The 288,358-nt window shown below is 46.0% G+C and overlaps 4 protein-coding genes across 6 annotated transcripts in view; 2 read left to right on the forward strand and 2 right to left on the reverse strand.

Annotated features, from left to right (window-relative positions):
- Positions 1–6,981: 6,981 nt before the first annotated feature.
- On the forward strand, positions 6,982–94,373 carry RNF19A (ring finger protein 19A, RBR E3 ubiquitin protein ligase). Of its 2 annotated transcripts, none has more exons than XM_044292982.1 (10): positions 6,982–7,188; positions 69,296–70,041; positions 73,917–74,125; positions 76,062–76,206; positions 78,164–78,326; positions 80,893–81,007; positions 82,779–82,940; positions 87,632–87,845; positions 91,876–92,019; positions 92,385–94,373. In XM_044292982.1, exons 2-10 carry the CDS (start codon positions 69,464–69,466, stop codon positions 93,046–93,048), a joined length of 2,394 nt encoding a protein of 797 aa, XP_044148917.1. In that variant the 5' UTR covers positions 6,982–7,188; positions 69,296–69,463; the 3' UTR covers positions 93,049–94,373. The 2 variants fall into 2 exon arrangements, with proteins under 2 accessions (XP_044148917.1, XP_044148918.1); XM_044292983.1 differs by lacking the exon at positions 6,982–7,188 and adding an exon at positions 58,461–58,640.
- Positions 94,374–97,941: 3,568 nt separating this feature from the next.
- Positions 97,942–224,371, reverse strand: SPAG1 (sperm associated antigen 1). 2 transcript variants are annotated; one of them, XM_044292842.1, is made up of 19 exons: positions 224,281–224,371; positions 217,702–217,865; positions 214,198–214,357; positions 203,705–203,809; positions 201,592–201,656; positions 190,785–190,900; positions 188,023–188,128; positions 186,447–186,577; positions 184,007–184,113; positions 173,946–174,078; positions 148,852–149,208; positions 148,553–148,652; positions 137,225–137,377; positions 133,285–133,430; positions 123,529–123,670; positions 121,497–121,623; positions 120,262–120,408; positions 102,843–103,181; positions 97,942–99,041 (listed from the first exon to the last, which is right to left on the reverse strand). In XM_044292842.1, exons 2-19 carry the CDS (start codon positions 217,821–217,823, stop codon positions 98,910–98,912), a joined length of 2,688 nt encoding a protein of 895 aa, XP_044148777.1. In that variant the 5' UTR covers positions 217,824–217,865; positions 224,281–224,371; the 3' UTR covers positions 97,942–98,909. The 2 variants fall into 2 exon arrangements, with proteins under 2 accessions (XP_044148777.1, XP_044148778.1); XM_044292843.1 differs by lacking the exons at positions 190,785–190,900; positions 217,702–217,865; positions 224,281–224,371 and having other exon boundaries at positions 214,198–214,336.
- Positions 224,372–255,446: 31,075 nt separating this feature from the next.
- Positions 255,447–260,922, reverse strand: POLR2K (RNA polymerase II, I and III subunit K). The gene is made up of 4 exons (XM_044295120.1): positions 260,842–260,922; positions 260,675–260,748; positions 257,104–257,196; positions 255,447–255,609 (listed from the first exon to the last, which is right to left on the reverse strand). The coding sequence occupies exons 2-4, from the start codon at positions 260,733–260,735 to the stop codon at positions 255,587–255,589; spliced, it is 177 nt and encodes a 58-aa protein (XP_044151055.1). The 5' UTR covers positions 260,736–260,748; positions 260,842–260,922; the 3' UTR covers positions 255,447–255,586.
- Positions 260,923–271,458: 10,536 nt separating this feature from the next.
- Positions 271,459–288,358, forward strand: part of FBXO43 (F-box protein 43) — a 17,844-nt gene continuing 944 nt past the window's right edge. Inside the window, 5 exon segments of the mRNA XM_044294916.1 lie at positions 271,459–271,700; positions 277,513–278,079; positions 278,081–278,988; positions 284,828–284,930; positions 287,822–288,007. Coding sequence (XP_044150851.1) covers positions 271,635–271,700; positions 277,513–278,079; positions 278,081–278,988; positions 284,828–284,930; positions 287,822–288,007 — 1,830 coding nt within the window. The 5' untranslated portion in view covers positions 271,459–271,634.

Here is a 288,358-nt window from a genome sequence, read left to right on the forward strand (position 1 = left end):
AAATGGGGTCATTTGTGGGGGTTTTCTACTGTCTGGGCATTGTAGAACCTCAGAAAACTTGACAGGTGCTCAGAAAGTCAGAGCTGCTTCAAAAAGCGGAAATTCACATTTTTGTACCATAGTTTGTAAACGCTATAACTTTTACCCAAACCATTTTTTTTTGCCCAAACTTTTTTTTTTATCAAAGACATGTAGAACAATAAATTTAGCGAAAAATGTATATATGGATGTCGTTTTTTTTGCAAAATTTTACAGCTGAAAGTGAAAAATGTCATTTTTTTGCAAAAAAATCGTTACATTTCGATTAATAACAAAAAAAGTAAAAATGTCAGCAGCAATGAAATACCACCAAATGAAAGCTCTATTAGTGAGAAGAAAAGGAGGTAAAATTCATTTGGGTGGTAAGTTGCATGACCGAGCAATAAACCGTGAAAGTAGTGTAGTGCAGAAGTGTAAAAAGTGGCCTGGTCATTAAGGGGGTTTCAGCTAGCGGGGTTGAAGTGGTTAATGTAAAAAAAGAAAATCCGATATCATGCACTACATGACAACCTCTAAGAAGAAAGGGATGCAAAAGAGCTCTTAATAAGCTCTGCCTCTGAGGCCACCAGATGTAAGGCAGCTATCCTATAAGTCAGTGTTCCACCCTTTAAAGGGAACCTGTCACCTGGAAAACACATATTAAACCAACCATAGTACCTTAAAGTATCCCCCAGTGTGTTGCTAATCATGATTTTCTTTCCTCATTCTGTCTCCTCATATTTGTTAAAATCCCAGTTTTAATGTCTGTTGGCGCCTTCTCCAAGTCAGGCTTAAGGGGGCAGCGGCCTCCTTGCTTCAAGGCACGATAACCCCGTCCCTTACCCCTCCTCTCTACATTGTGATGGACATCTTGCCGTGATGCCGGGACCCTGCTCATCTCGCACATGCGCCGTGCGCTGCCTGTTACAGCGCGATCCCGGCTCCCTCACTCACCGCCTTCATTTTGAAGACTGCGCATGCTCCGTTCAGTTCCATCGCGCTCACGCCCGGCCGTCACTTCTCGTCTCTCCGGACCTCACTGCACTGTCACTTGACTGTGTGCAGCGTCAGGTCATAGTGTGTGCACTACACCCTGGCGCTATACGGGGTCAGGAAAGTGCAGCGCCAGCCCTAGGAAGGAAGACCAGGGAGGGTGAGTACTTGCAGCGCTTCACTCCCTACTCCCGGCACCTAATGCATACTAGTGAGCGCTTCCATAATGGAAGCGCTCACTAGTAGTGTTGAGCGAACTTGTGTTTTAAGTTCGGCGTCTAAAATTTGGGTTCTGGGCTATCAAAGAATCGGGTTATGGATTCTAAATTCCGTTACAGTCCGTAGTAGCAGAATCCATAACGCGATTCTTCGATAACCCGAACTTTAGACGCCGAACTTAAAACACAAGTTTGCTCAACACTGCTCACTAGTATTCGCTTTATAAGACGCACGGCCATTTCCCCCTCACTTTTGGAGGTAAAAAGTGTGTCTTATAAAGCGTAAAATACGATAATACAATCTACATCACGCCCTGCAAAAACACGTCCTCCCACAGCTCTCCAGACGGAAAGTTATAGGTGGGAATATGCAGATGCAAAGAAAAAAATGTGATCATAATAAAAAGTATATCGATTTTGTATTGCAGATATCATACTGACCCGCAGATGTCATGACATTGTTAGCACACAGTGAACGCCATATAAACAAAACCCAAACAATGGCGGACTTGCAGTTTCATCCCCAAAATAATTTTTTACCGGTTTTCAATACAAGATATGGTAAATTCAGTGGTGCCATAAAAAAACACTACTTATTCTTAAAAAAATAAAATTAATTGGTCTTGTCCTGAAGGGATGAATTAAAATAAACTCCTCACACTGAAAAGCTGCTCAAAGCGGTCCGAGAACCATTGTTTGGATGGAGTGTCAGAGTTTTTCTGCACCAGTGTGGACGTCCAAGAGTTGTTAGAAAGTAAAAAAAAATACGTTCACATCTGCGCTAATCCTTTAGAGGGGCAGAACAACGAAAATAATTGCCGAATTCGGCACATAACTGAAATGAACTATGTCCGAAACACGTAGGTCTGTTTTTTAATCAGTGCACAGGATGTTTTATGGATTTTGCCATTAAACCTAGAAGCTGTGCTCTCTCTAAAACGGCCACAACTTCTGTTTTTTTATTTTTATTTTAAACCATATATTTGTTTTTTATTAAAAAAATTATTTTAAGCAATCATACATACATGTACAATTATATAAATAAAAATTTCTCTTACAATGAAAGTATCACGGTTACAGACCAATATGTTAACATATGATCATCCATACATTATTCATTCTTGTGCATCTTTATCTAGAACTATTAGAAAAACTTCAATAAACAAACAATACCTTTCCTGCCCCCCCACTCTCTTCTATCTTGTTTGTTTTTCAGAGTGCTTGCCTAACAATCAAGGTCCATCTAATTGTTTGGTGTGAAAGATAAAAGATAATGCTTTATTTATTTATTTTTGTTTGTAAAATGAATTGACTAATTTGTAAACATTGAATGCCATGGATCCGATGTTCCCCGTTTCAAGAACCATTCAGTGTGTTGGAAGGGGCTTACCGTTGCCAGAATTTCCTCTTTTTTGAGGAAGGCAGACATATATGGCCTCTATTTTCCAAAGAAGGACTTAGTTAGCTTTAATTTATAATACTCTGCTTCTATTCATTCTAACGTCAGACATTTCGTGGTCATTCGCATTGTCTCTTATGTTGATGGAATTTCTGAGCGTAACCAGTAATTTAATAAGTTTATTTTTGCTGCCAGTAATAGCACATGGAATACTGGTGGGATTTTGACCTTATGTGCCTCACTCTTTGTATGGATAAGATCAGTGAATCTAGTAGGATTTTTATCTGGCTTCTGGTTTTAATCATGGTTAAAAGATTGTGCCAGAAGTCCTTACTTTAGGACAGGACCATAGACCCTGGGTTATAACCGTGTTATAGGTGTCTGGCATTTCGGGCAGCCAGTTATCCTGCCATCTCTATTTAAAGGGAACCTGTCACCTTGATTTTGTGTATAGAGCTGAGGACATAGGTTGCTAGATGGCCGCTAGCATTTCCGCAATACCCAGTCCCCATAGCTCTGTGTGCTTTTATTGTGTAAAAAAACCGAATTGATACATATGCAAATTAACCTGAGATGAGTCCTGTATGTGAGATGAGTCAGGGACAGGACTCATCTCAGGTTCATTTGCATATGTATCAAATCGTTTTTTTTACACAATAAAAGCACACAGAGCTATGGGGACTGGGTATTGTGGATGTGCTAGCGGCCATCTAGCAACCTATGTCCTCAGCTCTATACACAAAATCCCGGTGACAGGTTCCCTTTAATGAAAGATCTCTAGGAGAATGGAAACCATATATCGCTCTATGAAGGATTTTAAATTGTGTCTCCCTCCAAATTTCGCTACATACATGTTTTCGGATCAGAGCCCAGCCCTCTAGTAATTGGCCCGGAATGATCAGGGTTGAGAGTTCTTTATGCCAAGATTTAAATAAACCTGAGTCTCCTTTTTTAGACTTGAGCTCACTAACAGAACTATAAATGGACGCCAAAGAGCTAGCTTTTCCTACCAAGTTTATAGGAGCATCAAAGGGATTGATGGCGAATTCTTTTGATAGGTCTCTCACTCTAGGCCTTAAGAATGCCATGAGGTGTTAGTAAGCCAGGAAGTGAGAGCTTGGGATTCGATATGTAGTTTGAATCTCCCGAAAGGTCAAAGTCCCTTGTAACTAATCCAGGCAGTGCCTCATTAAACTTGCTAAATTATATTGTCTAATATCTGGAAATCCGATACCCCCTCTGTTTTTGGGCCTAGATAGAGTGACAAGGGATATTCTAGGTCTCTTGGACTTCCAAATAAATGAGTGGCAAGCTTTTAAAAGCATTTGTATAACTGTACGTTTCAGTAAAATTGACAGGGTTTGCATGGGATATAATAATTTACTAAAACTCATCATTTTCAATAGATGTCAGAGACCCATGAACGATATGGGCAAGTTTGACCATGATTTGAGTTCGGCTGTGATTTTCTTGAATAGTGGAGGGTAGTTCAAGGAGTATAGGGATTCTGGGGTTTTGCCAAGTTTTATCCCTAAGTATTTTATTGAGTGGGGTGCAATGGTGACTGGGGTATCTTGTAATTGGATTTTTTCATAGGGTTTAGGACGGAGATAAATCCAGCATTTTGTCGTGTTTACTTTGAAGCCGTTTATCGGCTCGAACTCTGAGAGAAGTTCAAAAACTGCTGGAAGTTCTTTTTGTGGATGCGACAAGAATATTAGCCGATCATCTGCAAATAAAGCATGTTTGAGAGAGTGGCTGCCTATGCTGACTCCTTTCAGAAGATCAGAATTATTGCTCTTGAAAGTGGTTCCAGGGCTAAGGCTACTTTCACACTTGCGGCAGAGTGATCCGGCAATCAGTTCCGTTGCAAACCGACAGCATTTGTAGACGGATCCGGATCCATCTTACAAATGCATTGCAAGAACAGATCCGTCTCTCTGGATGTCATTGGGAGAAACAGATCCGTTAGTATTTTTTTTCATATTTTTACCTGTCTGCGCATGCGCAGACCAGAAGAATGGATCCAAATGGATAGTCATGAAACCGAAAAGAGGTTTTGGCGCAATTATGTGTAGCATAAGGACATCTGACAATTGTATTGTGAAGGATATAAAGTATGTGTACCATTACATGACCACACACGACTTAAAGCTGTGTAACAAATGTAATGCGAATATGGTATAATATGTATAATGCTGCATTAATGTTACTGTAACTAACTGTATGATATGCTATCATAATGCTGTGATTGGATATGACTTATCTATTTCAATAAAAATGATATTTGAAAAAAAAAAAAAAGAATGGATCCGGCATTACGGTATTTTTAATGCCGGATCCGGCACTAATACATTTCAAAGTAAATGAATGCTGGATGCGGCATTCCTGCAACTGATCCGGAATTTTAGACGGAAATAATGCCGCAGCATTTCCTCCGTCCAAAACGCCGTTCAGTCACTGAACTGAAGACATCCTGAACGGATTTCTCTCCATTCTCTCTCAAAATGCATAGGGATCAGTTATTTTCCGGTATTGAGCCCCCAGGACGGAACTCAGTGCCGGAAAAAAATAACACTAGTGTGAAAGTACCCTTAGTTGAAAAGTAGAGGCGAGAGGGGGCAGCCTTGCCTAGTACCATTTGGTAACTCAAAAGGTTGTGAAAGGTGACCTGTTATAGAGATTCTAGCCAACGGGGAAGTGTAAAGAGATGAGGTGTATGTTCTGAAGTGTCCAGTGAAACCCATGCCATCCAGCACCTCACTGAACCATGTCCAGCTAAGGTTATCGAAGGCTTTCTCAGCATCGATGGTGAGTATAGCTGAGCATGGGTGTGAATGTGGATACATATAGCATCCAAGACGGCTAGTACTTTTCTTATGTTGTACACTGCTGATCTACCCTTGACAAAGCCTGTCTGATGACTGGATAGAAGTTTAGGCAGAAAAGTGGACAACCTGTCAGCTAGAATCTTTGAGATCATTATCAATTAGAGATATCGGACGGTAAGATGATGGTAGTGTGCTGGCTTTGGTAGAACCTTAAAGGGGTTCTGCAGTTTGTTTAAACTGATGATTTATCCTCTGGATAGAGCATCAGCATCTGATCGGCGGGGGTCCGACACCCGGGACCCCCGCCGATCAGCTGTTTGAGAAGGCAGCGGCGCTGGCAGTAGTGCCGCAGCCTTCTCGCTGTTTACCGTAGGCCCAATGATGTCACAACTTGTATCAACTGGCCTGGGCCTGGGTTCACTTGAATGGAGCTTAGCCTCGCCCAGGCTAGTTGATACTAGTCGTGATGTCAGTGGGCCGGCGGTAAACAGTGAGAAGGCCGCGGCGCTCCTGGAGCACCGCTGCCTTCTCAAACAGCTGATGGGCGGGGGTCCCGGGTGTCGGACCCCCGCCGATCAGATGCTGATGCTCTATCCAGAGGATAGATCATCAGTTTAGACAAACTGCAGAACCCCTTTAAGGTAGTCTGTGTTCATATCCAGGGGTATTGGTTGTCCCTGCATAATTTGATTACAAAGAAGTGTGAGAATCGGCGAAATCTTAGTGGATAACAACTTGTAAAATTCATTTGTGTAACCATGTAACCATCTGGACCTGGAGTCTTGCCATTTTTTGATCGCTTAGTTGCTCTCTGGACTTCATCCTCTGTGATGGGATAGTTTAAAACTTCTGAATTTTGATTGACAGGACAAGACAGGCGTTATTTCATTTTCACTGTCCGGCCGTGTCAATCAAAGCGTAAAGGGAGCACGGCAATCGCAGAATATCTTCTTGTTTAAACCACTGACCATCTTGTCATGATGTCATCAGGGAATGTGTGCCGAGCAACAAACATCTAGTCGCTGTCGTCTCATTTACAAAAACTGTCTGAAAAAGTAGTTCCTATCGCAAACCAATCACAGCACAGCTTTCATTTTACCAGAACTATTACATAACATTAAAGCTCCACTGCGATTGGTTAGCAAGGTACGTTAGTCAAGCATAGCAACCAATCACAATTCAGCTTTCATTTTTTTTCAAACTGCTGTGGAAAAACAGAAAGCTGAACTCGGATTGGTCGCTATGGGCAACAGGGACTGTTTTTGTTTGAGACAGTTTTGATGAAGGAGGTCCATTGTTTCTGCTCGTGTTTTTAGGAAACGTGAACCTTCCGGCACACACCAAACGCCGTGTATAGACTTCTGTCTGAGCCGCGCGTCACCCACAGGATATGCCAGTGACGTCACAAGCGTCCTGCGCGTTCCCGTGCGCCAGGAACGCGCAGCTGTTGTTCCGCAGCAAGCTTTTTTTTTTTTTTTTTTCGGGCGGTGCGCGAGCATGACGTCATCGCGCCTCGCTGTGCGGCTTCCGCGGGCTGGCGACTGTTGGGAGCGCGCGTCCCTCCCTGCTTACTGCCCCCCTCCTTCTGCTCCCCGGTTCCCTCACTTCCGCTTCACTGATGGCTCAGACGGCGGCCGCAGGGTCCGGCACTAAAGTCGGGTGATTATTTACAACGGGCCGCCCCGGTTCTGTCCGCCCGAGGAGTACTCTACGTGGAGCCGTCGCTGAGGTAGGACACGGTGGAGAAGTGCAGGGTGGCGGCTGGTAGGACGAGGGTCTGGTGCCAGGGCTGAGATCATGGGCAGAGACTGAGCTGCTGTGAGAAAGGACTTGGTGAAACTGTTGGCCCGAGTGAGACTGGCACCCGGTGCCCATAGGGAGTCACAGGGACTCTTGTGAGGAAGGTGGTGCCCTTGTAGTGGGCAGCTGTACCCGACATTGGGCACATAGCAGCTGGGCTCCAGTGTGTGCCAGGAGCTGGGGGCTCAGCTTTCAGGCTGGATGCCCATGGGCAGTGTCTGAGGACTGACAAGGTGCCAGGACCAGAGGCTTTTTCAGTAGCTGGGGAAATGTGACTCTAAACTGTGCCCATAAAGGAAGGTGCCAGCTGAGGGCACCCGACTGCCTGTAGAATGGGTGACCATATAATGTGCCACTGACTTTACCCATGAGACTGGAGAAACTGATTTCACGCCAAGTGTGCCAGAACTTAGTCATGGTGCCAACTGAGGGTACCCAAAAACTTGTAGAATGGGTGACCTGCTGTGCCACAGACTGTGCCCATGAGACTGGAGAAGCTGAATTCACGCCAATTGTGCCAGCACTCAGTCATGGTGCCAGCTGAGGGTACCCGATAACCTGTAGAATGGGTGGCCAATCTATATAATGTGCCTGTGTACTGGGTGCCCATATATGCCTGCTGACTGCCACAAACTGTGCCCTTCAGCCTGAAAAAACTGGTACCATGTACACTGCTGTGCCAGCTGAGAATACCCAACTGCCTGCGCAATGGGTGTCCATTTAATGTGCCTATGTACTCAGTGCCTGCTGTGCCACTGACTGCCACCACCTGTGCCAGTGAGACTGTAAAAACTGCACCCCAACTGTGCCAGCACTGAGACCTGGTGCCAGCTGAGCGTATCCGGCTGCCTGTAGAATGAGAGATCATATAATGTCTTTGTACTGGGTGCCCATACGTGCCTGCCTGCTGTGCCACTGGCTGCTTTTTAGTGCCCACAGAGTGGCTGCCCGTAAAGCTCATGTGTGGGTTAACTGATTCTTCACTTTTTTACGCTATATGCAAATCTTTATTATCTGGCTTAACCTGACGGTTCCCATACCAGTCAGTAGGGTACGCTGGGCATCGTTGCCATCTGTTTTGTGATTGGGCAGACTGTTATGGTTATCGGGATGCAGATGTGAACGGAGCCTAAACGCTTGATGCACCCTAGTGCGGGTTTATGTTCCCCTTTACACGTGAGTCCTTATGACTACGCTTTACTAGTATCTATTTTCCCACCCCGTTGAACACGTGCAGCTGCCACAGATGGCATTAGGTGAACCTGAAACGCGTCTGTTCCTGGCTGTAATGTCTGCCGCAGACCTGGGCTGTGTCACAGCCGCCGGATACTAGACGCTTATCACATACAATAAGTGCTAGCTGCTGCCGTGCTGTTGAGGGGGCATGCTGTCTGCACGTCCATAGGGTGCATGGGGGGACAGCTCTGCTTTGTGATACCCGGGTGTACATTGGCTTGGCCACCTGTGGCTCTTCAGCTGTTGAAAAACTACAACTTCCATCATGCTGTGCCAGCCTGCAGCTGTTGGAGTGGTACAAGACACAGCTCCCCAACAGTAGTGCTCTGCAATAGAAATGCGCGGGGTTCTGCACCTGTGACGGGGTGTACCCAAAGCTGAGGGTGCCCCTCCTGCCGCTTGATTGACAAGGTTGGACTTCTCAGCCGGCTCTGTAGTGGCGCAAGTGCAGAGGCTCCGCTTCCCCAAGCGGTGCAGTGACTGCTTTGTGTCGCCCCCCGGTAGTGTAGCAGTGCATGCAAAGTCGCTGCTCCAGTTGTGGAATCGTAGAAAGCGCCGCTATTCGGAGGGGTAGATTGACAATCAAGCCACAGGGGCAGCGTCCTCACCTTCGGGGGCACCCCATCGCAGGGGTGCAGAACTCTGCTTGGTGAGACGAATCGATTCGCTCCTCTTTAGTCTGAAGCCTTCAGCCGTGATGGAACTACAACTCCCATTATGTTCTGACACTTGCTGCAGTCCGCTGCCCTGTCCTGTACGCCAGCGTGTTTTACGCCTGGCTTTTATAGATTACATTTATTCATGTTAAATTGCCAGTAAGATGTTTTGTTTGGTCGTATGGTTATATGTCTGGAAGATCTGGTCCTTGAGGATCTTGGGAGAGCTGGATGACAATCCCGTAGGATTTGTAATGTCGGCCATATTGAACGTGGCCGAGATTTCAGAGAAACAGATGTTACTATGAGACACTTGAGGACCATGACTTCTGTTTACTGGGGATTTTGTGTCCCATTATAGGTAGGATTGCAATAAGTTATGGCTGTACTGGTGGGACTGGCAGGCACGGCTGTTTACCCATGGCGCAGTGATGTCTGGTGACTGCGGATGTACTCCATTATTCCACAGCGGGGGTCCTGCTGGTGTTCTGCCTTAAAGGGAACCTGTCACCGGGATTTTGTGTATAGAGCTGAGGACATGGGTTGCTAGATGGCCGCTAGCACATCCGCAATACCCAGTCCCCATAGCTCTGTGTGCTTTTATTGTGTAAAAATACAGATTTAATACATATGCAAATTAGGCCTCTTTCACACTACCGTATGGCTATTTCAGTGTTTTCCGGTCCGTTTTTCACGGATCCGTTCAGTTTTTTTTTTTCCGTTCCGTTTTTCCGTATGGCATATACAGTAACCAGTAATTACATAGAAAAAATTGGGCTGGGCATAACATTTTCAATAGATTGTTCCACAAAAACGGAACGGATACGGAAGACAAACGGATGCATTTCCATATGTGTTCAGGTTTTTTTTTTTTTGCAGACCCATTGACTTGAATGGAGCCACGGAACGTGATTTGCGGGCAATAATAGTACATGTTCTATCTTTCAACGGAAATACGGAAACAGAATGCATACGGAGTACATTCAGTTTTTTTTGCAGAACCATTGAAATGAATGGTTCCGTATACGGAACACAAAAAACGGCCCGCAAAACTGAAAAAACAACTGCAGTGTGAAAGAGGTCTTAACCTGAGATGAGTCCTGTACGTGAGATGAGTCAGGGACAGGACTCATCTCAGGTTAATTTGCATATGTATCAAATCGGTATTTTTACACAATAAAAGCACACAGAGCTATGGGGACTGGGTATTGCGGATGTGCTAGCGGCCATCTAGCAACCCATGACCTCAGCTCTATACTAGAGTTGTTGCGATACCAATTTTTTGATTCGGTTTCGATACCATGAAAAAGTATTGCGATACTCGATACCATTCGATACCACGCGAAAAAAATAAACAAAAAAAGCCACGTGCATTCCTCATTTTTAAAAATGGCGAATCGCGCAGTTTTTATTTTATTTTTTCTGTTCCGGCATTCACCACCTAGATTTTTTTTTATATATTTTAATAGTTTGGACTTTTCTGACGTGGCGATGTAATATGTTTATTATTTAAATATTTTATATGTGAAATTGGGAAAAGGGGGTGATTTATACTTCATATTTTAGTGTTTTTTGTTTGTTTTATTTACACTTTTTATTTAATGACTATTTTCCCCTTAGGGGCTAGAACCTGGGATCTTTCATCCCTTTTCCTATTCAGCCTGATAGATCTCTATTAGGGTGAATAGGACTCCACACTGTCCCTGCTGCTCTGTGCACACAGCATCAGGGATGTTACCATGGCAACCAGGGCTTCTGTAGCGTCCTGGCTGCCATGGTAACCGATCGGAGCCCCAGGCTTACACAGCTGGGGCTCCGATCAGAAGCTGCCACTGCACCACCAATGAGGGGGGGGGGGGGGGGGAAGAGGTCCCTGTGGCCACTGCCACCAATGATTTTAATACTGGGGGGTTGAGAGGGGCCGGCACACTGTGCCACCAATGATCTTAATGGGATGGGTGGGTTGGGGGGGGGGGGGCAATGATAACTACCTCTTTATACAGGAGGCGGGTACTGGCAGATCAGCGGCAGTTAACTGCCGCTGATCGCAGCTCCCTGTCAGGGGCAGGGTGCCGGCAATGCGATTCTGCTGCCGGCACCCGCCTCCTGTATGTGTTAAAGACTGACTACTGTATATGAGTCCAGACTTTCACTATCAGGCCACACAGAGCGGCGCCCAGCAATGTCCCAGCACTCACCATTAGTCCTGGGCGCCGCTCCGTTCGCCTGCAGTGCTCCATTACTGTCTCCTGTCCTGCTCCACATGCTGCTGATTACTATCGGAGCGATGGGAGGAGACATCAGATTCACTAGTGGGCGTTCCTTCTCCCTGGCTGTAGCGCTGTCCAATCGCAGCGCAGGGAGAAGGAACGCCTACTAGTGAAGCTGATGTCTCCTCCCATCGCTCCGATAGTAATCAGCAGCATGTGGAGCAGGAGAGGAGACAGTAATGGGGCACTGCAGGCGAACGGAGCGGCGCCCAGGACTAATGGTGAGTGCTGGGGCATCGCTGGGCGCAGCTCTGTGTTGAAATAATCCTATCATTGGTGGCGCAGTGCGCCCGCCCCTCCTCCGCCCCTCTCTTCTCATTGCCGGCGCTGCCCCTCCTCCGCCCCTCGCTTCTCATTGCCGGCGCTGCCCCTCCTCCGCCCCTCTCTTCTCATTGCCGGCGCTGCCCCTCCTCCGCCCCTCGCTTCTCATTGCCGCCGCTGCCCCTCCTCCGCCCCTCGCTTCTCATTGCCGGCGCCGCCCCTCCTCCGCCCCTCGCTTCTCATTGCCGGCGCTGCCCCTCCTCCGCCCCTCGCTTCTCATTGCCGGCGCTGCCCCTCCTCCGCCCCTCGCTTCTCATTGCCGGCGCTGCCCCTCCTCCGCCCCTCGCTTCTCATTGCCGGCGCTGCCCCTCCTCCGCCCCTCGCTTCTCATTGCCGGCGCTGCCCCTCCTCCGCCCCTCGCTTCTCATTGCCGGCGCTGCCCCTCCTCCGCCCCTCGCTTCTCATTGGTGGCAGCGGCAGCAGCAGCAGCAGCACAGGGGGAGGGAGGACAGCTTCCTTCTCCCCGTGCTGCTGAGAGAGAACATGAGCGCGCCGATAGCAGCGCGCTCATGTTCAGAGATACTAGACTGCGCAGAAGCGCAGCCCAGTATCGAAAAAACGGAAATCCCGGTATCGTATCGATACCGGGACAAAAGTATCGATTGGGTATCGAAATTTCGATACCCGCAACAACCCTACTCTATACACAAAATCCCGGTGACAGGTTCCCTTTAAGACTATATCAGCTGTAGGCTCATATGCCGATCATATCCCCAGGTCCCTATAGAGCGCCCATGTGACGGTTCCAGAAATTATATACCAGAAGCCCTTCCATGTGCGTCCAGGTCCGTGCCTATGTGAGTTTATCCTATCTTTGTCCGTACCTTGCGGATCACAGACCCATTGAAGTCAGTGGGTCCATACCCCGATGTGGGGTGCACGCGGCCGGTGCCTGTGTTTTACGGATCTGCAGTTTGTGGTCTGCAAAACCGACATGGCCGGCGCTCATTTGTGCGGATGCACCTTAATACCGGTGTAGGAAATGGCAGTTTTAGTATATGTAGCCAAAGCTGGATTGGTGCAGAAGAGGAGAAAAGAAGCTCATGGCTGACTGCCCGCCTGATTCTCCATCTCGTTTATATAGGTACAAAAAATACAGTTGAAATGGTCCCCCAAAAAATGGGTACTCCCAAGGGTCAACTGTAATTTGTGGGGGAGCCTGAGGGAAAGGATTTGGTTTTCCTGCATTAAATTGTGTTATCAGGGACCCTCTTTGCGGTCGTTCTCTGCACTGGGTCCCAGACTTCCCTAATAATAGGAAATGGGTTTTCTAACCAGTAAATCCCTTTATTGTATCCTGTGCCCAGGGATGGCGGTATATCCTGTGATTCTATACTGTGACGCTGCAGAGGCTTCAGTATTATAAGGGAGGTTTCTGTCGGGTCATTGTGTGCTTCCCTGGTAGTCGGCAGCGGTCACATCATTGTAAGAGGCCAGGAAGGAACCTGTGTGCGCCCGTGGGGTCAGCACATACCTAGCGTATTGTTCCCCAGGACTGTGAGAACCTGTGGCCGTCTGCGGGGAAATAAGGCGAAGAAATGTGGAATTGGGCAGTGTGTGTTCTGCTGAAAGCACCGGAAATCTTCGTTATTTACACTGGGTCCCGGTGGAAATAAATGTTTGATATATTTATATTTTTTTAGCCCAATTTTGCTTTAGTAAATGACCCCCAATTTGTTTTATGCTTGTCTGTTGCCCAGAGGTCACTGTCTGTGTGCACGCTGGAGTGATTAGGGTAATGAACGATTGTCCCTCCCCAACAGAGACCTCTTTTGACCTCTGATAGGTGAATGGAGGCCTACGGCTATGTGTGTTGTGTACGCCAGGAGTTTTTCCTGGGGTATGTGCCAGATGTGGGGCTCCCACCCAGTTTGCATAGAGCCCTTGAAAAATACGGCTGCAGTTTTCCAGAAGTGGCACTGCTCTCGTGGACCTTGTCCGGTATTGCAGGTCGATGGCATTCACTTGCGCAGACATGCAATACCAGGCACAGCCCGTGTACAAGAGTGGCGCAGTTTCTGAAAAAAGCGTATAAAGCGTCAGGGCCTTGCATCAAGAGCTTGCTATCTCTAGCCTGGAGATTGATGGTGAATTGCTACAGGAAACTATCCAACTGCTGGGGTGGGACCAAGATGGAGCCCTCCACCCATGAAGGAAGGTGCAGCACTCACATTCGTAAGGAGATTTATCAAAGCTGGTGTAAGGGTCCATTCACACGTCCTGTTTTTTTTCATCCTGAAAAACGGTCCGTTTTTTGCGGATCCGTTGTTCCTGAAAATGTTTCCGTATGTCATCCGTATGTCATCCGTTTTTGCGGATCCGCAAAAAACGGGAACATGTATACATTTCAATAATCAAATAAAGTTGTTTGGATTTCTTTGAAAAAAAAAAAAAAAAAAAAAAAATATTTGTGTTTCCAGGAACGGAATCCGCAAAAAACGGATGACATACGGAATGACATCCGAATGTCATCCGTTTTTTGCGGATCCATTGACTTTGTATTGTACCAGGATCCGATTTTTCAGGACAAGAATAGGACATGTTTTATATTTAAACGGACATGCGGAACGGAACAACGGAAACGTGCTGTCCGATTTTTTCCAGGACCCATTGAAAATGAATGGGTCCAGATCTGGTCCTGATCTGTTCCTGAAAAAACGGAACAGATCAGGAAAGAAAAAACGGACGTGTGAATGGACCCTAAAGTAGAACTGGCTTAGTTGCCCATGGCAACCAATCAGATCCCACCTTTGATTTTTCAGAGTTCAACTCAGGCGGTTTTCCTTTACACCAGTTTTGATAAGTCTCCCCCAATGAGTTCTACCTTTCCATCTGAATCGAGGCAGAACTCGTTGGACGCGTATTTTGTAGTTTTTCAGATGGAGTTTCGTGCAAGTATTACTATATGCTGCCTGTAGGTTTTGTTGCTTATTTGCCCCAGATTTTACCCTTTGCAATGTGTGAAAATCAGCGGAAATCTGTACGTCAGATCTGCGTGTAAGGTTAAGTCTACTTTCACACTGGCGTTTTGGCTTTCTGTTTGTGAGATCCGTTCAGGGCTCACAAGCGGTCCAGAACGGATCAGTTTTGCCCTAATGCATTCTGAATGGAAAAGGATCCGCTCAGAATGCATCAGTTTGCCTCCGTTCTGTCTCCATGTTCGACTGATGAAACTGAGCCAAACGGATCCGTCCTGGCACACAATGTAAGTCAATGGGGCGGATCCGTTTTCACTGGCGCAATCTGGCACAATAGAAAACAAATCCGTCCTCTATTGACTTTCAATGGTGTTCATGACGGATCCGTCTTGGCTATGTTAAAGATAATACAAACGGATCCGTTCTGAACGGATGCAGACGGTTGTATTATCTGAACGGATCCTTCCATGACGGATCTGCACAAAACGCGAGTGTGAAAGTAGCCTTATCTGTGCATACGGCCTGATGTGTCCAGTGAGGATTTGGTATAATGATGACACATACAGAAAGGGAAGGAGGAGTGTTAGTGACTGACTCACTCCTGACATTTTTGGGATTTTTACAATCCTGCACCATACTTTAGTCTTGTGCGGCTGCTGCTTGTGTGATCCCTTCCTCTGATGAGAGATGTGCATTCCCTGACACTCCTAGGGCTGTGGATCCGTGGGTGGAAGCTCGGTGCGTGCTGACGTGTGGAGAAATCTCCTAATCTGGCCTGCTCACGCCTGTCACGACTCTGCAGCTGTGGGGTCTCTTATCTCTGCGGTGTGACGCTGCTGTGTAAAGCGCTGGTTTTGCTTTCATTTTCAGAGTATGGTTTGGGCTTTGTGTAGAGCTGGCATTACCCCCTCGGTCTATAGCTTCCAGGTTGATGTCTACAGATAGACGTCCCGATATCAGCTAAAGGAGCCTGTTTTCTAGAACGCACAGTAGTCCCCTTGTACTATTACCATTATTTCTATCACCTTCCCATTCAGCCATTGCTGCATCCCGAGACGTCTAGATAGCCGACATCTATCTGAAGGAAACGAGATGCGTGCTCTCTAAGGCCTCATGCACACAACTGTATCCGTTTTGTGTCCGCAAATCACAGATCCACAAAATACAGATGCCATCTGTGTCGCTGCTGCATTTTTTGCGGACCCGTTAACTTCAGTCGGTCCGCGGTCTGCAATTTACCGTAGCATGTGTACAGAGGTTCGGAGTCAGGACCCCTGGTAAAGAATCTGTCCTGTAAATGGTTCTAATTAGAACAGCCATTGCAGTGCAGCCTGTGACAACCAGTCATGTGGCCCATACGGTCTTTACATTTTTATGAGGCCAGATAGTAGCGGTGTGTAGTGCATCAGTCCCCCGGTTCTGCATGGCGCTAAAGTGTGAGCCCTGCCTTTTTCAATGGCAAAATTTCATTCTGGAGAAATACTTTTGCAGTATTTATACTAGTAATCCGATCACTAGAGATCGCGACGGACTTGATTTTAACTCTTTATGCCACCGGGGTACTCTGTTTAATCTGATGTTTGTCGCCGTCATTACAGTCTGCCCCCTCAAATGCTTTTCCGTTGTGCAGCGGTCAACAAAGCCATTGATTTTCCTCTCCAGCTCTGCAGGAAAGAACGTGCGTCTATGTTGCCAAATTCCTGCTGATGTCATGGAATATATAATATGCGTATTTAACTGCTACAGAGACGCCTTCCCGAACTGCATGTCAGTGTTAGCCCTCGGTCACATTTCCATTTTTCACGGACGTGTGCTATCCGTATTTTCTCCCCATTGATTTTTAAATGCGTTTGTTCATACATCATTGGTTTTTCACTGACCGTGGGACAGTGGACTCAAAGACATGCGTCGCTCTGGCCCGTGATGCAGGCCAGATGTGCCCATTGAAGTCTATGGTTCCTTGAAAAACCACTGACACCACACAGTTTGGCAGTCGTGTTTTGTCAGCGGCTTTTCTTGGACCATTGGTAGGAGACGCTCTGGAAATAAATTTTCAGCTGAGCAAGCGTCTGTGGAATACAGATGACACACAGATGGTGAAAAACGGATACATGGACCAAATACGGATTCTTCATGGACATCTTCGCATTTTCCACGGACATCAATCAGGCACGGAAATGTGAACAAGGCCTTGAGACGCATTCATACAGTCTGTGCTTGGTCAGTGATTGGGAGCCAAAACCGTGTGCAGGTCCAAATTGCAGACGAGGAGAAGATTTGTTCGATAACTGTTGGACAGATACGTATTTAATATATAGGCATGTATGTAATCTCGACAGGGGGAAAAGGGATAAGCTGCTGGGAGCAGATTCTTGAGATGGAACTTGCCTAATCCTTATTCCCTCAGCAGCCAATGCGTGGCAGCAGCAGTCATGTGCTGTACCATGATTTTATGTATCTGCCGATGGCTTCTGATCACTTTAAGGGTACACTCACACGACCGTATTTTTGGCTCTGCATCCGTTCCGCAATTTTTCGGAACGGGTGCAGACCCATTCATTTCAATGGGGCTGCAAAAGATGCGGACAGCACATAATGTGCTGTCCGCATCCGTAGATCCGTTCCGTGGCCCCGCAAAAAGATAGAGCATGTCCTATTTTTGTCCGCAATCGTGGACAAGAATAGACATTTCTATCATGGGGCCGGCTACATTCACACTGCCGGTATCCGTGTTTTGCGGATCCGCAATTTGCGGACTGCAAAACACATACGGTTGTGTGAATGTAGCCTAAGGGATGGCCAAGAACTTTGTTTTTCTCTTTGTTTACAGCTGCTATGAAATTCTAGGGTATTTTCCAGGGTGTTGTCCTTAACCCTACCCTGCTGGCCGAAACTACGATCTAATGAAAGACGAGAAGCAGAGCTTTCATATGAACTTAACGCCGGCCCCTTGACCTGAGAACGTTTCCCTTTCCCCGTTCCTTATTTTGCTACTGTGAACTGTAAGGGGCCGGATGTCATTTTCTGTTCAGGTTAAAAAACTGTTAGTTTTCCGCAAAGCGGAATGGAGACTGAGCTGATGCATTCTGAGCGGATCCTTTATCCTTTTCCATTCAGAATGCATTAGGGCAAAACTGATCCGTTTTGGAACCGCTTGTGAGAGCCCTGAACGGATCTCACAAACTGAAACCAAAACGCCAATGTGAAAGTAGCCTTAGATATATATTCCTTATTCACTGGTGAGGGTTCGATTATGAGGACCCTCAGAATGGCTGAACAGCAGCGCAAATTTTTCCCTGTGCCCTGGCATTCCTGGCTACACGCTGTGGAGGTCGGTCTTGGTCCCTTGGATCTCAGGATCAGTGGTGGTCCTTGGGGTCCAAGCCACTCTGATCATAATGTTATGGCATATTGTAAAGCTAGCATAACATTAGAAAATAGGAATCCCCCTTTAATAGAGGGGGTGATGTTCAGGACTCTCCTAATTCAAGCAGCCCGTAGAACACACTTAGGCCCCATTCACACGTCCGCAATTTCGTTCCGCTTTTTGCAGAACGGAATTGCGGACCCATTCATCTCTATGGGGCAGCACGACGTGCTGCCCGGATACGGCATTGCGGACCCGCACTTCCGGGTCCGCAATTCCGTTCCCCAAAAAAATAGAGCATGTCCTATTCTTGTCCGCAATTGCAGACAAGAATAGGCATATTCTATTAGTGCCGGTGATGTGTGGTCCACAAAATGCGGGATGCACTTTGCCGGTGTCCGTGTTTTGCGGATCTGTGGATCTGCAAAACACGTTACGGCCGTGTGAATGGAGCCCTTAGGCTACCTGCCGACGTTGCAGATTACCTGCATTTTTTTTCTTTGCTGCACGAACTTTGGTTCGGCAAAAATGCAGCGTAATACAGTACCTTCAAAGTGTGCCTTAGACAAATTAGACGTGCACTTTGGTACTAGATTTTGAAATCCGCAGCTCGTCAATTCTTTGTGCGATTCTGCACCCCATAGACTTCAATGGAGGTGTTAACATCAATGGAAATTCCGCACCAAAACGCCCAATAAAAATGCACCAAGACTGCAATAAATATACCGATTAATGTGTGCTTTGGGTACAGGTACCCTAAACGCATTCCTAGAGGACCCAACTAAGGCTAATTTCACACCTACGGCGTGAATTCCAGCAGAGAACAATCTGTCGCAGTTCTCCGGATGCGGCACTGCAGGATGCAAACGGAATGCCCGCCGGATCCATTAAGAATAACGGGGTGCTGCAGCACTCCGGCAAAAATGCTGCGAATCGGCTGGACACCAACCGCTGCATGTTGCCGATTCTCGGCTGGATTGTAGTGCTGCCGGTGGCAAAGGGTACGTTCTCAGTTGCGTTTTTAAATCTGGCAGGTTCTTCCAGTAGCCTGTACCAGCTTAATTGCTGCGTGCGGTAATATTTGTCCAAAAGCCGGCATTTATGCTGGAAAGCGACTGGGTCACTGCCAGATCTTATTACAGTCAATGGCGATCCAGTGCAGGATCCGGTAGCCTCCGGATGCGGATACCGGAGATGCGAGTGAGCCCTCAGCCATGCATCATGCAGAAGGTCTGTTGATAGGGACTGTGTGGGTGTTCATTTCCCCTGTGGGGGTGATGCCTTGTATATTGAATGCATAGACACCTGATGGCGGTGGTAACTGCAGTGGACCCCTAATGGAATAGAAAGACATTGTCCAGAGCCCCGATTCCTGGAAGAAGGCTGTTTGATTCCTCAGGTTCCAGCCTGATAACTGAGATACCTCCAGCGGAGATACTGCACGTGGTACGTTGCTACGTGGGAATTAGACTTTAAAGATCAGCAGGGGCTGACGAGGCGCAAAATCAACATTTCAGCCCTGGTAACAGCCGTGTTATTCAGCTGCCTTTGTTCTGCTTCCTCTATGGGATGAGCGGGTGGGAGAGAGAAATGTGTTCTGGGACCAGGGTCGGGACGATGACTATTCAGAAATGTCAGGAAGAAGTTGTCACTGTTACTAGGGATTACAGGGCGCAGATGGATTAGGTGATTTAATCCAGAGAATTAAAAACCATTTGGTAGATGCACGTTTTGTGGTGACACTGACCTGTCTCTGAGGAAGACCATTTCTGTTGATGGGCAGATTTAAGCAGAGGGGACCGGATCATGTGACGGGAGGTTAACGTGTTCCCATTGTTTTACCAAACTTCTGACTTGCTATGGATTCATAGAAAGCCTAGGGTCACTGTTCTGGAGAATTGGGCAGGGCCCAGGGCCGGCGTCAGAACCCGGCAAACCCGGGCAAGTGCCGGGGCCCACTGTAAGTTAGGGGGCCCACTCGTCTCCGCGGCGGCCCCTTTAAAATGTTTGCCAGAAAATATTTGCTCATCGCATCGCAGCGCAGCGCAGCGCAGCGCCCGCTCGCCGTCCGAGCCATAATTATTCATGTTGCGCAGCGCCCGCCCCCTCTCTCACGTGATCCTCTTCTCTTCTGAGTCCAGGCACCGCACGCCGCACAGTCAGATCAACGAATCCAGCGAATACGATGATCCTCATTTGAGTCTGACTCACTGTAAGCCCGCCCCCAGCCAGCAGCAGGCCTGATAGCCGAGCCCAGAGCTGGAAACCTGGCGCCCAGTCCCAGAGCAGACACAACTGAATGCTGCTGAAGTGCTGACAGCTGAATTTCGTGTTAAATTTCTAATTCAGATTAACTAGTAAGTCTAGCAAGTCACAGAAAGACCAGTTATTGTAGTATTTATTATTATATCTGTTACATAAATGGGGGGCCTGCCGCCTGGGGCTATCTACAGTGAGTGTCACGACTCAGTCACTGTCTACACCAAAACACCCAAAACACCTAAATAATTGAATAAAGAACAATTAGCATGTGTTGCTTTGCTCTTGCTCAGCATCAGCAGCACACATGCCTGTAAGGCCAAATGCACACGGCTGTGAGCGGTCCGTGGTATCCCGGCCTGGCATCTTGCTGAGAGCTGGAGCGTATGACGTCATTGGTTGCTATGACGCCATGCGCTTCATGCCGCCGCTGCACTACAGTAATACACTCGTATGATCTATACGAGTTTATTACTGTAATGCAGCGGCAGCATTAACAGTGTCATAGCAGCAACCAATGACGCTGTACGCTCCAGCTCTCAGCAGGATGCCAGGCCAGGATACCACGGACCGCTCACAGCCGCGTGCATTCGGCCTAAAACACAATATAAACTCCTCTAAGAAAATACCAGAACCCATGAAATCAATTATACAGTTTATTGGCAAAAATTCATAAGAGGAAATTTTCCTCTTATGAATTTTTGCCAATAAAGTGTATTATTGATTATTATTTTCTTAGGAGGAAAAATTATTTTTCATAGGAGTTTGTTTTAGGCCTCATGCACACGGCCGTTGTGGGCCCATGGCTGTATTGCTGCCCGCATACGGCCATTCAAGTTGAATGGGTCCGGATCTGTCCCGGCCGCTGCACGGACGTTGCCCGTGCATTGGGGACCGCAACAGATGCATAACAGCCGTGTGCATGAGGCCTAAGGGCTCTTTTATACGAACGGGTGCCGTGCGGGTAATCCGCTGTGTGAAAGAGAGCCAAGCCCCGCTCCGGACAGCAGAGACACAGAGCAGTAACATGACTGATAATGCTCTGTGCCTCTCTGTGCCATTTTTACTACAAAATGACAGTGAGATACAGTTGTCACTGTGATTTTGTAGTAAAATTATCACAGAGAGGCAAAGAGCATTATCAATCATGTTACTGCTCCGTGTCTCTGCTGTCCTGGACGGGGCTTGGCACTCTTTCACGCAGCGGATTACCCGCACGGCATCCGCTCGTATGAAAGAGCCCTTATGCCCCTTGCAGACTAGCGTTCCTCCCGCAGCAAGTCCACATCGCAGCACCCGGCCCAACCTCCCAGCGCTGCCGGAGGTCACATAGCATTATATTGATTGATCTAACCCTTAAAGTTCTGGAATGTATTGGATAACTGGCATAATGCTGTTAGTGTCATCTAATACATTCCAGGACTATAAGGGTTACATAGCATCATAAATCAATATAATGCTATGTGAATCCCATCAGTGCTGGGAGGTCAGGCCGGGTGCTGCGATGCGGACTCGCTGCGGGAGGAACGCTTGTCTGCAAGGGGCCTTAGCACAGGGGGGCCCACTGAGGCTTTATCGCCCAAGGGCCCACATGAACCTGGAGCCGGCCCTGGCAGGGCCCCTCAGAAACAAGAGGGCACATCTCAGCGCTTTCACCCCCCTCTTGTATTAGCAATTGATGGCGGTCTCGGTTAAAGGGCTTGTCCAGCTTCAGAAAGAAACCAGACGACACATGGGATCCTTCTGCAAAAACAGAACTGCGCAGTACTTACCTGACAAATCTTGCGCCAGGGCAGAAGAATAAGACAAAGTAGTTGTTAGGAGGGAGGCGAGGCGAGGCGAGTCCTCGCTGTTCAGTACTGCTCTGTGATTAAAGGGGGTTTCCCATCTCAAACAATGGGGGTATATCACTAGGACGGACGGAGCGGGGAAATGAACAGAGGCACGGATCGAAAGCCCATGGAAGCACTACAGAGTGTTTCCATAGGTTTTCTGTCCATGCCTCTGCACCGCAAAAAAGTTGTGCATACACTACTCTTTTGTGGTGCGGACCCCATTCAAGTGACTGGGTCCTTGTCCGTAGATGGCGGGCACAATTTACGGTCTGCAGCACGGGGATGGCCGGCGCATAGTCGCGTGCATGAGCCCTAATGGTGAAGACGGGTTTTCAACAGCAACTCACGGCGAAAAGACAACTCCATAAAACGGTACAAAATCAACCAACAAAGTATATTGCAAAAATATTCAGAATCACTTTCCCTACACATTTAAGAAAAAAAATAAAAAATTTAAATGACCGTTACATTTTAGAATACCCCTTTAACGTGTGTGTTCCTTTTGTTTCTCAACCCCCCCCCCCCCCCCCCTTGTTGAGACTAACATCTTTTGCATAGATAGTTATAGAAATTTGCCTACCAGGCCAGCGCTGCGCTCCCGATCAAATGATATACTCTTGGCGCTTCCTGGATGATGTGCCGTACATTGTGCATGTGATCCTGGCCCGATTATAACCCACAATGCAAGTGTCAGTCATCACTGCGCCATGCATGAGAATGAATCTCGCTAGTGCTGTAGAGCATGCAGTGCCATCCCTGCTGGTTGCGCCTGCACAGTTGGGCAGCCTCGGGTGCTGACCTGCATGACGCCAGGAAGCACCAGGAGCATATCATTTGACCGGCGTCACAGCGCAGGCCCATTTAGCAACTAAGTATCAGTCCAGAATATATTGATCTAAAGAAGGGGAGGGGGACATGAAATAAAGTAATGAATCTTGGAATACCCCTTTAAGCCCCCTCCCTTCGCAGAGTAGATTCAACACTAGGTGGAATCACCCAGCAACTGATTACATTTGGGCGAGTAGTCAAAACCTGGTTGCTAGGACTGATGTTTTTTCCATGGCGGTGGGGTTCGTACTAAGCTGCATTAACTACTTCAGGCCTTTGTCCAAGATTTTCAGAAACCTGAAGTAAGAGTAAGAGCAGTAAATAACACAGCGTTCAGGAGAAATCATTAATGGTCTCTCCCAGTCTTCAGCGTCACTGCCCCAGAGGAACCCATCGACCTGGGAGCCTAAACGTCACCTCACTAGCTTCAGAGGTCACGTGACATACACCCAGGTGTCACTGATGAGTCCAATGATTGGCAGCAGCGGTCATGTGAATGATGTGCATGACAGGAGAAGGGGTCCCGGGCAGCGGCGATTTAAAGGGTTATTGTTTTTCTTTATGCCGTACCATTTCCTGCTCTTACTCGCGCTTCTGAAAATCCTAAACATCCCCTTTTAAAGAAATTGTTCTCTAAAGTGTCTCCGGAACTGCTTCTGTGGGGAACCACATTGTAGTTCCAGATATAAGTACTGTAGACGGCATCATTTACGTGCGTCGGACCCTTGTTGTAGTCAGCGGAAGCGGATCTGTCATACATGGAGCTGGACAGAAATGTAGGAAGCTGTGAGGACTACGTGAAGCCCTCGGTTGCCCCTCGTCATGTAGGGTATAGTGGTGTGACGTAAAGCCGGTCGGAAGCACTGCTTTCCTCGTCTTCTTGGTCCATGTGACGTGACCACTTGTTTGCTGCCCTGAACGTCTCCATGTCCCTGTTGCGCTTGTCTGTTTAGAGTGTTGGGTGGACGTTTCAGTCTGTCCTGCTGGCCAACATTTTACTTAGCAGGTTCCAGTGAAACCTGCATCGGCGTTTGCATGCATTGTGTTTCATTTGAATGTCTTGCTTGTATTATGATGTGGTCGTTTAGATATCCATGACCTCATTTGTATAAAACCCATGGAAAGAGGAAAATGAGCGTTTGCTGCCAGAATATCGGAGTGCAGCCACTGAGAGCACTCGGTGACATTCAACCATAATAATTAGGTAGTGGTGGGTGACTTGGGTAGATTTGGGGTGCAAATAGTTAAACCCCTTCAGTATTCACAAAAACCAGAATCCATTTGGGTTTATCTGGTCAAATGCCATCTAAGATATCATCATCATAATCATTGAAGCCCTTAAAGGGAACCTGTCATGTGGATATTTGATTATAATATAACTAATTATATACATCCATTAACTACTAAAAAGTACCTTAGATGTATTCACTTACTGGTGTGACATATGGTTACCTCATAATATACACACAAAGATGCCGCATGCTAATGAGCTGATTTGAGTCCAGCGTGATGTCACTGAGTCCAGCGTATATTTAATTCAGAGCTATAGCCACTCCCCTGCCCACCTGCTGCTGATTCATATGGAAAATAACTGTCAATCGGCAGCAGGTGGGCGGGGAGAGTTAGGACTCACCATTATGAGCTGGAGCTTTTCAATACAAGATGTTGGCAGATTGACTGGGTCAATTAAAGAAAGTGACCCAGCATTTTGCTAAGAGAATCGGTCACTTATTTATGTTGCCCTTAGTTAGGACGCCATAAAACTGGTGACAGGTTTCCTTTAAAGTTGTTGTGCTGGGGCATCTCTTCTGTGCTGAACTCTTGGGTAGGTTGTAATATTAGGGTCCATTCACACGTCCGTGGTGTGTTGCGGACCAGCAAAACACCCGGCCGGCACCCGCTATAGAAATGCCTATTCTTGTCCGCAGCTGCAGACAAGAATAGGATATGTTCTATCTTTTGCGGAGCTGCGGACTTGAAGATCGGGGCCGCGCTCCGCGGAAGCAGAGAGCACATAGTGTGCTCTCTGCTTCATGTCCGGGCCCATGGAGAATGAATGGGTCTTTCCGCAAAATTGTGGAACAGGTGCGGACCCTTTTGCGGACTTGTGAATTGGGCCTTAGAATAATTGATACCATACCATTTACGCACCTGTCTGAGACTTGGAAGTGCAGCCATACAATGCTCCGCTGGGTCTGGTATAGGTGGTATCTGCTAGTCGCAGTGCTGGAGGTTTGAAAGTTGAGTAGGATGGCTGTGTCCACAGTATAGGTGAGAAATGTATGGTCACTGGGCCCTTCACCGATAATGAGAGAGGGTGTCCAGTCACTGTGTGAACGTAGTAATAGTCTGCATGTGTGGCCACCACGTGGCAGTCCAGTAGACGGTGAATGGAGCTGTGGTCACACATGCGCTCCACCACTTCATGCACATGGTGACTTGGGGCTACCTACTCTCTTGACCTCTGGGGTTCCAACGGTTGGACCCCCAGGTATCATGCAGTTTAATTCCTCTTCTGTGGCTCGGCGATAACTGTTCATTGGCCAACTCCTTCAGGCTAAATTACTGGACACATCATGAAATACATGGGTGAGGGTACGTTCCTGAGCGCTGAGGAGGACATTTACCTTTGATATGGTTGCTGATTAGAAGTGTAAAGCTATTACAGTGACTGCCATCCGGATGTGGTCCTTGGTCTTACAGTTCGTGGTCCATGTGTCGTATGGCTTCTCCCAGAAACCACAGGTCCGTTTAGCAGGCGTATGGTCAGGCCTTCTGTCATGTCAGGAGCATCAGAACAAAGGCCTACATGTTAATGCGTTTACTTGGAGAGGAGTGAAGAATGTAGGTTCCCTTTTATACCTGCTATTCTTAGAGAAGAACCTACAACTGGACATGAGACGTGAGGACCCCAGTGTTTTGTGATAAGGAAATTAGTGTTTCTTGTCGTATTATATTTTTTCCCCTTTCAGTAAATTCCTAATTTATGCATTTTGCGTCCTCCCTGAAAGTGAAGGAGAGTCTACATGTATTTGAGTCACTGGAGGGATTAATCACGGAAGAATTTCTATTACGAGCTTACAGTCTCTTGATTGACTGAAAAGAGCCTTCTCAAGCCACGTCTCAGCCTGTACAGGATTATGCCCCATGTCTTATAACAATCTCCATGGAAAAAAGTGGCTGTCCTCCTGAGAGCTCCAGATTGCTGGGCCTCCTCACAAAGTACCTTTCTACTGTGGCTCTCAGGAAAACGCCATGGAAACATAGGCCCTTGTTTATTTTATCAAACCCTCTTCGTTATTTTCTCTCACTAAAAAGTCACACATTTTGGAGCAAGCCCTGCGGTAATTGTGCGACATCTCACAGCAGCACTACACAGAACCAGACCTTCACACCAGCGATACAGATTGTGCAAGGAACAGTTCAGGAAAAAACGGATGGTCTTGCACACACAAGTTGAATCATTTTTTTTCTGCGATTGCATTCAGCATCTAAGTTTTTCCCGTACAGATTGTATCCAGATTGCATAATTATTATAATTTTTTTTTTTACATACATGAATAAAAAATGAAGAATAACGATCTACTTCTCCTATCAACCATGAAAAACGTTGCGTTCGGATGCCTTACGTTTTTCACACAAGCCCCATACACTTCTACGGCGCCAGAGCTGAGTGAAAAACGCAGTACAGAACATGCTGCGATTTATTTTTATTTTTCCCCCTGAAAGTTACGATGATGCGTGAAAACCGCCGCTCATGTACCCAGACCCATGGAAATGAATGGGTCAGGATCACTTCACGCATCGCATCCAGATGAAAACTCGCTGGTGTGAAAGAGGCCTAAGGCCTGATGCACGTGACCGTGTTTTTATTCCATATCTGAGCTGCACCCATTCAATTCTGTGGGGCAGCAGAAGATGAAGACGCACACCGTGTACTGTCCTCATCCGTATGTCCGTTTTATGGCTCTGCAAAAAAGGTAGAACATGTCCTGTTCTTGTCCGTATTGTGGACTAGAATAGGCATTTCCTGCGGAACAGGAAAGTGCGGGGCCCATGCGGCCGGTATCTGTGTTTTGTGAAGTGCAAAACTGGTTATCTGTCTAGGGCCTATGAATTTGGACATTTCCTTTCTGTTATAATGGTCTGTAATAAGTTGGTTGCAGGGTGTCCCGACGCTGGCAGCCTTCTATAAATTGTTTGCATAATTTATATTTAGCTCCTTTTAAAGGGGTATTCCCATCACAGACAATGTAGGATATGACCCTACTGTCTGATAGGTGCAGGTCCCACCTCTGGCACCCGTACCTACACCGAGAACCAAGTGCGGAAAAGGTGGCGGCGGGCACACTGCATAAGCGCGGTGCGCTCCCATTCACTTGTATGGGGAGAGCGCTTGGCAGTGGCCAGGCCTCAGGTCCTCAAGCCACCCCTCCCCCTGCTCCGTTCTCTATATGCCCCCATTGTCTGCGATGGGAATACCCCTTTAATTTAAAAGGGTATCACAGGATTTTAATAGTGATGGCTAGTGATAGCTTTCCTGAGGATAGGCCACTAATAATAAAATCCTGGAATACCCCTTAATTCAACTTGGGACCGTTCACCTCACATTGTCGCTCTCTGAGCTATTAAGATGTATCCCACCGGAGGAAGGCTCATAGGGGGCTACCGTGTGATGTGACTGGTGCCTTAGCGTAGCGGAGGCAGCCAGCTAATTGTGCTACCGGGAGCCGAGGGCTGGCAGCCAGTTACTAGTCTTTCTCCTGAATTTTGGATGAATCGATATGATCTGACTTCAGGCCTGTCTTGCATTATAAGGCAGTGTCCTTGTCGTCTTGGCAGACAGCTCTTATTTACGATGATGCATCCAGGACATCTTGCAGAGCTTCATGTAGGATCAGGCGGAGCAGTTCCCACCAGACAGTGGAGTTAATGTCCCGCGTCTGCTCCCAGCCCTGCGGCCCTGACTCATAGCTGTCAGCTGCTTCCCCCTCAGTCATGGCCGTGTGCTTCATTTACTGTCTCTGGGTGTGGCGGCCGCTTGCTGCAAAGTGAAACTATCGGTTTCCTTTTCTTGGATACTGACTACGTTGTTGCATTAAAATAATTTTTGAAAGCTGGCCGAATAATCCAGTCCTACGTTCTCTGCAACCCCTCCCTGTCAAATCCTTCTGTGGCCTCTGCGTACCACAGCGTGGTATACGTTGCACACTGGTTCCCCTGGAATTGTTGACCCTGTGGACTTTTACCTTCCAAGTTTTAGGGGTTGTACGGGGTTATAGAAATGCCCAAGATGTAAAAAAAAAAAAAAAAAGGTCTCAATCTTTGTGCCTTTTAGAAGCCTTCAGCGTCCCCCGCAGCTGCTGTTTGGATCCCATCTCGCCTCTTTGCACGTGAGCCGCCTTAGTGATCATAGACCCTGGAGATGTTACTGAGGCAGATCATGGCCGGCTGACCTCTTTATGGAGTTGGTGTGGAGGACCCAAATGGTGGCAACAGGGGTATGGTGAAGAATTGTAAGTATATCAAAGAGGTTGTTCACTTCCGGTTCGCTGCTGCTGTCCATGGTCTTTGCCATAGACATCAGCAGCGGACAGGAAAAGAGAAGGGAGACGGCACTTGTGCCCTGGGCGCGCCGTCTCCTCATACAGCTGATCGTCGGGTGTCAGACCCCCGGCGATCTGATATTGATGACCTATTCTGAGTATAGGTCATCAGAAGTAAAACCCAGCACAACCCCCTTTTCCTATAGTGTACAAGTATGGCCACCGCTGATGGCGGCCCTTGTATCATGGGCCATTCACAGAACAGGTTTGGCATAAATGTATTTTTCAGCTGATAAAGTTCAGGGACCTGTGATCTAGTCTGTTATGCCACCATTGCTTGTAGGTTGTGTTCTCGGAGCTGTTTTTGTCTGTGGTTTGCACGGCGTAGGAATACTCTTAGGCAGGACCTAGTCTACTCCATCCCTCGAGATGTGAAGCTTCTTCCTCCTCTGCTCAACCACAAAGCCTGTTGTTTGTTTTAGCCAATATCAGCCATAGCACAAGCTCCAGGACAGAGTCTGACTTTTCACACAGAGCTTTTATTCTCAAAAAGCCCACTATGAAATGGCTTCTGAAGCAGCGATGGTCAGTTCGCAGTGTTCGCCAGCAAACGCATGCGGGCTGCCATCTTTAGTAAGGTTAGACTCACCCGTCCAGCGATGCACAGGTAAAGCCCTTACCTGTGCCGCGAGCCGGTCTGAAATCAAATGCGGTCACCGGGAGCAGGCAGTTCCGAGAACAGCCTGATGAAGGCCCCCGGCGGCTGTACTCGGAACTCTCTGCTCCCGGTGACCGCATTTGATTTCAGACCGGCTCGCGGCACAGGTAAGGGCTTTACCTGTGCATCGCCGGACGGGTGAGTCTACCTTACTAAAGATGGCAGCCTGCATGTGTTTGCTGGTGAACACTGTGAATTGACCATCACTGTTCTGAAGGTTTCAGTGATGTCAGGATAGGCCATCAAAGTCTGATTAAGGAGGGTCCAACACCCTGCACCCCCTCCTAACAGCTGTTTGCAGTACTTTTACATCAGTTGTTTTTCTACAGGAAGCTATATAACCCCTTCCTCCCCCAAATGTCACTTCCTCTGTAGATCAATATGAAAAAAACAGATTAATAAAAAGATAATGAAAAAACACCATAAACAGATATTGCCACTTCATTTTTAGATTTTTCAAGCAGGCACATTTTTTTAAAATAAGAAATGGATGTCTGTGGGGCAAACAATTTTAGAAACTGAGGCAGAAAAGCCACTCGGCGCATTCTGTGATTTAAAAAAAAAAAAAAAAAAAAAAAGCCATTGATGTAACTCAAGTGAAGAAAAAGGCCACTAAAAAAAAAATTCCCCTTGTGTTGTATACTGTGTTTAATAATTCTCAGACTTGCAGCAAACATCTGGAGGGGTCATTTTTTTTATTTATTTTTTTGCATGGGAAAAAAAAGCCACCAAAATGCAACAAAAAATTCTATGTTCCTGAAATGCACCAAAAAGACTGTCGCACCACCTTCAAGCCTTTTATAGGGTCAGAGTTTTCATAACACTGATGTGTCATAAGTTCTGATCGTTGTCCGTCTGGATGCTGAGACCCCCACCAATCACTAGAATGAGGAGAGAGGAACGCTCGCACATTGCGCGCTCTCCTCTCTGTACGGGCCCATTGACTTTCTATTGAGTCCACCTCGCTTCCTCTTCTGCCCTGAGGAGAGAACGAGATATGTGAACTCGTCTCCTCCCTTGTTCTACAGATCGGAGGGGGTCTCAGCCTTCAGACCTCCACAGATCAAAACCTTTTGATGTCTCTCTCTAGTTTTTATAAAAACTCAGTGACCCTTTCAGAAACTGGTGCAATCTTCTCCGCCCCCAGCCTGGATCACTGGTCTTCTGACGAATGCTGAGTAGGACTGCCCGGTCTCCCTTCCCACGTTTTGGCTTCATGCTCTGTGTGGAGCTATAGATATCAAAATGGTTTTTAGATAGCCGAATAGTAGAACCTCCCCTCCCGCCCTGACATTCCTGTGGCTGGCCAAAAATCGTCAGTGTCTTATTCCCAAAACCAGAACACAAGGTCAGTTTAAACAAAAACCTGTGAAGCAGAACAGCGTCACACAGACAGGAAATGCCCCCCTCCCCCCTCATAAATCCATCCTAGGCCTGGTGGAGCCCTTCAAAAGGTCAGGCTGAGGAGATCTTCACCTGCAGAAGGGCTCATGTCAAATAACCCATACAGATGACCATTCAGAAATACTGGACCCATTTCATATTTTGGCAGTGTGCCCTCTCGGGTTGGGCTCAGGCAATTTACCGGCATTACCTGCGTTGGGCTCCAAAATGTATTCTGTTCCGTTCTCATACCGAGATGCAGAGCAAGACGGATCTGTTATGACCCACAATGCAAGTCAATGGGGACGGTTTTATCTGCCACAATAGAAAACTGATCCGTCCCCCATTGACTTGCATTGTGGCGTTCATAACGTCTTGGCTATGTTACAGATAATACAACCGGATACGTTCATAACGGATGCAGCTGTTTGTATCATCAGTAACGGAAGCGTTTTTGCTGAACCCTGCCGGATCCAGTAAAAGCGCTAGTGTGAAAGTAGCCTTAACGTCATCTCGATCAGGGCTCTGTTAGGCCGGGTCCACATCATCATTTCTTTTTCGGTTCTTCTGATCCGTCGGAACAGAAAAATAAACAAAAAAAACGGATCCTTTTATTTTAAGCATCCGTTATGCACAATTATGCACATTTGGCATCCGTTTTAGCCGTTTGTCAGAACTGTTAATTTAGATGGAAAGAAAAGTCCTGCATTCACGGATCTCAGGCGGAAATGGCTAAAACGGATGCCAAATGTGCATAACCGAGCATAACGGATGCTTAGGATGCAGAATCGGTTTGTTTATTTTTCTGTTCTTGTGAAGAACGGAAAAATAAGTGATGATTTGAATCCGGCCTAAGATGTAGTAATGAAGGAGCTCATCAAGCACTGCCTCTAGCCCTCCATGTTTGATGTGTGCGGGTTGGATGAAGGTAGTATAAAGTCTCTCTGATGCCCACAAGAAAATACATCTTGGTGGACCGATTTTGAATCAAATTCTTTGTTAGGACTGTTTAAGACGAGCGTGTCCAGTGCGGAAATGACGCTACGTGTGTGAGAATGATACTCCGTGTCTGCATGACCTTTCTCCTACAGAATAACACTGTGTATTATTGTACTGCGGTGGCAGCACAAAACGCACGGTGTCATAGCAACTAATGACGCCGTGCGCGCCTGCACTAAGCACGATGCCAGTTCAGTATCTCGCGGACCGTGTGAATTCACCCTTAGGCTAGGTCTACACGACGACATGTGTCGTCCGACAGACAGGGCACAACTGCAACATTTGTCGCACAACAATTTTTATAATGATAGTCTATGGTGTCGCAGTGTGACATGCGACATGCAGCAACTGCGACGTGACAGTCGCAGAAAAATCCATCTTGAATGGACTTTTTGCAACTGTTGCGTTGCAGCATGTCGCAGTGCGACACCATAGACTATCATTATAAAAAATTGTTGCGCGACATTGGTGCGACAATGTCGTTGTGTAGACCTAGCCTTATACTGGCATAATGCTGTCCGTAAAATTCTGTAGATACAGGTCATGCAGAGATCAGTATAATGGTGTGTGTTTCTGTGAAAAGAGCAGTGTCCATAACGGAGTATCGCGCTCCCACATACAGTGTTATTTCCACACTGGACACTCGTCTGTAAGAGCCCTTAAAGGGAACCTGTCACTGGGATTTTGTGTATAGACCTGAGGACATAGGTTGCTAGATGGCCGCTAGCACATCCGCAATACCCAGTCCCCATAGCTCTGTGTGCTTTTATTGTGTAAAAAAAAAGGGATTTGATACATATGCAAATTAACCTGAGATGAGTCCTGTACGTGAGATGAGTCAAGGACAGGACTCATCTCAGGTTAATTTGCATATGTATCATATCCTTTTTTTTTTACACAAGAAAAGCACACAGAGCTATGGGGACTGGGTATTGCAGATGTGCTAGCGGCCATCTAGCAACCCATGTCCTCAGCTCTATACACACAGTCCCAGTGACAGGTTTTATGAGGTCAGATTAAAGGTACCCTTTCGCATACTCAAATTCCATTCCCTTTATCCAGTTGTCATTTCTTTGGGGGACAACTCATTTGATGATCTGGCTGACTTTCATGTTGCCCCCCCCCCCGGCAACCGGACTTCTACCGTCTCATAACGTATTAAGTTCTGTTTTCTTTTATCCTTTTTTATTTTTTGCTTTGTATTTATACGTCGTTGTATTTTTACATCTTGATAACTGCATTTTTGTACACGCTGTCCCGCGGATATTAAAATGGCACTTTAATTAGAGCCTTCTTGTGTTCTAAACGATCCCACGACCTTAGAAGAAGCGTTAAGAATATTTGTGTATTAACCCTTTGAATGCTGGGTAATTGTGAGTTACCGAGTTCAAGGCGTCTTGTCTACCTAAGGCTGAGTTCACACGGGTGAGATTTCCGCGCGGGTGCAATGCAGGAGGTGAACGCATTGCACCCACACTGAATCCGGACCCATTCATTTCTATGGGGCTGTGCACATGAGCTGTGATTTTCACGCATTACTTATGCGTTGTGTGAAAATCGCAGCATGCTCCTCTATGTGCGTTTATCACACAACGCAGGCCCCATAGAAGTGAATAGGGCTGAGTGAAAATCGCTAGGAAGTGCGGATGCGGTGCGATTTTTCACGCACGGTTGCTAGGAGACGATCGGGATGGAGACCCGATCATTATTATTTTGCCTTATAACATGGTTATAAGGGAAAATAATAGCATTCTTAAAACAGAATGCATAGTACAATAGGGCTGGAGGGGTTAAAAAAAAATGTATCCACTTGTTCGCGCAGCCGGCATCTCTTCTGTCTTCTTCTTTGCTGTGTACAGGAAAAGGACCTGTGGTGACGTCACTACGGTCATCACATGGTCCATCACATGATCTTTTTTACCATGGTGATGGATCTTCTGATGGACCATGTGATGACCGGAGTGGCGTCACCACAGGTCCTTTTCCTGTACACAGCAAAGAAGACAGAAGAGATGCCGGCTGCGCGAACAAGTGGATTAAGGTGAGTTAAATTATTATTTTTTATCCCCTCCAGCGCTATTGTACTAAGCATTCTGTATTAAGGATGCCATTTTTTTCCCTTATAACCATGTTATAAGGGAAAATAATACAATCTGCACAGCCCCAATCCCAAACCCTAACTTCTACTCCCCCCCCCCCCCCCCCCCCCCATAGTCGGCAGATGCTGATGTCCGGACCCTCTCCTTATTTCCCAGTGTATGAATCCAGCAGTTTGGGGGGTAATTACTAGTTACTTTGTAGTCATGGTTATATTTTTACAAAGAGGAGAATAGTGGAAGGAGATAACGTAGCTGCAGTTTGTTTCTATGGCGTTGGCGTGATGATCGCAAGCATCTTGAGTGGGAAGGAAGGGGCCCTGGATGTTTAGAGAGCTGCTGATGTTATAATATTACTAAAACCGTACCCTCATCTCTTTAATCTGACGCCCCTACGGCACTGACTGTCCCCTGCACAGCTTTGTCTATGGCCTCATCAGTCATGTGCCACCCTTACTTCAGTGCCAAAAATGGCTGCTGTCGTTGAGCTACTCCATGGACACAGCCATGAAGGGTCAAGATCATAGGTACAGCTGCAGCCGATTGACTTTCCTAATAGCTCATTGACTTGTTGAATGATTGTGAACGTAGAATAGTTTTTGTGCGGCAACCCATTTAAATCACAGCGGTGTCCAAAGGTGGGGGCATCGCCATACCATGCTCTGTGGTATACTTTTGGCTGCACTGGTACCCTTGACATACGTCACCAGACGGAGCGTGGTACGATGGGATCCTATGGGTACCTTTAGCGTATGCGCCAGATGCTCTGCTGGCCTTGACGGCAGCGATGCGCAGTGTGAAAGGAGCCTTCCTCAGACAATCTCCTGTGTTTTCTCAGTTCTGGTCTGTCTTGTGGTATTTCTCTTCTTGCTCTTCTGGTTCCTTTTCTCAGTAGATTGGAATGCTTGGAAGAGCCCCAGACGCTCCTCTGGAACCTAACCCCGCTCTCTCCAAGGCACTTGTGGTCATAGGTGTGTGTCATAGATGCCAGTCCCAGGGATTGCCAGTCTGCGGGGGGTACCCGAGGTCTCGGCAGCATGTATGGATGGTCGGGTTTGGCTGTTTTTGGTGGGCGGTGGAGTTCCTGTTTAGCTGAGATTTATGAGGTGCAGGTATTCTCTCTGTTTCCGTATCCTGCGGGGGCGACACCAGAGGCTGACAGCGGTGACTGTGATTTTTTTTTTTTTGTGGTAACGAGGCCTGTTCAAAGTGGAAATACCCAGAATGTGTAAGTCACAAGAAAACCGTCTGGCTAGGCGGCCATGCATCTCCATTCACGCACCTGGAGGTTGCAGGGATCCACGGCAAACTCTCCATATGTCACCCGCAGATACAGCGGCGTCTTTTACGGTAGAATTTAAGGCACCCTCTACCCATGGCATTGTAGCGGATAAGTAGTGCATGCTGTGCATGCAAAAAATGACATCATGCCGTCGTATCTGCCCAGATTATTTCTGCAGTGTGTGAATGTGGGATTTGTAAAATAAAATAAAAAATTTTTTTAGGTTCACTTGCGGGGTTACAGGCTCTTCCCAGATAGCGTAATCTGCACCAATCTGCAACTGCTGCAGCGCCTCCTGGCAGTCGGAGTGCTCTGTCCTTTACTGGACTCTGCACAGTAATGAAATCTGATGACAAAGCACTTTTTCTACTCCCAGGACTTCATCCTCCGACGGTACAGCAGCTGCTGGTTTAACCCTGGTGTCATGGACCTGAAGCCGGTATTTTGTGGTCATCAAACAGGAGAAGGCAATGCTTGTGTAATTCTTACATAACCTTCCTATGGTGAAAATGGAAATTCTTAGGATCTGTTTTCATGGCGGGGCATAAAGTTCACTTTTAACGAGTCTCATGTCTACAGAGACCACGCGTGCGCAGCATCCAGATTGTGAGCCTCATTCCAGTTGATGTTGTCCCATGGGTCACTACATGGTCCTCCCAGGTTAATAATGCCTTGGTTCTGTGTTCAACCTCTTAGAATAATTGTGGTAGCACTCTTAATGGCGGCCAAATATTGGCACCCGGCTTTCTACGGATCCCTAATAGTATGTACAGCTGCATCGCAGTCCTTATAGACTGGGGATCAGCAACCTTCAGCTCTCCAGCTGTTGTGAAACTACAATTCCCAGCATGCTCTATTTATTTCTATGTGAGTTCTTAAAAGAGCAGAGCCAGTATGCATGCTGGGAGTTGTAGTTTCACAACAGCTGGAGTGCCAGAGGTTGCATACCCCTGTTATAGACTATGGTTACTCTTTGGGCATCTTAGAGGGTTGTTTCCACTGCCATCCAAGTAGGTGGTCTCCTGGGATTCCCCCGGGTCCTATCCCCAGTCTCTCGAATGGATCAGTGCTGTCGTTCCTTTCTGTGTTCTGGCATTCCTTTATCATTCCTACTAGAAGTTATGAATAAAATGCTAGCAGTCTGTGCTGAAGATCCAGAGGGGTGTTACCAGTTGGAGGGGTGTCCCTAAACAGTCAGACATTATCCAATAGGTGTCGCCAATGCTGGACTGTGCAGGGACATCCCACCCAACTGGTAATATCCCTCTGGACCTTCAATGCAGACTGCTAGCAATCATTCATAACTTCTAGTAGGAATAATAGAGGAATGGCACAGCATAGTCATAAGAATGGATGTTCAAGAATTATCACATGGGGAATGCAAGTATTTACTGAACAGATCTGTCAGGAGAGGCGAGAGGATTTTATACCAGATGTCTGCATTGTAAGATGGCCATGTGTGCGGGGCCCCTGGTGTACACATCTTGGGGTTTGCATTGTGCTTCATACTATTTATGGTAAAGCCTCCCATTTACCAGGAGCAGCTCTTATTATCCATGTGAACAGTGCCCCAGCTCTCCAGTACGGACTATGAATGCTGCGTGTGGCCCCACGTTACCCGCTATGTAGTATGCTGTAGATCGGTCCCCGAGTGGCATCTGTAGGAAATCCTTGCATGTGATTGGTGTTGATGGGACTGTTTTATGTCAGTATACATGAATTGTGGTCATGGCCACGTGGCTAGTTATACCGCTTTCACTGCTATTAGGGTACGGCCCCGCGGGACACAGATTGCAATGGAAAAAAATCCACTATTTGTTCACTGTGGAATTTACAGCGAATTTGACATTGATGGCCTATCCTCAGGGGAAGTCATCAATATGAGATCGGCTGGGGGGTCTGACTCTTGGGACCTCTGCCGATCAGCTGAATGCGCGAGTGCTTGGGCCTCTTCCTAGGCCTTGTGATGTCACATTCATCAGTCACGTGGCCTAGGCGCTGCTCAGCCCCATTAACTTGAATACCAAGCACAGCCACTAGATGATGTACGGCGCTGCGCGTAGTAAGCAGCGAGGAGGCTGCAGCGCTGACTGGATGTCAGGTGAGCGCCGCAGCCATATTAAACAGCTGCTCTGATGACAATCCCAGAATAATCCCTTTAAGATCCGCACCACAGAGCAGTTTCAGTGTGGATTCTGCGCAGTGTTTTTTCTTTCTGTTTTGTCCAAATCTCCTCCACCTTGCTGCTATTATAATAGGCCGCCGATTCTCCTCCCTTGAAATCTAGATGGAAAATCTGCGGCATATCTGCCCCATGTGAACATACCCTTCCTTGAGTCTTGTGACAGAGAGATTAGGTGGCCAAAGTTTCTCTCTAGCCCCGGCCTTATCTCTGTTTAGTTATAAGACCCATTTTTTATTGATGTGTAGTCCAGATACATCCGCCAGTGTTGAGATGATTAACTGCGCGTCCGCTCACTGTGGCCTAATAAGGCTGGTGAGAGCACGGCGCTGTGAGTTTACTTCTGAGGAGCCTCGTGAAATGCAGATGTTGTGCAGGGTTTATTCACAGCTGTGCAGAAGCCATTCCTTCCTCCCCTGAAATGTGCCCCATATTCAGGGAGGGAAATGTCCCCGAGAGAGCGGGCTGCAGATGCGGTCAGTCCCTTTACCGGAGTCCACACTGATGTGGTGCTCTCATTAGTCCTCCTCTCTAGAAACAAAGCCACTAGTTGACTGATCCACGCAGATCGGTGGTTGTCCTCCAAGGATATGCAATGCTGGGGGTTGTAGCTGTCTTTTCATTCCTATCCTTAAAGGGGACCTTTCATGTCGCACATGTGTGTTGTAGGAACTGCTTGTCTTCAGCTGCCAAGTGCACATGTAACAGGACAGCCAGTGTCATAGGTACAAACCTGCTGACAGATGCCCTTTTAATGGGGTTATCCAAAGTCTAACACATGCCCCCCAATGCCCGGGCCCCTCATATCGATTGTACTTGCATCGCCCCTGATCCCCGTCTGCTCTTGGCTTCCCTCCCCGTCGCCGGATCTTTTGGTCTCGAGACAGGGAGATGCGGCGGCCGTGTGGGGATCAGCAGCAATGCGAGGCAAGTATAATCTGTATGAGGGGCACAGGCACTCGGGGGCACGTGTTAGACTTTGGATAACCCCTTCAAAGTCAGTGGATATGTGCGGTGTCAGTGGAGAATGACTGAACCATTGACGTGTGGAAGAGGCCTTGTGTCCTGTGTCTCCTCTCTTTTCAGTCTTCCATCTCATTCACTTCTATCCATCTTTCTCTAAACTGAAGCCCTCCAACAGCTACTGGCCCATGATGGTTTACCGTTAGTTGCTGTGCCCAAGCCCTCTAAATTAGGGCTGAACCCAGCGGTTTATGGGCAGAATCTGAAGATGGCAGGAAGAGGTGGGCCCTTATTTTCGCCACTGGATTACTTTAGGAAGCCTGGACCATCTACTTTTGGCATGCACCAGATCTCCCAACTGTTATGGAGGACACTGGATCTCTTTTAAGGCTACTTTCACACTGGCGTTTTGGCTTTGTTTGTGAGATCCGTTCAGGGCTCTCACAGGCGGTCCAAAAGGATCAGTTTTGCCCTAATTCATTCTGAATAGAAAAAGATCCGCTCAGAATGCATCCGCTCCGGAGGCGGACACCAAAACGCTGGCTGCTGCGTTCTGCTGTCCGCTTGATGAAACTGAGCCAAACTGATCCGTCCTAACACAATGTAAGTCAATGGGGACGGATCTGTTTTCTCTGACACAATCTGGCACAATAAAAAACGGATCCGTCTCCCATTGACTTTCAATAGAGTTCATGGCTATGTCTTGGCTATGTTACAGATAATACAAACAGATCAGTTCTGAACGGATGCAGACGTTTGTATTATCTGAATGGATCCATCTGTGCAGATCCATGACGGATCCGCACCAAACGCGAGTGTAAAAGTAGCCTGACACAAACATAAAATGAAATATATATCCGTGTGCAACCGGCTTATTGTACTAGTATTAATGCAAGTAAGCCAGCAAACTAGCGCAGTGAATATCGCTCTGGCTGTTCCCGGAAACTTTCTGCTTCTTTTATTTTATTTTATTTTATTTTTTCATTAGAATTGTCTCCTTCTAAGGGAACTTTTACACTAGTGTTTTTTTTTATTCCGACAGGCATTTCCAGCAAGGGAACTGCCTGCCGGAGCTGGCACGCCGTGTACCAACGGAAAGCCTTTTTTAGGCTCCACAAATGTTACTGTTTGTAATGGGGTAATGCTGTACTTCTGTATTATCTGTGATTGGCAATCCTCCCTATTATCTGTGGACCAATTTTCTAGAGAAATTACTCAGAACTTAGATTAGTTCAGTGTTCTTCCGGTTAATAGCCTTAAAGGGGCTGTCTGACTTCAGCAAATGCCATTTATTATGTAGAGAAAGGAAGGCACTTACTAATGTATTGTGATTGTCCATATTGCCTCCTTTGCTGGCTGGATTAATTTTTTCATCACATTATACACTGCTCGTTTCCATGGTTACGACCACCCTGTAATCCGTCATTGGTGGTAGTCGTGCTTGCACTAGCCTATGTGCCTCTCCATGGTCCCGGCCACCAAATAGGCTGGTGCTTTTCCCTTTAGTGTGTAAACTCGACCACCACTGCTGGATTACAGGGTGGTCGTAACCATAGAAACGAGCCGTGTATGAATCCAGCCAGCAAAGGAGGCAATATGGACAATCGCAGTACATTAGTAAGTGCCTTGTATTAACGTTCTCTACTTTATTAATGCTATTGAAGTGAGACAACCCCTTTGAAGGGAACTGGTCATTTGGTTTGGGGTTGCTAAACCACAGGCATGCCATTATGCTGCTAGGGTTTAGGTTTCTAACATTGCCCCAATGAAATTGGTTGTCACAGGATTCATATGTGTATTTGCCCCATTCTGCCGGAGAGGAATCTCAGACTCCTTTCTGGGCGCTCCTGTGAGCACCACGGCCTTCTCAAAGCTGTGCCCAGGCCATGTGATGTCACGTTCATCGGTCACGTGGCCTGGGTGCAGCTCAGCCCCATAGAAGTGAATGGGGCTGAGCTGCGATACCAAGCACAGTCACTATACAATCTACAGCAATGTGCTTGGTGGCCACGGAGAAGACCATGGCGCTCACAGGAGCATGGCTGCCTTCTCAAGCAGCTAATCGGTGGGGGTCCTGGGTATCGGACCTCCTCCGATCAGATGCTGATAACCTATCCAGAGGGGTCTCGGAAAACCCCTTTAATACTTGAAGATTATCTGAGTCAGCGCACACAACTTGCACAATTTGCCTTGACATTATTAGTGTCATATGTTATAATGGGATACCACATTCTGCAGGATATTGAGGTCATGCGCAGTATGGCGCCTCCGCTGTGCAGGTTTAGCGGGTACGCCTTGTGTCCTGGCATACAGTGTGGGTGAAGGAACAATGAGGTCTTGATACATTTCTGAGTGGTTTCTGAGAATTACTTGAGGAGAACGCCCGTCTCGTCTGTCCAGGTGCCCGGGGCCTACTCCGTCCTTTGCACGTTATTTTATGCATTTTGCAGCGCCTTTACATATTTTCTAGTTCATGTTGCTGCTGTTTACTGGACTAGGCAACCGGTGGAAGTATTTTAAGCAGAGGTTGATGTCTTAATGTGCGCCCTCGGCGTGCCTGTTCTTTTTTTGAACCTTAGGCCAAAATTAAACTTCAGCTCAAGGCAATGGTAACTAAAGATGCAGACAACGGCTGCAGGAGATCTGCGCCTCATAGTTGTGTTTCAGCTTAGAAATACGGCTACTTAAAGGCTACGGTTATTTCAAGGATGCTGTAGACCTTAGAGGCAATGTATTCTCAGCATTTTTTTTTTTTTTTTATTCATTAAAACCGGATACTGATACAATTTGTCTTCTAAAACAGCAAAGTAGGAGTCTCTGGTTTGGCTGATAATTCTCCATACACTGCTGGGTCTGTTTGAGAACCGGTACCCCCCAGAGTATGTTTTGAGCAGTTCTACTTCAGAGCAGCGCTCCTGGTTATGTAGCACTGTGGAGTCATTAGTGGGAGTATCTAGCGCTCATGTATATTTCAGCTCGCTTGTGGTGGTGTCTTATAAATCATCTGAACGGCCCTGACAACATCCGGGGTGACGGCTAGTGTTTCTAACCATATGATTAGCTGAGTGCAGTCTGGTTACTTATACTATGAATGGACCACTGGCCCATGGACGTGGACGTCACCGTCAGGGTGTCCTTACACACAGGGACAAGACAAGGAAGCCTTCTAGTTTCCATCACTTGTAGCTCCACCATTCCAGGCAGTTGTGGAGGAGGACAGAAGACAAATGTTCCTACTGTCCACCGTAGGAGAAAGAAGCACCAGCAGGATCCATGTTTACCAGCAGGACTATTTCCATTGTGTATGTGGCTGAAAAGGAGCAATTAACCTGGTGCATCTAGTAATTATCTAGGTTTGATTACTTTTATAATTGAACTTTAAGGCTAAATGCAAGCGATCAGGATTGCGTGCGGAAAATCCGCCCTGTAGGTCATGTGCATTGTATTCTATGAGAATTTGAAATTCTCAATGCACACGATGCAGATTTTTTTTTTTCCTGCGTGGACTTAAAAAACCTGCAGCATGTGAATTTATTTAATTTTTCCTGACCAGATTTTCTCCATTCACTTAGATCTGTGGAGAATCCGCACCAACTGATGTGGATTGACCGCACTTATTTCCCTGCGGATTTCAGTGCGGATTCTCCACACATGAATTCTGAACGCGTGCATGTACCCTAAGGGGGAGATTTATTAAAGGGTTGTGTCATGTACCGGGGAACAGACTCGCCCACCGCGTCACGTGACAAGGGTTGCCCAAGCCCTTTAGGCCAATTCACCTCACGCCCGCACGTATATACTCTATAGAACAAAAATCAAGTACTGTGTTTGCCTTGTACGCTGGTTCACCTCGCAAGGTTTCTACCAGCCTTTAGTGTCAGGAATAATTCCGTAAACCGGACACTAAAGCCCTAATCACATAAAAATAGCGATATTCCACCACTGCAAACCAATTTGTCAGGTGACCAGACCGGCCCACCGATTAAGCCCGATTAACCTCACGCCCTTACAGGCTGTTACGCCCTGCGCCGGGCTGTAACTCGAGCATGAAACATCACCTGAAGCCTGCAAGCACACCCACGCAATACAACAAAACGTTTGCCGCCACCCGCCCGTTATAAGGTCTACAGGACACCCCCGAGTGTTCCACTCACAAGCAGCCACACAAACACGATGGTAAGCCTCAGACTGCACACACACCCTTCATGGAGCCAACAGGTTCTTAAGGTCACAGGATAAACCATCAAACTTTCAGGTTTAATCTATGAAAAATAGACAGTTACAAAAAATGATTAACAAGAGACATACATAAATGGCAAACAATTGTAAAATAAAAAGGAGAAAACATAGAAAGTTCTGATACTTAGCAGTTGCATGGTAAAAGTCCTTTCCTCCGAGGAGATCTGGGCAGAGTAATGGGGCACAAACCAATTCGATTGGATCTCCCACTTTGTGACCCCAAATATCCAGGGATTACATTTTTATGTCTTTCCTCCGGGGCAGGCCTGAGGGGGATTCTCACTCCCACCTCTGACTCAGCCCCTCTGGGCCAAGCTACATTACACATGCAGCCGGCCCCCTGGCCATCTAGGGAACAGGTATGAATATATCCGAAATATATTTTCCCAGTTGCGCTGGTGAAGATACAGGCCCCAGCCCTTCTTCATAATTCATCTCTCACCATTCCAAGTCCGAGCATATCAAACGCGACACGTCCAGGACGCTCGGAAGGTGAGATCCTGGATTTTGGAGACATCTGTCCCCGTCCTGAACAAGTTATGAAGGATTACAAATGTTTGTTCATTCTCTGCTGACAAAAGGTGCCAGGTGTGACCAGCAAACGGGCCCATCCTTGTTAGCAGCTCTGTGCCAACTACCTCCCGGGGACAATTTGGCTGTTTCCCAGGTCCGAGGCAGACAGCTTGGCTCTCTTTATGCAGCCTTAAACCAAATCATAAATGGCTGCTGGCCTTGTAATACAAATACATAAATACACACTGTGTGTGTGTGTGTGTACGACATATAACCATTAAACATAAATAAGGATGAGACGGTCCTTGTTCCTGACAGGTTGTCTGACCATAAACCCAATTTTACTTGGGGTCGGAGGGCAGGAGCACTGCTGCAGCTGTTCACTGGCCCACCAGGAACTGTAAGGGGTAAGGACAGAAGCCTCAGTGCTGGTACGGAGCGGTGGCGGATAGCTGAGTTTCTTTTTCTCTTGTTAACACTTTTCCAACCCTAACTAAAACTTGTTTTTGGATCTGACAACCTATTTAATACAGTCTTAAAGAGGACCTTTCACCACACCTGACAGGCCTATTTTAATAGCTCCATGCATTCTCTATGTAATAACAATTCTGAAGCATCTATTCTTATGGTTCTATGTTGTGCCATTCATTTATTATTTCTACTAGAAGTTATGAATGAATTGCTAGCAGTCTGCAGTAAGGGTCCAGAGGGGTGGTAACCAGTTGGGGGGGGGGGGTGTACCTGCACAGTCTGACTATCCAATCGGTTCTGCCATTTTCAGGTACATGTGCAGGTACACCCCCCCCCCCCCCCCCAACTGGTTACCTCTCCTCTGTACCCTTACTGAAACCTGATAGCAATTCATTCATAACTTCTAGTAGAAATAATAAAGGAATGGCACAACACAGGGCCATAAGAATAGATGCTCCAGAATTGTTATTACATGGGGAATGCATGTAGCTATTAAAATAGGCCTGTCAGGAGTGGTGAAAGGTCCTCTTTAAGAGCTATGGCCTCTTTTACTGAAAATGATGTATTTGGCTAATCATTTTTGGAATTGCGTTCTGAAAAATGTTGTACCATTTGGCTTCTGCAGCTTCTATGTATGACAGTACATAGAAGCTGCAGAATGCTACTGTGTTCAATCAATCAGTGATCATCTAAGCTCAATTACAATCAAAGTTGACTTATGTTCCTCAGGACCATAGAGGACAGAAGAGACTAGAGACCAAGCTACCAGATGGATTTTGCTTTGAATGGCATTCTACAGCCTGCTGTGTGCTGTGATACATAGAAGTTGCAGAGGTCAAATGGTTGAACCTTTTTGTGAATACTGAATAAGTTTATATCTTGGTAAAAATGCTTAGAAGTGCTGCTTTAAATTTCCCAAAAAGGATTTTTAACTAAAATGTATGCTTTTCAGTGGTATATGCTGTGTGATACATTTGCCACATGTTGCTAGTTATGGTAGAGAGGGCACAGCAGTTACAGAGAGAGCAGAGTCTGTAGGTGTAAAGGCAACGCCCCCGTTGCTCCTAGAGGCTCATTTACATATATTAAAGCCTCCTCTTCCTCATCAGTGCAGGCACATATGAACATGGGACCAACACTGATGCCTTCAGTTGCACATACAACAGATCAGCCAGTGTCGCAGGTACAAAACTGCTGACAGATGCCCTTTAATATTAATGATTTGTAAGCCGTCTCGTGCCGTACATGCTTTACCAGATAGATTTGATTCCACAGCAGCGGCGCCCGTCGCTGCTAGCTGGGTGATCGCCCCATGGCTTTCTCTCCCGGTAATTACAAGGATTAGGAGAAGAAAAGGCCTTTTAGCCCCTGTGTTTGCTGAGGATTTGGCGCATTCAGTAATGCGCCCTGACGGTGCGCAGTGAAATCTCATTAGTGCGAAATAATAGGAGGCCGTACTGGCGGCTGATTAGTATTGTTATGGTAACATATTTCTAAACAGTCATCAGCTTCATAAACCCAGCTGCAGGCACCCTGCCGGGCGCCATTGTTCTACTACACATCCCATCATCCTCGGCCACCCTGCAGAATATGACGGGAGTTGCCCGCAGAGATAACGCTACTAATGTGTCAGTTAGCAGCGGCTGCAGCGGGGTGTCTACCTGCCATTATGTACTTAGGTGTGTGTGTCTTGTTTCCCGGTGATCTGTCATTGTGTGCAGTCATGGCAACCAGGCCTTATTTATAGAAGGCAGCGGTTGTCACAGAGACATATATTCGCCCCGGGTTACATAGTGTTGCCGGTATCTGCAGCTCCATCAGACAGTCTGCATGATGTCACTGACCAGGGGTCGGCGGCTGCCATTGCATTATCACGTATGAGGCGGCATTTTTGATTTATTTATTTTATGCACTTACATAGCACGACTATATTCCGCAGCGCTTTACAGACATTAGCATCAAGCTGTCCCCAATGGGGCTCACAGTCCAAGGTCCCTATGAGTCTGTCTTTGGAGTGCGGGAGGAAACCCACACAAACACGGAGAGAACATACAAACTCCATGCAGATGTTGCTCTTGGTCGGATTCGAACCTAGGACCCCAGCGCTGCAAGGCACCAGTGCTTGTAAATGGGGGATGGGCTGTGGAAGTGAAAGGCGCATGATTGTACAAATCCGTAGTGATAATTGCAACATAAAAATGAAAGTCCATAAGCGGCGATTGACTTCCTGCGTCATTGATCAACCTTCATTACTTGCAGATTAAAGTTTTTAAGGATTTTAATACTAATGACCTCTAGGTAATCGGTGGGGGGCTGACACACTGAACCCCCGCTGATCAGCTGTCTGCTTGCGCCGCTGCCTTCTTGCTGTACATTGTATAGCGCCTGTGCTCGGTATCAATAGGGCTGAGCTGCACCTAGGCTATGTGACCGATGAATGTGACATGGCGTGGGGAAAGGTGATAGAAGGCTGCGGAGCAACTGCAAGCACCAGTGCTTTCTCAAACAGCTGATCGGCGGGTGTTGGACCCCCCACTGGTCAGGTACTGATGACCTATACTGAGGGTAGGTCATCAGTATTATAGTCTCGGAAAACCCCTTTAACCGTAAAAGGATCCACTGGGAGCATCCCTGGCATTTTATAGTAGCAGCAAAGTAGATGCAATTTAAAGGCAATGTGTCATCAGAAAATGACTAATTGTTTAAATCAGATTTTATGTTTAACATATTTTTTTTTGTTATTTTTAATTTAAAGTCAATATCTACATTTAAACAAAATCCATAAAATCCTGCAGTTTTTGCACTGGCCACTAAACCTAATGGGCGCTACTTCTTGGTCTGTGCAGATCACTTTACCGCAGTTATCTGCCTATCTGTCATTCTGATCCTGCCTGTAATGATATCACCTCTGTGTACAGATAAGACAGGATCCACCATTCACAGCAGGTGATTGTCAGAGCTCAACTATTCTTCCCTTGTACAATGACCTCTGCACACAGCATGCCTAGAAAACCTTCCCATAGAAGTCAATGAAGTCCCCTCCTGACCATTGTGTCTAGGGCCCATGGGGCTGCCGGAAAGCAATTTCCTAAATGCTGTTAAGAACAGCTTAGGAAAGATGGGCGCCCCCGTAATCATGTTCGGATATAGAATAAAAAAATAAATAATCTGCAATCAGAAAATAAAATTGATTAGAAAAAAAGATGTTGTTGTCTGGTTTTAACATTGCAGATAAACATTTTATCGACCCGTTCCCTTTCAAATCTCATCCGTGCGCGGTGTTAAAATTATGCACAGGATTTGCACGGCAGCAGGTTTTGCTCTGAGTTTTCACCAGAGATTTAACTCTTTACACCACAGTAATAATCGTTATTTATATAGCACCAACATATTCCACAGTGCTTTACAATGAACACATACATTATTCTTAGTTAAATCCCGCATTGGTTTTGTCGCAGATTTGACACGTTTGTCGCCCTTTTGTATCGGAAAGGGTGGTAATCCGCAGCCTGTCAATTTATGCAGCGGATTGCCACCACGAATTTCATTCTTTGCAATGCAGAGGCAGAAATCAATGTCAAATCCACCGCAAAATCTAAAACAAAATAAAAATAAACTTTGCACCAAAGCTAATTTTTCACTGCAGATTTTTTCCCCCTAGCGTGTGGCTGCAGTGTAAATGTCTCGTTTGGCCGTCCCTGTGGAGTCTAAACGCGTGCAGCAGGTTTCTTGCAGAAATCCAAGCACATGATCCACAGACAATCCCCATCTAGATATATAAAATTATTTATTTTTTTTTTTGCAGAAATTTCTGCAACAGGTCTGCTACATGTGAACATGCCCGATTGGCTGAGTTTCCCTTACATTATTGCAGTGACCCTATAGACTCCCAGGAGTAATTATCATGTCCGCCCTGCTGATGGCCCCCAGGGTGGAGCGTTCTGTATCTCCCTGTCACTTTGCACCTTCTCTTCTATCAGCCTCTGCCAATTTCAGGGTAGAAACTGCAGGAGGACAGTCTGGGCGCCATCACCGCCTACTGTAATACTCCGCTTAGAGATGTGATTTCCTAGAAGCTGTTCTGATGGGACTCGGCTAATACTCTGGAGAGGGAGTAGTCATTAGCAGCCTGTTTCCACAGAGCTGTGCCTCCTCCCCCTCCTAGCACCATCAGTTCTTTCTACAAGAGATTATTTGGGAATAAGCACATATTTTAAATACCGACCCCGTGTCTGTATTTAAAGGGGGTTTTCAGCTGATTTACCTGTCCTCAGGATGGGTCATCAGTATCTGATCAGTGGAGGTCCTACACCTGGCCCCCCCGCCAATCAGTAGTTTGAGAAGGCAGTGGTGCGGTCTGTTGTATAGTGGCCGTGCTTGGTATTACAGTTCAACACCATTCACTTTAATAGGACTGAGCTGCGCCTGGGGTCATGTGACCGATAAACGTGACGCCACTGGCATAGGAGCAGGCAGCGGCAAACAGCTGATCGGCGGGGTTCCCGGGTGTCGCACCTACCAAGCAAATACTGATGACCTCTCCTGAGGATAGGACATCAGTACTAAATAGTCGGAAAACCCACTTAAAATGGCATTTATCACATAGAGGAAGGTAATACAAGGCACTTACTTACTAATGTATTGTTATTATCCATATTGCCTCCTTTGCTGGCAGGATTCCTTTTTTGATCACATTATACACTGTTTGTTGCCATAGTTACGACCACCCTGCAATCTATCAGCGGTGGTCGTGCTTGCACACTATAGGAAAAAGTGCCTTCCTCTCAGGTGGCCGGGACCATGGGAGGTGTTTTTTTCCTATAGCGTGCAAGCATGACCATCGGCGCTGGATTGCAGGGTGGTCGTAACCCCTGGATATGAGCAGTGTATAATGTAATGGAAAAATAGATCCAGCCAGCGAAGGAGGCAATATGGACAATCACAAAACATTAGTAAGTGCCTTGTATTGACTTTCTCTACATGATAAATGCCACTTGCTGAAGTGAGAGAACCCCTTTAATCTGTTAGACCACATGCATACAGTGCGTATTGCGTGTGGATTTTGTATGCAGTAAATACGCAGCCGATCCAGCTAAGGCCCGTTTCACACTTGTGGCAGGAGCTCCGGCAGCGCCTGTTTGCCCCATCTCCGCAAGACCCCATTACTGTCAAAGGGGCTTGCGGGCATTTCAGTAACAACTGGCGATGCCGGATCCTGGGAGCCCCGACAGGCTGTTCTCTGAAACAGGCCTAAGAAAACGAGAGCGTTTCCGTGCCTAAATTGACCTGCCGTGCACATTTTGCAATCCGCACCTTCTCAGTTCTTTATGCTGAATCTCATTGTGGGTTTCACTGTTTGCAATGCAAAGGGTAAAATTTGGGGCAAATTTACAGCAAAATCCTCATATAACACTAAGATTTTTTTCTGGAAAATCCACAGACGGTCTGTGTGAAATACATTGCTGTGTGCATGCAGCCTTAGGCCTCATGCACATGATCGTTCAGGTTTTTTTTTTGCGGTCCGCAAATTGCGGAAGCTGCCCGTGTGCATTTCGCGGAATGCAACAGGCGGCCCATTGTAGAAATGCCTATTCTTGTCCGCAAAATTGACAAGAATAGGACATGTTATATTTTTTTTTTTGCGGGGCCACGGAACGGAGCAACGGATGTGGACAGCACACGGAGTGCTGTACGCATCTTTTGCAGCCCCGTTGAAGTGAATGGGTCCGCACTCGAGCCGCAAAAACTGTGGATCGGATGCGGATCAGAACATCGGTCGTGTGCATGAGGCCTTGCAGTGATGCACAATCTCGCGTAGTGAGATGCATCTGTCTTTTACGGCACGAAAAATCTCGTCCTCCTGCACGCAAAAAAATAAATGCAGTCCTAGCTGCACTTAAATCTCCCTGTAACCCATGAAACTTAATATCCCCAGCCTAAAATATTTTGGCCGAGCGGTGGATTGCTGTACAAAGGTTAGGCTAGGAAGCACTGGGAGGGACAGTCTTATGGCCTGGGACATAAATAGAGGTTTGGGATGCTTAGAGGGGAAGTGGCGGGCGTCCTGCGACCGATTTGTTTGGAACATACTGGTCAGTATAACTATAAAAAGAATAAAACATCTCCATCAGGAAGGCCGCAGCCCAAGGGAATTATGCTGAGGATTTACACTGGCAGTGTGTAAGAAAATCCTCTGCCATCCTGGCCCGAGAGGGCACAAATACCACTTCTTAATACAGCAGCACGTTTTGACGTATCATTAGTTATATACTGCACGGATGGAGTGATACTGCTATATGACGACTATATTTTGTGCCCTGGTTTTAGGGCTTTTTATGTAGAGTATTGAACTTGCTATAAAAATCTAAGCGACCTGATCAATACCGGAAAACAACAACAACGCAAGTGTAAAAGTGGCCTAATCCTGGAAAAATATATCAGAGTATAAAATCCACAGTGCGGTGTACGGTCATATAAAAAGGAACATGTCTGAGCCAACAAACCGTACATGTAGCGGCACCCTGAGGCTCGTGCAGGACACGTGAATTATACTGAATTACATTACTTCTATACTTTATTATATTTCATTTGGAGCTTTTTGTGCATATTTTTGATCAACATTGTGTTGGGCCTGTCTACTAACGAAAAGGTGGTTTCTGCGGATGGGACCTACACTAATAGACTCGCCCCTCCTGGGCCTAAGCCTACAACATGCAGGGATTCAGCTATAGTATATACTCTATTTAAAAGCCATGGCCAGGAGTGCAGGGTCCAAACTGGGGCTTCCACGCCCCAAAATAGACAATGTGACATGCCCAATTTTGATTTAAAAAAAAATAATTTTATTATATATATTTTTTATATATTTTTTTTTTGGTTCTTACGGATCAGAACTGAAAACTAAATGGTGACGTGAACGAGACCTAATCTGGCCTCACTAGGCTCGGATCAGTGCTGGACTGTCAAATATTCTGAATCTACAGGATGGATGAAGAACAGAAAACTAAACGGTGATGTGAACGTGGCCTTAGAGGAATGTTACTATATTGGTGGGGTATAAAATCCGACTAATCCATGGGCAGCTAAAAGAAGATCAAATAATGTGTCGCACTGTACAATAGTCGAGCGGTGACTGTGACCGCGGTGCAGACATGAGGAGACTCCCTGCCCTGGAATGACTTGTAGTTCTGGAGGTCAGACATTAGAGGGCACCAGACCTAAGAATGGCTTCTTGAGGCAGCGTTACTCATGCAGATCACAACGATGCATCTGCCATAGTGGGGATGGTTGGCGCCATATCATCCAGATTACCTGTTGCCTCTTAGGGTACTTTCACACTAGCGTTTTAGTTTTCCGGTACTAAGTTCCATCCTAGGGGCTCAATACCATAAAAGAACTGATCAGTTTTATCCTAATGCATTCTGAATGGAGAGCAATCTGTTCAGGATGCATCAGTTCAGTCCCTCTTATGTTTTTTGGACGGAGAAAATACCTCAGCATGCTGCAGTTTTCTCTCTGGCCAAAAATACTGATCACTTGCCGGAATGCCGGATCTGGCATTAATTTACATTGAAAATGTATTAGAGCCGGATCCGGCCTTTAAAGCGAACCTTTCACCAGGATTTCACATAATAAACTATTACCAGTACCTTATAGATCATCCTCATTGTGTTTCAATGCATTATTGTGCCGCTTTCCTGGGATGGATATTCATGAAAAAAACAAGTTATAAAGTCCTGTCTCCAGCTCCTGAAGTCAAGGGGGTAGCCCTTCCCTCACTTCGGGCTGTACCTCCCCTGCCCTAACCCCGCCTCTAAGTAGTGTAACTGACACCCGGCTCAGTCGCCGGGACCGCTCTTGTACAGGCGGCGCATGTGCCGTCGGACTCGAGTGCGATCCTGTAACTGAATCGCGCATGCGCAGTCCCTGATGCCTGCCTGTGTTCTCTTCCTCACAGCGATTCAGTTACAGGATCGCGTTAGAGTCCGACGGCGCATGCGCCGCCTGCACAAGAGCCGTCCCGGCGACTGAGCCGGGTGTCAGTTACACTACTTAGAGGCGGGGTTAGGGCAGGGGAGGTACAGCCCGAAGTGAGGGAAGGGCTACCCCCTTGACTTCAGGAGCTGGATACTAGGACTTTATAAATCGTTTTTTTCATAAATATCCATCCCAGGAAGGCGGCACAAGAATGCACTGAAACACAATGAGGATATCTATAAGGTACTGGTAATAGTTTATTATGTGAAATCCTGGTGAAAGGTTCGCTTTAAGTGTTCCGGCAAAACATTCTAAAAATGCAAGTAAAATTAATACCGGATGCAGTTTTTCCGGATAACACCGGAGAGACGGATCCGTCTGACAAATGCCATCAGTTTGCGTCCGGATTGGCGGAACTACCTGCCGGAATCCTCTGCCGCGAGTGTGAAAGTAGTTTTATTTGTCTCTTTATGAAACTTTGTAGTCTTTGTTTGTTTGTGTGAATTTTTAGCTGCACAATAATATTTGATATAAATGCGTAAAGATCCAAGACTTGGTCTCCTGTGCCCTTTAGAGTTTGGTATCAGGTATGTACTGTGTTACTGCCTGACTTTCCCTCCCATTGGGATCCCTGAGGTCTCCCGGAGTTGTACGGATTCCCATGCCAGTAACTATGACTGGGTTATTCCGGTGTGTGACACGGAGTCAGTCTCTGCTTCCTGTCGCTTTCCACGTGCCCGGAAATTCATAGGGTGTCATAATAATAATGAGTGAAACCAGTTCTTCTGCTTTAGCCTGGGGGTTGTCCAGAATTTATTTTCTTTTTTCTTTTTCTTTTCTATAAGCAGCGCTGTTGCTGAACTCTTCTTTAAAATGAATAGGGATCAGCTGCGGTACCACAAACAGCCTGTGGACAGGTGTGGCACTGTTTTGAAAGTACTCAAAGATTTGAGGTGATCTGGCTTTGTCACCTACAGCTAGACACTGGCATGAACGCATGTAAATGCCCTCTAGAAAAGAAAGTAGAAATCACTGCACAGGTGTAGGAGACAATGGATTAGACATTTATGACCCATCCAGCCCAAATAATCTAAGTTCCTGTTGTGACGAAACCACTTATGAATTGCCACTGTGAAATGGTTAAACTAACACGCGTCAAGATCTCTCAGATCGAGAAGGTGGAGGTCTGTGCCTGGCATCCAGCTGAAAAGGACATTTTGGCAGAGCTTCTCAAGTGGCTGCTTTCAGCAGTGTGTCTTGTATTGGCATCTGTCAGCAGATCTGTACCTATGACACCGGCTGACCTGTTACATGTGCGCAAGGCATCTGTGTTGGTCCCATATTCATATGTGCCCGCATTGCTGAGAAAAATGATGTTTTTTAATATGCAAATGAGTCTCTAGGAGCAACAGGGGCGTTGCTGTTACACCTAAAGGCCATGCTCTCTCTGCAACTGCCGCACCCGTTGCACTTTTACAGGACCAGACAGTGAAAAGGTCCTCACTAGGGCTGAAACGATTATTCGAATAACTCGATTAAATCGAGTCAAAAAATTAATCGATGCAGTTTCCCTGCATCGAGGAATCGTTTAAATCACGTGATCACGGAGCAGGAGTGAAATTAAGCGTCTCACTCACCGCTTCCGTGTCCTCCGGAGGCCAGAGAGGCAGGACTGGGCCGGTGTTCCGGAATTTTCTGCTACCCGGAAAATTTTGCTACCCACGTCACTTCCGGTAGTGACGTGGAAGGTGTGTCACCTACCTCGGCTCCTCATTGGCTCTGCCGGGGGTTGGTGGCGCAGGCGCAGAGGATTCCCAAGTAGCGTGAACGCGCCGAAGGTAGCAGAAAATTTCGGCTTCGCGCATGCGCAGTGGGCCGGAATTTTCTGCTACCTTCGGCTCCTACTGCGCCTGCGCCGAACTATCTTGTTTAGCAAGCGGAAGGTAGCAGAAGATTCCGGTCTACTGCGCATGCACGAAGCCGGAATTTTCTGCTACCTTCGGCCCCTACTGCGCCTGCGCCCAGGACCAATAAGATTTGAGCTACTTTAGGCGTGCATGCGCCGTGGCCTGTCATTTTAACCTCAGTACAGAAAGCGAGCCTGTTATACTCGCGCTTGCGCATGGACATGTACAAATTTGCAAACCATTTAACTGACTCGGCGCTACTGCGCCTGCGCCAAAAAGACGACTTGGCGCAGGCGCAGTAGCGCCGAGTCAATTAAATGGTTTGCAAATTTGTACATGTCCATGCGCAAGCGCGAGTATAACAGGCTCGCTTTCTGTACTGAGGTTAAAATGACAGGCCACGGCGCATGCACGCCTAAAGTAGTTCAAATGTTATTGGTCCTGGGCGCAGGCGCAGTAGGTGTCGAAGGTAGCTGAAAATTCCGGCTTCGTGCATGCGCAGTAGACCGGAATCTTCTGCTACCTTCTGCTTGCTAAACAAGACGGCTCGGCGCAGGCGCAGTAGGAGCCGAAGGTAGCAGAAAATTCCGGCCCACTGCGCACGCGCGAAGCCGGAATTTTCTGCTACGTTCGGCCGTCTTTTTCGCGCATGCGCAGTGGCCCGGAATTTTCTGCTACCTTCGGCGCGTTCACGCTACTTGGGAATCCTCTGCGCCTGCGCCACCAACCCCCGGCAGAGCCAATGAGGAGCCGAGGTAGGTGACACACCTTCCACGTCACTACCGGAAGTGACGTGGGTAGCAAAATTTTCCGGGTAGCAGTAAATTCCGGAACACCGGCACAGCTGAGGGAGGAGGAGGGAGGAGGGAGGAGGGAGGAGGGAGGAGGGAGTCTCTCCCTCCCCACTGTGCGCGGCTGCCGCTGAACACCAATCTAGGACGTAGGAGGAGGAGGGGAGGGACTGTGGCCACTGCACTACCAATGAATCTGCCGGCCATATCCCACAGGGTCCCCCTCCCCCCCCCCCCCATATCATTGGTGGCAGTTTGCAGTTCCGATCGGAGCCCCAGCAGTGTAATGCTGGGGCTCCGATCGGTCACCATGGCAGCCAGGAGTCACGCTACTGAAGTCCTGGCTGTCATGGTATGTTAGTGAGCAGAGAGCAGCGCATTATACTCACGTGCGCTGTGGCCGCCGGTCGCTCCTTCTTCTGTCTGTGCGGCGGATTGCTAATGCTTACAGCATTAGCAATGCGCCGCACAGACCTATGAGAAGGAGCGACCGGCGGCCACAGCGCACGTGAGTATAATGCGCTGCTCTCTGCTCACTAACATACCATGACAGCCAGGACTTCAGTAGCGTGACTCCTGGCTGCCATGGTGACCGATCGGAGCCCCAGCATTACACTGCTGGGGCTCCGATCGGAACTGACACTGCCATCAATGATGGGGGGGGGGGGAGGAGGGGGACCCTGTGGCCACCGATGATTAATACTGGGGAGGGAGGGAGGGGGGTTGCGTTACCCGAGGGGGGAGGCAGATCAGAGGCTGGAGGGGGGGAGGCAGATCAGAGGCTGGAGGGGGGGAGGCAGATCAGAGGCTGGAGGGGGGGAGGCAGATCAGAGGCTGGGGGGGGGGAGGCAGATCAGAGGCTGGGGGGGGGAGGCAGATCAGAGGCTGGGGGGGGAGGCAGATCAGAGGCTGGGGGGGAGGCAGATCAGAGGCTGGGGGCAGGCAGATGGAGAGAGAGTGGTTAATGGAGGCTGCAGGCACCACCTTGGTTTGTATAAAGTTATTGGTTTAGAGAGGGGTTAATGAAGGCACCTCCAAGGTGCTTCCATTAACCTCTTCAAACCAATAACTTTATACATGCCTAATGCCAAGGTGCTTCCATTAACCCCTCCAAACCCAATGGGCATGTATAAAGTTATTGGTTTGAAGAGGTTAATGGAAGCACCTTGGCGGTGCCTTCATTAACCCCTCTCTAAACCAATAACTTTATACATACCTAATTACGTACGTTATTTTAAGTAGCTTTTTCTTATTAGATTACTCGATGAATCGAGAAATATAATCGATAGAATACTCGATTACAAAAATATTCGTTTACTGCAGCCCTAGTCCTCACACCTGGCCCTGTCAGAGTGGAGAGGACTCGGCAGTTGAAGAGAGAGCAGAGCCTCTAGGTGTAACGGTAACGCCCCTGTTGCTCCTAGATGCTCATTTGCATATAATAAAACATCATATTTCTCAGCAACGCGGGGACATGTGAACATGGGACCAACACAGATGCCTTCAGCTGCCAAGCGCACATGCAACAGGTCAGCCAGTGTTGTAGGGACAAATCTGCTGACAGATGCCCTTTTAAAAAACATTGTTGCCCACCACCGGCAATTCTGTGCCAACGATATGGCTGACAAGTCCCTGTGCTGAATCTCTTGTTTTTACCTTTGCCTGTTTAGTGAATGGAGGCGGCACGGTTGCAATACATCTGTATTTTATCCCTATGGGTTGGTAGAACGATGATGGGTCCGGGTGATGTGCCCATAGGGATGCTAAAAGGCAGATGTGATACCGGCTGACCGCATGGTGGGAAATCATCCATCGCTGTGTCGGGAAGACAGGATTACTCAACATGTTGCAAGAAGGAAGATGTCTTCTTTACCGTCTGTGGGGATTTTTGTTAGGTCACTGTGACTGTGCATCCTCGCCCGGCGGTTTCCTCTGAAGTTGTTGGGTTTTCGAGACGTCCTTTTCTCGTGTAAGTTTACAGTGACGCCCGCGCCCTACTTTGTTTCTTGTTCTTCCACTTTTAATTTCCTTACAGCAGAGGTAGTTTTTGAAAGCTAATGAAGAAGTCACCGCTAGGGAGGAGAGACATTGCCCAAAGCTGAGAGGCAGTTTTTGGGATAGATGTGGGGGTGAAATTGAGCATGTGAACTATATATATGTCACGGAGCTGCCCTTATTTTGTGAATCGTAGATATGTCGTTTCATTCATCTGGTGGCCATTTTGCGATGGGTAGGTAGGAACTGCCAACATATGTACAATACAGGTTTTGTGAACTTTCATACACACCCTCGAAATTTGACTTTTTGCTGCATGAAGAGCTGTTGGCAACATTGATCTTGCGTTAAACTGGTTAATTATCCGGTTTTATACCGTTCTGTATTAAATGGGGGACAGATCTGTTTTCTATTGTCAGAGAAAACGGATCTGTCCCCATTGACTTGCATTGCGGGTAATGATGGATCCGTCTTGCTCCGCTTACCAGGATGGATGCTGCGGTTTGCTCTCCGGTATGGTAACGGACCGGAATACGTTTTGGAGCACTCCGTTCTGTTCAGTTAAGTTTTGTCCCCATTGACAGTGAATGGGGACAAAACAGAAGCGTTTTTTCCGGTATTGAGACCCTATGATGCATTTCAATAACGTAAAAAAATTACGTTAACGTGAAAGTAGCCTAAAGATGCTACTTAGCTATATTCCAGCGGATCCGGCCGATAGCCTGGATGTATAGTAATGCAGCTGGCCATTTGTGAACTGTTTTAATGAATTTTGGAGCTCTTTGCTGCAACTTCTCCAAGAATTTCCCATGAAATACAATCCAGACATGACGACATACTGATAGTCACTGCCTTGAATTTCTATTGAAAAACCCCATAGCAGAGAAGTCTGGAGTATGTTTCATGAAGAAATATCTTAAAGGGATTTTCTGAGACTTATATACTGATGACCTATCCTCTGGATAGATGACCAGTATTTGATCAGTGGGGGTCCAACACTCGGGACCCCCTCTGATAAGCTGTTTGGGAAGGCAGCAACACTCACAGTAGCACCACAGCCTCCTCTCAGCTTTTCCTAGACCAGTGATGTCACATTCATCGGTCACATGACCTAGATGCAGCGCTTTACAGACATTAGCATCAAGCTGTTCTCAATGGGGCTCACAATCTAAGTTCCCTATGAGCATGTCTATGGAGTGTGGGAGGAAACCTACACAAACATGGTGTCCTTAGTTGGATGTGAATCTAGGACCCCAGTGCTGCAAGGCACCAGTGCAAACCACTGACCCACTGTGCTGCCCATACGGACTATTCTTGGTGTCACTATCCGGCCTTGTATAGCCGATGTGTGGAGCAGTCTTGGTTTCAGTATCCGGTATCGTATAGCTGACGTATGGAGCGGTCTTGGTTTCGATATCTGGTCTTGTATAGCTGACGTATGGAGCAGGCTTGGTTTCAGTATCTGGTCTTGTATAGCTGACCTATGGAGCAGGCTTGGATTCGGTATCTGGTCTTGTATAGCTGACCTATGGAGCAGGCTTGGATTCGGTATCTGGTCTTATATAGCTGACCTATGGAGCAGGCTTGGATTCGGTATCTGGTCTTGTATAGCTGACCTATGGAGCAGGCTTGGATTCGGTATCTGGTCTTGTATAGCTGACCTATGGAGCAGGCTTGGATTCGGTATCTGGTCTTGTATAGCTGACCTATGGAGCAGGCTTGGATTCGGTATCTGGTCTTGTATAGCTGACCTATGGAGCAGGCTTGGATTCGGTATCTGGTCTTGTATAGCTGACCTATGGAGCAGGCTTGGATTCGGTATCTGGTCTTGTATAGCTTACCTATGGAGCAGGCTTGGTTTCAGTATCTGGTCTTGTATAGCTGATGTATGGAGCAGGCTTGGTTTCAGTATCTGGTCTTGTATAGCTGATGTATGGAGCAGGCTTGGTTTCAGTATCTGGTCTTGTATAGCTGATGTATGGAGCAGGCTTGGTTTCAGTATCTGGTCTTGTATAGCTGATGTATGGAGCAGGCTTGGATTCAGTATCTGGTCTTGTATAGCTGACCTATGGAGCAGGCTTGGTTTCGGTATCTGGTCTTGTATAGCTTACCTATGGAGCAGGCTTGGTTTCGGTATCTGGTCTTGTATAGCTTACCTATGGAGCAGGCTTGGTTTCGGTATCTGGTCTTGTATAGCTGATGTATGGAGCAGTCCTCCTTCCGCTCTGCAGTGAGCTGCTGCTCTCTATATGGTAGAAGCGTCTTGAGTTTTTTTGTGTTTATACCTTAAGACATTCCAGCCAGAGCGGAGACTTTTCTCTGGTAAAGGTCATTGGCGGCAGCCTGTAGAGCTGCTTTATTGTCTCGGGAAGTAATGATTAAACGTGTATGGTGCCGCCTACTCAGTACTGTACGGGCTCTGCACTTTGTGTTGTCATTTCCCCGTGCTGGAGCTTTGCTTCCTCTTATCACAACCAGGATCATTCCGACGTCCACAATGACTAGTCAGAAAGAAGCCATGTATGTAGAGCTGAAGATCCCTGGGTGGCAGAGGAGTGGCCTTTAGTGCTGCATCTGCTCAGCTGCGGTGTAGGATCTGAGGACTGTATACCAGACTCCTTCCATTGCTGTAAGTAACCCTGCTAGGTTCTCTAGCTCGTCACTGTGCCAGTGTAGTTGTATCTTTTATGTCCTAACTTAAGCCTCGGGGTTTGGCTTATTATTATTGTGTTAGATTGAGCTGAAAGTTTTAGCTTTTTATGTAAAACTGCTGCTGCTGTTACAGAAGGGGAGGGTTGGAGTGATTTCTGTAACTTTACGCTTTCTGGCAATCGCTGTAATCCTTGCCCCGTAGTGAGATAAAGACCGGAGAAATCAACGCCATACTTGTTGTTCTACCTGTCAATCCATATGACATGTGGTTGTTAGGCAGCGTGTCCCTAGCAACGGGACTGTGCATGTGAAAGCAGAACTGGCACTGTGCTAATGGGAAAGCAGCTTTGTAGCCGTCACGACTTGCTCGTCCCCACCTCATTTGGCATTGAGTAGATTTTTCTATAAATGTAGGCGGAGAACTTCATTGGTATCCATGTCCGTGGACAGGCTCACCATTGTATTACTAATTACCCATGACAACGTCTCCATGGCTTCTCGTCGGCCCAATTTGGCTCATGTAATTACTTCTCCAGTCCTGCTTCAAAATGGCAGCCTTGGGGTTCATTCACACCAAACGGGTAAAATCCTTACAATATAGTGCAGAAAATGTGTCGCATAAACTGTGTTTTTGCAGCAGGTTTCACGCACTGTATTGGAAACCCACGGTGATAAACCTCAGCAGAAATAGAAGCAGATTTAAAATCTGCAGCGCAGGTCAAGTGCAGAGCGGATCCTGGTGCGAGAATTTTACGTAGCACGTGTTGGATGTTTTTTATTCTCTTCTACGTTGTTGCTCAGCGCATTTTCCACTTGCATTGTTCTGTGGAAAATCTGCAGCGGATCCGCCCTATGAAGCCGTCCCCTTAGGCCCCTTTCACACAGGCGAGTTTTCCGCGCGGGTGCAATGCGTGAAGTGAACGCATTGCACCCGCACTGAATCCGGACCCATTCATTTCAATAGGGGCTGTGCACATGAGCAGTGATTTTCATGCATCACTTGTGCGTTGTGTGAAAATCGCAGCATGCTCCTCTATGTGAGTTTTTCACGCAACGCAGGCCCAATAGAAGTGAATGGAGCTGCGTGAAAATCGCAAGCAAGTGCGGAAGCGGTGTGATTTTTCACGCACAGTTGCTAGGAGACGATCGGGATGGAGACCCGATCATTATTATTTTCCCTTATAACATGGTTATAAGGGAAAATAATAGCATTCTGAATACAGAATGCATAGTACAATAGGGCTGGAGGGGTTTTAAAAAAAAAAATATATATATATAATGTAACTCTCCTTAAGCCACTTGTTCGTGCAGCCGGCATCTCCTCGGTCTTCATCTGTGAGTAAAAGGACCTTTTGATGACGTCACTGCGATCCTCACATGGTCTGTCACATGATCCATCACCATGGTAAAAGATCATGTGATGAGCGCAGTGACGTCATCAAAGGTCCTTTTACTCACAGATGAAGACAGAAGAGATGCCGGCTGCCCGAACAAGTGGATTAAGGTGAGTTAAATTATTTTAAACCTTTTTTTTTTTAACCCCTCCAGCCCTATTGTACTATGCATTTTGTATTCAGAATGCTATTATTTTCCCTTGTAAGGCTACTTTCACATCTGCACAGACGGATCCGCACCTATAATGCAAACGCTTGTATTTGTTCAGAACGGATCCGTTTGCAGTACCATGAACAAAAAAAAATGTTCATGATAATGCAAACATACATTGAAAGTCAATGGGAGGCGGATCTGTTTTCAGTTGCACCATATTGTGTCAGTAAAAACAGATCCGTCCCTATTGACTTACATTGTAAGTCAGGACGGATCCGTTTGGCTCAGTTTCGTCAGACGGACATCAAAACGCGGCAGGCAGTGTTTTGGTGTCCGCCTCCACAGCGGAATGGAGGCTGATCGAAGGCAAACTGATGCATTCTGAATGGATACTTATCCATTCAGAATGCATTGGGGCTGAACTGATCCGTTTTGGGCCGCTTGTGAGAGCCTTGAAACGGATCTCACAGGCGGACCCAGAAACGGCAGTGTGAAAGTAGCCTAACAATGTTATAAAGGGAAATAATACAATCTACACAACCTTGAACCCAAACCTGAACTTCTGTGAAAAAGTTTGGGTCTGGGTACCATATTCAGTTTTTTATCACGCGCGTGCAAAACACATTGCACCCAATGCATCCGGACCTTAACTGGACACGCTCGTGTGAAAGAAGCCTTAGGCTGCGTTCACACGGGCGAGATTTCCGCGCGGGTGCAATGCGGTAGGTGAACATATTGCACCCGCACTGAATCCGGCACCATTCATTTTCACGCATCACTTCTGCAATGCTTTAAAATCGCAGCATGCTCTATATTCTGCGTTTGTAACGCAGGACAGGCCCCATAGAAATGAATGGGGATGCGTTAATAACGCATTGCATCCGCAAGCAAGTTCGGGTGCGATGCGTTTTTCACTGATGGTTGCTAAGAGATGTTGTTTGTAAACCTTCAGTTTTTTATCACACGCGTTAAAAAAACGCATCAAAACGCATTGCACCCGCGTGGAAAAAACTGAACAACTAAACGCAATTGCAGACAAAACTGACTGAACTTGCTTGCAAAATAGTGTGAGTTTCACTGAACGCACCCTGAGCCAATCAGTCACTCCCGTGTGAAACCAGCCTTAGTCTTCTGTGTTTAGACAGGTTGATTTGACCACAGTCTGCATCCCGTGCAGGTGAATGGGTTTCCACAGTCCTGCTCATATGCGTTACCAAGTTGTGCGGACACGAGTTTAGAAAAACAGAGGATTTGACTAATTGAATCACAATGGGACTAAGGCCCCTTTCACACGGGCGAGATTTCCGCGCGGGTGCGATGCGTGAGTTGAACGCATTGCACCCGCACTGAATCCTGACCCATTCATTTCTATGGGGCTGTTCACATGAGCGGTGATTTTCACGCATCACTTATGCGTTGCGTGAAAATCGCAGCATGTTCTATATTCAGCGTTTTTCACGTAACGCAGGCCCCATAGAAATGAATGGGGTTGCGTGAAAATCGCAAGCATCCGCAAGCAAGTGCGGATGCGGTGCGATTTCCACACATGGGTTCTAGGTGACAGTCTATTCACTGTATTATTTTCCCTTATAACATGGTTATAAGGGAAAATAATAGCATTCTGACTACAGAATGCTTAGTATAATAGTGCTGGGAGGGTTAAAAAAAATAAAAAAAGTTAACTCACCTTATCCCCATGATCGCCTAGTTCCCGGTCGGTCTGTTCTTTAGCTGTGGCTAAAGGACCTGTGGTGATGTCAGATCACATGCTCCATCACCACGGTGATGGACCATGTGATTGGAGCATGTGATCTGACATCACCAAAGGTCATTCAGTCCACAGCTAAAGAACAGACCGAGAACTACACGATCATGGGGATAAGGTGAGTTAACTTTTTTATTATTTTTAACCCTTCCAGCACTATTATACTAAGCATTCTGTATTCAGAATGCTATTATTTTCCCTTATAACCATGTTATAAGGGAAAATAATACAATCTTCAGAACATCAATCCCAAGCCCGAACTTCTGTGAAGAAGTTCGGGTTTGGGTACCAAACATGCGCGATTTTTCTCACGCGAGTGCAAAACGCATTACAATGTTTTGCACTCGCGCGGAAAAATCGCGGGTGTTTCCGCAACGCACCCGCACATTTTTCCGCAACGCCCGTGTGAAACCAGCCTAAGGGTGCATTCACACAAATGTATGTATTTTGTGGTCCGCATCCGTGTTTGTTTGTTTTTTTGGGCAGATCTATTTTAGTAATGCGTATTCTTTGTCACAAAACAGATATACAGATGCAGACAGGACAATATATATATATATATATATATATATATATATATATATATATATACATATGCATTTTTTTGAGGCATTGAAACAAATGGGTGCGCATATGGGGCCTAATCCTTGTGCGTATCCGTGGCAGTTCAAATTGCACTGAACATTTATCCTTAGGGTATGATCGATTGGTTCTGTCGTACGAGCCGCAACGGGTTGTAATTAAACGAGTTTGGACCGCACTGTTTAGTAAGTCTGCATTGTTATTGGCTGTGTGGTCCTTAACAATACGGAGTGAGTGACTAAACAGTACGGTCGCTACATAGACAAGACACCATGTGTTTTTTTTTTTGTTTTGTTTTTTTACAACTGTCATACGACAAAGGCATCGGCTACAAAAAAAAGCAATTTTGCTGTTTTAATGGCTGTTTTGTTCCCACAAACAAGGGTTGTCTGGGAATACATAATATCTAAGTGGCGCCGGCAGCCTGCCTCCCTTACTCCCCACTCCGGTCCTCCGCGTTGGCTTCTGTGTCTCAATCTTCCCGTCCGGTGTTTTTCTTCCCCCCCGGCATGATCACCTGCTCCTCAGGAATAGAAAAAATATCGGAACGGAAGATGGAGGCGCAGGAGCCAATGTGGAGGACCGGAGTGGCGGGGAGTGCGCGAGTATGATCTGTAGGCAGGCAGCCGGCACCCGTTAGAAATGAAGTATTCCTGGACAGCCCCTTTAAAGTGTGGTAAATATGGATACATCTTCGATTACTTCAAAATGTCCTCCCTGGTAGATTTTACAGGATATCCTGAAAGCAAGAACATCACTTGGGAAATTCTGCGCGTATCTTATTTTTTCACAACATCTGCACTCCTTTATCCCTTGAGGAAGGAAGAGACACCTTAGAAGATCAGTTCAACGTCTTGGTCCTTAAGTATAGATCAGTGCCAAGGAACTTATGGCCCGAGATTTAATAAGGAGCAGAGTTATTGGTGGCGGTGAGCTTCCCCAGTCCCTGGTGGCATCCATTAGGAATAAGGCTGGGGTTCATGGATAAACCATACCCTTACCTCGCATGGAACCTCTTAGCAAGAATCAGCCATTCTGCCTTTTCTTTGCATGCAGGTTTTGGCCCATCTGTGTGCAGTCTAGTACAGCAGCTTTTATATGCCCGTCCCATCCCATTGTATTACTGCTGATATTAGGCGTGTCATGGAGGTGTCATCAGAGGGGAGAGTGTGCGCCTCTGTCTGGGAGTATGAGGGTTACTCCCTGTCACCTGCTCTTCCTGTTGATGAAGCTCCTCACATTAATCTCCATACAATTATAGGGCTGATGTCTAATAGACCTCTGCCGACAGAGCCGGAGAACATGTTCCTGGTAGCTCCCAGTTGGACGTCATCGCTTCCTGCTGTATCTGGATTTGTTTTTAACTGGATGAATTGCCAAGAGGAACTTCTAATAACGTGAAGTGAAATACTGGAACTACACGTTACTTCTACTTTCTTTCCAGTTAGTTTCCAGGTAGTAGGAGGGTAAGTGTTGTTTGGTTGGCTTGTAGTCTGTAACTTGTGGCACGACACAGATGGTGTCCTAATGGGTTCTTCACAGTCCCAGCAGATTCTTTTTCTGTCTCTTTCATGAAGTTTCTTCATCCCGACCCTCTGGTCCTCCAGAATATTTGATAATCCGGCACATCAGACCGAGCAGAGATTGATCGCTGTAAGGGAATCTCGACCACCTCTTTGACATGACACTTCCGGGTGATCAACCGATTGCCCCTGGTCTTGCTTCTGGATCTTATCACCATCCACAAGTGTCCACCGTATAACATGGCGACCGGCCATGTATCATCAGCCCAGGCTGACTCGTAGTCTGGAGCAGGGGACTCCGCTCTTTGACTTCCATGGCTATACACATAAAATGGGGTTGATAGGACCAACCATCCATCTAATGTATTGGGGCATCCCATCTCTCTCCTGACGGCAGAGGTCAGGGGAAACTAGGATCGCCTATTTGGATTTCAGCATGGGGAGATTAGCCACTGCCATAGCTTTCTCCCCAGTCTCAGCACATGCACACTGCCGTGGCAGGCGGGTACGTGCATGCGGGTGATCAGGCCAGCTTTGTGGGACAGCCCTTTTTTATAGTATGGTTGGAAAATGAATGCCCAGCAGACGTTCCTTGCTTTAAAAATTCATTCAGAGGAGTGTTTTTGTCATGTTGTGCCTTACTTTGTGTACAAGCCCTTGACAAGTTTATGACCTAGCATGCCTACAGTGAACTGAGATTCCAGCAGAGATGGCCTTGGCTTCCTGAAGAAGTGGAAAGTTTTTATATAAATTGTTTGGCAGCAGACATGAAATCTGTGTATGAGCCTGTTCACGCGCATTTTTTATTTTTTTTTCCCTCTGCAAAACCCAAAGCATATTCGACTGCAGAAACCATGGTGACTTTTCATTTTGAATGGACAGAGCTAAACCAGGAGTGGACACCTCGCTGTGGCTTCCAGCAGAGTTTGTCCGGACACCCCGCCAAGGAGGGATGTGTCCCTTTTTGGCTCTGCAGCAGCTTTCAGTGCCCAAACAGCAGGCTGGTCTCCCATTGGAAACGATGAGACACAGACACTGCACAGCCGCCACCGCTGGAATTTTGGCAAGGAATCCAGCTGTGATGGGGTTTCAGGTGGTCAGGGCTTGTGATGGGGTTTCAGGTGGTCAGGGCTTGTGATGGGGTTTCAGGTGGTCAGGGCTTGTGATGGGGTTTCAGGTGGTCAGGGCTTGTGATGGGGTTTCAGGTGGTCAGGGCTTGTGATGGGGTTATCCTGCACCCCCTTACCTCTGTGTACACCTATGTGCTATTTGCATACGGAAAGGCACTTTACAAGTGTCTTACGGTCTCCAAGCATTGTACTGGCGCACTTTTTTTCCCCATATTGTGTGCACAAATTCCAGGCCTAACATGGGTGACCCAGGTCTGTGGGCATCAGAAGGCTGGGGTTTGTATTATGGGAGTAAAAATGCTCCTGTGTGAAAGTGTCAGGAGGCCTGTGATGCTGCTCTGTATCAGTCACCTCTAGTGGTCGGGACTGGCCCTCATACCCATGCACACAGTAGTGCGTTCATTTCCCACCCTTCCTGCTTTAGTCACAGGTTAGTCTTAATATTGCGAGGCTCCGTGGGCGTCCAGACGTGTGTTCAGGCGATGGTGAGGAAGGGCTGCAGTGTGTGATACTCCATCTGAACAGCTGCAGCTCTGGCTTTATGTGCGGCCTCCCACACGAGTGCGAATTCGCTTCTGAGAAGCCGCGTTGCAGTCTAATTGAGAAGTAAGGCTCTGATCAGCTTTCTTCTCCGTCACTTAGTATATGGAAATGCCGAGCGGCATGCGAAGCGTGGAATTTTAGCGGACATACATTTACATGTAGGAGAAGCCAAGCTCTTATCATTAGCATATCTCACAAATCTCAGCCTTTATCCTCAGATTGCATCCTCGTATAAATGCTTGGAAATTAGACCGTAGAGAGGGATCTGTGCTCTTAACCCCTCTGCTACTAAGGCAGGCCCCGGTGAGCATTACATGAGTGGTCCATTGATGGAGCTGATTGCTAGGGGTCCCAGGAACTGAGGTCAGTTCTCCATCCGGGGAAGTAGCCATTTTTTGAAGCCAACTCTAGGCTACTTTCACACTGGCGTTTTGGTTTCCATTTGTGAGATCCGTTCAGGGCTCTCACAAGCGGTCCAAAACGGATCAGTTTTGCCCTAATGCATTCTGAATGGAAAAGGATCCGCTCAGAATGCATCAGTTTGCCTCCGTTCCGTCTTCATTCCGCTCTGGAGGCGGACACCAAAACGATGCCTGCAGCGTTATGCTGTTCGCCTGACGAAGCAGGGCCAAACGGATCAGTCCAGGCACACAATGTAAGTCAATGGGGACTGATCCGTTTTCTCTGGCACAATAGAAAACGGATCCGTCCCCCATTGACTTTCAGTGGTGTTTAAGACTGATCAGTCATGGCTATGGAAGACCTAATACAACCGGATCTGTTCATGACGGATGCATGCGGTTGTAGTATTGTAACAGAAGCGTTTTTGCAGATACATGACAGATTTGCAAAAAACGTCGGCTTTGATCCGTTAAGATGATGAGGGAGCCGTTGAGCCGTCTGGTGTGGGTCACTGCACATCCTCGCCTTGGTAATCTATAACCCTTACACAACATCCACTCTATAGACTGCAGTTCAAACTCCATGGCCCGTGCTTTATCTGCCGTGCCCAGAGCTGCCTGGGACCGTAAACTGTGGGTTATCACAAGATACTCCAGGTATGTCTGTGCCGCCTCGCTGCACTTTACTTCCTGATCTGCTGCTTTGTGTTTTCTTTTCTGGCTAGAAATGCAAATGCGCCACACGGCTCTGTCTGACTGCAAGCCGTAGTTTCCAGTAAATAAAGGCTTGCCCAAAATCACATAACAGTTTTTTATTGGGGGGAGGGGGAAGAGGAGGAGAAATGTCATGGCCAACCTATTTGTGAAGTTTTTATTTATTTATTATTGCAGCATGATCTATTTCTTGCTCCTAGTCGCAGCAAAAAACGTACCATTGTACCTCACCGCTATTAAATGTGTGTTGTAGGCTTATTTCCTTGTAATGCATCTTTAAGGGAAAAAGGTATGCCCAGCAGAACTCCTGCCGGAGCGAAGACCAGATAAGGAAGGCTTCCAGTAATGAGCTAGCACTTCTGTAGAAAGTGATACGTGTTCTTCCCAGTAGTAATGGGCGTGCACCTTCACATTCTAATGGTGTGACGAGCCGCAGTAAGGGAAGCTTCGCTCTATAAGGAGCCAGTCTATGAATCTCACTATACTTTACATTTTTTAGTTATTTATTACCTTTTATATCTTCAGTCCTGTTTTCATTGTTTTCCCCCCTGTGTTGGCTGGAATACATCCATGTCCTCCAGAAACATAGCCACAGATTGATTTGGCCTACTTTGTATGTAAATGAAGTTTCCTAATCTTCGTTCACAAGGATTGGAGAAATTTCCATTGAATGTAACCCGCTCGAGAACGTACTCCTGCAATACTGTAGTTGCCAAGAGGGAAGACAATGCGGTGAACGTAGCCCTCAGCCTGAACGTAGCCCTCAGCCTGAACGTAGCCCTCAGCCTGAACGTAGCCCTCAGCCTGAACGTAGCCCTCAGCCTGAACGTAGCCCTCAGCCTGAACGTAGCCCTCAGCCTGAACGTAGCCCTCAGCCTGAACGTAGCCCTCAGCCTGAACGTAGCCCTCAGCCTGAACGTAGCCCTCAGCCTGGTTTTTGGATGTTGGAATAGTAGATGATAGAAAAACCAAGACATGGCCATTTAGGCCTGAAGGACACTGAATGTGCATTTGACTGGGTGGTGGGCACGTTATATGTAAGGTCATACCTGTTCAGGTAGTTTATGTACCGAGCTGATATTGCCATACCTTGTTGTGAAGCCTCGATGGTTGAAATTGCATTGGTTTTCCTCTTTGCATGTTTCTCCTACGGGTCTCCTTTTGGTTTCCATTTTACACATACAAAAAAGTTTCACTCTTTCACAACTGAGATCAAAGCTCTTGTAGAAGACACTTACTCTGTGTCGACAACCTCCATTTTTTCCAGCGCCCTGTGTCTCCATAGAGGTTACGGATGTGGCTGGGGTGAACGGTAACCAGGATGCATCATTCACTACAGTCAGTAAATGAGTAAGTGAATGTGAACGATGAGGGGCCAGTCTGTGAAGCATTCCAGACTCCAGACATTACAAAACCTTCATTTTTCATTTTTTGTAAGACATGTAAATTTTGTGGCCAAATTGTCCGTAGTGTAAGGTTACACCATGTGTGAACGATAATAATGGAAACCTGTAATGGGGTTTTCCAGGACTAAAGCACTGATGGTCAATCATTAGGTTGGGAGCCCCCAGAGGGGCAAAAAAACAACAACTTTATTTATGGTCACACTTGCAGGTTTTTTTTCTTTGTCTTTAAAGCCAAAATCGGGTGTAGACATAAAAGGAGAGGGAGTATTAGGGTCCAGTCACAAGCCAAATTTTGCCGTGGTTTCAGTGCCAAAACCCGCCTAGAGACTGCTTTCGCCAGATTTTGCCTGCAGAAGATGCCATATGAGCAACCATCAAAAATTGTCCTATTAAGACACATTTTCCCTTATCCACGGGATAGGGGATAAGTGTCTGATCTCTGGAGGTCCAACCGCTCGGAATGGGGGCCCGTGCATGCTCTGCTCCTCTTCATTCAGCTTTAGGTTGCTGCCTGAGATAGCTAAGTCCCGCAATCCCATAGAGTTTAATGGAGCATACCCGTCTGCCACTCTATTCGACAGGGGCGCATGGGAACCTCTTCTCGTGATCGGAAGGGGCCCCCCCGATGATTAGACACAAGATTAAGGATAAGTTGTCTTAATCCGTATAGTAGATCTAACTGTAAATGTAAACCAGGTTGGATTAATGTATAGTTATAAGCCGTTCAATTGAATTTATTACCTTTCACATGAGTGATTTTCTGGTGGACTTTAGTAATCTACGGGAAAGTTTGTTTTGCTTGGAGGAAAGCACTTGGACTCCTTGCGTGACATCATTTTCTGGCCTTTGAGAGCTACCAGGAAGTCTCAGCCGATAGTTCTTCCCCGTCAGGGCCCTGGCTCCCCTCCATCTAGACTCTCGAGTTCCTAGTTCATTTCAGTTTTATGAGACAGTACGTCGCACTCCAAATTCATTCCTGGTATAGAGTTGTGCTGACTTTTTTCTCCTTTCCATTCACAGACTGACTCGGAGTGGCCGTGCCTACGACACAAGATTTTCCGCCTGAAACCAGAGAAGGAGGATTGATTGTCAAGCGGATTACTCTCTGTCCAGGGCTCCGGATACGGCTTGGAGTTATGACCCGTGCCATGCACGCGTGCTGAATGAATCATTTGTGGTGTGGTAGAAATGAGTTTGCATTGCCAGATGGGTTCAGATCGGGACCTCCAGTCGTCAACTTCCTCCGTCAGCCTTCCTCCAGTGAAAAAGGCACCAAAGAAAAGGAGAATGCCATGGGGGTCCATCTTCCGCAAGAAAAAAGATCCAAAGCGGAAATCAAGGGACCTGACTGGTGGGGTCGATGGGATTGCTAGCATTGAGAGCATTCACTCAGAGATGTGCACTGACAAAAATTCCATATTCTCTGCCTCTGTGAACTCGGCAGACAATGCCTGCGCCAGGAAACAGAGCGGAGACTTTATGGAGTGCCCCCTGTGCCTTTTACGGCACTCCAAGGACCGTTTTCCTGAAATAATGACCTGCCACCATCGTTCGTGCGCGGACTGCCTACGTCAGTACCTGCGGATAGAGATCTCGGAGAGCAGGGTCAATATCAGCTGTCCAGAGTGCTCAGAACGCTTTAACCCTTATGATATTCGCTTAATACTCAACGATGACGTCCTGATGGAGAAGTACGAGGAGTTTATGCTCAGAAGGTGGCTTGTCGCTGACCCAGATTGTAGATGGTGCCCAGCTCCTGACTGTGGGTAAGGAACTGATCTATTTTTGCGCGTTACTTTATCTTCACGTGTCAGTCGGCCCAACCTTTGGACCATCAGCCCTGGTTTATAAGACATCTGCAATATTCAGAACAGCGAGGTATCGCATTGACTGTTGGTTTTCATGTAATGGTATCTGATAAATGGACTGCTGGAGGTAAAAATTGTCCTTAAAGGGGTTGTCACACTTTAAAAAAATGTAAAAATAAAAAAATGATCCCCCTATCCAGCTGTACCTATGGAAAAATTCATACTCGCCTTCTCTTGCCTATCTGTTCTAACTCCATGACTCTTCACTAGTCCTCTGGTTCCTGTCTGTAGACTTTTGCACAAATAGGGACTGGAAGACCCGTGAATAGAACCAGAGAGGCAGGGAAAAGGCGAGTATACATTTCTCCACAGGTACAGCTGGCCGAGGGGCACATTTAAACAAAAAGAGGTTGGCCAACCCCTTTAGAGAGCGTTGTTAAGGATTAGAAGAACATGGCGCTATCTTCCAGAAACCGCACCTCACCTGTCATCAGGCTGTGTTTGCACCTAATCTCCATTGAGCTGACATACAGTACAAGACATATGGTGCAGTTTTTGGAACATGGTGCCGTGCTTTTCCAACTGTGTGCGTAAGTATTCAGAATCGGTCCCAAGAGCACCATGGTCTCCACAATTGTTAAATGGAAAAAGTTTGGAACAACCTAGAGCTGGCCGCCCCACCAAACTAAGAATGGTTTCACACGAGCGAGTTCAATTAGGATTAATTGATCCATGGGTGATACCAGTTAGGTCGTGTCTAGTGTTTAGTGAACTTGTTTAAGTTCTGCGTCCAAAGTTCGGGTTATCGAAGAATCCTGTTATGGATTCTACTACCACGGACCATAGCTGGATTCTTTGAAAACCCAAACTTTGGACGCAGAACTTAAAAAAAACAAGTTCGCTCAACACTAGTCGTGTCCCTACATTGTCTTTTACATCAGACCCATCAGTGCTGTTGTCAGTTATTCATAATCGTGTTGTTAATTATTGATGTGTTTGTAGGTGGAATAACAGAGCACAGCGTTAGGAGAGAAGACGCTCCAGAATTATTATTTAATGAAGTATTTACTAAATGTGTCAGGAGTGGTAACAGGCCATCTTTGAATGGGCTTTCCAGGGTTTAACTATTGATGACCTATCCTCAGTATATAGGTCATCAATATCTGCTCAAGTCGGGGTTTGACTTCTGGAACCCCCCACTAATGGGTGTCTTCCTCAGCCTGTGATATCTCATGCATCGGTCACGTGGCCTTTAGGCTGCTCAGTCTCATTCAGTTTAATGGAGTTGAGATACAGTACCGGGCACAGCCACTATACAAAGTACGGCGCTGTGCTAGGCGTACTAAGAGCGCTGCCTCACAGTTGATTGATGAGGATAGTGGGGGGACGTTGCTCCTGCTCCTAGAGGCTCTGTTCTCCCACCTTTGTCGCCTCCCTCCAAGCCCTGTGCTCTGGTGAAATCTTGCGTCGTTCAGTATTCGGCGCAGGCGCGGTGAGGAAGCTGGCAGCCTGCGAGCATCTTTTCCTCACTGCGCCGAATGCTGAACGGTGCGAGATTTCACCAGAGCACAGGGCTGTCAGGCAGATGCGCGCGCTGCCTGGCCCTGTCAATCAGCAACAAAGGTGGGAGAACGGAGCCTCTAGGAGCAGGAACAACCCCCCCCCCCCCCCCCCTCTGCTCCTAGAGGCTAATTAGCATATTATAAAAGTTAGATTTCAGGCATAACGGGAGCATAGATAAAAGTAGGAAGGGAATAGGCTAGTTAGGTTTAGCTGACATTAGACCATCGCTAATGTCAGCTAGCTTAATAGGGTAAAGGCTACTTTCACACTGCCTTTTCTGGGTCTGCCTGTGAGATCCGTTTCAGGGCTCTCACAAGCGGCCCAAAACAGATCAGTTTTGCCCTAATGCATTCTGAATGGATAAGGATCCGCTCAGAATGCATCAGTTTGGTGTCCGCTCTGGAGGCGCACACCAAAACGCAGCTTGCAGCGTTTTGATGTCCGTCTGACGAAACTGAGCCAAACGGATCCAATGTAAGTCAATGGGGACGGATCCGTTTTTACTGACACAATATGGTGCAATTGAAAACGGATCCGTCTCCCATTGACTTTCAATGTAAGTCAAAACGGATCCATTCTGAACGGATACCAGCGTTTGCATTATAGGTGCGGATCCGTCTGTGCAGATACCAGACGGATCCGCACCTAACGCCGGTGTGAAAGTAACCTAAATCTGGTGACAGAAACCCTTTAAATTGTATTCGCTCATAAAGGGTGTGCTTGTGTACATGTCTGTGTCCATCCAAAATTGCAGTGCCCGCATGTATTCAGTCTGCTGGATGGGCACAGTTTATAAACACAGTACTGCGTTACACATACAGGGAATTGCCGTGTAGAAGCAGTTCTTTTACGGAAAGCATTCATACTGCCCGCAGGGTGGACCTAGAGACCCTGACGAAATCTGAGCTGGTACCTGCTTTATACAGGAGGAGGAAACTTAGAATAAAGGCTTACACCAGCTCAACCCTGGCAGAAATGAGGCCATGTCTGGTGCCACCATGTCGTGACCAGGAGCCCGGGCTGATGAAAGTTTTTATATATGATGTTCTTGGGTGTGGAGCACAAATAGCTGTGATTAATTCGGAAGCTGGGAGATATGATGACAGTAATTACAACAATGAATAAACCCAGCATATAAATGGGATCTGCAATGTGAGACGGAATAGAGAATACAGATGAAAATGCCATAAACATGAGTTCTGTGAACAAACCCCCCACGGCTATAGGGTGGGCAGTACAGTGTAACCCATGCATGTAGAGGTTGTCACCACTTATGGAAGGACTGGTGGAGACAAGACTCTAGATACCGGCTGAAGAATCCTGATTTTAGGAGAGTGCGGTGTTGGTGGCACATCAAGTTGGTTGTGTCCTTCACTGTCCAAACCCCACAGGAGAACGTGTGCAAGCATCGATCCCTTGGCACATCTCTGGAAACGGGTCCTTAGGGTGGGGGGCAGTAGCTGTATAAGTAGTTGCTTAGTTATTAAAATGTCATTTTTCAATCACTCATACGGCAGGTTACACATTTATCACTTTCTGAAAGTCATTTTATCACCTTTTAAGTGTAGAGATTAAACATCGTCTTAAAATAGTCGTTGTATACCCATTTGTCTTCAAAGAAACAAACGAGGGGTCAGTCATCACATCCCAATGCGCAGGTGCACGTTGCTCTGGCTGAAAAATACAAAAAAGTATTCTAATGCTAATGCTATGCTAATTATGTAAATGAGAGATGCTTGGCAAATACATTTTGTACAAAATTATTTGGGCCCGTCTGCCACACGTCAAGGGTGGACAGCTTGCCGGAGCCGTGCTGCTGCTAGTGCTCTCGTGCCGCGCCTCTGCATGTTTGCCGTGCTGCCGCTAGTGCTCTCGAGCCGCCTCTTGGCATGTTTGCCGTGCTGCCGCTAGTGCTCTCGAGCTGCCTCTTGGCATGTTTGCCGTGCTGCCACTGGACATCGGGCCCGTCCCCATTATAGTCAATTGGGCCGCAGCGGACCTCCGGCGGCACGTGTGCACTAGCAGCAGCACGGATCCGGCTGCTGGAGAAGGCTGCTGCCAATGTGAAAGTAGCCTAAATTTGGCAAAGTGTATAGAGACATGTCCCTATTTATTACTAATTTCCTTGAGGAATAGCAGAGGAACAGCACAATGCAGTCTCTGAGAAAAGATGCTCCAGAGTTGACATTTTACTAAAACGGACTTGTCAGGAGAGCCGTCAGTTCTCATTAGTCTTGCCACGTGTTAATTGTGATGTTTCTACCCTCTAGCTATGCCGTCATCGCATTTGGCTGTGCCAGCTGCCCAAAGTTAACCTGTGGCCGTGACGGATGTGGAACAGAGTTCTGCTACCACTGCAAACAGATATGGCACCCGAACCAGACTTGTGATGCTGCGCGACAAGAGCGGGCTCAAAGCTTGCGCCTGAGGACAATCCGGTCGTCATCTATAAGTTATAGCCAGGAGTCTGGAGCTGCAGGTATCTATCTGGTCGTGTTTGGTCCTTTTTATATTGCCAGTTCACCCGAGACACGGTTTTATTATTTCTTCTTATTGTGCTAAGTGCCTATCTTCTGAACTCTGCAGATCAGAGCCGGGCACAGGAAAGATGTCTCCTTATTATACATCTCGCTGGCACCGAGCCCAGAGTGCCGCACACAATCTCTCGCCTGTGATGTAGGCTAGAATAGCTCCTCTCGGGCAGGCTCCAGGCGTTTTGAAGGCTGATGCAGTGTAACATTTGGCAGTCTGCTGCTTTGCATCGCTGATCTCATCTTCCGGCTCCTAGACCTTACCGGTATACGCACAGCGGAGGTTTTCATATAGCATCTTTCACGGACTGTCTACATCATACCATACAAAAATCTGGAAATGACCACTGAGCTTCAAAACAGACTGACATTTTCCTTTCCTGTAGAGATCCCCTCTCAGCGATCATCTCATTCTGATTACAGGCAGGATTACAATGACTGGTAATGTCTAGTCGTTACAGATTACCTCCCCCTCCCTGCATAATGACCTCAGCACAGGTCACAATGCATGTCTAGAAAACTCTACCATAGAAGTCCATGGCTTTTTTTTTTTTCTATCACCAGGATCTTGGACTGTAATCTTAGGGAATGCATGTAGGAGTAGTACTGCAGATAAGGAGTCCAGATCGCCATTCAAAATTTCCCTCCTTCCTAGAATTTCCCCGCCGTCATCTATCAAAGCCGAGTGGAAAAACACAGTAGTAGCTCCCCCTAGTGGTGGCTAACAGTGACCTGGTTGCCAGCTTTTACCTGTTTTGGACAACTTTTGTGGCAGTCTGGACTGCTGTAGTGTGCTAACATAATTCAGAGGACTCCTGTGGAAAATAAAAAATAGTGATCTGGGCTCCTTATCTTCACTACTACTCATGCATCCAAAGGGGTTTTCAAAGAGGTTTTTTTTTTTTTTTATGACACTTCCTCTGCATCATCAGCATCTAATCGGTTGGGGTCTACACCGGTGTCCCCCACCGATCAGCAGTTTGAGTAGGCACTAGCGCTGGCAGTAGCGCAGCTACCTTATCACAGGCCGTGTGACGACATGTTCATCGGTCACATGACCTAGGCGCAGCTCATAGAAGTGAATGGGGCTGAGCTGCGATACCAACCACAGCCACTATACAATGTACGGCGCTGTGCTTGGTGAGCAAAGAGAAGGCTGTGGCGCTACTTCGAGCACTGGTGCCTTCTCAAACAGCTGATTGGTGGAGGTCCCTGGTTTCCGACTCTCATTGATGACTGATGACCTATCCTTAGGGTTGGTCATTAGTTAAAAAAAAAATAATAAAATCTCGGAAAACCCCTGCAAGTCCATGGGCCGGATGTGAAGCATATCTGTAGACTGCATCTCGCAGCTCAGCAAATGCTCAGGCAAGATGGCTGCCCCCTTAATCATGTACAAAAAAATAAAAAAAACATATAGAATAAGAAAATAATTGCAAATGTATTGCATACAGTCACAAAAAGGTTTAGGTTTATCGAAGGTGGAACCGATGCAGTGAAGCAAGACATGGGTGCGATTGTAAATGCCTCCGAGGACTCGTGGGGCTGAGCCCAGATTTTAGCCCCAGTGGTGCGGCTGGCATTGTGCGAGTTCTGTAATGTGCCCTTTAGTTCGCTCACGGTTGTGCCTATGTGCGTTCACTTTCACCCTCCAGTCTTATTTTGGTTTCATTACTGTGGATTTCTCCGGAGATTGTGGAGAGGGCAGGGACTGACGTATAGGTCAGCGACTTGTAGGACTCTGCTGTTCATCGGCCATTGGAAACCAGACAAGACATCATGTCAGAATGAAGGTTACGAGAAGAGCAGGTTTTTTTTTTCCCTTCTATTTTTGTTCATTTAGGTTGAGCTAATGGCTTTTTTTATATTTTTTTTCCTGACTAGCGGATGATATCAAGCCTTGCCCAAGATGTGCTGCCTATATCATAAAGATGAATGATGGAAGCTGCAACCACATGACGTGTGCCGTATGCGGCTGTGAGTTTTGCTGGCTCTGCATGAAGGAGATCTCGGATCTGCATTATCTCAGGTAAGTAGCTTCACGTCTCCTGTCGCTGCCACTGATTGATGCAGCGCAGTTAGTAAAAACACACTATTTGTCACTTTTTTAATCTACCCCCTTCTTTTATACTGTATTAGGATTTGCTGCAGTGGCACTGGGGCTTCTTTAATCTGGAGCTTTGGTTATAAATTACAACTGAGAGCCATATCCATAGGCAGTGTCCGCTTTCTGACCCCAGTCCTCTCCATAGACTCCATTTACCCAACGGAGGCTAAAGAGAGTGCCCCTTTAGCTGGTATACATCAGTACATCTTCTGCATGGAGTAGAGCGGTCTGCTGAACTATCCCGTACAGAGAACACTGCACTAAAGGCAGGCGGCACGGTATATTTTTCAGAACAGTGCGAGCATGTGGACGACATATGCAGCTGTATGGCTCTACATTGCTGTGTATATCGGGATGATTTTCCAATACATGCCAAACCCAGTGTGGACTGGACCCTTAGCCCCACACTTACTGTGGTTGTCAGTGCTGGGTAATTTTAGTTGCAGCCTAATTTGTAATGCACATGGGGGCACATAGAGCTCTGTGCAGTGGTGTAATATTGGTATGTTCTCAACACATATGGCGCCATAGAGGTCTGTGGATTCAGTATGCTGAAGGTTTTTCATAACCACGAATTTATGCAGGGGCACAAGCCTTCTGCTATGTCGCCTGGCACCCTTAGAGGACCTGTCCCCTCTCCTGACATTCCTGTTTTAGTAACTACGTGCATGCCCCATGTAATAACAATTCTGCAGCATCTATTACTCTATGTTGTGCAGTTCCTGACTTATTCCTGCTAGAAGTTTCCAAATAAATTCCCAGCCGTCTGCAGTAAAGGTACTGCTGGGTGTTACCAGAAGAGGGTGTGTCTGACTCTGTCCAATCAGTGCTGCTTTTGTCAGACTGTGCAGGAACATACCCCCAGCTGGTAACACCCATCTGTACCTTTACTGCAGACTGCTAGCAATTCACTCATAACTGTTTTATAGAAGTAATACAGGAATGGCACAACACAGAGCCATAAGAATATAAGCTCCAGAATTGTTATTACATGGGAAAAGCAAGTAGTTTCTAAAACGGACATGTCAGGAGAGGGGACGGGTCTTCTTTAAGCAGAAGGGAGTGTCATCGTCAGCATTTGTGTTCTTTCTTGTCGTGCCAAAGTCATGTGGAGAGGAATGTGTCCCTGAAGTGGCGTGCCGCCTGCAGGGGCTGATTTACATGGTTTTACTTAGGGAAGTACAAGCTCCTAGAGAACATGATCATCTCTAGACACCAAGCTTAAAAAATCTTCCTTCCTGGTAGAGAAACGTGAATCAACAAATGTGTCTATAAAACATGGGGTGTGTAATGCATCCATAGACTCCTTTCCTTCTAGTGTAAGGTATTCTTATTTTGGCCATGTGGTTCTTTATTCAATGTGCCCTTTGCAGTGTTTGCCAGCATTTATTCTCTGGCAGCTGTGTCCTTCGAGACCATTATGGCGCGGACAGCCGTAGTGGAAATTCCACCGTGGATTTGCTGAAGACTTCACGTGCATTGCGACACCCGGCACCCCCGCCGATCAGCTGTATAAGGAGAGGGAGTGCACGTGCCGTCTCCCTTTTCCCTTTTCTGTTCGCTGCTGCAGTCCATGGTCTTTGCCATAGACAGCAGCGGTGAACAAGAAGAGAGATGGGAGACGGCACATGCACTCCCTCTCCTTATACAGCTGATCGGCGGGGGTGCCGGGTGTTGGACCCCCGCCGTTCTGATATTGATGACCTATTCTGAGGATAGGTCATCAATATTAAAAGCCTGGAGAACCCCTTTAAATACAGACCTTATGGAGCCTTTGATTTGTATCTGCACAAGATACCAAAAGATTTTCTGTATTCTTGAAGTCTTTGCCTGGATACATATCCCGAGTACTCACTATATCATTTTGTTTTTCTCATAGTCCATCTGGATGTACGTTTTGGGGAAAGAAACCCTGGAGCAGGAAGAAGAAGATCCTTTGGCAGCTTGGGACCCTTGTAGGGGCCCCTGTTGGGATCGCTTTGATAGCCGGGATTGCCATTCCTGCGATGATTATTGGTATACCTGTATATGTAGGAAGGAAGGTATGTGCTTCTATTCTATGATTCCTCAGTGCTAGTATTGTTAGTGTCACTTCATTCCAATATGTCATTTACTGGTTTGGTGGTAGTGCTCTGATGTCCCCTACAGGGCAGCCCACCTACCCAGCAGTCTGCCCGACTGGAGCACTAGAAGTCCAGCACCACTTGTGCTGTATTTGTCAGTGGGAGATGTCACATAGGTGCCTGTCACTGACGGGTAGCCGCTTGGCAGCGGGTATGTTTCCTCTGTCTTCTCTATGGCGTGGAGTGGCAGAATAGCTGCAGATGACTTGTGATTTTCGATTATCATAAGAACTAGTAATTAAAGAACTGGCCTTCATCTTTCATTTTCAGACCGACCATCCATGTATTGGGAATGGTTTTCTTTGGTTCCGTTTCCTTTTGTGGTCGCACATTACTTAGTACTTGTCGCACATCATATAGGTAGCGGCTTTCAGCAGCCTTATTGAATTGAGGAAAATGAGGAAGCTGTGACAGCCAGACAGGTTGCTGCTTTTATTTTCCAAAGGTCCTCTGAAAAATTAGAGCTGGAAGCTGGTTAGTTAATTTGATTAATGTAAGCTCGGACATAACTGTCGGCCGTATGATCATTTGGCGGCTAACTTTGCGGATCCTCCCATACATATGCGTGGTGCGCTCAGCTGAGCATGCTTATGTAGTGAAAGGGGGCACTCGTGAGAACAAAAGGATCAGGCAGTTGAAATCCAATATGCCTGATTCTTCTTTTTGGCCAGCATAGATCCCACGGGTATAGCCATCTTAAGTTATAGCTAGTTTTGTACAGTGCTTGTGTAGCACTTGAACTTACAAGGGACCCCTGCCGATCAGCCAGGGCCTTCTCAAACAGCTGATCGGCGGTGGTCCTGTGTGTCTGACCCAGGTACTGATGACCTAGAGCAGGGATGGCCAACCTGCGGCCCTCCAGCTGTTGCAAAACTACAACTCCCAGCATGCCCGGACAAACTACAGCAGGGCATGGTGGGAGTTGTAGTTTTACAACAGCTGGAGGGCCGCGGGTTGGCCATGCCTGACCTAGAGGATAGGTCAAATCTCTGAAAACAACTTTAAAGGGGTGTCCAGGGCTAGAAGAAAGATGGCTGCTCTTTTCTAGAAACAGCAACACACATTAGGGAATACATTCAGTTTGCCACCGATATATCAGTGGCGGATTTCTGGTTCAAAAAAATATGTACCGATTACAAATTTAGGCTACTTTCACATCTGCGTTTTTGCTGGATCCGCAGGAGAGCAGCAAAAACGCTTCCATCATGATAATACAACCGTCTGCATCCATTCAGAATGGATCCGGTTGTATTATCTCTAAAACGAACAAGACGGATTGTAAGTCAATGGGCGCCAGATTTGGGGGGGTTTTGTGTTAGAAAAAACGGATCCAGCACCATTGACTTAATTGAGTTTTATGCCGGATCCATCTTGATCAGTATCCCATGACGCACACAAAAACGCTGCTTGCATGTCATGTGTACAGCCCGCTGCCCTGGTATTTAGTAGTTTGTATTATCGTTATGTCTGTGTATATCGTAGCGCCATTGTTTCATATGGAGGAGGTGCATTGTGTACTTGGAGGCGTCTGCCTTATTTTATTGTAGTTTTGGAGTAATATGATCATGTCCATATCACCTCTTCCCAGTCAGTACATGAAGCAGTCTTTCGGAGACTATACCAGTATTCAGTTTTGTTGTTTTCTGTAAAATGATTTCAGAATTGATCTTGTTAAAGGGGTTTTCGGGGACGTGCTAAAATAACAAACTAAATATTAGGCTACTTTCACACTAGTGTTTTTCCTGGATCCGGCAGGGTTCAGCAAAAATGCTTCCCTTACTGATAATACAACCGTCTGCATCCGTTATAAACGGATCCGTTTGTATTATTTTTAACATACCCAAAACTGATCCGTCATGAACTCCATTGAAAGTCAATGGGGGACGAATCCGTTTTCTATTGTCAGAGTTAAACGGATCCCGTCCCTATTGACTTGCATTGTGGGTCATGACGGATCTGTCTTGCTCTGCATCCCAGGACAGTAAGGGAACGCAACCAAACAGAATGGAATGCATTTTGGAGCATTCCGTTCTGTTCAGTTACGTTTTGTCCCCATTGAGAATGAATGGGGACAAAACTGAAATGTTTTTTTTTCTCCCGGTATTGAGATCTGTCATAGAAACGCTAGTGTGAAAGTAGCCTTACTTAGCTGGAAAATCTGCAGCCGCTTCTGTGCTCCTGCCAGTCTCGATTTTCTTTACTGCAGTTAGATTGTTGCGACTTCCCATGTGTGACCGCGACAAGCAGGCAATTACATGTCGGTGGTCGCGACGTCATCGCTGCAGGCCAGGTGAGAGCACCAGAGCATCCAGGAGGGCAGTACTTATTTTATTATTTTAGCACATCTCATGCTTTGTCTGTTCCTGACAACCTTCTTAATATCATAATTGTCTGACTCTTAGCACAGGATATAACGGACGGCGCAGCCTATCCCGTGAGCCGTCATGTACAGCTCTAGTAATTCACCTGACACTGTTTTCTACAGATACACAATCGCTACGAGGGTAAAGACAATTCAAAGCACAAGAGAAATCTGGCGATAGCCGGCGGCGTCACCTTGTCAGTCATCGTATCTCCGGTCGTTGCTGCTGTAACCGTAGGTAAGCTGTCTTCATGTCATTATTAGGGTGAGGACAGACCTCGCTGTCAGATTAGGTTTTCATGAAACGGCATCATTCTGGCGTCATCTATGCAAACGGCCGCATTAAAAACACTTGGGCCGTGACGAAAATTCACCCCCATCAGTGTCATGTGTATAATGTTAATAAGGACCAGATGCGAGACAGGAGGATGGAGCCCTCGCAAGGGCAGCTGTCCTCATGTTATAGTTCATTGGTAGGATGCAAGTTAAATTATTAAACAGTGACCCCACAGCTGTAGCATGCATGCTATCTGCAGGACAGTTTTTATGGGGTTTTCCAGTGTAGAAAAAAAATAAAAACCTATATACTGTGTTGGGGAGATGGGAGTTCATATAGGGCGTCCTCTGTACAGGATCCTCACCTCTCTTACTGTCTCAGACCTGCCTTGTGATGCTCTATGTTGAAATTAAACACTTGCTTCCAGGTTTACTCAATGTCGGGGGACCCTTCTAAAAGAAAAGTAGGGGTTAGCAGGTGTTACAACCTGTATTGATGAGATCCTCAGGATAGGTCATCAGTATCAGGTCGGCGGTAGTGCAGCATTGCTCCTATTGCATTGGTTTGGAGCAGCTGTGCAGCCCCCAGGCATGGCCTCTACACAGTGTACCGAGCTCTCTAGTTCTGGTGCCGCAGCTTTTAAAAACTGCTGATGGACAACGGGGTGTCGGGAGTCTGACTACTGACCACCAGCTCCCCTCCCCCTCTGATCTTATAAGGATAGCTCATCATTAGGTAAGTACTGGAAAAACCCTTTAAAGGCTATGGACACTTTTGACTGCATTTTACTAAGTGGGCTAAAAAAATTTTTTTTTAGATACAGGGGTTAAAAATCTGTCTATTTTTAGAGCATCACTTCTCAGTCCCATCAGGCTCATTTGAAACCTTATCTCTAATCTCCTAATCATTCTTTACAGCTAAACTCTTATCAAACTAATAAGAATTTGGCTTAAATGAGTATTTGAGATCAGGAGATCAGCAATAAGAGCTACACATGAGCAGTCAGCTGACGGGACTGAAAGTGATACTCTAAAAACAGACACATTTTTTTGTCATATTTGAGGGGTTAAAAATCAGTGTTTTTAGAGTATCACTTTTCAGTCCCGTCAGCTGACTGCTCATGTGTACCTCTTATTGCTGATCTCCTGATCTCAAACACTCATTTAAGCCAAATTCTTATTAGTTTGATAAGAGTTTAGCTGTAAAGAAAGATTATGAGGTTAGGAGATTAGAGATAAGGTTTCAAATTAGCCTGACAGGACTGAGAAGTGATTCTCTAAAAACAGACTGATTTTTAACCCCTCAAATATGACAAAACAATTGTTTTACTAAAGACCATCTGAAAAAAATGCCTTTGAGCCCAAGATAAATAAACCCAATCATAAAAAATTGCCCCATAGGTGTCCATAGCCTTTTAAGCTAATAATGGGGAGCAGGAATTCACATTAGTGTGTCTGAGCAGAGGAGCTGAGATAGAACAGCCAATGTATTATACGCTGCTGCATAATGCACCTACACTTTGCTGATGTAGTAAGATGTGACATGCTCTACTGCTTTCCTGTATTACCTGTCATGTAATAGATTGGTGTAAGGCAGCTGCTTACAATGCAATTTCTCCAAATGTCCTATATATTTCCCTATTAAAGTGTCTTGTGCTGTGGCGCTTGTTTTTTAAGCCTTTGATTGCCTGCATTTCTCCCCTGTAATGTTATGTGTCCATGTTGTTTTGCAGGCATCGGAGTCCCTATTATGTTGGCGTATGTCTATGGAGTAGTCCCAATATCACTATGCCGAAGCGGAGGCTGCGGTGTGTCAGCCGGTAATGGGAAAGGTGTCCGAATTGAATTTGATGACGAGAATGATATCAATGTTGGCGGAGTGAATACTGCAGCAGGTGAGAACCGGGCGACGCTCCGTAGATGACTCCCCTTATAGTGAACTTCAGTCAGAAATCTGCCTCAGGGTTTGGAACGGGGGCAGGAACGAGCGATTGGTGGTCTTCTGTTGTCAGCGGAAGCTCCCCCATTTGTGTCCCAAGATATTTTTCTTTCCCTTCCCTTTAAAAACATAAGTTACAGGGGTTCATTTGAATAATGGGTGACTACATTTAGATTTAAAGGGATTTTCCCACAAAACACACATTCTCATATCAGCAGAGGTTGGCCCTTGAGAATAGGGACTCCATTTGAGTGGAGTGGCAGTCAAGCATTTCCCTGCCTCTCCTTTCAGCTTCATAGGACTTCCAGAGATAACAGAGCGCTGTACTCTCACATAGAGCATGAATGGAGAAGCGGCACACAAGTGCAACTTGCTGCTCCACTCATACGGGGTAGCGGGACCTGTGCTCTTGTGATCAGGGGGGTCCCAGCGTTCCCACTGATCAGACACTTATCTCCTGTCCTGTGGATAGGAATAAGTCATTTTTGTAGGAAAACCACTTTAATAGGTCACAATTTATTTTTGTTTATTCAGAATAAAAATAACTCCAGAGATAACGACTAGGGATGAGCGAACCACGCTTTGGATCCAAGATTCGTTCCCCAACTTCAACCTGTCTGCGTACAGCATTAAAATGTATGCGCCTGCACGGAAGCAGAATTCGTTAAGTCTGAAGTCTCGCAAGACTTCGGTGAATAACCTTTAGTACTGGCGGTACTTCTATACCGTAGCTGATTTTGGAGTCCTGTTTTAAAATGTTTTTAAAGTCATAGTACCGAAGGCCGAAGTTCTTCACCAAATTGTGCCTCTGCGCAGCCCATACATTTTAATGGTGTATGGAGACAGGTCTCCGTACAGCATTTAAATGGAGTTGAGAACGAATCGACTTTGGATCTGGGATCCAAAGTGCAAGTCGCTCACCCCCTAAAAAATAATGACAACAAAAATATAAATTTAATACCACACCAAAAACCATCCTAACCTGCTGCAGGAGAGAGCAGAAACCATTTGGGGTATTTTTCACATAAAAATGTATACACATATACAGATATAATACACATTACTCACAAACTTTAATAGGAATGTGTCATCAGAAAATGACATTGTTTAAATATCATTTTTTTGGTGTATTTATTCTTTAAAGAGTTTTTAACTATTTATTTTTTTTTTTTTAAATCTTCAATGTCGCTGTCGATCGTTTAATTGCTCGATTTAACAAAAAGGCTTCATTCTGGCCACTGAGCCTGAAATAGTCTGACACTTCCTATTCGGTAGAGATCACTTTTCAGCAGTCATCTCCTAAGTATTGCAGGCAGGATTGCAATTGCATGTAATACCTGTCTATAGATAACACAGGGTCCTGCATTCACAGCTTATCTACTCCCATTCCTTGCACAGGTAACAAAGTCTAGAAAATACTTCTATATAAAATGGTGCTTGAAAGTTTGTGACCCCTTCAGAATTGTCTGTTTCTGCATAAATTTCACCTAAAACGGCATCCGATTTTCAAGTCCTAAATGTAGATAATCAAACAAATAAATAAAATATTATACACTCGGTCATTTATTCATTGCAGAATATGATCAAATGTCTGTGAGTGGAAAAAGTATGTGAACCTTTGCTTTCAGTATCTGGTGTCAACCCCTTTCTGGAATGTATTGGTTAGTGCTGCACATCAGCTTTGAGGGATTTTAGCCCATTCCTCCGTGCAAAACAGCTTAATCTGTTCTGCTGCCGGGTTTCCTCACATCTCGCTGCTCACATCAGGTCCTTCCACAAGATTTCTGTTGATTTTATAAGATGAGGTTTTATATTGGAATGCAGTGTGTTCCTCCAAATATAACATTTCTCCTTGAAACCAAAAAGTTCTATCTGTCCACAAAAATCACTGTTCCAATAGCCTTCTGGCATGTCTGCCGATCCTTAGCAAACTGCAGACGGGCAGCAGTGTTCTTTTTGGCGAACAGCTGCATTCTCCATGTAACCCTGGCATCAGTGGCATGTATACCATAGTTATGTGGCCTCCTGATGTTGGACTCATGAACCTTAACTTTAGCTAATGTGAGAAGACTTTAATTGCTTAGTGGTTGCCTTGGATTCCTTTTTTACCTCATAGACTATTACACCCCTTGCTCTTGGCATGATCTTTGTTCTTCAACCACTCTTGGGGAGGATAACAATAGTGTTCATTTTCCTCCATTTGTACACAATCTAGCTCTGTATTGGTGGAGTCCAAACTGGTTTTATAACCTTTTCCAGACTTATGAGCATCAATAACTCTTCTTCTGAGGTTCTCAGAATTCTTTTTTCTTTTTTTTTCCTTTTTTTTACACTTCCACAAACGTGTTATGAAGATCAGACTTTGATAGATTCCTGTTCTTTAAATAAAACGGGTCGCCCCCTCACACCTGATTGTCATCCTATTGACTGAAAACTCCTGACTCTAATTTCACCATCAGATTGCCTTCTAATCCTAAAGGGTCACATACTTTTGCCAATCACAGATGTGAGATGCTGGATCAATTCCTCCTTGTACATAAATGACCAAGTCTGATGTTTTTGACTCATTTGTTTTGATTTGCTTATCTTTATCTACTTTTAGGACTTGAGAAAATCTGATGTAGTGTAAGATCAAATTTATGCAGAAATATAGAAAAAAATTCTCTCTGGAAAGTTTCCTATGGTCCATGTAGCTGCTATAAAGCATTTCTCCAAATGCTGTTAATAGCAACTCAGGCAAGATGCCCCCAATCCTGTACAGGAAATAGAATAAAAATCTACAATTAGAAAATAAAACAAAAGATTGAAAGAAACGGCTCCCCGCACTGCTCCTGGTCACCGCACGGCCGCCGCTGCTTCCCCCTGTGCGAGGATGAAAACATACGGTGATGGGGATGAGCCTCCCTAACATCGTGGGTGACATTAAGGAGGCTCGTCCTGCTATTGGCTGCTCCCCACCGACACCGGATGTTTCCATCCGCGCACGGGGACCAGGAGCGGTGCAGGGAGTCGGGTAAGTAGAAATAGTGTGAGGACCCGAGCGTATGGATGGGCATTTCCAGCCTCGGATAACCCCTTTAACCCTGTTCTGTATGTGATTGATAGGGGTTAAAAATGATAATTGCCTGTTTGATGGTTCAGTGCTTCCCCCTGCTGTTGAATGCTGCTGTCGCATTGCCGTGTGCAGACTCTGTGCTCGTCTCCTCCCTTATAAGGAAAGATTAAGATCCAAACTACTCGTCAGAAGAATATTTCCTGACCAGAACGAGCCAAGAGTCTCTGCGCAGCGTAACAGATAGTATTCTATGTCACATTTGGCCAGGGATGCTTTTGCACCGGCCGAGGACAGTGACGTGTTACACCCATCATTCAGTGCACTTCATTACAGTTAGATGTAATAGATAAAGGCCTGTAGTCCCTTGTGAACAGTAATGGTTGAGAAGATAAGTGTTCGATATTAAGAGATACAGCCCCTTTGCCCCTACATAGAGCGAATGCAAATGCACAATTTCCTAAGGAAAGCACACTTGATATCACTAAGCATTTCATTATTAACTCCTTACAAGTCTCTTTTAGTAACTTTTGATTCTATGTTGTACACTTCCTTTATTATTCCTGCTAGAAGGTATTGAATGAATTGCTAGCAGTTTTTAAAGAAAGGGCCAAATGGGTGTCACCATTTGGGGGTTGTCCCTGCACAGTCTGACGGTATCTAATCAGTGCTACCGGTGTCAGGCTGTGCAGTGACACTCCCTCAACTGGTAATGCCCATCTGGATTTTCATTGCAAACTGCTAGCAATTCATTCATAACTTCTAGTAGGAGTAATACCGGAATCGAAAAACAGAGCCCTAAGAAGAGATGCTCCAGACTTGCAGGAGAGGGGACAGTCCGACAGCTCCTCTATTGTGCTGTGCCAGGTTTCCAATCACTGAAATCTCTGAGCAGTACCAAAGGGGGTCTTATCTCTTTATACAGAGAACCATTCTGGAAATACGTGGTGCTCCATGATCTCCTGCATCTTTGACTGGATACAGGAGATCCTTGTCACTCAGCCGTCTCTAAGAGCCACTTCTTGTGTACTAGAAAATGATTACTAAAAGTGCCCACCATGCTTATACCCACTTTACTTTATGACACACACCCGTTAAATTTTTTTCACAATGGGCCTGTGCCCCCTGATGAAACGTACTGGATGCAGATAAAGTGGCAGGCAATGAGGTATCTGATGGGCCGACCCTGGCGTCCCACGTAGCGAGCGGATCACAGTGGGTGCTGGTTTGTGCAGTGTATTTTACCTGCCTCCTATGTTTTATTTCCTGAGAAGGCTACAGAAGTGCCCAGCACAGGCCCTCAGGTTTTCATCCTGTTTATGCCGCATCTTAGGAAAATGTTTTGACATTTCCCCTTGTAACTTCCTGCTCTCCGTGTACTTTGGCAGAGACTGGTGTTGCCGTTCATTAGGCAAGCCAGATTGGATCTCTGGTCTTCATAGCGCCACACCCTCTGATCTTTTCGGTTTGCACAACCTCTCTACCGTACACATATTACATGCTTGTGTTGTTGTGGCAGAGCGGGCATCAGATGCCAGCCTGTGACAATTCGCCATTCTTTGTATTACCCCACCATTTTGTCTTGTTTTGTTTAGACGCCACATCCGTAGCAGAAGCTCGTCACAACCCCAGTATCGGGGAAGGAAGCGTAGGAGGAATGACCGGCAGCTTGAGCGCCAGTGGAAGTCACATGGATAGAATTGGCGCCATCCGGGATAACCTGAGTGAAACAGCCAGCACCATGGCATTAGCAGGGGCTAGTATTACTGGCAGCCTTTCTGGAAGCGCCATGGTCAATTGTTTCAATAGGTAAATATCACCACCTGCTGATTAAAATGTCCGCCTGAGGAACGTCAAATAAAATACTTCTTGACTGATTCTAGACCTTTGCATGAGCTTTTTATTACTTGGCATAAGAGCCGTTAGCAAGAAAATCACTGTAGTGTGAACAGGGCGAGTACGCAGATGATCAGATGGACAACCGATGGGTTCATTCTCATTAGTTTGGTGAAGTTACCTGCTACCACCCCACCGGTTTATGCTGGTGGCTAACATCTGCACTGTCTTTATAAAATTATCATCAAGGTGTAAGAAGTCCATTCAGAGGGTGCCATTACACATTTGCGGCCGTATTGCCCTGAGGTTACCGCTAAAAGCTGGCATCCCCCTGTACTTCCTCTGGTTTCACTGACAGCAAGCAGACAGGTCATTCACTGCTGGGGTCTTCTGGATGTCCATGCACAACTACAGGATAAAGACCACTCGCTCTCCAAATCCTACAAGACCCTTTTATCTACATGATCCTGGAGGCAGATGGTAAGCATAGTGCCCTATAAATAATGGATGCACTTCCACAGTATAAGCCTAGCGAGTGATTACCTTAGGATAGCCTGCCAGTATCAGATTGGTGGGAATATGAGTGTCCGGCAGCCCCACGGATCAGCTGATTGAAAGGGCTGCAGCTCTCTGGTCAGTGCTACTCATGTGCCATACATTTGCCGTGGCTGTGCCCTGTATTGCTGATCAGTCTTGGAATTGGCCAGCTATGCTCTATATAGTACCAGGCACAGCCGCTACACAGTGCCGTGCCTGGCCAGAGAATCACAGCCCTTCAATCAGCTGATAGGTGGGGGTACCAGGAGTCGGACCTCCACCTATCTCATATTGATGGCCTGTTGTAGGGAATAGGGCAACAATATCAAAGTCCTGAAAAAACCCTTTAAATACATAATATGAAAAAGTACAAAAACCCGACTGACACGAGATAGAGCGGTGCCTGCGGGGAAAGAGACGGTGATGGTAAAGAGCTCAATAAAAGAACAAGCACTAATGCAAATCCCATTCTCTGCAACTTCTCTCCATGTAAATCCTGCAGAATACAGCTGCCTAAGTATCTAGAGGCATTTGCAACAGCTAATTTCTGCTGGTTCCGGAGTTATTTTCACTGTATAGTTCTCTGGGTCTCCTTGTGCCTCCGATGTGACAAGTTCTATTGGAGGACATATTGCAAAACAATTTTTCCATAGAAACATTAATGGGGTTTACCAAGATTGAGATATCGATGACCTATCTTCTGGATCAGCAATCGATACCAGATCAGCGGGGATCTAATTCTCAGCACCCCTGCTGATCTGCTGTTTGAGGAGGCCACTGTGCTCCGTTGAGTGCTGCAGCCTCTTCCTAGGCCAGTGACATCAGTCATCAGTCACGTGGCCTATGCACAGCTCAGTCCCGTTCACGTGAATGGCTCTAGGCTGCAATACCAGGCACAAACACTATACAATGTATGGCGCTGTACTTGGTGAGCTGCAAGGAGGCCGTGGCAATAACCAGAGCAAAGCAGTCTGGCAGCTGATCGGTGAGGCTCCCAGGTATCACAGGGGGTTGGTATTATGCATGGATGTGCTGGTCTTCTACAGCATCTCTCCGTTATGGCAAATAGTGGGAGTCTTGAGCAGGGAACCCTTCCCTTTCTATTATATCCATATTAGAAGACAACGCCTTTAACTCTGAGGGTGAATATGGCATACAGCTGCATCGCACAGAACCCTGGGCACTCTCAGTGTATGGCGTACAACACTGCCCAGTTTTCTGTTGGTGTCTCAATGTTTCCATAGGCCTTTTCTTCGCCAGATGGAGGCCGACTGACCTTTTTGAGCTCCATCTCATCTGCATGGATCAGCTGTTTTTGTTTTGTACTGTAAAGGAAAGCGTGCAGCATGGCATCTGTCACGTTGGGCATATGTCTCTGGTGTATTTGCCCGTTGGCAGGTTCAGACGTCATATATACAGAGCCTAACCCGGTGAAATGGGTGTGAACCTATCATAGACTAGAAATTGCTGTACTAATTGGTTGTCTCAGCTCAGTTCTGGTCTTGTGTGATTCCAGATTCTTGAGTAGTATTTCGTGGTAAGCAAGCGCCAGACCATTTGTTAGCCAGTTAGGCTACATGCACGGGCACAGACCGTGGGGCAGCCGCATGCGGATCACGGACCCATAAATTGGGGTCTGCAATCCGCATCAGACAGTCTGCACTGCAAAATAGTGCATGCGCTACTTTTTTGCGGTTCGGAGGCACGACCAGAAACGCCACGGAAGCACTCTGTAGTGCTTCCGTGGGGTTCCGATCCGTGCCTCTGTTCAGCATCTCCTTGATTGTGGACCCATTCAAGTGAATAGGTCTGCGATCCGTGATGCGGAATGCACATGGCCGGTGCCCGTGTATTGCGGACACGCTGTATGCGGGCCACAATACAGCCACGGGGAGCACATGTAGCCTTAACGGTACTAAATTTCAGGCAAGGTTGTGGTGGTCGAATGCAGTAGAAATGCCACAAATGGAAACCAGAGCTCTCTTAAAGCTACACTGGTCCTGTTCTGGTGGCAAAACATGAAGGTGGTTCCCTGAGAACATCACTTCTCAGAAAGGAATCTGAGCTCTTTGCTCTTTCCTTATTTCTTAAAACTCCCATCCAGTTTCTAGGAACCTCAATTAGCAGTTAGTTACCGACTCTGAAGAGCTTGGTTACCAGCAATGAGAGTTTGCTTTTCTTTGTGATGTCTTAGCAGTTGCATAAAGAGGAACTCTGTTGCAAAAAGAATTCTCATTATCAGGCAATCATCTCCTTCTAACCTATCACTGTAGATCAGAATACATCGGGTTAGTGGTAACCATTGAGACCCACGGGTCTGCGTAGGAACTGTCTACAGTAACCAGGATTTTGCAAAGTTGCTTTATTTTTAAGATTTCATATAAATAGGAGCGATAGGGCCGCAGATGGAAGCAGCTCTTATATTACTGGGTACCTGAGTACCTCAGCAGAACCCAGCTAAATCAGGCCATGGATCCCACGATGTGTTCAATGTATTTTTATATCGTTAAAGGCAAAACCCTATCTATCTGCCTTATATTAGAGCATATATATTGTATAGATCGGGGGTTACCTGCTATAGAGGAAATGTCTGGCTGTTCCCCCCACAGCTGTTTACTGGGATGTGGACCGTATGAGACGACCTCTCGGTGTTTCTGTAAAATCACTAGGAGTTGTGTTTTTAGGTTATAAGTCAGTGGTTCTGTTGGAAACTTTGGGCTTAGTATGAAGAAAGGTGTCTTAGGGCGGTGACCCATTTCAAAGGAATACTAAACCTAGAAATGAATGTTAAACAAGAACAAGCCATATAGTTGTCCTCGCGGTTTGTCAGTCTGTCGCACTTTTTGCATGGACCTGGCGCACACAGTCAGCAGAGAATAAAGGGTTAATCTGCTGATCAGTTCCATCTATGGATGGGGCAGGCCTTTATTTCTTTAGTCCTATCTCAGACAGGTCACAGCAGGGAGGCTTCTGCTGCAGCCACTTCTTACAGCTTGTCACAGGAGGAGGAGGAACATGGCAATGCTCTTGGGACACAGGGAGCGGATCTATAGATTTATCCGTTTTAATCATACATAATATTTCTAATTATAATACGAGACGGAATATGACCAAGGGAAAGCAGAAGTGAGGAATTTTCTGTGTTTGGTCCTCCTTTAATTCCTTTTACTACTTTTAATGTACTACCTGTATTATGCACCTTCACCAGACTAAGGCATCTGTAATGTGTCCACTTGTTAGCATCCATGTTATGGTCATAGGACCCGGATTCCATGGTTTGAATGAACTTATCTTAGATCGCCATAAGGTTTTATAGTGTGGTTCCTTAGAACTGACGTTATTCTGAGTTTAAGATATTGCTGCCGTCTGAAGCAGACCTAAAAACAAGGTTCCTTGGTTATTGATTATTCCAAGATATGACATAGAGGCCTCTGCCTAACGGGTTGTCCTCTCTTAATGTCCACAGGCTGGAAGTCCAAGCAGACATACAGAAGGAGAGATACAGCCTGAGTGGAGAATCAGGCACTGTGAGCCTAGGAACGGTCAGTGACAACGCAAGTACCAAAGCCATGGCTGGCTCCATCCTGAATTCCTACATCCCACTGGACAGGTACGGGTCATTACATTATGTCTATTGATTTTAGATTTAGGGTTCTCTCACACAACCGTAAGTGTTTTGTGGTCCACAAATTGTGCATCTGCATGTGTGTTCCACATTTTGCAGAACACACACAGCCAGCCCTATGATAGAAATGCCTATTCTTCTCCTTGTTAATATACCGGACATATAAAGTCGGCATTGCCGTAATTTGTGCCAAAATTTTTGAGACATCACAAGTTGTTTAATACAGTTAAGAATCATGCATTTTGCCAGCTTGTCCATGGGCACCAACATAGTTAATACTAAAATTTGGAATAAAAATATAATATATATTTTTAAACACTGTTTTCTTATGCGTAATTCTTATTTTTCAGGGAAGGTAACAGCATGGAAGTTCAAGTGGACATCGAGTCTAAACCAGCCAAATTCAGGCACCATAGTGGTAGCAGTAGTGTTGACGATGGCAGCGCCCCAGCTCGGGGCAGCATGGGTAGCTCAGGAGCTGGGCAAACGGAAAGTAAATGCAGTGCTACCAAATGGTCCAAAGACAATACTGCAGGGAAGAAATGCAAAGGCAAGCTACGAAAGAAAAGTAGCACCAAGATAAACGAGACGAGAGAGGACATGGACGCTCAGCTCCTGGAGCAGCAAAGTACTCATTCCAGTGAATGTGACTCCCCTTCTCTTAGTGACAGCTTGCCATCAGTGGCAGACTCTCATTCTAGTCATTTCTCAGAATTTAGCTGCTCCGATATGGAGAGCATGAAAACCTCCTGCAGCCACGGTTCCAATGAGTATCACACTCGCTTTGTTACGGTCAGCCCACTCCCCGAAGTGGAAAACGACCGTCTAGAAAATTCTCCTCAGCCTGGTGGTGTCCCAATGGTTAGCATCCCTGTTCCTTGCACAGATGTCCCTCAGCTGAGCTATATAGCGGAGGAGGGGGCCAGTCAGGGCTTACCCAGCCCAGGGGAGAAGACGGACCCCGAGAATGATCCAAAAACAGAAGGGAACTGTACAATCCAGACGGACATCTAGGCCTCTTATTGCTGCAATACTACTTTCTACCACTAACCAGTTCTGCTCACATGGAAAGCTTTGCAAAATGGTGGAAACCGTACTAAATAGAACGGCAGTCCTTCCACTGCTACGTACCATTGATTTAAAAAAAAAATCCATTGTTTGAAAGCTTGTGACCACACCTTGGTGTGGGTTGCGGGTCACCTGGAAGGTCACAGGATGCCTAATTGAACAGGTTATCTGCCATACCTGATACTACAGGAGGCTTGCGCGCACTGCAAAGGCGGCCACACGACGTTCTGTGAAGACGCAGCTGTCCGTGTTACTGTAACAGGGTCATAATTAAAATCGCTAAGTAACTTCATTCCAAAATCTGGAGGAATGTGTGAAGTGTTTAAGTTAGCAAGTCAGTTTGCAAGAGTTAAAGTCATGCTGGAGCAGAAATTTTTAAATGTTTATTTTATCTTTTTGCACAGAAAGTCAGAAAGAATACTAAATTTGTCCGCATATTCGACATCACTGGTGTTTAAATCCAAAATGGAGTCTATCACCAGTTCAACTTATCGCAGAGGGCAGTGTCACCTGTCATCTTCTTGGGAGCAGACCATCCTCTCATGTTTTGGTGCCTTCAGCAAAGACTGGGTTTTAAGTGCCTGGTCATGAAAATTTGTACTAAATGTTGCTAGTTTTTTTTATTTTATTTTTATTATTCTGCTTAGTCCTCTACGGCCACCTGAGAACTAGACTATGCCCTCCAGGCCACTGACGGTGGTAGATCGATTATTAATGTCTGTCATTAATACAAATGTATTCACCTACCAAAGACGCACTCAGGCTTTAGAGGAAATATGTACCGTATATAGACATCTACAATCGCAAATAAAGCACAGTGCAGGAGCTGCACACCTACAAGGGGTCGGATGTGGAACATGGCTGTGATCTAGTTTTCTACTTTTATCATACAAAAAGGAAGGAGTGAAAGTCTGCGAGTCCAGAAGGTGGTCCTCGAACATTTTACTGTTAATCCGTGCAATGTGTTTCACTTTGACAATGCAAAACAGTTGTTGGTATTAAAAAAAAATATAATAATAAAAAAAAAGTTGACGTTCCGGTCTCTGTAAGTGTTGCCGAGAAGGTGCTAATGATTGAGCCGGAGTGCTTCTCAGAAGTGATGCCGTGTGCTGCAGTCCAATATGATGATTCCAGTGACCTGTTTAATCCGCTTTTAACACTAGTGCCAGTTACGTTGGACGACGCTTGTTCCTGTATTTGTATATGTGTTTTATTTTGCTTATAAAGATGCGTGTAAAAAGCATACCGAATAAATGTCTGTGCTGACCGCCCACAGTCTGTCATTTAGCATGTGCACGACGTATTCTGCTAATGGAAAGCTTGTCCTTTGCTGATGAGCAGTAAATGGGGCCTAAAAATATAAAAGCTGTATCTAGCATCTCATTGGCTGATCTGGGGGAATGAGGGGGGTGTCTTTGCTTGAAAGCAATACACTGGTGACATTTTCTGCATCACTTATATTTCACTCCTTTATAAATGTCTGCAAAACGGACATGTTCTATTTTTTTGCTGGGCTGCAGACAAAGTGAATGGGTCCGCAAAAATGTGGATCAGATGCAAACTAAAATCACGGTTGTATGCATGAGCTCTGAGCATACATATGAGATAACTTGTCAGTAGTATGAGCTTGTTCTCTCTCCTGATTCTCCAGTACATACATGCTCAGCTGAGTATATGTAGTGATTGGGGAGAGGTGGAGCAAGATAACTAGTAGGGAGTCCTCTCCTGCGTAACGTAAACCAGACGGATCCGTTATGCAGGCCATAGACTTCTATTATGACGGAATGAAGAACGGAATTCCTCCAAAGGCATTCCGTTATGCATTCAGTCATGGAATTGCGTTATGGTCCGTGGTAACAGAATTCATAACGCAATTTAGTAAATCCCACAACACAAACTTCAAAATATGAAATTTGCGTATCTATAATAACTAGCACTGGCTTTTCTCCCTCAGAACAAATGGAGTGGGCTTTTGCTGCTTTTGCAGTTCAACATGCCCATTCTTATCTCCCCTGACATCGGTGGACAGATGGGAGGCCCCAGTGCACATTATGCAGTCGTCATACACAGATCTGACATGTATGACCAGCCATGCATAGAAGCTAAAAATTTGCCAACTTGATAAGGCCGAGTTCACACTTCAGTTATTTGGTCAGTTATTTCCATCAGTAATTGTGAGCCAAAACCCACAGTGAATCCTACCGTACATAGAGATAAGGTATAATGGAAAGATTTGCACCTGTTCTGTATTTTTGACCCATACCTAGTTTTGGCTCACCATGAGGCCTTATTCACACAGTCAGATTTTGAGCCAAAACCGGCTGTTGGTCTAAACACAGAACAGGTTCCCTAATCTCTGAGTAGGCTTCACTATGGGTTGTTGGCTCTCAATAACTGATGGAAATCACTGACCAAATAACTGATGTGTGAACACTGCCTAATTTGGCGTGGGTGCCTCCCGTCTCTCTTCCGGCAGCAGATGTTAAAGGTTTTTCAAGAGTTTTGAACTGACTCCTGGGACCCCAGCTGTTTGAGAAGGCAGTAGCGTTTGCAGTAGTGCCGCTCATTTAGTACAGTGCAGTTGCCTTCTCAAATAGCAGATCGGTGAGGGTCCCAGGTGTCTGACCTCCACTGATCACCTATACAGAGGATAGGTCATCAGTTAAAAAAAAAAAAAATTGGAAAACCCCTTTTAAAGGGCTAGAGGGATCAGGAATGTTAAGCTGTGGAAAATAAGTTGCTGTTAGAAGGGTCTGGTTGCAGATTAGTTCCCCTCCCTAACCCTATTTAAAAAAAAATAATACACGCAAGGCCGAAGCAAAGTGTGCATATGCATGGGAGGAGGTTGGGGGTTGTATGGGTTGATGCTGTGATGGCTAACATCCAGCTGTGGGAAAAACTACAACTCCCAGCATGCGCCATTCAATTCAATGGAGTTCTGAGAACAGTCAAGCAAGTGTACAGCTTGGGAGTCGTAGTTTTACCACAGCTGGAGTTCCGGAAGTTAGCCATCACAGGGTTGATGTAATTTAGCGGTAGTATGTATGGTGGTGATCCGTTCCTTCTTCAGGACTGAGCTGTTGATGGCTGTTATTCGGATCACAGCTGAAGTCTGTCACATGCACGTCCCCCTGAAATAAGTCATACACCAATATAATGAATGAAAAAATATTTAATAAAGCTTCTGGTGTGATAAATATGCTGTAAGCAATCCATGTAAAGAAATGCTACAATCTTCTCACTATTGTACAAGTCGGAAGTCCCAATATAAAGCAACATGAAGTATGTACAGTGCATTTTAGAATGAAAACTGCTGTTAATGGAACAATAAAGATTTGTGCATACAAATCGGTCTTGAGGGGCGCTGTTGCCAACAGCGACAAGACAGAAACCTGGATGTTGGTTGCTATTGCCAACATTGCAACTTTTTCATTGTTAAATTGAGCCATAAGGCCTAATTTAATAGAAACTCATTGTGCAATATATGAATAAGAAATCAAAAGCCGGTGTCCTAAACCATCCATTAGGTAATCGGCGCTGTGCAGAGCGCTTCAGCAATTCTGTTCAACATGAAAAAGGATAGTTCAGTCCAGTCACCTCTAGGTGGCACTACAGAGACTGTTTTCTTCCCATTTTCCATACTGTCCTCGGGAAACATTGCTCTAAAAACTTGCACCGAGTCTCGCGTTACCTCCAGAGTGTCATTTGGGAATCAGAACATACATTTAGTATGCAAGCGGTAGAGGAAGGGGGTATGACTACAGGATCAGACTACAAAGAGCATGTAGTCTGTTACCATGGAGACATCTAGATCTGCAGTGGAGCTGAAGAAATAGGTTTTTATTAACTTTTTTTTTTTATATTAAGATGCATTAGAACATTATAAGGTAGACCTTCCTCCTTCCACTGTAGACCAATAGTAAAGCCTATAATACTGCCCTTAGGAGGATTTTCCTAGCTGACATTTATTGCCTCGATATATATGTAAAGTTGCTTTCTTATAGGAAGGCGGTTTCATTTCTGTTGCCCAGGACCATATTATAGCTGAGGTGCTGGGTTTTGTGACCCCCCCCAATACTCCTGTATCACAGCATACAGTCAGCTATTGTGATAGGTGCTGAGGTACAAGGCCCAGAGTGTGAGGTCTACCCTAACGTAGAGATTTATACACACACAGGCTGAGGGGGACACAGTCTCAGATAACCCCCCAAGCCAGCGCTGGATTACCAGGTAATTCACATGGCAATCTGCAATGGGACTATTCTTACTGCATCCTGGATTACCAGGCTCTCCAGAGTATCCTGTTCCCAATTAATGCCATTTTAATAAACATCATTAACATTTAGAAATATATTCTTCTATTATACAAAATCACATCAGGACACAGTACAACAATATTACTATACGTAACGCTGGAGACCATCCCCAGGCAGGGCGGAGGAACGCATGGACATTGTTCCTGACTAGTCTGTGTTATCTAGATTTATTGGCCTCTTGAGGTCTACGAGGATGATACAGTGGCTGCTACAAGTGGTACCTTGGAACCGAACCAAAGTTTGAGAACGGTATTATTATTTTTTTTTTTACCAGTACAAATTAGTTTATATTATATGCAAATCGGATGAAACATCCGAAGTCGAAGTAGATTCGCTCATCCCTAGTCTGTACATGGTAGAATCTTGCAGTTTCATCCTATTCACTTAAAAGGGTTTTTTCAGAGATTTTAATACCAATGACCTATCAGTATCTGATCGGGGGGGGGGGTCTGGCACCCGAGACCCCTGCCGTTCAGCTGTTTGAAAAGGCATCGGCGCGCTGCAGCTTTCTCTCAGCTTTTCCTAGGCAAGTGATGTCACGTTTATGGGTCACGTGGCCTAGGCGCAGCTCAGCTCCATAGAAGCGAATGGGCATGAGCAAGATACCACGCACAGCCGCTATACAATGTACAGCGCTGTGCTTGGTAGACTGCGAGAAGGCCGCAGGGCTCACGGGATCTCCAGTCTCTTGTTAAACAGCTTATCAGTGGGGGTCCTGGGTGTCAGACTCCCCCTGATCAGATACTGATGACCTATCCAGAAGATAGGTCATCAGTAATAAAATCTCGGAAAACCTTTTTAAATGAAGCTACAATATCCTGCCTCTACTAAGTAGATGAAGTGCAAGTAGACAGCCCCATGTAAACAATGAAGTGGCCACACCTTTGTCCAAGTGTCACAATCCCTTTCAACAGCTGATCAGCGTGGACCCACACGATCTGATGACCTATCCCAAGGGTAAACCACTATTCTGCACCGAGAAATCTCCTTTAAATCATATGCTGTAAAAATACTGTAACCACTCCTTATTCACAGACCCTGTTTAATATACAGTATATCTGAAAGTTGTAGTGAAACTACCGCCACATGGAGGAGGATGTGGTGTCCACTGGGGATATGCAGTCGTGGTTTAGATTTGAGGTAGAAAACTACCACACAGTGCATCTGGATGACTGTGCCACAAAACAATGCGCCGACCGCAGGTATACGTCATAGCATGGCCGCCATGCTGCTAATATGAGACTGATGAGATAATTAATAGAATTAAAACGATATCACTGGAAAATTGTGTCCGTGGGCGGGTGACCCATAATGGACAGATGAAAACATTTCGTACGCTGATGATTCTCATCCCGGATGTGAGCGGAGGATGAAGAGGACATTTATAGTCATGCTGCATAGGTTATCAGTCAGCTCATATATTCAAATTTGCATAGTTTATTGCTCCCTAATGAAAATCAAACCGTGCATATGACCCATGGGTTCAGGAGTTCAGAATCCATATTTCTTCATGAGGCTGGATAGAGCGTCTCGGTCAAAGTTCTCATTTTCCATTTCTGACAGACTCGTGAGGACACTTTGGACTTGGTCTTTTTCAGCTGTGTTCAGTAGTAAGACTACAACCTGAAGAGAAGATTATATTGTATTTAAGGAAAAAGGCACATGGCTGTAGCCGGCAGACAAAATGAATGAAAGAAATTCTAAACTGACCCATGCCGATTAGTGGCATGCCACTCAATGCCATATATAGGGGGCAGAACAGGCAGAAACAATGGGCAGGTTGGGACACCCCTTTAGCTGGAGTACATGCTGCCATCTTTTAGCCCAAGGCTGACTTCACACGCAGCAGATTTTCTTGCAGAAACTTTCACAACTGAAAATCTGTTCTATTCAGATGAATGGAACGGATTTTCCGTTGTGGAACTTTCTGCAAGAAAATCTGCTGCGTGTGAAGTCACCCTAAGGCCCCTTTCACACGAGCGAGTATTCAGCGCGGGTGCGATGCGTGAGTTGAACGCATTGCACCCGCACTGAATCCTGACCCATTCATTTCTATGGGGCTGTTCACATGAGCGGTGATTTTCACGCATCACTTATGCGTTGCGTGAAAATCGCAGCATGCTCCTCTTTGTGCGTTGCGGTGCGATAAACCACGCAATGCAGGCCCCATAGAAGTGAATGGGGTTGCGTGAAAATCGCAAGCATCCGCAAGCAAGTGCGAATGCGGTGCGATTTTCACGCATGGGTTCTAGGTGACAGTCTATTCACTGTATTATTTTCCCTTATAACATGGTTATAAGGGAAAATAATAGCATTCTGAATACAGAATGCATAGTATAATAGTGCTGGAGGGGTTAAAAAAATATAAAAGTTAACTCACCTTATCCTCTTGATCGCGTAGTTCCCGGTCTGTTCTTTACTAGCTGTGGGCTAAATGACCTGTGGTGACGTCAGATCACGTGCTCCAATCACATGGTCCATCACCACAGGTCCTTTAGCCCACAGCTAGCAAAGAACAGACCGGGAACTACGCGATCAAGAGGATAAGGTGAGTTAACTTTTATATATTTTTTAACCCTTCCAGCACTATTAAAGTTAACTCACCTTATCCTCTTGATCGCGTAGTTCCCGGTCTGTTCTTTGCTAGCTATGGGCTAAAGGACCTGTGGTGATGTCAGATTACATGCTCCATCACCATGGTGATGGACCATGTGATTGGAGCACGTGATCTGACGTCACCACAGGTCATTTAGCCCACAGCTAGTAAAGAACAGACCGGGAACTACGCGATCAAGAGGATAAGGTGAGTTAACTTTTATATTTTTTTAACCCTTCCAGCACTATTATACTATGCATTCTGTATTCAGAATGCTATTATTTTCCCTTATAACCATGTTATAAGGGAAAATAATACAATCTTCAGAACATCAATCCCAAGCCCGAACTTCTGTGAAGAAGTTCGGGTTTGGGTACCAAACATGCGCGATTTTTCTCACGCGAGTGCAAAACGCATTACAATGTTTTGACCTCGCGCGGAAAAATTTTTCCGAAACGCACCCGCCTCTTATCCGGGCCAACAATAATACGCCCATGTGAAAGAGGCCTAAGGCTACTTTCACACTAGCGGCAGGACGGATCCGACAGGCTGTTCATCCTGTAGGATCCGTCCTGCTGCTATTTCGCCATGCCGCCGCTCTGTCTCCATTAACTATAACGGGGGCGGAGCTCCGGTGCAGCACAACAAAAGGCCGCTGGACTAAAAGTCCTGCATGTCCGACTTTTTAGTCCAGCCGCCCCGTCCCCATTATAGTCAATTGGGACGGAGCAGCGGCACGGCAAAATAGCAGCAGGACGGATCCAACAGGGTGAACAGCCTGTCGGATCCGTCCTGCCGCTAGTGTGAAAGTAGCCTAACAGAGCAATTTTGTTGTAATTTCACTTTGTGTCAAATAAAAAAATATGCAAAATAAAATATTTGTTGTGCAGCATTAAGGCCTCATGCACATGACCGTGCTGTTTTTTGTGGACCGCAAACCACAGATCTGCAAAAAACAGAAGCCGCCTGTGTGCCTTCAGCAATTTGCGGAACGGGCGTCCCATTGTAGACATGCATATTCTTGTCCGCAAAACAGACAAGAATAGGACATGCTATATTTTTTTTTTGCGGGGCCTCGGAACGGAGCAACGAACCAGGAGTGCTGTCCGCATCTTTTGCGGCCCTATTGAAGTAAATGGGTCCACACCCGAGCCGCAAAAACTGCGGCTCGGATGCAGACCCGAAAAACGGTAGTGTGCATGAGGCCTTAGTGCAATTTAGGCTACTTTCACACTTGCGTTGTTAATTCAGATATTGAGATCCGGCAGAGGACCTCAATACTGGAATTAAATGGATCCGTTTTGATTTTGCACGTCCGGGTGCATCCGTTCCGTTAGGATGCGGTTGTGTAAAAATAAAAACTGAAAAAAATAAATAAAGATCTGTCACTAAATACATTGAAAATCAATGTATTTAGATTGACTTACATTATTTTCAATGCCGGATCAGTTTTTTTTTCCACCGGACACAAAACGGCAGCTTGCAGCGGTTTTGTGTCCGGTCATAAAACGGAATGCTGCCGGATCGGAAGACATCCTGAACCGATCTCTTTCCATTCAAAATGGACTAAATGGGAAAGTTTTTTTCCGGTATTAAGATCCTCTGCTGAATCTCAATACCGGAAAACAACGCCAGTGTGAAAGTAGCCTTATTATATATTGTACAATATTACAACTCAAAGGAAAAGTGCAATAAATGAGTCGTGCTCGGAAAAAGCATCCCGGGGCTTTATAAATATACCTCTGTCATTTTACTTACTTAAAGGGAACCTGTCACCAGGATTTTGGGTATAGAGCTGAGGACATGGGTTGCTAGATGGCCGCTAGCACATCCGCAGTACCCAGTCCCCATAGCTCTGTGTGCTTTTATTGTGCAAAAAAAAACGATTTGATACATATGCAAATTAACCTGAGATGAGTCAGAGCTTGAAAATATGACTCTTCTCTGGTCACACAAGTAAGATATGACTCTTATGTTAATTTGCATATGTATCAAATCAGTTTTTTTTTACACAATAAAAGCACACAGAGCTATGGGGACTGGGTATTGCGGATGTGTTAGCGGCCATCTAGCAACCCATGTCCTCAGCTCTATACCCCAAATCCCGGTGACAGGTTCCCTTTAACCTACAAAACGGACACAAATATACAGATAAAGTTACCCCATTGGGCCTCATTTATCAAAATCTGGATAAGGGCCCAACTAATGCTGATAACAGAAGTCCCCTCGTTCTCACGGTCGGTGGGGGTCCTCACCTTTGGTAATCCAGGCAAGAAATCTGACAAGATCAGTCTAGAGCCCAACATACGGGATGAAGGACTTTATTAGCTTACTGTGAATTGTATTACAAGTCATTAAAGGGGTTGTCTCACTTCAGCAAGTGGCATTTATCATGAAAGAAAGTTAATACAAGACACTTACTAATTTATTGTGATTCTCGATATTGCCTCCTTTGCTGGCTGGATTCATTTTTCCATCACATTTTACACCGCTCGTGTCTATGGTTACGACCACCCTGCAATCCATCAGTGGTGGTCGTGCTCGCACACTATAGGAAAAAGTGCCTCTCTGGTGGCCGGGATCGTGGAAGCTCACATAGGCTGGTTCTTTATTTTCTAAAATGTGAAAGCACGGCCACCACTGATGGATTGCAGGGTGGTCAAAACCATGGAAACGGAGCAGTGTATAATGTGATGGAAAAATGAATCCACCCAGCAAAGGAAGCAATATGCACAATCACAATACATTAGTAAGTAGTTTCTATTAACTTTCTCTACATGATAAATGCAATTTGCTGAAGTGACACAGCCCCTTTAAGTGTTTCTTACCGAAAACCGGTCCGCGGAGCTTAGGTGTGCCAGGTGCTGGTATACCAGGGCAGGGTGCTTGTCCAGGACATGGTGCTGTAGTGACTGTACAATAAGCAGGATAGTCTCTGTGTCTAGCTTGTTACTTAGGAACACTGGTAAGTCCTTTGGGTCTATAATAGACAGTAGTTGGGCACAACTTTTCTGATCTTTCCCGGCCCTCATCACATTCATGACTTGTTCAAACTCCAGGGCATTACTTGGCTTTGTGATGTGGGGAATTTCCGTCGTCCTCTGTGAATTATTTTCATGTCCATTGACGTTACTTTGATCAGATGCATCCTCTTCCTCATCATTCACCTTCAGAAAAAAACCAATTGTATAATAAATCCCAACATAATCCTGATGGTCCATGTACAAACAGTGGAGTCCGTGCTGACGGTTTAGTACCCCCATCATATCTGGCTATTGCTTAGCAGGCACAGTGCAGTATTACAGAGTCTAATGAAAGCACAATCTGTCAAGAGGCTTGCACTGCGCATGCGCTAAAACATGATGACATGCACAGTGCAAACAAGAGAGGCAGTTGAGCCACAGCTAGAAGGAGGCGGGAAGCCAATCCCTGCCCTCCAGCTGTAAGTACCACCGAAGTGCCCCATAAGCACGCCACCTCTCATTGGTTAGAAACATAGAATGTGTCGGCAGATAAGAACCATTTGGACCATCTAGTCTGCCCAATATACTAAATACTATGGATAGCCCCTGGCCCTATCTTATATGAAGGATGGCCTTATGCCTATCCCATGCATGCTTAAACTCCTTCAATAGAAACATAGACAAAACTTGGAAAATCGTAGCAGCAAGCTAATAGGTTGCTATGGGCAACTGCTCCATTTTCATTGCACGCGTTTTGTTAAATGTCCTGCAATAACTAATAATGGTGCGGATGTTGGTTCATTGCTATTGATCATGGGTAAAAAAAAAAAAAAAAAAAAAAAATCGGCCTCGTTCTATTGAGCCGAATAAAATGACTCCTATTCACACACTGCAACAAGAAGAGGTGGGCTAGGCACAGATAATTTCTCTAAACCTAGATGCACCAAACCGGACCACAACTTGGTGCACCCACATTAGTAAATGTGGGCCACGGTCAGATATTTTTGCACTGCGCATGTGCCAATACATGACGTGTGCAACGCAAACAAGGAACTCTCCACCATCACTATACACCTCTGGTAACTTTCCCTCACTGCCAGCAGCTGCCTTTCTGACCCTACCCCATCTCACTCCCAGCCCAAGGGTGGAACCTGCAGCCCCGCTAACTATTTCCGCTAGGTGGGGCCTTGTTATCTTCTCTTGCTGCGTGGAGTCCCATAGAGCTGGAGGAGCCGTGGATCCAGAGGCACGTGGGGTGTTTGGCTGCACTCGGCTAGATGTGCCTTATCTGGGGCTGACGGGCATGTTGCAGTGCGACACCATTGACTATCTTTATAAAAAATGTTGCGCGACTATTTCTGCGACAAATATTGCCATGTAGCCCCTAGCGTAAAGGGGTATTGCCACCTCAGACATTTGATTATTTTCCCTTCCTTATGCTATAGGAGATTAAATTACCAATGCTATAAACCAGGGCTGGCCAACCAGCGGCTCTCCAGCTGTTGCAAAACTACAACTCCCAGCATGCCCAGGCTGCCTACAGCTATCAGCCTACAGCAGGGCATGGTGGGAATTGTAGTTTTACAACAGCTGGAGAGCCGCTGGTTGGCCAGCCCTGGCTTATATCATTGGTAATTTAATCTCTATAGCATAAGGAAGGGAAAATAATCAAATGTCTGAGGTGGGAATACCCCTTTACGATAGGGCAGGGATGGCCAACCTGCGGCTCTCCAGCTGTTGTAAAACTAAATGTCCAGCTTAATCAATGTAAATCAATGAAAAAGGATCTAGAAATCAAAGTATAATGTCCAGCAGTATTGATCCCTTTAAAACATAACTTTTACTCTTCGAATTATAAAAAAAATACCACCGTAGTGGTTCACCAGTGAATAGGTGAAAAGACGAACAACAGTAATAATAATAGATACAAAAGATATGTCTGGGAGCTAATAGTCAATCCACTTCTAGAGGGATGAGTGAACACAGGGCAGCTGAGGGGAGCAGTGGGCAAACCTGTACTCTCCCTATGCTCACCCTGGCTACAACCTCAGCCCAGGGACGCCTCCTTGTGGTGGAGACTCCCTGTCCTCGTTCCTGGGCTGACTGCCCTGCGTTTACCCTCCTCTCAAAAAATAACAAAGTAAGCTCCCCAAGACGCTGATGGGTGTAATCATGTGTCCCTGGTAATAAATTACTTACAGGGCCTCCGGAATGGATAAAGACCAATACACAAGGTGAATTGGATAGATATCACCTTTAAACCTATGGAGCCAAACCCTGGGGCATCAAACTGGTGCGTTCCCAGGCTGGTTCCACAAAAGCCCCTACGCGTTTCCCCTATCACTAGGTTCATCAGGGGGCATACATGGTCAGAGATACAACCATCATATAAGGGATAAATTAAAGATACTTAAGATATAGTTGAGGCAACAGGACCAGAGACGCAGACGGTGTTAAGCATAGGACCAAGGGACCCAATTGATATGTCCCACCTGTAAAAGACACAAAAATGCTCTCAGTTCATGTGCTGGATACAATACAATACATGTGTATCCCCTATATCTCCTTTAGGTCAGCACTTACTTAGTGTCCTGTGCAGTCAGAAGGCTAAAGAGCCCACAAGATACGGGCCAATACTTCACCCTGGAAGCTGTGAGCAAAGAGTCAAAAATAGTGTGAAACACACTACATGCTATGATGAAGTCGATTCTCAATAGATGGTCCAAACTTACATTTAAGCTGCGTCCTGGTAGCGTCATGTTACCTCCTCTCACTCACATTCACTCACGTTCCCCTAAATATCCACCTACCAGGTGTACCTGATCCATGCTGATTAGCATGTGTTCGGCTGATACACAAAGATGGAGTGTCATAGCTGGCGTCACTTCCGGCCTGACAGCCGCATGTGTGGGTAGCCATTCCCTTACGTCCTAACCAGTGGCACAGATGGGGTATTCTGCCCATGTGGACTGGTTAGGACAGGTGGAAGTTTAATGAACAAATAAAAAACACTGGCATGTACACGCCCTCCCTGCCCCCAATAAAGAGGGGCGTAGCCCTCATGCAGTTGTGTTTTTTTCTGTCCTGCGGACAGGACGGGACGGGTGGTGCACTCCCCCCCCCCCCCCCCCTCGGGGGGGAGAGTGTATTATTTTCCCCTTTTTTGATATTTTTGTTCCCTTTGGGAACTAAGCCGCTCCTTCTATGCGGCCGGAGGACGTGTCTCGGGCCTTGGCTAAGTTTCCGCTCCTGCACTGAGCCCTATCACGCTTGGGCTTACCTCTTTGCCAGGTGGTGTGGCCGGGGCAGGAGCGGTAGCGGCGTCCGCATGTTCTGCTGGGCGCCGCCATCTTGCGGAAGTGACGTCGGGTGACGTCACTTCCGGGTCTGTCTCCGGAGCGCTGCTGCGCTGCCGGGATTGTTCTTTTTGATTATTTAGGGCCGTGGGGGGCCCTTTTGAATGTTTAGGTTCCCTCTCTGGGGCACATAGTTATATTTTGGTCATTGTAGACCAAGTTATAAACCTTAAGATTACCCCGCCCCCTTTGTGGGCGGGACTTTCTTTTTGGCGCCAAAACAACCTATTTAAACTTGGTGAAGCTCCAAGTTCAGTCTCCTGGAGCGCAGCTTGCTGTCAACCTTGAGTGTGGTTTGGTGTTTGGTGCTAGAGAGTCTTGCTACCTCTGTGCTGAAAATCGTTATTTCTATAAAAAAGCTTGTTAGGATCTTCTGGGTAAAGATCCTGAAACTTGCGATTAAGCTTTGTTTCCTTGAATTTTGCTAAATTCATGTTTCTTTAATTTTCAGCCATGTCGTCGACCGGTGACGGAGAGCGAGACCCCGGCAGGAAATCCGCGGGCAAGAGGCGTCATCTGCAGTGCCATGACTGCCAGATTGTCCTGGAGGACTCTTACGACTTCTCCCGCTGCCCACCCTGTAGGGCCAAGTCAATCCCCCAGTTGGAGCCATCTGTCCACGACGTGGTTGATTGGGTGAAGGGATACATGGAGTCCAACATGACCCAGGTCAACGCCTCCATCCAGGAATTGAAGAATGCCCTGGTCGCCAAGCGTCATCGTCCCTCCTCCCCCCATCGTGCGATGGAGGTCTCGGGGGGTCAGGAGGCGAGGGAAGGTTCCGCCTCCTCCTCGGACGAGGAGGATGGATTTTCCTATTTTTTCCCGCTGGAGAAGGCCCAGCGGCTACTAAAGTCCGTCCGGTCGGGGGACCAGGACGTTGACCCGGGGGAAGCCTCATCCTCTGCCTCTAGGGGGCCTAGGGCCTTTAAAGCGGATGATTCTCTCCTATCTCTGATGAAAACAGAGTGGAGAAAGCCAGAAAAGGGTCCAGTGTTGACCAAAAGGTTCAAGGCCGTGTTCCCGGTCAGGGAGGATCAGGTATCTTCCTGGGGGCCTGTCCCGAAGGTGGACATGGCAATTGCAAAATTATCCAGGAGGACCCTGATCCCTTCAGACGACGGGTCAAGTTTGTTGGATCCGATGGACCGGAAGGCGGACTGCGCCCTTAGGCGCTGCCTATTCCTCGGCCTCCGCCTCAGTCGCGATTGCGTCGTCCGAAGTGGCGAATTTTCTGAAAACAAGGTTCTCCCAAATTGAGTCTGACCTGGACCATGGGGTCTCTAGGGACGACATTCTGGCCTCATGCAAGACGGCCAGCCTTGCCATTGATTACTTGTGCGACGCAGCTCCACAACAACTGAAGCTGGCATCTAAGTCGATGGCCCTTTCAACCGCGGGCAGGCGTCCGCTGTGGTTGAAACCCTGGAAGGCCGATACGACCTCAAAGCACAATCTGTGTGCCATGGCGTACGAACCCGGCAAGCTTTTTGGTGCAGAGCTGGACCAAATAATGGAGGGGCTGTCGGACAAGAAGGGCAAGTCCCTTCCCCAGCAGTCCTTTCGTGGTCGGGGCAGGGGGTATGGTTCCAGAGCGGAACCGCAACCCAGACCCCAGAGGAATTGGGGTTCCCGTAGAGGAGGAAAATCCTCTCGGGGTTCTAGACCCCCCAAGAAGTCCTCGGCGCTCTGATTGCGGGCCTCCTCGAGGCTCTTGGTATTTAGCCGGTCTGACTGGAAATCTCGGGCCCCCTTCTCCCCACATTCCCGTAGGCGGTCGCCTACAACATTTTCTACCTTGTTGGCAGGATCATATCCAGGACAGTTGGGTCCTGCGTGTAATTTCTCAGGGCTACCTGGTAGACTTGAGCAGTCGGCCTCTGGACAAATTTGTCCAGACAAGGCTTCTTCCCAGCAACAAGCAGAAGATTCTAGAAAGTTACGTACTAGAATACTTCCAGAAGGGGGCCTTAGAGGAGGTTCCTCTCCAAGAGAGGGGAACAGGTATCTACTCCCCAGTTTTCCTGGTACCCAAGAGTACCGGAGGGTGGAGAATGATTATAGATCTGAGGTTCTTCAACCGTTTCATAAGACAAAAGAAGTTCCGTATGGAAACTATCCAGTCAGTGACCAATCTTCTTATGCCGGGAGATTTCCTGGCAACCTTGGACCTCAAGGATGCTTATCTCCATATTCCCATCCATCCTGGGTCCAGAAGATTCTTAAGGATCGCGGTAAACATCGGGGGGTCCTAAAGCATTTTCAGTTTGTGGCCCTCCCGTTTTTGGGATTTCTTCAGCCCCACACACTTTCACCAAAGTGGTGGTCTCTATGGTGGCCGCACTAAGACTTCAAGGCTTGAGCATAGTTCCATACCTGGACGACTGGCTCCTCAGAGCTCCTTCCCAAGCGATCCTGTCCCAACACATCCAACAGGCTGTTACATTCCTACATCTGTTAGGATGGATAATCAATTGGGACAAATCCCAACTCCAACCAGCCACCTCAGTAAGGTTCCTGGGGTTCATGGTGGATTCAGTCAGGATGACGATTCATCTCACTCCCGAAAGAAGGCAAACCGTACAACAGACAGCCCGTTCCCTCTCTGTACCAAAACAGGTAACAATCCGAACGTGGATGAGGATGTTGGGACTAATGTCTTCAACCGCAGAGGCGGTACCTTGGGCATTATGGCATCTACGTCCGCTCCAGTCTGAAGTATTAGCCAAGTGGAATCACAGTCCGGTAGGACTCAATTCCGTGCTCTCCCTGCCTTACAAAGTCCGATCCTCTCTGAGGTGGTGGTCCCACCTCATGGACGGCAAGTCCCTGATCCAGCCCTCTTGGATCATACTTACTTCAGACGCATCCCTAGTAGGCTGGGGTGCGCATCTTCAGGACAAAACAGTCCAGGGAACTTGGACACCTCAGGAGAGGTTATTGTCATCGAATCTCCTGGAGATCAGAGCAATCAGACTAGCTCTTCTTCATTTTGCTCCCATCATCCGAGGGAAGGCAGTGAAGGTACAGTCAGACAGCATGACAGCTGTGTTGTATATCAACAAGCAGGGAGGCACGAGGTCACAAAGTCTCCTGAGAGAGATAGGGGTGATTTTGGATTGGGCAGAACTGAACCTCACCCACTTATCAGCCGTTCACATTCGCGGAGTTCACAATGTGATTGCGGATCGCCTGAGCCGAGGTCTTCCAACCGGAGAATGGTCACTTCATCCAGAGGTCTTCAAGGAGATAACACTCAGGTGGGGCATGCCAGAGATCGATCTCATGGCAACGAGGTTCAACACCAAGTTGGAGAGGTATTGCTCCCTTTACAGGGAGGACAACCCGGTGGCAATAGATGCACTGTCAATCCCATGGAGGTTCAGGCTGGCCTACATCTTCCCTCCAATTTCCTTGATACCAAGGGTCTTGATGAAAATCAGGCAGGACCAAGCGTCAGTTATCGCCATTATCCCATACTGGCGGAAAAGAGCTTGGTTTACCCAACTCCTACAGATGAGTCGGGGTCAATTTCTGAGGCTTCCCCCAGAGAGAGTACTGGTGTCGGGGGGCACCCAGGTCTCCTCAAATCTTCAAATGTTCAACCTGACAGCCTGGAGGTTGATCAGTCCCTTCCAAGGATAGAAGGGCTATCGGGGTCTGTCTTGAGAACCCTGGAGCACTCCAGATCAGAAGCGACCAACAAGGCCTACTCCAGAATCTGGAAGATTTTTTCGTCCTGGTGTGCTAGGCATCAGCAAACATCCGCTGAAGCTTCCATCCCGATGATCCTACAGTTTCTACAGGACGGTCTGGACAGGGGGCTATCACCCGCTACCCTTAAAGTGCAGATCTCAGCAATCTCTGCTTGTCTCAACAGAGCTGTTTCTCAAGACCCCCTTATCAAGAGATTCCTGAAGGGAGCCTCAAGATTAAAGCCTACAGTAATCAGACCCATCCCGGTTTGGGATTTATCGGTCGTGCTCAGGGGGTTATCATCTCCCCCCTTTGAGCCCCTAGAGGAGGCGGGATTCAGGTTTCTAACCTGGAAGATCACCTTCTTGTTGGCTGTTACCTCTGCAAAGCGAGTTGGGGAACTCCAGGCTTTTTCTGCCTTTGAGCCTTATACAAAGTTCCTGCAGGATCGGGTACTCCTCAAATTTTTACCTACCTTCATCCCAAAGGTTCCCTCCTTTGACAATATTAACCAGGTGATCTCCCTACCAACATTGGCTCCATCCCCCTCCTCTGAGGAAAGAGGGCTCCATACCCTCGACATTGCGAGATGTCTTAGGATTTACCTGGAACGCTCCAAGGTATTTAGGAAGGATGAAAACCTCCTTATCCTTTTTTCCGGTACCCATAAGGGGAGGAAAGCCTCTAAGCCCTCCATCAGTCGCTGGATTAAAGAGGCAATTCGGGAGTCCTATATGTCTCAGGGCTCGGAGCCCCCTGAATTTGTAAGGGCCCACTCTACTCGAGCAGTGGCCACTTCTTTTGCAGAGAGAAGCTCGATCCCATTGGATGTGATCTGTAAGTCAGCTTCTTGGAGTTCTCACTCCACTTTTATCTCACACTATAGAGTGGATACTAGAATACATGGTTATTCCTCATTTGGCCGGACAGTGTTATCTTCCGCCAGGCATGAGGACCCTCCCATGGGGGTTTCTACTTGCTAAATCCCCATCTGTGCCACTGGTTAGGACGTAAGGGAATCGTTAATTTCTAACGATAATTTGTTTTCCCTTAGTCCTAACAGTGGCACACAAATTTCCCCCCCTTGTTTATTATTATTATTATTAGTATTTTTTGTCTACTTGTTATTACACAACTGCATGAGGGCTACGCCCCTCTTTATTGGGGGCAGGGAGGGCGTGTACATGCCAGTGTTTTTTATTTGTTCATTAAACTTCCACCTGTCCTAACCAGTCCACAGGGGCAGAATACCCCATCTGTGCCACTGTTAGGACTAAGGGAAAACAAATTATCGTTAGAAATTAACGATTCGTCCCTCCTATGTTTAGGGACTTGTCCCCGATCGCTCGGAGCCGGCCGGATCGAGTGGAACGCACTCGGGCATGACATCCGGTTACGTGGAACGCATAGTCACGTCACTTCCGGTCCGTGCGGCACCTCACCCAGGTGGAACGCATAGGGCAGCCACATCCTGTTCTGTGGAACGCAAAATCGCTCCCCATCCGGTCCATCGGACGAATCGCTTGTACTAAATACATATCTAATAGCTAGTGGCCGTAAAGGCAGGCGACGCTCAATATATGCATATATTGAGCGTCGCCTGCCTTTACGGCCACTAGCTATTAGATATGTATTTAGTACAAGCGATTCGTCCGATGGACCGGATGGGGAGCGATTTTGCGTTCCACAGAACAGGATGTGGCTGCCCTATGCGTTCCACCTGGGTGAGGTGCCGCACGGACCGGAAGTGACGTGACTATGCGTTCCACGTAACCGGATGTCATGCCCGAGTGCGTTCCACTCGATCCGGCCGGCTCCGAGCGATCGGGGACAAGTCCCTAAACATAGGAGGGACGAATGGCTACCCACACATGCGGCTGTCAGGCCGGAAGTGACGCCAGCTATGACACTCCATCTTTGTGTATCAGCCGAACACATGCTAATCAGCATGGATCAGGTACACCTGGTAGGTGGATATTTAGGGGAACGTGAGTGAATGTGAGTGAGAGGAGGTAACAGGACGCTACCAGGACGCAGCTTAAATGTAAGTTTGGACCATCTATTGAGAATCGACTTCATCATAGCATGTAGTGTGTTTCACACTATTTTTGACTCTTTGCTCACAGCTTCCAGGGTGAAGTATTGGCCCGTATCTTGTGGGCTCTTTAGCCTTCTGACTGCACAGGACACTAAGTAAGTGCTGACCTAAAGGAGATATAGGGGATACACATGTATTGTATTGTATCCAGCACATGAACTGAGAGCATTTTTGTGTCTTTTACAGGTGGGACATATCAATTGGGTCCCTTGGTCCTATGCTTAACACCGTCTGCGTCTCTGGTCCTGTTGCCTCAACTATATCTTAAGTATCTTTAATTTATCCCTTATATGATGGTTGTATCTCTGACCATGTATGCCCCCTGATGAACCTAGTGATAGGGGAAACGCGTAGGGGCTTTTGTGGAACCAGCCTGGGAACGCACCAGTTTGATGCCCCAGGGTTTGGCTCCATAGGTTTAAAGGTGATATCTATCCAATTCACCTTGTGTATTGGTCTTTATCCATTCCGGAGGCCCTGTAAGTAATTTATTACCAGGGACACATGATTACACCCATCAGCGTCTTGGGGAGCTTACTTTGTTATTTTTTGAGAGGAGGGTAAACGCAGGGCAGTCAGCCCAGGAACGAGGACAGGGAGTCTCCACCACAAGGAGGCGTCCCTGTTGTAAAACTACAATTCCCACCATGCCCTGCTGTAGGCAGCCTGGGCATGCTGGGAGTTGTAGTTTTGCAACAGCTGGAGAGCCGCTGGTTGGCCATCCCTGCGCTAGGGCTACACGGCAACATTTGTCGCAGAAATAGTCGCGCAACATTTTTTATAAAGATAGTCAATGGTGTCGCACTGCAACATGCTGAGATTGCGACACGACATTCGCAAAAAATCCATCCAAGTTGGACTTTTGAGCGTCACAGTATCTATATACACCATAGACTATCATTACGAAAAAGGTTGCATGACTTTGGTGCGACACATATCGCAATTTAGTTGTACCCTTTTTGTCACACGACGCAGTAGCCCTAGCCTTAATCCTGGGATTGGTCTGAACTAAGAAAGATCTTAGTTCCCAAAGATAAAATAATTTTTGAAGGCTGTGGAAGGCGTCATGTACACAGACGTACTTGTGATTCAAGGGTATTCGGTAGAGCGCTTATGGGGCAGTGACCTATATATAGGGCTCAATTGTCCAGGAGTAAAATTGATGAGGAGGGTGCACACTATGCATGGGTACACCGAGATATGGGCTGTGAACCAGACGACCATCACACCATTTTAGGCCCAGTCGTCGGGGGAATGTACCTCTGTGTATGTTTCTCATAGAGAGCAGCATGTGTCAGTGACAGGTTTCTGATCTCACAAGAGACTGACACAGGCACTAAAACCTGCTTTTCAGGTCACCAGTCAATTTAACTAACTTCTCGTCACTTGGGCTGAGGGCGAGACTTCCACAGTCACTGTGACAATGACAGCACGTCTCACAAGGGTAGGACTGATAAGGAAAAGCCATCCCTCCCGCCGTGTATACCTAGACACCCTTGACGTCAGTGTATCTCTCCTTAACACCTAAAAGGATTAGGCATGTTGAATCCAATATGCCTGACCCATTCCTCAGTCACGCATCCATTGACTTTAATGTGTGTATTCACACATCAGCGGATTTTCATGGACTGTGGATCAGCGGAAAAACCAGGGAGGCATCCACTATTTTGTCCATGATTACGGATCCCTCACGCACATTATAATCTATAAATCTGTGAATGGTCCGTGGTTTTCATGGACCATTGGAAGAACATGCTTTGGAGACTGATTTTCAGCTGAGCAGTGTCTGTGGAATACGGATGGCACACGGAGGGCAAAAAACGGACTCACAGACCAAACGCGGATTGTCATGGATGTGCGAATGAGGCCTAGCGGTCTGCTTACCCTATGAATACCTAATACTTGCATTGTTTAATATTGGTAAGACAGACAGAGGATAGTAAGCTGCTGTGATTGTATAAGGGCTTATGCACGCAACCGTTTTTTTCTTCAGTGTCCTATCTGTTTTTAAAAACTGATCGCACACTGACTCATACATTTCAATAGGGTCATGCACACACGCAGTTATTTGCACGGATCCAGCTAACCGTTCTGTTAACAAACAGCGCGTGTCCTATTCTGATCCTCGTCCCTTGAAATCTATGGGACTGGTACAGACCTGTGAATACTGGAGATACTGTAATACTGGAGAACCATAACCCCACCAGAACACCCTGGTGGACCATGCCTCTTATCTATTGTTGTTAAGCTTATAACTTTAGCTAAAGAAAAGCTTCAATTATGGGACTCAAGGTCCGATAGTTGTAAGTGCCAGTGCTAAGATGCGTCATGGTAAGAGGTGGCCAAGAAGCTTTTTGAAGTGGAGTGGGAAAGGAGGAGAAGGGCTGAATGGGAGAAAAACTAGATTTTTGTACTTACCGTAAAATCTGTTTCTCTTCTGTTCATTGGGGGACACAGGCTCTGACCATGGGTATAGCTGTTGCTGCTAGAAGGCGGACACTAAGCACATAAAGTGTAAGCTCCTTCCTACAGGGACTAAGCTAAATCAGTTTAGTGCAAAAGCAGTAGGAGAAGCCAGACACAAGAAAATTACATTATGTACAAACCCAGAACCACACAGGCCCGAAAAGGCCCCTAAACAAGAGAATGGGTGGGAGCTGTGTCCCCCAATGAACAGAAGAGAAACAGATTTTACGGTAAGTACAAAAATCTAGTTTTCTCATCCGTATCATTGGGGGACACAGGCTTGACCATGGTACGTTACAGAGCAGTCCCCGAGGGTGGTCATAACAAGCAACCAGGTATGCAAAGAGAACCAGGTAGCCGCCTTGCACACCTGAAGGGCCGAAGCCCCGTGATGCACCACCCAAGAGGCCCCCACTGCCCGAGCCGAATGAGCAGTCACCCGGAAGGGTGGGGCCCGGCCATTAACGCGGTATGCTTCCACAATGGCCAAACAAATCCATCGGGAAATGGAAGCCTTCGATGCTGCCAGCCCTCTTCTCGGCCCCTCTGGAATCACAAACAGGGAATCAGTCCGCCGGAAAGATGCCGTCTGGGACAGATAGACTCGAACAGCTCGTACCAGATCCAGGGTATGAAGTGACTGCTCCCAAGAATGAGACGGGTCCGGACAAAATAAAAAGGGAGAATAATCTCATTTAGATGGAATTCCGACACCACCTTCGGCAGGAGGAACTGCACAGGGCAAAGGACCACCTTATCCTAATGGAGGATCAGGAAAGGCAACCGACATGAAAGAGCCATGAGTTCCGACACCCTATGGACGGACACTTGTGCGAGCGACGGGACCTTCAAAAAGGAAAAACCCAAGCAGGCAGACGACGGTGCGGAATGCTCAACCTGAATAACCGCTGTAATAAGACTATCCACCATGGAAGACAGTTTGGACGACTGACCGTCCGGCGAGACAAAATCCTCATTTGACCCCCCTCCTCAGAACATGCCTCTTCAACTGAGGACACGTTGGAGTGAGACTCTCTAGCAAGAGGGGGAGAGGCCGAGGAAATGGAAGACACAGACACCCTATTGGGAGGGGATGTCATGGCCCGTTTTGCAGGACAGCCACGATGGGCATGCGCCCAATGATCCCCAGAGTCTGACTGGTCAGAGGACTGCCTTGCCGACAAACGCCCTAATACTTCCACAATGGCCTTTGTTGGTATTGGAGACATCCTGTACCACCCTAGACAGGGAACGCGCCCATTCCAATTCTACCATAGGCTGGGCAGAAGGAACCATCGGGTCCGGGGCTGAGCCACCTGATGGTGGAGCCGCACACGCAAAAAAGAGGGAGTCTGACTGAGGGGATGAAAATTTTGTGCGACACGACACACAGGCAAAATGACAAACCGAAGGGACTGCCTGCTTCGGGACCTGGGGCCGGAGTTCAGACATAATGACAACCCTGGCCCTAAATGAGGAAAAGGGGGAGGTTAGGCCCTGTAAGAAGGTACAGTCCTGATCAAAAGTTTAAGACCACTTGAAAAATGGCAAAAAGCCGGAATTAGACTTACCGGTAATTCATTTTCCACGAATCCACCATGACTGCCCAGAGAGATTGACCCCTAACCTTTGTAGGGGCAGGAACAGAGATAGGTTAAAAGGACCCCTCCCACCACTATTCACCAGTGAGTTCTAGATTATAGTGCCACAACCACCGGTTAAGAAGTGAAACAATTCAAAAGTTGGTTTTTTTGGGGGTACCAAGTCATTATAATAATTTTTGGGGTGGAATATCATGTCGTCATGGTGGATTCGTGGAAAATGAATTACCGGTAAGTCTAATTCCGTCTTTCCATTTCACCACCATGACGGCCCAGAGAGACTTAACAGATTATATATGTCTTAGGGTGGGGTAATGGCCTGTAGGACCTTGCGACCAAAGGCCAGGTCGGAAGACCTGGATAAGTCGAGTCTATAATGTTTAATGAAAGAGTTTACACTGGACCAGGTTGCGGCCTGGCATATTTGATCTAGGGAAGCTCCTGCCTTTTCAGCGAATGAGGCAGATATGGCTCTCGTAGAGTAAGCCTGAATGACGTCTGGACAACTGATGCCTTCGACGATCCTGTAGCAGTCTGAAATAGCCTGTTTTACCCATCGGGCAATGGTAGATCGTAAAGCTGCCTTCCCTTTATTTTTACCACAGAAGAGTACTAGTAAATTGTCCACCTTTCTTAGGTCCCTAGTGACCTCTAGGTATTTTAGTACTGTCCGTTTGACGTCCAGGGTATGGAATCATTCCTCCCCAGAATTTTTAGGATTCTCACAAACAGAGGGAAGAACAATCTCCTGGTTTCTTGGCAAAAACACCGGGTCTAGCCTCAAGTTAATTCGATCTTCCTGGATTGTGAGGCACCCCCTCCACTGGTAACATCTGTCAAGCTGCCAGCGAGCCCAGGTGGGCTACTCACGCAGAGGTGCTCTGGAGTGGTCTGCTCCTTCTGCTGCGGCGCCTTCTCCTGGTCCGACATGTCCTCCGGTGATCAGAGAGCGATGCAGAGAGCGCAGCGGGAAAGTTCTTGTGAGCTTTTTGTTTTATAGAAGACATCCACTTCCGGGTTTCGTCCGGAAGTGACGTCAGACGCGCGCGCCTGTGCAAAACGTCCTTCCGGTCAGCTACCTACGCAGGGAGGTAGGCGACCCAGCGGCAGCTCAGAGCAGGCTTCCCACAACAGGGAGCGTGACCCCGGCGTCTCCCTGTCAGCTTTGGAACGGAGTCCGCTGGAGAGCAGGGGACGCAGTCCTGGATGAAAGGCCCGCAAGGGAGGCAATATTCACCGCCGTTGCGGTCACCCAGGTACAGAAAAATAATAAAGAGAGGTCCTTATCCACTTCACCTCCCTAAAAACAGGAGAGGACTTTTCTCTGTCCTGGCCACTATAGGGGCAGGAACACACTGGTGAATGGTGGTGGGAGGGGTCCTTTTAACCTATCTCTGTTTCTGCCCCTATAGAGGTCAGGGGTCAATCTCTCTGGGTCGTCATGGTGGTAAATGTGGAAAATCATATTTTACATTGTTGGATCTTAACAAGGTTCCAAGTAGAGCTTCAACATGCAACAAGACAAAATGGGAGTGAGACAAAACATTTTTTGAGCATTCAATTAATTGAAAATAACAATTAAACTGAAACGGGCTGTTTTTCAGCTGGTTGAAAGTTTAGGACCACATGCCTTTAAAAAGGCCAAATCTGTGCAAAGATGTGGATTCATTGTCATTTTCTGTCAGGTAGTCACACGTTGTGATGGCAAAGGCAAAAAAACTCTCCCTTTTTGAATGTGGTCGGGTTGTTGAACTGCATAAGCAGGGTCTCTCACAGCGCGCCATCGCTGCCGAGGTGGGACGCAGTAAGACAGTCATTTGGAATTTCTTAAATGATCCTGAGGGTTATGGAAAGACCCAAAAAAATTTCATCAGCACTGAGCCAGGGGATCCAATTGGCTGTCCATCAAGACACTGGACGATCCTCGACCCAAATTAAGGCCCTTACTGGTGATGACTGCATCCCCATAACCATCAGACCACATCTGAGACTGAAGGGCTTCAAAAACAAAAAACGTCTTCAAAGACCTCGTCTCCTTGAACGCCACAGAACTGCTCGTTTGGACTTTGCAAGAGAGCACCAAACATGGGACATTCAAAAGGTGGAAGAAAGTTTTATTCTCTGATGAGAAAAAAAAATTAACCTTGATGGTCCTGATGGTTTCCAACGTTACTGGCATGACCAGCCGATCCCACCTGAGATGTTTTCTACGCGCCACAGTGGAGGGGGCACCATAATGGTCTGGGGTGCTTTTTCCTTCAGTGGAACAATGGAGCTTCAGGAAGTGCAGGGGCGTCAAACGGCTGCTGGCTATGTCCAGATGTTGCAGAGAGCATTCCTCATGACTGAGGGCCCTCGTCTGTGTGGTAACGACTGGGTTTTTCAACAGGACAACGCTACAGTACACAATGCCCACAGGACAAGGGACTTCTTCCAGGAGAATAACATCACTCTTTTGGCCCATCCTGCGTGTTCCCCTGATCTAAATCCAATTGAGAACCTTTGGGGATGGATGGCAAGGAAAGTTTACAAAAATGGACAACAGTTCCAGACAGTAGATGGCCTTCGTGCGGCCGTCTTCACCACTTGGAGAAATGTTCCCACTCACCTCATGGAAACGCTTGCATCAAGCATTCCGAAACAAATTTTGGAAGTGATAAACAATAATGGCGGAGCTACTCATTACAGAGTTCATGTTTGGAAGTTGGATTTCTGTTTTGGGGGGGATTTCGTTTTTTTTTTTGGGAGGTGTGGTCCTAAACTTTTGATCAGCTGAAAAACAGCCTGTTTCAGTTTATTCGTTTTCATTAAATTAAATGCTCAAAAAATGTTTTGTCTCACTCCCATTTCTTCTTGTTGCATGTTGAAGCTCTACTTGGAACCTTGTTAAGATCCAGCCATGCTAAATAGGATTTTTTGCCATTTTTCAAGTGGTCTTAAACTTTAGATCAGGACTGTACAAACAGCACTTACCCAGCCTGTGTTCCTTCAAGCAGCAAGACCAGCCCGTCAGCGTCCAGGTGCTTTAAATCCAGGAAGTGGGCGGAGCCCACTCTCCCTCTCTCAGCTGTTGGCGTGGGAGTGGGGAGAACAGCAGGCCCCACCTCCTCACCTGTCCGGCGTCTTCTGCCCCCCTGACTCCAGCCGTATCACCACCTTTGGTGTGCGGCCCCTTGGGGAGGGATGCTACACCGGGACAGAGGGGACTTGCGGTGGACGGCTGTGGTGATCCGAACGCTGGCGGGAAACGGAGGCTTTGTGGGAACCTCTGGTCCTCCTCTGCTTCTGGAGAACGGGAAGGAGCAGGGAGCTTGGGGTACCCCCTGCTCTCCCATCTCATGGGTGGGAGTGCAGGCAGTTTTTAGGACTGCCTGAAACTCCCGCTAGAAAAAAGACAAAAAAACAGCAGACCTGCAACTGATTTAGCTTAGTCCCTGTAGGAAGGATATAGCTGAAGGGGAGGAGCTTACACTTTGTGTGCTTAGTGTCCGCCTTCTAGCGGCAACAGCCATACACATGGTCAAAGCCTGTGTCCCCCAATGATACGGATGAGAAAATGGTGTAACAAGAGACTGTTTGGTGAAAAAAAAAATGAAAAAACAGAAAAACCGGACGAACGGAACGGACACAAAAAGATGCAAAACAGAAGCGACTTGGAAAAAAATTGACTCTACTGTAATTTTTTCCAGTCCCACAGCTCAGTTATTTCAGGACACCTCAGGAAAAGAATAAAAACTCTGCTGATAGCAGCTGGTTGATGGGCTCCAGGGTGAGATATCTCCTGCACCGCACAGAGTGAACCAAGTGAACAATAAAGGTAATGCACAAGACAACATACTGTATATGATGGATGAAATGTCCTAATATGAGAAAAGCCTTGTCTATACAGGTGACAATCTTACATTCCTGCAAAACTCCCCAAATCTGATTGTAGATACAAATGGTGGTAAAATGTAATTACAGAGCACGAGCCCAAGGAAGCATTTACCTCTGTGACCACTATGGTGTATCTAATGTAAGCTTTATGTATCATGATCCACATCACATGATCAGACAGAGCGCCGTACCTCTTCTATCAGGATCTTCTTCCTTTGCTTTCCGTCTCCATCGGTGGATAAGTAGGGTGTGATTTCTGTCAATAGTGTTTTTGCTTCTGTGACGCCTGGATCTAGTGAAATAAGTTTTCTGAGATCGCTGGCACAATCTTGGTATTTCTAAAATGAAGATATAAAAGCCTTTTAAAACGGGCGCAAATAGACTGGATGCTTCACTCCGACCAACGCCAAGTCACATCAGAGATACATTGCAGAAGGTACTCTGGAAGAATCACTGTCATCGAGGAACACTTATTTGGTTGCTTTTCTTTTCTCAATAAGCATCTCTTATGCAATGCTTCATTGTTCCTGTGGTGGCACTGTAGGGAAATGAAACACTTGCTGCGTTGTTGACAGCTGGTCGAGGTCCCAGTAGGGGGACAAGCTGTGAGCGGCCTTTTTTCAGAAGCACTGTTCTAACAGGATTGCAAAATGTGTACAACCCCTTAAAACGCCATCTGTCAGCAGATATGTACCTATGACACCGGCTGACCTGTTACATGTGCACTTGGCAGCTGAAGGCGTCTGTGTTGGTCCCATGTTCATATGTGTCTGCATTGCTGAGAAAAATTATGTTTTAATATATGCAAATGAGCCTCTAGGAGCAAGGGAGGCGTTGCCGTTACACCTAGAGGCTTTGCTCCCTCTGCAACTGCTGTGCCCTGTGCACTTTGATTGAAAGGGCCAGGTGTGATGACGTATACCCCCTGGCCCTGTCAAAGTGGAGAGGGCACAGCAGTTGCAGAGAGAGCAGAGCCTCTAGGTGTAATGGTAACGCCCCCGTTTCTCCTAGAGGCTCAATTACAGTATGTATATATATATATATATATATATATATATATATATATATATATATATTAAAATATCATTTATGAACATGGGATTAACACAGATGCCTTCAGTTGCCAAGCGCACATGCAACAGGTCAGCCAGTGTCATAGGGACAAATCTGCTGACAGATCCCCTTTAAAAACAAGGCACCAATGAATCAAGGGAGAAAAGTCACCCCGACATGCCGTTTTATATCTTTTTTTTTTTTTTTTTTATAGCTCGGTGACTTCGCCTGCCCATGTCGCCACCACTGCTCTGACCGCAGCAATGTCAATGGGCAGATGACTAAACCAGATTAGAGAACAAGTCGCTTGTGTGGCAGAAATTCGGAGGCGGCCACGTGCTAGTGTTTTGTTAGTTGATATCCCCACATTTACCTCTAATCCTCTGTAGGCCTGAGCCCGTCTGTACAAGGCTTTGATATTGGAAGCATCCCTCTGCAGGGCACATTCACAGTCCTGCCTGGCCTCTTCATACTGGCACAGCTTCAAGTAGCACAGGGCTCTGCAAAAGAAAGTGTGGGCTCAGCTAAAAGGCGCCATTTGTCTGTGATCCGCACGTAAAATATAAACAAAATAAAAAGTAACTGGATGATTATAAACTTGTGCAATGTCACCCATCACTCCTTACCCAAAACTATGGGGTTTCATGTTGTTCAGCCCATAATTAAATTGTACTTCTCATTCGATAATGTCCTTTTTATCTGAAGAAGTCCGACTGTCGGTGCCGATTATTTTCATGCTATTTCTTTATGGGGCTCAAAGCTGCATTTGTTTAATACAGAACTCCTAATCGCAGCTATAGGCCTCATGCTCACGACCACAGCATCTTTTGTGGATCAAACCCATATATTTATTTGGGTCAACAAAAAATATGTACAGCACTTGGATATCATCCACATGCTGTCCGCATCCGTGTGGCCGTTCCGCACATTACGGAATAGGTCCTTCGCTTGTCCGTTTTGCGGAAAAGAATAGCCAGTTCTAGAAGAAAAATGTGGCATGTACACAGCTGGTATCTGTATTTTGCCGATCCACGGTTTGTGAACTGCAAAATGGATACGGTCATGTGTATGAGGCTTTAGGGTTAAAAGAGAAGTTTAAATAGAGGAAGCATACTGGATGGATTTATACAGCTCCCCCTGATCTCAATGTTAAACCCATCCAGTAGCTTACAAAAACTTCTCGAATATACTTCCATTGCCCACTGTGGCCCTCTCCGTGTCTTCTGACCACGTAATGTGACATTACATAACTGCAGGCGTTAATCACAGCCACTCTTGGTGGACAAAACATGACTGCAGCACACTCGTTTTAAAAAGTCACAAAATAGCAGATTTGCGACTTTTGGGGGGGAAGGGTCACGCCCAAAAATATTGTGAATGTTTTTGAACCATTCACTCCAGTTATAAAAAACGGGTGAGAAGATGGTCATGGCTAGCCATGTTAATAAACTTTGCTCCAGATTTATGACAAAGACGTTTTAAAAAGACACAAACCTACTCCAGTAGGTGGTGGGGGAGGAAAACTGGGGTAGTTTTTCTAGACAAAGGGGGGAATTTATTGTGAAGGTAATAAATTGTGAAGGTTTGTTAAAGGGGTTCTGCACTTTGTTTAAACTGATGCTCTATCCTCTGGATAGATCATCAGCATCTCATCGGCGGGGGTCCGACACCTGCGACCCTCGCCGATCAGCTGTTTGCGAAGGCAGCGGTGCTCCAGCAGCGGCGCTCCAGCAGCGCCGCGGCCTTCTCACTGTTTACAGCTGGCCGAGTGACGTCACGACTAGTATCAACTGGCCTGGGCTGGGATAAGCTCTGTTCAAAGGGAACTGAGCTTAGCCACGCCCAGGCCAGTGATACAAGTCGTGACGTCACTGGGCCTGCGGTAAACAGTGAGAAGGCGGCAAGGGCGGCAGTATTTTGTGCTGCACCGCGGTAGTTGGTTCTGCTTGGGTGGTATCTTCTGCTGTACCATGTTATTAGAGGTCCGCCTACAGCATGGGGCCACTTTTAGATTTTCCGTAAAAACAGATTGTCAGTGATGCTAGGGTTGGTCAGATTGTATAAATCATATCAGGACCATGAAGGACCCATAAGGATTTAGCGGAGAACCCATGGTGGTATCAGGCAGCATTTTCTTATCTCATCATGGGATAGGTGTGCACTCGCTCTGATGTGTCTTTTTATCCAGCTTTGCATATTCTTACATATACTGCCGGGGTATGGTACATGAGTACAGAACCAGAGACCACCCTACATAACATGTCTGAAGTCATGATGACACAACTGCATTTTTCTTGTTACACTAACAGTTGGAGGTTTGTGACCACAAGGAAAAAGCTGCTGAATGTGTCACAACAACCCAAAACGTGTGGTCACAGCAAGTGCAGGTGGCGCGTCATCCTCACCTATTGGTGTACAGGGCGCACTCCTCTGGCTTCAACTGTAGACACTCCGTATATTTCTTCTCTGCTTCTCTGTACTGACACTTCTTCACGCGATCGTTCCCCTCCTGTTTCAGGGACAGGAACCTCTCCTCTATGGATTTACCTAGGATACAGATAATAAAGGCATGTTACATATCGGCTCTGATTGTCTTCGTAAATCTTCACGAGGGATACCAGATCTGAAAAAAAAGCCATCTTCGAAAGAAGGACCAGTGGTTAGAAAAGTTATGGGGTCAATATCGGATGCCTGACTACACTCGTCTCTCCGAAGCAAAGCAATGCAGTTGAATGGGGCCACACAGCAGTCCCCCGCACAGTCAGAGGGCATTCCCATGACCGTGTGTATTCGCAAAATTTAGATGACGCTAGTGTTGCATCCGTCCGCTTTTTTTGTTGTCCCACTGTAACAATGCCAATTCTTGGTCGGAAAATGGACAAGAATAGGTCATTTTTTTGTGGGGCTACGGAACGGATTTCCGGATGCAGACAGCACACTATTTGCTGTTCGCATTTTGTGCGGCCCCATTGAAATCAATGGATCCACATAAGATCTGCAAAATACGTGGATTGGATGCGGACCAAAAATACGGTTGTGTGACTGGGGTCTTCGCTAGACAGGGGCTGGTGGGCAGAATTATCACTGCATCCCCTTCATTCTCAGAATCAGTGGGGGTCCCAGAAGATGGTGACAGCACAACCTAGGAAATATGGGGAAGTTCTAGATATTTTCATAATGGCAGACACCTGACTGTATAAATAAATGTGAGGAGCGTCCATCCCTGGTACTGTTGTATCTTGTGTCTTCACACACATGAAAATGCTCGACGTATTAGGCAGGATGAAAGTATTTATTATGGATACAAATAGTGTTGAGCAAACCAGAATGGTAAAGTTCGGGTCCGTACCGAACAGTTCGGGTTGGGGTACCTGGACTTTTCCAGAAAAGTTCGGGTTCAGTGATTTAATAAATCTTGTTGAAAGGTTGCAGGGCAGCCAATCAACAAGCTTTTAAAGTGGTTGTCTGGTCCCAAAATCAAAACATTTTATGTGCGCCTAACACCCCTCACCATGCAGCTACTCCATCTATAACTGCTGTGTCTATCTACACCCAGACATGAATCTACTTCTCACCCAGTGTCTAAATCCCATTACTGATCGTTCACAGGCTCTGCCCTCATGTGTATCTAATCCTATCCTGTGTGATACAGCCTGCTGAGCAGTGTAGCTAATCCCATCACTGACCGTCCACAGGCTCTTCCCTCACTAAGGCTACTTTCACACTAGCGTTGAATCGGATCCGTTCTGAACGGATCCGATCATATTAATGCAGACGGTGGCTCCGTTCAGAACGGATCCTTCTGCATTATATTGGCAAAAAAAAGCTAAGTGTGAAATTAGCCTGAGCGGATCCGTCCAGACTTTTACATTGAAAGTCAATGGGGGACGGATCCGTTTGAAGATTGAGCCATATTGTGGCATCTTCAAACGGATCCGTCCCCATTGACTTACATTGTAAGTCTGGACGGATCCGCACGGCCAGGCGGACACCCAAACGCTGCAAGCAGCGTTCAGGTGTCCGCCTGCTGAGCGGAGCGGAGGCTAAACGCCGCCAGACTGATGCAGTCTGAGCGGATCCGCATCCATTCAGACTGCATCAGGGCTGGACGGAAGCGTTCGGGTCCGCTTGTGAGCCCCTTCAAACGGAGCTCACGAGCGGACAGCCGAACGCTAGTGTGAAAGTAGCCTAACTCCAGAGTGTGAAACAGCTGGAATCAGCAAGCGTATCCAATCACATCTGTATCTAATCCTATCCTGTATGTGTGCCTGATACACATCCTGTTGTGTGCGATACTGCCTGCTGAACTGTGTATCTAATCCTATCCTGTTGTGTGCGATACTGCCTGCTGAACTGTGTATTTAATCCCAGGCATCTTCTATGATACTGCCTGCTGAAGTGTGCATCTAATCCCATCTTCTATGATACAGAGTGCTAAAATGTGTATCTAATCCCATTTTGTATGACACAGCCTGCTGAGCTGTGTATCTAAGCCTATCTTGTATGATCCTGCCTGCTGAGCTGTTTATCTAAACCCTTATGCACACGACCGTATCAATTTTGCAATCCGCATTTTTTGCAGTCCCATTGAGTTCTATGAATTCGAGGACCTCATTTTGAAGACCAGAATAGGACATGTTCTGTCTTTATTGGAACTGACATACAGATATACAAAACACACTGATGGTGTCCATGTGTTTTCCACATCCGTATGTCAGTTCTGCAAAAGAAAGAACATGTCCTATTCTGGTCCTCATAATGCAGATCTAAAACCCATAGAACTCAATAGGTCTGCAAAAAAAAAGTGGATCCGCGACTTGCAGACCGCAAAACAGATACGGTTCTGAGCACGAGCCCTATCACTTATACTCAGTTGTTTACCATCCAGTGCCCCTGTTGCCATTCAGTGTCCCCATTGTGCCATCCATTGCCCCCTGTGCCATCCAGTGTCACTCATTGTGCCATCCATTGCACTCATTGTGCCATGCAGTGCCCCCTTGTGCCATCCATTGCCCCCTTGTGCCATGCAGTGCGGCCCTGTTTGCCATGCAGTGTCCCCATTGTGCCATCCATTGCCCCCTTGTTTGCCATCAATTCCAGTGCTCCCTTGTGCCATCCACTGTGCCATCCACAGTTCCACAGCACCCCCCATGTGCCAGTCAGTGCCCCCAGTGAGATCCACAGCATAGCCATCAGCCACTGTGGCTGATGGCTATGCTGTCACTCCTGAACAGCGCTTACATCATGCTGTGCAGGAGTCAGTACAGGCTTCACAAAGAAGCCTGTACACTGCAAAGAGCGTCCGGCAATCCTGCGCATGCGCACTAGCATTCAGCATAGTGCGCTCGCGTGCTGACTGAAGACAAACGCCCGATGCTTTCTTCAGCAGGAGGAGGTGACGTCACTCGTGATGATCCGTCTCCTGCTCAAAAAAGGAAGAGAAGACAGGAAGACGGACTTCGGCCGGAAGCAAAGAAAAGGCATGGGGGGGGGGACCACGTGACCGGGAGGCAGATCTCAAGAACGGCTGCACTCAGGAAGGCAAGTATGGGACCAATAATCTTTCCTCCAAAGGTTAGCTTTTACTACCCCAAAAAAGGTTAAGCCTGGAGAACCCCTTTAAGCTGTGAACACTTAGAAGCCATCACAGTCATGCCTACTAATGGCATGGCTGTGATTGGCCGGTGCATCATGTGACCCAGCCTCTGTATAAGCTGGATCACGTGTAGCACCGCCCATCAGCTCTGAATAGTGCAGGGACAGGAGGCAGCTGGAGTGAGGGAAAGTGTTAGGAATCTCATCTGCCTATTTATTCTGTGGGTGACCTATAGTGATTTTTTTGTAGGTGTAATGCACCATCTTTGTACCCCTGACACAAAAATATAATAGTTAATCCGTCTGTTACATCAGTGGGTGACATATACTAATTGTTTGTGTGAGAAACATGTAATATAGGTAATCCGTCTGTTAGTTCGGTGGGTGACCTCATAGAATGAGGAGAGCGTCAAATAAGGGACGTGGCCCTGCTGGTGGAGCTCCTGTTGCAGGTAGAGGACGTGGTCGATCTGTGCCAGCTACACGCACAAATGAAACACCTTCGTAGGCGACATTCAGCGTTATTTTGTAGGCCCGAATACTGGTGTACGAATGGTGAGGCCAGAACAAGTAGAGGCGGTAGTAGTTTGGGTGGCTGACAGTGCCTCCAGTTCCATCACATTGTCTCCCACCCAGTCCCCTGCTGAAAGCGCAGAGTTGGCACCTGCAGCCCATGGGCATCTGTCTTTCACCTCGCCCCCTTGCAAATCAGCTAGGCAGTCTGAGCTCTAAGTCATGCAGCAGTCTCTTCTGCATTTTGATGACTCTGCTAGCAGGGTTTCTGTGGCCCATCCACCGAGCCCTGCCCCAGAAGTGGAGGAGATTGAGTGCACCGATGCCCAACCACTTATGTTTCAGGATGTGGACATGGGAGGACCACCGCAGCACATCTCTGATAATGACGACAAAACACAGGTGCCAACTGCTGCGGCTTTCTTCAGTGTGCAGACCGGCAAGGAGGGCAGGGATGAGGAGTGGGTGAAAGATGATGTGGAGGATGATGAGGTCCTAGACCCTACATGGAATCATGGTCATGTAAGTGACCTATGTAGTTTGGAGGAAGAGACGGTGGTCACATAGCGCCAGCCACACAGCAAAAGAGGGAGCAGGGTGCAAAAGCAGAGTGGCCGTTCCCTAGCCAGTACGCCTGCTACTGCCCACTGCACCCAGGGACTGTGCACACCAAAGCCAGCTACAAGGAGTTCCCTGGCGTGGCAGTTCTTCAGACAATGTGCTGACGACAAGATGCGAGTGGTTTGCACACTGTGCACTCGGAGCCTGAAGCGAGGCATAAATGTTCTAAACCTGAGCACCACCTGCATGACCAGGCATCTAAATGCAAAGCAAGAGCTGCAGTTTAGTACACACCTCAAAAACCACAAAAGATCTCAGGCTCCTCCTGGTCCCTCTTCTGCTGCTGTCTCGGCCTCTTCCTCCCCCCTCTGGAGTGACAGTGCCATCTGCCACCCCGCAAACAGATGTGGCAGCAACACCACCAACTCCACCACCTTAACAGTCACCAAGCATCTCCACAATGTCCCATGGAAGCTTTCAGATGTCCATCTCCCAAACACTGGAGAGAAAGAGGAAGTACCCCCCTACCTACCAGCGATCCCTGTCTCTGGATGCCAGCATTTCAAAATTCCTGGCCTTTGAAATGCTGTAATTCCATCTGGTGGAGACAGACTTTTAAAAACCATATGGCGGTGGCTGTCCCACAGTACGTGGTTCCCAGCCGCCACTACTTTTCCAGGTGAGCCAGCCCTGCCCTGCACAACCAAGTGGCAGACAAAATCAGGTGTGCACTGCGCAACGCCATCTGTGGCAAGGTCCACATAACCACCTATACGTGGACCAGTAAGCACTGGCAGGGACGTTATATCTCCCAAACTGCACACTGGGTAAATGCAGTGGCGACTGGGACTGAGGCGGATAGCAGTTTGGCACATGTCCTTCCGCCACCGAGGATTGCAGGACGTTTCTCGTTTTCTCCTCCTACTCCGCTTCCTCATCCGGTCAGCGTAACACCTTCACCACCAACCTCAGCACAGCCAGGGGGGAAACGACAGCAGGCTGTTTTGAAACTCATCTGTTTGGGGGAAATACCCCACACCGCGCAGGAGCTGTGGATGGGCCTTGAACAACAGACCGATGAGTGGTTGGTGCCACTGAGCCTCAAGCCCGGCCTAGTGGTGTGCGATAATGGGCCAAATCCCGTAGCAGCTCTGGACCTAGCCATTTTGACCGCACTTCCCTTGCCTGGTGCATGTGCTGAATTTGGTGGTGCAGAGGTTCCTGAAAAATTACCCCGATATGTCAAAGCTGCTGCAGAAAGTGCGGGCTGTCTCTGGGTGCTTTCGGCGTTCTCACCCGGCTGCTGCTCGCCTGTCTGTGCTGCAGCGTAACTTCGGCCTTCCCGCTCACCGCCTCATATGCGACATACCCACAATGTGGAACTCCACCTTGCACATGCTGGAGAGACTGTGCGAGCAGCAGCAGGCCATAGTGGAGTTTCAGCTGCAGCACGCACGGATGAGTCGCTCTGCGGAACAGCACCACTTCACCACCGATTGGGCCTCCATGCGGGACCTATGTGCCATGTTGCACTGTTTCGAGTACTCCACCAACATTGCCAGAGGCGATGACGCCATCCTCAGCGTTACGATCCTACTTCTATGTCTCCTTGAAATAATGCTTTGGGCGATGATGTAAGAGGATGTGGCACAGAAGGAGGAGGAGTCATTTTCACGGTTATCAGGCCAGTCATTCACAAGTGGCTCGGAGGGTGGGTTCTTGCACCAACAGAGGCAAGGTACACAACTGTCCAGCCAGGACACAGTTCTTGAGGAGGAGGATGAGGATGAGGATGAGGATGATGATGATGATGATGATGAGGATGAGGATGAGGATCAGTGTTCACAGCAGGATGGCACCCAAAGCAGCTTATGGGCATCAATGGAGCGTGGCTGGGGGTATACAGAGGACACAGACGATACACCTCCCACAGAGGACAGCTTGTTGTTGCCTCTGGGCAGCCTGGCACACATGAGAGACTACATGCTGCAGTGCCTGCTCAACGACCGCCGCGTTGCCCACATTCTAACTAGTGCCGATTACTGGATAGCCACCCTGCTGGATCCCCTCTACAAGGACATCTTTAATTCCGTCACTGGAGCGTAATCGTGATCGGAAGATGCGCGAGTACAAGCGCACGCTGGTAGACGCGCTGCTGATGGCATTCCCACCTGACAGCGGGGGCACAGTAAAGCACAAGGCGAAGGCAGAGGAGGAGGAAGAGGTCGCCAACGCAGCTGGGGCACCGCCAGCATCTCAGAAGGGAGGGTTAGCATGGCCGAAATGTGGAAAAGCTTTGTCAGCACGCCACAACAACCAGCACCATCAGCTGATACGGAACCGCAGGAGGCAGCATTTCAGTATGTGTGCACACGCCTACACGTATTGAATGGCGGTTCTGCCCCCTTAAACTTCTGGGTCTCCAAATTGGGCACATGGCCTGAGCTTGCCCTTCACGCCTTGGAGGTGCTGGCCTGCCCTGCGGTCAGTGTATTGTCCGAACGTGTGTTTAGCACGGCAGAAGGGGTGATCACAGACAAGCGCAGCCGTCTGTCCACAGCCAAGGTGGACAAGCTCATGTTCATTAAAATGAACCAGGCATGGATCCCACAGGACTTGTCCATACCTTGTACTGAATAGACAAGTATACCGGCACTAAGCAGCCATTGTTATACTCCAGTGCACTTTCTCTTTGCATTCTCTTTTCTATTTTCCAATGTTTTGGGGTCTTCCCAAATTTATAAAAAAAAAAAAAAACAGTGTTGGCTACCTCCTGCTCCTCCTACTCCACCCCCTACTCCACTTTGACCTCCGCCTCCTAGTTCAAGATTATTATTTTTTTTCTATTCCATGTTATTTTAAGTAATTTCCCTAACCACATTTGTTTGCAAGGCAACTGTCCTGCTCTTACCGCCTTACTGTCCCATTTTGCTACCATTTGCAGCCCTCTAGCCCTTACTATGACTATTTTACAGCCATTTTAGTGGCCCCAAAGTTCGGGTCCCCTTCGACTTCAATGGGGTTCGGGTTAAGTTCGGGTCCCGAACCCGTACTTTTACCCAAAGTTCGGCCGAATCCAGCAAACCCGAACATCCCCGGGTCCACTGAACCCTAGATATGAATTAACTTTATTCAGATAGCGCCAAAATATTCCATAGCACATCACAAATCAGAGGGGACATGTACAGACAAAATCAGACAAACTAACCAACAATTCAAAGAAGGTGAAAAAGTAACGGTGCTTCAGAACGGGTATTTCATGTATTCTGTACAGCAGATATGTCATGGGATATGACGGGTCCTTTTGTACACATACAGTGAGTCTATGGATGCACTGCACCTATATACTTTGGTGTATGCAGGTTGTTCACAGATTCACTGTAGAAATGCATGTATGAAACATACATACATGCATTCAAAGTGGCCCCTAAGACCTTGGTTTGTGAACCAGATTGCAAAGAGGGAGGGGTGAATAAATGGCAGTACCTTCTGCACCGACATTAAAAATAAAATAATAATAATAAATTAAACTTGGGAGTTAAATTTCGATGGCCTATCGTTGGGATTAGTGATAAGCGTAGCGAGCTTTGCATGTTACATCCGTAGTCGTTTCGTTTAAAACCTTGGATTAATACAGCACGGAAATCCGTCTCCGTACAGTATTAAAATGTATGGGCTCCAATGAGCCGAAGTTAGTTATTTGCGAAGTTGCGCGTGACTTCGTTGAATAACTTCAGTAATTGATTTTTAAAGTGGAAAACCACTTTAAAACTTGGTACCTCGGAAACAAAGCAGAGTTCGGTTTCAAGTTTTAAAGTGGTTTCCAACTACCGAAGTTATTCAACGAAGTCAAACGCGACTTCGTGAATAATTAACGTCGGCTCATCGGAGCCCATACATTTTAACACTGTACGGAGAAAAATCTTCTTACAGTATTAATACGAAGTTCTGAACGAAGCAACTAAGGATGTAACATGCAAAGCTCGTTTCGCTCATCACTAGTCAGGATGAATCATCAATACCTGACTAGCAGGAGTCTGATCAGGAAGGGACCATGGCATGAGCACTGCTGCCTCTTCCTCAGCCTGTGAAGTCACGTCATGGCCTTTCTGCATCTCAGTCCCATTCAAGTGACTGATTGGTGAGCTCTGCAGCCTCTTCACAGTATACCAAAGCGCTGTGTCCCCTTCAAACAGCTGATCAGTGGGGTTTCCGGGAGTCAGACCCCCACCAATCTAACAGTGATGACCTAGTGTTCAGAAAGGACATCAATATTTAAAGGCTGTGGACATCTTTGTGGCTTTTTATTCATTTTTTGATTTAGTCTTTATTATACATTTTCAGAAGTTTTTGTGATACATGCGGTTATCCCTTCTGAGTTCTGTCAGCTGACAGCTCATGTGAAGCCTAACCTCTGATCTCCTGACCTCATTTAAGCTATATTCTTATTAGTCTGATTAGCTATAAATTCTGATGAAGCTCAGGAGGGACAGTCTGCAAATAGACTGATTTTTAATCACATGTATCACAAAAACTGCTGACGTATTTTTTTATAAAGAACAATTGAAAAAACTATTTTATCCTAAAATGAATTAAATGTAATCATTTAAAAATTGCCCTGAAGGTGCCCATAGCCTTTAAGTCCTGGAAAAAGTCTTTAAAACATCATCCGCACAGGTCTTATTTGTGTCAGCTTTTCATATCAATGAATGGTGGCTAGGAATTCCGACCTTACTTTTCAAATAAAAAAAAAGTTCTGTAGCAGCTGAGAATTCCAGTATCAGGAATTATGTACCTCCTCCAGCTATAACTTCTAAAGAACATTACAAGTGGTCTTATCTTGGAGTTCTGCCAGCTGGATACATTCTTGGAAATCACTGGTGACTTCTTATACCGTTCTAATGTACAGTCAGGATGACATTACTCCTACTATTGATAAAGCTTTTATAACATTATTTTCACTGCTGGATAAAACATGGAGAATTTACCATGTTTGTTCTAGATACCCAAAAATAATAACTGTTTTGCTTCAAGGGGCTCTCTGCCTTGGACAATTCCTACTTATCAGAAGGGTCCCTTGGCACTAAGCAGATCACAGTGTCCCCCAGCTGAGGCCCATAGAGATCAGCTGTTATCTGTAGAGAAACCTGGCAGTAAGGGTTTCATTTCACTGCAGCAGAAATTAAGTATTACACAGCGTCCATTCATATCAATGGGATGTCTATGTAATGCAGGACAGGTCCTCCAGAGAGACGCTCCTGGTAACCATTTTCCACTCTGGCCAAAAGATGAGGATCCTGAACAGAGGACTCCCCCGGAATTTCCTTTACATTATATATATTAAAATGGAATTCCCAAATTTTATAGTTCCTTCAAAATTGTCTTAAAAACTAAATAAAACAATGATGATGATGATGAGGATGATGAAGCCGAGACCGGCCAGTGCAAGTCACAATGTAGTGGAGCAGTGTACTATCAGCATTGCCTTATACCTGCACCACTGTCTGAATGGCCATTATTTGTGGCTGCCGTGGTCTTTTCCTGATGCTGTATTTGGGTGGACACAGGCACTGAGGGGATCTGGGGAAGTTTCTCTCTCCAGCTGGGCCCATCTAGATCGATTAATGTTCTTGAAATCCTGGAAACAAAAAAAAAAGTGTTAATATATCAATAGCATAAGATCTAGAGAGAACTGCCTGCTGGATCCCCAGAACGCACGTGTCAAACCAGCCTAAGAGTCCATTCACACAAGGCAATTTCAACACTGAATCACTCCGCACCAGTTGATCGACACTCACGTTTACATGGCCTGATGCAAACTAAATGGGGAGCCAGTGATCACTACTACGATCGTTGATCCCAAGTCTGCATATTGTCAGCAGCATATTTTTTAACAAGGGATGATGTGCTGCGGATAAATGGTGATATCTGGTGCCACATGAACCATCGATTGGTGAGTAATCAGCAGCAGATTTACAGTGGGCAATGATAGAGAGCAAGTGCCAGAATGAGAAACTGGCACATAGTAAGTCTGCTGAACCGAAGAATGAGTATACTGTCCAGTTTAACCCTTTACAGACCTTTGCTGTACGTGCGCAAGTCCAGTCTTTAAAAATGGTCAAACCCGCCAAGATTCTGTTTTAAACAGCTGACTCGCAATGCTAATGTGTGCGATTGTTGATAGCGCAGAATGCAGACATTTAACCCCACAGATGTCATGGTCAATTGTGAGCACAGCATCTGCGGCATCTTTTCTGTGCAGAGACCGAGGAAGCTGCTGCTTGGTAGTGATAGGCTGGAGCTTGAGGTATATTCCAACGTAGAACTGCAGGTGGCAGCCTTGCATTGGAATATACTGCATTTCCTTTCCACTAATGTATTAAAATTACATTAGTCTGTAGGAAAAAGCAATCTGATAATTGCACACTCAGGTCCCCTAGGAGGGCTAAAAAAAAAATATAAGTTTTAAAAAAATATATAAAAAAATAAAAATAAATTCGAATTACCCACTATTCCCCCATAATAATAATAATAATAATAATAAAAAAACAACATCATGGAGATAGTCATATCTGAAAACACCAAAACTATTAAACGTGTTCATCCTGTACGGTAAATGTCGTAACAGAAAAAGAACCTAGATGGCCAATTCGCAATTTTTTGTCCCTTCACTTCCAAAACAAAAGGGGGCAGAATATGCCAAAAAGAAAAAAATAGAATTAAAGGGCTTTTGCCATCACAGACAAGGGGCATATCGCTAGGAGAACGGAGCGGGGAAAGCAGCCGCCCTCCATTCATTTCTATCGGGCTGCTGAAAATGCCAGTGCTTGACTATTTCCGTCGGCCCGATAGAAATGAATGGGAGCAGCGGGGAGCAGCGCTTGGTGGTGGCCGGACCCCAGGAAACCCAGGATCCTCCAGCCACAACTCTCCCGCTCCATTCTCCTTGTAGGTGCGGGTCCCAGAGGCGAGACCCCCACCTATCAGACAATGGCGATATGCCCCCATTGTATGTGATGGGAAAACCCCTTTAAGAAAAAACTATATAAATGTGGTATTGCACTAATCATAATGAAGAACACAAGTCACTTTTACTGCATAGGAACCGATGCAAAAAAAACTAAATTTATAAGGTGATGGCATATTCGAAGATAAAGCTATCCCATTATGATTGGGGGTGATCTGACCTCTTGGAGCCCAACCGATTCCAAACATGAAAACTTCTGGAGAAAGAAGAAGAAACTGTGGAAACACCTTGTGGACAAAAACATTGACCTTCCTGGATTTGCAGCCAAGAGGAAGATTTAAAAAAAAAAAAAAAAAAAAAAAAAAAAAAAAAATCGAATGTGGGCATGCAGTTTAGTTTAAACCCCGGTGTTCTGCATAGCTGAAATTAATTAATTTCAGCTCGCTACAATAAAACACTGCATCCTGAATGCATGTCAGAACTGCACTGTGTGCCAGCACCCTAAGGCTACATGTACATGGCAGTGAAAAAAAAGTCAGTTAAAAATGGATAAACTGTCCATTTTTAACGGATATTTTTTTCACTGATCCCTTTCTGACAAACGAACGTTAAAAACAGACCCATTCAATTGTATGGGGGCTGTCGGTCAGTGAAAAACTGACAAGATAGAACATGTTCTATTTTCTTACGTCCGTTGTTCACTGGCCGCCCAAAAAATACTGCAGTGTGAATAACCTCATAGACTACCATTAGTCTTCGAGAAACAAAAAAGACGACCCAGGGTGTCCCAGGGAGGGGTGAGGGACAGTGCCCACCCAATATAACCACAAAGGACACCTTTGAAGGGTAACACGGCACAAGCTCCCGAGTACAACAGCAGAAACATAAGGAAATGGAGCTCATAGTACCAGATATAAACATATATTTTATGGAGACATAATAAAATTACATGAATGAAAAAGCCGTAAATATGATGCTATAAACAGGATGAAATAAGAGCAGAAAAGAAAGAGCGCCACCCTGGGGAAGCACATAGGTCACAAAATACAAAATATCAATGAATCATAGGAATATACTGGGAACAGTGCCCAACCTATGAGAATGAACAGTAAAACAGATGTATATAGGTGAGACAGTGGTCAGCGCCCCCACGTGCCAGTAGAGAATGGTATGTTAAACAATTGAAATGAAAGTAAACAGACCAACCATAAAGACCTGGTGTAGTCGGCACCAAGGTTGTATTTGCCAGAAAGGGGCAGTGACAAGAGGACCAGAGCCCACCTAACAAAGACCGTGTGCTGAATTTCCCAGGATGGCGCTACCCCAACTCGCATTTCGGCTTGCCTTCGTCAGGGGGTAACGCCATCACTGTGAATCTAATATTTAAGGTCTCTCTCAACCAATAGAAAGATCGATACTCATTCATCCCCAGGTGTGCATGTCCATTGGCGCGCGAAAATCCAGCAGAGCCGCGTCCAGCCGACACGCCCACACCATGTGGCATTTGATTACTGCACGGCTCTTTCTCTGTTTGAGATATACATGTCTTATCCCATGCAATTTGCTTTTGCACATTACACTTTATTAATTATGTATTTTCAATACTATTTTTAATTTTGCTGTCACATAATTTTCACACGGTCTTTGTTAGGTGGGCTCTGGTCCTCTTGTCACTGCCCCTTTCTGGCAAACACAACCTTGGTGCCGACTACACCAGGTCTTTATGGTTGGTCTGTTGTTTACTTTCATTTCAATTGTTTAACATGCTATTCTCTACTGCCATGTGGGGGCGCTGACCACTGTCTCACCTATATACATCTGTTTTACTGTTCATTCTCATAGGTTGGGCACTGTTCCCAGTATGTTCCCAGTATGTTCCTATGATTCATTGATCTTTGTATTTTTGACCTATGTGCTTCCTCACGGGTGGCGCTCTTTCTTTTCTGTCCTCTGCTCTCATTTCATCCTGTTTACTGGCATCATATTTACGTTTTTTTCATTCATGTAATTTTATTATGTCTCAATAAAATATATATTTTTATATCTGGTACTATGAGCACCATTTCCTTGTGTTTCTGCTATCATTAGTCTTAGAACGGACGTGTGATGTCTGATTGTCGTGTGCATGTAGCCTAAGGGTATGTCACAAGACAGATATGCTGTGGACTTTCTGCCAAGAAACTGTGCGCAAAAAATCTGCAGCATATCACTCCCACGCGGACATGCTCTAAGTGTGCAATCTAGTTTCAGCAAATAAGGTTAATTTAATGCATTGAGTTTCACACCATTGCCATATATATTAATAGTACTGTTGCTTTGTTACATGGCAGAGGCTTTGCTCCCCCAGGTCCTTGGTGCCCTTGATGGCTACGATAATCATAAGCAGTGTGGTTACAGAGGCTCGGGAGGCATGGACAACGATGAAAAACAGAAGAGGGCAGGAGGGTGCTCCTTCAATGACATACCTGTTGATACTGTCGTTGGCCAGCTGCATCCCGCTGTCTATCTGAAGGGCAACCTTATAGTCCACGTATGCTTGTCTGTACTTCTCAAGGGACTCGTTTGCCATTGCACGTCGCAGGAGTGGTTTCAGTGAAAATGGCTGATATTCCAGGGCGCTTTGTGGAGAAAAAAAATAAATAAAAAATTATCTTAACATTTTGAAAACCCAAACAATAAATTCTGAGGAGAACATTTGTATTTTCTTCCATAGAAAGGTTAAACAATTCTGGTAGTCATACTTGAGAAATACTGCCATAACCCAGCGTCTTCTTACTCGCTTAATATCAGCCATGTAATATATGGACAGGCTGGTCTGCCAGAGCCTTGATACTAGCAGGGGGCAACCCTCTATGACTGTGGTGGCTAACCTCTGGCACTCCAGCTGTGGCAAAACTACGACTCCCAAAATACACACTTGCTTGGCTGTTCGCAGAACTCCATAGAAATGAATGGAGCATGCTGGGAGTCGTAGTTTCACCACAGTTGGAGGTCCAGAGGTTAGCCATCACTGCTCTATGGCGTCCATATGTCCTAACTGTGCATATAGAAATGGTTTGTTTAAATCATTTTAAAGAATGTTTGTTGGTATAATATTTAATTTTTCAAGTCAATCTCTATATTAGAAAAAATAAACATAAAATCCTGCAGCTTTTGCACCTGCTAATAATACTGCTAAAGTACAGATCACTACTGTTATCTGCTTATCATTACAGGCTGGATTAGAATGACAGTTATCACCTCTGTATAGATAACACAGATTCCACCATGTACAATTGATGGTATCGCAGCTTATCTACTCCCTCCTGACCTCTGCACAGGTCACACAGCATGCCTAGAAAACTCTCCTATAGAAGTCAACGAGGTCCCCTCCTATCCATTCTCCTTTACTCAGGCCAATTTTGCAGGCGACTGTTGGGAAGGATGTGGACCTTCCCAACAATCGCCAGCTTGTCAGTGGAGGAGACTGCTGCTATTACATGCATGATCTCCTCCACAGTATGTAAAGGACTGATCACTAATGCCATCGCTTGTCCCCATACAGACTTGTTGTTTGCTGGCAGCACTTGCTGTTCAGACGGCACAATCTGCTGATCATTTAGGTGACTGCACCTTCACACTGCTAGATTATCGCTAATGAATGCTCATTAGCGATTATCTGGTGGATTTTCGGCCCGGGTAAAGGCCTTGGTGGCTGCGGTAAAGCATCTCTCTAAATGCTGTTAAGAACAGGTCAGGCAAGATGGACGCCCCATAATCATGTTCAGTAAATAGAATAAAAAAATTCTACAATCAGAAAATAAAAACAGGAGATGTGTCGCTATCTGGTTTTAACTGTCAGAAAAAATATAATCGGTGTCACGTTCCCTTTAAGTAAGGGCCATCTAGAAATAGTGTTCTCTGAAGATCCCGGATGTGATGGATCCCATTGTGGATTTATTTTTACTCCTATTAAGGCCTGTGAGAATACCCAGCACAGTTTGACTCATTAACCTGACCATTAACAAGTCTAATTGGACTGCAGGGAGAGGGAGCCGGTCACCAGGCTTGGGGCCACTAAACCGCCAACACATCCTTACGCTGCTAGGGTACAGCTTTCTAAGGGCGCAGGCACATGCAAATCTTGCTGCACATTTCCCCCTCGTCCCCTTTCTTGGCCCTGTACAACACAGTGGATTTAAAGCCCCTGCAATTCTGCAGTATATCTGCCATGTGTGAACATATACTAAAAGATGCCGCTGACACAACCAGCTATTTTGGAATGATGCAGTAGAACAGGGGTAGGCAATCTCCGGCACTCCAGCTGTTGTGAAACTACAACTCCCAGCATGCATATTTGCTCTGCTCCCCTCAGAACTCTCAATAGAATTTCACAATAGCTGGAGTGTCGGAGGTTGCTGGTCCCTGTAGTAGACGAACTTGCCTATTACAGGAGGCAAGTGTGGCAACTCTGGGCGCATGCGCCTATGAAGCATAGGACAGGACATAATACAGAAGTGTCTGGTTGTAAGGGAGGCATCTTAAGAAAGTTAAATCCCAGTTGCATAAGGACATGCTGGTGGTTTAATGGCCCCAAATGTAGTAAGAGGTCCCCTTTAACATGTTAATGAGCCAATCAGACCTACAACACAAGCATCCTCTTGTGTTCAAAGTACTAAACAGATACATAATGGATCCATCAACAGCAGCTTGCTGACAGCTTCCAGGTAGCAACTATAGATTCCTTTACAGAGAGCACAGAGTAAACATGAAACGAAAAAATAAGGGGAAAACAGAAAGACAAAAATGTCAGATTTCATTGTGAACCAATGCTGGATCTTCGCTTTAAAAGCCTGAAGGCATGTGCTGGGTCGGAGCAGGATTCAGACCCCGGGGCGGACAGACACATTCTTTGTCTAAACAAGAGTATCTATAGAAATGTAAAGCACAAATCAACATGAACACCTCAGATACAAACATAGATGTGAGTATAATACACTAGTGTTATGTTCTAAGGGGCGGATTTATGAAACCGTCTAAAAGATAAACTGCCTTTGCTACCCATAGCAATCAATCAAGAGCAAAGGTTACATTTCTTAGGGTCCATTCACACAACCATATTTTTGTCCCGCATCCGATTTACATTTTTTGCGGATAGCATGCGGACCCCATTCATTTCAACGGGGGCATAGCATGTGCTGTCTGCATCTGTATGTCCGTTCTGTGGCCCAAGAACATGTCCACAAAATGGACTAGTCGTGTGAATGGACCCTTATTCTGCTCTTCAAAAAAAATAAAAATAAAATGTGCTGTGATTGATTGCTATGGGCAACAAAGACTTATACTTTGCAGCCATTTTTCGTTAATCTACCCCTTAGTACTACTTCCTGGCATGGTGGCAGTTCAGAAGCCAAGGATGTACTTTATACGTCCTTACTACTGATGGCTGGATCTCAGGATGTGTAACAAATTCCAGGCTCTAGAAGCGGGTCTCAGTGAAAGCTTCATATATCTGACCCTGAGCCTCGAACTTGATATTGTTTTAAAGCTGAGACTGTCAAATTTAAAATAAGACCTGGCAGGAATCTCTAGCTGTTACACAGCCTGAGACATGCCAGCAGACAGCAGCCCGCCACCACTTAATCCTGCTGAGATGTCAGCTGGCGTGGAGGAGGAGGGGCCAGTGGGGAAGTGCTTCTCTCTCCCTGTGTGACTGTATATGCCCCAGGGGGAGGATAACATGGACTTCTGCACATGCTATAAAGCCACTTCTCCATCAGTCAGAAAGCATACTTGCTCTCTGATTGTCACATATGGGGTAATTGTCTGCTTTCAGTAAATATATAGGTATTGGGGATCTGTTGACAACAGACTGTAATCCCTGTATTTTATAGGATGTTAATTGTTTAAAAAATTTCCATCTTAAAACCAGATTTTTGATCTTTCCAGTTCTGGTGATTTTATGAAGATATGTGCAGGTAACTTTGAAAATATTAAACCTTTATTTTTAGGAGGTGTGGAGCATATAATGTTCTGTTTGGGTTACGCTTTTACCCACTAATCTCAACATTTTTTCAATTTTAATAAAAAATGGCAATATGACGCAAAGTTGCATGAAGGTGTCTGTGAGTATAAGCTTCTGAGTGGCATTTTGACAATGCGCTGGGTGTCTATTTTCAGAAAATATATGGTTATAAGGGGTAGTTTTGTAATTTAGTTTTTTTTTTTATACTTGTTAAAACTGAAAATTGTCCTGGCTACCAGAGGTGCAAAAACAGTCTTGGCAGCAAAAAGGGTTAAAAGGGAGACTTTAGCCAAAAGAACGTCTTCTAACAAAGTATATAGAGACATGACAAGGCCCCAATCAAATGGGTTACTGCAGTATTTGGGATGCAGCCCAGTAGTAACACAAACAAACACTGTTTTGCCACAACCATAGTCATAGTATTGTTAAAGAGTACCAAAAGCTTTGTAATAAAAATAGAAAAGTGCTCAGAGGGACCTCTACCTTCGGCTTTTATCAGCTGTGCTTGGCTTTTCAAGCATGTGTTAGATGGATCCCATATATTTTCTATGGATCCACTCTCCACACACTGCCCCATCAGCTTTCATTGGCTGTGCTCAGAGCGCCCCGAGCAGCACTTATGCCCCATCGGGTTTCCAAAAAAGGTGTCCTTAGGTTGCCTGCACACAGTGCAGATTTGTGTGCAGTAAATCTGCACAAAAAAGTATATACATTTTTGTTTTGGTGTATTTTTTGTTGTGAATTTTCGATTTAACAACCCTATTGAAGGCTATGGGGAAAATCGCTCTACAGAAGGTGCGGAAATCGCACAAACCATTGACGAGCTGCAGATTTTACAAACTGCACAACAGGTCAGTTTCCGCACGGAAAAAAAACTGCAAAGTGTACATGAGATTTGTCAAATTCCATTCACTTTGCTGGTATTGTATTACGCTGTGGTTTTTCAGCAAGAAAATCCGCATCATGGGCAGATGACCTAACCCTTTAAAAACCCGCCTTGCATGAAAAAATGTCACATTACAGATTTGCATAGTTGTCAGCTGTAAACACAACTCCCAGTCATTCCTACATCCAGGCACATCCTGCAGACGTATAGTCACCCCACGTAGGTAGACTGGTCACTGCCTGGTGCTGCTGACTACATTCCAGTGCCCTGATGGACTGTGCTCTACCAGTCTATTACTCTGGTCGCATGCACCAGGAAAGATGAACAGAAATACTATAGGAGTCCAAGACCAAGAACATGAAAACAGGTGTTTTGGGCTTGCAAATAGTACCATGAAAGTCAATGTAATTCTTTTTTAAACTTTTTTTTTAAGGGGTAGGGTTTTTTCAGTCAGTTCAGGTTTTTTTTTTTCTTTATTTATTTCACTACATGAGAAGTCTGTGAGATAACACTAGGGGGAAAAAAATTGCTGCAATTTGAAAAAAAAATTAAATGACACCAATAGACAAAAAATGCAAGGAAACTGTCTTAAAACACCACTGCAAAAAAAAACTCAGTGCTTTGCAGTTTATTATATCCCTATTGGTCAGCATGGTTTTAATGAATATTTTGCTTAAAAAAAATAAAATTAAAAAAAAAGGCTACTCTATATAATATCGCCAGAATCCTTACATAGGTAAACGTATGCATTGGGAAAATCTGGATTGGGCATCATAGCTGATGTTTAAGGCAGGTCCCCAGGTGACCACATTTCCTGTCATGCAATCAATCCCACAGGGGGTAAAGCTCCCTATTCTGGGCCATCCCTGACAACAACTTTCCAGCTCCAGGTGATGGGATTTACACACAAAGCTGTCATCAACTCCACAATGATATGCAAGCTCTGCACCCGGCAAATAAAAATAAGGTATTTCCTTAAGGGGATGGTCCAGTTTAAAACAGTTATCCCCAAAAATTTAAAGGGGTTATCCATCCCCTATAATGACCCCCCCCCCCCCCCCCCAAATGCCCGGGCCCCTCATCTCAAACAGGTTATACTTACCCCGCTCCTGGGCACACGGGTTGCTCCTGATGCCCAGACGGCCGCCGCTGCATCTCTGCAATGATAGGGAGACTCGTCCCCGTCGAGGTCTGCTTTTGGCTGCCACCCTCCACCACCAACACTCGTCACGTGTTGTTTGATCTGCCCGACGCAGAGATTCAGAGCAGCCATGTGGGTGACTGTGAGCGGGTTAAGTATAACCTATATGAGGTGCCCGGGCATTTTGGGGGGCATTATAGGGGTTGGATAACCGCTTTAAAACTTTTTTGCTCACTTATCTGGAGGAGTTTCTTCCCTTTGTGGGTGGGCATTAGCTCGTCACGACACAATTAAGCACCTGCATGTTGCAGGATGCACTACAAACGGCTATTGTTAACCCATTACCCTGGCAATGAAGGAAGGGGAAGGGAGCAGGGAAGCATGTTGGTCCACTTGTAAATTCAGAAAAGTTTCGATCGGTGGGGGTCTGAGCTGGGAGACTTCCATCGATCGCTAAACGAGGAGAGAGCACAATATCTCAGGGCTTCTCTCTCCTCATTGTAGTGATTGATGCAGAACTGAGGTCAGAGGACTGAATCAATCAAAACTTTTAATATGTCTATGACATATCAAAACTTTTTTGAAATCTCAGTGACTCAGCAACACATTGTACCAACACTGATACATTGTAATAGCAAAGGAATAAGTGACCCGGTCTTCACGGGATACAGGTATCACCAAGTGCACTGCCTAATCCTGGTGCCCACAGGAAATGCAGGAAAAATGCTGTACAAAAAAAAATACCTGTCTCTAGGAGGATTGTCACCAAAAACCAGAGAACCCCTTTAGAGGTTAAATACGCCACTGGCCCTAGTGGCGATCTTTATACCCCACTTGATATTAATATATCAATATCCTGCAGTCAGCAGTTATTTGTACTGATACATTGTAGCAAACTGTCAGAACAGGAGAAAGGTCTTTGCTGCTGATGTATTAGGGTACTTTCACACTAGCGTTGTTAGAATCCGGCAGGCAGTTGTGGCAAGCCGTACACAAACGAAAAGCTGTTTTTTTAGACGGATCCAGTGAAATACCGAAACAGTCTCATCCGGAACAACAAATCCGGTATTTACATTTTTTCAAAGATCAAAAGAGAAACCTGCTCCTCCTACACCCTGGCACATGCGTAGACCAGAAAACAGGTGATGCGGCAATTTCGGGAACACTTTGTACTGGATCCGGCATTAATACATCTCTATGGAAATTAATGCCGAATCCAGCAAGTGTTCCGGGATTTTAGTCGGAAAACATACCGCAGCATGCTGCGGTATTTTGTCCGGTCAAATACCGTACAAGAGACGGAACGGAAGACATCCTGATGCATACTGAACGGATTGCTTTCCATTCAGAATGCATTAGGACAAAACTGATGCGTTTTTTTCCAGTATTGAGACCCTTTACCAGATTTCAATACTGGAAAAGAATAACGCTAGTGTGAGAGTACCCTAAAAGGGGTTTTCCAGGATTTTAAAAACTTTGCATAAGAACAGGAAATGCCATAAAACAACAATTACTCACTTGGTCTATCCCATGCCGCCCCAGTGGCACCCTCCAGTTCTGCATCAATGATGTCACGTACATCAGTCACATGGCTGCTGCAGCCAATCACTGATCTACGCAGTCACATGCCTCACATGCAAGGATTAATGTGGAGGTCAGTGATTGACTGCAGCGGTCATGTGACATCATTGTTGCAGGACCGGCAAGGACCACAGAAGCGGTACCACTGGAGCAGAAAGGGATTTAGGCCTTGTTCACATTTCCATTTTTCACTGACCCATTGATTTTCAGGTGTTTGTTCACACATCAATATTTTTTTTACTGAAAATGGGTGAGTGAAAAAAATAAATAAAATCACAGCGACATGCACTACTTTGGTTCGTGATGCGGACCAAACACGGCCAATGTAGTCTAGGGGTCTGTGAAAAAAAAACGGACACAACACGGATGGCATCGTTGTTGTGTCTGTCTCTGGTCCATTTTTCACTGACCATGGACAGGAGACAGTTGAGCAGTGTCTGTGGAATACGGATGACACACGAAGGGCAAAAATAAAATGTCACACGGACATCTTCACAGATGATCGTGGGGGGTCCGACATGAGACCGCAGACATTCCGCTGTTTGAGAAGGCAGCGGCGCTCTCTGTACCACTGCTTCACATTCATCTGTCACATGGCCCATACGCTACTGAAAACAACAGCTATACAATGTACAGCGCTGTGCTTGATGAGCTGAAAGAAGGCTGTGGCGCTACTGTAAGCCCCTGTACCTTCTCAAACAGCTAATCAGTGGGGGTCCCGGGTGTTGGACCCTGACTTATCAAATACTATGATCTAGCGTGTGGATAGGTTATTAGTATAAAATGCCCGGAAAACCCCCTTCAGGGGTCCATGTCACTGAGCGAACCCATTCCTATATGCTCCGGTGCGGTACATGCAGGTCCAGACCCCCCATATATAAGCAACAGCCGACAATCTTTAAGTATCCGTAGCTCCTGCTCTGGAGGGATCAACCTGCTGGTACATTACATAAATGCCAGCCGTGTCATACTATGTAGTGGCTAACACTTGCCCCAGAGCTAACAGCTGATCATCATGGGCAGTGTCAGACTGGGGTGCCTAGGGCCCACCAGTAAACTATATTTTGGGGGTCATTGTACGGATACTTTCATATATTACCTGCTCACACAGCAGGAAGATGCTACCAGATGATTGAATATGGGGGCCCCTGCAGTGACTCTGAGAAGGTCGGTCCTGGGAGAAGAGGACACTGGCAGCTTTCCTCTATACCTAGAAGCCATCTCCGCTCTGATCCAGTCTATAATAATACACTGGGGAGAAGAGGACACTGGCAGCTTTCCTCTATACCTAGAAGCCATCTCAGCTCTGATCCCGTCTATAATAATACACTGGGGAGAAGAGGACACTGGCAGCTTTCCCCTATACCTAGAAGCCATCTCAGCTCTGATCCCGTCTATAATAATACACTGGGGAGAAGAGGACACTGGCAGCTTTCCCCTATACCTAGAAGCCATCTCCGCTCTGATCCCGTCTATAATAATACACTGGGGAGAAGAGGACACTGGCAGCTTTCCTCTATACCTAGAAGCCATCTCAGCTCTGATCCCGTCTATAATAATACACTGGGGAGAAGAGGACACTGGCAGCTTTCCTCTATACCTAGAAGCCATCTCCGCTCTGATCCCGTCTATAATAATACACTGGGGAGAAGAGGACACTGGCAGCTTTCCCCTATACCTAGAAGCCATCTCCGCTCTGATCCCGTCTATAATAATACACTGGGGAGAAGAGGACACTGGCAGCTTTCCCCTATACCTAGAAGCCATCTCCGCTCTGATCCCGTCTATAATAATACACTGGGGAGAAGAGGACACTGGCAGCTTTCCCCTATACCTAGAAGCCATCTCAGCTCTGATCCCGTCTATAATAATACACTGGGGAGAAGAGGACACTGGCAGCTTTCCTCTATACCTAGAAGCCATCTCAGCTCTGATCCCATCTATAATAATACACTGGGGAGAAGAGGACACTGGCAGCTTTCCTCTATACCTAGAAGCCATCTCAGCTCTGATCCCGTCTATAATAATACACTGGGGAGAAGAGGACACTGGCAGCTTTCCTCTATACCTAGAAGCCATCTCCGCTCTGATCCCGTCTATAATAATACACTGGGGAGAAGAGGACACTGGCAGCTTTCCCCTATACCTAGAAGCCATCTCAGCTCTGATCCCGTCTATAATAATACACTGGGGAGAAGAGGACACTGGCAGCTTTCCCCTATACCTAGAAGCCATCTCCGCTCTGATCCCGTCTATAATAATACACTGGGGAGAAGAGGACACTGGCAGCTTTCCTCTATACCTAGAAGCCATCTCCGCTCTGATCCCGTCTATAATAATACACTGGGGAGAAGAGGACACTGGCAGCTTTCCCCTATACCTAGAAGCCATCTCAGCTCTGATCCCATCTATAATAATACACTGGGGAGAAGAGGACACTGGCAGCTTTCCTCTATACCTAGAAGCCATCTCAGCTCTGATCCCGTCTATAATAATACACTGGGGAGAAGAGGACACTGGCAGCTTTCCTCTATACCTAGAAGCCATCTCAGCTCTGATCCCGTCTATAATAATACACTGGGGAGAAGAGGACACTGGCAGCTTTCCTCTATACCTAGAAGCCATCTCCGCTCTGATCCAGTCTATAATAATACACTGGGGAGAAGAGGACACTGGCAGCTTTCCTCTATACCTAGAAGCCATCTCAGCTCTGATCCCGTCTATAATAATACACTGGGGAGAAGAGGACACTGGCAGCTTTCCTCTATACCTAGAAGCCATCTCCGCTCTGATCCCGTCTATAATAATACACTGGGGAGAAGAGGACACTGGCAGCTTTCCTCTATACCTAGAAGCCATCTCAGCTCTGATCCCATCTATAATAATACACTGGGGAGAAGAGGACACTGGCAGCTTTCCTCTATACCTAGAAGCCATCTCAGCTCTGATCCCGTCTATAATAATACACTGGGGAGCTTCTTTAGTAATCTATCAAGTGACACAGGCTGGTGGAGGTGCTGTACACTGAATATATGTCTGTAGTGCAGTACGTCTACTGTGTTATCTGCCACCTGTGCAGGGGGTGGAAGACTAGGGGACCACCTTGCTCAGGGGCCCACCGGGGGATTCACCTGTATCCCTGTGGGCCAGTCCGAGCCTGTGCCGGACCTGTGCCGATTGCAGGGCCAGCTTAATTTGGGGATTGCCATGATTAAGATCCTTTCTCTCTTTGATGACATAAAACAGGAAAATCCCTTTAAAAGGGATATTCCAGACTCAGTCATATATGGCTGCCATAAATGCCCGCTAGATGCTGCCCCCACCTCTGAGAGTATCACCTCTCTTAAGAATGGGGACCCCGACCCGTGTCCCGCAGCCACTCTAACTAGAGAGGTGGCCAGGTAGTCATAAGCGATGAGGACATGGAATATTGGTGTAGTTCCATGTAGATGTGAACCTCCAGTGTGAGCTACCCCTGACAGATCATCAGCCTGTGCGGATGTGTCTGACCCTGCATGCCGTATGCCTACAATCTAGGGGGGCACAATACTAGTCAAACCTAAATGCAGGGGTGACCACGAAGAGGAAAACTACAGCGCAGAACCTTTTACGGGACATCTACGTATTGTTCCTGAGAACTGCAAACCAGACGGACCTGCATTTCAACAAAGCGACAACGCAGATCGATTAACTGGTAGAACATCCTATAAGTGGAACGCGAGTACATACCTATGCAGGCCTAACACACATATACAGCCTGCAGGAATTAACCCTCGCAGCAGCCTCTGCCCCATGCTGACCTCAATATAGTGATGGATGGACCTCCTGACTATCCATTTATAGCCTATGCCCCGATGAATTCTGGGTGTTTCTTGAGCAAGATCCGAGGAATGCCAACAACCCAGTCACAGCCGTACCCTTTTCATTACCATGTGACTCAGATATGACTATACACCACTGTACAGAGCGGAGGCACGGGGGGCAAGCACACCGAGGCGTACAGATCAGTCATAGTCACCCAGTGACATGGGGAATTCTCGCTCACGCCCACCCTGACCTTTGATCCCAGTGATCCTGTGACATTTGAGGACCACGAGGTGATTGCACGTTCAAGCCTTGCGCTTCTTAGTGGCCAGGGCGATTAACCCTTTCCGCAGACATTGGCGTAAACCAGAACTTACTTGTTGCAGTCCTCGATGCACTGGGCGCAGTTCCCGTCCTTGAGGTGGCACGCCGCTCGGTTAGAGTACAGGATCCCCATTTCTTCGGCGTCCTCTGAAGCTGGAGAGGTGTAGATAAGCGTTATTAGCAGGAGTGCCAGGAGGCAGCACTGCAGCACACGCCGCCGCTACCACTGCAGTAGCACAGCACAGGTAGTGCAGGCATGAGAAGCCACATGCAGCAGCACATAAGGGTAGACCACATGCAGGACTATATCATGGGAGGTTTGGACTATTGATTTATGGCAATCAGGACTTACGTGTGTTCTTGAGGTTCTGGATGGCCTTTGTGTACTTGATGGACGCCTCGGCGAACTGACCGTTCTTAAAAAGCTGGTTGCCTTCATTTTTCAGCTGTGCTGCAAGAGGAAGGGGCTGTGATGACAGCTTGGCTTCCTGGCTCCCGCTCCGAGCCCGCTGCTGGGGTTTTCCCTGCTGTTCGACCAGGATTTTGCCGCTCTCCTTCACCCCATTCGGTGTGCTTGCCGCGCTGTGCCTGGGCGTCTGGTTCATCTCCTCCTTTTCATTCCCTTTCTTAGGAGAAAACTTTTTTTGAGCATTCCCCATTGCAATCCGCTCGGCTGCAGTCTCTCCTCCTCTTGCTGTCACACCGGCTTCTACAAGGAAGTTACAGGCTTGGTTATCGACATCACCAGAGCAAACTACTGTACAGCCTCCAGGAGGGGTGGGAGGTAGTCACGCTGGAGGATAGCAGAGCCAAACAGCAGGCCAAACACAGAAAATCCACACACAAGGAAAAGCAAATCCGGCTGGTGTAGTGTAACAATGTGCACGGCAGCAGGAGGCGCAGGCCTGGGTGCAGGGCACAATGTGTGAGCGCAGCCAGCCCCCTACTCGCCCTGCAATTAACATACCAAATACAACAGTCACTCCTCCAGCTGACCATTTGTATGATGAAGCAGAGAGGGGCAGAGCCTGAGACGGTCTAGTCCATACTAATGCTAACGTGGAGGTAATCTGCAGCCTTGACTTAATACTGCATTGCATAACCAAGCAGCGAGTCCCAGCATGACCGGTCAGAGGCCATTAGACTGCACCAGCAGTAGTACTTCTAATGGTTAGTTTAATCAGCCCTTTAAGATCATTTGATCACACAGGGCTCAGATTTTGGGCCCCAGGCACTGTGATGTATTTTGCAGTCTGCAAACCATGTCGGATACCGGCCCTGTGTATCCAGCAATTTATGTGCGCCACTTTGTAAAAAAAAAAAAAAATGCCTATTAGGACATAGGCCATGTTCTGTTTCTTTGCAGGACGGACAAGCGGACATGTGGATGCGGACAGCCGCCCCATCGAAATGAATGGGTCCGCATCCAAAATTGGATGCAAGGTAAAAAAAAAAAAAAAAAATAAAAACAGTTGTGTGCGTAAGGTCTTGTGGTAAATTAGAGATTCTAGGGAAATTCTGCATTAAACGGGGTTGTCCACCTTATCAGATTTTTGCTGAAAGTGCTATCAACTCGCATAATTTTATAACAAGACCTTCTTTCATTGAGCACTGCGCAAGCGCTAGTTTCTAATGTATTGAGTAGTGTTAATCAATAGAGGCCACTGATGGATGGGTCTGGTCACGTGCCTCACCACCAAGGGCTGACCTGTTACATGTGCACTTGGCAGCTGAACGCATCTGTGTTGGTCCCATCTTCATATGTGCCCGCATTGCTGAGAGAAATGATGTTTTAATATATGCAAATGAGCCTCTAGGAGCAACGGGGGCGTTACAGTTACACCTAGAGGCTCTGCTCTCTCTGCAAATGCCGTGCCCTCTCTATTTTGATTGACAGGGCCAGGCGTGAAAAAAGTAATCATGCCTAACCATCTCAAAGTGCAGAGGGAGCAGCAGTTGAAGAAAGTGCTGAGCTTCTAGGTGCAATGGTAACGCCCCCGTTGCTCCTAGAGGTTCATTTGTATATAAAACTTTTTTCTCAGCAATGAACATAGGACCAACACAGACGCCTTCAGCTGCCAAGCGCACATGTAACAGGTCAGCCAGTGTCATAGGTACAAATCTGCTGACAGATGCCCTTTAAGGAATCTTTCAAAATCCAAAATGCAAGGACAATGTTTGCTAGGCAGCACCACAATGGACATGAGAAGCCGCTTCGCAACAGGCTCTGCTGCTACCAAGTGGTCACCCTAAATCTCAATTCTCTTGTACAGGTCCACATGGTCACCACCTATGCTAGAAGCATATATCCTGATGACATGTCACTAGCATCAGTTCCAGGGCAGGCAGTGTTAAAGAAGTATTTTTAATTATTTTTATTAGAGTGAAATATTTGTGACTGCCACCAATGCTTTTCATTCAGGACTTGGATACGGAGCAAGGCAGACACCGATTGGTTCTCTCGATCACCGGGTATGTGCAGTAGCTTCCGATACAGGCACCATTAGAATGAGAAGCAGGCCGCCAGACCCATACATCAGTGGCCTCCAATGAACACTACTACTCACTGCAATAGAAACTAGTGCATGCGCAGCGCTGTGCACAATGAATGAAGATTCTGATACAACATTAAAAATCCAATAAGGTGGGTAACCCCTTAAATTAAGAATTTCACCAAAATCCACATGGACCTGACCTTAGTTATGGTATGAATATGATGTTTATTGCACTTTTGTTGTAAATTTTAGTGATATGTCAAAGAAGTTATGTAAGATGTATATCGGGGTTCTCACCAGGTCTAAGAGTACACAATATGTAATTGATGAACCAATTAAGCGTTGCTAAGTAGTTTGTATTTACATTTAAAAGGGTTCTGCTGGTTTTTTAAACTGATGATCTATACTCTGGATAGATCAGCATCTGGTCGGCGGGGGTCCGACACCTGGGACCTCCGCCAATCAGCTGTTTGAGAAGGCAGCGGAGCTAGCAGTAGTGCTGCGGCCTTCTCGCTGTTTACTGCAGGCCCAGTGACGTCACAACTAGTATCAATGGACTGGGCGGGGCTAAGCTCTGTTCACTTTAATGGAGCTTAGCCGCGCCCAGGCCAGTGATACAAGTCGTGACATCACTGGGCCTGCAGTAAACAAAAAGAAGGCCGCGGCACTACTGCCAGCGCTGCTGCCTTCTCAAACAACTGATCGGCAGGGGTCTCGGGTGTCAGACCCACGCCGATCAGATGCTGATGATCTATCCAGAGGACAGCTCATCAGTTTAAAAAACTGCAGAACCCCTTTAATATCTATGCCTGACAAAGACCTTTAAATGGTGTGTTTTTTTCTGTGTTTTGGACATGCCATAAAGAAGATCCTTTTTTTTACGGTATTGGATGCTGTCAAATTGGCCTTTTGAATATCAAATTCTAGGTGTAAGAGTTCCTGGATTCTTTGACTGTGCAACCTGCAGTGGATTAACTTAATGTTGTGGGGTGCCTCTGACTCATGGCTCAGGCTAGATGATTAATATGCTGCAGGGATAGACACTTTTCACTGACTCTATATCAGCTATTTGGCTGGCTTACTCCGAGACAGCCACTAAGCCCCACCCCAATATCATATCAGATAAATTATGCCAGGCAGGTGTCCTCTGGGAGGCTTACAATTTCTCTCTCTCACATCCACTATGGCCAGATCTTGACTGATCTACACAGCCCAGTTACATTATTATGACCACCAGCTAATATCCTTAGTAACCGACGTGTGCAGCACAGACAGCAGCTAGACGGGCAGGGAGTGACTAAATAAGGTCCCGGTGGGTTGTCACACATCTGGAGCCATGCTGACTGCAGTGCATCGCACAGCTGCCGAGGAATGCATGGGGGAGATCCAGGGTCTACTTAGAATAGACCATCAATATCTTTTCTTTTTGGCAGCGATCCAACAACCCACATGCTTGCCAATCAGCTGTTTGGGAGAAGCTCCAGCGTTGCGTTTAAAGTACACAACTCCATCTACTGTGGATGGAGCTGGTTACTGCTGCACTGCTCCCACTGGAGTGAATGAGAACAGTGCTGCTGTAACCGCCTCTGTCCACTACACAACGAACCGAGATGTAGTTGAGGTGCCACAGCTACTTCAGAACAACTCATCCAGAGAATACGAAATCAATAAAAAAAGGATCTTTGCTTTAAGTTCTGGTGGTCAGTCACTTGGCTTTCAAAAGCAAGTCCCTTTGAATCCGGAGGAAAAAAAGCAGTCTGGTTTGAGAGCTGCACTTATACAAGCAGACAAACAACGCGAGTTTGTGAGCGTTCGAGTGTTTGATTTGAAGTGTGTGTTTGTATTAAGTGTGTGACTTTACATTATGTTAGGGAGCATCTGTTAGAGCTAAATTATTTGTGTGCATTGCTGAGTGGCTGTGCCGGACTTTATTGTACTCTACACCAAGTCAGAGCAGTGTAGTCTAGTTTATACACTGACTTGCTTTTGCTGCCAGGTTTACTTCATAGCAGCTGAGAGTATACTGTGATTACATTTATTTTTTATTTTTTATCTTCCTACTCCAGGGTGTTGCACAGGTGAGTAACTAGGGTGTGCCTCTCTAATTAGGAGAAGTTAAATAGCCAGTCTTGAGGGCAGCTCAGTCATTTGAATCCAGAGGAAAAAAAATCTGTCTGTTTTGAGAGCTGCACTTATACAAAAGCAGACAAACAACGCGAGTTTGTGAGCGTTCGCGTGTTTGATTTCCAGTGTGTGTTTGTATTAGGTGTGTGACTTTAGATTACGTGACTTCAGATTCAGGGACTACAGCAAGTTAGATTCTTATCACTGCACTATATTTTATTTTTTCTCGCGTAATCCCCATTTAGTATGTGTTCCATTATTGACAGCGCAGTCCAGTGCACATCTTGTCTAATGTATGCAGTCCTGGAACAGCCATTCAAGGGTGCATATCTTTGTTCAAAATGTGAGAAAATTGCCAGCTTAGAATAGCACATCGTGTATCTAACCGGGCGAGTTTCAACACCGAGAAGCTTTGACAATTTGGAAAAAAAGAGTTTGCTGCTCACTGAGCAAGCACTCTAGATGTGGGGGAGGGTGGTAGCGAGGAGGCTCAGGAAAGTGAGGTAGCTAGCTGGATAACAGAAAGCGGGGTAGAGGAAAGAGTGCCAGGGAGGCTAGCCCTGATCTGACACACCCCAACAAGTTTGCAAGATTGGCAGATGAGGGGGATGTCGGTTCAGGGACAGCACTGCTGCAGCCAGACTGTTCCTCTGCCAGTCAGGGGAATGTCAGCACCAGTAAGCAGGGGACCAGGAGAGCAGGGCAGGCCATACAGGTGCTGGTAGTGGGAGGCTCAATTATTAGGGGTACAGATAGATGATCCCAGTTTTTTTGACAGATCACCCTAACGGTGTGTTGTCTTCCTGGTGTTAGAGTTCGACACATTGCGGATCGGGTTGACAGATTACTGGGAGGGGCTGGAGAAGATCCAGCGGTCATGGTCCATATCGGAACCAATGACAAAGTTAGAGGAATGTGGAGAGTCCTTAAAAATTAATTTTAGGGATTTAGGTCAAAAGCTTACGGCAAGGACCTCAAAAGGTAGTGTTTTCCGAAATACTACCTGTACCACGAGCCACACAAGAAAAGCAGCGGGAGATTAGGGAGGTAAACAACTGGTGTAGGAAGGAGGGGTTTGGGTTCCTGGAGAACTGGGCCGACTTCTCTATCAGCTACAGGCTCCATCGTAGGGAAGGGCTGCACCTCAATGGGGAAGGGGCAGCTGTGTTTGGAGGAAAGATGGCTAGAAGGTTGGAGGAGTGCTTAAACTAGGGACTGGGGGGGTAGGGTAATTACGTTAAAGGATGGGAAGAAAAACTGGGATAAGTCAGTTATTCTTCCAGTATCCTCTCAAGTACCGTCACGTTCTGCTGTCTTCTCCGGTCTTAAGGTGGTGCAATCCTTTAAGTATCTTGGGGTAATAGTGTCCATGAACCCTGCAGATTATATTACTAGTAACCTCCTACCCTTGTTGGAGAAATTCAAACATAAGATCACAGTGTGGCATAAACTGCCTCTGTCGATGATAGGAAGGGGAAATTTGTTGAAAATGATCCTTATGCCGCAATTGCTTTATGTCCTGCACAACTCCCCTGTTTGGATTCCCGTGCATTACTTTCACAAAATTTTACGACTGTTTCGTTTTTTTCTGTGGAAAAGTAATAGGGGGAGGATAAAGTATGAGACGTTACAGAGGAACAAAGATGCAGGGGGTCTTGCTCTGCCCAACCCTTTACTCTATTTTCTATCGGCCCAACTGCAGCATTTTAAGGGGTGGGGAGTGGGGGGTAGCCCAGGTATGAGGAGTGGACGATTGATGGAGTGGGCATCGAATAGATCTCCCCCATTGACGGCCGTTGAAGGTAGGGTAAAGGAAGATGTGGGGCGTATCCCAATACTAGTGCTCATGAGGAAAGTCTGGTGTAAGACCAAACATATCTTGGGATTAGAGGGATATGTCAATATCTCGCCTATTTGGAGGAACCCAGCACTGCCAGAGTTGGAAGGTCTAACTGGGTTCTCTGGGTGGAATAACAAGGGAGTATGGAATTTGGGTCATATCTTCTCAGGTGGGGTATTGAAGCAATATCAACAGTTGTGCTCGGAGTTTGGGCTTCCTTCCTCGCAGTTCTATAGATATCTTCAGCTCAGGCATGCACTAGACGCTCAGGCTAAAGTGGCCCCAATAGTGTTCACATCCACTCATGCGCTAAACACGGTGGTGGCTGCTGGTTCGGTGAAAGGGGCAATCTCCGTGATGTATCAAGCCTTGCTAGAAGATTTTCTTAAGGGATATCCGTTAAAATGTAGGCAGCAATGGGAGAAAGATTTGGGTGGGCTTACAGATGCGCAATGGTCAGAGATAGTGGCGCTTACTCCTGATCTATCTCTTAGTGAGGCGGCACGTCTCTCCCAGCTGTATCTAGTGCACAGGGTATATAGGACTCCGGTATTTCTGCATAAAGTGGGTTGCAGGGATAGTCCCAATTGTCCGAAATGTGGCAGCGTCGGAGCTGATCTTCTGCATATGTTATGGTCATGCCCTTCATTGACCTCTTATTGGAGAGCAATACTACATCTTATTAACAAGGTACATAGTACTAAATTTAAAATGGATCCAAGAATATGTATTCTGGGTATACTGCCAGAGGACAATTTGCAGTCTACAGTAGCTACGGGAATAGAAAGGATGCTCTATCAGGCGAGGAAGACTGTTGCGGCAAAATGGATACAGGGGATACCCCCGGCAGTACCGGAGTATGTTGCTAGAATGAATGTGGTAGTGCGTCTTGAGAGGGGTGTGTACCAGAAAAGAAAATGCTTGTCTAAATTTGAGGCTATTTGGGGTAGCTGGATAGATAGATCGGGATGCTGTAGTCCTTGGCTAGCATTGACGAGGAGTGCTTTGATTGCCCGGTAAGGCTGATCTGGGGAAGTGACTGTGTACATCCTGGTGTCTGGTGGACTGTGTGGTGTATGACTGTTGGCGTCTGCTGTGTGATATGTGAATGTGGACTGAGTGCTATGTCTGTGTGGGAGTCTACTTACTTGGGGCTCATAGCCTGTATTGTTTTTTGAGTCCAATCGAACTGGTGCCGATAGAATGAGGAGACGTAGAATCTGGAGGTAGTTATGCTCTTATTGCAATGATGGCCTGCTCTTGGAATGTTTGGGAGGGGTGGGGGGGGGGCTGTTTATAAGGATGTTTGTTGAGGGAGAAAACAATTAGATGAATAAAGATCTGGATCTAATGTGTATATTCCTACGATGTCATATGGTCATAGGAAGTATATTATGTAAAATGTGCATATGTAATATTTTGTACTCGTCTTTTGTACATGCTGTCTTTTGATGACCGAATATTTGATTTGATTTGACTGTCATTTGATGATGAAAACGGGAAAAAGATTTGATAATAAAAGATTATCTGATTTAAAAATAAAGGATGGGAAGAAAGAGACCAGGGGCAAGGTAATGGAACTGAGGGAGGAATGGAAGGAGGAACTAGAACAGTTCGGAAGGAAAGGTGTAGGGTAAAAAAAAAATTATATATATATATATATATATATATATATATATATATATATATATATATATATATATATATATATATATATATATATATATATATAAACCTCTTAATTGTATGTATACTAATGTCAGAAGCCTGACTAATAAAACTGGGGAGCTGGAATTAGTGATGTGTGAGGAGGACTATGACATAGTGGGAATAACTGAGACATGGCTGGATGATAGCTATGACTGGGCAGTTAATGTACAGGGCCACAGTCTGTTTAGAAAGGATCGTTAAAACCGGAGAGGGGGAGGGGTCTGCCTTTATGTAAAGTCCGGTCTAAAGACCACAGTCTGAGAAGATATAAGTGAGGGACATGAACATGTGGAGTCACTATGGGTAGAAATACATGGAGGCAAAAACAATAATAAAATAAAAGAGTCCACAGAAAATTTACTACTAAACGACATAGACGAGGCGGCAAATCATAATGAGGTGGTTATTATGGGGGACTTCAACTACCCAGATATAGACTGGGAAACTGAAAGCTGTATATATCTCAAAGGAAACAGGTTCTTGGCAATAACCAAAGACAATTACTGTATTTTTCGCTTTATAAGACGCACCTAGGCTTTTGAGGAGGAAAATAAGAAAGAAAATTTTTTTTTAACCAAAAGGTGTGCTTTTGGTGGGTTTTGAACTAATGGTGGTCTGTGGATGATGAACTTTTATGGGAGGATCTGTGGATGACACCCTGTTATTGGGGGGGGGGGGGGGGGGGATCTGTGGATGACACCCTGTTATTGGGGGGGGGGGGGGGAATCTGTGGACGACACCCTGTTATTGGGGGGGGGGGGGATCTGTGGACGACACCCTGTTATGTGTGGGGGGGGGATCTGTGGACGACACCCTGTTATGGGGGGGGGGGGGAGATCTGTGGACGACACCCTGTTATGGGAGGGGGGGGGGGGGGATCTGTGGACGACACCCTGTTATGGGAGGGGGGGGGATGGATCTGTGGACGACACCCTGTTATGGGAGGGGGGGGGATCTGTGGACGACACCCTGTTATGGGGGATCTGTGGGTGACACCCTGTTATGGGGGGATCTGTGGATGACACCGTTATGGGGGATCTGTGGATGACACCGTTATGGGGGATCTGTGGATGACACCGTTATGGGGGATCTGTGGATGACACCATTATGGGGGATCTGTGGATGACACCGTTATGGGATTATAACCCCCCTCATCAATAGGAATCCACCCATATACTGTGGTACATGGGTGGATTCCTATGGATGAGGGTAGTTATAGTCATATTTGGCACATATTTTTCATTAGGGTACCGTATATTGCCCCTGAACTGTCCTCACCATGGGACTTAGGCAGTAATCTACGGTACCAGGACAGGGGGGAGGTCATATGGCGCAAGAAATGTAGGGAGCTGATTGGTGGAGGCAGGGGAAACAGGACGCGCTCACCACCAATCAGCACAGAAGGCAGCACAGAGAAGGGGATCCTACTGTGGTGAGTGGAAGGACTTGCCCGCCCAACGATAGTGCAGTGTAGCGCATTAATGAATGAAATGGAAGCCAAGGCTGCCGGCATCACTAAGCATTCAGTAAAGCCGCCAGCCTGCCCAAGGTGCTGCTTAGTGCCGCAATGAGCGGGCTGGAGGCTTTACTGAAGGCTAAGTGCTGCCAGCCTGCGCTAACTCACTCCCACCCAGTACATGTCCTCCCGCCTGCAATAAGTCCAGTGCGCCCACCCGCTCTCCTACATTTTCATGGCAGCTCAGGAGCCATTAGTGAGAGCTCCTGAGCTGCTGCAGCGCACAAAAACATGGTCACCTTTCGCTTATAAGACGCACTGACTTTTTCCCTCCACTTTGGAGGGGAAAAAAGTGAGTCTTATAAAGCGAAAAATATAGTACCTTTCCCAACTGGTTCAGGACCCGACTAGAGGGACAGCCATACTGGACTTAGTATTAACCAATAGACCTGACAGAACAACAGATGTGCAGGTTGGGGGGGACACCTGGGAAATAGTGACCAATTGTAATTCAAAAGAGTGTTTCTTCAGGGAGGAACAAAAATACCAAACTTCAAAAAAAAATATATTTAGCCAACTAAGAGAGGCCATAGGCCTAACTAACTTGGACAAAGTCCTCAAAAATACAGCCACAAAATGGAATAATTTTTAAAAGCATCCTAAAATCTAGTTGTGAGAGGTACATACCTTAAGGTTAAGAAACAAGAAAAAACAAATGTGGATAAATAGAACTGTAAAGAAAGCAATAAATGACAAAAAGAAAGCATTTAAAAATCACTAAAACAGGAGGGTAGCGAGGAAGCACTAAAAAACTATTAGGAAAAAAAATTAATATGTAAAAAACAAATAAAAAGTAGCCAAACTAGAGACCTAGAGATTAATTGCCAAAGAGAGCAAAACCAACCCTAAAATGTTCTTCAATTATATAAATGGTAAAAAGTATAAATCTGAAGGTGTCGGCCCTCTACAGAGTAATGAGGTGGGAGTTGAAGAGAGCGATGAGGAGAAAGCAAAGCTTATTTTTTTTTTTTTCTCCACTGCATTCACTGAGGAAAATAGACTCTCAGATGAAATGCAGAATGTAAAAGTAAATTCCCCAATAAAAGTGCCCTGTCTGACCCAGGAAGAAGTACAGCGGCATCTTAAAGAGACACTGTCACCTGGATTTCACTTACTGAGCTATTATCACCACATCAGTCTCCACGATTTATATTAAAATATACTAGTATTACTGCAATGTGTCTTGTAATTGTCTACAAAATCGCTTTTATTAATATGCTAATTACCTCAATAAGGAGCCCAAGGGGCTGTCCCTCCGGCCGTTGGAGCCCAGCCGAGCCCATTATCTTGAAGCCCAGCACCGCCCCACTGTTAATTTATTCACTGCTCATCGCCAACATAATGTGTTTGTTGCGCCCGAAATCTCGTGCATTTCCGGGTTGAGCAAAGCAGGCGCATGCGCACTTAGTTCTGTGAGGCCGATGCCGATGTCCACGGCGCATGTGCGAGATTTCGGGCGCAACAAACACATTACATAGGCGATTAGCAGTGAATAAATTAGCAGTTGGGCGGAGCTGGGCTCCAAGATAATGGGCTCCAATGGCCGGAGGGACAGCCCCTTGGGTTCCTTATTGAGGTAATTAGCATATTAATAACATCGATTTTATAGAAAAATTACAAGACACAGGGCAGTAATACTAGCATATTTTAAAGTAAATCGTGGAGACTGATGTGGTGATGTTAATAGTTCAGTAAAGTGAAATCCAGGTGACAGTGTCCCTTTAAAAAGATTAAAAACAGACAAATCGCCAGGACCAGATGGCATACACCCCCATATCCTAAGCGAATTAAGTAGTGTCATAGCCAGACCCTTATTTTAGATATTTAGGGACTCTATACTGACAGGGAGTGTTCCACAGGATTGGCGCATAGCAAATGTGGTGCCAATTTTCAAAAAGGGTCCAAAAACAGAGCCCGGAAACTATAGGCCGGTAAGTTTAACATCAGTCGTGGGTAAACAGTTTGAAGGTTTTCTAAGAGATGCTATCTTGGAGTACGTCAATAAAAATAAGCAAATAACGCCATATCAGCATGGCCTCATGAGGGATCGGTCACTTCAAACTAATTTAATCAGTTACTATGAGGAGGTAAGTTCTAGCCTTGACAGCGGCGAATCAATGAATATCGTACATCTGGACTTTTCCAAAGCATTTGACACTGTACCGCATAAAAGGTTAGTATACAAAATGAGAATGCCCGGACTGGGAGAAAATGTCTGTATGTGGGTAAGAAACTGGCTCAGTGATAGAAAACAAACAGAGGGTGGTTATTAATGGTACGTACGTGTCACTGTCACTAGTGGGGTACCACAGGGGTCAGTATTGGGCCCTATTCTTTTCAATATATATATTAATGATCTTGTAGAAACAAGACTTGTACAGTAAAATATAAATGTTTGCAGATAACACTAAACTGTGTAAAGTAATTAACACGGAAGAAAGAGGACAGTATACTACTACAGAGGGATCTGGATAGATTGGAGGCTTGGGCAGAGAAGTGGCAGATGAGGTTTAACACTGACAAATGTAAAGTTATGCACATACGATATACAGACATAACTATAATACAAACTACTAGGAATAATGCAAGTCACCCGTACATACTAAATGGTAAAACACTGGGTAACACTGAACAGCAAACTAAGCTGTAGAAACCAGTGTCAGGAGGCTGCTGCCAAGGCCAATAAGATAATGGGTTGCATTAAAAAGGGGCATAGATGCCCGTGATGAGAACATAGTCCTGCCACTTTACAAATCACTAGTCGGACCACACGTGGAGTACTGTGTACAGTTCTGGGCTCCTGTGAACAAGGCAGACATTAGCAGAGCTGGAGAGGGTTCAGAGGAGGGCAACTGAAGTAATAACTGGAATGGGGCAACTACAGTACGCTGAAAGATTATCAAAATTAGGGTTATTCACTTTAGAAAAAACACGACAGAGGAGATCTAATTACTATGTATAAATATATCAGGGGTCAGTACAGAGATCTCTCCCATCATCTATTTATCCCCAGGACTGTGACTGTGACGAGGGGACATCCTCTGTGTCTGGAGGGAAGAAGGTTTGTACACAAACATAGAAGAGGATTCTTTACGGTAAGAGCAGTGAGACTATGGAGCTCTCTGCCTGAGGAGGTGGTGATGGTGAGTACAATAAAAGAGTTCAAGCTGGGCCTGGATGTATTTCTGGAGCGTAACAATATTACAGGCTATAGCTACTAGAGAGAGATCGTTGATTCAGGGCGTTCTCATTGCCCGATTGGAGTCGGGAAGGAATTTTTTTCCCCTAAAGTGAGGAAAATTGGCTTCTACCTCACAGGGTCAACTTAAAGGATAACAGGCCGAACTGGATGGACAGATGTCTTTTTTTCGGCCTTATGTACTATGTTACTAACATATAATACTTGAAGAGTGCTTATCATCTGAAAGGAATAATATGCAGTAGTCAAAAGGGCATCAATATGACTATTTGCTCATAAAACCTGAAAATGATCCCAATAAATACATTTCTGACAGGGAAATCACCTGATAAGGGCAACTGGGGCAGGGTCCACGACATATTATGTAACAAAACTGTACAGGTAGAAGATGACCATTTCTTCTGTATACTATTTGGGCTAGATCCAAATTTGTTTGTTAGGGTATATTCACACGGGGGCTTCAGTTGAATTGGACTGACCTGTTGGGAGCTGCAGTACCAGGCACGGCCCACTATGCCCGAGATGAAAAAAAAAGAGTAGGTGAGCACCATGGCCCAAACAATCTTACCCGCGGCATAGGCAGGAGGTGGATCCCACCGATCATAGAGCAACGGCCTAGCCTATATTCATAGGCTTCATTACAGTTCCAGAAAACCCCAAAAGATTTACCTAATCTTTAGATCTATAGGTATGGAAGACCGGTAAGTGCCAGGACCCCTTGCCAGCTGGATGTGCCATATGGACTACAATAACCTCAGGATAGGTCACCAATATCATATCGGTGGGGAACAGACACCTGGCACCCCCGCCGATCAGCTGTTTAAACAGGAGGCAGCATTCCATGTGAGGGCCGCTTCCTGTTTATTACACTGCCCGTTGTCTCGGAAGTTTCGGCGGTGCACTATAATGACAAGTACTGGGAAGTTCAGGTGATTGGAGCGAGTACTTGTAATTACAGTATGCCATCGCTCCAGAGGAGACGACGCATAGTGTAATGGAGCACAGCCTCCTCTTCAAACAGCTGAACACTGAGGTGCAGGGTGTCAGACCCCCACCGATCAGATACTGATGACCTGTCCTGAGGGTAGATCATCAATACACATGGCAGGACAACCCCTTTAAGTCAAGATGATTCTGTGGAGAGGCTTGTGCTAGACCACTCACGCCCTTATACTGTATAAATTCCTTTGTGATGACCGGATAAGCACATGCAGAAACACAATGGTTTTAATGTAAGCTTTACCCCTAACCTATATACTATGGCCTGAGCGTAGCTATTTGCTGTACATTTTAGTGTTGTCATTACCCCATAATGTGAACATGACCATTTTTGAGAGACATCATGTGGACAATGAAATGGTAGCGAAGGCCCTAAATTCAAATCTACATAATACACTATCAAAAAAGAGATGTTGGCGAGATGCTGGAGAACTCGGCATCCAGTTATGTCTCAGGCAGATATGTAAATGATTACAGGTGTGGTCGCATACGACGCTGGGCCTTGCCACAAAAGGGTGTAAAATCTGTTGTATAAAAAGGCTCTCAGAGGCTATTTTTCGGTAATGTACCTCTTGGTGGGAGATCGTTGACTGGTAGACATGCCTCTACAATGCACTCAGACATTTTGCTCAATTGAAAGGCTTTGAGAGGAAGTGCATCACCGGACTGAAAGAAGCAGGATCGTTGTTTCGATTAATTGCCTGCCATCTAGGCCTTTTTGACCTAGCTGTTAGGAGCAGTGGTTACACGAGGGCACAAACAAGCAGAGAACGGGCTCCAGACAGACCACCAGTAGAGAGGATTGATTGATCCGCTGATACCGGAGGCACCTTCATTTCACACCCCTGCCTCTGCCTGGACCATTTCTAGATGCTTAAAGGGGTTGTCCGGGTTCAGAGCTGAACCTGGACATACCCTTATTTTCACCCCGGCAGCCCCCCCGAGCCTAGCATCGGAGCATCTCATGCTCCGATGCGCTCCCGTGCCCTGCGCTAAACCGCGCAGGTCACGGGCTCTTTTGTTTTCAATAACACACTGCCGAGCGGTAACTTCCGCCCGGCAGTGTGTTCGGTGACGTCACCGGCTCTGAGGGGCGGGCTTTAGCTCTGCCTAGCCATTTTACTGGCTAGGGCAGAGCTAAATCCCGCCCTTCAGTGATGGTGACGTCACCGGGGTTCCTGTCAGCCCCATGGAGAGCCCCGGTACGTCACCGGAACTCCTAAAAATGCCTTTGCCCTGCGCGATTTAGCGCAGGGCAAAGGAGAGCATCGAAGCATGAACTGCTCCGATGCTCATGTCAGGGGGGCTTCCGGGGTGAAAATGGAGGGATGTCCGGGTTCAGCTCTGAACCCGGACAACCCCTTTAACAGAAGGAAATTTGGTGTCATGGTGCTCATTACGTGTCCGGCCGTTGTCAGCCAGCCACTACCTCCTTCATTTGCAGTGATGTAGTGAACAAAAAACCTGAACTGCTACGGAATTGAACCTTATCCTGTTTAGTGACTAATCCAGGTTCTGTTTGGGATTTCAAGAAGATCAGGTTTGACTATGGAGGCCTCGTGGTGAGAGCTTCAGTCCTGCCGTTGCTGTGGAGCGACACATTCTCCTACTACTGGTGTGATGATCTGGGGAGCCATTGCATATGTCACCTCTAGCAGTGATACGAGGAACACTAACAGCTCAGTGATATGTGCAGGACATCCAGAGGCCACATGTGTTCCTCTCATGGCAGGACTTCCATCTGGCATTTTTCAGCAGGATTATGCCCACACACAGCAAGGGTTTCCCAGGAATGTCTCCACCAGATTACAACACTTCCATGACCTGCCCGGTCACCAGTTTTATCGCCAATCAGCCATTTATGGGACCAACTGGGATGCCAGCTTCACCAACCTATGAATGTACAGGATCTACACAGGGCCGTCTTTAATACTGATTGGACCCTGGATCCCGCCTTCCCACACAGAAAAAAAATAAAATAAAATCCACACACCTCAGTAGAGTAGTAAACTTTAATAATGATGAGTGGCCACTAGAGGTGTTCCTTGGCAGTAATGTAAATACTGCCTTTTTTTCTGAAAAGGCAGTGTTTACATTAAAAAGCTTGCAGAGACATGCTGTAGACACCAGAACTACTACGTTTAGTTGTTGTGGTTCTGGTGACTATACAGGTCCTTCAAAAAAAATTAGCATATTGTGATAAAGTTCATTATTTTCTGTAATGTACTGATAAACATTAGACTTTCATATATTTTAGATTCATTACACACCAACTGAAGTAGTTCAAGCCTTTTATTGTTTTAATATTGATGATTTTGGCATACAGCTCATGAAAACCCAAATTTCCTATCTAAAAAAATTAGCATATTTCATCCGACCAATAAAAGAAAAAAGTGTTTTTAATACAAAAAAAGCCTTCAAATAATTATGTTCAGTTATGCACTCAATACTTGGTCGGGAATCCTTTTGCAGAAATGACGGCTTCAATGCGGCGTGGCATGGAGGCAATCAGCCTGTGGCACTGCTGAGGTGTTATGGAGGCCCAGGATGCTTCGATAGCGGCCTTAAGCTCATCCAGAGTGTTGGGTCTTGCGTCTCTCAACTTTCCCTTCCCAATATCCCACAGATTCTCTATGGGGTTCAGGTCAGGAGAGTTGGCAGGCCAATTGAGCCCAGTAATACCATGGTCAGTAAACCATTTACCAGTGGTTTTGGCACTGTGAGCAGGTGCCAGGTCGTGCTGAAAAATGAAATCTTCATCTCCATAAAGCTTTTCAGCAGATGGAAGCATGAAGTGCTCCAAAATCTCCTGATAGCTAGCTGCATTGATAAAACACAGTGGACCAACACTAGCAGCTGACATGGCACCCCAGACCATCACTGACTGTGGGTACTTGACACTGGACTTCAGGCATTTTGGCATTTCCCTCTCCCCAGTCTTCCTCCAGACTCTGGCACCTTGATTTCCGAATGACATGCAAAATTTGCTTTCATCCGAAAAAAGTACTTTGGACCACTGAGCAACAGTCCAGTGCTGCTTCTCTGTAGCCCAGGTCAGGCGCTTCTGCCGCTGTTTCTGGTTCAAAAGTGGCTTGACCTGGGGAATGCGGCACCTGTAGCCCATTTCCTGCACACGGTGGCTCTGGATGTTTCTACTCCAGACTCAGTCCACTGCTTCCGCAGGTCCCCCAAGGTCTGGAATCGGTCCTTCTCCACAATCTTCCTCAGGGTCCGGTCACCTCTTCTCGTTGTGCAGCGTTTTCTGCCACACTTTTTCCTTCCCACAGACTTCCCACTGAGGTGCCTTGATACAGCACTCTGGGAACAGCCTATTCGTTCAGACATGTCTTTCTGTGTCTTACCCTCTTGCTTGAGGGTGTCAATGATGGCCTTCTGGACAGCAGTCAGGTCGGCAGTCTTACCCATGATTGCGGTTTTGAGTAATGAACCAGGCTGGGAGTTTTTAAAAGCCTTAGGAATCTTTTGCAGGTGTTTAGAGTTAATTAGTCGATTCAGATGATTAGGTTAATAGCTCGTTTAGAGAACCTTTTCATGATATGCTAATTTTTTTAGATAGGAATTTGAGGTTTTCATGAGCTGTATGCCAAAATCATCAATATTAAAACAATAAAAGGCTTGAACTACTTCAGTTGGTTTGTAATGAATCTAAAATATATGAAAGTCTAATGTTTATCAGTACATTACAGAAAATAATGAACTTTATCACAATATGCAATTTTTTTTAGAAGGACCTGTAGTGTCCCTTAATATAGAGGGGGAAAAAAGAATCAGCACAAAAGTATCAAATAAAATGGCTGTATCATTATTCTAAAAATTAAAAAAGCACAACTTCTGACACAAATATATATAGTATTTTGCAGATTACTTTTTTTTTTTTTACAATGTGCAGAAAGTAATGTACTACTAACCCCTCCATCCACCCCTACATACAGGGCAATACAGCGCCACATACCTCTTACATCCAGTGACGTCTCTTTGATGTAGATGTTCTCTTTCCTCATCTTCTCCTTTTAGACCTTCAGACCAGACCACCATTTTTCAGCCATAATAATGCTCCCATAGTGCCCATACTAGTAGTTATGTTCCCCATAGACCCCAAGTAGTAATAAAGCCCATCATAATGCCCCCCAGTAGTAATAATTCTCCTTATAATGTGCCAGTGAAAAAAATACCCCCTTTTAATGCCCCCAGTTGCGCTAATGTCCCCATAGTGCCCCATAATGTGCCAGTATATAAAAAAAAACTATATAGTGCCCCCAGTAAATGCCCCCATAGTGCTCCTCTCCCCCTTCTTCCTAATGGCCCCCATAATGTACCAGTATAAAATGCCCCATATATAGTGCCCCAGTAGTTGCCCTCAATTTCTCCCATAATGTGCAAGTATAAAATACCCCTTCTTAGTGCCCCCCATAGATGAGCCCTTAGTACTCATCTCTCCCCTTCCCCATAGTACCCACCATATTGTGCCCCAGTATAAAATGCCCCTATACTGAGCCCCCCATATAAAATACCCCTTCTTTGTGGCCTCAGTAGGTGCGCCCAATAATGTGCCAGTAACAAGTGCCTATCAGAGGAACGGGGAAGGGAGACGCCTCTCCTTCCCCATTTCCCGCCGCAGCACTGGGGGGTCTATGGGAAACAGATGACTATGGAGATGAGCGCTTACTGGCCTCAGTGGAAGCAACCCAGCAGCGATGTGCTGCTTATGGACACATCACCACTGAGGCCAGTCAGGTTACATGATGAGGACTGGAAGGCCAATCTATAAATCCAGGGAGCCAGTACAGAGCGGCAGGGAACAGGCGAGTATGAATTTTTCAACAGGCACAGCGTGGTGCAGGGGTTTGTCTCATCTGAGACAATGGGGGCATATCGCTGGGCTATGCCCCCATTGTCTTATAGGTGCGGGTCTTACCACTGGGACCCACACCTATATCCGGAACGGAGCCCCGCAAAGTGGTGGCTGGAGGACTCCAGTCCGGCCACCACCAAGCGCTCTCCCCATAGAAGGGAATGGGAGTGCACCGCGCATGACCGGCCACTGCTCCCATTCACATAGAAAATAAATGGAGGGTGGCAGCGCATGCGCTCTCCACCACTTTCAGGGCTCCGTTCTCGATATAGGTGCGGGTCCCAGCAGTGGGATCTGCACCTATCAGACAATGGGGGCATATCCTAGCAATATGCACTCATTGTAGTAGATGAGAATAACCCTTTAAACAAAAGTCCCCAAATCTGGATAACCACTTTAAAGGCTTCATTAATAAGGCTGGCGTTAAAGGGGGATGGGTGGAAAAAGGTACCCAGTAAAAGCTATAAAAAGAGCGCTTTTGAATTTAGAGAAAAGAAAACTAAGGATGCACCACAGACGGGACGAGGACATCAACTACATCTATAGATCTATAGGAAAAAAATATTTCTCATTAGTATACTGAGGAATTCTTCACTGTAAAAGCAGTGAGAACATAGAAGTCTGTGTCTCAAGATGCTGATAGTTTAATTTAAAGGGGGGGGGGGGGGCGCTGGATATCTTTTTAGGATAACATAATATTTCAGGTTAACTGCATTGCTACTTCTTAACCACTTCAGCCCCGCTAGGTGAAACCCCCTTCATGACCAGAGCACTTTTTACACTTCGGCACTACACTCCTTTCACTGTTTATCGCTCGGTCATGCAACTTACCACCCAAATGAATTTTACCTCCTTTTCTTCTCACTAATAGAGCTTTCATTTGGTGGTATTTTATTGCTGCTGACATTTTTACTTTTTTTGTTATTAATCAAAATGTAACGATTTTTTTGCAAAAAAATGACATTTTTCCCTTTTAGCTGTAAAATTTTGCAAAAAAAAACGACATCCATATATAAAATTTTTCGCCAAATTTATTGTTCTACATGTCTTTGATAAAAAAAAAATGTTTGGGCAAAAAAAAAAATGGTTTGGGTAAAAGTTATAGCATTTACAAACTATGGTACAAAAATGTGAATTTCCGCTTTTTGAAACAGCTCTGACTTTCTGAGCACCTGTCATGATTCCTGAGGTTCTACAATGCCCAAACAGTAGAAAACCCCCACAAATGACCCCATTTCGGAAAGTAGACACCCTAAGGTATTCGCTGATGGGCATAGTGAGTTCATAGAACTTTTTATTTTTTGTCACAAGTTAGCGGAAAATGATGATGATTTTATTTTTATTTTTTCTTACAAAGTCTCATATTCCACTAACTTGCGACAAAAAATCAAAAATTCTAGGAACTCACCATGCCCCTCACAGAATACCTTGGGGTGTCTTCTTTCCAAAATGGGGTCACTTGTGGGGTAGTTATACTGCCCTGGCAATTTAGGGGCCCAAATGTGTGAGAAGAACTTTGCAATCAAAATGTGTAAAAAATGACCGGTGAAATCCAAAAGGTGCCCTTTGGAATATGTGCCCCTTTGCCCACCTTGGCAGCAAAAAAGTGTGACACATCTGGTATCGCCGTACTCAGGAGAAGTTGGGGAATGTGTTTTGGGGTGTCATTTTACATATACCCATGCTGGGTGAGAAAAATATCTTGGTCAAATGCCAACTTTGTATAAAAAAATGGGAAAAGTTGTCTTTTGCCAAGATATTTCTCTCACCCAGCATGGGTATATGTAAAATGACACCCCAAAACACATTCCCCAACTTCTCCTGAGTACGGCGATACCAGATGTGTCACACTTTTTTGCTGCCAAGGTGGGCAAAGGGGCACATATTCCAAAGGGCACCTTTTGGATTTCACCGGTCATTTTTTACACATTTTGATTGCAAAGTTCTTCTCACACATTTGGGCCCCTAAATTGCCAGGGCAGTATAACTACCCCACAAGTGACCCCATTTTGGAAAGAAGACACCGCAAGGTATTCCGTGAGGGGCATGGCGAGTTCCTAGAATTTTTTATTTTTTGTCACAAGTTAGCGGAAAATTATGATTTTTTTTTTTTTCTCTTTTTTCCTTACAAAGTCTCATATTCCACTAACTTGCGACAAAAAATAAAAAATTCTAGGAACTCGCCATGCCCCTCACGGAATACCTTGGGGTGTCTTCTTTCCAAAATGGGGTCACTTGTGGCGTAGTTATACTGCCCTGGCAATTTAGGGGCCCAAATGTGTGAGAAGTACCTTGCAATCAAAATGTGTAAAAAATGGCCTGCGAAACCCGAAAGGTGCCCTTTGGAATATGTGCCCCTTTGCCCACCTTGGCTGCAAAAAAGTGTCACACATGTGGTATCGCCGTACTCAGGAGAAGTTGGGCAATGTGTTTTGGGGGGTCATTTTACATATACCCATGCTGGGTGAGAGAAATATCTTGGCAAAAGACAACTTTTCCCATTTTTTTAGACAAAGTTGGCATTTGACCAAGATATTTTTCTCACCCAGCATGGGTATATGTAAAATGACACCCCAAAACACATTCCCCAACTTCTCCTGAGTACGGCGATACCACATGTGTGACACTTTTTTGCAGCCTAGATGCGCAAAGGGGCCCAAATTCCTTTCAGGAGGGCATTTTTAGACATTTGGATCCCAGACTTCTTCTCACACTTTCGGGCCCCTAAAAAGCCAGGGCAGTATAAATACCCCACATGTGACCCCACTTTGGAAAGAAGACACTCCAAGGTATTCAATGAGGGGCATGGCGAGTTCCTAGAATTTTTATTTTTTTGCATAAGTTAGTGGATATTGATTTTTTTTTGTTTTTTTCTCACAAAGTCTCACTTTCCGCTAACTTAGGACAAAAATTTCAATCTTTCATGGACTCAATATGCCCCTCACAGAATACCTTGGGGTGTCTTCTTTCCGAAATGGGGTCACATGTGGGGTATTTATACTGCCCTGGCTTTTTAGGGGCCCTAAAGCGTGAGAAGAAGTCTGGAATATAAATGTCTAAAAATGTTTACGCATTTGGATTCCGTGAGGGGTATGGTGCGTCCATGTGAGATTTTATTTTTTGACACAAGTTAGTGGAATATGAGACTTTGTAAGAAAAAACAAAAACAAACAAAAAATTTCCGCTAACTTGTGCCAAACAAAAATGTCTGAATGGAGCCTTACCAGGGGGGGGGGTGATCAATGACAGGGGGGTGATCAATGACAGGGGGGTGATCACCCATATAGACTCCCGGATCACCCCCCTGTCATTGATCACCCCCCTGTAAGGCTCCATTCAGACGTCCGTATAATTTTTACGGATCCATGGATACATGGATCGGATCCACAAAACACATGCGGACGTCTGATCAGGGGTTTATAAGGGGTTAATAAGTGACGGGGGGGGGGGGGGGGTGTAGTGTAGTGTGGTGTTTGGTGCGACTTTACTGACCTACCTGAGTCCTCTGGTGGTCGATCCTAACAAAAGGGACCACCAGAGGACCAGGTAGGAGGTATATTAGATGCTGTTATGAAAACAGCGTCTAATATACCTGTTAGGGGTTAAAAAATTCGGATCTCCAGCCTGCCAGCGAGCGATCGCCGCTGGCAGGCTGGAGATCCACTCGCTTACCTTCCGTTCCTGTGAGCGCGCGCGCCTGTGTGCGCGCGTTCACAGGAAATCCCGGCCCTCGCGAGATGACGCGTATATGCGTGACTCTGCGCAGGGCCGCCACCTCCGGACCGCACATCTGCGTTAGGCGGTCCGGAGGTGGTTAAGGTACTGATCCAGGAAGAAATTCAAATGGAGACAATGGTTCTTTATTCGGGTTGTTTATTTTTCTCAATATACACTACAGGATAACAGGTTACACTAGATCAAAATTTAAAGGGAACCTGTCATGTGGATATTTGATTATAATCTAACTAATTATATACAATCATTAACTACTAAAAAGTACCTTAGATGTATTCACTTACTGGTGTGACAGATGGTTACCTCATAATATACACACAAAGATGCCACATGCCGCATGCTAATGAGCTGATTTGAGTCCAGCGTATATTTAATTAAGAGCTATAGCCACTCCCCTGCCCACCTGCTGCTGATTCATATGGAAAATAACTGTCATTCAGCAGCAGGTGGGCGAGGAGAGTCAGGAGCTCATGAATATTCAGGACTCATCATTATCAGCTGGAGCTTTTCAATACAAGATGTTGGCAGATTGACTGGGTCAATTAAAGAAAGTGACCCAGCATTTTGCTAAGAGAATCAGTCACTTATTTATGTTGCCCTTAGTTAGGACACCATAAAACTGGTGACGGGTTCCCTTTAAGTCTTTTTTTTGCAACCAAGCTGTGTAACTATGTAGTATCTAGAGCTGCCCATACATACACTAAATAACTCTGGGCCAATAGTTATTTCTCCTGACTCGCCACATACATGCATGCTCAGCTTGGCCAACCATGAGTGTTTATTGCAATGGCAGGAGAGGAAGGGGCTGCAGTTTTGAGTATGTTCAACCCTATTCACATGTAGTGGGAAAAAAAATCTATGCTGAATAATGAACTCGCTTAGGATTTTCAAATATACAACACGTTCACTGTCCATACAGATCCTACAAGGAAAAGCCGCAGATTAAGTGCAACTGAACGGCAATGAGGCCAATCCACGTGTGGAACCACTGGCCCATGTATGGCAGAAATTAAGTTTCATCCTTGGATTCTTTAAAAAATACACGTCAGATTTGTCAGAGATAAATCCTGAAGGTGTGAACAACAGACTTATGAGGAAAAGCATAAATATAATTTTTGTGCCTGCCATAAACATTTGGAAATATGTCTGTGCTAATAAAAATCTGGAAGGCTGTCCGACGTGGACCGAAATGTTATCACTGAAGCTAAGCTGTACTATGAGCCTTCCAGAGGTCACAATCGCTGCGCTGTCACTAGTGACACAGATGTCATTAAAGCCTCACGTGACAGATGAAGCTTATGAAGACTCGACACTAATCTTACTCTGCAAGTGGCGATGACATGTGCAGGACAAGACACCGTTCTCTGAGCTGTCACACATAGCACACAATGAAAATTATTCTCCATTATTACTGCCAATCAAGATCAGAGGGAGACATAGTCCACAGTAGTTAGGACTATAGAGGTGCGGTAGCCTGCCTGCTGTACCGGGTATATTGTCATGTTTTATAATTGAATGACTGCATTTTTCGCTTTATAAGACGCACCTAGGTTTTAGAGGAAGAAAATCAGAAAATAAAATATATTTTTTTCATCAGACCTCAGATCAGACCCCCAATCAGACCTCAGATTAAACCCCCCAATCCTCATTAGACAGCAGTTCAGACCCCCCAATCCTCATCAGACCTTCAATCTTAATCAGACCTCAGATTTGACCACCCAATCAGACCTCAGATTAGACCCCCCAATCCTCATTACACCTCAGTTCAGACCTCATATCAGACCCCTCAATCAGACCCCCAAATTCTCATTAGACCTCAGATCATACATAAAATAAACAAACTTACCTCTCCGGTTCCAGATAGTGCTAGGAAAACTGCCTTAGTTGCCCACAGTAACCAATCAGATCCTTTCATTTCCCAAAAGGGCTTTGAATAACGAAGCATAGAATCTGATTGCTTGCTATGGGCAGTTTTCCTTAGCACCAGTTTTGATAATTGCCCCCCAATGTAGTCTCCGACTTGCTGAGCTGCAGTACGCTGGCACGGCCACTACGCCATATAGTTTCCAGCGCTGTGGCTGCCCATAACAGCCGATTGGCGAGTGTGCCTGGTGACAGCCCCTCACCGATTTGATATTAATGACCCATCTTGAGGATAGGTCATCAATATCTGTAGCTTGAACAACCCCTTTAAGACATGCATAGGGTGTGTAGGTTGCCCCCATATTTCCATGGGGACTTGCAGGCAGGGGACTTGCTCCAGTCTCCTCTCTTACTACAAAATAATGAGATTTGCTTACTGTGTTGCCAGAGGGAAGTGGGGATGAGAATGATCAAGAGCAACTATTTGTACAGAGCTGAAGAATATGTTTAAATAAAAGAAAAAAGCTAGAATGTAAAAGGTGCTCATGCACGCAGCCGGAAGTGTTTTGCAGTCTGCAAATCGCGGATCCCGAGGTGTGCATGGTGCCATTTTTTTTTTCTCACTTTAATAAAAATGTCATATCCTTGTCCGCAAATTGGATAACAATAGGACATAGTCTATGTGTTTTACTGGGCTGTGGAACGGACATATGGATACAGACAGTACACATTATGCTGTGCACATCTTTTTGCGGCCCCATTGAAATGAATGGGTCTGCATCCGTTCTGCAAAATAAATGCGGATCGGATACGGACCAAAGTAAGTCGTGTGCATGACGACTAAACATGAGAATTTAGTTATACCCACTAGCAGGTAATAATCAGCTGTGTGGTGGAAAGCAGGACGGGTGCTCCATACTACAGAAACAAAAGGGTATTCAAAGTACATTGAGAATTGTGAATAAACACCAGTAATAACCTTCTGCTTCCGACATCACCGACATGATGCAACGCGAGATGGACTCACACTCCAGGGAGACAGTAAGGACATTCTCTAGCATCCACTGCAAGCATTAGAATTAGGGACATTACCCTTGTCATTCATTGATGGGCCCTGATTTTCTTCATCCGAGCCCTCGATGTCCTGAATGAGGATTCTTCTCCCTTTCTTTGACGTCTCTTCCTTCTCTTTTTGTAGCAGCTCTTCGACTTCACATAGAACTTTCTAGTGGGCATAAATAAGAGAAATAAAAGTTGATGACATCAGTTATATACCAGTGTATCAATAATTAAGAATATTCCTGGCTTACTATAAACTTTTACAGCAATTTGAATCAATAACATCAATAATCAGCAACAGAGTCCATTGCATTTGTGAACAGAGCCTAACCTCCTCAAAAAAGGGGGCTTGAATCAAAGGTTATCTTAAAGCAGCAGACATGTGAGAGTGTGGACTCATTAACTGTGTGATTGATAAGTCTGGTGGGGGGGGGGGGGACTAGGCGACGTGTGGTGGGGGGGAGGGACTAGGCGACGTGTGGTGGGGGGGAGGGACTAGGCGACCTGTGGTGGGGGGGAGGGACTAGGCGACCTGTGGTGGGGGGGAGGGACTAGGCGACCTGTGGTGGGGGGGAGGGACTAGGCGACCTGTGGTGGGGGGGAGGGACTAGGCGACCTGTGGTGGGGGGGAGGGACTAGGCGACCTGTGGTGGGGGGGAGGGACTAGGCGACCTGTGGTGGGGGGGAGGGACTAGGCGACCTGTGGTGGGGGAGGGACAGAGTGAGATCTGGTGGGAAAAAGGATGAATTCAGGTTTTCTCCATGTTGAGTTTTGGAACATGGGAGGAGAAGGAAGAAGAGACACAGCTGATAGAAACTATGAAATGATTTATAGCAAGAATGTAACATCTGCACCATGAGGCAAGGTTGAGTGTCATCAGCATAAAAGTGCTACTGAGCTGCCTATGCTTCAGACTGTCCACAAATGTATGCTTGATGGGGGTCCAACCCTTGGTATCCTGACCGACCAACGGAATTAAGGAGCACAGCAACATGCATAGCAGGTTGGCTGTACCTGAACCTGTTCACCACAAAAGAAATGGCATTAATTGGAAATCTCCTCTAAGTGCAATTAAGAACAGGCTCCATAACACCACTGAAGGGGTAAAGAAAACATTCACATACCTACTCACAATAAGTTAGGGATATTTGGCTTGTGGGTGAAATTTCAGGATGAACCTAAATCCTCTAACCTTTACATGCAAACTTAATGTGACCTTCTCTAAACTTTTCAATGCACATGTCCAACTGTTAAATGTTTTAGTATTTTTAGTACAACTTGCTGTTTCTGTAACAAGGAGCTTAACGGCAAAAGTCACAATTCACGTTTGATCCATGAAATCGCCCAATAAATTTCCTGGTTCAATTAGAATTGGTATTTAAACCGTTCTCCTCATCATGCTGTTAACATTCTGACATCATGAGACCAAGATGACACCTAAGAATTGATCAACAGTATCTCGCCATTGCGAGGCTTCAAGCAGGATGTTCTCAGACGATAGTGGCCACTGAGCTTAGAGTGTCACAGAGTGTCATCAGCAGGTTGCAACAGAGACTGGAAGAGTCACAGAAAGGCATAGAAGTGGATGTCCTTAGGCCACGTCCCACACTGATGACCGCTTCTTTGTGAACAATGCCCTGCGGAACCGGATGATGAATGCCACACAACTCAAGGCATATTTAAGGGAGGTGAGAGGAACCCAAGTGTCACATCAGACCATTCGAAACGGTTTACATCAGCGTGGTCTGCGTGCTAGACTACCTGCAATGGTACCTGACCACACCACCAGACACAGATGTCGTCTTGCATGGACCAGGGAGCATCTACGCTGGACGAGGGACCAGTGGGCCTTAGTGCTGTTCACTGATGAAAGTCTATTTATGCTGAGCAGAAATGATGGCCACCAACGATGTTGGAGATGTCAAAGAGTCCTATGCATCAGCCACTGTTGTCACCAGATGAGCCTTTGGTGGTGGTGTTACAGTGTGGGCAGGTGTGTCTAATCAATACAGAACTGCCCTACACTTTGTGAATGGTACAGTGACAGGCCCATACTACTTGAATAACATAATTAACCCAGTCATTGTGTCTCCTTATGAACAACACTGGCCTAATTTAACCTTCATGGACGACAATGCGCCAGCTCATCGAGGTTGCATTATTAGGGAATGTCTGCTGGAGACTGGGTGACCTCAAATGGAGTGGCCTGCACTTTCTTCAGACCTGAATCCCATTGAAAACTATAGATCAGCTGAGTCGCCATGTAGAGGCTCGTAACCCTGTACACCAGAACCTCAATGACCTCAGGGCTGCCCTTCAAGAAGAGTGGGATGCCATGCCTCAGCAGACAATAAGTTGACCTGTGAACAGCATGAGACGTCGTTGTCAAGCTGTAATTGATGCTCAAGGCCACATGACTAGTTATTGAGACACTAACAATTTTTGGTGGGGGTATACCCATCACTGATGTTGGCTTTTGTTATAATAAATGGTTTGAGATGAGGTAATCACCATTGCTGCTTCTACTTAAAAGCCCTACTTTCATGATATAATATCACTGTAGCATGAACGTTTTACATTTTCCATAAATTGCACCCGAAAGCCAAATATCCCTAACTTTTTGTGAGTAGTGTATATGCTTGTAGGTCAATTTGGAAGTCAATCTCCATTAAACTTCTCAGCCCTTTTATGGGAGAAAAAAATATAAATAAAGCCGCTCACGTCTAAAGGTTTCTTTGTCCAGAGAATCCTGTAGTCTCTTTCTCAGGCACAGTGCAGATGCCCTAATATAAAGGAACTGCATTCTTAAAAGGCTCCCATTACACCTGACATCTACACTTCTGTTATTCCCTGTTCTTTTCTTGCCTTTCCTTTACTTCTATAAGCATTTGTTTATGCGAATTTATAGAATGATATTAGCACAACGAGATGTTAAATGCAGTTACGCTATGTAACCCCCTGCAAAAAGAAGCATATGTTGACTATTCTGTAGAAATCAGCATCTATGTAATATACCTACTTGATGTAAGATGCAAGTATAAAGAGGTTGCAGAAAAGAAAAAAAAATTACCTAAACGTGTGAAAACATCAAAAAAGAAAACATAATAAGATATACTAGAAACGTGCTAGACCCCAGACCCTGTATAATTTTTGAGGTTTATTGCGGTGTTTAAACACCAAGACTAGATATGGTAGGATCTGCTTTATCTGCAGTTTCCACATGGACAAGTTCGGTGTATTGGGGTTGTACCAATACATTTACGTGCCATAAATAGTGACTCCCTCAAGAATGTTGTCATGTAATGATCCCAGCTATCTTCATTCAGTATTCCTAGAAGGCAAACCTCAGGGGTGCAAGCTACCTGAACTGGCAGTAAATTGGAAAGAAAGGCAGTCGCCTCCTTCCAAAATGTAGCAAGCGGGCTGCATCTCCACATCATGTGCCAGAAGTCCGCCTCCAGTTCCCCACACCGTGGATGGTGTCCTACCCATTCTATACAGCCTAGTTGGTGTGAGATATGTCTGATGAATGATGTAAAGCTGGATTATTTTGTTATTGACTACTGGTGATACCAATGTGATGCCAATAAAACTGTTATGGATTCTTCTGTTTGGGGGGGGGGGGGGGATTGGTACAGAGCTTCACATGTACTAAGTGTGAGTAGATTACTGATGCTAGTCCTCTGGGGCCCTGGGTTTTGACGACTCCTATGAGTGGGTACTTAGAGATTGTGGTGCTAGTGTTCGGGAATTTACTCTGTATGCAGATCTGAGTTGTAAATATGAGAAGTGGGTTTGAGGGATATTGTATTTCTGTGATAATACCTCGAACGTCATTAGCACTCCCTGATCATAAATATCTCCAAGGGTTTTGGCCCCTGCCAATTGCCATTTGTCCGCCCCCATATGCGGGAAGGATTGGTTGACCCACAGGGGTATATCGGAGACAACCTCCGTAAATTGGGATAATTATTTAGCTTCTTTCCAGACCGTTTGAGCCAATTTGTGCAGCGGCAACAGTGGTTTCTGGAATTTAGGGGGCATTTCCAAAATTGACCATAGTGTGTAGCAGTTTAGGTAAAGTTTTAATAAGTACTCCGAGGTGGGCAGGTCTTCAGTTGTATACCAGGTATTAATGAGCCTCAGCTTGCCTGCTAGGTTAATATATATATATATATATATATATATATATATATATATATATATATATATATATATATATATATATATATATATATATATATATATATATATACACATACATACATACATACACACACACACACACATATTCCCTTTGAACACCGATTTGGGTACGTGTACCTCTGAGTGTTGAAAAGCGTAAAGAGCCTTGGGGAGTATAATCATTTTAATTAGGTTAATATGTCCTGCCACCAAAATAGGCAATGTCTCCCAGCTTCGAAGCTTGCGCCATATATAATCAGTTAAACGGTAGATGTAGAGTGACAGGGCCTGGGAATGTCGTTTAGTGATATTTACCCCTAGGTACTTGAATGTGTCTACCACCTTCAGGGTCCATTCACAAGTCCGTAGTGTATTGCGGATCCGCAATACATCCGGCCAGCACCCCCATAGAACTGCCTATTCTTGTCCGCATTTGCGGACAAGAATAGTACATGTTCTATTTTTTTGCGGAGCCACGGCCCGGTAGTTCGGGGCCGCGCTCCGAAAATGCGAATGCGGAGAGCACATAGTGTGCTCTCTGCATTTGATTCTGCCCTACTGAGAATGAATGGGTCCGCACCCATTCCCGATATTGCGTAACGGATGCAGACGTGTAAACGGACCCTTAGCCGTGCCACATGGGAAGGACCTGTCCAGTCTGCCCTGACCAGGGGCATGGAAACTGATTTCTCCCAGTTAATTCTTAGACCCAAGAACTCCCCAAATTAATCTATCAAAGCCACTGCATTGCAAAGGGATGTATCAGGTGAGGACAGGTAAAGGATCATATCATCTGCATATAGTCCTATACGGACGTCTCCCATGGTCACTCCAGTTATGTTATTGCTACTCCTCACTCTAATTGCCAGTGTCTCCCCTGCCAAGGCAAACAAGAGTGGTGACAAGGGGCAGCCCTGTCTCATTCTTCTGTGAAGGGGGAAGCTTTCTGATAATTCCCCATTTATCAGTAGCCTGCTTACCGGGCTGCTATACAGGGTAGTAATCCATCTAAGGAACTGTGGACCAAACCAAAAACCCTGCATTCAGCCAAGCAAATAAGCCCACTCTATAGAATCAAATGCCTTGGTGGCGTCTAATAAGTCCGGGGCCCAATCCACATTCAGGGAATAGCCCACCTGTGTAACCACCTGGACCCGTACGATGTTCTCTGTAGTGGACTTCCCTGGCATAAAACCTGTTTGGTCTTTGTGAACCAGTGACAAAATTACCTGATTGAGGTGAGTGGTCAAAATTCTGGTCAGGATTTTGTAGTCCACATTTAGCATTGCTATGGGCCTTTAGCAACTGCAGTCAAGGGGTTCTTTATCAGGTTTAAGTAAAAGTATTACAGTGGCTTCCATAAATGAGTCGGGAAAACGCCCCATTTCCAAGGGGGGGTGAAAGGTGGATTACAATTGGGGGGGCTAGCAACTCCGCATATTGGGCATATACTTCTTTGGGGAGCCTATCTGGGCCAGGAGATTTCCCGTTATTAAGGTCTGATATAGCTTGTATTATTTCCTCCAGGCAAATTGGTTGACCTAATTGGGCACTTTGTGGTATAGTAAGTTTAGGGAGGGATATGCCTTCTAAATATTTGTTTCAGATGCTGTTATGCTGGATCTATATAGATCTTGGTAAAATTGTGTAAAAGTGTGGATAATTGTTTCCTGAATGCAGAGTTTCTGACTGCTAATATTGCTGAAGAGGGCGAGTCGTGTTGGATTAGTTGAGCCAGTAACTTAGCTGACTGATTGCCTAGCTCAAGTGCTGTCTGTTTCATAAAAAACTGTTTCCTATCTGCTTTGTCCTTAAGTATCACTAGGTACTGCCTGCCCGCCTGGAGCCAAGCAGTCCTGTTAGCATCAGTCGGGCGACGGATATATTGCTGAGCTTCCAGCTCCGTCTCAGAGTGTTTAGTGGCTTTTTGGATATATGATATGCTGGAATGTAAGGACCCGCAGAGAAACGCCTTTAAGGTGTTCCACACAAGGGCCAGATTGGGCTCATCTTCATGTATTTTCAAAAACTTGTTCAGTTGATAGGGGATCCCATCCGCTGAGCCCAGAAGATTCTGCCAGAAAGGGTGTATATTAATTCTATACATTATTGAGGGAGTGCTATGCAGTGGCGTGCCTAGGGTATTTGGCACCTAGGGCGGGTACTTTCTCTGGCACCCCCCTTCCCCCCACCGAAACCATAAGAAACGTAATTTTTACGTTCAAATGTACTGAAATATTTATTTTGTTTAAAAAAATTGCGCTAGTAAACAGAAAATTGCTGGTAAATAGAAATGTTAAGGGAATCTGTCACCATCAAAATACAATGTAAGCTTGGTATTACACATTCTGTGAGGGAAGGTGAAGAAAAAAAAAACTGCTGTTTTTGCACAGCTTTTATATATATTTTTCTTTACAGGTTCACCTGACGGGGCGGATCATGTTATATTTTTATAGATTGGGCTGGAGTTTTCACTGATGCCGGTGCCTCCTGCCCTGATAGCAGGGGCTCAGCTGCGACAGCCAGACCCGTGCCTCTGATCAGACGGGCATAGCTCCTGCCCGATCAGCCCGCCGTACCTGTACAGCGCTGGGACTCAAGTCACCTCCTGCAGTGCTGTACAGTATCCTACAGGTTAATAATAGGGATCGACCGATTATCGGATTTAGCGATATTATCGGCCGATATTCAGGATTTTGAACGCTATCGGTATCGGCATTTATTTTGCCGATATTCCGATAGCGTATGGGGAACACAGATCGCGCTGCTGTCAGCGCTCTCCGTGTTCCCTCAGCAGCACAGGGGAGAAGGAAGCAGTGTCTCCTCCCCCTGTGCTGCTGCTGCCACTGTAGCCAATGGGAGGACAGGGAACAATAGGAGGGGAGGAGCTATGGCCACTGCGCCACCAATGAAGCTTAATCTCTCATTCATTCATATACAGGAGACGGGAGCTGCAGGATCACATAGCCGGCTCCCGACCTCTGAGCGGTAGCTGCGATCTGCGGTAGTTAACCCCTCAGGTGCCGCGGATCGCAGCTACTGCTCATAGAGGTCGGGAGCCGGCTATGTGATTCTGCAGCTCCCGCCTCCTGTATATGAATAAATGAGAGAGGGGTTGTCCAAGTTATATTTATTGATGACCTATCCCCAGGATAGGTCATCAATATCAGATCGGAGGGGGTCCGACACCCAGCACACCCTCCGATCAGCTGTTTGAAGAGGAGACTCGCACGGTGTCAGCGCTGCCTCCTCTTCACTGTTTACCTTCTAGCCGTTGCATCTGCAGTGGTGAGCAGGTGCAATTACACCCAAGCCTTCCTATTGAAATGAATGGGACGGCTTGGGTGTAATTACACCTGCTCACCACTGCAGATGCAACGGCTAGAAGGTAAACAGTGAGGAGGAGGCAGCGCTGACACCGTGCGAGTCTCCTCTTCAAACAGGTGATCGGAGGGGGTGCCGGGTGTCGGACCCCCGCCGATCTGATATTGATGAGCTATCCTGGGGATAGGTCATCAATAAATATAACTTGGACAACCCCTTTAATCTTCATTGGTGGCGCAGTGCGCCCCCCCAGTATTAAGCATTGGCGGCGCAGTGCGCCTCACCCCCAGTATTAAGCATTGGCGGCGCAGTGCGCCCCCCCACCCCAGTATTAAAAACATTGGTGGCGCAGTGCGCCCCTCCACAGGATCCCCTCTTCCCTGCTCCTCCGATCGGAGCCCCAGCAGTGTAATGCTGGGGCTCCGATCTGTTACCATGGCAGCCAGGACGCTATTGAAGCCCTGGCTGCCATAGTAAGCTCCATGCTGCTGTGTGCACAAAGCACAGAGCAGCAGGAACAGTGAGAGCTCCTATTCACCCTGATATATCTCTATCAGGGTGAATAGGACAAGGGTTCTAGTCCCTAAGGGGGCTAAAAGTTAGTAAAAAAAAAAAAGAAAAACACACCAAAATATAAAGTATAAATGAAAAATAAAGATTTACACAAAAAAAATAACTACACATTAACAATAAACATTAATTTTCAGCAGATTTGTGGGAATTATTATTTTTTTTTTCCAAAAATAAAAATTCCCAGAATATCGGTATAAATTATCGGCTATCGGCCTGAAAGTTCACAAATTATCGGTATCGGCCCTAAAAAAATCAATATCGGTCGATCCCTAGTTAATAAGCCTGGCCCTTTCCCATCCATATTTGGACCCCTTGTAAATTGGCACTGGCTGGCAGCAAAATTCAAGGCAGCAAGGCCCTTTGTTTTAATCTGAAGCAGGCTCAGCTCGGCTGCAGTGCATCTGCAGACACACACAACACTGGTGAGGTGGTCACTTCACTAGAAGGCACACACTGCACAGCACAGCTGTTTTCTTGCTGGAGAGCACTGGAGCGAGCGGCTGCAAGAAAGATGTGAGGTTTTCCCGCCTGGAAGGCGAGCATACAAGTGAGATAGGCGTGAGCGCGCTCCCTGGATAATCAGAGCGCGCACGCTACTTCATAGGCCAATGCCCCTGCCTGTGACCTCCCCTCTGTCTCTCTGTCACTGGTGGGCTGCGCTGCTGCTCATCCCACCTGAGCCAAATGATTTAATGAATGGCAATGGCAGGATGCGCTAGTGCCGCTAGACTCTCACAGTCAGAGGCTGCCTCTGATTTCTGAACTCTCTCACAGTTCGCTGCCTGGAGTGCACAGCAGCACACCCCCCTGAATAGCTGACAGCCTAAAACCCGGGAGGGACCCCCCCGCCCCACCCACCCACTAGCGCTACGTATTAAGAGTAACTAGTATCAGCGAGTGATCTGATATCCCCCTAGGACCCTAGGTAAGTATAATATGGACCAAAGATTTAACATCGCTATCCCATTGCCTAACATATGGTCTATCCGGGTTAGAGAGTTGTGAACGCCACTGTGGCAGGAGTACCCCCTATCTCTGGGATATTTAGCCCTCCAGAGGTCAAACTATCTAAATTCAGTTAGGAACCTGTTGAGTCGCGAGGGACTCCCTACACCTGTCGGGTCGGTGCATCTAAAAAGTGGTCTAAAGAAGGTTCTAACCTCATGTTTAGGTCTCCCATGCAAATTACCTTGGCATGTGGGTAAGTAGCCGCAAAGGTAGCTGCTAAATGTAAAACCTGCATAGAGCCTGGGGGAGGATTAGAAATGCCTAATAAAGTGCATTGTACATTGTGACGGTCTGGTCAACTCCCACCGTCACGGGTCCCCCTTTTCCTGCCCGGATCGTAAGGCGTACTCCCTCAGGCATGTAATCATCCAACACATCAGCTGAGGCCTATTGCTGGGTAAACCAGAAACGGAACTTTATACAGGGCACATAACTCCTCCCCCAGTATCCTGGGAGATAATTGACCCCCTCCCAACCCCCCTCCCCATTTGTCACATCCTTGGCTGTGGTAAACCTGTGAACAAGAGTCAAACAGTGTTCATGATGGAGGGTATAATAGAGGGCTTTCCTTCACATACATTGTCAATAAGAGAGTGAACAAAGACATACCTGCCTTCTGAATCAATGGCTAGTTCTTTTACCTCCCAGCGTAGTTGTTTGTGCATCAACAAGGACACCCTTCTTGAAGACGAGGTGTGATAGGAATGTGCAGCCCTCTGAACCCAAGGCTTCTTTAGGACTCGAGAAGTGTTGGTGATAAGAAGAGTCTCTTGGAGAGACAGAATTTGCGGGCTACAATTTCTAATAAAGGCAAGCACCATAGATCTCTTTTGTGGCGTACCCAGTCCCCTGGCTCATCTTTTTATTCATGTTTAGGAACATCAACATATTTATTCCATTATTATTAACCACCATAGCCGTCTTCATCATGGAGTTTGAGGGTATAAACCTGTTATTTCCATAAATGATGACATTCACATTGTATACACCTGGGATTCTTTACCTTTGCTGTAGGATTCTCTGGTTCGTGAAGCAAGACAGTCTTGAGATCGCTGGATGCAGCGTGGAGCTTATGTAGGTTTTGGTTGACCACAGCACGTCGCAAAAGAGCTGGAATAAGAAAACATTCATTATAACTCAACTAAATGGAACTTCTATCATTAGACCTGGTGTAAGATGCACCATATTAGACTTGTCTGAAACCGAACAATTCCCAGGAATTTACAGATTGATGACCTATTCTGAGGAGAGGGCATCAATATTAGATCGACAGGGGACCGACTCCAAGCATCCCCACTAATCAGCTGTTTGAGGAGGCTGCAGCACTCCAGAAAGCACCGCCACATCCTCAGTGCCCAAGACATGTGACCGATGAACGTGCCGTAACATGGCCTAGGAAGAGGCCTAAGCGCTCACACAGTGCTGCGGCCTCTTTGTACAGCTGATCACCTAGGCTCCCAGGAGTTGGACCCACACCGATCCGATATTAATGATAATCCATCAATATGTAAATCCCAGAAAACCCCTTTAAGTCAAGTAACTACATGTTCTACTAGCACTCTTCCTGCTTACTCCTCATTGCTAATTTATATGTCCATACTCACCCCCCTTCTCTGAATCTGCCCCTGAAAACCGATGTACATTAAGTACCTTAAGGGGACTCAACCTCACTCCATGTATGCCAGCACTGGTTTGTGGACCCACAGCAGGGGGGCGAGTATGGACATATACATTAGCTATATTGAGTAAGTCGGAGCAGTGCTATTTATGTAGTGCTGCCACTGCTGTATCCGCCAGCATCGCTGTAAAAGCAGATTATGGTGGATTAACCCCTTCTATGCCGTGGTCTGCGCAAATAAAAAAAAATGAAAAGGTTTTAAAGCCATTTTTGTCACCTTACATCACAAAAAGTGCAACACCAAGTGATCAAAAAGGCTTATGTCCCACAAAATGGTATCAATAAAACAGTCACCTTATCCTGCAAAAAAGGAGTCCTTACCTAAGACAATTGGTCAAAAAATAAAAAAGCTATGGCTCTCAGACTATGGATACACTAAAATATCATCATTTCGGTTTCAAAAATGCCATTATTGTGTAAGAAAAAGTAGACATTAGGTATTGCCACGTCCGTAACGATCTACTCTATAGTAAGAACTGCGCCAAAACAACCAATTTTTTTGTTCCCCTTGTCCCATAAAGTGTAATAATGAATGATCAAAAAATCATATGAACCCAAAAATGGTACCAATAAAAACGTCAACTCTTCCTGCAAAAAACGAGCCCCTGCACAAGACGATTAGCAGAAAATAAAAAAAATGGGGCGTTCAGAAAATGGAGATACAAAAACCTAAATTTTTGTTTTCAAAAATGCTTTATTATGTAAAATTGAAAGAAACATCATAGAACGTAGACATATTTGATATCATTGCGTCCGTAACAACCTGCTCTATAAAAATAGCGCATGATCAAACCTGTCAGATGATTATTGTTAAAAATTAAAAATTTAAACTGTGCCAAAACATCAATTTTTTGGTTACCTTGCCTCACAAAAAACGTAATATAGAGCAATTAAAAATCATATGTACCCCAAAATAGTACCAATAAAACTGGCACCTTATCCTGTAGTTTCCAAAATGTGGTCACTTTTTTGAGTTTCTACTGTAGGGGTGCATCACGGGGGTTTAAATGGGACATGGCATCTAAAAACTAGTAGTTCCGCTAAGGGTCCATTCACACGTCCGCAATTTCGTTCCGCATTTTGCGGAAGGGAATTGCGGACCCATTCATTCCTATGGGGCAGCACGATGTGATGCCCGGACACGGAATAGCGGACCTGCATTCAATAAAATGTATCTGTATAGCTCCACCTGCTTTGTTTTTTTCTTATTTCTTTGTCCTGCTCACTGAGATGGCCGCACATGCTCAGTTTCATCCTTCAACTGCTTCCTGAGCTTGATAGGGAGAGCATGGACACGCCCTCTGAGCTGAGGGTGAAAAGACACGCCCCCTCAAGCTGTCAGCTTGATATAAATCTAGCACAGGCATGGCCAACCTGCGGCTCTCCAGCTGTTGTAAAACTACAACTCCCACCATGCCCTGCTGAAGGCTGATAGTTGTAGACTGTCCGGGCATGATGGGAGTTGTAGTTTTGCAACAGCTGGAGAGCCTCAGGTTGGCCATCCCTGATCTAGCAGAGCAATGAATGTGGAGATCTCTGGATCCATGTGAGGTACAGGTCTGGTTCTAGATTTGTTATATAGAGATGGTCATGTCTTATCTGATGTCCGATTTTCATTTTTTACATTAGCTATGGAATAACCCCTTTAAGGAGCATTATGAACACACCGTCACAGGTACATCTGTATCATAATACATGAGAACACAAAGGAATGAAATATAACTGGAAGTAACACACCATGAAAGTATGTGACTGGCCGTCTTACCCTTCACGTTGCCAGGCTCAAAATCCAACGCTTGTTCACAGTCATTGAGAGCGTTCTGCCAGTTCTTCAGCTTAATCTCTGCCTGGGCCCGGTTATTATATGCAGCTGCTGAGGCTATTATAGAGATACTCCTATAATAAAAAAATATATATTTAAGACAAGACAGAATGATGTCAACTGAAAGTCTATGCCGTCAATGCACATTTTTAAAGGGAACCTGTCATCAACTTTATGCTGCCCATACTAACGGCAGAATAAAGTAGAGACAGGTGAGTTGATTTCAGTGGTCTGTCATTTATAAGTTAAAAGTAAGTAGTTGCCGGGAACCAACATTACAATCATTGCAGACCGGGCCTGGACAAGAGTCACAGCCACATGAGAAGAGTCCTGGTTATTCATGAATTCCTGCTGATGGCTGACAGTCTTCTACCTAGTTTTCTCCCCTTCTCTCTAGGAGAGAACTGCCAATCATCAGCAGATGGGAGTGCAGGAGATTAGGAATAACCAGGACTCTTCTCAGGTAGATTTACCTATTTTCAAGGCCTGGGCTGCAATGATTATGAGGCTGGTTCTCAACAATCACTAACTTTTAGCTCCGGAGTGACACACCGCTGACATCAGCATGTCTGTCACTATTTTATGCTGCCCTTAGTTAGGTCAGTATAAAGTTGATGACAGGTTCCCTTTAAAGGAAACCCGTGGGGTGAAATAGACCTCTAGACAACTGCAAGTCTTGTACATTTTCTTTAAAGAGGTATTCACATCTATGCCATTCATTGCTGAGATCGTAATACCCGCCTAATGAAGTGGCTAGGGTGGCGGGAGTGACAGAGACAGCCGAGCTGGTAGTGCTACACTCCCATAGAAGTGAATGGGTGCTATGGAAACAGTGTGGCACAGAGGGTTAAGGAGTTGTGTCACAAAACATATTCTACATTTTTCAAACCAGCACCTGGATCTGAATACTTTTGTAAGTTCACGTAAATTATAAACTTATTATAGCCAGTGAGGTACTCAATAAAATGCATCTGTATAGCGCCACCTGCTGTTTGTACTTCTCCTTACTTTCTGTCCGTCTCACTGAGCTGGTTGCACGTGCTCAGTTTAAATCTTCAACGGCCACCAGCCATATGTACTGTTAGAAGCTGTGACAGTTAAAGGGCAAGAGCTAAAGCAGAAAGGACACAACCCTGGAGCTGCCAGGCTGACGATAAGCAGAGCAACTACAGCAGTAAATGTGGAGATCTCTGGGCCCATGTGCGAAACCTCTGTTAGAAAGGTATTGTCATACGCTATATGATGTCTGATTTTCATTTTTTACATCCAACATGGCATAGCCCCTTTAAGGAGACTCGCTGGGACAACATGCAGACAGAGTGATGTGCTGGAAGATACTTTGTCATTCAAAAAGTCTCTCTTTTCCATTGAGGGTGAGTTGGAAGACCCCCATATGCACAAGATAGTCGAGTAGTTCAGCCAACTTTCTCTGACGTGTCTGTACTGTCCCAAAAAAAAAAAAAAAAAAAAAAAAAAAAAAAAGTCAGTCACTTTAAAAAAAAAAGTGCAACTGACTTACCTACTGTAATACGATATGGCCTCCTCATAATCTCCAGATCTGAAAGCTTCATTCCCCTTTTCTTTCTCACGTTCTGCAAAAAACTTTTTTTGCTCTGGGCTGATAGCTAGGAGAGACAAGAGGACCCGTCACTAATCCTACCAAGTCTGCTGTAATAACACTCCCCATAAAATAACGACTCTCAGAAATCTGTGCCGATACATTATTCATACATTTCTTGTAGAAGTAACTTATTATTCCCATTGTCACTAGCACTGTCCCATCAGTGCTGACTGTGTAAGGCCCCATGCACACGAACGTATCCATTTTATGGTACGCAAATCCGTAAAATACAGAAGTGGTCGGTGTTGCATCCGCAATTATGACGGACGCGTTGAATTCAACGGGTCCGCGGTCTGCATTTTGCGGACAAGTATAGGCCATGTTATATATTTTTGCACAATGGACATAAGGATGTGGAATGCACAAGGATCATACATGTGCTTTCCGCACCCGTACGTCCAATCTGCAAAAAAGATAGACAATGTCTGCAAAACGCGGACCTTTTGAAAACAGGTCCGCAAATAAAATGCGGTTGGCACACAGACTGCATGCGTATTTTGCGGATGTGCTATTTGAGGATCGCGAAACACATACGGTCATGTGCATGAGGCCATATACTAGAGACACAACCAACTGATAAACGGAATGCTAATGCCCAAACTTCAATCAACTCATATTTCCAGGCAGAATAACAGAGGAACGGCACAACACAGAGTTCTAAGAAAATATGCTCCTCCACGGTTTCGTGATGGGGGAATGCAAGTATCTGCTAAAGCAGGGATCAGCGACCTCCGACACTCCAGCTGTTATGAAACTACAACTCCCAGAATGCTTCATTCACTTCTACAGGAGTTACAAGAACAGCTGCGCGAGTGTGCATGCTGGGAGTTGTGGTTTCACAGCAGCTGGAGTGCCGAAAGTTGCTGACCCCTGTGCTAAACATCTGACAGATCCTCTAACTCTTTCCTCACTGTTATAAATTAATGCACAAGGCAATATGTGGTTTTAAAGAGGAGCTTTCTGTGGTGCGGACATTAAAATATTATTGCACTCATTTTTTTCCAGATATGCTTCTCCATTCCCCGCTGTGCCCCCCATTTTCTTTTTGCCGCCATGTATGCTAATTAATAGCATCGGTACAGGGAGGAGACGGCGGTGTTTCTCAGGGGGCATCTCCTTCTCCCTGGTTTGACGCGCTCCACTGCGATAGGCCAGCTCACATACTTACCTGATCCCCGCCACTGGGTTTCGGCTCCTTCTGCGTCACTGGTCCTGGCTGTTCCCGCGTCAACATCCTGACCGCCGCAGCTTATGACTGGCAACAGTGGTGACATGTCACCGCCAAGTTACTGGTTGTATCAAACAGGATATTGAAGTAGGTACAGCCGGGACCAGTGGTGCACAAGGGTGAGTTAAGGAGCTGGAACCCAGCGATGGGATCAGGTAAGTATGCTCATCTCCACTGGCCTGGCCACACTTGGGGGGGAGGGGGTCAGAGAAAAAAAGGACAGAAAAAGGTGGACAACCCCTTTAAGGCTTTTTCTTCTTCATTAGATGGATTGAAATTCTTGCATTTACAGTTGTTGGGTTTGGAGAGGTTAACAGACACAGAGTCCAACTCTAAAAAAAATTGGGGGATAACTGCAAACCATTTATTGCTAGACACTGGTCCAGGTCTGAGATTAACAAATTAATGGAGATGTACCAATTTACTCTACAGAACATTTAGGAGGAACTTTAGAGCCTTTGGTGATCTGGGGGATGATGGAGGAGAGAGACATTAGAGGGATGCCTAGGTTCCTCAGGACTTCTCACTGGATGACTGCGGAAAGGTCTTGACCATTGTGGAGTGACCTCAGATCTGACATGTGGACCCTGATAACTGATTACAGGGAGTCTTTCACCTAATCTGAGCGTTTTAGATCACTCAGAACAGGTTATAGACTCTTTGACCCTCATTACAACGTTACCTTTGTTTTCTGTGTCCATCGTCCAGATATTGAAAAAAAAAACCACTTTTTAAAACGTATGCAAATGAACTTCTGAAGGTGCCCAGGGGCGGCATTACTGGGCGATGTGCCCAGAAAAACACACCTCTTTCAGCCCTCTGGACCACCCTTCTGTCCTATTATTACCTCCTCCTCTGCCTCCAGCCGGCGGACACCACGAGCGGCAAGAGAAGTCAGGCTGGGAACTGGCCCGCACCTGCGCACTGCTCTGCCCATTATGGGCAGAGGAACAGCTTTTCATATTGCGCATGCGCTGGCCAACTAAAGACAGCTGACTGGCTGGAGGCAGAGGAGGAGGAATAGGACAGAAGGGAGGGCCAGAGGGCTGAAAGAGGTGTGTTTTTCTGGGCACATCGCCCAGTAAGGCCGCCCCCTAGGCACCTTCAGAAGCTCATTTGCATACGTTTAAAAAGTATTTTTTTCAATATCTGGACGAGGGACACATAAAACAAAGGTAACGTTGTAATGAGGGTCAAAGAGTCTATAACCTGATCTGAGCGGTCTAAAACGCTCAGATCAGGTGAAAAACTCCCTTTAAGGACAGTGTATATTTACTTCTTATGGAAGCTCTGACTGCTGAGAGGAATTTTGCCGGGAAGAGGGGGGGGGGGGGGGGGGGGGAGGGAATTATGACTCTGTTATGATATCTATTGTGGAAAAAAAACAAAAAAAAAACAAATATAAGGCTTGTTAAATAAAAAAAGGAATTACCCATTGTATCTACGGTCTTCTTTATTTTTGTTGCTGATGCGTTTATAACCGTCTTTGACGTCTCATTGCTCTCTTTGCTTTTATCAATTTCCGATAGTTCTTTTTCAATATCTAATCTAAAAATTTTAAAAAAAAGCTAAATGTTTAGTATAAACCACAGGCAAAAGGTGAAGTGCTCAGTTCTTCATAGTTCTAGCGTGTGCCTGGATGACATTTTTTCATACGTTTTAATCAGATTCAATTCTTTCAATTTTTCCACACTAGTCATCATATGGTGTGTATATATATATGCATTGGAATTATTTCCTTTTTCGGGATACCTTCTACAAACAACTAAGGGGTGTGGCGATGGGGTCAAATGTGGCCCCAACGTTCGCAAATATTTTTATGCGAAAATTTGAGGAAGACGTCATCTATGTTTCACACCACTTCAGACATGTTCTGCGGTGGTGGCAATATATCGATGACGTCTTCCTCATTTGGACTGGCACTGAAAATGAATTGATTGATTTTCACATGTACTTGAATAGTAAAAACAGTGATCTCCAATTCACATTGGTCTCTTCACATACGGAGGTGCAGTTCCTTGACACCACGGTCACTTTTTCTGGGGACAAATTCCATACAGAATTATACACTAAGCCCACTGACAAAAACACCATATTACGGTAGGATAGCAATCATCCGAGAAATATGGTTAGACATTTACCGTACTCGCAATTTTTGCAGGTACGAAGGATAACGTCAGAGGACAGCAATTTGACGGAGGCCCTTGATAAAATGTCAAAAGAAATTTGAGGACAGGGGCTATCCGCCAAAGTTGCTGTACCAACACAAACAGAGGGCTTATAACATGGATAGAGCAGAAACCCTAGCGGGTAAGAATATTGATAATCCCCCACGCCGGATACCTTTTATCTCCATACATACGGAGGAAAGTGCTGCTATTGGTAGGATCATTAAACGACATTGGAGCATATTGGGGAATACATTCAGTGACATTTAAGAATTCAGACTGCCTCCCCTGTTATCATACCGGAGAGCTAGCAGTCTGAAGGGCCAATTGGTACGAGCAGATTGTGGCCCTAAACAGAGAACACATCAAATGAAATTTACAAAACATGGTCTGGGCAGTTTTCCGTGTCTGAGCTGCGTAAACTGCAAGTATATTGGCAAAGGACGCAGCTTCATACATCCTGCCACTGGAAAAACATACCCCATTAATTTTCATTTGACGTGCAACTCGAATTTTGGAGTTTATGTTTTGACTTGCCCATGCAACCTGATATATGTGGGAGAAACTTCAACTGATTTAAAAACTAGGTTGAATAATCACAGATTCTCAATACGTCAGAAACGACGTGATTTACCGGTGCCGAAGCATTTTACTGAACATAAACATGTGGAACGCGAATTAAAATGCTGGATTGTAGATCATGTACCTCCCCCCAGGAGAGGGGGTAACAGACTCAAAATATTGAAAAATAAAGAAATGTGGTGGATATACAGTGTAGATAGCCCAACCTGCGGCCCTCCAGATGTTGCAAAACTACAACTCCCAGCATGCCTCAAGAGTCTACAGCTATCAGCCTACAGCAGGGCATGATGGGAGTTGTAGTTTTACAACAGCTGGAGGGCCGCAGGTTGAGCATCCCTGATATACACCCTAGATAGCTTAAAACCTAAAGGAATAAATGTTGAATATAACCCTGGATGTGTTTAGATGGCTGCTTGCCTGATATTCCATGACTGATCCTTTCAAATACAATCCCTGTAGTATAGGTGGAATATAGATTTACAAGCATATGAGTAATTTTCTCTTTTCTCTTTGCCTTTTTAGACACCATGTAGACTGATGCGGAGATGGCGAATATAGAAGTTTGAACATATGTGACAGTTTGCGGTGCTCTATGCGTATAGAATTAACTGGATGGATTTTCCTGCGTTACTGTATCCACTTTGTGTCAAACCAATCTCTGCTACTAAGCGGTATATATGGGAGATCCCCGTTAGACTAACTATGGACCGTAATGGTGAGATGGCTCGGGGTACACCACATTTACGTGGGGTGTCCCCCTTACCTGACCACAACTTTGGAGGAGTTGATCCATCCGGGAGGTTGGATCCCTCTCAGATTGGCCCGGATAGTTAGGTTGACACATTGGTAATATTGGTGCCCTTCCAGAAACAAAGATGACACTTCTAAGTCAATATCGCATTATGCGCATGCGCTAGCTCTCACATAGGAGGACAACGAAGCCGGGTCACTGGCAATATAGTGGAGCTGAGCTGCGTGCGCATTAGGCCTGCACAATATATCGCCAAAGCAATCGCAAGTAATCGCAATCGCCAATTGGCCGACTCAAAAATGCTGCAATTATATTACCATATTTTTCGCTTTATAAGACAAACTTTTCCCCCCCCCCAAAAGTGGGGGGGAAATGGCAGTGCACCTTATAAAGCGATGGTTGACTTTTTACATGGTTGACACGGATGTATCGCCGGCCGCTATGCTGCACAGCGCGGCCGGCGATACATCAGTTACAGTGCGGGGAGGAAGGAGGGGCTGGAGGCAAGTCGTTATTTTAATGAACAAATGTTCTTTTATTTCTCTGTTCTGTGCAGTGCTATTAAGAAAATCGCAAGTTTTGTATTTTGTACTTTTGCAGTAATGCAAATATGTTATTTAATTTAGTAAAAGATTTTTTATTTTGAAAAACACTGTGCATTTCAGTTCTTGAGTTAAGCATAACTACATTTCAGCATTATCAGTAATTTGTGTGTGCTTTTGCCTTGAAAATCCAAGCAAATAGACCTCTAGCACAATTCCCTTAAAATATCGCATCGCATACCGTTATCGCAATTTTTAGGGCCCTAATCGCACAAAATTCCCATATCGTGCAGCCCTAGTGCGCATATTTGCGTTAGAGGTTTGTCTTTGACACTATGCGGTACCTGGAGTATTAGTTAAAAATGTTATCTTTGGCCAGTATTCACATGGACGCGCGATATTGTCGGACATAGTCAAACGCTCTTTTTTCCCCTCAGTCTCCGTGGTGGATGATTTTAATGATTTATATACTATTTATTAATTTCACATCGATTAAATTCACTGTGTTTACATATATACGCACTTTGATAAATGCACCATCAAATGTAAAGTGTTTGGATGTAACACAAATGTGTGCAATTCTATGTATCAAATGTCAGGATATTCTGCATATGTAATTGTTCACATGACTCAATTAGGTAAATGGTCTTCACATGGTAAATGGTCACATGTTTTTGATCTGTATGTTCATTGGTCACTTGATTATCTGAGTGCTATTTAAGATAGGCACAAGCTTGTATTTCTTTGCTTGAGAAAGGCTCAGTTGTGAGCGGAAACGTCGCTACTGCTTCACATGGGTGAATAAAGACACCGGGCCAGATTTATCATGACTCTGACAGCTCACTCCACTTTCACATATGGCTAAAGTCAGTTTTAGCCAAGTCAGATTTATGATCGCCCCTTTAAGACTGTAATAAATGTGGTTTGACGGTAGCAGTTTATCCGTCAGTAAGCAGCTTTACAAAAGTCGCACGTTTTTATGAAAAAGTCGCATGTTCTATTAAAAAGTCTCATAAGATAAGCATGGTCCTCACTGGAGTGAAGTTGCGACTTTTTTGCGACTTTTAAAAAAAGTCCCAATAGTAAATCTGTCTAGAGATTCATTTACATACGAAAACACGCCCACTTTCAGAAAACTGGCGAGCATAGTGCAGAGCAGAAAAAAGTCGCAAATTTGTGCGCAGTTTTAGCCTTTGGGACTTTTTTGCGACTTTTCCACTCCACAAAAGTGACTTTGCCTAATGATACATCTGGCCCACCGTTTTTTCAAGTCTTGGAGTGCTGTCCTATTTCTGGTATATTTTAAGGGTGAAGCTCATTCCCTTGGACGTTGCACCTGAGCCAGTTTACTGGTGCCGCATATATATATATATATATATAGATCCATAAAAGAAGTTTCAGGCAGCACTCCTGTCGTTTTACTCAGCCGTAGCTGTGTGGTGCCAGCGGTAGTCCCTCGATTCGAGACGTAAAACAATGTAGAAAATCCGCAGCACTCCTTGAAGTATAGAAAAAATGTGTAGTTTTATTCACACATGTCAAATAAGACAACGTTTCGGTTCTCTCACAGAACCTTTTTCAAGTCAAGTGAACATAAAGTGCATAAGTGCTAGTATAAATACATCATCACATTGTAATCAATTAGTCATCAACCAATACAAAATCAGTGCACTCCCATATTTAGGGCATGTTACAATTCATTCCTTCTCTCTCTGTGCCCAGATAGAGACTAATCACAGTGCTTCTCTATTCATGATTCACATTTACTACATACAAGTGCCAAAATTAAAGTGCAAAGTGCAATATAAACCCTATTTCCTAAATTACCTTGCTGTGGTTATATATGAAGGAACAGGAGGAGATGGCGTCTGAACTTGTGTGGAGGCACGCCACCGCTCGCGTCTCTCCCTCCTCAGTGCGCATGTGTCAATTCCATCCCCACTGACAACGCAGTACATAACCTTTCTGCGTCATCCGAAGGCGGAGATCTAACGTCATGACGTCAGATCCACTCCGTCAGCCACCACCACGCACGCATGCGTGCCGGTAAGCCGCGGCAGTGATCCACGCCAAGTCATAGATCTCTTCCGCCATTTTACTCTAGGGCAATCGTTTGGGCATTGTCTTCCGCCTTTAACTCCTTCTGTTCCTTCTTACCTCTTATCAACCAGCAAAGGTAAAGGCTTGAACCATATTTTCAAACAGAGCATAGAATATTCTATCATGAATTCGTCATGTAACATCCATTGGGTCCACCCCATACATTATAATGAATACACACAGAAGTTAGATCAGTGAAAGGGCATTATCCAACCATCCCTCCTGTCACCCTAAACTCGACATTTAACCCTTTGGGTTTCAGAGTATCTAACCGAAAAATCCATCTAAGCTCAGTTTTCTTACTTATGCACTTTATGTTCACTTGACTTGAAAAAGGTTCTGTGAGAGAACCGAAACGTTGTCTTATTTGACATGTGTGAATAAAACTACACATTTTTTCTATACTTCAAGGAGTGCTGCGGATTTTCTACATTGTTTTACGTCTCGAATCGAGGGACTACCGCTGGCACCACACAGCTACGGCTGAGTAAAACGACAGGAGTGCTGCCTGAAACTTCTTTTATGGATCCATTGGCGATTGAGGGCTCTGCACCCGACCTTAACAATATGGAAGGTATGATCTTACAACCAAATGACAGTGATACACATGTCTTTTCGTACAGTATTGTGGATGTACAGAGGATTATGGGAAATGTGGAAGGGGATGCTGCCTTCCTGAATGTACCCTCGGCAATTAACATTAAAAGGGACTATGAAAATGTTACTAAAAAGCTGCTGTCCATTGAGCTACACTCGTTAACGCTAGCACAATACTACAAAAATAAACGCATACCAAGGGGGATGCGATCTCGTTTGAAGCCAAACATGTTTTCACAGGAGAGGTGAATTCAGAGCACGCTTTGAAGCAATTTCAAATAAATATGCGATGGATATTATGTTGCTTAATATTGAATTTTCGCAGAAAGAAATGATGGCCTTAAGGAGCAAATTGCAGGACACTGAACAACAGCTGAAATCAACTTTATCTACAAATGAGGTGGATGCCTTCTTATTGAAACAACAAACCTTCCTTGATAAAATGCGGAAGGATCTGGAGGAAATTAAAAGGTCAAAGTGGCATAGAGATCAGAGTGATTATGAAGTCTGGACATATCTATATCTGGGAACAACCATGGCATACGGAAAGAAGTCAGATGCCCAAAAAAACATCAAAACGGAACAAGGAAACAAATAAGTGGGTCAGAAATAAAGATCCAAATGAGGATGTGAATTCTAGTCAATCTGGGACTTTTTTAGGAACAACTGGTGCCACGAGAGACGCCCTACCAGAAGGGGAGGGCGTAGGCACAGAAGAGCTGGTAAAAACCAGAATACAAAGATCCATGAGGACCAACAGTTCCAGACAGACGAATGTGACAAAAAAGAAATAGAGTCTAATGTGGTTGTCAATATTTCGTCCCATATATTGAATGAGCATGAATTGAAGGTTTTAAACAAGGGATTGTCCTTCTGTCCACAGGCTAAGCCTGATTGGTTTCAGTTGGAACTGGACTTGAACCGCCTCTTCAGGAACCTTAAACTGAGGGTGTGGTTCGACTCTGGTTCCTCTGCAGCCATGCATACCAATGATGTGAATGTATCGGATATTGGGTTAACATTGAAACAATTTGGGTTACATCTTAAAAGTGATTTTGTTCCTATTGTAAACTCGCATGCTCTAGAGTGCTTCATCGAGGCTGTGAAGAGAGATGTCGCCCTGTTGAGACAACAAACCAAAATAGATGAATTTGTTAAACCTAACATTACGACACAAGAAATGTCCGCTCTGGAGGGATTGTCCAGGAACCACGATCTCACCATCAAGCCTGCGGACAAGGGTGGTGGGATCGTGGTTATGGACACCTCCCAGTATATGGGAGAAATAAATAGGCAGTTAGGAGAACCAGGTGTCTATGAGCCTTTGGCCCGGGACCCCAGGTTTGATATTGCTAGAAAAATTGATACACAATTGATCATTGCGGAACAGAATGGTGTCATAGATAAACAACTTAAAGAGTTTTTGGTGGTGAAATCTCCGGTTACGCCGACTATATATGTATTACCCAAAATACATAAAAGGCTGATTGACCCCCCAGGTCGGCCAATAATTTCTGGCAGGAATTCGATTCTCTCAAACATTAATGTCTTTCTTGACAAAATGTTGAGGGAATATGCGTTGGGTGCAAGATCATACATTAGGGATACTGGGGATTTCATCACCAAAATTAGTGGGACACTGGATCCCGCCAGGGGCGATTGTAGCATCTTTTGACATTGTGTCATTATACACCTCGATCAATCACGAAAAGGGCTTGAGGGCTGTAGCGGAGATGTTGCAAGGTTCAGAACATCCCGCTGCAGTTCAGCAGTTTGTACTGACACTATTGGAGTTGTCCCTAAGGAACAATTATTTTGAGTTCCAGGGGCAGTTCTATTTGCAGGTAAGGGGCGCGGCAATGGGGTCCAATGCCGCGCCCACTTACGCAAATATATTTGTACGGTCATTTGAGGAGCGTCTCGTCTATGTATCTCCCCACTTCAATCGGGTTTTGACGTGGTGGAGATACATAGACTGACATTTTCCTCATCTGGACCGGCACCATGGATCAGCTGATGGACTTTCACGCATTTTTGAACTCCCTTGATCGGGAGATCCAATTTACGTTAACGGCATCGGCTGACCGGGTCCAGTTTCTGGATACGCAGGTGTATATTGAGGATGAACAACTACACATGGATTTGAATGTTAAACCCACCGATAAGAATACATTGTTACACTTTACGAGTGGACACCCTAGGAGAATGGTGAATTCTTTGCCATATAGTCAAATGTTGAGAGTGCGGAGAATAGTTGATAAGGACGAAAATATGACTTCAGCATTGTCTAAGATGCAACAATCCTTCATAACTAGGGGGTACCCTAGTGGGTTAGTGAAGAAACATGCTGATAGAGCAAGGGATATCCCTAGAAGGGAATTATTGATGTTGAAACCAAGACAGGCCAATGACAGATTACCGTTTGTGTCAACTTATAATGAATTGAGCCCCAATATTGAAAAAATAGTGAGACGCCATTGGGGGCTGCTTAGCAGTGGACATCCCAACATAGAGGCCTTTAAACAACAGCCTATGATGGCATATAAAAGAGCGGGCAATATTAGGGATAAAGTGGTGCGTTCCAGATTGCCCGAAAAGGGTCAGTTGAGACAGACTTTTTTGAAGACGAAGCGCTTGGGATCTTTCCCGTGTCTGGGATGCGTTAATTGCAAACTGATGCAAAAAGGATCAGCGTTTGCGCATCCAGACACGGGAGAAATCTTCAAGATAAGGCATTATCTCACATGTGATTCAGCATGGGTGATATATGTTTTATGGTGTCCATGCAAGATGCTATACGTGGGCGAAACCACATGCGATGTAAAAACTAGGTTGAATAACCACAGACAATCTATCAGGAATAAAAGACGAGATTTGCCCGTATCGAAACATTTTGCCGAAAAAAATCATAAAGAGAGTGAGTTGAGATTCATGCTTTTGGATCATGTAAAACCATTGGACAGAGGAGGGGACCGTTTAACCATCTTAAAGAAAACTGAGCTTAGATGGATTTTTCGGTTAGATACTCTGAAACCCAAAGGGTTAAATGTCGAATTTAGGGTGACAGGAGGGATGGTTGGATAATGCCCTTTCACTGATCTAACTTCTGTGTGTATTCATTATAATGTATGGGGTGGACCCAATGGATGTTACATGACGAATTCATGATAGAATATTCTATGCTCTGTTTGAAAATATGGTTCAAGCCTTTACCTTTGCTGGTTGGTAAGAGGTAAGAAGGAACAGAAGGAGTTAAAGGCGCAAGACAATGCCCAAACGATTGCCCTAGAGTAAAATGGCGGAAGAGATCTATGACTTGGCGTGGATCACTGCCGCGGCTTACTGGCACGCATGCGTGCGTGGTGGTGGCTGACGGAGTGGATCTGACGTCATGACGTTAGATCTCCGCCTTCGGATGACGCAGAGAGGTTATGTACTGCGTTGTCAGTGGGGATGGAATTGACACATGCGCACTGAGGAGGGAGAGACGCGAGCGGTGGCGTGCCTCCACACAAGTTCAGACGCCATCTCCTCCTGTTCCTTCATATATAACCACAGCAAGGTAACTTAGGAAATAGGGTTTATATTGCACTTTGCACTTTAATTTTGGCACTTGTATGTAGTAAATGTGAATCATGAATAGAGAAGCACTGTGATTAGTCTCTATCTAGGCACAGAGAGAGAAGGAATGAATTGTAACATGCCCTAAATATGGGAGTGCACTGATTTTGTATTGGTTGATGACTAATTGATTACAATGTGATGATGTATTTATACTAGCACTTATGCACTTTATGTTCACTTGACTTGAAAAAGGTTCTGTGAGAGAACCGAAACGTTGTCTTATTTGACATGTGTGAATAAAACTACACATTTTTTCTATACTTCAAGGAGTGCTGCGGATTTTCTACATTATATATATATATATATATATATATATATATATATATATATATATATATATATATATATATATATATATATATCTCTCTCTCTCTCTATCATAAATATAAATAATTTTAACGCTCACGCTCTGCCTGTGCCATGGGAAGATTCATACTTACCTGCTATCCGCAGCTCCGGTCCTGAGCACTGGTTCCCATGTGTCTAACTTTTGGTCACGCTTGTTTACTTCCTCTCCTGCATGATTATCTGCTCCACTGCAGCTAATGACGTGTCCAAAAGAGACTCATCATTTCTGAAGCCAGTTATTGGTTGCTGCAGAGCAGATGATCATGTCCGTGCTTGGAAAAAATTAAACGGATGAAAGACAGACACATGGGAGCTGGCAAGCAGGATCAGAGCAGCGGGGAGTAGGTAAGTATGATGCTTTCCATAGCCGAGGCAGGCTGCAGGAACTTGTGAAAAGTTACTTATTCCAGGACAATATCTTAAACTCTGTCTTCCTGTTCTGTCTAGCGGTTCTGAAATGACTGCAGGCAGACCCAGTAGTAAACCTACTCCTCTGGTCTCTAAAGAAGGAACTTACTACTAAGCATGTGCAGCACAGTTTGTGACATTGTAACTAAGGGCCTTGGAGCATAATGAAGATCCCTAGTGTAAGGGACACGAGGGAACACAGGCGAGGTGAGAACTGATTATCTATAACCACTAGAGTGTCCTGCTTATCAAGGATTATAGTACAAGGACAGGAGAGAACACAGGCGAGGTGAGAACTGATTATCTATAACCACTAGAGTGTCCTGCTTATCAAGGATTATAGTACAAGGACACGAGGGAACACAGGTGAGGTGAGAACTGATCATCTATCACCTCTACAACGTCCTGCTTATCAAGGATTATAGTACAAGGACAGGAGAGAACATAGGGGAGGTGAGAACTGATTATCTATAACCACTAGAGTGTCCTGCTTATCAAGGATTATAGTACAAGGACACGAGGGAACACAGGTGAGGTGAGAACTGATCATCTATCACCTCTACAACGTCCTGCTTATCAAGGATTATAGTACAAGGACAGGAGAGAACATAGGGGAGGTGAGAACTGATTATCTATAACCACTAGAACGTCCTGCTCATCAAGGATTATAGTACAAGGACAGGAGAGAACATAGGGGAGGTGAGAACTGATTATCTATAACCACTAGAACGTCCTGCTTATCAAGGATTATAGTACAAGGACAGGAGAGAACATAGGGGAGGTGAGAACTGATTATCTATCACCACTAGACCAGTCTGCTGGTTATCACTGATTTTAATAAATAAGGGCCTTAGATTGACAAAACATAAAATATATTTAGGATTAACATTTCTGAACTCTAAATTTATATGAAAGTTAATATATAAATTAGACAATTTTAATAGCAGATAAGATTTTTTTTTTTTTTACAGTGGGAGTAAAAGCTTCTACATTTCTACCGATTCTGACTCCAACTCCACAGCCCTGCTGAAAACTGCAGTTGACTAATGACATGTACAGGAAATATAAATTGACTAATGATGTGTTTAAGAAATAACAACGACAAGCAGAACTTCTCACCTATCCCAGTCTCTGTAATCTCTAGGAACCTTAGAGCTGGTCGATCCATATTCTTTTCCTTTATTCTGAAAAATAATGAAGACAAATTTGCATTTTTTTTTACATGACAATTTTAGGCTTATTCCTTGAATAAAAGGCATAATCTAACCAAGAGCTGTGAGGACTGCAGAATTTTGGTGCATTCATTTCTACCAAGATATAGGTACACCAAAAATAGACCAAACACAGGAGGAGCATTCCAGCAATCAATTCACCTCTTTAGCGGCTAAACAAGAATCCTAGACGTTCACTGGCAGAAAAACCATCTGCGCACCTGCAAAAAGTTTTTTTTGACAGGGCAGAAAAACACACTTATCTGTCCTGTCAAAAACAGTATCCAGATCTATACTGGAAACATGGTAGCTTGCTGTGCTGTCTGTGCAGTTCCCATTCACTGTTACAGGAGTTACAGAAACAGCTGCTCGGGCGTTTCCGTAATTCCAGTTACCCCAGGCCAGCGCTTATGGAGTTAATCCGAGCTCCGCTATGAAAGGCTGAGATGCAACAACTACTCTAACGTTCCTCTTGTTGACAGGTTGTCTTCCTACGCAGTATGACTTTATCAGCACTGAGTGGACAGCATCAGAGTAGGCAGATGTCCCATGTACAAGTAGAATGGTAACACCCAATTGACAATTTATCCAGGAGGAATAACAGATGAATGGTAAAAAGGCTAAAGAAAAGGCTAAAACAGATTTGTAAGCAGAGCGGACAGAACCTCTTTAAAGCAGAAGGGTTGGCCAATTTGTAGAAATGTTTGGCAATGCCACAAATCTTTGCTATGACATACGCAGCAGAAGGTCCCCGGATTCCTTGTGTATGTGTAATCTACGATCCTCGGGCACGCGATTAATGCAAGTCACTGCTATCTGTGCTGTCCCTGGACAGATTCTGTTCTACACATGCGCTGTCATGCTTAGTGCTTGTGCAGAAATGAATCTAAGGACAGCCTAGAAAGCACTGATGTGGGTGAATCACGTCAACGCTGCCATCTTGCAAATTGGTCAAACTATTTTAAAGGTGCTGTAGGTCTTGGGGATGAAAACCCCAATTGTGGCCAAGTAGAAAAAAAAAAAAAAAAAACACACTGTCTGCGGTTCCATCATTCCAGTGCCACTGCCCCATTCCTGACAACTTCTGGACCCCGCCAGACCACAACTGACTTGATCCCATGTCCGCTGCAGCCAACCACTGGTCTCAACTAGGGATATACTGTTCGAGCACATGTGACTGGTAAGACTAATGATTGGATAAAGCCACTGGTCATTGGACCAAGCCACTTCCACTCAGCAGGGGCTGGTAGGGGCAACGGAGTGAAAGTGGCAGTGAGGTTTTTTTTTTTCCTACTTCGCCAATTGTCTAGCTTCTAGGCCAGACAACTCCTTTAAAAGGGAACCTGTCACCGGGATTTTGTGTATAGACCTGAGGACATAGGTTGCTAGATGGCCGCTAGCACATCCACAATACCCAGTCCCCATAGCTCTGTGTGCTTTTATTGTGTAAAAAAAATAAAAAACGATTTGATACATATGCAAATTAACCTGAGATGAGTCCTGTACGTGAGATGCGTCAGGGACAGGACTCATCTCAGGTTAATTTGCATATGTATCAAATCGTTTTTTATTTTTTTTACACAATAAAAGCACACAGAGCTATGGGGACTGGGTATTGTGGATGTACTAGCGGCCATCTAGCAACCTATGTCCTCAGGTCTATACACAAATTCCCGGTGACAGGTTCCCTTTAAGGAAATGATACTCCAAAAATGTTATGCCATGAGGAATACAGATAGATATGTCAGAAGAGCCTATCCTATTCCATATGTCCTATTGGAGCAAATAATTAAAATAGAGGGGTACCCCTGCGCCAGATCCCATCTACTTCAAAAACTCACTCTGTCTCTGTAGGAATCAACTCAGCCATGCCTCACAATGATGCCCACCGATGTCAACATCTGCCATGTAATGTTCCAGGTACTATGGAGAACTGCAGGATTTGCCAGCCACTTACCTCAGTGTCTATGAAATACATATCCATAATTTATAAGCTAATCCTATCAGGAATAAAAGTGTACCTTGGTAGTTTCTGGACCATTAGAACAACTGCGGATAGGTGGCAAATTGTCAGTGTTTAGAGAGACAGCTTCTGGTTCTTTCAGTTTTATATCTGTTAAAAACGTCTGAAAGAAAATGGAGGAAAAAAACGGAGGCATCAGCCATGAACTCTAGGATACCAAACAGGACAGTAGGTATTTGGCGGGAGATTGTGCAGGAGACTGTTGCAGCAAAATCTGTGCCAAATTTGATAAACCTATTTTAGGTGTATTTCAGATGAATAAATGACCCTATGAGTCTCTCTGAAGATACCCAGCGGTACTGGACCTGCAGTTCCTATGTAGCCAGCAGGTGTCAGGCAAACATAGGATATATGCAAAATCCACTTACACTATCATCAAAGGGGTATTCTGGTAAAGTAACTTAATGTTTGGAAAACAACATTAAGGCTGCAAGCTGTGACGCAACCAGAACCCATACCTACAGTCGGGTCCATAAAAATTTGGACATTGACAAACTTCAAACATTTTTGCCTCTATACACCAACACAATGGATTTGAAATGAAACGGACAAGATGTGCTTTAACTGCAGACTGTCAGCTTTAATTTGAGGGTATTTACATCCAAATCAGGTGAACGGTGTAGGAATTACAACAGTTTGCATATGTGCCCCCCACTTGTTAAGGGGCCAAAAGTAATGGGACAATTGGCTTCTGTGTGTTATTCCCTCATTATCCTAATTACAATGAGCAGATAAAAGGTCCAGAGTTCATTTCAAGTGCGCTATTTGCATATGGAATCTGTTGCTGTCAACTCTCAAGATGAGATCCAAAGAGCTGTCACTATCAGTGAAGCAAGCCATCATTAGGCTGAAAATACACAACAAACCCATCAGAGAGAGCAAAAACATTAGGCATGGCCAAAACAACGGTTTGGAACATTCTTAAAAAGAAGGAACGCACCGGTAAGCTCAAACACCGGAAGACCACGGAAAACAACTGTGGTGGATGAGCGAAGAATTCTTTCCCTGGTGAAGAAAACACCCTTCACAACAGTTGGCCAGATCAAGTACACTCTTCAGGAGGTAGGTGTATGTGTGTCAAAGTCAACAATCAAGAGAAGACTTCCAGAGTGAATACAGAGGGTTCACCACAAGATGTAAACCATTGGTGAGCCTCAAAAACAGGAAGGCCAGATTAGAGTTTGCCAAACGACATCCAAAAAAAGCCTTCACAGTTCTGGAACAACATCCTATGGACAGATGAGACCAAGATCAACTTGTACCAGAGTGATGGGAAGAGTAGAGTATGGAGAAGGAAAGGAACTGCTCATGATCCTAAGCATACCACCTCATCAGTGAAGCATGGTGGTGGTAGTGTCATGGCGTGGGCATGTATGGCTGCCAATGGAACTGGTTCTCTTGTATTTATTGATTATGTGACTGCTGACAAAAGCAGCAGGATGAATTCTGAAGTGTTTCGGGCAATATTATCTTCTCATATTCAGCCAAATGCTTCAGAACTCATTGGACGGCGCTTCACAGTGCAGATGGACAATGACCCAAAGCATACTGCAAAAGCAACCAAAGAGTTTAAGGGAAAGAAGTGGAAAGTTATGCAATAGCCAAGTCAATCACCAGACCTGAATCCGATTGAGCATGCATTTCACTTGCAGAAGACAAAACTTAGGGGAAAATGCCCCAAGAACAAGCAGGAACTGAAGACAGTTGCAGTAGAGGCCTGGCAGAGCATCACCAGGGATGAAACCCAGCGTCTGGTGGTGTCTATGCGTTCCAGACTTCAGGCTGTAATTGACTGCAAAGGATTTGCAACCAAGTATTAAAAATTGAAAGATTGATTTCTAATTATTATTCTGTCCCATTACTTCTGGTCCCTTAACAAGTGGGAGGCACATATGCAAACTGTAGTAATTCCTACACCGTTCACCTGATTTGGATGTAAATACCCTCAAATTAAAGCTGACAGTCTGCAGTTACAGCACATCTTGTTTGTTTCATTTCAAATCCATTGTGGTGGTGTATAGAGCCATGGGCATCGCCGCATCTGGAAATGCCTGTACTATTAAAATATTTATCACATACGGTGAATGGTGTAATGGAAAAAAATTAAAAAAAATGGCCGATCCACCATTTTTTCATCGCTTCTCTTACCCCCAAAAATTTTATAAAACGTTATAAAAAAAAAGTCACACACACTCCAAAATGGGATCAATAAAAACTACAGATCTTCCTGCAAAAAATTAGCCCCCACTCAGCTCAGTAAAAATAACTAGAAAAAAGTTAGGACAGATTTTCCACATAGAGAACGCTGTAGGGACAAAACCCATAAAACTATTGCTTAATTGAGTATCTTTTCAAGTTTCACCACATTTGGAAAAACAATTCCCGCTTCCCACTACATTGTATCCCAAATTAAATGGTGGCATTAAAAAGTACAAACTTAGGGCTTATGCACACGACCGTATGTATTTTGCAGTCCGCAAGAAACGGATGACGTCCGTGTGTATTTCGCGGAAAGGAATAGCTGGCCCCTAATACAACAGTCCTATCGTTGTCCGTAATGGGGACAATAATAGGACATGTTCTATCTTTTTGCAGAACGGAAATACGGATATACGGAAACGGAATGCACACGGAGTAACTTCCGTTTTTTTTTGCGGACCCATTGAAATACGTTCGTGTGCATGAGCCCTAATCCTGCAAAAAACAAGACACAGCCTAGATCAGTACTTATGGTTCAGCAATATTTTTTTTTGCTTTTTCAACTTTATATGGTGTTTGTTTATGGTGTAAATAAATAGTAAATAGTTCTTTTTTAACACTTTCACTACCGGAGTTTTTTTTTTCATTTTTGCGTTTTCATTTTCCTAACCTTGAGAGCTAACTTTTTTTATATTTACGTTCACATAGCTGTATGAGGGCTTATTTTTTGCGGGGCAAGATGTACTTTCTAATGCCACCATTAATTATGGCAAACAATGTAGTGGGAAACGGTAAAAAAATATATAATAATTCAAAAGGGGGTGGAATTGGAAAACAAAACTACGCAATTCCTCCACCGTTTTACAGTTTTTTTTCCCACAGTGTTTTGTTTGCAGCAAAACTGACCCATGCCCTTCATTCTCTAAGTCAGTACGATTACAACAATACCCCATATGTGTATTTTATTTAATGTCTAAATAGTGTAAAAATAAATGTAAACTTTTTTTTTACATCACTATATTCTGACCCCCATAACTTTTTCTATGGTTAAATCTACCGAGCTGTATGAGGGCTCATTTGTTGCGGGACAATCTATAGTTTTTATTGATGCCAATTTGGAGTATGTGTGACTTTTTTTTTAATCACATTATTGTGGATAAGAGAAGCAATGAAAAAATGGCAAATTGGCCCTTTTTTCCGTTACGCCATATTTCTATATTTTAATAGTACGGGTGTTTTCGGTTGCGGTGATACCCATGATGTTTATATTTTTTGTTATTTAGGCATTTATTTTTTTATTATACGGAAATGTGATATAAACTTTAAATATATAAAAATATTTTTAAAAAAACAAGATTTTTGTATAACTTACCAGTAAAATCTCTTTCTCGCTCTTTCCTTGGGGGACACAGAAGACCTTGGGTATAGCTCATCTCCCTAGGAGGCGTGACACTAAGTAAGAACTGTTAGCCCCTCCTCCACAGCTATACCCTCAGCCTGGAGAGAGAGACTGTCAGTTGCGTGTCCAAGTAGTGAAAACAAGGCAAAGTCCAAAAGTGGAACCAACAAGCCAACTACCCAACGGGTAAAACAAACCCGGAAACCGTGCAGAGAAGAACAAAGAATGGGTGGGTGCTGTGTCCCCCAAGGAAAGAGCGAGAAAGAGATTTTACTGGTAAGTTATACAAAAATCTCGTTTTCTCGCCCAGTTTCCTTGGGGGACACAGAAGACCTTGGGACGTTCAATAGCAGTCCAAGAGGGGAGGGACCACAGCACCAAGGCGAAGCACCCGAAGGCATCAAGAAACCGCCGCCTGCAGACCAGGCGGCCCAAGGCAGCAGACGCTGAAGCCCGAGTACGCACCCTGTAGAACCTGGTAAGGTGTGCAAGGAAGAAGTGACCGCCTTGCACAAATGCATGGCCGAAGCCTAATGCCTCTGACCCAGGAGGAACCGACAGCTCTGGTGAAATGAACGGTGACCCCAAAAGCAGAACCCTGCCCTTGGTGCGGCAACCACAGCAATAGCCACTCTGAGAAAGAGGAGGAAAGCCACCCTGGATGCCGTCAACCTTTCGCGCGGACCTCCTGGAACCCAAGAGGCCGAACGTAGACAAGAGTCGGAGATCTCCAAGTAAAAAACTGCAAGGTCCAAACAACGTCCAAACCGGTGAAGTGTCCGTTCCCGGGGGTGGGAAGGGGAGGACGACTGCCTCGACGAAATGAAAGACAAACACCACCTTCAGAAGGAAGGAAGAGACGGAATGGAGAACAGCCCTGTCCTGGGGAAAGACAAAAGGCTCGGAACAAGAAGGGCCGCCACTCAGGCACCCGCCAGAGACACGATGGCTACAGAAACACAACCGTACAGGACAGAAGGAGTAGAGAGAACCACTGTAACGGCTCCAAGTGAAGATTGGAGCGCCAAGAGCCCAGTATGTAGGTCCCAGGGCGGTACCGGAGGGCAGCACAAAGGAACCCAAGAGCCGCTCCACGGAAGAAGGTCCAGACAGGCCCAGAGGGCCGGGGAACGCTGAAAGAAGAAGGGCAGCGCTGACACCTGATACTTCAAGCGACAGAGTCCCAGTCCCAGTTCCAGGCCGGACTGGAGAAAAACAGAACCATGGAGAGAGAAAGGAAGAGCGGGGGAACGCCCAGCTTCCCACAGAACCCCAGGTAAAAACCTAAGTCCTCCAACAGATCCTGGACGAAACACGGCCAGGAGCGAACACTAGCGAGCCCACTAGAGTCGCCTGGGCAAGAGGGTGAAAACCCAATGATCAGGCGCAGACCAGTAACACGGGTAGAACGGTCGGTAGAACTGGTCCCGCCGGCCCCCGAGCAAGTTGTCCCGGATCCACCCTGAGTGGGGGAGCAGAAGGACAAACGGACAGGAACCGAAGGGTCCGTCCAGCAACCGCCAGATGCCAGGACAAGACAGGCTAAAACCCAAGCCGATGCAGTCACCACAGGAAGACGGACTACAGTCCCGGTGTGGGAGATCTGAAGACAAACTTGGCAAAAGGCAGTCCTCCCAAGCTACCGAGAAGGTAAGTCCATAGCAGAAACATTGCCTAGAATTGAAAACAAAAAAAACAAAAACGCAATCTGCACCCAGCGGGAGGACAGAACGCCGTAGACCCGGTAACTAGGTACACAGCTAGTACAACCAGTGTGGACAAGGGGGACTCAAAGGGAACACCAGTACCATCCACATGAACAACCACGCTCTCCCCCGAGGGAAGGGCAGTGAAGGAACAGCCTCTGAAGCGCGGCCGGAACAGAAGCCACATCGGAGTGATCTGTACCGAGTGGGAGCCAAACCGACCGGCGAGAAAAGGCGGTCGAGACAGAGGCCGGCATAGGAGTGGGCAACAGAGAAGCCATAGAACAGCTCAAAAGCAGCACACCGCTACACTGAGACACCCGGTCCACCGCCTTGAATACCCTGAAGAACTCAAGGCGGAGGTCCTCCGGACCTGGGTAGGCGAGCACCCAAGAGAAGTTGGGTGACCTTCCCAAGAAGAGCAGCCCGAACCTGGTAGCAGATCAGACTGAAGCACCGAGGGCGCCAACCGGAAAGAATCATACCACACTGCACCCGAAGAGGAGGAAAAGGTACTAGGCGAGGGGACCGTAGTCCTGCCAGAGCCAACATAAAATGCGAAGGGCGCTGCAGACAGCACTCTCGACCATGTGACCACTAGCGCAGGGAAACAATGCCGCGAAAGGACGAATGGGTACGTATCTAGGAACCACGAACACTCCCCGGGCGGAAGGGCCAACGAAATGAGTGAGTACCACCCAGCTCGGTGCAGTAGCAAGCAGCAGAGCCCGTCTACTTAAATATAAGGTATTCATCTGTTGCTTATTGGACAACACCTTAGGCTCACACAGGTGGACAGAATGATCTCCTTAGAGAATAGTGCAAGGCTTGCTGCAAACACCGTCTCCCAAGAGAAAAAGTATGTCGCAGGGGGAAAGGAGGCATACGTACGAGTAGCCCCGTAAGCAGTGAGAAGGCTAACCCACCTACGGGACGAGAAGGCATACACGGCCCAAACAACGCACAAGAACGTCCGCTCACTGCAAAAATATAACTCAGCGAAGAAGGCCAGCCACAGAGTCCCACAGTATCTACGGAAGTGCAACTGAAAAGGAGTTATGCACAAGACTAGTAAGGTATGCGATAGAACGCAAACTGACCTCCTCGAAAGGGGGGGACATGTACCTGGCAAACTGCAGTCAGCAAGAGTGCAAGGGCCCGCCCCAAAAAGGGGGTGATGCCCAAGGTCGTAACTACGTCAGAGAAGTAGGGCATACCCTACTTCGCCCAGAAGGGCGCCATGCACATGGCCACACAGTATCCAGCAGGAACGCAGGAGGTCCACCTAGTGAAAGGGGGGTCATGCACAGGGCTATCCTAGCATTAAGTGAGTGTGCAACAATTCACCCAACACCGAAATTTTGTGAGAGTGCAACTACTCCACCAATGAAGGGGGAACATGAGCAAGTCCAGCACAGCACATACAAGGACAGCCTTGAATCCCGTGAGCGTGCAAAATTCCGCCCATGGAATGAGGGGTGGTCACGCACAAGGCCAGCACCGCATCCAATGGGAACACAAGCGTTCCACCCATGTTAGAAGGCCATGCTCAAGGCCAGCAATGTATCCGGTGAGAGTGTAGTATGCCGCCCAGAACACGAAGGGTGGGGGGGGGGGGCCATGCACATGGCCAGCATCGCATTCAGGGAGAGTGCGAGCAGCCGGTGAAAATGTGCGTATGTCACCTAAAGGAGGCATGCCCATGGCCGGCAGCGAATCCAGTGAGAGTGCGTACACCGCCCACGGAAGAGGGGTCATGCATATGGCCGGCAGCGGATCCAGAGAGAGTGCAAGCACCCCGCCATGCATAGGGTTCATGCACCTGGCCAACAACGTACCGGCGAGAGAACAACCACCGACCGAGGGAGTGTATGTATGCCGCCACCAGGGAAGGAGGCATGCCCAAGGCCGGCAGTGAATCCAATGAGAGTGCATCATACCGCCTATGGAAGGTGGTCATGCACATGGCTGGCAGTGAATCCAGTGAGAGTGCCGAATGCCGTCCACAGAAGGGAGTCATGCCTATGGCAGGCAGCGAATCCAGAGACAGTGCGGCGTTCCGCCTAAGGAAGGGGGTCGTGCACATGGCCAGCACCGAATCCGATGAGAGTGCAATATTCCGCCTAAGAAGGGGGTCATGCACATGATCGGCAACGAATCCAGTGAGAGTGTAGCGTTCCGCCTATGGAAGGGGTCACGCACATGGCCGGCAACGAATTGCCGTGTTCCACCTATGGAAGGTGGTCGTGCATATGGCCAGCACCGTATCCGGAGAAACTGCAGTAGGCCGCCAATGAAAGGGCGATCATGCACAAGGCCAACCCGCAGTTAAGGAGAGTGCAGTATCCCGCCAGGAGGGGGGGTCCTGCACATGGCAGGCACCCTACAGAAAAGGCCGCATGCACTGACCAGCGCCGTAGCGCGGAGAGGGCAAAAAAAAAAAACCGCCTAGAAGGGGAAATGACCCTGGTAGCGCCGCAGCCGGGGAGCGCGACACCATGCCACCTATGGAAGGGGGGCATGTATACAGGCAGCACTCTGAGATGAGGCTGCAGTGTCCTGCGCAGCCCACAAGTCATATTAATAAATAATTTAATTTTTTTTTTTTTTTTTTTTTGTTTAATTTATTTATTATAACCCAGCCTCACTGAGGCAGAAAGCCACACAGGCCCATCGGAAGCCGGCCTGTACCCAAGGGGTTAACAGGGATCCGGCCTGGGGGCGGCACTGCGATCCTCTGGGGGCGGGGGAACCTCCAGGCGGGAAGATTCGCGCCCGGAAAAGTTCCAGCCCCCTCCAACAGAGGCCCGAATTTTGCGGCCTAGCAGGCCGTGAAGCCGGGGTCTAAATTTTTAGCGGCGCCCGGCTGACCGGGGCCGCACAGTATTTAAAGTACCGGCCGGGCCTACGGAGCGGCACATACCGGCCGCGGGTGCCCACCCCGCGGGCCGGAAGAGCTGGGGACCCGGATAGAGTGGGATCGCTGCCGCGAAGTGTCGCCCAGGAGGGGAACAACATTTTGCGGCGCCCGGCCGACCGGAATGTTCCGACGGTCGGCCGGGGGCTGTTGAGGCATAGCGCTCATTTGTAGGCCGCGGTGCCCACCCGCTGTCGGAAGCGATGACCCGGCAGCCATTTCACCCCTGGAGCGGGCCCTTGGCCTAGAACAGCGCTCCATATGGCCGGCAGCCACAACCACCTTGCCCTTGGACCGGTGCCCGTGATGGGTCAGGGGCAGCAAGGCGCGGGCCCTCTGGCCCTGAAGCAGTGGCCGGTAAGAGGGAGGGGGACCCTGAGACCGGGTCTGTGAGGGTGGGAGGCCTGCATAACCCCTACGTCAGGGGCAGCTAGGTGCGAACCTCTGCAGCTCCCCAGGCATTCTTCTTGTCAGGGAGAAGGGTGCCAATGTCCTATGGAGGGGAGGAGAGGGAGCAGAATGTCGCCCTGTGGCAGCCAGGGGCCAGCCTAGGACTAGCAGGGACAAAAGGGTCCAGAGGCCCTGTCAGTATGGGGGTCAGGCACGCAGGAGACCGGGGTGGGGGGGGGACGTAGGGCTGGAGAAGCCAATCTCTCACCACAGCCGTCTTCACCCTCGGTCCGTTCCAGCAGGGTCGCCCCTTCAGCTACTGGCACCGTAGTGGCAGGACGCTGGAAGAGGGACTTGGCGTGCGGGCGACCCTTGCGCTGGCGGGATGTAGGGGAGCTGGGCTGCCCTGATCCACCTTGCCTTCTGTGGGGGAGGCAGCAGTGCGGATGACCGGCACTGGCGCAGCTCGACCCCGGGAGAAACAGAGAGGTCTAGTGCGTCTCTGTTGTCCCTGATGTTCTGGAACAAAAAGAAAAGAAAAAAGTAAAAATCTAAAATTAAAACAAGGAGAAAACAGCCCTGCAGTAGCAGGGAGTGTCTTGCCTCCTTGGACACTAAGCTAAAAACTGACAGTCTCTCTCTCCAGGCTGAGGGTATAGCTGTGGAGGAGGGGCTAACAGTTCTTACTTAGTGTCACGCCTCCTAGGGAGATGAGCTATACCCAAGGTCTTCTGTGTCCCCCAAGGAAACTGGGCGAGAAATTAAGTTTTTAAAAACATTTGTAATGATTTTGAAGCTCATATATGAGCCTATAAAAATTTAATTTTTTTGCATTTTTAACAACTATGTATTTTTAAAATGAGTTTATTACTGTCTATTACTCATTTCTTATGTTGGCCTCCCATCTGGTGGTCAAAATAAGAATTGCAGCATGAATGGGCCTCGTCAGCGAGTATTCAAAGCAATTATCCACATCCTCACTGGCCACAGGGGATGCCGGTAGGAGGCATTTTTTGACACTTTAGATGCCGTGATCTCACTTGATCATGGCACCTAAAGCCAATAATGACGATCGAGGTAATTAGCGGAAGGTTTCTGCCGTTTCAAAAACCTGCCGGCCATGTAGCCCATTGCACGTGCCAGCGGGCGCCATGTTTGCCTATCGCTCCAGCGCCGTCCTTGTATGGCGCTGGTAGCAAAAGGGTTAATAGATAAAAAGATTGCTTTGTGAGGTCACATTCTGACACTCAGAACTTTCTATCTTTATACCAATAGAGCTCTATAGAGTGATCTGTAGTTTTTATTGATACCATTCAGGGATGCATGGTACTGTTTGATAATTTTTTATTCCATATTTTTGGTCAGGTGTGGTGACCAATAAAACAACAATTCTAGCATTGGCTGTTGCACCGATTCAGCTCCGGCGCTCCCACTGGTCTCTTTTGTTTATCTGTAGTGATAACGTTGCAACCACCCACATCTAACTGCAGCAGCAAACTGGTGGACAGTGACTGGCTGCAGCAGTAACATGCAGGTAGTCAGAACATCATCACTGCATGCCAGCACGCCACATTTCCTAGTCTCCCTTTTTCTTCTCCATCATTTTTTTAAATGTCCCAGTCAACCTATTTAAGGAAGCAGTCAGGAGGCCTGCCACTGCCATCTCCTCCCTGACTGCAGACTATAAGAAGCAGGGACTTTTCATCACAACTATTCTTTGATGGAAAAAAAAAGTGCATCTTATAGTCTGAAAAACCACAGACTATAAGCACGGCGTACTGGATACACTATAGGCCTGGTCCTTGTGGTGCCGACTTACATCTTACATATCATTTATCATTGTGTAGACATAAATACCCTGATGCAATAGACCTACCTACCTTCAGATCATTATCAATCTCTTGCCAGTCTTCCAAGGAGAAGTCGGCAGCCGTGGCAGGTGGTTTGTCCTTCCTTAGAGAGCGATTATTCGGAGACAAAGCTTCAATTCTCTTTTCACAAAATGTTGTCAGATCTGGGTAGTGTCCTTCCTCCCCCAACCTATAAAACGGTGATACATTTAGTGCCCAGAAAAGTTTCCAGTACATACTAGTAATGTCCTTTCTATAGCGCTTGCTCAGCAGTTTTCCTAACACCCTATAGAAGTAAATGGAGAAAGGCCACCTCATCAGGCAGGTCAGATGAGACCCCTGTTCCCAACATACGACCCGCATATCTGTCAGTTATCACATCAGTTGTGCAGGAAAGATTTAAGCAGCTATCCAGCAAACTGCAAACAGGAGCCTAAATCTCAGCTACCTAGTCACCTATGAGTAAGACTAGGTGAAATGGGTGGCTAGAATTAAAGGGGTTTTCTGGGAGTAGAATATGATGACCTATCCTCAGGACAGGTCATCAATATCTGATCGGTGGTGGTCCAACTCCCAGCGCTTATGGCGATCGGCTGTTTGAAGGGGCTGCGGTGCTCCAGTAAGCACTGTGGCACTTTTCCTAGGCCAGTGACATCACGTTCATCTGTCACGTGGCCTAGGCACAGCTCGGCCCCATAGAAGTGAATGGGCCTGAGCTGCAATACCATGCACAGCCAATCTACAATGTACGGCGCTGTGCTTGTTATGAAGAGCCTCCTCTGATTGGTGGTGGTGTCGGGAGTCAGAACTCAACCAGATATTGATGCTCTTTTTTGAGGACAGGCCATCAATATTCCACTCCTGGAAAATCCCTTTAACAGCACTCAAATATGAATAGGTCAAATACTTCCTATAACAAAGAAGTGTCCCTATAGTCCCCCTCTAAGGTCAAACATTTTCCCATCACGTTTATGCTTCATGCACACCGCCATGTCCATATTTCGTTGTACAGCGAAAAGGATCCGCAAAATAAATATACCGTCCGTGTGCAGTCACTCCCATCAACAGAAAGAACTATTCTCAACTGCGACACAGACAAGAATAGGACATGTTTCATCATTTACATAGAACTGTAATATATAAGGGTGTGTGCATGGCCATGTAGAAAGGGTCAGTGTGCTACCCACATGAAGTCCAGATAGCACATAGATTAAATATACAGTTGTGCGCATGAAACCTAAATCTGGCCACAGAGGACTTGCCTATACTGCCCAACAGTGATGGTCAGTTTGCAGTGTTCGCCAGCGAACACGTGCGGGCTGCCATCTTTAGTAAGGTAGACTCACCCGTCCGGCGATGCACAGGTAAGGCCTTACCTGTGCCGCGAGCCGGTCTGAAATCAAATGCGGTCACCGGGAGCAGGCACTTCCGAGAACAGCCCGATGAAGACCCCCCAGCGGCTGTTCTCAGAAGTGCCTGCTCCCGGTGACCGCATTTGGATTTCAGACCGGCTCCCGACACATTACCTGTGCATCGCCGGACGGGTGAGTCTACCTTACTAAAGATGGCAGCCCACATGTGTTCGCTGGCGAACACTGCAAACTGACCATCACTGCTGCCCAGTCCAAGAACGGGGCTGAGTACTGAGCTAAGAGGTAAGTGTGGAAGATACAAAATAAAATACATTAGTACGGAAGAAGACACAAGCCCAGCAAATTCAACCAAAGTGTTTCATTCTAAGAATTTATCTAAGCCTTTTTTATCCACTGCTCCTGTTGTGACCATGTCCTGAAGTAGGCTATTCCACGGATTCATAGTTCTCATGGTGCATTAACACAACCGTATTTTTGGTCCGGGTACAATTCGTATTTTTTGCGTATCATATGCAGCTGCATTTATTTCAGCGGGGCAGCAAATGCGGACAGCACACGGATACTCGGAGGTCGTGGAGCTTGTCAGAGCTAATATTGATGACCTGTCCTGAGTATGGGTCATCAAAATCAAAAGGGGTCATCTGCCTTTTTTCAGACTGATATTCTATCTCGTGTTGAGTGAAGGGAGCTTCGGATGCTTCATCCGTAGGTCGCTTCCTTTAAAATTTCGGAATAATACTGTACGGAGATTAGTCTGTGTACAGTATTAGAATGTATGGGCCCTGATGAGCCGAAATGAGTTATTTGCGAAGTCGAGCGTGACTTCGTTGAATAACTTCGGTAGTTGATTTTTTAAAGTGGAAAAGCACTTTAAAGGAAACCGGTCATCAACGTTATGGTGCCCATACTAACAGCAGCATAAAGTAGAGACAGGCGAGTTGATTTCAGCGGTCTGTCATTTATAAGTTAAAGTAAGTGGTTGCCGAGAAGCAACATCACAATCATTGCAGACGGGGCCTGGAAAAGAGTCACATCCACCTGAGAAGAGTCCTGGTTATTCATGAATTCCTGCTCTCCTGCCCACCTGCTGATGGCTGACAGTCTCCTACCTAGTTTTCTCTATTTCCCTCTAGGAGAGAACTGCCAATCATCATACACAAACAAAATATACAAACAATCATAGATTTGACTCTTCTCAAGGCCTGGGCTGCAATAATTATGATGCTGGGTCTCAGCAACCACTTACTGATAGCTTGCGAGTGACACACCGCTGACATCAGCATTTCTGTCACTATTTTATGCTGCCCTGAGCGAGGTCAACATAAAGTTGATGACAGGTTCCCTTTAAAACTTGAAAACGAACTCTGCTTCGGTTCTGACTAGTACCTCAGAACCAAAGCCCAGTTCAGTGTCAAGTTTAAAAGTGGCTTTCCACTTCAAAATATCAACTACCGAAGTTATTTAACAAAGTCACGCGCAACTTCGCGAATAACTGACTTCGGCTCATCGGAGCCCATACATTCTAATACTGTACGGAGAAGAATCTCAATATTTATTCCGAAGGTCATGTGGCCTGGGGGCACCTCCGCTCCATGAATATTGAGTTGAAGGCCTGATGCACACGACCGTATGTATTTTGCAGTCCGCAAAAACGGATATGCAAAAAATACAGATGAAGTCTGTGTGCATTCTGTATTTTGCGGAATGTAACAGCTGGCCCCTAATACAGTCCTATCCTTGTCCGTAATGCGGACATTAATAGGACATTTTCTATTTTTTTTTTGCGGAACGGAAATACGGAAATGGAAAGCACACGAGTCGGTTTTTTTGCGGACCCATTGAAATGAATGGTTCCGTATACAGTCCACAAAAAAAACAAAAAAAACGGAATGAACACACAATAAAAATACGTTCGTGTGCATAAGGCCTAATAGGGTTGTCCCATGCCAAAAACTTATCCAGATGGCTGTCTGATTATTTGGGGTAAAGAGCAAAGTTGTGGTCACGGGACAGATCCCTTAAAATAAAATACCCCTTTCTGATGAAGTTTCCTTTTAAACACTTAAAAATATGGTACATGAAAACAATGGTGCGTTTTGTTACTTTTGTCCTATATTGTAAATTGACATTTGTGCCAGTAACCGGCTACATGAAGCATTACCTTAGAATTTTCAAGATCTTTTCAAGATGCTTAATGTCTTTACATTCTTCAATGAACTTGTAGTCAAGATGGTCGACTGGGATTTGATAGGTTCTGGTTGTTCCTTGGTAGAAGCCGCTCATTGCTCGGACAGATGGGAGGCTCAGGATGTTCTTATTTTCTTTCTTTACAGGAAATAATATGTAAAATAGTAGAAATTTAGGGGGTTATTTACTAACAGAAATACATCTATATTATTATATATTTTCCCCGTTCACACCAGGTCTACAAAAGTGGGCGTGTCATGGGGGGGAAGGGACAAGTCGGAAGGCCCATCTCCTTCATCCTTTTTTACGCCTCTTTTAGCGAAAAAGCTGGCATAGATTTAGAAGCGACGGTGGATATGCCGATATGCCTGTAGAGGCTGGCGCCTGTTCCGTTCGGCAACATGCAAAAACCGCAATGGCCATGTGCATGAGCCCTAACAAAGATCTGTTTAATTTGTACAGTAAATGTGCACGTCCACCTACTGAGGTGGTCGCACATGCGCAGTTCCATCCATCAGCTGCCACCAGCCATATCATACAGCTAGAAGCTGTGACAGTTAGAGCTGCAGTGGAAAGGACACATCCCCTGAGAAAGCACAGGCCCCTGAACTGCCAGCCTGAAATAAATTTAGCAGAGCAATTGAAGTAACAAATGCGGAGATCTGTGTATCCACAGAGGGCTGGTTCTAGCTTTGTTAGAAAGAGATTTTCATTTTTACATCATCATTGCATAACCCCTTTAAAAAAAAAAATCTTTTTAATATATGTATGCATCACGGAGGGGGAGGGGGGGGCTAGCTACTAGGCCTTATTCAATTGTCCGTTTTCCGTCTGTGAAAAAATATTGTCTTTTTTCATCCCTGACCATGTTAGGTCTGTTTTTTGCCCTCAATGTGTCATCTGTTTTTTACAAGTGTTACTAAGTTGAAAAAGGCGTCTCCTAGCAATGTTTAGTGAAAGTGGACATCCGTGTGTGGTCTGTGATTTTTCATGAACCCACAGACTTTAATGGGTGTGTCTGGTCTAGAAATTGACCAAAAGGAGCGCATGTGTCACTGTCCCTCCAGTGACAGAGGGTAGAAGATCTGAGAGACTGGCTGCACGTTATGCTGTCAGATGACCTATCTGTTTCACTTGTTGCAGTGTTGTTGTTGGTAATGACCACACCTCTTGTTTCAGGTGCAGCTTGTGGTCATTACTGCTCCTCTCTTTAGTCTGGACTCACACTTCATACCATGCGGTTGATATTCTCTGCCTGGAGTTGGAAGAGCTGGTGTGTGGTCCTCATCTGAGTTCCTGCTCATCCATTTTCTATTGAAGATAAGTGTGCTTCTCTTGGTATTTAGTTGTTCCCATTTGCTCGTTGTTTACTAGGCCTCAGGGAGACACTGGTTCATTCATCTGGGAAGGAACCAGTAGTCTCAGACCCTGTCACTAATCCTAAGGGATTTTCAGGGTTTCTAGGGCCTAGGTTTACGGTGTATAAATATTTCCAGCTTCAGGGTCTATCCATATTGACAGGAGTCAGGGCTGGGTTTAGGGTTTCCTTAGGTGGTCACCATTTCCCTGTCCCTAGCCTTGAGACCTAGTTCCTGGTCATTTTCCTTCTGTTGTCATTCTGGTGTTCATCCCCTCCCCCTACACTGTGACAGCATGCTTCTGTTTTTATACTGTGGACCTAGGGTTGAGCGGTAAACCAGTGTCCACGATATACCGTGGTATTAAGAAACGGCGATATCCCCGTTTCCAAATAACGGCAGTATTTGGTGACGTCATAGGAGCGGTCATATCCGTGCTGACAGCTCCTAAATCTGTGTCAGCCCGCCACTACATCGTGCATATTACTTCCTGCAGCGGCCGCCCCCGGCTCCTCCTCGCTCCCATATTCAAGTCTCTGCCCACTGGCCGAGACTCTAACGGTTAGAAAGACTCTAACGGCCCAGGTGTCAGAAATAAAGGTTGTACTGTCTATGTCTTCTGCGGCCCTGGCCCTGCCTGCAAGCTGCACTGCACATGGTGATGGCATCCATACAGGAGCAACAAGACAACATTACTGTATGGGGGCCACAAGACATCATTATACTGATGGCAGAGGGGTTACAAATTGTTGTCCCATACAGTATAATGTCTCCTGGTGGCCCCATGCAGTATAGTGACTCTTGTGCCCCGCATCCTGCCTATACAGTGCGTAACGTCTCCTTGTGGCTGCCCCCATACAGTGCGTAACGTCTCCTTGTGGCTGCCCCCATACAGTGCGTAACGTCTCCTTGTGGCTGCCCCCATACAGTGCGTAACGTCTCCTTGTGGCTGCCCCCATACAGTGCGTAACGTCTCCTTGTGGCTGCCCCCATACAGTGCGTAACGTCTCCTTGTGGCTGCCCCCATACAGTGCGTAACGTCTCCTTGTGGCTGCCCCCATACAGTGCGTAACGTCTCCTTGTGGCTGCCCCCATACAGTGCGTAACGTCTCCTTGTGGCTGCCCCCATACAGTGCGTAACGTCTCCTTGTGGCTGCCCCCATACAGTGCGTAACGTCTCCTTGTGGCTGCCCCCATACAGTGCGTAACGTCTGCTTGTGGCTGCCCCCATACAGTGCGTAACGTCTCCTTGTGGCTGCCCCCATACAGTGCGTAACGTCTCCTTGTGGCCCCAAGTGTTTTTTTTCTTCTAAATGGGTATTTATCGCGATATATATCGTTATCGTGATAAATTTCTTAATATCGTTATCATGGGAATATTTTTGATATCACCCAACCCTATAGTGGACCCACAGCCTGCAGAAAGAAAACTGGACAACTGAATATAACCATTGAATTCAATGGATCCTTGTGCTGTCTCTGTTCTCCATGGATGGCACACGGATCCACTGATTTTAAAGGGAACCTGTCATCAACTTTATGCTGCCCATACTAACAGAAGTATAAGGCTACATGCACACGACCGTATGCATTTTGCGGTGCGCAAATTGCGGATCCGCAAAAAAAAGGATGACGTTCCGTATAGCATCATTTTTTTTTTGCTGATCCATTGTAATAATGCCTATCCTTGTCCGCAAACTAGAAAATAAAATAGGACATGCACTATTTTTTTTTGAAGGGCAATGGAACGGACATACTGACACAGTGTGCTGTCTGCGTTTTTTGCGGACCCATTGAAATGAATGGGTCCGCATCCTATTTGCAAAAAAAATAAAATGGAACGGAAACCAACAACATTCGTGTGCATGTAGCCTAAAGTAGAGACAGGTGAGCTGATTTCAGCGGTCTGTCATTTATAAGTTAAAAGTAAGTAGTTGCCGAGAACCAACATCACAATCCTTGCAGACTGGGCCTGGAAAAGAGTCCCGGCCCCCTGAGAAGAGTCCTGGTTATTCATGAATTCCTGCTCTCCTGCTGATGGCTGACAGTCTTCTACCTAGTTTTCTCCCTTTCTCCCTAGGAGAGAACTGCCAATCATCAGCAGATGGTGAGAGCAGGAGATTATGGAATAACCAGGACTCTTCTCAGGTAGATTTGACTCTTTTCCAGGCTTGGGCTGCAATGATTAAGATGCTGGTTCTCAGCAACCACTTACTTTTAGCTGATGAGTGACACACCGCTGACATCAGCATTTCTGTCACTATTTTATGCTGCCCTCAGTGAGGTCAGCATAAAGTTGATGACAGGTTCCCTTCAAAGGGTTTCTGTCTCCAGAAATACCTAAATTAACTGGCTGACATTAGCGATGTGCCAATGTTAGCTGAACCTGACTAGCGTATTCCTAGTATTATCCATGCCCCCGTTACTCCATAACTGTAACTTTTATAATATGCAAATTACCCTCTAGGAGCGGGGGGGGGGTGCGTTGCTCCTGCTCCTAGAGGCTCCGTTCTCCCACCTCTGTCACCTCCCTCCAAGTCTTGATTGACAGGGCCAGGCAGCGTTCGCATCCTCCTGCCGGCCCTGAGTGCATGGTAAATCTCGCGCCTAGAGAAACACCCTGTTTGACGTGAATTGAAGGTTCGAACGACACAGAGGGAGAGTGCGCTGCAGCCATTTTCCTGGAGACTGACACTACAACGTTGGGTCAACATTTTGCCCTCTAGTGTCCGGCATAATTTCAGGTTTTGTTTCTACAAAGTTAGGCCTCATGCACACGACCGTTGTGTGCATCCGTAACCGTTGTGCCGTTTTCCGTTTTTTTTCGCGGACCCATTGACTTTCGATTGGTCCGTGGAAAAAATCGGAAAATGCACAGTTTGGCAGCCGCATCCGTGATCCGTTTTTCCTGGCCGTGAAAAAAATATGACCTGTCCTATTTTTTTCACGGCCAACGGTTCACGGACCCATTCAAGTCAATGGGTCCGTGAAAAAACACGGATGCACACAAGATTGTCATCCGCGTCCGTGATCCGTTTTTTCCTATCATTTCAATGGCAAACTTGACTTAGATTTTTTTTTCATTTTTCATGTCCGTGGATCCTCCAAAAATCAAGGAAGACCCACGGACGAAAAAACGGTCACGGATCACGGACCAACGGAACCCCGTTTTGCGGACCGTGAAAAAATACTGTCGTGTGCATGAGGCCTTACATGGTGCTAAAAGGCTATTGAATTTAAAAACATATCCCAAAAAATTCAAAATGTATTCGGCGCAGGCATAGTGAAGGAGGGACACTCACTGGCTGCCGACTTACTTACTGCGCCGAATACGGCACGGTGCAGGCCTGAGATTTACTATGCACTCAGGGCCGGTGTTCTGTCAGAATACTATACCTTATCAGAATGCTATACCCTCGTCACTTCCGATGACGCGGCCGCATCGGTAGTGACGAGAATCAGCTGGAGGAGGGGGCATGTGGCGCTGCATAAGCGTAGATCCACGGGTAAGTCAAAATTATAGCACAGCCGCTGGTGAAGCGCCCACTTAATGCACATGCGCGAAACACGCTGCGCCTGGAGCCACGGCTGGGTAGGAGAGGGTGCGCACGCGCAGCTATATACTCCCGTGGGCCACACACATCACGATTACACTGCGTGTGCGCACTCAGGGGTAGGTAGATTTGTCAGTGCAAAATGTTCCATCAGATCTTCCTACCCCTGAGTGCGCACACGCGGTGCAATCCTGATGTGTGTGGCCGACGGGAGTATATAGCCGCGCGTGCGCACCCTCTCCTACCCAGCCGTGGCTCCGGGTGCAGGCGCAGTGTGTCCCGGACGGTTTCGCGCATGCGCATTAAGTGGGCGCGTCTCCCGCGGCGGTGCTATAATTTTGGCTTACCCGTGGATCTGCGCTTGCGCATCGTGCACACCCCCTCCTCCAGATGATTCTCATCACTTCAGGTGCGGACGATAATACTAGGAATAGGCTAGTCAGGTTCAGCTGATGTCAGCCAGTTTAATTTAGGTATTTCTGGCGACAGAAACTCTTAGGGCTGTTTCACACGAGCGGATGCCGTGCGTGATATCCGCTGCGTGAAAGACAGCCAAGACCCGATGCGGACTGCAGAGGCACGGAGCAGTACCATGATTGATAATGCTCCGTGCCTCTGCAGTCCGCATCGGGTCTTGGCTGTCATTCACGGAGCGGATGCCACGCATGGCATCCGCTCGTGTGAAACAGCCCTTAAGGTGCAAGCTGAGAAATAAGTGTGTTTTCTTTCCACGCAGATTTCTGTGCAGAAAAACCACAGCATAATATCGTACCAGCAAAGTGTAGGCGATTACACAAATCTCACGTACACTTTCATACGTGCGGAATTGACCTGCCGTGTAAATTTCCAAATCCGCAGCGTGTCAATTGTGTTTGTGGTTTTAGCTGAGGAGTTCACCCTGTTCAATGGAAGGATGAGATCTGCGGCAAAACCGCATGAAATCCGCAGTTAGAGATTGCGGATACGCTTCAGAAATGCACATAAATCCGCATGGAAATTCGCGCACATCTTAGGCTACTTTCACACTTGCCAGATCTCAATACCGGAAAACAACAACACAAGTGTGAAACAGGCCTTATGTGCGTCCACCCGTGCGCAGGAGGCCTAACACCCTTATTTTCCCCACTGACCATCAGGGATAAAACCACGTAAGCGCCTACGTCAGTCCATGATGAGGACGAAACACACCCACTGAAGTCTATGGATGGCGTCCGCATTCTGTCAGTGGTTTTCACTGACCATTGGTAGGAGAAGCTTTGGCAGCCGGGCAGTGCATGTGAAATACGGGCAAGGACAGAGGGCAAATGGGCACACGGACACGTGAGCAACGACTCTGCCAATGTGAAGAGCCAATGGCTAGGTGCCTTGATGAGTGTCCCAGCATGAGTGACAGCCCCCTGTGATCTGCAGTGGTCACCCACACTGGCACAGATCCTGCCCACAGACTCCAGGTGCAGAATAAGCACAACAGAAAAATTCTGCGTCTCTAAAATCGCACTAAAACCGCAACATGAAACTTACGTCACATATCACTGACCACAAGTAACCCTAGCCTACATGGCAACACAAGCGCGGCAATGCCGCAACCAGCAGAACTATGAAGACAAGGCTAAATGCCCGGTATATTCCCATATATACTACCTGGAGCGAAGCAGACGGTCCGGTGTGAACGGCGCAGCAGGTTTCTCTGCACTGCTAAACACGCACAAAAATGCCTGCTGCTGGTCGTTACTATGGTGACTCAACGCCCATTCTGGGTCAGCCAATAGCGAAGAAGAATCCGTTAACTCACAAAGGCTGCTAGAGGGAAACACCCTGTTTGACGTGAATTGAAGGTTCGAAGGACACATAGAAATAGAAGGAGAGCGCGCTGCAGCCATTTTCCTGGAGACTGACACTACAACGTTGGGTCAACATTTTGCCCTCTAGTGTCCGGCATAATTATAGGTTTTGTTTCTACAAAGTTCCATGGTGCTAAAAGGCTATTGAATTTAAAAACATATCCCAAAAAATGCTAAATAAATAAAATAGGGTTTCCCCAGATATAGAAAAACATTTATTAGGGGTCTAAATACAATGTATATATATTGATATTTTTGAACCTAAATGCATACATTTTATACCATGACAACCGCTGTCCATCCCATCAGGGCTAATCTCATACCCTCCAATTTAGGCCTCTTGCACACAAATGTATTTTCTTTCCATGTCTGTTCCGTTTTTTTTGCGGACCATATGCGGAACCATTCATTACAATGGGTCCTCAAAAATAAGGAAGTTACTCCGTGTGCATTCCGTTTCCGTATTTCTGTTCCGCAAAAAAAAATAGAACATGTCTTATTATTGTCCCCATTACGGACAAGGATAGTACTGTTCTATTAGGGGCCAGCTGTTCTGTTCCGCAAAATATGGAATGCACACGGACGTCATCCGTATTTCTTGCTGACCGCAAAATACATAACGGTCGTGTGCAAGAGGCCTCACGCTACATGCACACGACCGTATGTGTTTTGCGGTCCGTCCATATGCATCCGTTTTGCTTTTTTTGCAGGGCTACGGAACGGACATAGTGATGCGGACAGTACACGGTGTGCTGTCCGCATTTTTTGCTGACCCATTGAAATGAATGGGTCTGCAATCTATCTGCAAAAAAACGGAACAGACACAAAAACAAAATACGTTTGTGTGCATGTAGCCTAACACTAAGCCACCAGGCCCCTAACTCTGCCAAATGTATATCTATGTATGTACGCCCAATCCTGCCCAGCCCCCTTAGTGCCATCATCACAGTAAGAATGACCCCTTAAAAGGGTTGGCCCCCTCATACGTTGCTGGCATATTGCTAGGATATGCCACCAATGTCAGATAGATGCGGCTCCCACCTCTGAGACCCGCACCTATCTCTAGAACAGAGACCGCAAAGTGAAGCAGAGCGGACCGCGCATGTGCAGCCGCCCTCTATTAATTTCTAAGGAAGTGCTGAAAATAGCCAAATAGCGCGCATGGCTATTTTTGGAACTCCCATAGAAATGAATGGGAAGTGCACTGTGCAAGCACGGTCACCGCTCTATTCACCAGCTATTATCGGCAGTGCCATGGAAATGAACGCAGGGCAGCTGTGCATAGAGATGAGTTGATTTTTAAAGTGGAAAACCTCTTTAAAACTTGGAACCGAACTCATGGGCCACGAATGTCTAGAAAAAGCAGTCACCTTGTAGCCCCTAGCACCCAGAAGTCCACTTTCTGTTTTTCACAGTTCATCCTATAATACAGGTTGCTGGGGAAGAGCTAACCGCTGAGAGGGTCAGACGTGTTGGACGAGAGCTCCTGCCCTTACTTGTCCACTGGCACCTGCTAGCAGTATGGCCATTTTGGGGGTCTTTATTTCTGCCAGACCACCTCTTCATGGTTCATGGACTTGATTCATTCTAAATTTGGCCCATTTTGCATATATTTGCCAGTGAGACCTAACTCGAGACCTGAGTTCTCAGTCTTAATTTATCCATGGCCCCCGAGGCGGCACAGCAAGACATCAGGGAGCCCGGGAACCTCAAAGCGTCTCAGCTGTGCACCACAGAGGAGCCTAAGGGCTCTTTCACACCTGCGTTATTGTCTTCCGGCATAGAGTTCCGTCGTCGGGGCTCTATGCTGGAAGAATCTTGATCAGTTTTATCCTAATGCATTCTGAATGGAGTGAAATCCGTTCAGGATGCATCAGGATGTCTTCAGTTCCGGAACTAAACGTTTTTTGGCCGGAGAAAATACCGCAGCATGCTGCGCTTTTTGCTCCGGCCAAAAATCCTGAAGACTTGCCGCAAGGCCGGATCCGGAATTAATGCCCATTGAAAGGCATTGATCCGGATCCGGCCTTAAGCTAAACGACGTTTAGCTTTTTCTGAATGGTTACCATGGCTGCCGGGACGCTAAGGTCCTGGCAGCCATGGTAAAGTGTAGTCGAGAGCGGGGGAGCAGTATACTTACCATCCGTGCGGCTCCCAGGGCGCTTCAGAGTGACGTCAGGGCGCCCCACGCGCATGGATGCCGTGATCGCATGGCACGTCATCCATGCGCATGGGGCGCTCTGACGTCACTCTGGAGCGCCCCGGGAGCCGTACGGACTGTAAGTATACCGCTCCCCCGCTCCTACTATGGCAACCAGGACTTTAATAGCGTCCTGGCTGCCATAGTAACACTGAAAGCATTTTGAAGACGGATCCGTCTTCAAATGCTTTCAGTTCACTTGCGTTTTTCCAGATCCGGCGTGTAATTCCGGCAAGTGGAGTACACGCCGGATCCGGACAACGCAAGTGTGAAAGAGGCCTTAAATGAAATATCCCATGACTAATGTAAAAAACGAAAATCAGATATCATATAGTACATAGGACGCAGACTGTGGATCTCATTGACATCCAGGGAATTCCCTTATATTGTTGTATCACGTTGTATAGTCCCCCATTGGGGCGGTTATGTTATCTTCCATCAGTGGTACATACATTGGGTGTCTGACCTGGTACCCAGTAAGTGCTTATTAGCCTTGTGGGGATACATGACAGTCCAGTAGTATATTTTGCCCTTCGCTTCTCTGTATACTTTTTTCCATCTTGCCTTTTTCTACATATTTTAATATACAATAAAATTGATACTATTTTGGATATATTATCTCCACTGGCTTTTTATGGTTATGACATTGGATGTTCTTCCAGGTGGAATGTTGTGCTGTCAATTATAGACAGAGAGGTTTTTTTTGTAGGTTTACAAGTATCATACAGTACATGGCAACCTCTTTGTAACAAAGCTAGAACCAGCCCTGTACCTCACATGGATCCAGAGACCTCCCCATTTATTGCTCTGCTAGATTTATACAAGCTGACAGCTCAGGGGGAGTGTCCTTTCTGCTGCAGATAAGGGGGCGTGTCCATGCTCTCCCTATCACAGCTCAGGAGGCAGGTGAAGGATGAAACTGAGCATGTACGGCCTTGTCAGTGAGCAGGTCAAAGAAATAAGAAAAGAAACAAACAGCAGGTGGCGCTATACAGATAGATTTTATTGAATAGCTCACTGGCTATACTAAATTTTTTATTACATGCAATTACAAAAGTATCCAGATCCAGGAGCTGGTTTGAAAACTGTAGAATATTTTTCATGGGACCTTTAACCGCCTCCGGACCGCCTAACGCAGGATTGCGGTCTTGAGGCGGTCAATTCATTCCTCTTTGACGCTCGGGCGCGTCATCTCGCGAGACGCGAGATGACACGCATAGCGGGCCCACGCATGCGCATTGCGGGCCGGCAAAAGTTGCAGGAGGAGTTCGTCACCAGCCTGCCAGCCAATGATCATCGCTGGCAGGCTGGTGATTTTAAAAAACAACCAATGACAAGCCAGTTAACACATTATATTTATAAATATAATGTGTTAAATGGCTTCTGTGCTCCTCTGCTGGTCCTTTTTGTCGGTTGGTCCCAGCAGAGGAGCACAGATCACTGTAAGTACACAAACACCACACATTTAGCCCCAGATCGCCCCCCCCCATCACCCCAATTAACCCCTTGATCGCCCCTATCAATCACCTAGTGAAAGGGAAAAAAGTGATCAGTGTAAACTGTCACTTTTTTTTCACTAGTATTGACGGTTAGGTTTAGGATAGTTTAGGCCCCTTTGTTAGGCAGTTAACGTCGGTTAGCGCCCAGCCCACCGCACCACAGTCACTGATTCGCTGATTAGCGTATCACTAATCAGCATTGGTACTTTTATAGTATCTGTAAGTGATCAGAACTGATCAGTCAGATCTATAATAGTATTAGTGTCACCTTAGTTCGCCCTCCACCCAAAACGCAGTGTTTGCCCGATCAGGCCTGATCGGTCGCCCACACGTGTGTTCACCCACGCCAGCCCCGCCGCAGTGACAAAAATATATATATTTTTTTATCACTGCACAATCACTTTACACACGCTGCGGCGATAAAAAAATCAGTTTTGATATTTTTTATCAATCGCAGAGGCTTCCGGTACTTCGCTAGCCTCCCATTTGTAAGACAGGCTTGCTTTTTTTCTTGGGTAGTCTCAGGGAATACCCCCTAAATTTAGTTGACCAAATGGCAAGTAAGGGGTATTCTTCTAAAGAGGCCTACAGGCTTCTGACCCAGTCGGATGAGGGACCTCAACCTCATCGTCCGAATTTTGGGTCAGACTACCACTGCTTTCTACAGGTTCGTATTTTGACCCAAAGTTCGGACGATGAGGTTGAGGTCCCTGATACCACCAGGCGTACCCGGCCCCGTGTCGCTAGACCACAGGTTGCGCAGGATCCGCTTCAAGAGCAGCAGAGTGGGGCTGGTGCTGTCGGATTACGTGGTGAGGCATACACCAGCAGCGCAGCCCATCCTGGACCTAGTACCAGCACTGCCGTAGAACATGGTGAAGTAGCGAGCACCAGAAGCGCAGTTGAAGCTGGTACGGTGGCACGTGCATTAGTTCCCCCGTCGCAGCCACCGCACAGACAGGCCCGTAGAGCCCCTAGAATCCCTGAGGTGCTGGCAAACCCTGATTGGCAGCCCCCAACTTCAGCCGCACCAGTAGTTCCCCCTTTCACCGCCCAGTCTGGAGTTCAGGTTGAGACAGCTCAGATCAGATCGGCACTGGGGTTTTTTAAGCTGTTCTTGACTGCGGAGCTCTTGGACATAGTCGTGGCAGAAACAAACCGGTATGCCACACAATTTATAGCCGCCAACCCGGGAAGCTTTTATGCCCAGTCTTTCCGGTGGAAACCCGTCCAAGTTTCCGAATTTAAAACTTTTCTGGGCCTTCTCAACATGGGCCTGACAAAAAAGCATGAATTGCGGTCATATTGGTCCACGAACCCAATTCATCACATGTCCATGTTCTCTGCTGCCATGTCTAGGACACGATTTGAGACCATCCTGCGTTTCCTGCACTTTAGTGACAACAGCACCTCTCGTCCCAGAGGCCATCCTGCTTTTGACCGGCTCCACAAAATTCGGCCCCTCATAGACCACCTTAACATAAAATTTGCAGATTTGTATACCCCTGAGCAAAACATCTGCATAGACCAGTCCCTTATACATTTTACCGGGTGCCTTGGCTTCAAACAATACATCCCAAGCAAGCGCGCCCGGTATGGGGTCAAATTGTATAAGCTCTGTGAAAGGGCCACAGGCTATACGCACAAATTTCGAGTCTATGAGGGTAAAGATCAGACCCTTGAGCCGGTCGGTTGCCCTGACTACCTGGGGAGCAGTGGGAAGACAGTCTGGGACTTGGTGTCACCCTTATTTGGCAAGGGGTACCATCTTTATGTGGACAATTTTTACACAAGTGTGCCCCTCTTCAGGCATTTGTTTATAGAACAGATTGGCTGCTGTGGCACCGCGCGACCTAGTCGCCAGGGCTTCCCCCAACGGCTCGATACCACCCGTCTTGCAAGGGGGGAGAGGGCTGCCTTGTGTAACAAAGTACTGCTCGCGGTGAAATGGAGAGACAAGCGTGACGTTTACATGCTCTCCTCCATTCACGCAGACACGACAATACAAATTGAACGAGCAACCAGTGTCATTGAAAAGCCCCTCTCGGTCCACGACTATAATTCGCTCATGGGAGGGGTGGACTTCAATGACCAGATGTTGGCCCCTTATTTAGTGTCCCGCCGCACCAGACGCTGGTATAAGAAGGTGTCTGTATATTTAATTCAATTGGCTATGTACAATAGTTTTGTTCTCTACAGTAAGGCTGGGAGAACTGGATCCTTCCTCAAATTTCAGGAAGAGATCATCGAGAACCTCCTGTATCCAGGAGGTTCCGTGGCCCCAACCACCAGTGTAGTGAGCCGTCTACACGAGCGACATTTCCCCAATGTCGTTGCTGGTACCTCAACCCAAGCGCCACCCCAAAAAGATGTTGTGTCTGTAGCAGGAGTGGAATAAGGCGTGACACCCGCTATTTCTGTCCTGACTGCCCTGACCACCCTGCCCTACGCTTAGGGGAGTGTTTCCGGAAGTACCACACACAGGTACACTATTAGCATAGGGATTGCGTCACACAGGACAGGCACACAGGGCTATTAGGGCTGCACAAACCTCTCCTTTCACCTGGGACAAAGTGCATAATGTACTTCGCCACATCTCTGGGCGATTTGCGCTTTGCACATTGTCCAATGGGGAAGGAGAGGGTAAAAAAAAGCAAAACAAAAAAAAAATCACCGCTAAGCAAAAAAGTTAATGTTCTGTTCCAAAAGTTCAATAAAGTTTATAAAAGTTAATTTTCTGTTCAAATGTTATATAAAGTTAATGTTAATAAATTTATTGCGTTGCGGCCTGTTTTTTTTACCTTCTAGGTGGACCAACCGATGAACCAGCTGCAGCACTGATGTGCATTCTGACAGAAGCATTGCGCTGCTGTCAGATTACACAAAAGTCGGTGTATGCGGCGCTGCAAGACGAAATTTCTCCTCTGCAGTAAAAAAGATACGTTTGCCGAGGCTTATGAGCTGAGGGGCGGTGTTCATATGCTTTGGCAAACACTTTGTATATAAAAAAAAAATTAAAAAAATCCCAGCAATGATTTATTCATCCACTACGATTGATGTGAATGGAGAAATCTGGTTTGCCAGGGCATACGAGCTAAGTGGGTATGGATGTTGGGCGGAGCGCCTATGTCCTGGCAGACGCCTTTCCCCTCCTTTTTTTTTTGGGCAGAGATTTTTTCATCCACATTGATCAATGCGAATGAAGAAATCTGTGCTGTTCATTTTTTCTTTCAGCCCAGAGGCTGAACGGAAAAAAAAAATCTCATTACCCGTATGCTCAATATAAGGAGAATAGCAGAAACTCCTAATGCTGGCCATACATGTAATGATTGCGGAGACCTTCAAATGCCAGGGCAGTACAAACACCCCACAAATGACCCCAAGAAAAAAATCTTCTATAAACTCGCCATGCCCCTCATGGAATACCTTGGGGTGTCTTCTTTCCAAAATGGGGTCACATGTGGGGTATTTATACTGCCCTGGCATTTGAGGGGCCCTAAAGCGTGAGAAGAAGTCTGGAATCCAAATGTCTAAAAATGCCCTCCTAAAAGGAATTTGGGCCCCTTTGTGCACCTAGGCTGCAAAAAAGTGTCACACATGTGGTATCACGGTACTCAGGAGAAGTTGGGCAATGTGTTTTGGAGTGTCTTTTTACATATACCCATGCTGGGTGAGAGAAATATCTCTCTAAAATGACAACTTTGTATAAAAAAAAAAGGGAAAAGTTGACATTTAGAGAGATATTTCTCTCACCCAGCATGGGTATATGTAAAAATACACCCCAAAACACATTGCCCTACTTCTCCTGAGTACGGCCATACCACGTGTGACACTTTTTTGCAGCCTAGGTGGGCAAAGGGGCCCAAATTCTAAAGAGCACCTTTAGGATTTCACAGGGCATTTTTTACACATTTGGATTTCAAAATACTTCTCACGCTTTAGGTCATCTAAAATGCCAGGGCAGTATAAATACCCCACATGTGACCCCATTTTGGAAAGAAGACACCCCAAGGTATTTCGTGAGGGGCATGACGAGTTCATGTAAAATTTTATTTTTTGTCACAAGTTAGTGGAATATGAGACTTTGTAAGAAAAAAAAAAAACATTTTCCGCTAACTTGTGCCAAAAAAGAATAAAATTCTAGGAACTCGCCATGCCCCTCACGGAATATCTTGGGGTGTCTTATTTCCAAAATGGGGTCACTTGTGTGGTATTTATACTGCCCTGGCATTTTAGGGGCCCTAAAGCGTGAGAAGTAGTTTGAAATCCAAATGTGTAAAAAATGCCCTATGAAATCCTAAAGGTGCTCTTTAGAATTTGGGCCCCTTTGCCCACCTAGGCTGCAAAAAAAGTGTCACACATGTTGTATCGCCGTACTCAGGAGAAGTTGGGCAATGTGTTTTGGGGTGTCTTTTTACATATACCCATGCTGGGTGAGAGAAATATCTCTCTAAAATGACAACTTTGTATAAAAAATTTGGAAAAGTTGACTTTTAGAGAGATATTTCTCTCACCCAGCATGGGTATATGAAAAATACACCCCAAAACACATTGCCCTACTTCTTCTGAGTATGGCGATACCACATGTGTGACACTTTTTTGCAGCCTAGGTGGGCAAAGGGGCCCAAATTCTAAAGAGCACCTTTAGGATTTCACAGGGCATTTTTTACACATTTTGATTTCAAACTACTTCTCACGCATTAGGGCCCCTAAAATGCGAGGGCAGTATAAATACCCCACAAGTGACCCCATTTTGGAAAGAAGACACCCCAAGGTATTTCATGATGGGCATAGTGAGTTCATGGAAGTTTTTATTTTTTGTCACAAGTTAGTGGAATATGAGACTTTGTAAGAAAAAAAAAAAAGAAAAAAAAAATCATCATTTTCCGCTAACTTGTGACAAAAAATAAAAACTTCTATGAACTCACTATGCCCATCAGCGAATACCTTAGGGTGTCTACTTTCCGAAATGGGGTCATTTGTGGGGTGTTTCTACTGTCTGTGATTGTAGAACCTCAGGAAACATGACAGGTACTCAAAAAGTCAGAGCTGCTTCAAAATGCGGAAATTCAAATTTTTGTACCACAGTTTGTAAACGCTATGACTTTTGCGCAAACCAATAAATATACACTGATTGCATTTTTTTTACAATCAAAGACATGTAGAACAATAAATTTAGAGAAAAATGTATATAGAAATGTAGTTTTATTTGAAAAATTTTACAACTGAAAGTGAAAAATGTGAAATACCACCAAATGAAAGCTCTATTAGTGAGAAGAAAAGGAGGTAAAATTCATTTGGTAAGTTGTATGACCGAGCAATAAACCGTGAAAGTAGTGTAGTGCAGAATTGTAAAAAGTGGTCTGGTCATTAAGGGTGTTTAAGCTAGGGGAGCTGAGGTGGTTAAAGGGAGTCTGTCACCTGCTTTTCACCAACATAACTAAGAGCACTGCCCCCATAGACTGCAGACACATCCCAGACATACTGTACCTGTGTGCACTTTACTCTGCTGGAAAACAGCTCCCAAGTGCCCAAAGCAAACCAGACTGAAGAGGGGAGGGCTGCTTTAGTTGCTCATATCTTGGGATTAGTAGCAACTAGAAATATGAACCTGACCTTGTTTGAAAGCTGGCATTTCAACCTTTCAAACGATACCAGAATCACAGCATTATATCCACTATATCAGAAGATGTTTGAAATCGAGTCAGGAGTGAAAGCTGTTTTTACTTTCACTTTCAGCTGGGCACTTGGGAGCTTTTTTTTCCAGCAAAATAAAAGTGCTTTTCCTGGACATGAACTACAGACACAGTGCACACAGGTACAGAATGTCTGGGATGTGTCTGAAGTCTTCTGTGGGGCAGTGCTCTTAGTTATATTGGTGAAAATTAGGTGACAGACTCCTTTCAACCCCTTAGTGACCACCCATACGCCTTTTCACGGCGGTCACTAAGGAGCCTTAGGCTGGGCCGCCGCTTGCAGCGGGGAACCGGCTCTCATGTGAGAGCCGCAGCCCTGCTCTAACAGCCTGGACCAGCAGGAGTGCCGATCCGGGCGGTTTAACACTTTACATGCCGCGGGCAATGGCACCCGCCATATGTAAAGTGCTGACAGAGGGAGCAGACTCCCTCTGTCTCCCATCGGCACCCTGCAAATGCAATTGCGGGGTGCCGATGTGTGTGAAGGCTGGCAGGGGTCTGATGTAGGCCCCAAACCAACCTTCACTAATTTCCAGCAGGCTGCGCCTCTCTGGCGCAGCCTGCTGGTCAATGTTAGAATAGCATTGCCATTAAAATGCAATGCACTATAGGGATAGTGCATTGCATTTTAAAAGCAAATAAAATACTGTCTATTATAGTCCCCTTGTGTGACTATTAAGTGGTAAAAAAAAACACATTTATTAAATAAAAAAATTACGCTTTTTTTTCCATTGAAAATACACTTTTCAATGAAAAAAATGGCAAAAAAAAAAAATCTCCCCCATATGTTTGGTATTGCTACGTCTGTAACGACCCGGACTACATAAATATCACATAAATTATCCCCTACGGTGAACGTTGTAAACAAAAAAAAAAAAAAAAGACAGAATTGCTACCGTAATTCATTCTTAGTTGCCATCGAAAAAACATAATAACAAGCGATCAAAAAGCACCATTTACTCCAAAAAGATACCAATGAAAAAGCCGGAATTAGACTTACTGGTAATTCAGTTTCCACGAGATCACCGCGACGGCTACAAGGAGATTGACCCCTGACCTCTGTAGGGGCAGGAACAGAGAGAGGGTTTAAATACCCCCCTCCCACCACCAGCACCAGTGTGTCCAAAATTACAGAGACAGAAGTAAGTGGTGAGAACAAAAATATAATAAATCGAGAGGGTATTACTTCATAACCTCCCAGGTAAGGCAAAAGGAAGGGTAGGGAATATATGTGCCGTCGTGGTGATCTCGTGGAAACGGAATTACCGGTAAGTCTAATTCCGGCTTTCCACCTCATCACCACGACGGCTACAAGGAGATATAAAAAATTATAGCTGGGGGGGGGGGGGGGGACCGCCTGAAGGACCTTACATCCAAAAGACAAGTCTGAACTAGATAGGTCTAACCTATAGTGTTTAGTAAAGGTGTGGATGTTAGACCAAGTAGCAGCTTTACAGATATCCTCAAGAGAAGCTCCGGCCCGCTCGGCCTGGGAGGAGGACATAGCCCGGGTAGAGTGAGCTCTCAAATTTGAGGGGCAAGACAGGCCTTGGGACTCATAGGAAATGGAAATGGAATCCTTTATCCTCCGTGCTAAGGAGGACCTGGAGGCTTTTAGACCCTTATTCTTACCTGAGAATAAGACAAATAGGTTGTTGGATCTACGGAAACCTTTTGATACTTCGAGATACCGTAAGACAGAGCGTCTTACGTCTAGTGAGTGGAAGTTAGATTCCCTAACATTAGAGGGATTACTGCAAAAGGAAGGTAAGACTATCTCCTGGTTACGGTGGAAATCCGATACTACTTTAGGCAAAAAACCTGGATCTAATTTAAGAATGATTCTGTCATCGGTGATACGGAGATAGGGTTCCTGTATCGACAGTGCTTGGATCTCGCCTAGCCTTCTTGCGGACGTGATGGCCACCAAGAATGCAGTCTTAAACGATAGATGTTTGGTGGAACAACTAGATAGGGGCTCAAACGGAGCGAGAGTTAAGCAAGTGAGTACCGTATTGAGGTCCCAGTTGGGGATCCTAGATTTTAGAGAGGGGCGTAGTCGGGAGGCAGCTTTCATGAATCTTCTGATCCAGCGATGACTGGCTAGATCTCGATCAAAGAAGCAAGCTAGTGCCGAGACCTGTACCTTCATGGTAGAGGGTCTGAGACCTAATTCAAGTCCCTGCTGGAGGAAGTCCAAGATTTTCAGAAAATTGGGCGGCTCTAAGTTTGGGGCAGGGTTACCAATCCAGGTACAGAATCTCTTCCAAATCTTTAGATAAATTGAGAAGGTAACCTTCTTCCTACTCGCTTTTAGGGTAGCTATCACTTGGTCAGAGAGCCCTTGTGACTTCAACCTCTGGACCTCAGGATCCAAGCTGACAACTTGAGGAAGCTCGGATTTGGGTGTAGAATTGGCCCTTGGTGAAGCAGGTCCCTCCTGGAAGGAAGAGGCCATGGGTCCTCTATTGATAGATTTTTTAAGCAGGGAACCAGCTCCTTTTCGGCCAATAGGGAGCTATTAGAATTAGTGTTGTATCTTCTAGGTAGAGTTTCTGGATTATCCTGGGAAGTAGAGGCAAGGGTGGAAATGCATAACTGAGATCCCAGTCCCAATGAATCGTGAGCACATCCAGCGCCCAGGGATTGTCCCGTGGGTTTAACGAACAGAACGTTGGTACCTTTGCGTTCTTCTTGGAGGCGAACAGATCCACTTGTGGAGTGCCCCATCTTTCTGCCAGGACCTGAAACACTTCTTGATTTAAGGACCATTCGGTATGATCTATTAACTGACGACTGAAATAGTCTGCTTCCACATTCAGTATCCCTTTTAAGTGAATTGCGGAGATGGAACTCACGTGGGACTCTGCCCAGTTGAAAATCTTCCTTGCAATAGACATCAGTTTCTCCGATCTCGTGCCTCCCTGGTGAGAGAGGTAAGCCACCGTCGTCGTGTTGTCCAAAAGAATCTTTACGTGTTGACCCACCAGAAGGATCTCTGCAGCTTTCAGGGCTTTGCAGACTGCTTCCAGCTCTCTGAAATTGGAGGACTGAGAGCGGATTGTTGGAATCCAGGAACCTTGGAACAAATGATCTCCCACTTTCGCTCCCCATCCTTTTTCGCTTGCATCCATAAGCACTTGAATGTAGGGAGCCTTCTCCCAGGCAACTCCCAAGGACAGATTGCTTGTGCTTTTCCACCAATTTAGGGAGGTCCTCACCGCTAGAGGGATCAGAACTTTGTGATCCAAGGAGGACTGCTGTTTGTTCCAAGTTCTGAGGATCCACGACTGGAGGGATCGGAAGTGGGACTGGCTCCATGGGACAGACGCGATGCAGGACGAGAGAAGACCCAGGAGACTCATGGCTTCCCTTATGGGACAAGACCTCCTGTTCTGGAATCGTCAAACCTTTAATTGAAGGTTTCTGACCTTGTCTGGTGGAAGGAAGGTATGTTGCGTTCGGGAATCCAGGATGACGCCCAAAAACTGGATAGTGCTGGAGGGCACCAGGTTCGATTTTTTTCAGATTCACCAACTGTGGCGAAACCAACCTCGCCACGGTGTTTTGGAGGGGGCTGTTTGCCAGCCTCCTGCCCTGGGTTTATGGTCCCTCAAGTTATTCGGTCTTAAGGCACTTGGGACTGAGCCCTCTGTCCCTGGATTGCATCATTTGCCTTACTTGCTTGGATTTTACTATTCCCATGGTGAGAACAATAGATAGCGGCCATTTTAACTCACAGACCACTGCTTGACCCTCAACACGGAGCCTTGTCTCGTTATTGGGGGGATTCCCTGTATGCTGTTAGAGACTGATTGCCAGGAGTGTAAGCTGATTGTATGCTTTTCCTGTTCGTCTGCTAGCAGCTATTCGCGAGGTTCCAGTTTGGAGTGCTATTTTGTATCCAGTTCGGGAGTTTGGTGTTCTGCAGTAGCTGTGCCTGTCTCTCAGAAAGGGGCATATTGCCTAAACGGATTTTAACCCCTTGTCTGCTGAAACGGTCCGTTACACCAACCATCCCAGATCTTGAGTGAGAGACAGGAAGGATGGTAGGTCTGTTCTGAGTTTGTTCTCTGAATTCCCAATTAGGAGGAAATCGTCCAGGTACGGTATAATCACCAGTCCTTTGTGTCTCAGGAAGGCCACCATCTCGACTACCAGCTTCGTAAAGACTCTGGGTGCAGATGATATCCCAAAGGGAAGGGCCGTAAACTGGAAGTGACGGGTTACCCCCTTGTGGTCCTGGATGGCAAACCTCAAGAACCTTTGTGACTCTGGATGAATTGGGACGTGATAGTAGGCGTCCTGAAGATCTACTGAGGACATCAGGGCATTCCTCCCTATTAACGGAATCAGGGACTTCAGGGATTCCATCCTGAACTTCCGATAGATGACAAACTTGTTCAGGGCTTTCAAGTTTATAATTGTACGGAATGAGCCTTCTTTTTTCTCTACCAAAAACAGGTTCGAATAGAACCCTTGTCTTTGCTGTGTTGACGGGACTTGTACTATCACATCCGTCGCCAGAAGGCTTTGAATCCCTTGCAGAATCTTTTTGCGTACTTTGGGGGAACTTGGGTTGGTGACAATGAAGCGGTTTGGGGGAGATGAAGAAAGTTTGATTCGGTACCCAGATTTTATGATGTCCCGGACCCAAGGGTTCGGGGTAATGGACTCCCAGGGAGTCAGAAAATTCTTCAGTCTCCCCCCAACTCTGGCATCATTGCTTATCCAAGGGCTTATTCTGGGAGGAGGAGGGGTTGTTCCTACCCCTGCCCCCTTTTGGGTAACTCCAGCGTCCTGACTTCCCTTTATCCTTAAAGGGTCTATTCTGGCTAGTGGGGGCCCGAAAGGGATATTTCCTTTTATAGGGTCTCTCCTCTGGGAACCCCTTTTTCGTGTCCGCCGCTTTTTCCAGGATACGGTCTAGGACATGGCCAAAGACGTATTCCCCTGAGAACGGGATGGAGCATAGTTTCATCTTTGATGTGTTGTCGCCTGACCAGCTCTTCATCCACAAGGCGCGGCGGGCCGCATTGGAGAGCCCGGCGTCCTTCGCAGCAAATCTGACAGATTCAGCCGAGGCGTCTGCCATAAATGCTGTGGCGGATTTCAATCCCTGGGAGTATTATCTCTGATGTGAGATTCCAGCTCCTCTAGCCACAGCCTCATGGATCTTGCAACTGAGGTAGCTGCGATGTTTGTTTTTAAATTAAACATCGCCGCTTCCCACAATTTTTTTTAAGAGGCTATCTGCCTTCCTATCCATGGGATCACGCAGCTGAGAAGTGTCTTCGAAGGGCAAGGCAGTCTTTTTATTGACCTTTGCGACCTGAATGTCAACTTTTGGTGTTTCACAGAAAATTTTCACTTCACTAGTGTCAAACAACAGCCGGTTCTTAAAGGACCTGGACACCCCCAACCTCTTCTCTGGGTTGGTCAAGCAACATATCTCGTATGTTCTCATTAATTGGGAACACCCGGGTCTTTTTAACCCTGAGTCTCCCAAACATCTCATCCTGGACTGAGTGGGCTCTAGGGGTTTCTTCGACCCCCATAGTGGCCCGGACCGCCTTTAGAAGGTCTGGCATCTCATCCAATGAAAAGCAAAATCTTCGATCTGATTCTGAAGTATCAATATCAGAGGAGGCCGTCTCGTCCTCCCAGGCTCTAGATGATGAGGCATCTTCCTCTATCATCTCCGGGTCTGATAAGGAAGGAGATGGACCCCTACGCTTTTTAGGTGGAGGTGCATCCCTGGGTAAAGGCATCTGGGATAAGGAGGTTTTCACTTCCTCATGGATCATGGACCTCAATTCATTAAAGAAGGAAGGCTGTTCTTCAGCGATAACGCTAGAGATGCAGTCCTTGCAAAGTTTTTTGCGGTAGTCGCCCGGAAGCCGTTTGAGGCAGGACACACACTTAGACTGTTTTCTGATTTTTTTCTGGGCCTCCTTAGCGACCTGGGAAGAATAACCCCCATTAGCCATGTTAAGTATACATGGAGCTAAAACAGTCAGAAGCCCCAAGCCAGAGATGTGGAGAAGGAGGAACAAGCAACCTGGTACAGTGTCTAGGAACAAGTAACAGGGCGAAAAAAAAGCGCTTCCCCACAGGGGAACTTACTGAAGGCGGCACAGAAGGGTCTCCAGGGGAGCGGGGTTCAGTTGACATGACTGCACGCTGACTCCGATGTATGCCGGTACACTGAGACGTTCGGCACTTGCTGGCGCCGAAAATTTGAATAGGAGACACTTACTGAATGACGTCACTTCCCTCGTCCACCCGGAAATGACGTCTGCCGCTTTCCTAAAGCGCTTAGGCGCGCACCCGGCGATAGCCAAGCAGTCCCGGTGGGAGATCGCGACCCGGGAGCAGGCTCACATATTATAATGGAGCGAGGCCTCCCTCCTTCACCCCTGCCCAGCGTTAGTACGAGGACCGCAGGAGGGCAGGGGGAACACCAGGTAAGGTGTCAGGAAGTTACCGTCTTCAACTTCATCTCCCCACAGGGAGACTCTCTCTGCCCCTGTCCTCTGTAGGGACAGGAAACACTGGTGCTGGTGGTGGGAGGGGGGGATTTAACCTCTTAAGGACACATGACGTACCGGTACGTCATGATGTCCTGGTACTTAAGGACACATGACGTACCGGTACGTCATGAATGGTTCCGATCACCGCCGCTCGGCGGGCGGTGATCGGAACCCGGTGCCTGCTCAAATCATTGAGCAGGCACCTGGGGCAAATGCGCCGGGGGGTCCTGTGACCCCCCCATGTCGGCGATCGCAGAAAACCGCAGGTCAATTCAGACCTGCGGTTTTCTGCGTTTCCGGGTTATTCGGGTCTCTGAAGACCCGATAACCCGGAACAGGATGGTGATGGTGGTGTGATTTCACTCCACCAATCACCATCCAGCGATCCTGAGTGGTGATGGTGACATCACCACTCAGGATCGCTTTCTGATTGGTCAGTGGGCGGTCCGGCGGCAGATTCAAAAGAGGCAGGCGCTCCTCTCCTCCTCCTTTTGTGTTCCGGAGCCGGAGGAGAGAGGAGCTGCCTGCACGTGTCTGCTGCCGCTGCCTGCACCCGATCTGTGCCCCCAGGACCCGATCTCTGCCACCAGCACCCCCCATCAGGTACATAGGGACAGCTAGGGAAAGTTTGGGTTAGGCAGGGAAAAAAAGGGAAAGTTAGTTTTTTTCACTTTTCATTGCATCACCCTAGTTAGGGTGTCTGGGGTCCACAGCACAGCTGTGTGACCCTAGACCCCCCAGGGGTGCTGCCACTTGCCCCCCCCCCCTGCCCCCCCTCCCCCCCCCCCCACTTTTTTGGGGTGCAGGATATTTTTTTTTTTTTTTGTGTACGCTGACTGTGGCCGGCACTCTTAGTGTCCGGCCACTGTTAGCGCATCGCACACCCCACCGCTGATCAACTTCGGACGGTTGATCAGCGGTTTTGAATTTTTTTTTCCACATTTTTTGGCCTTTTTTTTAGTCAGTTTATTTTTTTATTTTTTTAGTTTTAGGGTGAGTTCGTGAACACCCGTGCCCCCACACACACGCACACAAAATAAAGAGTTACACACACGCACATATACACGCAGACACACACTCCCCTATGGCCCGCCGGACGTTCTCGGCCGAGGAGGCATACGCCCAGCTTGCCTCCGAATCCGAGAGTCCCAGTGAGGATGAGGATGACCCCACATTCCTGTTGTCATCCGCATCCTCCTCATCATCTAGCGATGATGATGAGCCCCCAAGGCAGCGGAGACGCCGCCAGGCGGAGCAAGGGGACCGCCATGTTAGGGACCCTGTGGCCCAGCCTAGTACGAGCAGCTCTGGGGCTCGTACTGGTTTCCCGGCCCACCAGTTAAATCCACCGGAGCACCCTGCCGGTGAATTTGTCTGGTGTAGCCCAGAGCGATACGAGCCCGTGATTCCTGATTTTGTAGGCCAATCAGGAATCCAGATTTCCACAGTGGGCTACACTGAATATGACTTTTTTCGTCATTTTTTCAGTGACCCACTGGTAAATCTGATGGTGGAGCAGACGAATCTGTACGCCCAACAGTTCGTCGCTCAACACCCGGGCTCCTTTTTGGCCAGGCCCGGTGGCTGGACGCCGGTCAGTGCAGCCGAAATGAGGACATTTTGGGGCCTCGTGCTGCATATGGGCCTGGTCAAGAAACCCAGTGTCAGGCTGTACTGGAGTGGGGACGTCCTATACCAGACCCCACTTTACAGTACAGCCATGACACGCTCCCGGTTTGAGGCCATTCGGAAATGTCTGCATTATTCCGATAATGCAGCATGTCCCCCCCGAGGTGATCCTGCCCATGACCGTCTGTACAAGATACGGCCGGTCATCGATCACTTTGGGGCCAAATTCATGGAGGCCTATGTACCTGGAAGAGAGGTCGCGGCTGATGAGTCTCTCATTGCGTTCAAGGGGAGACTCATTTTCCGCCAGTATGTGCCCACCAAGCGAGCGAGGTATGGCGTGAAGCTATACAAAATTTGTGAGAGTACCTCAGGGTACACTTACAAATTTCGTATATACGAGGGGCGAGATTCCCGGATTCAACCCCCAGAATGTCCCCCCACTCTGGGTGTTACCGGGAAACTTGTGTGGGACCTTATGTTCCCACTGCTGGATAAGGGTTACCACCTTTACGTGGATAACTTTTATACCAGTATCCCCTTGTTCCAGTCCCTTGCCGCCAGATCCACGTTCGCTTGTGGGACCGTGCGGAAAAATCAACGCGGCCTCCCTGCCCTCCCCCTCCAGGTACCTATCCCCAGGGGTGAGACCCGTGCCCTTACCACTGGAAACCTGTTGCTGGTCAGGTATAAGGACAAGAGGGATGTCCTTATGCTGTCCACAATTCATGGTAACGGCATCACCCCTGTCCCTGTGCGAGGTACCGCGGCAACGGTCCTCAAGCCCGATTGTATCGTCGCCTACAATCGGTATATGGGAGGAGTTGATCTCTCTGATCAAGTCCTCAAGCCATATAACGCCATGCGCAAAACCCGGGCATGGTACAAAAAAGTTGCGGTCTACTTGGTGCAGGTTGCCATGTACAACTCTTTTGTACTATCCCGAAGCGCTGGCAGCACAGGGACATTCCTCCAATTCTATGAGGCAGTCCTCAAAGACCTGATCTTTTCGGACCGGGAAAGAGCAGGCCGGAGTACCTCGGGAACTGGAGGTGCCCGGATCGTCCCTGGCCAACACTTTCCAGGTGTGGTCCCCCATACTGGAAAGAAGGGACGAACCCAAAAAAGGTGCAGAGTGTGTCACAGAAGGGGGATACGGAAGGACACCACAACTCAATGTGACACGTGCCCCGATCATCCGGGCCTCTGCATTATTGGTTGCTTCAGGGAGTATCACACTTCCATGGAGTACTAAATTTATATCCCAATTTAGGACTGACATGGGATAAAAAAAAAAAGGGTTCTCAGACTTGAGACACCCAAAAAAACTATAATTTATTAAAAGTAGACATATTAGGTATCGCCGCGTCGGTAATAATCTCCTCTATAAAAATACCCCATGATCCAACCCCCCCAGATTAACACGGTCCAAAAAAAAAAAAAAAAGTGCAAAAAAAGATTTTTTTTTGTCACCAAACATAACAAAAAATTTAATAGCAAGCGATCAAAAAGTCATATAGCCCCCAAAATAGTGCCAGAAAAACCGTCCGCTCGTCCCGCAAAAAATGAGCCCCCACATAAGATAATCAGATAAAAAATAAATAAAAAAAATGACACCTAGACTTTAGAGATACCAAAAAAATGTTTGGGTATCAAAAAGGATAATATAGTCAAAAACCTAAATAATTATAAAAAAAAGTAGACTTATTAGGTATCGCCGCGTCCGTAAGAATCTCCTCTATAAAAATATCCCATGACCCAACCCCCCAGATTAACACGGTTAAAAAAAAAAAAGGAAAACGGTGCCAAAAACTCCATTTTTGGCACTTTTTCATTTCAATCCGTTTTTTTCGGTAACAAAACAAGGGTTAACAACCAAACAAAAGTTAATATTTATTACCCTGATACTGCAGTTTACAGAAATGCCATATTTGTGGTCGTAAACTGCTGTATCAGTAAAAGGGAGGCCGCAAAAGGAAAGGACCGACATGGTTTCTGGAAGGCCGATTTTGATGGCCTTTTTTATTGACACCATGTCCCTTTTGAAGCCCCCCTGATGCCCCCCTAGAGTAAAAACTCCCTAAAAGTGACCCCATCTAAGAAACTACACCCCTCAAGGTATTCAAAACTGATTATACAAACTTTATTAACCCTTTAGGTGTTCCTCAACAGTTAATGGCAAATGGAGATGAAATTTCAGAATCTCAATTTTTGGTAACCTTGCCTCACAAAAATGTAATATAGAGCAACCAAAAATCATATGTACCCTAAAAATAGTCCCCCAAATAATGCCACCTTATCCCATAGTTTCCAAAATGGGGTCACTTTTAGGGAGTTTCTACTCCAGGGGTGCATCAGGGGGGTTGAAACAGGACACGGTGTAAATAAACCGGTCCATAAAAATCAGCCCTCCAAAAACCAAACGGCGCACCTTTCCCTCTACGCCCCGCTGTGTGGCCGTACAGTAGTTTACGGCCACATATTGGGTGTTTCTGTAAACGGCAGAGTCAGGGCAATAAAGATACAGTCTTGTTTGGCTGTTAACCCTTGCTTTGTTAGTGGAAAAAATGGGTTAAAATGGAAAATTAGACAAAAAAATCTAATTCTCAAATTTCATCCCCATTTGTCAATAACTCTTGCGCAACACCTAAAGGGTTAACGACGTATATAAAATCAGTTTTGAATACCTTGAGGGGTGTACTTTCTTAGATAGGGTCACTTTTAGGGAGTTTCTACTCCAGGGGTGCATCAGGGGGGTTGAAACAGGACACGGTGTAAATAAACCGGTCCATAAAAATCAGCCCTCCAAAAACCAAACGGCGCACCTTTCACTCTATGCCCCGCTGTGTGGCCGTACAGTAGTTTACGGCCACATATTGGGTGTTTCTGTAAACGGCAGAGTCAGGGCAATAAAGATACAGTCTTGTTTGGCTGTTAACCCTTGCTTTGTTAGTGGAAAAAATGGGTTAAAATGGAAAATTAGACAAAAAAATCTAATTCTCAAATTTCATCCCCATTTGTCAATAACTCTTGCGCAACACCTAAAGGGTTAACGACGTATATAAAATCAGTTTTGAATACCTTGAGGGGTGTACTTTCTTAGATGGGGTCACTTTTAGGGAGTTTCTACTCCAGGGGTGCATCAGGGGGCTTCAAATGGGACATGGTGTAAATAAACCAGTCCATAAAAATCTGCCTTCCAAAAACCATACGGCGCACCTTTCACTCTACGCCCCGCTGTGTGGCCGTACAGTAGTTTACGGCCACATATTGGGTGTTTCTGTAAACGGCAGAGTCAGGGCAATAAAGATACAGTCTTGTTTGGCTGTTAACCCTTGCTTTGTTAGTGGAAAAAATGGGTTAAAATGGAAAATTAGACAAAAAAATCTAATTCTCAAATTTCATCCCCATTTGTCAATAACTCTTGCGCAACACCTAAAGGGTTAACGACGTATATAAAATCAGTTTTGAATACCTTGAGGGGTGTACTTTCTTAGATGGGGTCACTTTTAGGGAGTTTCTACTCCAGGGGTGCATCAGGGGGCTTCAAATGGGACATGGTGTAAATAAACCAGTCCATAAAAATCAGCCTTCCAAAAACCATACGGCGCACCTTTCACTCTACGCCCCGCTGTGTGGCCGTACAGTAGTTTACGGCCACATATTGGGTGTTTCTGTAAACGGCAGAGTCAGGGCAATAAAGATACAGTCTTGTTTGGCTGTTAACCCTTGCTTTGTTAGTGGAAAAAATGGGTTAAAATGGAAAATTAGACAAAAAAATGAAATTCTCAAATTTCTTCCCCATTTGCCAATAACTCTTGTGCAACACCTAAAGGGTTAACGACGTATGTAAAATCAGTTTTGAATACCTTGAGGGGTATGGAACTGGAACCCTCCAGCGGGCTGTCATCCTGGCTTGCGCTGCTTCAGCAGTGATCACTCGGTGTTGATGTCGCCCTAGTTCCCCCAGCCTTACCATACAGCGTTCCTGTCAGTGCAGGTTGAGGCCTACCTAGGCTACTGCAACATGGCAACTAAACCCTCCTCCCTTTACCGGCATACTGTCGCTGCTCTATATTCCACCAACGGCCACCCGACCTCTTACCACCAGATATCTACCACCAGCTGTCTTTTGTGTGGATCAGACCTGAGCTCCAGATCACTCAGGGGGACACCGCCATCTTGCTCCCATGGTCTAGCATTGGCATTTTGTTGAACTCCGTAGCAAGTGCACTAGTAGGCCAAACGGCTCTTCAGACACCAAATAAACCTAGGGCCAGAGTCTGAATCATGGACTATTCAATTGATACACATATTCTTCTTTTACCAAAGATAGCATTTGAGGTAGGAAGGTGAAGTGCGCCATCGGTCAGGACTATTTGAGCTTAGAAGAGAACCCAGAAAATAGCCCGGTCTACATTGTACTGTGGAGATAAAGGGTTATTTATACCAATTATGTCTCATGGAAGAACCGCACAGTGTATGCCTTAGGCCCCATGCACACGACCGTATGTATTTTGCGGTCAGCAAAAAATGGATCTGCAAAAAATACGGATGACGTCCATGTGCATTCTGCATTTTGCGGAACGGAACAGCTGGCCCCTAATAGAACAGTCCTATCCTTGTCCGTAATGCGGACAATAATAGGACATGTTCTATATTTTTGCGGAACGGACATACGGAAACGGAATGCGCACGGAGTAAGGCCTCATGCACACGACCGTGGTGTGTTAAGGCCTCATGCACACGACCGTGGTGTGTTTTGCAGTCCGCAAAACACGGATGGTGTCCGTGCGCGTTCCGCAATTTGCGGAACGGCACGGACAGCCTTCAATATAAGCGCGGACAAGAATAGGACATGTTATATTTTTTTAGCGGGGCCACGGAACGGAGCAACGGATGCGGACAGCACACGGAGTGCTGTCCGCATCTTTTGCGACCCCATTGATGTGAATGGCAGCTCGGGTACGGACCAAAACAACGGCCTGGTGCATGAGGCCTAACTTCCGTTTTTTTTGCGGACCCATTAAAATGAAAACAGAACAGACACGGAAAGAAAATACGTTAGTGTGCATGAGGCCTTACTGAGGACATTAGCACTCATTACGAAGCAAGCGTCCATATCACCTTAGGTCTTACATCCAGAAGCGTTACTTGCCATTTCTGAAACAATACTGCCATCTTGTGGCTACCTGTAATCTCTGCAAGCTCTCCGCAAGATTTCTGGAGAGCAATACCCTAAACAGTTGCACTGACTATACTGTCTTGACTTTATACCTAAGGTCTCTTGGGGACGCAATCAATTGTTAAGGTGTTGTTTTATCCTAAATTGACTTTCCTTTTCCTGAGATATTTACTGGCTTCATTTTGTAGTCCACAGTCCTTAGGACCTAGTGGGTGCAGTCCATGGTCCAGCCAGTTTATGTTCTTTACTCACCCCTCGGGGTAGTTTAGGCAGATGTCAATAGTGATAACTTTTGGCAACTTTCAGTTACTTCTAATACTTACTTCAGACCCACTTGCATCTCTGTAATTCCATGTGATCTATTCACTTCTAAGGACACCCCATCCTATTCCTCACTGGTTCTGTTAAGGCTACTTTCACACTTGCGTTCAGAGCGGATCCGTCTGGTGTCTGCCCAGACGGATCCACTCATATAATGCAGACGATGGGATCCGTTAAGAACGGATCCGTCTGCATTATATTGTAGAAAAAAGTGTGAAAGTTGCTCAGACGGATCCGTCCAGACTTTACATTGAAAGTCAATGGGGGACGGATCCGTTTGAAAATTGAGCCATATAGTGTCAAATTCAAACGGATCCGTCCCCATTGACTTACATTGTAAGTCTGGACGGATCCGTTTGCCTCCGCACGGCCAGGCGGACACCCGAACGCTGCAAGCTGCGTTCAGGTGTCCGCCTGCTGAGCGGAGGGGAGGCCAAACACTGCCAGACTGATGCATTCTGAACGGATCCGCATCCACTCAGAATGCATTAGGGCTGGACGGATCCGTTCGGGGCCGCTTGTGAGAGCCTTTAAACGGAACTCACAAGCGGAGCCCCGAACGCTAATGTGAAAGTAGCCTAACAGCATTCTTATTTTCTAGTAAAGCTGGATATGGACAGTCCAGGTTGACAATACTCATTGCCCAAAGTGCCAAGATCTCCAGTTTGATGCTGGATGATACTTTTACTTCTTAATCGACTCTGCAAACTATGGCTATCAGGCCATCTCTGATAGCGTCATGCCGGCTATGGACACTCGGTTCCAGTCTTTTCAAACTTCCTTGGACCTCATGGTTTCTCAAGTCACAGACCACACCAAAAGGCTCTCCAAAAGGGAATAAGTCTCTAAATTAAAAGACAGGTTGTAAGAACGTCCTACGCAGTTGGAAGACCATACCCATAGAGTTCCACATCTTACTGCTAAATTAGACAACCTGGAAAAACGTAGCCAACGGAATCATTTACGGATCATTGGTGTACCAGAGGAGGTAAAAGATCTGCTCCATTTTACGACTGTCTGGCTACCAACAGCACTTTCTCTGCAAGAACCGGGCTCATAGATGTGGTCCTGAACGCAAAAAGACTCAATGGAATAGGATGAATGTGAAGCTACTAATTTTCCGAGACTTTTATTGGTTTGTTTTATGTTGTGCATTGTATATGAATTTTCCTATATGACCTAATAAAAAATATAAATAAAAAAAGTAATACCTAGCCCTGTGCCCGTGCTCCCTCCTGCTCATTGTGCTGCTGGAGAGAATGGTGGAGCAGGAGGCTGGCAATTCCATGCTTCACCATTGTATTCAGCTGGGGACACAGATACAGTTGAAATCAGCCCTCCCGGGACCACAGGTCAGTCCCAGGATCTGGGACAGTTGGGAAGTATGCATATTTTATTGGGAGGACTCTAATCTACGTGCCAGAATAGAGAGTTGCTCCTTAATGGGGTTATCCCACGACTAATGTAAAAAACAAAAATTAGACATCATATAGGACACGACAATCTCTTTCTAACAAAGCTAGAACCAGCCCTGTACCTCACATGGATCCAGAGATCTCCCCATTCATTGCTCTGATAGATTTATATCAAGCTGACAGCTCAGGGGGGAGTGTCCTTTCTGCTGCAGCTCAGGGGGTGTGTCTCAGCTCTCCCTATCACAGCTCAGGGGGCGTGTCCATGCGCTCCCTATCACAGCTCAGGAGGCAGTTGAAGGATGAAACTGAGCATGTGCGGCCATCTCATTTAGCAGGTCAAAGAAATAAGAAAAATAAACAGCAGGTGGCGCTATACAGATGCATTTTATAACTCAGCGCCTACACCAAATTTTTAATGACATGCAATTACAAAAGTATTAAGATCCAGGTGCTGGTTTGAAAACTGTAGAATATTTTTCGTGGGACAACCCCTTTAAGGCCTCTTTCACACATAAGTGAAGCACGGATGTACTCTCTCACGCTCTCTCTCTATGAACAGCACACGTATCCATTGACTTTAATGTGTGCATTCTCATATCGTTGGTTTTCCATGAACCCCACGAATGCATGCCCTATTTTGTCCATTATTACGGATGCCTCGTACACATTATAGTCCAGGGGTAGACAACCTCTGGCACTCCAGCTGTTGTGGAACTACACCTCCCAGCATGCATGCTCTGCTCTTCTGGCAATGAATGGAGCATGAGCCAAAGGTTGCTGACCCCTGCTTGGTCCATAAATCGTGTTTAGGCCTCATGCACACGACCGTGCCGTTTTTTTTGTGGTCCGCGGAACGGAGCCACGGATGCGGACAGCACACGGAGTGCTGTCCGCATCTTTTGCAGCCCCATTGAAGTGAATGGGTCCGCATCCAAGCCTCCAAAACGACGGCTCAGATGCGGACCCAAACAACGGTTGTGTGCATGAAGCCTCAGTCTGTGGTTTTCACAGGCCATTGCTAGAACATGCTTTGAAAATAAATTTGCAGCTGAGCCGTGTTGGTGGAATATAGAGGACACACAGGAGGGCATATATGGACGCAAGGATCCTTCATGGATGAACCACTGATCCTCTGGGCATGGATGCCATCATGGACAGTCTTTAGTCTCCTGACATGTCCATGCATTAGATGGATGACCCTTCATTTGATTGTAATGCTAGTGACAACTGCAGAGGAAAATGTGTGGCTGGCTGCAGGGCGTCACACAGTACTTCCCAGAAAACCCCTTTAAATTGGTTCGAAGAGACCAGGAACCCCTGTTAAAATGGCCAGGCAGGGTGCAAAAGTTTTACCCCAGACACCCCAAGCTCCCTTCCGGTCCCTGCACATCGACACCGCCAGTCAATCAATGGCCTCAGCGGTGGCAGCCTTGAGTGGGGGAGAAGGGCGGTGGGTGCTTGTTTTGCCCCCTGCTCGGCTATCTCAATAGAAGTTTGTGGTCTTGGAGAACCCCTTTAACCAGTTCAAGACTGGGCCATTGACACCCTTCTTGATCTGGTGCATTACTTAGTACATTTGTCTTAACCAGCTTCTTCTTTTTTTTGCTGTTCAGTTACTTAAATAATTTTTGTTCCTTTTTATTTTAGCTATTTTTTTTTATACCTGAGAAAATGTAAAAAAAAAAAAATATTTTAAATAGCACAAAGTTCAACTACAGTATAATAAGTATGATGTCTCCTTTCCATAACTATTGTTTTGATATAGGGGCACACAGAAATTACAGTCACAGTGGTGAGGCTTTTTTATTTATTATTCTTTATTTTACACTTTGTGCCCCCCATAAGGTCAGACATTTAGAGGCCTTCAATTTTACATTTTTTTTTTCTGATATCCTCTATAACTGAGACTTACATTACAGCCTCCAGAGGCTTTACCAGACTTCTTTTTCCTGATCGGTATATAAAGCGCTCTTTGAGCTACAGCAAAGGCAGGAATGGTATAACCAAAAAAAAAAAAAAAAGACAGCCCCTGCCTTCTCTATGGGGAGCCCAGCTGTAGCTGACAGCAGGCTCCTGCTTCTGCAGCTGTAAGGTCTCGGTGCAGCTGCTTACTACGTAAGGACGTTAAGAAATGTCCTTGCAGAGTTAGGCCCCTTTCACACGGGCGAGTTTTCCGTGCGGGTGCGATGCGTGCGGTGAACGCATTGCACCCGCACTGAATCCTGACCCATTCATTTCTATGGGGCTGTGCACACGAGCGGTGATTTTCACGCATCACTTATGCGTTGTGTGAAAATCGCAGCATGCTCCTCTTTGTGCGTTTTTCACGTAACGCAGGCCCTATAGAAATGAATGGGGTTGCGTGAAAATCGCATGCATCCGCAAGCAAGTGCGGATGCGGTGCGATTTTCACGCATGGGTTCTAGGTGACAGTCTATTCACTGTATTATTTTCCCTTATAACATGGTTATAAGGGAAAATAATAGCATTCTGAATACAGAATGCTTAGTATAATAGTGCTGGAAGGGTTAAAAATAATAAAAAAGTTAACTCACCTTCTCCTCTTGTTCGCGTAGAGGCCGGTCTGTTCTTTAGCTGTGGCTGAAGGACCTTTGATGACGTCAGATCACATGCTCTATCACCATGGTGATGGACCATGTGATTGGAGCATGTGATCTGACATCACCTCAGGTCATTCAGTCCACAGCTAAAGAACAGACCGGCATCTACGCGAACAAGAGGAGAAGGCGAGTTAACTTTTTTATTATTTTTAACCCTTCCAGCACTATTATACTAAGCATTCTGTATTCAGAATGCTATTATTTTCCCTTATAACCATGTTATAAGGGAAAATAATACAATCTTCAGAACATCAATCCCAGACCCGAACTTCTGTGAAGAAGTTCGGGTCTGGGTACCAAACATGCGTGATTTTTCTCACGCGAGTGCAAAACGCATGACAATGTTTTGCACTCGCGCGGAAAAATCGTGCATTTTCCCGCAACGCACCCGCCTCTTATCCGGGCAAAAAACATGACGCCCGTGTGAAAGAGGCCTTAGGCCTCTTTCACACAAACTTATCGGTTTCGTTCCGTGCATTGGGGACCGCAATTTGCGTGCGGTCCCCAATGCACAGGCAACTTCCGTGCGGCGGACGGGACGGTTTCAGACCCATTCAACTTGAATGGGTCTGTGATCCATCCGTTCCGCCAAAAAAAAAAGAACAAGTTCTATTTTTTTGCGGCACGGATCGGAGCCCCACGGAAGCACTCCGTAGTGCTTCAGTTCCGCACCTCCGGATTTGCAGACCCATTCAAGTGTGAAAGAGCCCTTAAGGTCTGACCGCCTGGACATTTATGGTCTATGGGTGGTCCGCAAGTGGATAAAGAGGTTTTACAGACTTTTTATATTGATGGCCTATCCAGCCATTTCCCAAGTGGCTCCAGTGCCAGAATTACACAGCTCTGTCCATTGTGTAGTGAAAGGAGCAGGTTACTGCCGCTTGTTCCTATTCAGCTGAGTTATATAGATATGATGCAATATACATCATAAAATCACAATTTGCTCATCTCATGCAGTTTTGCAGTGTGATCTTGTGATATCGCATCACATCATGTAAGTCACCAAGTAGTCTTATTTATCTAGCCTATCAGTATAATATCCTGATAAATGAAGGCACAAGTCAAATTATAAAGACTGATATAAAATTGTGAGGATAAAATAGTATATATAATCATTTATTTAACACATGGATGCCCAACCTGCGGCCCTGCAGCTGTTGCAAAACTACAACTCCCACCATGCCCTGCTGTAGGCTGTTCGGACATGCTGGGGGCTGTAGTTTTGCAACAGCTGGAGGGCTGCAGGTTGAGCATGCCTGATTTAACAGATACATCACAATCCAACCCAAAGCCACTTGTTATATAGTAAGAGGTGCTGCCACCAAGTGGAGAGATTTGAGTACAGCACTCTGCTGTCATTACTGGATGCAAACAGTTCTCACAGACATTCCTGGACAGTTTGCAAAAATAGGCTGGTCGTAATTTGCAGCATTTATAAGCTCACAGTAAATGCTTGTAATGTGTTCAGTATTAGTATATGACCTATAGATATGTATTACTTATCTTTCTGGTTCATCAGTTTCCCAATTTGTCCGTAAAAAATGTTTCTCTGTCCGTGATTTTTGGATAAATGGTTCAGAAAAAATAAAAACTTAGTCCATGTGCAGTCTGTTGCTCATCACATAGACCAATGGTCCATGTGGAAAGTCGCACGTGTTAATTGGCACACTGACTCTAAGGCCCCTTGCAGACGAGTGTGTCCGGATGCGTTGCGTCTGCGATCAGGGAAAATCGTGCAAATAGGTATGCAATTGCAGTCAGATTTAACTGAGATTGCGTTCCGATGTTCAGTTTCTAATCGCGTGGGTGCAATGTGTGGTGGGTGCGCTGACATCACTGTGCTCACCACGCGGTGAGCGCGATTACGTCACCAAAGGTCCTTAAAGAAGAAGCAAGAAGAGGATGCCAGCTGCGCGAACAAGTGGATGAGGTGAGTTAATATTTTATTTTTTAACACCTCAATCGACATTTTACTAAGCATAATGTATTAGGAATGCTATTATTTCCCCTTATAACCATGTTATAAGGGAAAATAATACAGTGAATACACTTTAATGGGGTCCGGGGTTGCTCATCCCTACAATCTCCTAGCAACCATGCGTGAAAAATCGCACCACATCCGCACTTGCTTGGGGAAACTTGCGGTTTTCACGCAGCGCCAGTCATTTCTATGGGGCCTGCATTTTGCGAAAAATGCAGAATATAGAGCATGCTGCGATTTTCACGCAACGCACAAGTAATGCGTGAAAATCACTGCTCATCTGAACAGCCCCATTGAAGTGAATGGGTCCGGATTCAGTGCGGGTGCAATGCGTTCACCTCACGCATTGCACCCGCGCGGAATTCTCGCCCGTGTGAAAGGGTTCAGTCTGTGTGCTGTCCAAGTGTAGGACATGAACATAGCCTGTATGGCCAACATAGAGTGGAATTTCAACTGCATACCTGTCGCGGATTTTGCTGTAGATTTTATCCTATGCACTGCAAAGGATGGAGGGGCAATTTCTGCCATGGACTTCTTACACAGCGCGTGTCTGTAAAACTGCTGCTACTGTAAAAGGTTATAGTACTGCTGTTGAAAATCCAGTTTGGAAGTCACATGTGGACATACCATTAACCTGGTAGGGACCACCGATACGCCTTTTTACTGCGGCCTAGTCTAAGGGCTTTTTCACACGAGCGGATCCCGTGCGTGGAAGCCACTGCATGAAAGAGAGCCAAGCCCCGTTCCGGACAACAGAGACATAAAGCATTAACATGACTGATAATGCTCCGTGCCTCTCTGTGATCTTTTTACTACAAATTAACAGTGACAACTTTATCTTACTGTGATTTTGTAGTAAAAAGATGACAGAGCAGCACAGAGCATTATCAGCATTAACATGTTAGTGCTCCGTGTCTCTGCTGTCCGGAGCGGGGCTTGGCTCTCTTTCAGGCAGCAGATTCCACGCACGGCATCCGCTCGTGTGAAAGAGCCCTAGGCGCTGCCCAGGACTCCGGTGAAGCGGAGAGCAGAAGCTTGACTCTCACAAGAGAGAGCAAAGGGGATCAGTGATGTCTGTGCATGGCAGTCAGCGACCTAATCAAGGCCCCCAGTCCTGTCCTCAGCGATTGCCTGTCTGGGACCAGAGGCCTCTTAGTAAAGTACTGACAGTATAATACACTGTACTGCAATAAAAGTATTATTGAAGAGATCAGAAGATCGCCTGTCAAAGACCTCTTGTGGGGATAATAAATTGCAAAAATAAAAGTTACGTTATTAAATTTTAAGAAAATCTCCAAGTAAAAAAAAAAAAAAAAAAACACTTTCTTCATTGAACAAATGCATAAATAAATGCCCTCCATAAATAAAAACCCACACTGCACAATTATCACATAAGGTTACTTTCACATCTGTGTTTTCCTTTTCGGTATGGAGATCAGGATCTCAACCCCCAAGGAAAACACTTCAGTTTTTTCCCCATTCATTGTCAATGGGGACAAAACGGAACGGAACACACCAGAATGCATTCCGTTTGGTTGCGTTCCCATGTCGGTCACAAACCCGCTGCAAGCAGAGTTTTTGTGTGCATCATGGGATGCGTTTTTTTTGCTGATCCCCTGCAAACCTGTTCAAAACGCAGATTTAAAAGTGGCCTCGTTTATCCCACATAGTGAATAAATAAAAAAAATGACAGAATTTATCTTTGATTTGTGCATTTGCCACAAAAAAATAAATTATATCTATATATTTGGTATCGCTCGTACTAACCCAGAGATTAAAGTTATGTTATTTATGACAAAAAATATAATAGGTTGTAGAGTGATTTCACAAAAAACAAAAAGGCTTTTGTGGTAGGTTACCAAACAGTAAATTAACGGACCTTTAAATCCAGCATAAAATTTTTTATTACAAAGCATGTAATAATTTATAACATCACACCACTATATCTGATACAGTCCATTAGAAAAAAAATAAAAAATTAGCATGGGGGGAAAAAAATATCCAAGGCTGTTGGAAGTTGGAGACTTTAACGAGCATCAAAAACCACCACTGAAAATTAATTAAGGAAAAGTAACCATTGTACACACACATCTATATACATTTTATTCACATCAGAAAATCTGTTTGACTGGATTACCCTTTAGAGCAGTGATGCCCAACCTGTGGTCCTCCAGCTGTTCTAAAACTACAACTCCCACCATGCCCTGCTATAGGCCTCCTGCACACGAACGTGTGCGCCTCGTGGCCATTCTGCAGCCCTCAAATTGCGGGCCGCAATGCACAAACACCGACCGTGGGGCAGCCGCAGCGGATCGCAGACCCATTCACTTTAATGGGTCCGCGATCCGCCCGTTCCGCAAAAAGATAGGACATGTTCTATCATTTTGCGGAATGGAAGTACAAGACGAAACCGTAGTGGTTCCATTCCGTGCTTCCGTTCTGCATCTCCAGATTTGCGGACCCATTGAAGTGAATGGGTCCGCATCAGTGATGCGGAATGCACACGGAACGGTGCCCGTGTATTGCAGGTCTGCAATACGGCAACGGGAAACACACGTTCGTTATTCCTTCTAAAAAAGTCTAAGTCAAAACGGATCCATCTTGAATTACATTGAAGGTCAATGGGGGGGACGGATCAGTTTTCAATTGCACCATATTGTGTCAGTGAAAAATGGATCCATCTCCATTGACTTAAGCCTCATGCACACGACCATAGTTATGGTCCGCATCCAAGCCGCAGTTTTTGCGGCTCGGATGCGGACCCATTTACTTCAATGGGGCCGCAAAAAATGCGGACAGCACTCCGTGTGCTGTCTGCATCTGTTGCTCCGTTCAGTGGCCCCGCCAAAAAAATATAGCATGTCCTATTCTTGTCCGTTTTGCGGACAAAAACAGGCATGTCTATATTAGGCCACCTGTTCCGTTAATTGCGGAAGGCACACGGACGGCAGACCGGAGAAAACGGCAGGGTCGTGTGCATGTAGCCTTACAATGTAAGTCAAGACGAATCCGTCTTGCTCCGCATAATCAGTCAGATGGTCACCAAAATGCTGCAAGCTGCGTTTTAGTGACCGTCTAAAAAACGTAACAGAGACCAAACGCAGCCAAATTGATGCATTCTGAACGGATCCTTATCCATTCAGAATGCATTGGGGCTGAACTGGTCAGTTTTGGACCACTTGTGAGAGCCCTGAAACGTATCTCACAAGCGGACCCAGAAACGCCAGTGTGAAAGTAGCCTTAGATAGCCGTCTGCCAAACACTCGTTTGACCCAGAGACAGCTATTCTTCACAAACCAATTTGCACACTTTGCTCAGCTGAGCATGCAAGTGTCCTCACTAGCCAAAGGGTAACAAGCTGCTGCCAGACACCTCTGAAGTAGGCATGTTGAACTACAACATCCATCCCAGATCATCTGCCATGGGGAAGAGACGGGACACCCCATGCACATTAGACAATCAGCGGTGTGACATCACAGCTGTCCATACGGCTAGAAGCCAATCATTTCTTTTAGACTGAAACGCGCACTGATTAAAGGATACATCTCTTTGTTCTTTTCTTGTACATAATTCTGTAGCCACACTCTCGACATCTGATAGGATCTCTGGCTTTTATTTCATTTTCTGTGTGACATTCTGATAAAAAAAAAAAGGAAAGATTTCAGAGAAAAAGATAGCAGTGGTAGATCACAGGCAGGCTGACCAACCAACCTCTATAGCAAAGCATCGCAACAGAAAACCAAAGGGAAGACATCCATGGTGTGTGGGACTGATTCTGGTACAAGAACATTAGTGCATTAAAAACAAAATATGAGATATAATTTTAAAAGGATATTATGGTAGTTTCCAGTTATCCGTTATCCACAGGATAGGAGATGCCTACTAGATCGGTGGGGGTGTTGACAGTCATGGCGACTGATCAAATTAAAAGAGGTTGTCGGGGTTCAGAGCTGAACCTGGACATATCCCCCACTCAGCCCCTCTGACATGAGTATCGGAGCATTTCATGCCCCGGTGCGCTCCCTTGCCCTGCGCTGAATCCCACAGGCTTTTTCTGGAGATCCGGTGACGTACCGGGCTCTCCATGGGTAAGCTAGGCGGAGGCTTCTGCCTAGCAGTGAGCCCAGTAACGTCATCAGAAACGAATGGGCGGGCTTTAGCGCTCTCCTAGTCTGTAAAATGGTGCTAAAGCCCACCCATCAGTGCCAGTGATGTCACTGGGAACCGTGCTAGGCGGAAGCCTCCGTCTAGCAATGAAAAACATAAGCAAAAAAGCCCTTGCCATGCATGATTAAGCACAGGGCAAGGGGGCGAGCATTGGATCATAATAATGCTCCAGTGTTCAACTCAGAGGGGCTGCCCGAGTAAGAAGGGGATATGGCCGGGTTTAGCTCGTGATAACAAATTTTTATTTCTGGAGTGCTGTATCAGCGCAGACCGTGTAGTTTCCAGTCCCTGCTACCCATTCCATTAATCCTGGGCGGGCGGTAGGGACTGAAGAGACCCTGCACAGGCTGCGCTGGTGTAGTGCTGCACAAGGGCAATGGAGGAGTGAAGCGGTGGGGAAGGACCTGTAGAAGAGGACAATTGTGTGGGGGAGAATAAACTGGAGAAGCAATGGATTCAGTATGAGAGCCAGGGAAAGGCTGGGAGTTGTAGTTCTCACCTCTTGTAACTCCTCCCTGTAATGTCATCGGATATCAAATACTAACAGCCTGGACATGCTGGGAGCTGTAGTTCTCTCCTCTTATACCCCCTCCCCATTTAATGTCCTCTGATAACACATAACAGCCTAGACATGCTGGGAGTTGTAGTTCCCTCTCCTCTTATACCTCCTCCCTGTAATGTGCAATAGAAAACTCTTGGAGGCAGCGAGGAAAGGCGTTAAAATATTACAAGTAGATTTCTAGTAGGGATCGACCGATATTGATTTTTTAGGGCCGATACCGATACCGATAATTTGTGGACTTTCAGGCCGATAGCCGATAATTTATACCGATATTCTGGGAATTTTCATTTTTGAAAAAAAAAAAAAAATTCCCACAAATCTGCTGAAAATTAATGTTTATTGTTAATGTGTATTTTTTTTTGTAAATCTTTCTTTTTCATTTACATTTAATATTTTGGTGTTTTTATTATTTTTTTTGTATTTTTTTTTTTTAAACTAACTTTTAGCCCCCTTAGGGACTAGAACCCTTGTCCTATTCACCCTGATAGAGCTCTATCAGGGTGAATAGGAGCTCACACTGTCCCTGCTGCTGTGTGCTTTGTGCACACAGCAGCATGGAGCTTATCATGGCAGCCAGGGCTTCAATAGCGTCCTGGCTGCCATGGTAACCGATCGGAACCCCAGCATTACACTGCTGGGGCTCCGATCGGAGGAGCAGGGGAGAGGGGATCCTGTGGGGGGGCGCACTGCGACTGGGGTGGGGGGGAGGGGGGGGGGGCGCACCACTGCTCAATACTGGGGGGGAGGGGGGGGCGCACTGCGCCACCAATGTCTGATACTGGGGGGGAGGGGGGGCGCACTGCGCCACCAATGTCTGATACTGGGGGGCTTGGGGGAGCGCACTGCGCCACCAATGAAGCTTAATCTCTAATTTATTCATATACAGGAGGCGGGAGCTGGCTGCAGGATCACATAGTCGGCTCCCGACCTCTATGAGCTGTAGCTGCGATCCGCGGCACCTGAGGAGTTAACTACCGCAGATCGCAGCTACAGCTCATAGAGGCCGGAGCCGGCTATGTGATCCTGCAGCTCCCGCCTCCTGTATATGAATGAATGATAGATTAATCTTCATTGGTGGAGCAGTGGCCATAGCTCCTCCCCTCCTCCTGTCCCCTGTACTTTCATTGGCTGCAGCGGCAGGAGCAGCACAGGGGGAGGAGACACTGCTCCTTCTCCCCTGTGCTGCTGCTGAGGGAACACGGAGAGCGCTGTCAGCAGCGCGATCTGTGTTCCCCATACACTATCGGAATATCGGCAAAATAGATGCCGATACCGATAGTGTTCAAAATCCTGAATATCGGCCGATAATATCGGTAAATCCGATAATCGGTCGATCCCTAATTTCTAGTGTCATTTGGCTGACGCTGTTATATAGATTATGTATTGTAGTATCGTCACCCACTGACCCCGGTACAGGGCTATGAAGATGACCACCCTGACTGTAGCTGGGCTAGTTGGACATGTTTTTTTAGTTAATTTAGCAAGAAAATAAATAAATCAAGATTATAACTGATAATCGTCCATAAAGTTGAAATGCATTTTTTTATTTTAATCGCATAGCCCTATCCCCACCTATCAGATATTAATGGCCAATCGTAAAGATATGTCCTCAATGTGATCCTGGAAAAGCCCCTCAAAGAGGACCTGTCACCACAAAATGCTGTGCAATCTGAACACACCATGGTATCAAGCAGGAGAAGCTGAGCAGATTGATATATAGTAGGAAGAGAGTCAGTAAAACCTGTAATTTATATCTTTGCTTTTTCCACCTCCTGTGAACAGCTATTGGTACAGGGAGGAGGACATTGCGTGTATAAGAGTCCATTCAGAGATGGCTGTCAGTCACTGATAACTCCTCCCCCCTGTACCAATAGCTGTCCACAGGAGGTGCAAAAAGCAGACATAGAATTGTATAAATTACAGGTTTTACTGAATCTTTTCCCACAAGAATATATATCAATCAGCTCAGCTCCTCCTGCTCTATAACATGCTGATTTCGGATCGCATTTTGTGGTGACGGGTCGTCTTTAAATATTAGAAGTAGATAGCGCTTAAATGACAGGGTCACCTGTGTGCCAAAATATGTGGGCAATAAAATACCTACAAAAGAGAAGTATGCTGTAAGAAGAACCCCTGTCCCTGGTGATCTGGGGGACTATGAGCAGTCCCGCACTATATGACTGACAGGCGACTACTTCTATACATGATAGGAGTACTCTCCCTACCCCGCAGTAGTATGCCATTTACTGATGAAGACCAAGTGTGTGAGAACTGTGCCTCTCCCAAAATACCAGGGTGTGCTGACAGACCGCTCCAGGTCCGTGTACACCCCACTAACCCCAAGCAGGGAAGAATCCAGGGACCACACTACACCGGTCTTCTTACCTCCACAAATGTAAATCATAGGCTGCTGTTTTGGCGGCGGGGCGTCCTTCGGGGCTTCCATACTCAGCCTAAATCTGTAAGAAATAGAAGGTTCGTCCAAGTTACTGAGGAGAATCAGATGACAGGAAGCAAAACGTGAGGTAAAGGACCAGAAACGGACCACGTACCGCACAGCGGGCCAGAACCAGCGGCACTACGCTCCAACGTGCCGACTAGGTCGCACAGTAATGACGTAACATGGGCAGACTGTATACCACACGTGATTCTTCAGCGACGTCACTGTGTTGGGCGGAAGCGCCACGGTGGCCATTTTGCTTGCGGGTAATTGGAAAGGAATCAGCGGCTGCTGTGTGTGCTGGTTAATTTTCACCACAGCCAGACCGCTGGAGAATCTGCTGTCTATACAGCATAAGCATATTGCTAACAGTGCTGAAAAAAATAGAGAGTTATCAAAACTGAAGTAAAGGAAAACTGTTTAGTTGCCCATAGGAACCAATCCGATGCCACCTTTCATTCTGTAGAGCTCCTTTGGAAAATGAAAGGTGGGGTCTGATTGGTTGCTATGGGAAACTAAGGCAGTTTTCTGTTACACCAGTTTTGATAATCCCCCCCCCCCCCCCCCCAAGATTATTATTCCCTGTCAATGTAAATAATATGACCCTCTAAGGCTACACGGTGGGAATAAGGGAACAACTACACTGCAACGTGTCACACAACATTTTGTGTAATGACAGTCAATAGTGGCGCACTGTGACATGCTGCGACGCAACAGTTGCATAAAAATCCAACCTGGATGGATTTTTTACGACTGTCTTGTCGCATGTTGCAGTGTGACACCATTGACTATCATTATAAAAAATGTTGCGCAACTTTTCAGCGACAAGAAGTCGCTGTGTATCCCCAGCCTAAGACCCTTCATTTGTACGATGACGTACATGCACCATATACCTAGTGGTTACTTAGTTATGAATTCAATTGCTTTCATGATATATATATGGAAAAAAAAGTGCGGGTGCTATGCGTTCACGTCACACGTTGCATCCGCGTGGAAAACTCGCTCGTGTGAAAGGGGCCTTAATCCCAGCCCATTTTTGAAAGTGGCACGGGTTGATGCAGGAGGCCCAAAGCCTCCTAATTATTCCACAAGATGTGTCACCCGTTACTGACAAATACCTGCAGAACGACCAGTAGTCTGGAAATTTAACCAATAGACATTGAGCAAAAGAAAAGCATCATGTGACCTGTCATGTGACCTGTGAAGCTTACAAATGTGGACCTAGGGCAATTAGTAACATCAGCCTGTTCAGTCCTCATTTTGCCTTCAGCCTTGTGGCCTCAGCGGGGCAGGTTCTGTTCGGTTTGCTGGAGAAGACTTCTGGTGACTAAAGGCCTATGGAGAACCAGGTCTGGAAGCTTTATTGATGGAAATCCCTCACAATTGTGTTGTTTGATGGAGGTGAAGGCTGTGTTCACATCAGCAAAATCAGCCACTGGTTAAGTAGCAGAAAACATAAAAATGTTTTCTGTGATTTAATCAGAATCAAAACTCCATCAACAGAAAAAACTTGTCATGTGCACACATTGTTTGTGGCCACGTTTTTATGCTGGTTTCTGGCATAATTTTTTTTTTAAGACCCCTTTTTGTAACTTTTTAAAAAGCCCATTCAACAACATTTTGTTGTAAAAGTGTTTTTGCTCTATTCTTGGCAACCACTTGCCACTGGGGCCAGTACGGAACGTCTGCCAGGGGTGTAACTATTAGTGGCAGACCATGGGGCTCAGGGCAAGAGGGGGCCCATTTGGGATCATTCCCTCTTCTACTGGGGGTGAAAACTTGGTCAGGACTCTACCCTCTAAAGCAGGGGTCCTCAAACTTTTTAAACCGGAGGCCACTTCACTGTCCCTCAAACCATTGGAGGGCCGGACTATAGTTTTTAAGTGGGTATTCCCATCTTGGACAATAGGGTAATATCGTTACGTGCTGGGACCCGCACCTATATAGAGAACGGAGCCCCGAAAGTGAATGGGAGTGTACTGCGCATGCACTGCCCATGCTCCCATTCATTTCTATGAGGCTGGCGGAAATGGCCTATTTTTGGCAGCCCCATAGGAATGAATGGGCGGCGGCTGCTTATGTGCAGTGCGCCCGCCTTCACTTTTGGGGCTCCGTTCTCTATATCAGTGCGGGTCCCAGCGGTGGGACCCACACCTATAGGACAATGGGGGCATATCCTACCTAAAGATATGCCCCCATTGTCCAAGATGGGAAAATCCCTTTAACTATGACCAAATTCCTATGCACACTGCACATATGTTATTTTGAAGTGAAAAATACAATATAAATTTGTAAAGTTAAAATAAATCAGCAGACTTACCAGTACTTCAATGGGAACTGTGGGCCTGCTTTTGGCTAATGAGATGGTCAATGTCCGGTTCCATATTTGTCACTGCTAGTTGTAACAAGTGATGCAAGTGTGCATAGATCTGGTTGGAGATTTCAGATGTTTCATTCTTGAAAAAGTCTGTTCACAGACATAAGTGCTGCCAAAGATGGTTACCATTTTGAGTGCATGGTTCCTGAGATTAGGATATGTCTCAGAGGGGAGAGATGCATAGAAATTAGGAAGGCTGCTTGACTTGAATGCGTCTTTCAGTGAGTCACAATTCTGCAGTTCAGCCAGTTCCATTTGGTAAATTGTATCCACATTTTCAATGTCAATAGAAAATGGGTTACGGAAAAGCTGTATGTCCTGTTCATGGAGATGAAGCTCTTTAAATCTAAATTTGAACTCCTTTTGCAAAGTTTCCAGTGAATCCCCACATGTTTTGTTTGGGAATGGAACCAATGGTTTTTCTGCTAACAGGTTTTGAGTTGTGGGGCGATGGCAGAAGTTTTCCTCCTTCACTTGTTTGATGAGGAGGCCTAATTTTACTTCAAATGCTTTCACATTTGATTGCATATCACGGATGAGCTTCCCTTTTCCTTGAAGTTGCAGATTGAAACTGTTGAGTAGCTCTGTTATATCTGTCAGAAAGGCAAGGTGCCATTTCCATTCTGCATCATTGAGCTCTGGTACGTATTTGTTTTTTGAAAGTAGAAAAGCTGTAATCTGTGGAAGTAAGTCATAGAAATGTCTCAAAACTCTCCCTCGACTCAACCAACGGACTTCTGTGTGGTACAGAACATCTTCATAGGCAACATTTAGCTCAGACAGAAATTCCTGAAATTGTCTGTGGTTTAGTGCATGAACTCTAATGACGTTAACACAAGATACCACCATTTTCATAAGTCCCACTTCAGTGATTTACAACACAGCGCTTGTTGGTGGATGAGGCAGTGTATGGTAATTGGATGAGGGTGGTAATTGTTTAATGTGAGCAATTACTCCTTTCTTAGACCCCACCATGCTAGGAGCACCATCAGTTGTCACACTGGCTAGTTTAGACCAATCCAGCTCCAAACCATTCAGTTTGGCAAAGCTTTTCATATATATCTGCTCCTGTGGTTGTACCTTTAATGCTTTGCAGTGCAGGAAGCTCTTCTGTGACTTCAAAATAGTCATTCGTTCCACGAATGAAAATGAGAAGTTGGGCAGAATCCCGAACATCATTGCTTTTGTCGAGTGCCAAGGAAAAATAGCAAAAATTTTTTTTTTTTTGCTAATTGTTTCCCATTTCTTCAATCCTTCGTGTCACTGTAGGTCCTGAAAGACTCACTGTACTAAACAAATCTGACTTCTCTGGACACATCTCTTTGGCAACAGAAATAAGGCATTCTTTAACAAATTCTCCCTCCACGAATGGTCTGCCAGTGCGCGCTATTAGCTTGGCAACTTGAAAACTTGCTCGCAGTGATGAAATATTTAGCTGCTTTTGCTTCACAAGTGTTTTGCTGAGTTGTCAATGTATGTTTCAGTTTTAATATTTTATCTTTTCTCACTTCTCCGACCAAACAATCATATTTATCTTTATGTTGAGTTTGATAGTGGCGACGCAAATTGTATTCTTTGAACACAGCAACTATATTCTGGCATATCAGACACAGCTTTTTCTTTATACCGCATGAAAAAGTAATCGTAAGTCCACTGTTCTTTGAATATCCTACACTGAGTCAATTTTTCTTTTTATCATTGTTTCCTAGGGATTCAAACTTGCTATTAGTAGTGTGTGTGTGTGTGTGTGTGTATATATATATATATATATATATATATATATATATATATATATATATATATATATATATATATATATATATATATATATATATATATATATATTTTATTTTATAATCTCACCCAGTGTATGAACCCCCGATGTGGACAGTTACCTCTTGCAGGCTTTTCTATGCAGACCAGCTCAGTCCCTGATGGGGTTCTGTAATATCTCCCTATATAACAGGCCAAATTGATACGTCCTAAATCCGAACACTGAAAAGGAAACGCAATCAGTAATCTGGTTTGGAATGGCTATATAAGCAGGAAGATAATTTCCATGGGACAACCATGACACTAAAATAGGATCTTCCTGCTTGTATAGCCATTCCAAACCAGAACCCCCACTTACAGGTCTCTGCCCCCTGACGTGGACGCTTACCTCTTGCAGGCTTTTCTATGCAGACCAGATCAGTCCCTGACGGGGTTCTCCCTATATAACGGGCCTGAAAGGAAATGCGTATAAAAGTAGGATGCTATTTTATTATCATGGTTGCCCCATGGAAAGAAAACTGGCAGTTGGCTGGATTGGCATGCTCTCAATTGTTTCCCAAAGAGACTTGGATAATGAAATATCAGGTTGCTAGTCTGCATTTCAATAGGTCAGATTCTGACCTATTGAAATGCAGACTGGCACCCTGATATTTCATTATCCAAGTGTCACTCTGACCGACCTGTTGACAGGCAGACTGGCATTTCGTTATCCAAGTCTGAGTATGAAATGAGAGCATGCCAACCCAGCTAACTGCCTTCCTCCCCCCCCCCCCCCCCCACACTGTCATAGTGGCCACCATTTTCATTTGCCCCACAGACAAGTGGCCGCCATTTTAATGTCCCCCGCATCGGCCCCGCCACCCCCATTGTAAAAAATGCCCACCACACAGTCTCCCCATTGTTAATATTAAAATTCCACACTGACACACCCACAGTTGTCCAGGCTGTTCTCTCTGCTCCGGGTGGTGATATGAGAAGCTGGAGGGCGGCGCTAACTCACTCACTGTAGGTCACGCGCCAGCGTCGCCTGAGAGGAGGCGCGTGACGTCAGTGAGCAGTCACGTACCGGCAGAGCTGACATCGGAGGCGGAGAGGGCGCAGGAGGAGGAGAGCAGATGCGAGTAGGCCCTAACCTAAGGTTAACTGCTAAAGACCCGGCGGGCCGGATCAGAGTCCTCGGTGGGCCGCATGTGGCCCGCAGGCCGTAGTTTGAGGACCCCTGCTCTAAAGGAACAACTTTTAGCAAATGAGGCAGTGAAAAAAAAAGGGCCATTGAAAAGGGTTTAGGCGGAAACCCTTCTGTCCTGTGTGGGGGGCCTGGTTTGATCCTTGCTATGGGGCCCTTACTTCTCTATGTACGCCACTGAGGTCAGCCCGGCAAGTTTATTACATTTACACCCCAAAATAGGTATAAATGTTGGCTGAACAACTACTCCACTCAGGGAGTGCAGTAGTTTCACTCCAGGTGCATAGACTGCTATAGATTCTCCTAATTTATAACTAAGTGCATATCTTTTTATAAATTGTATGCATCACCCTGAAGCATCGTAGACCTCCTTGAAGTGACATACTTCTTTGATGGTGGATTTCCATAGAACTCAATGGGGAAGCAGAAAAACCGCACTCAAACTCCTCTAAAATGCTTCTAAAACACCCCTGAAAATGCCACCAAACTAAAACTGTTCAGTGTTTTTGTTTTTTTGTTCAGCTGAGGGTTTGGGCATATAAAACTAGCCTAAAATCCTTTTACTTGACTGATTTTATGGGGAGTGAACTAAACGTTCCCAAAAACTGCCTGATTGCCAGTGTAGACGAGGGCAGCATTTACATGCAGCGATCACCTTTGCTGTATGGGGACAAGCGACCACAGTAGAGAATCATTCCTCCTGCGCAGCAGACCCTTGGTTTACAGCACAATCTGCGGCACAGGAACGGTGACTTTTGGTGTCGGCAAGCGTTTGATCCTAAATCGAGTGGTCGCCGTCCTCTTTTAGGGTATGGACACACTGTCAGGTTTTCTGATGCAGTTTTGGAAGCCCAAGCGGGGGTGAATAATTAATAAATAACAAATCCGTCCTTTTATCTTTTTCATTCTTGGCTTCCAAAACTGCATCAGGATACTGACCGTGCGGCCGTACACGTGCACAGGCCAATTATTGGGGACGACTGTTTCTACAAACTCTCTCATTCCCGAAAATTGGCCTGATTTATTTAGGGGGCTTTCAAATGCCGGAATTTCTGCACCTGAAAATCGGCTTCATTTATCTGAATGAATCAGATGAACGGAAGTTGTTTTCGGTCGCACAAATTTCTGTAGGAAAATCTGAAGGCAGTAGAAGTGCTGACGTCTCTAAAGAACAAAGGGGGTGATTAAAAAAAGTGTATTGGTAATTTCTGTGTATTTCATATATTCCTGTTGCCTCCTCATAGAACCATAAGGCCTCTTTCACACTACAGTTTTTTGCGTTCCGTATACGGTCCGTTTTTTGCGTTCCGTATACGGTCCCATTCATTTCAATGGTTCCGCAAAAAAACGGAATGTGTTCCGTATGCATTCCGTTTCCGTATTTCCGTTTTTCCGTTCCGTTGAAAAGATAGAACATGTCCTATATTTGGCTGCAAATCACAGTCCGTGGCTCCATTCAAGTCAATGGGTCCGCAAAAAAAGGAACACATACGGAAATGCATCCGTATGTCTTCCGTTTCCGTTCCGTTTTTTGCGGAACCATCTATTGAAAATGTTATGCCCAGCCCAATTTTTTATATGAAATTACTGTATACTGTATTTGCCATACGGAAAAACGGAACGGAACAACGGAAACGGAACCACAACGGAAGCAAAAAAACGGAACAACGGATCCGTGAAAAACGGAACGCAAAACACTGAATTCAACATACTGTAGTGTGAAAGAGGCCTAAGGCTGTGTTTCCACATAGTGATGGCTGCATGCATCCAAAACCTGCTAGTACCTGGTGGGCGTAAGAACTGGCACTTTAAGGGCTCATGCGCACAGCCATAGTTTTTGTCCGCATCCGATCTGCATTTTTTGCGACTCAGATGCGGACCCGTTTATTTCAATGGGACGCAAAAGATGCGCGCATCACACCAGTATGTCCATTCTGCGGCCCCGCGAAAAATAGAACATGTCCTATTCTTGGCTGTTTTGCAGACAAGGATACAACATTTCTGCAGGACTAAAATGGCGGCATGCACTTGGCCAATATACGTGTTTTGCGGATCTATGATTTAAGGACGTCCCTAGCGTCATCACGGGTGACTATAGGGAGGCTTGTCCCCGTCACTGCCTGCTATTGGCTGCCCCACGTCGCCGGATCTTTTGATCCGTGTGACAGGGTAATGCAGTGGTGGCCGTGCAGGGATCAATAGCGACCCATATCAGGGGGCCTGGGCATTGGGGGGCATGTTTTATAGTTTGGATAACCCCTAAAGGGGTTATCCAGGAAAAAATATTTGACTTGGATCTCATGCCCACAAACGTAAGGGATCGCTATTTGCACAGGCACCGGCTGTGTGCACTCCACGCTGTGGACCCATTGACTTGAATGAGTCCGCAACCTGCGCGATACAGCCAAAAATGGGACATGTCCTATCTTTTGCGGTGTGGAGGCATGGACCTGAGAGCCCACGGAAGCGCTTCTGAGTGTTTCTGTGGACTTCGATCTGTGCTTCCACTCCGCAAAAGATAGGACATGTCCTATCTTTGGCCTTATCTTCCGGATCGTGGACCCATTCAAATCAGTGGCTATATTGCGGACCGCAATACAGGCACGGAGCCTTTACGTTCATGGGCATGAACCCTTAGGCTGCTTTCAGATGAGCGAGTATTCCGCGCGGGTGCAATGCATGATGGAAACACATTGCGCCCGCATGGAATCCAGACCCATTCATTTCAATGGGCTGGGTACATGTGCATTGTTTTTCATGCATTACTTTTGCATTGCGTGAAAATGGCAGCCCCATAGAAGTGAATGGAGCTGCGTGAAAATCGCATTCGCAAGAAAGTGTGGATGCGATGCGTTTTTCACGGATGGCTTCTAAGAGATGTTTGTATACCTTCAGTTTTTTATCACGCTCGTGCAAAACACATTAAATCGCATTGCACCTGCACGATAAAAACTATACGCGATCGCAGACAAAACTGAATGACTGTTTGCAGAGTCGCGCATTTTTTCACTGAACGCATCCGGACCTAATCCACACACGCTCGTCTGCAAGGGGCCTTATCCTCAGAATCAGTATCAGATCTGTGGGGGTGCGACACCCAAGACCCCTGCCCACAAGCTAGCCATGTGCCATCACTGTACATCGGTCACGTGGCATAGTTACAGCCCAGCCCCATTCAAGTCAATGGGGCTTTGCTGCAATACCAAGCACTGCCACTATAAGGCTCCATTCACACGTCCACAATTTCGTTCCGCATTTTCCGGAACGGAATTGCGGACCCATCCATCCAGTTCTATGGATTTGCACTTCCAGGTCCACACTTCTGTTCTGCAAAAAATAGAACACGTCCTATTGTCCGCAATTGCGGACAAGAACAGGCATATTCTATTAGTGCTGGCAATGTTCGGTCCGCAAAATGCGGAACGCACATTGCCGCTGTCTGTGTTTTGTGGATCCGCAAAACACGTTGCAGACGTGTGAATGGAGCCTAAGATGTACGGCGCTGTCCTTGGAAAGCTGCCAGGAGCCTGTATTGCTCACCAGAGCTCTGGCAAGCGCAGCGGCTGTCCGAAACAGCTGATTGTCGAGGGTGCCAGAACTTGGACCACTACTGATGTGATAATGATGACCTAACTCATTTCCAGGACTTTGTGGTCAGGTTGGGCTTGGCCTAAGGACAAGCCATCAGTATTTACAGGGCTTGTGCCACAGGATAAGGGATGTGTCTGATCAGTGGTGGTTCAGACGCTGGAACGCCCATCTGTATGGGAGATTGCTAAGCGCTGTACTCAACTAGCTCCAGGAATCCCATAGAGATGACAAGGCTGTGTGCTTACTTGGCCTGTTGCTCCATTCGTCTTGCGGGGTTCCGTGTGGGGTTCTTGTTGATGGTTGGGGTCCCAGTGGCAAGACCAACCAATCTAATAGTTGCTCCATAACCTGTGAATAGGGGATAACTTGCTGTATCTGGAATACCCTCCTTTAACCACTTAAAGACCGGCTCGTTTTTGTATTTACATTTTTATTTTATTTTTTCTTGAAGGCCAAGTCGGATTTCTGTGTAACAGTCGCAGCATGTCACGTTGCGATACCATAGACTGAAAAGTCATGTGACTTTTTTTTATAGTGACAAGAAGTCATGCAACACATGTCACTGAGTAAGCTGTGCCCCTTTTTTGTTACGGTATATATAGCCCTACCCTTAGGGCCTGTTCATACAACAGATTTTCAAAAACATCAGTGTTCTTTTTCAGCGCAGAAAACGCATGCTTTATTGTGCAACTTTTTTATGCATTTTTATATCCCAAGACCTACAACTTTGTTTTTCTTTTGCTGGAACTGTGAGGGCTTGATTTTTATTTTTTTTCTAGACAACTTGTGTTTTTCATTGGTACATCATTTTGGGGTACATAAGACCCATATATATATATATCTTTTGTGTGACAGATGAGCTAATTCAGCACTTCTGGCTTTGTGTGTGTGTCTCTCTATCACTGTGTAGTTCAGGTTTTTACGGATGTGGCAATAACAAATATGTGGAGGGGATTCTCTTTTTTTTTTTTTATTCCAGTTTAAGGGCTCATTCATTCAACTGTAAGCCGCCTGTATTATACGGGCACCGGCTGTGTGAATTCCGTATCATAGATGCGGACCCCTTAACTTGAATGGGTTCTCAATTCGCAAGATAAAGCGGAGGCATGGATCGGAAACGCCTCTGTGGACTTTGGTGTCTGTGCCTCCGCACCACAATGTCCTTATCTCAAGGATGCTCAACCTGTGGCCCTCCAGCTGTTGTAAAACTACAACTCCCATCATGCCCTGCTGTGGGCTGTCTGGTTATCCTGGGAGTTGTGGTTTTGCAACAGCTGGAGTGCCACAGATTGGGCCTCCCTGTCATGTCTTTTTGCTGTATGTTGACCAATTCAAGTCAATGGGCCCACACTGCAATAGGGGATTCGTACGGCCATTGCCCATGTATTGCGGACCGCAGCATGGGCAGACGGCTTATGCTCCTATGATTGAGGCCTTAAACTTTTTGGTAAAGTTTTGTTTTCACATGAATACATTTTTTTAAAATAACTATTTTTACTAAAGGGGCTGTTCACACGCCGCAGCGTTTTGGCTTGGTGAACAACTGCTGTGGTATGTGCCAGGTGTTACCCATGAGATGCTGAACTCTGAGAGGAAAAATGCCTATTTGGCAATCGATCTATGAAGAATAAATCTAATAATGCTCCTCAGACCGCAACAAATAAACGCTGTGAGGGGATTGAAGACCGCAGAGGAGCCCGTGCGCGCCCCCGCATCCCTGCGCGCCCCCGCTCCGAGGCCGCCCTGAGACGCGCCCTCCTCAGGCGGTGACGGTTGGGGATGGCGGGCGATTTGAACGTCCGTGAGGGAAAAGCCGGCTTGGGGCACGCGGAGAGCAGTTCCCATAGCGAGCAGGACTGGCGTTGCCATAGGAAAACTGTCACGTCCTTGTACTGTAGTAATAAAGCAGTGAGGAGGGGGCTGTCAGTGTGAGCCGAGCTGTCAGTGACGGCTTCTGGCAGTCTGTCTGGTTGGTTTCATGTACTTTCTTCTTATGGAGGAGAGCTATGAGCATGGCTGCTGGAGCTTCCTGCACGGACTGAAGGTGAAGTATTACTACCCCGGTATCTAGAGGATGGGGGTTGTTGTGTCACAACAGCTGGGGAGCCAGGGTTTCTCTCATGCCATACATTGTAGTGAATATACCCCTATACTGTTTTACTATGGGAGTCCATGGCACATGTAGATGACCGCCATATAGGTATACAATTGGCGGCGCTCCTCAAATGGCATTGGGGTTGTCCTTGCTGTGCCCATACATCACACCGACATCCATTAGGATGGTCTACGGCTGAAATCCAGAAGTGAGGTGCGACCACGCGGCGCGGTTGCGACATGACTGAGCTGCGCTTGACGATCCGGCGTGCTGCCGCGGACTCTAACCCATTTATGACCCTGCGCTTTAAATTATTTTTTTATATATATTTTTTTTGCATCTTTATTTTAGCTATAGCTTTTAATTTTTCCATTCACATATCTGTATGAAGAATTTTTTTATTTTATTTTTTTCTGAATAAGTTGCACTTTTTAACAGCACCATTCAATATTGTCTACGATGTAGGGAGAAGGAGAAGCTGGAACAAAAACTAGAATTTGGGGGGTGCAATTCCCCCATAGGAATATGAATTTCATCTTTCATAATGCGGTAAATCTGACCGGTTACCGCATTCTCCAGATCAGTACAGTTACAGCGATGCCACATTTTGTATAGATTATTTATTTACCCCCCCCCCCCTTATTTTGGGCAAAATCAGCCATTTTCTATTTCAGTTATGGCATTCACCTAACGGGCGTTTTGTAATGTGGCGACGCCTATGATTTTTAGTTGAATGTAGCGAGTACTTATTACACTACGCCACCGCTACAGGGAGATGAGGGGGCAGTGTAATGAAGAGGAAGCTCAGAATGGAGTGCTGCCACCTTTTCAAACAGCTGATCGGCAGGAGTGTTGGGCACCCGCCGATCTGAGGATGGGCCATCGGTATATAACCCCTGCACAACCCCTTTAATTCCACTAGGGGACTTTAAAGGGGTTGTCTAACTTTAGCAAATGGCATTTATCATGTAGAGAGAGTTTAAGGGTTTTTCCCATCTTAGACAATGGGGGCATATTGCTAGGATGGTAAGGATATGCCCCCCTTGTCTGATAGGGGTGTGCCCACCTCTGGGACCTGCATCTCCAAGGAGAACGGAGCAGAGAAAGTTGAGGGCGCATGTGCAGCATCCCTGCATTCATTTCTATGGAACCGCTGAAAATAGCCAAGTGCTGGCTCTGCTATTTCTGTCGGCCCCATAGAAGTGGTGGCCGCACACGTACAGTGCGCTCCCATTCACTTCACTGAGGGAGGCGGGGAGCTGCGCCTGGTCCTCCAGCCGCCTTTCTCCCCGGCTCCGTTCTCCTTGTAGGTGGGACCCGCAATGGGTGTAAATCCTAGCGATATGCCCCCATTGTCTGAGATGGGAGTTCCCCTTTAATACAAGTCGTTTACTAATGTGTTGTGATTGTCCATGTTTCAAAGTGAAGCGGATGGGAGAATAACATTTTAAGTTTTATTTTTTAAGAAAAGTTTTATATATTTTTTTATTATACTTGAGATCTGTCTTTTATATATTTATGTGTATATATATATATATCTGAGTGTAATTAATAAATAATTGTCTTTGGTACAGTTCCCAGGGACTGAGTGCCTGTTAGTTTATTTGATTGTCTATATTGCTTCCTCTGCTGGCCCCTCTGATGGCTTGGACCGTGGGCACGCACATTGGTTGGTTCTTTTTCAGAGGCAATATGGACAATCACAATACATTATAAGTGCCTTGTGTTACCTTCCTCTACATGATAAATGCCATTTGCTGAGGTGAAACAACCCTTTTAACTTGCAATCATCTGATCGCTCCTTCCCTAGACTGCAATGATTTACTATAGCAGCCTATGGGAGTTTCATTATGTTCCTATGAAGCCTTCAGAAGGCTGGAGGCTACTACAGCCAGCTGTTCAGCCTCCAGGACCACAGTGCTCCACAGGAAGACCACTCGGATGAAGTGGTCACAATTGATCATGGCATCTGGTTAAATGTCTGATGGTATCAACAATCCAAAGACATTTTCTCTAGGTGTCTCGTGTGTAAAACGGGCCGGCGGACACCATCTTTAAGATCCAGAGGAAGAGGTTAACTAATGAAGACCGCACTAAGTTGGTCTGCGTTGTTAATGGTCTACAGCACCTTGTGGCTATTAACAAAATAGACTGAATAAAGCAGTGCAGTGTGTGTGTGTGGTACTCGACCGTGGTGTGGTCGTACCCAAAGAGCCCCATGTACACAGAAGCCATAGAAACCTGGTGCCCCCTCCCCATACTTCAAGCATTTTATGGCCCTTTTTAACTCTTCCCCCCCCCCCCCCCCCCCTATAGAAAACGATGGGAGGAGGGAGCAAACAATGCTTGTGCATTTCCCTTTAAGTTTCAGCTAACGGCACACGGCAGGGTAGACTGCAGACTTTCCACAGATTTTTTTCTTGCAGATTTTGCTGGTTCTGCACCATATCCGCACCAGAATCCACATGTTACTTGTGGTTTTGCCTGAGTCAGATCTCACCCTTTGCATTGCAGACAAAATTTGACTGTGGGTTTCAAAATCACAATGGCAAGTCGATTTCTACACAGAGAAAAAGCACCACATGGCCCCATGTACACGACCATATCTGCAGTGCCGGTGAGACTGCAAAACCACGAGCATGGCCGTGCACTCTGCAATGCTGTGTGGACCCATTGACTTCAATGGATCTGTGATCCTTCAAGGCTATGTACACCTATTGGGGTCATTTTTTATTATTGCATTGTACTCCTTTTGAGCTAAAATAAAAAAAAATTTAAATGGGTCTTTATTACAAATATGGAGACCAGGGCTGAGATGCTCTAATAGAGCGAAGTTTTCTCTGCTCCATCAGCCAGCTAATCTGAGGGCTCCTTATCGCTGCTCTTATCTCAGTCCTTATTTTACAGGTGACTTTCACATTAGCGGCGTCGGGTGAACAGCCTGCCAGATCTGGACTGCCGCTCCGTCCCCATTGACTATAATGGAGGTGGTGCGGAGGCACGGCGAGAGGCTGCCGGAATAAAATGCCGGATATGTCGTAGTTTTATTCCGGCAGCCTCGGCCGGAGCTCCACCCCCATTAGTCAATGTGGACGGAGCGGCAGTCCTGGGGCACATGGTCATTAGCGGCATGGCGGATATGGCTGGCTGTTCACCCGATGGAACAGCCTGCCGGAGGTCTGTGCTGCTAGTGTGAAAGTAGCCTAAGAATGTGGCATAAGTAAGTGTTAAACACTTAACCCCTTGAGACAGAACAACTTAATATTTTTAATAAAGACCAATTGAAAAAATGATTTTTAGCCCAAAATGCAATCCTAAAAAAATTATAATAATTTGCCTCTACATAACCTTTAACATGTGGCAAGAGATAGCACATGCCCTATCTTTTGCGGCACAGACCTGGGGTAATCGTTAATACAAGGCCAGTACAGCCTTCCGGCAGGGTGTTCCTGCATAGGATTCCGGGAATTGGCTGGATCAAAATTGCTGCGCGCAGCGGTATTTGGCCGGCCATCTCGCGGCATATTTGCCACGGTGTGGCCGGATTTCTGCCAGACTGCATTCTGGCTGTTCTTTGCTGGATCTGTAAAAGTGAGTGTAACTAGCCTTACGGGACTTGTGCTTGCAATTATAGCATAGACTGCAGTTGTATAATGAAGTCTATGGGATTTTTACTAGCAGCTTATTAAAGTGGTATTCCGGTTATAACAGTTGTTCCATATCCTGTGGATAGGGAAAAGCTTATCAGATCGGTGGGGGTCTTGCATTGGCCGTGCTTGCTCAAAGCACAAGAAAGTGGTGGCCAGGAGCCCGCATAGCCGCACATGTGCAGTAGCTCCCGACCACCTTGTATGTGCGGTATTACTGTGAGTGGTTGGATAAAACCGTTCAGCCCCCACCATGGCCAAGTATTACAGGTCCAAGTCTCATGGTTTCCCTGGTCCTGTAATACATACATATTGCTGGAAGCAGCCGTCCTCTACTGATGGATGAAGTTTGGGGAAGTTGTTCAGAGCTATCGCACAAGCCTGGAAACTTACAGCATGTGTACATAGTGATCCAAGCCGGCAAGAGAAAGGGGGTTCACGAGTATCTTCATCTTGTGCAAAGGGTGAGGTTGGAAAAACAAGATTGTAGGAACTACAATTACCATTGGTTTTCATCTAGCTTTTGTTTTCGTTGTGTCCCCCCTCTATATAGTAAAGTCTGCCAAAACATTTGCCCAAATTTACTAATGTGCCTGCACCAAAAAGCTGACTAAAGTGGTGGTTTGGCTCATCTAGGGTGAAGGTGGCAGGGTTTAGCAGAAAGGTGCTGGGGCTTCACAGGATTAGGGGGCCAGACACGCAATTTTGCCAGAATTCTGGTGCATGAATCTGTCTCGCAGTAAGACTGCGTTCACCCCACACAGCTGTTTTGCGGTCCCCAAATTATGGATCCGCAAAACATGGATACCGGCTGTGTGGAATGGAACAGCCGGCCCATAATAGAACTTGTCCTGTTATTGTCTGCATTATGGACTGGACTGGACTGATTTATTTTTCTGCGGAACAGCCATGGGGACATGGGGAATAATTTCTGTGTATTTATTTTTTGAGGTACATCGCCCTTGCAACTTTCCGAAAAAGGAGGCATTGCAAGGGAGGGGGTGGGGCCAGTGGGCCTGGCACATTTTATCTTTTTTTTCTGGCATAAATGAAGACCAAAATCAGAGCTGCTGTAGATTTAGGTGTTGGACTGCTGGAGGATGCGCCTAATTTATGCCTAGGCCTACACCTCGCCATAACGGGTGCCTCCTCAGGCAGTGCAGGGAATATGGATAATGGCACAGAAAATGTTGGTCATAATAGATATTCCACTTATTGTCTTAAATGTATAATATTATAAAGACCTGTATACACCTGCTGCTATACAGTATATTTTGATCGCTATTTGAGTATACTTGTACTGCGGAGCATTATTTGGGGGGTTTGTTTCTGCTATTGTAGAATTTGGAAAAACTGAATATTTTACTTTAAGCAACTTTTATGCGGTTCTGTACTTGGTGAGGAGCAATAAAACTTATTCGTGTAGTTGGGCTACTTTCACACTAGCGTTTTTCTTTTCCGGCGCTGAGTTCCGTCCTAGGGGCTCAAATCCAGAAAAGAACTGATCAGTTTTATCCCCATGCATTCTGAATGGAGAGTAATCTGTTCAGGATGTCTTCAGTTCAGTCTTTTTGACCAGGCTTTTCAGAAAACCGTAGCATGTTGCATTTTTACTATCGTACTAAAATCCGGAACACTTTGAATGCAGGATCCGGTCTTTTTCCCATTGACTTGCATTAATGCCGAATCCGGTGCCGTGTGTTCAGTCAAACCGGATCCGGCTTTTGCATGTTAAACCCGAAAAATGTGAAAAAAAAAGTTAGTCCATAAATGGCGGATCCGTTTTTTCCAACGCCTCTTTTTTTCATTGTGATCAAAATCCCGATCAGGATTCAAATGTAATCCGTTTTTACGGATCCGGCGGGCAGTTCCGGTGTCGGAATTGAACGCCAGATTTAAACAACGCTAGTGTGAAAGTAGCCTTACCCAGTTTTATCAGCCTTTTTTATATATCGATGCAGCCTGATTGTGCAGGGACATGAGCAAAGCAGCAGTGGGTGAAACAGTGCTTTAAATGTACCGTTAGGTTTCTCAGGCTTAATTATTAAACTCTCAATTTCATGTTCTCTTTTGTGATCCCTTATACAATGTAACATTGTCATTATATTTTACAGGCTTGCAGACGAAAGAAATTGGAAATGGCATACAAAAGATCGGTTTTAGACAGTCCCGCTGTAAATCAAAGCAGTTTTATAGCGGGTGCAAAGAAGCATGTTGGCTACAGAAACATGTATTTATCTCAAGACAGTGGCTACAATGACTCTCTAAAGGCATTTAGTCCAGACTCTGGTGACAGTAGCAGTGATTCTTTAGACAGTGGAACTCCATCTCAAGACTTTGAGAATTCGGAAAATATAGATCCTACCACTTTGGAATGCTCCCCTATCCGCAAAGCCGTCTTGGACCCTGGAGTTCACTCAAAGAGTGGTAGTTACACTACAGATATGTGTGAAACTCCACGAGTTGCTAAAAAAGACTTCTCATTGCGACGTCGACTCCTTCTTTCTAAGGCTACCTCTGGCGGGAATTTGGATTTTGATGCTTTAGATGGTTCAGAGGAAATATCGGGATGGAAGGCAACTGTCCAGAAATATCCTAGTTTCGAGGCAGACCTTTCCAAAAATTTTGACTCTCCAAAAGATGCCTACAAACCAATCGCAACAAGCACTTTAAAAATTGAGGAGCGATTCTAGCATGTCGTGCAAAAAGTATAGGGTTTCTTTTGCTCAGCAGAGGAGTTCCACCATAGATGAAACTATAGGTGACGGTGTTCCTTTTCCAGAGGTAGAAAACCTGTCGCCGGTTCAGCACTCAACAGAATCAACTGATGACAGAATTTTGAGTGTTAATGAAGCAAACCTCACAGAATTACACGCCACACCCACACACATCTCCAATACTAACGAGGCATTTCAGACCCCCATTAGTAACCTTGCTGCAAGTTTTCGATTTGATTTATGCACCCCAACCTGCACACCAGTAACAGACATTGAAGATTCCATAACTGAGGACAGTGCTTTTCATTCACTCAGCCTGGATAAGTCACAAGACTCTATAACCGATCACGATGGCTCCTTTCAGGAACTTATCCAGAAGCAAAAAGAAACCCCCAAGTCCTCTCATAGTAAAAATCGTCTGCGAAAACTGGATCGTTGCAGGAGATTATCAACATTGCGTGAAAGAGGCTCCCAGTCAGAAGTTGAGGAGGAATCTAAGGAAACTCCTTTCTTGAGTTCATCCTACAAATCAAAAATGTCAAGGAACTCTGTAACGGAAGAAAGCGAGTTCAGTTTTGATGACAGCGCAAACAATTCTCTCTTAATGGTTGCGGATTTAACGGGCACACCTGCCCTGCGGGTAGTTCGTGCAATGGTAGAAAGGAGCACCCAGAAAAGGTTACAACGGCCCACCATGCAGGAACTTGTGAGCAGTCTGGATTGTTCAGATGTGTCTGAGGATGAACTGACAAGACTCATTGGCAGAAAAATGGGCCTAGAACAACTAGATATTTTAGCTGAATTAAAATACAGAAATTTGAAGCATATCATCACATTTATATTTAAAGTCTTGAATGTTGAAAGTCTTTGCAGGTAAATGTGGAATGAGAGGCCAATGACCATTTCCAAATTTTGATGATTGGGGACATGCTTACAGGTGCTCCACTTCGGACACAATTTGCTTCACCAATGTGTCTAGACAAGGGAGTGTGGTTTGGAGCAGGGATGCCCAACCTGTGATCCTCCAGCTGTTTCAAAACCAATGTCAGTCATGCTTGGACAGCCTAAAGCTATCAGGGCATGCTGGGAGTTGTAGTTTTGGAACAGCTGGAGGGCCGCAAGTTGGGCGTCTCTGGTTTACAGGAAAGGGAATGTGGCGTAAAATGTGATGTTTGTGCAAATATTCTGGCGTAAGATAAGCCATTGAATAGGTGGATTTACACAGCCCGATATTTGGGCTGATTATTGAGAATGACCATTTCTACGAACGCTCATTCCCAATAATCTGCCCTTCTGGACTTGCTGCAGATCGGATATGTGGACACCTCAATCATAGTTCCTGGGCAGCAGATCGTGTGATCTTAAAGGCACACTTCTGCCCAGGGGGAATGATTTTGTATGCGGTCAAGCGATTGCTTGTCCTCATACTGTGGAGGTGCATGTAACTGCAGAACTTGACCTCCACTTCATGAGTAGCCGACTGTTGCGAAAGAGCAATTCCTTCCCTACAATCGGCTGCACCTCTGTATGTGTAAATGTGTCTTATTGCTCCTCACACAACAGTCTAAAGATGCTTGCGGTTTATCATACATCTTGATCCTATAAGGTCTGAGTGAATGGTTTACGCTAAATGGTAAACTGCATTAGAAAATGTAGTTAAATGCATCCAGTTTATAAGAAAATCGGTGACTAACGGGTGCAAAATGTAACATGGCTTCCGTGGCACAAACTGAGGCTTCAGACCTGAGGCGTCCTCTGTCCGGACTGCAGATCCACTTTATCAACAATTTGACACCAAGGCTGAAATGTCAATAAAGCAATTTTGAGGAGTATTAATCCAACAGAATGCTGACCGATTTTATTTTTTTCCTACATCCTCTTTTTAATGAAAATATTCACAATTTTTCCAACTAGTCATTTACAAACAGGAGAAGGGGTAGAAGAGTGAGAAGGAACTGCATTAGGCAATAGCCAGGATCACGTCTCTTGGCTTATTGGCAGTTTTGTATTTTGTCAGTGACCTACAACATGGGGCAGCAACGAGCAGAATGTCTGACAGTTCTGATGTAAAGTGCATTGGGGAATATCGCAGAGCAGGTCCTCCTGAGGAGACCGCCACACTGCAAGTGTAAACTAGGGGTGATCCTTTCCAGATTGTGGTGTTAGTGGCCACTTCCATATTTTGTAAGTTAATACGGTTAAGGATCAGAGGGAGATTTATCAAACTAGGTGTAAATGAGAACTGGCTTAGTTGCCCATAGCAACCCCTTTTAGATTCCAGCTTTCATTTTTCACAGCTCCTTTAGAAAATGAAAGGTGGAATCTGGTTGTTATGGGCAACTAAGCCAGTTCTTTACACCAGTTGGATAAGTCTCCCCCACATGGTTCACCTGTGAGTGAGAAATGGAAGGAGTGAAGGGAAAATAGGGGGTGAGGACTTGCAGACCAAAGTCACTTTTTAAAGGGAGTCCGTCACCTGTTTTTCACCAATATAACTAAGGGCACTGCCCCCTAGAAGACTGCAGACACATCCCAGACATACCTGACTGTATTCCATGTCCAGGAAAAGCACTTTTATTCTGCTGCTGCAAGTGCCCAAAGCAAACCAGACAGAAGAGGGGAGGGCTGCTTTAGTAGCCATTAGAAATCGATTCAGGAGTGAAAGCTGTTTTACTTTCACTTTCAGCTGGGCACTTGGGAGCTGTTTTCCATCAGAATAAGGCCTCTTGCACACAAACGTATTTTCTGTCCGTTCCATTTTATTTTTTTTTGTTTGCAGACCGTATACGGAAAAAAAACAAAAATAAACCCCAGAAGTTACTCCCTGTGCATTCCATTTCCGTATGTCCGTATTTCCCTTCCGCAAAAAAAGTCCTATAGGAATAGTACTGTTCTATTAGGGGCCAGCTGTTCCGTTCTGCAAAATATGGAATGCACTCGGGCCGCAGGTTTGTGTGCATGAGGCCTAAAAGTGATTTTCCTGGATATGGAATACAGACACGGTGCACACAGAAATGTCCCGGATGTGTCTGCAGTCTTCTGTGGGGCAGTCCTCTTAGTTATATTGCTGAAAATTAGGTGACAGACTCCATTTAATCATTTAAAGTTAAATGGGGGAAAAAAGACCTCTTGCACCCGACCATATGTATTTTGCGATCCACAAAAAATACGGATGACATCCGCGTGCATTCTGTATTTTGCGGAACGGAACAGCTGGCCCTTCATAGAACTGTCCTATCCTTGTCCATAATGCAGACAATAATGGGACGTGTTCAATTTTTTTTTTGCGGAAAGGACACACAGAATGCACCTGGAGTAACTACTTTTATTTTATATTTTTTTTTTTTTGCCGACCCATTGAAGTGAATGGTTCTGCAAAAAACAGAACGGATGCGGAAAGAAAATACATTTGTGTGCAAGAGGCCTTAAAAAGGAAAATACTCACTTGAAAAAGGTAGAAGTGTAACTTCCGCGCGGGTGCAATGTGTGACGTAAATCCATTGCACCCGCACTGAATCCTGACCCATTCATTTCAATAGGGGCTGTGTACATGAGCGTTGTTTTTCACACATCAGTTCTGTGTTGCGTGAAAATCGCAGCATGTTCTATAGTCTGCGTTTTTTCACGCAGCTCTGGCTCCATAAAGTCAATGGGGTTGCATGAAAAACGCATTGCATCCGCAAGCAAGTGCGGGTGCGATGCGTTTTTCACTGATGTTTGCTAAGAGATGTTTGTAAAGCTTCAGTTTTTTTTATCACGCACGTGAAACTCATTGCACCCGCGCGGAAAAAACTGAACAACTAAATGCAATTGCAGACAAAACTGACTGAACTTGCTTGCAAAATGGTGCGAGTTTCACTGAACGCACCCTGAGCCAATCCGTCACGCCCGGGTGAACCCAGCCTTAGGGCCCCTTTTACACGAGTGTGACGGATTAGGTCCAGATGCGTTCAGGGTGCGTTCAGTGAAACTCGCACTATTTTGTCTGATGCCCTGGACCCCCGCGGATCAGCGGTTAGAGGTTGGGTGCTCAATGAGCATGTGATGGCACAGTACCTCTGTCACATGTCCTAGCTCAGCCCCTTTAAAGTGAATGCAATACCAAGCACAGCTGCTATACTATGTACAGCACTTCCAGAGTTCTGGTGAGCGTGGCAGCCCCCTGAAAGAGCTGATCGGTGGGGATGCTGGGACTTGCACTGCTGCTGATCTGATAATGACCCCTAAGTCACAGTCGGTCTCGACCAGCTAGGTACTGTTGTAAGAATTACACTATATAGAGTTGAAACATTTTAGTTCTAGTTTTAACATGAGCAGGCACAAGTTGAATAGTATAGGACGGGTTTAAAATTTTTGACCCTAGATTATTTTTACAAAGAACCTTTGCACAGTCCATGTGCAAAAGAAAGCTTGGCTTAGACAGTGGGTCTGGACAACTTGGCCCAACCAAGTCTGTAGGATGGCCTTGCAGGCAGCGGCAAAATTTCAAAAGATGGGCTGTGTATATATTCAGGGGACAGGAATGTTAGCTAGACTTTCTGGACAGTCACCCAAAGCTAAGTGTTAAGGGTATATGCATTGGATAGTGTGTGAGTGAATATATCCTATTCCAGACGTACTGGGCAGGCCCGCAATTAATGGAACATTGTCTGCTACACATCTGGACACACCTGTAACCCCAGGGTTTGTTTTCCATTTGGAAATTGAAATGTAGCCTCTGCAACTTTCAAAAATCTGTCTGAATTAGAGATTTTAAATACTTTTGAAAGGGCATTAAAGCAGTTATCAGACTTTGTAACACATCTGTTCGATCGGCATCTGATCAATAGGGGTCAGACATCAGGACCCCCTGCTGATCAACTGTTTGAAGCCCTGTGAGCACCGTGGCCATCCTGCTTACCCTAGGCCAGTCACGTGGCCTAGGAGCATAACCAGCCCTTTTCAAGTGAATAGGACTGAGCTGCGCCTAGGCCAAGTGACAGGTGGTCATGTCAGAGGGCTAGGAGAAGCAGTGAGAAGGCCACTGCATCCATAGGGGTGCCGGGGCTTTCTCAAACAGGTGATTGGTGGGGGTCCCGGGTCAGATGCTGATAAATTATCCAGAGGATAGTCAGTTAACCCCTTTAAGATTCAAATCAGAAGCAAGCTCGGGGTAATGAGAGGCACACAGTCTTGATCCCCCAATTTAGTCCCATACTTTTTGATTTGGAGAATTTGGTACACGGCTGAAATTTGTTTGTAGGGTTCAGTCAGGGTGACGAGCTGTAATTTATGGTACCAGTAAAAACTACAGCTTAAAGGGAACCTGTCACCGGGATTTTGTGTATAGACCTGAGGACATGGGTTGCTAGATGGCCGCTAGCACATCCACAATACCCATTCTCCATAGCTCTGTGCTTTTATTGTGTAAAAAAAAAAAATGGATACATATGCAAATTACCCTGAGATGAGTCCTGTCCCTGACTCGTCTCACGTACAGGACACATCTCAGGGTAATTTGCATATGTATCAAATCAGTTTTTTTACACAATAAAAGCACACACAGCTATGGGGACTGGGTATTGCAGATGTGCTAGCGGCCATCTACCAACCCATGTCCTCAGGTCTATACACACAATCCTGGTGACAGGTTCCCTAGCCTCGTTCACACGTCTGTGTTCTGGTCAGTGTGACTAGTGTTGGGCAAACTTGTGTTTAAGTTCGGTGTATAAGATTTGGGTTATCTAAGAATTCCATTATGGATTCCTCTACCACGGATAATAAGTTAAGGTCTGTGGGAGCGGAATCCATAACTGACTTCTTAGATAACCCGAACCTTGTACGCCGAACTTGAAAGCACAAGTTCGCTCATCCCTAATTGTGAGCCAAAACCAGGAGTGCAGCCTCCACAGACATAAGGTATAAGGGAAAGATCTGCCCATGTTCTGTGTTTTTGAGCCAAAATCGGGTGCAGCTCTAATCACTGATGGAAATCACTAACCGATTGTGTGAATGAGGCATAACCATTATCCCCAAAAAATCCTCACGGCACTGTAGATGGATATATAATGAGTTGATTGGAAAAAAAGAAGCTGTCTCACTGCAGCAAATGGCACTTCTGTAGAGAAAGGTAATACAAGGCACTTACTAATATATTGTGATTCTCCATATTGCTTTCCTTGCTGGCTTGATTCTTTTTTTTTTTTTTTCAGCACATTATACACTGCATTTTTCATTTAGACATCACATACACTGCTTGTTTCCAGGGGTTACGACCACCCTGCAATCCATCAGTGGTGGTCGTGCTTGAACACTATAGGAAAAAGCACCAACCTCTCTGATGGCCCGGACCGTGGGAGCGCACATAGACCAGCACTTTTTCCTATAGTATGCAAGCATGGCTTCCGCTGCTGGATTGCAGGGTGATCGTAACCCCTGGAAACGAGCGGTGTATGTGATGTCTACATGAGAAATGCCATTTGCTGAAGTGAGACAACCCCTTCAATGTTATGTCTGCCTACGTATTATTTCAATTACTGCAAACTTCAAACTTCCCCCTTGGCTAAAAATACTCAGCAAAAAAGGCGTATTTATACTATACTGAAATTTTTTTATTGCAACCTCTGATCCAATATTTCTCAGGAGTTTATAGGCAATAGTTGTGTGTATTCTTTTTGTTAATTTATTTTTAACAGAAATATATTAAGACATTTTTCTTATTGTTTCTTCTTAGCATTTGGAAAGTCAGTAAGGAATGGCGTGACATGGTGGTTCAAGATAAAGATGCTAATCAAAGAAGAAAATTGTTCCTGAAAAAGTTAAGAGTTGAAACAGAGGTAAGAGGCAACAATTGATGCCCTGACAGTAAACCTGTTGGATAAGAGCATGCATTTTTATGGGGAAGCTGGTGGAGATGTGTACATTTGGGTTTAGTATCTGTTTCCATCACTTTGGCTATCCTCTTCAAACATCCATTTGACTTTATTTTTTTATAATCTAAATGTATCCATTAACTGATTCATAGGATTTCATTTGGATCCTTTATGGTTGAGGGCTGATTCATGCAACTGTGCTCTGTACGGAAAGCATGGTCCTCACATTGGCTGCTTCTCCTCGACCGACTGGCTCCCCTGACTTGAACTGACTGCATTATAGGGTTATTTTTATGATGCAGTCAGTTCCTGTTGTGGGTCTATTGTACTGTACATAATCATGTGAGTACAATACACTTGATCAGATAGAAACTTGCTATGATGCAGTCAAAGTGGGTCTGGGATATGAGGCTGACAAATGGCCTATGTTTCCCAGACGGAGTGTGGTCGTGTGATTCTTCCCCAAAGGGGTTTTCTGGCAGTTCAATATTGATGATCTATCCTCAGAATAAGTCATCAATATCAGATCGGTGGGGATCAGACTCCTGGCACTCTACTGATCGGCTGTTTGAGGCCATGGCACTCCAGAGATTGTTGTAGTCTTCTCACACCATACTAAGCACAGCTTGTGCATTTGTATAGTGGCTGTGCTTGGTATTCTAGCCCAGGCCCATTCACTTGAATGGGACTGTGCTGCACCTAGGCTATGTCACAGATGAATGTAACGACACTGTCCTAAGAGGCTGCGGTACTCACTGGAGCACCTTTGCTGCTTCAAACAACGGATTAGCGGAGGGTGCCAGGGATCTGATCAACACTGATCTAATATTGATGTCCTCTCCTGAGGAAAGGTTATCATTGTCGAACTCCTGGAAAACACTTTTTCAGTTTGTCTCCATTTCAACACAAGTGTTGTCAACTTAGCCTTAAAGGGCCAGCATACTAGGTTTAAAGTGAATGTTCATCATAATATGTTCCATGTGGTGTAAATATGTAGCGTGGTACACAAACTGGAAAAAAAGTCATCCATGTGCTATGCAGAGTGTCTGCACCAGAGATGTCCACCCATATCGTGACATGCATGTGGATTTTAAATCAATTGCTTGTTGATTTGCCACAAATTTCAGCTTTTGCAGTGGAGAAATCTGTGGCAAATCTGCATAATTTCAACAACAACAAAATCCACACAATTTGTTGCGGATGTCGTCGCTGCAGATTTGGACCAGATTTGCTGTAGATTCTCAGCTGCAGAGACTCCACGTGCCCATCCACTTTTCATTTTCACTTTTAAAAAGTTATGAGAAGCATAAAACAACCATAGCCACCAATGAAGCTTGAGACACAACTTGTGGCTTGAATGCCAGTGTTTTGGCTTAGTCGATTAGCTTTATATAGCGCCACCATATTCCGCAGCGCTTTACACAATTGAGAGAGTTCATGTACAAACTTGAACCTGCTCGCAAGAGCTTACAATCTATGAAGAAATGGGTGTAACACAAAAGGTGAAATTGACTGTTTTCTATAGCGGTGCAGCCATCTTTGTACTGACTAGAGTAGTGCAGACTGAGCTGTGAGTCAGTGCAGTAAGTGTTAGTGTTGAATGATGGTGTTCGCTCTGAAAAATGAGGGGTGGGGGTAACTGGGAAAGTCTGTTTAGAGAACAGAAGCCTGCCTAAAAAGATGTTTTAGGGCATCTTTAGGCCTCATGCACACAACCGTAGTTGGCCCATGCCCATATTTTGGCCCGCGAACAGCCGGTCCGCAATATAAAAGTACCGGCCATGGGCGCACCGCATCACTGATGCGGGCCCATTCCCTTGATGGATTGGAAATACTATGGAGTGCTTCTGTGGGTTTTCTGTCCGTGTCTCTGCACCACAAAAAAGTAGCGCATGCACTACTTTTTTGGGGTGCGAATCGCAGACCCCATTCAAGTTAATGGGTCCACATACTGTGGGCACACGGTCCATGCCCATGCACTGCGGACCGCAGTTTGCGTTGTAGTGTGCATAGAGGCCTTGCGCTAGGGCTACACTATTGAACACTGCTTCAGTCTTAATGCATTCAGTTGAATTCAATCTTGTTGACTGCAGCTGTCATTCAATTGTTAAAATCAATCTCGTTACAAAAGGTCGCAGTGTAGACCAGGCCTTAACCCTGGGTTCACACCTGAGCGTTCGCGATGGAGCACTCTGTATGCGCGATTGTACAGGCGTTTACAATTGGGCATACAGAGACAAGCGAACGCCCATTGTCGCGCATTCCCAAAAGTCTATGTACAGGAACGCGCGACAAAACGCCCCAAAGAAGCTCAAGAACTTTTGAGTGTCGGGCGTTTTACAGCGCGATCGTACGCGCTGTAAACGCTCAGGTGAGAACCATTCCCATAGGGAAGCATTGGTTTCTCCTTGAGCGTTTTTACAGCGTGTAGGAACGCGCTGTAAAACGCTCAGGTGTTAACTTGGGGTAAAGCTTTGGACATTGTAAATGAACCTGATTGTCCAGGGTAGTGCATTGCAGGGAGTAGGTGCAGCTCGAAAGTATTGGACAGGAGCGAGGTTTGAATTATGGAGGATGTTGGTCTCTGATCACTGGCAGAATGGAGGGCACGAGTCGGGTATAGACATAAAGGAGAGAGGACAGAGCTGTAGTCTGTGGTGGATGGACTACAGTGACGTCTTTCTTACTGCTCCCTGTTGGCTCCAGTGAAGCTACATGTGTAACAAAAATGCAATTATCCTTCAGTGCCTTGGGTTGCTACATTCACTAAATATGGTGGAAATGTGCTATAAATGCAACCAAAACAATACAGACCAGTAATCTCCAATAAATGTTTCCATTTATTTTGTTTTTAGCATGGATGGATATTCTCCTCTGAAGATGCTGCAACCAGATTAAATCTCCTTAACAGATCTGCGCTGAAATCTGTTCAGGCACAAGCCAAATCTGTATTTCACACCCCCACTTCGTGTGGGTTTTTGACACCAAAAAGCACTGCACCCATTCCTCAGTCTGCAAGCAAACAACAAGAATATGTTAAGGTTAGTCTGTTTTCCAGTTGCCTGGAAATTTTCTTTTGGTTAAGTTCTCACACTGCAAAAAGAAGGACAAGACAACGTTCACACACAAGCCTATTTGTCAGACTGCAAACTCCTGAAGCAGTCTCCTACAAGTGTAGCTGAGCCGACAAGCTTCTATGCCAGATACAGTATGTTCACTCTCTGACAAACAATGCACTATGAAGGAGTTGTTGGAATCAAAACTTTAACCCTTTAAAGTGGTTGACTCACCTCCTCGTCTTCAGAGCAGCAGGCCCAGACTTCGGGAGGGGGGGGGGGGGGGGGGGAATGCTGGAATGCTGTGATTTCCCCCACTGGCCTGTGCATCCACAC

The sequence above is a fragment of the Bufo gargarizans genome, chromosome 5 (assembly GCF_014858855.1).
Source record: "Bufo gargarizans isolate SCDJY-AF-19 chromosome 5, ASM1485885v1, whole genome shotgun sequence".
NCBI classification, from domain to species: domain Eukaryota; kingdom Metazoa; phylum Chordata; class Amphibia; order Anura; family Bufonidae; genus Bufo; species Bufo gargarizans.

Coding starts and splice junctions, on each gene's coding strand:
- RNF19A (XM_044292982.1), top strand. CDS start 69,464: ATGAGTTTGCATTGCCAGATGGGTTCAGATCGGGACCTCCAGTCGTCA. Junction 70,042..73,916: donor TGCCCAGCTCCTGACTGTGG/GTAAGGAACTGA, acceptor TCTACCCTCTAG/CTATGCCGTCATCGCATTTG. Junction 78,327..80,892: donor CTGTATATGTAGGAAGGAAG/GTATGTGCTTCT, acceptor TGTTTTCTACAG/ATACACAATCGCTACGAGGG.
- SPAG1 (XM_044292842.1), bottom strand. CDS start 217,823: ATGAGCGGCTTCTACCAAGGAACAACCAGAACCTATCAAATCCCAGTC. Junction 137,378..148,552: donor TGCATCGAGGACTGCAACAA/GTAAGTTCTGGT, acceptor TTCTCCACAAAG/CGCCCTGGAATATCAGCCAT. Junction 123,671..133,284: donor CCATTCAGACAGTGGTGCAG/GTATAAGGCAAT, acceptor TCTGTATCCTAG/GTAAATCCATAGAGGAGAGG.
- POLR2K (XM_044295120.1), bottom strand. CDS start 260,735: ATGGAAGCCCCGAAGGACGCCCCGCCGCCAAAACAGCAGCCTATGATT. Junction 257,197..260,674: donor TATGATTTACATTTGTGGAG/GTAAGAAGACCG, acceptor TTTTTTTATCAG/AATGTCACACAGAAAATGAA. Junction 255,610..257,103: donor CAAGAAAAGAACAAAGAGAT/GTATCCTTTAAT, acceptor ATTAATTTTCAG/TGGTGGTTTTTGATGCTCGT.